Source organism: Hemiscyllium ocellatum, chromosome 32 (genome assembly GCF_020745735.1).
Source record: "Hemiscyllium ocellatum isolate sHemOce1 chromosome 32, sHemOce1.pat.X.cur, whole genome shotgun sequence".
NCBI classification, from domain to species: domain Eukaryota; kingdom Metazoa; phylum Chordata; class Chondrichthyes; order Orectolobiformes; family Hemiscylliidae; genus Hemiscyllium; species Hemiscyllium ocellatum.
In genome coordinates, this window is record NC_083432.1 from 28,367,822 (window position 1) to 28,627,145 (window position 259,324).

Genomic DNA, 259,324 nt, shown 5'->3' on the forward strand with positions numbered 1-259,324 from the left:
CTGGCAGAAGAATCCTAAGAGCTCACGACATTGGTGATTCCATTTGAACAACACTATTTCTGACAGTTACCATTTGGACTTTCAATTAGCCAACATATTCCAGCAACATGTGGATAGGATTATTGATCAGAATTACACAGCTGATGATATTGCAGTCACAGCTCAGTCAAAGGCAGAGCATGATCACAACCTTCATCTACTGATGACAGGAGCATGGTGACAAAGGCTAGTCTTTAACATGAGGAAGCACTATCTGTGTCACCAGTCATGGCGTCTGAACTGATTGAAGCAAGACCAAGGATATTAAACTAATGCAGATTTCACAAGATAAAACACATTGAGGATGATGTCTTGGATTTTTCAATTTTCCAGTTGTGAGGTCAAAGTATCTCCGTTGAGAGGACTGTTCAAGGAAGATGTCCATGTGGCAAGACAATCTCCATTTTAGAGTCTTTCAAACAGATTCAGTCAGCAAAATCTTGCACATTGCAATAATACAACTGCAGGAAAGTTAGGATTCCTGAAGTAGTCAGATCACAAAATGGCCTAGGTATGTGTTTTTCGCAAGATGCAAGATCGATTACTTCTGTTAAAAATCACACAACACCAGGTTATAGTCCAACAGATTTAATTGGAAGCACACTAGCTTTCGGAGCGACGCTTCTTCATCAGGAGATTGTGTGTTGTGTGATTTTTAACTTTGTACACCCCAGTCCAACACCGGCATCTCCAAATCATGACTACTACTTCTGGTTCACATGTGCAAACCAATTATTCCAATACAGAGCTTTAGACATTAGCTCTGATGTTACACATCATGTGGTTTCACATCTGGCAAGGAATTCATTGCTGAAACACATCATTAGGCATTAGAAATGAAATGCTGCAAAGTGCTAAACCAAAGATTTGTGAAACATGAAAGGGTTCAGAAAGAATTTACAAGGATGTTGCCAGGGTTGGAGGGTTTGAGCAATAGCGGGAGGCTGAATAGGCTGGGGCTATTTTCCCTGGTGTGTCAGAAGCTGAGGGCTGACCTTATAGAAGTTTATAAAATCATGAAGGGCATGGATAAGGTGGATAGTGGAGTCAAAACTGGAGAGCATAGGTTTGAAGTGAGAAGGGAAAGATTCAAAAGGGACCTAAAGAGGCAACTTTTTCAAGCAGAGGATCGTGAACTGAGCTGCCTGAGGAGATGGTGGAGGCTGGTATAATTATAACATTTAAAAGGCATCTGGATGGGTATATGAATAGGAAGGGTTTAGAGGGATATGGGCCAAGGGCTGGCAAATGGGACTCGATTCATTTAGAACATCTGGTCAACATGGACAAGTTGGACTGAAGCTGTACATTTCTCTGACTCTATGACACTGTCATGTTTGCAGCACCTAAGATGTAACGTTTTGTCAAGATAGAAACTTAGTGAGTTTTAAGCTAGGTATTAGGATGATTACATGTGACACGCCAAACTGATTCCTGATGAAGGGCTAATGCCTGAAACGTTGAGTCTCCTGCTCCTCGGATGTTGTCTGACCTGCTGTGTTTTTCCAGGACCACACTCTCAACTCTGATCTCCACCATCTGCAGTCCTCACTTTCCTCACACCAAACAGATTACTCAAGCTACACAAAGACCAAGATATTCCTTTTGATCTAAGTACTGATGCTCCACACTAAATGGTTTAAGTCACTCGGAAGGTTGATGTCTAACATTTTTGACTTGAGCCAGTGTTAATACTTGCAGTTGGCAGTTGCAGTAAGATGAGCAACTTCAACAGTTTATCCAGGGATGAGCTGACGGTGTTAAAGTAGAACCCAAGAAGATTTGTTTATTTTGAAATGAGGCTGGTGTAACATGAGATCACTTTCAAAAGTAAACATGCCCAATTCCCAAACACATTACATTAAATTATTACGTTAATCTCTGTACTGGCCAGGGATGTATTAGAACATTCAATGACTCGTGAATGTGCGTGAGACATGGCAAACATGCCAACCACAGCAGCAGAGGCAGCCACTGCACCCACACACATGTTCCATCAGCTGCTTGGATAAAAGCAGCAACAAACCCATTCATTATTCATTATCTGTGTGGTGGACAACCTGTCCACATTTCCAATTGTGTGACAACTTAGCAACCCAATGATTGCAAATTGGTGGCTCAGTGGTTAGCACTGCTGCCTCACAGTGCCACGGTCCCAGGTTCAATTCCCGCTTCGGGCGACTGTCTGTGTGGAGTTTGCACATTCTCCCCGTGTCTGTGTGGGTTTTCTCCTGGGGCTCTGGTTTCTTCCCACAGTCACAAAGATGTGCAGGTTAGGTGATTTGGCCATGCTAAATTGCCCATAGTGTCAGAGGGAAATGGGTCTGGGTGGTTACTCTTCAGAGGGTCGGTATGGACTGGTTGGGCTGAAGGGCAACACTGTAAGGAACCTAATAAAGACACAGCATTATATTTAATTTATTCAATATCCCAGAATGGATAGCGTCAGACGACAGACTACAGTTCACTGGCAAACTCATTTCAAGGCATGTGTACTAAATGGCGGCTGATGCATCTTACATCATCACGCGACTATCCACACATATGTTCTAGCAGAATGAATAGTTCATAACATCAAATCAAGAATTACCATGTGTCAAGCAACAAAGCATTATTTTCATGCTGCACTTTTGTGCAACATTAATGGAGAAGTGATTGCCATCGTCAGTTCTGAAAGAAAGTGCAATTGATGTTCCCCCAGTAATCAATTATCCAACCATTTTGAGGCAGATATCATTTTTCAAAGACAGAGGAGAACTAATATTGCGTTTTCTGTGGTGACAGGTGGAGATCAAAGTAAACCATTTCCTAAACTTCATGCTCAAAGCCCCAGGAACATGCAATACCCAAGCCTCCATTCCTCATCTCCTCTGTTCTCTCTCTCCCTCCTCCCCATTCCTCCCTCTCCTTCCTAATACCTCCTGATCCCCCCTCTTTGCCTCTTCTATTTGACTCTTGATTTTCCAGGACAGGCTCAGGATACATCTATCAACACAATCTCAATGTACACCATCAGCAATGGAAAAGTGACTTTGCTTGGAGGCTTGAACAAAAATTTAACTTACATCCAGTGGACCTTCAACATTCCACCTAGAAACCAAACCGATAACAAGCTGCAGGCATTGACACTACTAGCAACAAGCTCGTCCGTTGTAACCTATTAACTTAATAATAACTCAGACACTCATGTGCCCTAGAAACGTGAAGCTATTGTTAGCTGTAATAACCTTTCTTGGATTCTTCAGCTCCAGAGTATCCACACTGCTTCTGGCAAAGTACCCTTTTGGAGGGAGAGTCACATCAGATACCATGATGAAATTCATGGCTCACCTGCTTTCTTTCCTAAAACACGTCTACAAGGAGTCAAACGGAGATAAAAGGGATTGCATTAATGAATAGAAGATATGCAAATGCAACAGCACTAGGAACATGAATTATACTTTATTCAGATTTGCTATAAACTTCTTGTTGACCTTTATTCTTTCTCAAATGTAATGCTTCTGCTACGCAGATTAAGCACAAATCCCAGGTCAATCAACTTTTGTCATTTATACTGGGCTCCAACACAAATTACAGAGTACCCACAGTGACAGTAATGCTTTTGTTTCCACAAAAATGTACAGTACAGACAAGTGTTAAATGCATTGTTACTAGTGAGTATGAATTTATCAAATGGATAATTATTAAATATATGCACACGACATGTAATGGAGAGTAATAGATTAAAGAGCAAAAACAATGTGACATACAAAGATAACACTTCAGTAATGTAATAAGGATGTACCTTCAACAATATTGCAATTTAAGGGAAAATCACAGAAAAAGAAAAGCATTTTATAAAGCAGAACAATACATTAAGAAAGAAACGACACAGGAAGCTGCAAAAAAATGTACACTGCATCACTGTAAGCAGTACATTAAAATATTTAGCGCAAACTGTGTTTTATTCAGACTCATCTGATGCTTTGCCTGCTCAAATTGTGAGTCTGACTGCCCTGATGACAAAGGTAAATCAAGAAAAGTGTCTTCTTAACATAAAAATATCACTTCAATAATTTGAAAATAAGATGTCCCAAGTTAACAGAAATTGATCTGAAAAGTGAACACTTCATTTGAGGCTGCATTGATACTGTACCTCTCTGCTCATTAAGAAAATTATTTGATGTGGGATGGTAAGAAATATAATAAAGAAAGATATTACTGTCTTTTTAGAAATACATGTGACGGCTCTCACCAAGACTTTAAGCTCAGTCAGTAAACTTTAAAGATTTAAGTATTAGCAGTATCTTGGAAAATAGATAACCTATGATCAAACTATCCAAGCCTTTCAGAAAGCAAGCAGTGTACTTCATATAGGCTTCTGTAGAGGTTTTTAAAGGGTTAGAAGGAGATACATGTACTTGATCTTCCGATGGGAAGATTGTTGTAGCAGCAGCTGAGATAGGAGTCATTGACTGAGATTATGTGTAAGTCCTGACTCACCTATACTCATGAGAATTGCCCAGGAAAGTGGAACATCTGATGACAAATTATCTGGTTTTTTGCAATCTTCTGAAAAAGTCTCCAACTCTGAGGTAGTGTCAGAGATTTCGGAAGGTTCTGATTTGCTTACCCAAATAGTTGGCCAGGAAAGGTTAGAGGGATCACACTTATTCTAACTCCTGGCTAACAATTAAACTTAAACCTCAGACTTACTACTCTTGACTACCCCCAAGCACAACAATCTGATCTGATGCAATTTCATTCCCTCTCCCTTTTAATCAAAGTTAAAATAATTTTGCATATCGAATTGGCACTGTTGTCACATTTAATTTGTTATTTCATAACCTCACTAATAACAGTAGTACAGAAACTTGTATGATACACTCAGATAAATAAGCCTCTTCAAATCATTTGGATGCCTTTCTGAGTAAATAAAGCCAGCATTGTTATAAATTTATGAAAAGCATGCTTTAGTGTTCACAAAATATAAAGTAGTAAGTAAAATCTGACGTTTTGAACAATGAATGAACAATGATTGTTACAATCTAAGACACAGAACTGAAGAGTGACAAACTGTAATATTTTCCCATTACTGCAAGATGATTTTAAGGTACTTCCTCATTCCAGAAATTCACAGAGAAGCTACTAATTAAATTCAATTAAATTTCTACAGGCATAGAAAAGAGCAAAAGCAGCTTAAACAAATGCACAGAAAACTGCAGAAGATTCAAGGGTCAAAAAGACCATCCATCCATTTGCAGTTTGCTGTACAATGGAACATTTACACATATATACATAGAAAATAATTGCAGGCCAGCTGCAAATTTTGATTTGATCAATTGCAAGATAATACAGTTTGCAGAAAAAAAACCTATTGGATAGGCCATACTGCCATGACTTACAGAGTTTATTTGTAGCTTACAGAGTTAGAGTTGCTGGGTTCAGCACCATTTCTTTATTATTCTTCATTTCTTGAAATGTATGCTGTAGATATTTGGTACTGGATTAATGATCTCAAGCATTTAATGTCGCGAACTTCACATTTTAGTAATTATTAATATTCAAGATTTCTGCTTTCCAGTAAACTAAAACAAGTCATACAGTTACTAAGTAAGGAAAATATCAGATAGCAGGCTAACTAAAGGGTTTATCATTGGCTTACCATACTACCATTTACGATGCAAACATGGAAATAGACTAAAATAGGAATACAGAGGCTATGTATACACAAAGAAGTTTATACTACCATAGATTCTCAATGATTAATATTAATAAATAACTTTGGAAATATGTCTTCATGTTTCATAAATGCTCTCACAGATATCAAAGGGTTAAACTCAGAGAAGCAATAAAATCTTAGTCATTTTGGTCCGTTGTACTGTAAATAATGACCCAAACTATAAAGAAGCCAGACCTAATACATTAATAATGCCTGCATCCATTTCTTATGTACTGAGATGGCAAATATGAAGAAAATATCTGATCAATCAGCAAACTGGCCAACAAGTGCAAGCTTTTGGACACTGGCCAGTTAACATGAAACTGGTACCACAATGCTTGAGATGACATGCCTAAATGAAACTTTCAGACATTTGCAAATTTCTGTCTGTGCAAACATACGACTCGCCTCATATCTATGTATATATGCATCTGCATATTTTGTGGCAAACAGGCATTATTCAAGATGACAAGTCAGTAAAGGTTCACTCTGCAGATTCTTAGCAGGAAGGAGTTATTTTACAAGGAAAGGCTGAGCGATTGGGTCAAATTCATGAGAGTTTTGAAACATGCGTAGTTATTTTATTGAAATGTATACGATTCTTGCCAGGGTAGATGCTGAGAAATAGTTCTCTTTGAGAGGGAAGCTAGATCAAAAGGAATAAGGCTCCCAGTTGATACAGAAACAAGGAGGAAATATCTCAGAGAATAGCTAACCTTTGGAGTTCTTTCCTCCTAAGAGCAGTGGAGGTTGGGTCACCAAGGGTAGTCAGGGGTAAGTGAGGCAGATTTTTTTATCTACACGAGAGTTATGTGTTGGCGATAGGCAAATTAATTGAGACCATGATAAGATCAGCCAAGATTCAAGGGCAGAATGGTCTACTCTTGTTCCTGTTTCGAATGTTCCTATGAGAGAAGTCTTCCTAGACTTCACTGAGTGCCATGGGTCATTGTGATGATGTTGTAAAATCATGTGAGGAGGCTAAAAAGGAGCTTCACAACATCAAGAGCCAAAAGTCCCCTTTTCCAACCAAGTGTTCAACAACGGGATGATATTCTTACACTTTGAGCACTAGAGGACAACTTGCATGCACTAACATCTCATTTTTAGTTAACCTCACATCATGAATATGGAGTTTCCCATTTGCCCACTTGTCAGATAGAAACAAAACAGCAAAAATTCCCAATGTGAAAGTCAGAGTGCGTACCTGGCAACTCCTGCTTGCTCCACTGACTTCCATCCAGGGCACCAGTCACCAATATCTAAGGTCACACTCCATGGGCAGTGACCACCAACAACACCCTCAGTTGGTAGACTGTGCATAACGACAGTAGGCTAGACAAAGGTGTAGTGCTGGGACTCAGGGAGTAATGATGAGAACTGCAGACATAATTCCCAGGTGGTGTCGCAAACATATGAAGAATCTGTACACGTGGGCCATCCAGTGTGACCCGAGAAGGAAGGGATTGTGCTGTTTTGTGTGTGTGTGTGTGTGTGTGTGTGTTGGGGGTGGGGTGGGGATGGAGTGGGGTTTCTGCAAATTAAAAATGGTTTTGACCATAACTGGAGTGGACAGAGTCAAAGGCTCTTAATCTGGGCTCTACTTTAGAATGATCTAAGGTCCTTTAAGAGACAATTGCATTAATCTGGTATTTTCACAGTACAGGCTGAAGTCATGTACATGTGAATGCACACTGTGTGCAACTGTGTGGGGTACAAATGCTGATCACAAGCATGTTATGCATCAGTGCAGACTGAAGACAGTCATCTCGATGAAGCAGAGGTCATCACAGGCCACCTTAAAATTTGCATCTGCTGACCACTGTTCACAAAGACAAACAAACATCTCACTGAGCTGATTCCCTCTCACCTTGAACTGTAAATAATCAGCAACATGGATTCAGTCCGCATTCAGCACTTACAATCTCCTACTATCTCTCTGTGACACAACTGCTATGCATTCATTAGCACAAGGCTGGGATTGTTTACCACGGAACCACAAAGTTGAGAGAGAATCTGATCAGGGTGTTCCAGACTATGAGGGGGATAGACAGGGTGGATAGGAAGGCACATTTTCCATTAGCCAAGGTATTTTTCATTCAGAGTGGTGAGAATCTAGAGCTCACTGCTGGAAACAGTTGCTGACTCAGGAATTCTCATGACATTTCGGCAGTATTGACATATTCACTTGCATTGCCATAGCCTGGAGGACTATGGGCCAAAAGCTGGCAAATGGGATTAGTGTAGTCAGACCTCTGTTTACAAGAAGAGACGTGATGGACCAAAGGGCCTCCTTCTGTGATGCAAACATCTTTGAAACTATGATTCCTATGCCAAACTTCCATCTCACGGCTTTCCATGGCCCTCCATGTCAGTGTCCTTCACGTCATACTGTGTCAAGGAGTATGCTAAAGATCATAGGTGAGTGATGTGAATGCTGACTGCTCACATTACTGAGACCCTGTTCCATTTTTTATGCTCCACAAGTTCATTGTGAGTGTGACTGATGGATCCAGCCAGCGCAGGGGTTATCTTCGCTGTTGCTATGATGCAATAAAAGAGTAGGGAAATGAAGTCAGAGATGTGACAGCAACGCCAGGACCAGCAGCAGGTCCCAGCTGACAACAAACAGCCTGTGTCTAAAGAGGTCGCAGGTGAGGATTCCCTTTTAAATGCACAGGAGGGACAAATTCTATTGTCCTTGCTGCCACTTCCTTTAGATGAGCATGGTACAATGCCACCACAGGGTAAGGATGCCCTGAGGCATTGTCACATAACTAACCCAGCAGCTGGAGTGGGACTTGTGAGCTGAAAGGATGCTTGGCCATCAAGGTGACACTAAGGTTTTATACAATTGGCTACTACCAAGGAGCCACTGGGGGCTTGTATGGGCTCTCCCAAACCTCAACTTACCACTGCTTCATGGCTGCAACTGATATACTTTGTGCTAGATCACAACACCTCATCTTGTTTTCCTCATATTGAGGTGGGCATTGCAGTACAGGGAGTTGGCTTTACCAACATCACTGGCTTCCTCCAGGTGCAGAGTGGGATAAACTGTACACACATCGAGAGGTCCACACCATAATGCAGCCGCATTCATCAACAGAAATGTGCGATCATTAGAATCACATTTTGGACATCTGAGCCAGGAAGCTGCCATGATTCTGAAGAAATCTCATTTCAAGTGCTGAATGGTTATTGTACATAAGGCTACTCTCTGTGACCATGCTGATGACTCTATTACACATCCAACTGACTCAGGCCGAGTGCTGATACAGTGTAGCTCATTCTTCATCCAGGGCCATTGTAGAGCAGACAGTAGGTGTCCCAAAGGTGAGGTTCCAGTGCTTGGAAGGGCCTGGTGAGCCTTGCAGTACACTCAGAGTGTGTCACACAATCTTTACATGCCATGCTCCTTACATCTCGAGCAGGCAAAGGGGGAATATGACCAATACTGAAGAGATGGAAAACAGCAGCAATCTTCTGAGGAGGAGGATAAGCAGGTGGAATATCACCTTCTGCATGATAGAATGGTGCAGTATTGGTTGCAACAAACCAAATAATGCTCAGTTCCAGTAAATGAGAACTGGGTGCAATGGTCATTCATTAACTGTTGTTGTTCAAAAACAAGCAGTCCATTTCTGTTCTAAGAGATAATCGCAACCTCTGTTTGTCTGTTGTTTGTTCACTTCTGTTGTTACTGAACAGGCGTGAATGTTGTGAACTGTTTAAAGGCTTCCCTGAATATGATGTCCACGTTGTACCGCATTGACAATAACAAGACATTGATTATACTTGCCACTGAGGAAAGAGTAGCTTTCCCTCTGACAGTGTCACCAAGGACGAGGAAGTTGTGTGGTGTGTATCCCAACTAGTGATAGGTGTAAGACTCTGCGAAGAAATGCCAGCCGTGCCACCTATGTGTCCTGAGAAGCAGTACTTTCTGATTGTCCTCCCACACCATACACAGGACAGGGTAACTCCAGACTGCCTGCACTTCATCAAGTGCACTGCTGGGTTTCAAATATGGCATTGGCCTAATGAATCCTGGGAGCCTCTGAGAGTGATGAGATTTCTGATTGTGGCGAATGGGAGAATATGTGGAGCAGTGGCATAAAGATGTGGTGCATAAGTAATAATGAGTTTGGGACAATTGGCGTCACAGGGAGAAACTCTCAATGAAACTTGCCAAAAATAACTGCCAATTTCTGGTAAGATTCAGTGCACTGTCATTACAATTCCCAAACAATCCATTAAAATAAAATCTAGTGAGTGTTCAGCCAAGGTCACTTGGAACTGAAGCATCTTTTTCAACACACTTCATATGTGAACATTTTGTACTGCTTTTTAAATCTTGTATTTATTTACATTTTAGCTTTCCCCTATGAGCTAGGAAACTGTAAAAGAACATTAGTGCTGGTGGGGTTGCATGCATGTTAGTTCACTTTGGCTAGAGAACTAATGTGTGGGTAAGATTAATACCAACAGCATGGGATTCAATCCCCATTTCAGATGTGGTATGCTTGGGAGTTGCCTCTTCACCTTTCCTATGGTTAACAAAAAAATCATGACACTTTGAATAATCACCCACTAAACTAAAGAAGATGACCATGAACATTGATTGTCAACGGGCACATGCCTTGTCCTCCCACAGCTGATGGGAGAGATATGGATTATTTCCACAGTGATCGAGCAGAGAAGCTCAATTGCAAATGTTAAGCCGCTTGATGTCCTTTGGCTAACACTTGAATCCATGGCCAACGGAATCCTGGATTGTGTACATTCCTGCTGTTCTATCAGATTCCTTGTTCTGGAAAAGTTTGTGAACTAATTGTCTAGCAATGCTACAAAAATCAGCCATTCAGCTATTGAAGAATGTACACATTATAATTAAAGAAATGTAGGCTACTTCTCATTTTGGTGGGTTAAGAAAAGTTTTAATTGTTGATCAAATGTTTTAAAGTTAACAACTGTAAGTTGCAGAAATGGTGTGAAACAAGACTTGCAATAATTAATATATTTCACAAGACTAGAAGAATAGAAATGTTTTGGGGATTAGGAAATATAAAAAAGATTCATATGAAAATAACACACATGGACTTCTAAATCCAGATTCTTAAGTTAGTGACAAACTGTTCCTCTCTATTTGCCAAGCATACAAATTATCCTTTACAATTTAGCCCTAACCCTATCCCTTAATGTGAAAATATTATAGAATTGTTTCCAAATGGTATCTTCTTCCTTCAAACTTGAATCTTAAAGTGAAGTACATGTCTGCCATTTTAGATTTATTTTTATGAATTGGATATTTTATATCCTAGAAAACAGTATAGTGATGATACAGCTATCACCGTATTATGAGTGTGCATCATAAAATCACTTCCCTGAACTAAAGAATGCATTGCTTAAGTGAAATTAGGAGAAATTGGGAACACGTTGGTCACAAAACCAGCCTAGGATGAGAGGGCATCATCTCGGAGGAAGAAGTCGCACATTAAAGAGAGGTGAGACGGAGTTTCTCCTTTCAAGGGTTCTAAATTTGTGGAATTCTTTCCCCAAGAGTACTGTCAAGACTAGGCCATTAACTATATTCAAGGCAGTATTTGTATCAAGGGTTAGGAGCAAAAGGAGTTGAGGATTATCGGATGAGCCATGATCTCATTGAATGGCACAGCAGACTTGATGGGCTGAATGGCCTACTTTTGATCCTTTGTCTTATGGTATTGACAGAATCAAGCTGGCTCCCGAGCCATCAGTTCTTTAGGAAGAACTATTTGTACCCACGTACATTAATTATGTGTAACACGACCTGTACACATTGAGCTTTCCCTGTGTCCTTTTACATGTGCATTTTGGTTGCCAAGCCCATCAATTAATTTCCGTCTTTCTTTTAGCCTTTTTTCCCTTTAAACCCTCTGACTCCCATTTTTACATTTTTAAAGCCTATCTTTCTGTACCAGTTTTCTGTCACCTGACCGAATATCTCATGTGTCTTGTTATCTTACTTTGATTTTTGATGTTCCTGTGAAATGCTTTGGCTTACTTTAATACATTGAAGGTGGTATGCAAATATAATTTTTAAATTTTAGGGATAGAAATTTGCTCTTTTCACATGGTCAGGCCTAAGTATGACTTCAGACAATGCAGTTGACTCTTAGCTGCCTTCTGAAAGATCCGAGCAAGTTCCACGGTGTATTCAAGTATGTGCCTCAACACCACTTCACAAGAGAAGGTAGGGATAATCAATAAATGCCATAATATGTTCACATCTCCGAAATGATTATCAAAATAAAACTGTTTTTACTTGGCTGTAAGTCAATCAGTATCAGATAGTTATTATATGTCGCTGACATAGTCATTAAATTGATATTTTATATTAATTCAGTCAAAAAGCTGGATTTTAACTTCAACCACTTATGAACTTGTAAAGTCAACAATGGGTTCCATGCATCCCCACTGTTTGTAAAATTTACTGCAATGTCATGTACAATAGCAATAAGCAAAAATGGAACAATTATATAATAGCTTATTAAGGAACACACAATCATTAATCAATAGCATTATTTACTCAGCACCATAAAATGATCGATTAGGAATGTTATCAAATAACAAGAGTAACATTTAAATAGGGACATCACTGGCTGAATGAAGTACTCAGGTTCCATTATAACTCGCGCACAGGTTAGCCTCTTTAATGATCATACACATTAAATATAAAGTCTAACAGGTTTCTATGTAAACTGAATTATTATATATACATGCATGTTTAAAGGATAGTTCTTTCTAGAATCTCATCAATTGTTTTATCAAGCTTTTTGTCACAATTATTTAGCTTGCCTTCCGCTACAGTAAACATTATCAACAATGAATTGAACTGATTTTTACTCCATTTAAACCAGGCAATTATCCATCCTTTGTTGTGCTGTGATCATCAAAACAATTCATAACTCCCAAGATATGCTTCATTCAAGTTTACAGTATCACAAATTAATATAAAATACACTTATAATTACACTTTTCTTGCTTAAGGCTTCCACTTCGATTGTTGAAACTTCACAAACCATAGTAAGGAAAAGGAAACTGAGAACTAATGAATCTCCAATCACAATGTCTTCATCCAGAAGCCCTACTTCCGGTTTTGACACACGCAAGTTGTTGTCTCACTTTTAAATAGTTCTATATTACAGTAATTATGGTTTAGATTAAACTTCAATGAATGCAACCCATTTATTTACTAGCTGCATTCACAGACTTGACTAACAGCTGAAATACTCATGTCATTGTCTAATATTGCTGCAATAACAATAATGCAAGTTCTTAACGAATTAAAAATACAAAAGTATTCTGCAGGGGACAAAAAGTGATACTACTTCAGTTAAATCAAGGATTTGAACTATGCTGTGCAGCAACAATGTTAACAATTTTTGTATTTGTTATCCTACTTATCCCTTCCTGCTTCCCCAAATGAAGTTTCTGCTATTTTCATGCCTCATTTCTTGATGTTGCTAACTCAAGCCAGGGTATGTTTCTGTTAAACAGCTCTTCAACACCCAGCACAAGTAGCTATTCTGTTGATAGTAGCCTTTCTTTTGCATTCATTTAGTGGATGTGGGCTGAACTTACAGATAAGCTGATAAACATTGACAGGATTTTGTTTCCATCGGGGAAAGATCCGGTCCACATTGGCTATCCGCACGGTTTCATTTTTATATTGGATATTCTGGATAATTTGCATGATGACTTGCCTAACTGTTAAGTGCATTGGTATTTCAAGCATGTATGGAAGGATTATTCTGGCAACTTTTTAAACTTAAATCAAAAACCCTCTGATGAATGATTCGTTTATAACCCTCTCCCAATGAAGGAGGTGAACACCAACACCAATCAAGATGCTTATAGCAAATTAGCAAGCTATTTCAGACACGTTCTGATCAATGTGTTCAGCAGCACACCTCTGGAGTATTGAGGCTTGAACACAGACCTCCTAGTTCAAAGGCAGCAACAATACCACTATGCTACAACAGTCCCTTAGCAGCCCATTTTAAACAAATGGATCTCTAGCGGTCAATTCTCTATCAGCCATTGGCATGCATCAATTTCACCAACAAAGTCTTTACACAAAGCTTTGTGAAGTTTTTGTATATAAGAAGAGAAAGTAATCTTCATCATAGAAACCCTACAGTGTGGAGATAGGCAATTCAGCCCACTAAGTCCACACCAACTCTCCAAAGAGCATCCCACCCAGACTCACCCCTTACCCTATCCTTGCATTTCCCATGGCTAATCCATCTAACCTATACATCCCTCAAAACTATGGGCAACTCAAGGTGGTTAATCCACCAAACCTGCGCATCTTTGGACTGTGGGAGGAAACTGGAGCTCTGGAGAAAACCCATGCAGACACAGGGAGAATATGCAAACTCCACACCGTTTGAGGCCCAAATTAAATCCGGGTCTCTGATGCTATGAGGCAGCAATGCTAACCACTGAGCCACCATGCTGCCCCACCACAGCAGGAAAGATAATTATGTCATTTTACCCCTTCTTGGTCAATCGCAGTGCATCTACCCAAATGTTGGCAGAGATCAGCTTTGTACAGACCCTGTCGTATAATCAGGGGATTTTACAATCTCTGAAATTCAATATCACTCCAGGTGGCACATTCACCAAATGAGCCACTATTAATGTGCTGCCATTATATCTGCGGAATAATTCTTTTTTGTTCACCCTCCCTCCACTATGCACTATTTACTGATTGAAGGGTGAGTAAGTGATGTACTTGTAAGTCTCTATCTTTCTACATATACAGCTCTTCAGCTGATCTTAAAGGCAGACACCCAGGTAAAATAAATTGAGCTGACCTCAGTTCACCTCTCTTTCTGGAAGTGAATAATCTTCAGTGCCTTCCCAGTGACTTTGTTTATACGATACAGCTTTTATACATATGCTGCTCCTTTGCATTTTTGGTTTTTCGTGATCATGCCATTAAATTATTTTAAAGATCAGGTTTTAATATTGAAAAGATGACTGTGCAAGGGATATGTCAATATTTTTTATACAATAACATCTGAAGATGGAAAATATATGAACTTAAAAGGGCACATCCTACAAAAGTGGAATTGTCAACTTTATTCTGTGCTGTTTGAATTCATGCTACACATCATTAGAAGAAATGAGTTCAGATATGTTTAATATACATTCAAAAATAAGGTAGGTTTTAAGAGATGACATTCAAATTTAACATGGGGTAAAACACCAGGAGGAGCCTATCTATCATGAGCAAGACATTCCCAGAAACATTAATAACTCTGTTCCTACTAATCTCTTGTAACAACTTGATGTGATCTTTGTTATATAACTTAAGAACCTTTTGGTCAAGATTAATCATAGTAAAAAAAAAACAGAAGGTTAATAATTTCATATAAGCTAGATAATACCTTTTCAACAGGAAATTTAATTAACATTCAGCTAACATGGTTGAAAGCCATAAAATAAACAATTTAACTTTGTTGAAGTTTGTATACATTTCACCAAATACAATTATCACATAAACACAAGTGAAATCAATCAATCCCAACATAATCTCAAACAGTGGGCACAGGGCTTAATGCAAACTATTGGCTGCTGAAATCTCAAAACTATAACAGTCTGCAGCAACAGCACCTGTGTATGTAGTTAACAAAAACCCAATATGGCTCAGTGTTTTCCACCTCTCCTTCCAAAATGGTGGAGAAACGGCAGTTCTAAACAAGAATTTGAACCAGGCTAGATGTGTAGCTTGCTGCTTAAGCTCCAGTACTTTCCATTTTTGTCTGTGAGTGTACATTGCAATATCCAGTATAATGTAGAGGCATTTTTGTGCTCTTCAAGGTGACGGATGTCAGTGCTAGTGGAATATTTTACTACTTTTTGCACCTTGTATTAACACAGACCATTGTGACGACATGACTAAGATGCAAAGTCATGTTTCCTCTAGACCATTATAATGATGTCCCTTAACTGTACTCTCATTTGATATATCTCTATCACGCTGTGTGATTTGAAATCTAATGTTAATTATTGCTGAGAAATTGGCTCAGACTGACCAATGACATCCACTTCAAATCACTAGAGACAGGAAAAGGACATTGTCACTCTATCAGTTTGGAAAAAGTTCAAAGGACAATGTCACAATGAACCACCCAGTCCTTTGTAACGTATTACTGGCCACTTAGTATAGGTGGAAAAGTTATAATTAATAAGTAATAAGACTTCATGAATTTTCTGTTTCCAAAATTGTTTTTCTCCCCCTAACCAAACCTCCAGTCTGCCACACACAAACATGTTCCTTACTTTCTCTAGAAAGATCAAGGAGAGAGGAGGTAGACCTCATGTTTTTAGCTTTCCTTCACTGAGCAGTACAAATAGACTGCAAGATTCTTACTCCAGAGGCTAATCTAACCACCAGGAGACCAGAATCATTGAGTGCAATACAATTCAAGTAGTGCCAATCTCATGACAGTAGAAATTACGATTAGAACTTGCATTTTTGATGGACTCCAGAACTCTACTTCAAGCAATACTGCCATTTATATCTAATGTTTCAACTGGCTTAGAGAGATAGCAAATATCCAGGACTGGTATAAACTTTCTAGGACCCTGATCATCTCATTTGCGAGGTGTTAGGAATATTAAGGCAAGAACAGCCGGCACCAGCAGTCAGTGAAGAGCCGTGTTGCATGAACAACAATTTTAGTAATGAAGAGGGTTTGCGGCACAGAGGTGAAAAACTGCTGGGTACAAGAGGTGACATAGGCTGGGTCTGATAGGTAGCTAGACAAAACTTCAGAGAATTTTATTCAAAATGGTGACTTTACCAATGATATCTTCAAATGGGGTAGATACCCCATTCTGAAGTCCAATGAAACTTGTGCACCACCCTTGTGGGCTGACTTGGGACACGCTTCTCATAGGCCCCCTGCATTGGGTTTCACCGGGTATGTTTACAAGATGACAGGATTTTTGCTTTTATGCCCTATCATAAATGGAGCAGAAGCTTATTATCAAATTTCAACCCTTACTTTAAGCAAGTCACATGTAAACTTTATCCAGTTGCATACTAATTTCTCAAACATAATTGATTGGATCAATTTCTGCACAGTCTAAGATGTAGCTTAGATGTTCCTACAATTGTTACCCATCCTGTCAAACATTTTTTGTTGCCCACACACTTCTTTCTAATGTTGCTACATTCAATGAAGTTGTGTCATGCTATGAAACGAACATGTGGAGCACACAAATGAGTATAAAGAGGTTGATCACTGGGGGTTCTCGGGAGGAACTTACTAGTTTTATTGTCAATAATTAATCCGAAACTCAACAATGCACAGTACTTTTTGGGTAACTCATCTGGTCATGATGCCAACAATACAAATATCAGATCCAGAACAGATGGCTTACATACTTGGAAGCTTGGACAAGCTGAATATCCAGCCTCTCCCAGTAGCTTGTAGTGAGACTGGGACAGAGTATGCTGGTATGAGATAGAATGGTACTCATTGGTTAAATATTTATGGATAAGTATAGCAACTGTAGAAATGGAACAACGTTCCATGCAAACAGCAGCATCTACCTCCACACCATACCATTTGTACATATTCCAGTATGAAATTGATTATAGTGTGTACTTGTACTTTTATTCTTGTTGGCATGGTAACAAACAGGAAACAGAACTGTAGACTCTTTCGCACATTCAAGTCTTAGTAAGTTCTCTGAAGAAACATGCATTCTCTCTTCACCTGACTCAAGCCATCTGTTTCTATTTCACCCCATTTGGAACTAGTAAGCGAGTGGTCATAGCCATTGAGAAGTTACAGGAAAAATCAGAAATTGGCTTTCGCTAAGGAATAAATCTGTGACGATCGGTGGGTAGAGTTAGTTAAAGGGTTCTAAAAAATATATGCTAGAATGGATTGATATATGTATATATATTCCTTGCACTACCATCCTCCAGCCTGTGGAGAAATCATTCAATCACAATATCAGACTCCTTTGCTTTTGTAATACACAGCTCTAGAACCAATCTTGCCATGTAACATACTTTTTTTTTACAGTGCTGCGCTGTTCTTTCTTGTTCTTACATTTTACACTACAAATTACATGGATTTCAGCTATACACCTACACAAACACTCATCTTCATTTCTGTACATATGTAATGTCATTATTGACAAGATCTACCAAATATGGCACAATGAATAACAATAGGAATGAATGATAAAGCTTGATAGATCCAAGAGAAGCATGGAATAAGGAAGCAGATACAGTAAAAAAACAGCCGAATACCAGGAATGAAATATTTTCAAAATCTTTAACTGAGCAACCATCTACTTCATTAGTCCATTACAGTGACCACTATTCAACTTTACATTCCCAGTTTAATATACAAGTTTTTAATTCCACTTCATACTCACTTGTTCAGTAACAAAGTAATGAAATTTGGTTTATCGTTTTAAAATTATATGTCTAATAACAATTTTTGTTAAGACAGGTACTGGTACTGTCAAACTATGCAGATGTAAAATGAACCATCCACTGAGGTGACAATATTATTAGTAATATAATGCTTTCCAATACAGAACAAAAAAAAACACAAATAGATAAAGTAAGTATGGCTTACATTAATTCGCAAAAGTAAATTACATATAACAAGAAAAAAATACACCATTGGTTGAACCTGCCTTTGAGTTCAGACAGTAAAAAACTTGTGCATTCTCACTCATGACATAATGACAAGTTACACCTTTCTTTTATTCTTAAAGTAATAGTTCACCAAAGACTTAGAACTAACAGCAACTCTGCAATTTACCTTTGTATTAATGATGCCCTCAATGAACATTCATTTGTTAGAATCTTTTTATTATTTTTATATAAACTAAATAAACTGAATGGGACAGTCCTAGTTCTGTGGCTGGAGGAGCAAGTCCAATCCTAGTGCAGACCAGTTCATTGCTGCCCATTACTACTTCACTGAGCAGCTCTGATTTGGCCATCTGTTTGAAAGTGACTTGGCAAATTGTTTTATGTAAGACAACAATGCAAAACTTCCCTTAAACACAATCCTTTGCACTGAGTGCAACTTGTACAAACCTTCCAGAGGAAAACAAACAGGAAAATGTCAATTTTCCAAGGCCTGTTGCTCCGGCGTGAAGGTTTTATTTCAAGTACAGGTGATGGAAAGAGATCTTCATGTCTAAATTGCATTGGAATTTTTCATTGACTCTAGACTTGTCTCCAGTTCGGTAACCTGTAGAAAATATTCATGAAACAGCAGTGAGAAGTGTGTCTGAAAATACACATAATCATTCTTTTCATACATTGCTACCCTAATTTGAGTTATTTGACTGCACCATCCTTTAAGTGGCTGTCATGGAGGCTGGGGTGGTGCAAGTACGCATGGACAGGACAATTTGCTTTTCTCTGAGCAGCAGAAATAACTATTTGGATATGCCATTCCGTCCCTGAAGTTTGTTCCTCCTTGAAATCTGATAATGGTTGGTGAATAACTCCAAGGAGGCAGGTATCCCATCACCCAGTCACTTTTTATTTACACATGCACTGTCCAGGACACTGATCAGCTAGCTCAGAACCAATCCCTGGAATAAGGAGACTCTCTCAATCTCCTGTTTATTTTTTTTTATTTTTTATTTTCTTTTCTTTTTTGAAACTGAGAGACACAAGGTGCACAAATCTTTATTCAATTTCTACCACCAGTAAGATAGGAAAACACCCGAGTGGCCAGTGACAAGCACTGCCCTTCACATCAAAGGGCAATGCTGTGTGATCAAACAGTGAAGGGGGGGGCAGGGATTAAATCAAAATAGAGTTGGAGGGGGAAATAATGCACTCCATTCCCTGCGACACCCACCTGTCCCTGAACAACTTCAGGGTGTTGGTGTCTCCCGTTTATTTTTTTTTGATCAGACACTCCTGTTCTTTTTTTTCTTTTCTACTTTTTTTTCTTATTATTATTAACCCCCACACTACCGCCTAACTGTGGTAGTGCTTATTTTTCCCCAGCACCCATGGAGTGTGTGTGCAGGTGTGAGACACAGTGAGAGACACAAGGTGCACAAATCTTTATTCAATTTCCACCACCAGGAAGAAAGGAAAACACCCGAGTGGCCAGTGACAAGCACTGCCCTTCACATCAAAGGGCAATGCTGTGTGATCAAACAGTGAAGGGGAGGGCAGGGATTAAATCAAAATAGAGTTGGAGGGGGAAATAATGCACTCCACTCCCTGCGCTGCCCACCTCTCCCTGAACAACTCCAGGGTGTTGGTGTCTCCCGTTTAAATCTGTCAGCCAGGGTTACCTAATTTGCCCAGAATAACAACCCCATTCAAAGATCTCATAGTCAATGAGATCCAACTGCACCTCATTCCAATCACTACAGTTGGTACCTATCTTAATTTCACAGACTCACTTTGGTTGCATACTCCTTTAAAACAATTACCAATTTTCAAGTGCGAAAACATTCTCCTGATTTCATTCCTGAACAATTTGCTCTAACGGTATGTTTATGTCCACTTGTTCAGGACTTGTTCTGCATATAGTTTCTTTCCACCCACTCTGTGAAATCATTTTAAACATCTCATTTGAAAAAATGTTAAATCCTCCATTCTTACAGCAATAAAAGCTTCAGCCAGGCCATTTGTTCTTGTAATTATTAAGCCCTTTTAGCCCCGATATCGTTCTGATGAAGCTGCTTGACACTCTATCCATTCAAAGCCAATATATCTTTCCTGAGGCCTTCTGCTTACTCACTACTCAGGGCTTTGTAGAAGCAGAGTTTTAAACAACACAGGATAAATTCTATCAGTTTCTGTTCCAGTTTTCTCAGGTTAACATTCTATTAGCTTCCTTTTTACTATCTTTTGCACCTGGATACAAAATAAAAAAGAAAATGATTTGGACTTTTCCAAGAATGAACCAAAGAAACACTCTTCAACATTCCTGATGAAGGGCTTATGCCTGAAACATCTATTCTCCTGCTCCTTGGATGCTACCCGACCTGCTGTGCTTTGCCAGACCACACTCTTGACTCTGATTTCCAGCAACTGCAGTCCTCACTTTCTCCAAAGGAACACTACGATAGTGCTGTTCCAATGACTGCAATTCCAGTTTTAAAGTTCTTTTTCCAATTAACTTTCAATAAAGAAAGATTTGGACTTATGCAATTCATGAACTCGCAATGTCTCAAAGTGTGGCACAGCCAATTAAGTCCTTTCGATGGATAGTCACTCATCTACCACAAGAAATGTAAGAATTGCTTCAATTTAACATTTTTCCCGATTCTCTACCTTAATCAACCCTAGTCATTACTGTTGACTATTGTCATAATTCAATTTAAATGCATTTCCCAATGGATAATGGGCTAGTCACAAACAAGATGTAAGCTCTGGTGACACTGGGATACGGTGAAAACTATCTGATTCACCATCGGCCTCTTTCAAGGGGTCAAAATCTATAAGAGCATAAATCTCTAAAGACGCTCTTTCTTATAAATTGTTAATAGAGATGTCATATAAAAGGAAGAAATAAATCAAAAATTTCATTTACATGTCAAATTTTAACTTGGTTGAGTGGGTCACTTCCCATTCAGACACACATTACAACTTGCAAAGGCTGTGATTAAATGTTTTGAATTATGCAAGGATGAGTCTGAAAGATAATATATTGGTAGCAATTACATTACTTGGCTGACAAATGTGAGGAGATCAACTCTGAAAAGTTAAATAGATATCGAAAGGTCTTCAAAATTAATTTAGTGTTTTCATTCCAAGCCTTATTAAGACAGAGGCAGTAACAAAATATTCATTAAGCTTGGCAATTCACATTAATTTATATGCAAAGGAGTCATCGACTGTTTTATTATTTGTCAATTCAGGAAAGCAGGGCACCATAGGGATATACCAGGGGTATATAGGTGAATAAAGTAATATAAACCACATAGTAATATACCCAAGAAGCACCAGGTGAGCACAGAGGGAGGCCTGGAGGACTGTGGGTAGTGTAATTGGCTGGATGCTTTAGGTTAAAGTTCCACTCTGGGACTTGATAGTCATGGAAGGCGTGGTAATGGCATGGCCAACCAGGCTGGTTAACAACCTACAAATCCTTGTAAGATAGTAACGATAGATGCTTGAAGTCCGAGTCGATAAAACATGGAGCCGGAAAAGCACAGGAGGTCAGACAGCATTGAAGGAGCAGGAAAGTCAACGTTTCAGGTCAGGACTCTTCATCAGGACTGGGAGGAGGAAGGGGTCTCAGAAATAAATAGAGGGGAGGTGTGGCTGGGGGAAAGGTAGGTGGGATGGTAACAGGTGGACGCGGGAAAGGCAGGTGGGATTGTAATACAGTACAATCTCGATTATCCAAACATCAATTATCGAATTTCAGATTATCCAAACAAGATCTCAAAGTCCCATAAAAACAGCATTAGGCAACTCAGTATTCAGTTATCAGTTAATTGGTGTGCATTATCACATAACCAAGGCATGTTCAATAACCAGCACTCAAGTTACCGCTTGTTTACGATCAGATCAGTTATCTGATCAGATGTCCGAACAAAATACTCATTTGGATAATCGAGGCTGTACTGTACATCTTCTCCTACAAGAAAATGTTATTTTGCATTCAACAGTGTTAATTTGTGATCATCTGCATTCAAAAGTGATCCTTTAGTTATCATTTGACATAAAATATTGGTCAAAAGATATAGACGGTGATCAATTGTCATGAAATAAAAATCATAAACAGGTTAAACAATATCATCTGTAAATACTGAGCTTAAATTTGAGTGTCCAGACAGTATTCAACTGACAATGAAAGCTATTAAGAAATCTGTTCAATAGGAAAAACTCTAAGTTACAGCAGTCAGAGCAGAATGGAGCAAGGGGGTCACCAGAACTGGCAGAAGGCTCGTAACCTCAGGAGTAGAAAGGCATTGCTCTCCTCAGTGGATACAGTATTTCTTTTTAACATTTTAAAATGTGGTGGGGATTGCAGGAAGATAGCATCTTTGAGGAAAGGTTGGGGGACAGCTTTGAGATGTTACCCCCTTGACACCCCACTCACAGCTATGCCTCCAGCTGCCTCTAAATTGGGGCAGTTGGAGCTCAATGTCCCCAGACTGTCAGACAGGTCACCTTGGCTTCCCACTTGGGGAACCAGGCACATTCCTCATCCGCTGGGAATGTACACCACAATCCTAGGGAGCTGGAGGGCATGAGGAGGTCGGTGAGGCCTTAAATAGTCATAATACTACAGCTAGGGATCTTGGTTGTGGCAGGTTCCAAAAGTCCTCAGTGGGCCTTCACACTCAAAGTAATTTAACTGGTCAGCTAGTGAGCATATGGCAGGCGTCTATCAAGGAGCCAAACCACACAATTTTCTTCCCCTTCTCTTCCAATCTCCAGAAAGAGGAAAAGTTCAGATTTCAACGTCAGCTATCAAATCTAAGTCCTAGCTGAGACAGTATTTGCACGCAGTGAGTACATTGTTTAACATAGCATCAATGTAGAAATTACTATATGATTATACAGTAGTGTGGAGAGGGTGCAGAAACCTTGAGGAACTGTAGTTTTAACAAATTTGAGTGGAGTTTCCAAAGACATAGAAACCAATGACCAGGAGTAGGCCATTCAGCCCCTGAAGTGGCTCCCCTGTTCTAGATCATTGTTGATCATCTGCCTCAAATCCAGAACACCATGCCTTTCCCAGAACTTGATATCATCAGTAACTAAAAGCTATCAGTATCTATCTTAAACTTAGTTAAAGACAAAGCTTCTATGTCCTGCTGGGGGTAGAGAATTTCAAAGACTTCCTATCTTCTGTGGAGCAATTCAATCTCAACGTAGACCTAAATGTTTTGCCTTTTACTCTGATGCCAGCTCCTGTTCAAAGTAGGGAGTTGATTTGCACTGTTTTTGATGTCAGGACACAAGCAGAAGAACAAGTCATTCAGAAAGAATGTGTATTCACCAGATCAGCTTTTCGAGAGGAAAACAACACATATCACTGTCAAAATGTAGTGAAACCTATCTGCATGGGTATGTTCAGGTATCCAGCACACTTGGTCAGCTTGAAAGCTTAAAGTTGATAGCATCTCAGAGACTCACAGACAAGAGAATTGGTTATCTTGGAGCTATGTTTCTTCCAGATGAGAGACAACATGTCCAGCTACTGCTTTAAGACTTGAGGTGTTACAGGCTGCAGGCTCTGGGTCTCTGATGGATGTATGACAGTGGTCAGTCTCAGGGCTGGTACAGGCACACAGAAGACGGTTCAGTATTTGGGAATAACCACCAGAATGTCCAGCAGGTAGTATCTGGTCTCACTCCACCAGCAGGGAATCAAACCGCCCTCACGGGCTGAGTGCTCAGTCACGGCAATGGCATCGTCGATGGCAAGTGAGCCCAGTGTGGACTCGAGAGGGTCCTGTGGGGACGCACAGCAGCGGCTGTGAGTCTGGGTTTCCAGCAGCTTCTGTATTGACGAGGTGGTCTTAACGCCAACTCAAGGCTGCTGCAGCAAAGGCAAGTTTGGGTTCCCGTGGGCATCTATATCCATCGCCGATTCATGGAGGCAGTAGCGGAGGCTAGTTTAGGCCCAGCAACAGCAGCTGCTTTGGCAGGATGGGCTCATGGCAGTGGTGGAGTCAGGTTTGAGCAGTATGGTACCCAGCAGCATCAATGGTGATTGCAATGGCGAGGTCCAGTGAGTACTCCCAGCGGTGAGGACATCAGTGGAGGTGAGACGGCTCCAAAGTTTGGCAGTTGTTGTCCCACTAGTGGAGGGGTGGCAAATTGATCTCAGGTCTGGTCCATGGCAGAGTACTTAACAAGAAGAACTGTGAAGTTGAACACTTTTTCTTTATTTTTCTACCTTCTACGTTTTGGTTTATTTTTCTGCATTTTCAGAGAGTGGCGACACTTTTCACTGCATTTTGTAACAAAATTCACATGACAACAAATGAACAAATATTCTTGCAGAGAAATTTGCTGCTGCTACTCCAAGGCTTTAAACTAATAACGTGGCGCATGGGGGTGGGAATCAAAGTAATAGTGAGAAAAAAGGCTGATACTGATACAGTAGATACAGAGAGCAAGTCAAATAGTCAAGACAGACAAGAGCTTGGCTGAGAATGAGGTAAGACTGATAAATTATCTTTCATTTACTTCAATGCAAGAGGCCTGACAGGGAAGGCAGATGAACTTCAGGTACAGTTGGGAACATGGGACTGGGATATTGAGAAACGTGGCTCAGGGATGTATGGGACCAGCAGCTTAATGTTCCAGGGTATAGTTGCAATAAGAAGGACAGAAGAGGAGGCAAGAGAGGAGGGGGAATGACATTTTAGTTAAGGAAAACATTAAGGCTCTACTTAGGGATGATATTCCTGGGAGATCGTCCAGTGACGATATATGGGTGGAACTGATAAGTAAGAAAGGGATGATCACTTTGTTGGGATTGTATTATAGGCCCCCGAATAGTCAGCAGGAAATTGAGAAGCAAATATGTGAGGAGATCTCAGATATCTGTTAGAATAAAAGGGTTGTAATGTTAGGGGAATTTAACTTGCCAAACGTAGCTCGGGACTGACATAGTGTGAAGAGCTTGGATGGGGAGGAATTTGTTAAGTGTGTACAAGAAAACTTTCTTTTCAATGTGTGGATGTATCAACTACAGAAGGAGCAATATTTGGCCTTCTTGGGAAATAAGGCAGGGCAAGTGACTGAGGTGTCAGTGGTGGCGCACTTTGGGGAAAGCGATTATAAGTCTATTAGCTTTAAAATAGTTATGGAAAAGGATAGAAATAATCATAAAGTTAAAGATCTAAATTGGAGTAAGGCCAATTTTGACAGCATTAGACAGAAACTTTCAAAAGTTGATTGGGGGAGGTTATTCACAGGTAAAGGGATGGTTAGGGAATGGGAGGCCTTTAAAAATTAGATAGTGAGAGTTCAGAGACGATATGTTCCTGTAAATGTGAAGGGCAAGGCTGGTAGATGTAGGGAATGCTGTATGACTGGAAATTGAGACTCTGGTCAAGAAAAAGGAGGTATACATCAGGTATATACAGCTGAGATCAAGTGAATCCCAAAAGGAGTATAGGGGCAGTAGCAGTATACCTAACAGGCAAATCAGAAAGGCAAAAAGGGAGTGTGAGATAGTTTTGGCAAACAGAGTTAAGGAGAATCCAAAGAGATTCTATCAGTATACTGAGGGCAAAAAGAGTAACATCGGAGACAATAGGGCCCCTTCTAAGTGTGGAATGCAGGAGATGAGTTAAATACTAAATTAATATTTTGTATGAGCATTTACTGTGAAGAAGAATATGGAAGAACATGAAATAAATAGCGATGTCTTGAAAAAATTTAATATCATAGCACAGGAGCTCGTAAAGCACCTAAAGGTAGTTAAGTCTCTGAGACGTGATCAGATGTTTCCCAAAGAACTTTGTGGGAAGCCAGGGAGAGATTGCTGGCCCCTTGCTGAGATATCTGAATCAACAACAGTCATGGGTGAGGTATTGGAAGACTGGAGGTTGCTAATGTGGTGCCACTATTTCACAAAGTTGGTATGGAAAAGCCAGGGAACTATGGACTGGTGAGCCGGACATCAGTGATGGGTAAGTTGTTGGAGGGAATTCTGAGGGATAGGATTTACATGCATTTGGAAAGGCAAGGACTGATTAGGGATAGTCAACATGGTTTTGCGCATGGGAAATTGTCTTATTAATTTGATTGAGCCTTTTGAAGAGGTGTCAAAGATGATTGTTGAAGGCAGAGTGGTGGATGTTGTCTACGTTGACTTCAGCAAAGTTCTCGACAAGGTTCTGCATGGTTGGCTAATTAGTAAGAGTTGGGATCCAAGATGAGCTACCAAATGGAGACAAAATTGGCTTGAAGGTAGGAGACAGAGGGTGGCGGTAGAGACTTGATTTTCAGACTGGAGGCCTGTGACCAGCGGTCTACCGCAAGGATTGTGCCAGGTCCATTGCTTTTCATTCATATAAATGATTTAGACGTGAATGTAGGAGGCATGATTAATAAATTTGCAGATAACACCAAAATGGGTGGGGGTCGGGGCAGTGAAGTAGATTATCTCAGTGTACAATGGGACCTTGATTAGATGGTCAATGGGCAGGGGAGAGACAGATGGAGTTTATTTTAGATAAAGGTGAGGTGTTGCATGTTGGTAAGGCAAACGAATGCAGGACTTGTGTACTTAATGGTAGGGTACTGGGAAGTGTTGCCAAACAAAGAGACCTAGGAGTACAGGTGCATAGTTCCTTGAAAGTGGAGTCGCAGGTGGACAGGGTGGTCAGGAAGAAGATATTTGGCACGCTTGTCTTCATTGGTCAGTGCACTAAGTGTAGGGGTTGGGATGTAATGTTGCAACTGCACAGGACATTGGCGAGGTCACTTTTAGAATACAGTGTACAGTTCTGGTCATTCTACTACAGGAAAGATGTAGTTAAACTTGAGAGGGTGCAGAAAGACTTACAAGGACTGGAGGCTTTGAGTTATAGTTATTACATAATACTGTATTTAAAATAGCCAATTGGTTCCTCACGATATCGTTTCAGAAAACTATCTCAAACAAATTTCAGAAATTCTTCCTCCTCAGCACTGGTGCTGATTAGATTGACCTGTGACTACTGCACTTGCCTTGTTACATACACCGCTAATTTCTTTATGTAGACCATGCTCTGCATCACCACTTGTGTTTGGTGATCTACAAACCATTACCGCCAATGTCTGCTGCCCTTGCTACTTTTTAGTTCCACCTAAATGGGGTGGCACGGTGGCTCAATGGTTAGCACTGCTGCCTTGCAGCATCAGGGACCCAGGTTCGACTTCCAGCCTTGAGCCGCTGTATGTATGGGGTTTACATATTCTCCCTGTGTCTGTGTGGGTTTCCTTTGGGTGTTCAGTTTCCTCCCACAGTCCAAAGACACGCATGTTCGTAGCTTGCCCATGTCAAATTGCCCACAGTGACTAGGGATGTGCAGACTAGGTGAGCTAGTCAAGGAAAATGCAGGGTTACAGGGATAGGGTATGGGGGTGGGGCTGGGTGGAATGCACAATGGAGGGATGGTGTAGATGTAATGGGAAGAATGGCCTCTTTCACACTGTAGAGATTCTATGATTCTGATTTCACATCCTGTTCATCAACCTGGAGATCCTCTCTTACTAATACATTGACCCTAACCAATATTATCAGCACCACCCCAACTACATGAAGTCCACACTAACCCTCAAACAGCATTCCACCCAGACCCAAGGATTGGAATCATGCTACTCAATTGGCATCTAATATACCATGCATAGCAAATATTGACCCTGAGTAAATGGTGGATGTGAGTTGGAGAATTGGAACTGCACTGCTATATTGTTATCATATAATAATATTCCAGAGCTGGAGCCTGAAAAATGACTCTAGCTGCACAAAATGAAATCGGGTTGGCTTTGTTTCTTTGTCACTTGAAGACAGACAAACTTTATTAAAGCACCCAGTTTGTTACCTAGAATGAACAACTTGCATCCCTGTTTATTCACACAACTAACATAGTAATCTTACTCTGAGCTTATCATGGTAGAGACACTCCATAGCTTTCCAGACTCTGTGCTACTTAGTTATTGCTTTATTAGTGAGTGAAATAAACCTTTTATTTCAAATGTATTTACACAAGGTATGGGAATTAGTGAATAGGCCAGCAATTATTGCCCAGTCGGCTGTTAAGTGTTAACCACTTGTCTACAAGAAAGATGTCAAACTTGAAAGGGCGTGGAAAAATATTTACAAGAATGTTGCTGGGGTTAGAAGGTTTGAGCTGTACGGAGAGGCTGAATAGGCTGGTGCTACTTCCCCGGAGCGCTGGAGGCTGGAGGCTGAGGGTGAGGGTGACCTTATAGAAGTCTATAAAATCATGAGGAGCATTGATAAGGCAAATAGCCGAGGTCTTTTGCCCAGGGTACGGGAATCCAAAACTAGAAGGCATAGGCTTAAGATTAGATTAGATTCCCTACAGTGTGGAAACAGGCCCTTCAGCCAAACAAGTCCACACTGACCTCTGAAGAGTAACCCACCCAGACCCATTTCTCTCTGACTAATGCACCTAACACAATGGGCAATTTAGCACGACCAATTTGCCTAACCTGCACATCTTTGGACTGTGGGAGGAAACCGGAGCACCCGGAGGAAACCCACGCAGACACGGGGAGAATGTGCAAACTCCACACAGACAATCTTCCGAGGCTGGAATTGAACTCAGGTGCCTGGCACTGCGGGGCTGCAGTGCTAACCACTGAGCCCAAGGTGAGAGAAGCTAAGTAGCAGTTTTTTTCAAAGAGAGGTGCTGCGTGTATGGAATGAGCTATGAGAGTGGTGGAAGCAAATACATTAAAACATTTAAAAGGCATTGGGATGGGTATATGAATACGAAGCGTTTTAGAGGGATATGGGCCAAATACTGACAAATTGGACTAGATCAATTTAGAATATCTGGTTGACTAAAACTAGTTGGCCCAAAGGGTCTGTTTCTGTGTTTTACATCTCTATGACAATGTCATGGGTCTAGAGTCACATGTGGGCCAGACCAGGTAAGGGGGGCAGATTTCCTTCCCTTAAGAACATTCATGAACCAGATGGGTTTTTACAATTTTGAACAGTGGTTATATTGTCACCACTGGGTTAGTTTTTGTCTTTCAGATTTTTACTGAATTCAAATTTCACCCTTTGTGGGAATCAAACAATGTTCCTGATCGGTAACCAGAGGGGTGATCTCACTGGGCCTGTGACATTACCACCACACCACCACTGGCCCACTCTTCTGCAATTTTAAAGCCTTCTCTGTTCCAGCCTTTTCCTCAGAACAGGAAACTTTCAATCCTGGGCAGAATTCTTCTGCACGGCAGGGTTTCTTGTACCGTCACCAAAAATATCTTTGGGGGGGATCTGATTGATGCTTACAAAATCATGAAGGGTATAGACAGGGTGGATAGAGACAAGCTTTTTCCCAGGGTGAAGGATTCAATAATGAGAGGTCATGCTTTCAAGGTGAGAGGTGGAAAGTTTAAGGGGGATACATGCGGCAAGTACTTCACACTGAGGGTGGTGGGCGTTTGGAATGCGTTGCCAGCAGAGGTGGTAGAGGCAGGCACAGTGTGAGAGTGAGGCTCCCCTCCTGCCCAAAATTACCCCATTGGGTATGCCCCAGACTGTCCCAATGGTACTCTGCACTGCTCTGTGTCTTCAGGAAATCAAACAGCCACCTTGGAGGAGGGGTGGGGGCGCGGAAGCAGGTGCCACATTCTATTACCCCTTCCCTATCTATTCCCAGTGAAAAAAATAGAGGTGCACACGGATGTGCTCATGATATCGACATCATGGTTAGGGCGGCAAGGCAGAGGTAAAAGTCTTACCCTCAAATTTGTGTCTGTATCATTGTTTATACATGTCAATTTTATCATGAAATTAGAGAACGGGAATAAAATTGAGCTTTGGGGTAGACAAAATCGTGGCTTCAAAATCACTATTGCCAACATCAGCGACTTAATGCGTAACATCCGAGGTCATACAGCATTCTTACATCAGCTTACCTTACTGTTAAGTGACTTATTTTAAATGCTTTGATCTTTCTGCATAAAGTTAAATGACTTTAAGCTGCATGAAGTACCAATCTTTAAAGATTACCAGCAGTAGATTCAAGATGTCTAATCACTGCAGCACATTGCCGTCTTTCTGAAGACGGGAAGGTTCTTTTTATATGTTTGGATAAAAGTTAGCTGATGGTACTACAAACACTATATCACTGATGAGGTCCCTGTACCCTACAGTTTCAAAATCTACACAGGTATTAAACCTTCAAAATACATTGTTTTTGAAAATAATTGATATGGAAAGTATAATGGAAATTGGGTTAAAAAAGTGGCGAAATACTTGAGGAGAACGTTGCCATATAATTCCTGATAAACTATGATTCTTATTTTTTAAAGTGGAAACATTCTGCTTCAACCTGTAAGAGGTTTCCCATCAATTTAGAGTAGGACAAGACTGAATTCTCCTGGGTTGCTCCGACAATATAGTGCTAAATGTTTATGTTCCTCTAATCTGCTCTTGCCAAGGTATTAAGTGTGTTTGGAGGTAAAAATGTAGTGCATTTTGAACGCCGAGTATGTTATTCCAGTTCTGAAAGGGATAATCATCAGAATTGAACCACAGACAAAAGTATTGTTCAACGGAGGCAGCTTTACACCAGCGAACACTGTGCACATTATCAGACAAATTATTTTGTGTGTTTGCATGGTCTGCTTACAATGTGGTCTGTGCTTTCATTTGCATCTTAAATTTACATTTAAAAGTTGCTCCTGTTGCAAATCAGAGATGATGGAATATGTATGCTCCAAAAGCATACAGTTGAGGAAGTAATAATTGCATCCCAGAGGTAAGAGTGCCCTCCAGTGGACATCCTACTCCTAATTCATTTCCTTGAAGGGTTGATAAGTGAACTTCACTGCCAGCATCCTATTTTTAATGAGTTTCAAAACAGGCATGATGGATTCTTTATGTTAGAGCTGTGACGACTCAATATTAATTATGGCTTATGCCAGCTGGTCAGTTCTGTTACACCTGTTATTTTCTGTTGCACCTGTCAATGCTACCCAAAATAAATTCCTGGTTGAGAGAGCTGCTGCATAGACAGAGAATAAGTCTATTGTTGTCTGAAGTTTAGAAGAATGAGAGATAATCTCAGTGAAACTCACTGAACAAATGAAAATGCTTTGAGAGTTTGATAGAATAGATGCATATAGGATACAGAAGTTGACAGTCTGGTGCTGGAAAAGCACAGCAATTCAGGCGGCATCCAAGGAGCAGGAGAATCGATATTTCAGGCAAGAGCCCTTCATCAGGAATTCCTGATGAAGGGCTCTTGCCTGAAACATCAATTCTCCTGCCCCTCAGACATTGTCTGACCTGCTGTGCTTTTCCAGCACCACACTCTCGACTCTGATCTCCAGCATCTGCATTCCTCACTTTCTCCGTGAATAGGATAGAGGCCATTTCCACTGATTGAGAGTCTAGAATTAGGAATGCTGGTCTTTGGACAAGGAGTAAGCAATCTCTGACTGATATGAGGAGTCATTTTTTTCACTCAAACAGTTATGAATCTTTAGAATTCTCTACCCCAGAGAGCTGTGGGCACTCAATTGGTGACTTTATTCAGGATGAAGCAGATGGATTTTTGAGCACTAAAAAATTTAAGGGTTAAGACTGATATAGAAATTAAGTCTTGACTTTATTGTATGGACGAACAGGTTTGATGGGCAAAATGGCTAATTCCTATTGTTTATTCTAATAAAGTTTTCTACCTAATCTTCAAATAGTTAAGGGATATTCGAGGTATACAATATTGATACATACAATAATATTCAAGACAAGCAAATGATATATTCACTGTATTCTATTATTACGAGTAGGCTGGAATCATACCTTGCTCTGAAGTTTCTCAATCTCTTCTTTATGTGAGTTTTCAGTTTCTTCTAAAGTTCTCCTTTGAGCTGTTTCCTTTTTCAGAAATTCTATTTCCCTAAAACGAAGTTTAAAAAGCCATGTCATAGAAATTTAAAAAACCTGAAATTCTCAAAGTCCAAATTCCTGTTATTCAAATAATGAGTTAGACACCAATGGATAAAGTTTTAAACTGCTATGTTACGTTCCTGAGTGTGCTACTGTTGGTGATGTGGTAATCTAAACTGAAGATAAATAATGCATAAGGGGCAATGAAATGAGAACATTAAATACATTTGCAGATTGGAAGCCTTTTCTGAGCATCTATTAATGTTCTATGCTTTTTGATACCATTCAACAGGAATAACTTAGAATAAACAACCAATGATGCTTAAGTTCAAATAACTGGCTGAATTGGAATTTGTTTGTAAGTCATATGCAATTACCTATGCAGTAAAATGTTCTGCAAAATAGCCCATTTACATTCTCTTAGATCAGAGATTGGCAGAATTTTCGTAATTTTAAAGACTGAAATGACCCTAAAATCAATAGATTGAACATAACAATTGCAGCAGATTTTGCTTTGGTGAGCATCTGTACCTTTTCTAAACATCTCCAAAGGTTTTACTAACAGTTAATGTATTACAAATTAAGAAAGAGAAAGAGAAAATCTATTTCTGTAGTGCCTGCATAAACTCTAGATATCTGAAACGGTTGTACATTGGCAATGTAGTTACTGTCATGATGTAGGGATTACACCAAGGGCAGAATTTAATGGAAACTCCATCGTGAGGTTGATGAAAGGGGTGCGTTTATCCTGATGAAAGGGTGCGTGCTGAGGATCCATGCCACCTTTAAGCTTCCACCCTGATGAAATTTGCGGTAGGAAAGCTCGGGAATGACCTGTCCATCCTGTCACCAACTGGACATTAATTACCCATTTAAAGGCCTCGTCCGACAGCCTGGAACTTTCCACACAGAAGCATGACAAGCAGGTCTGCGTTGGGTTGTTTGTAAAATACACCTCTTAGGATCGAATGGGAAGATTTGGAGGCTTTGTACAAAGCTGTACGATTGAGGGACCCAGCCTCGGTAGAGAGTCACCCACTAACAGAAACATTGAAAACAGAAGCAGAAGTAGGCCATTCGTCCCTTTGAGCCTGCTCTGCCATCCATTATGATCATTGCTAATTATCCAACTCAATGGCCTGTTCCTCCTTTTCCTCCATATCCATTGATTCCTTTAGCTCCAAGTGCTATATCCAAATCCTTCCTGAAATCATTCAATGTTTGATCTTGTTGACCTTCTATGGTAAGCAAATTCCACACTCTACCTGCTAGGGTAGCAAATTCCACACTCATTCACCTCACCTCAGCCTGAGACCATACTTTAGACTGTGATCCCTGGTTCTGACCTCCCCCATCATTGGGAACATCATTCCTGTGTCTACACTATTGAGTCACTAGAATTTTATAGGTTTCTGTGAAATGCACCCTCATTCCTCAGAGCTCCAGTGAATACAATCCCAAATGATGCAACCTCTTCTCATACATGTAGCGTCAGAGGCTGAGGGGAGACCTTATAGAGGTTTATTATGAGGGGCATGGATAGGATAAATAGGCAAAGTATTTTCCCGGTGGTCGGGGGGTCCAGAACTAGAGGGCATAGATTTAGAGTGAGAGGGGAAAGATATAAAAGAGATCTAGGGGGCAACTTTTTCAGGCAGAGGGTGGTACGTGTATGGAGTAAGCTGCCAGTGGAAGTGGTGGAGGCTGGTACAATTGCAACATTTAAGAGGCATTTGGATGGGTATATGAATAGGAAGGGTTTGGAGGGATATGGGCCGGGTGCTAGCAGGTGGAACTAGATTGGGTTCGGATATCTAGTCAGCATGGACTGGTTGGACCAAAGGTCTGTTTCCATGCTGTACATCTCTATGACTCTGTGTGTCCTCCCATCCCAGGGATTAGGCTCGTAAGCCTACGATGCACTCCCTCTGTAGCATGAACATGATTCCTCAGAATGCAGACCAAACCTACACTCAATATTCCAGTAGCAGTCTCACTAAGGCCCTGTATATTTGCAATAAGACATCCCTACTTCTCTACTCAAACCATCGCATTATGAAATCACCTCACCTGCTGCATCTGCACTTCATGTATGAGATCACTCAGGTCTTGTTGCATATTTAGTCGCAAACTAGTTATTTGTCTTTATATAGAACTACCAGGGGAGCAATGATGGGAAGAGAATTTTGACGAAATTCAATTGAAATCAATTGATACAGAACTCCATACACTTAGTTGGATTCCTTCCCTGTCGATACTCTTCATCACATACATGGTCAATAATTAACTTGCCTTAGATATTTGACATGATATAAAAATACTAGCCCATTGTATTGTCTAAATTGATATGAGTCAGAAATAAATAGAAAATCCAACTGCTATTCCTATTCCTAATAGCTTTGGACTTTATGAGCATCATAAATATCCCATTAGAGGCTTGAGTGGTAACAGGTAAAATATGGAGTCAATTTCCTGACCTTGGTAAGACTTTGAAATGTCATCAAATAACAGATTACCCTAAGGATCACTTTGTCGGAATGTCACATCAATTGTAACTGACTTACACAAGAATATTCTACTCATTCAATTAATGTAAAAATAGCAAAGGTTTCCACGTAAGGGATGCAAAACTCTCAATGATAGAACTAACTTATAGTGTTTTAACTTGTGGACAACCAAATGAAGATCCCACAACGAATTTGTGTCAAATTGCCAAATAATTCATGTTAAACAACTGACCCCTTTTAACTCAACCCCACTTTTACAGGTCAGTACATGTTGAGCTGATGGCTGTTCCCTTAAGAAGTGAGCTCTTCGCCTCCATTACTGTCTACATCCAAATTTTACAGACTGCATTATTTTCCTGCCAGGCAGGAGGTGGGACACTCAACCTCAGCTCCTCCCACAGCTCTATTTCTCAGAATTGACCAGCTGAAATGCCATTAAAGGCAGCTATTCCATGGTAGGAACAAATAAGTAAAGGCATTCCAATGAATTAACATTATTGTCACTATGTTTTGAGGTAAGCTCAGCTTCTGACAATACCACTGAAGTGAAAATACAGAGACTTTCTGATAGAGACAACAAAGTTTGGAAATTCAGTTTGGGGTCACATTGGATGCCAAGCTTGTGAACTGCCTGGTTCTGTCTCAGTGTCTGGAAAGGCGAACAAGATTGACTGCAAGTTTAGAGAGTTTGTTGCATTGGCCAAAGAAGGTTCAACTTCTCTAAATGTGATATTCTGTTCATTCACATGCTGCTTATCATGGGAACCATTTTATTGATTTATAACTGACGTCTCACTCAGGTGTCTATTAGTCCACTTTCAGAAGGCAAGCAGAATACAAATAAAGAAATGAGTGAGATTGCATGATTTAGTTTGGACCACAGTATTTTTCTGATGAGATATTTTTTCAAAGACATGAAAATCTGAATACTAAATTTACAGATAATTCAAAAGGTAGAAAACTACGTTGTGAAGACAATAAAATGAGTACAACGGGATCTTGATCAGTTGGGCCAATGGGCTGAGAAGTGGCAGTTTGAGTTTAATGTAGATAAATGTGAGGCTCTGCATTTTGGAAAGGCAAATCAGGGTAGGACATTTACACTTAATGGTAAAGTCCTGGGGGAGTGCTGCTGAACAGAAAGACCTTGGAGTGCAGGTTCATAGTTCCTTGAAAGTGGATAGGACAGTGAAGATGATGTTTGGTATGTTTGCCTTAATTGGTCAGTGCCTTGAGTATAGGAGTTCGGAGGTCATGTTGCTACAGTAAAGGACATTGATTAGGCCACTTATGGAAAATTGCGTTCAATTCTGGTCTCCTTGCTACAGGAAGGATGTTGTGAAAATTAAAAGGGTTCAGAAAAGATTTATAAGGACATTGCCAGAGTTGGGCCCGAGGGTTTGAGTTATAGTGAGAGAGGCTGGGGCTATTTTCCCTGGAGCATTGCAGACTGAGGGGTGACCTTATAGAGGTTTATAAAATCATGAGGGACATGGATAGGATGAATAGCCATGTTCCTTTCCCAAGATAGTGGAGTACAAAACTAAAGAGCATAGGTTTAAGGTGAGAGGGAAAGATTTAAAAGGGACCTAAGGAGCAGCTTTTTCACACAGAGGGCAGTGCGTGTATGGAATGAGCTACCAGAGGAAATGGTTCAAGCTGGTATAATGACAACATTTAAAAGGCATCTGGATGGGTACATGAGTAGGAAGGGTTTAAGGAGATATGGACCAAATGCTAGCAAATGGGATTAGATTAATTTAGGATATCTGGTCGGCATGGACGAGTTGGATTGAAGGATCTGTTTCCGTGTTGTACAGTTCTATGACTCTCATAGGGTTGTGTGACTTTGGACTTATGGGGTGGAGGTGGAGTAATTGGATTTGTTTTATGGAGGACGTGGATTGGTTCTTGTTAGGCAGGACAATCAAAAATTGATGGGAACATGGAATTTGATACACGAACAGATCAACCATGATGTTAGTGAATGGCAGAGCAGCCTTCAAGAGCAAAACGACCTACATCTGCCCCAAATTTATATGTTTATATATTCTCTGCCATAGGTGTAGGTCATAGTCTGGAAGTTATCCTTGGGAATATTAACAGATTAATGCATGATATTCGTGCATAAATTATGTTTCTCTCCTCATAAATGATTTGGAGGTACTGGTGTTGGACTGGTGTGGACAAGGTTATAAGTCAACAGGTTTATTTGGAAGCACTAGCTTTCGAGGTACTGCCTCTTAATCAGGTGGTTGTGCTGCAATGTGTGATTTTTAACTTTCGCATAAATGAACAGGTAAGTAACTTTGCTAAATTAGTGAACATAAAGATATGATGTTATCATGTTTAGTATTTATCTGCTTATAACCATAATAATGCCTCTCATGCGTAACTGTGCCTATCTGCTATACTGCCAAGATGTTTTCATGAGTATGTTCATCACATGATTTTCCAAGGAACTATCAAACTAAACTAAACTCCTTACCCAAAGAGTGTAGAATCAGCACATTGTATGTGTACTCATTAAGAGGCTAATCCCAAACAATGTTTTTAGCATCCAAATGGCGTCAATGATCAAAATATTGACAATTGTACCCTCAGATGTCCAGCTGTAATAGAACTGATCTTTCATCACTAGACATGGATGTCTATTTCCATCCTTTCCTGTTTTTCTTTAAAATTTTCGCAATTTGCATTTTTTCTCGATCATGTAATAGCCATTCCCCATGTGTAAGAATAAGGATTTAAGCCTCTGCTCATGGTTCCAATTGAGGCCTATTAAATAATGCAATCTAATCAGTTTGAAAATGACTGACATCTCATGATTTTTGTCATTTGTGGCAACTGATAAACCAAGTGAACAGGACAGCAAACATTAGCTGCTGTAAAGGATTAGCCAACGTTTGTGGGCTTCAGCACATTAGTTGTATGGAGAGCAGTTTAGGAACCGCTTAGAAGCACTGATAGGAGTTCATGTAAAGCACAATGCATTTTCCTGCATATGCTTTAAAAAGTGGAATATTTTAACCATGATTTAGTATCTTCTTTGGGCACCAAAACCATTCCTTATTTTTTGATAAATACAAGCACTCTCCATATCAGATTAACTGGGGTTGAATTTTTCATCTTCACCACCTAGACAGCAACGTGGTGGTTTCAGTCACATATCTGTTGAATAATGTGATTTTCAGTCCATTTATCAGAACGTTAATCAAAAGCAGGGACCCACTCCATTCAATCAACAGCCAGTTGGTGAAAATGAAAATCTCCATTAGTGTAATTATACAGGAGTGGGATGTTGCTTACTTCTGTTGGTACTCCTTGATCAAGCGTTTTGCTTTGCTGTACTTTCTCTCTAGGGCCTGGTATTGAGCCTGGGTCTCTTTCAGATGTTCGTCCACAGCTTGACAAAGTGTTTGGGCCTCCATCCAGTAACTCTCGAGCTTCTCCATACGTTCCTTGTTTTCCTCAACACTCTGCTCCAGCTGGGCCTTCTCCATTCGCCAACGCATTTTTTCCTGTTCTGTTGAATGAAGCTGAATGGACATGAAAAGAAAACAGGAAGATAGACATTGGTTTAGTTAGAAGCATCATGAAGGGTGGTAATCACCAAAGAAAGTTACTTTCCCATTCAAAAGGAAATATACAGTAAAGACTGTATTCTAATCATTAGTTCTAATATGAAATAAGTTACATCAGATTACCAAATGGAAGAATCAATATAGAATTTACTTCCACCGTATACTAAGTTTAGAATGCTTATTAACATGTTCAAAAGCAATTTTTTTAATTGAGCTATTTTGACAAAGCCATTGACTTCTATAAAATAAGCAGATTAAAGGTTTTATTAGAAAACAAACTAGACATTAATGCACTTAGTAATAAGGTAAAAGCAGCTCATGGGGCATATTCAACACACCCGACGAGGTGTGGAATGTAGTGTTCATGGTATGAAAATCCCATACTGAAAAAAAATTCAGACTAAGAGGGTTCTAAGGAGACCTAACTGATGAAAGTTATATTGAATATGCTCGGTCATGTTATGTTGTAATACAGAACGGATGCTAAAGATTCCAGATAGGCCATCAGATAAATGAAGAAGTGCTCGTAATTGTGAAAGCTAAAAGGAACTTTAGAAGTAATGTCCAGAAACAAAATGTCAGTATTTCAACCATTTGATCAGAACAGAAAAGTTACACAAATCTCCTTCAGATGTCAAGGTGGAGGACAGCTGAAAGAGGGTTCAATCTTGGCATGACAGATGATGGATACCACAGAGAGATTACAGTGAGCTGCAGAGAATGTGCAGACAATGGCCAAATCTGCTTACCTGTGATTTGAGGGGTTCAGCTTTGCAATTTTACTGAATGGTGTTACATGGACCTCTGAAAGGTGCTCAATACAACAAACTGTTGGATGTGTGAGAGGTAATGGAGTTAAAAAGTACAGTACCAGCATGGATACAAAACTGGCTGAGTGGTAGGAAGTAGAAAATAATGGTTAATGGGTATTTTTCAGATTAGTGGTAGGTTCGTAGTGGAACTTCCCAGACTCTTGCTTTTCTTGATACATATTAATGATCTAGATTCTTAAAGTGCAGGGGACAATGCCAAAATGTGCAAACAATATAAAGCTTGGAAACGTAAACTATGAAGAGGACAGTGTAGAATTTCAAAAGGATGCTTACAGGTTGGTAGAGGGGCAGATAGGTGGCAGATGAAATTCAATGCAGAGAAGTTTGAAGTGATACATTTTGGCTGAAAAAAACATGGAGACAATATAAAATTGAGGTTACGACTCTAAAATGTGCAGGAGCAGAGAGACTTGGATGTTTATGTACATCAGTAATTGATGGCAGGATACACAAAGGGTGCAGTTAATAAAGTAAATAGTCCCTCAAGCATTATTAATCGTGTCATAAAATACAACTGCAAGGCAGTAATGTAGAACCTGTAGTAGACACTAGTGAGACCTTAGCTGCAGTACTGTGTTACAGTTTTGGGCAACACACTTTAGGAAGGATATCAGTGCAGAGGGAGCTTGTACATCTTACAAAACAGTTTGCTGGAATTGTTCCAGGGATGAGTAGCTTCAGTTATAAGTAGAGACTGAAGAGGTTAGGACTCTTCTCTTTGTAAAAGGGGAAGACTAAGAGGGGATTTGATAATGTTTTCAAAATTATGCGAATTGGGAGAAAGTGGTTTCCACTCAGAGAAAGGTTTTGGAATGAGGGATCATAGGCTTAAAAGTGATTTGCAAAAGAAGTAAGTGGGATGGGGGATTTTTTTTCACATGTTAAGTGGTTCAGGTCTGAAAGGCACTGCCTGAAAGAGCTGTGGCAGTAGCTTCAATTGAGGTATTCTCGAGGGCATTTGAAGATTATTTGCACAGAATTAGTGTGTAGGTTGCAGGGAAAGGACGAGAGAATGGCACTATGTCGTTATGGTCATTCAGAGAGCCTGTGCTGACACAATGACTCCTTCTACACAATTTCATAATTCTGCACCTGTGATTTACTGCCAATTGATTCCATTGGTGGGTCAATGTGCTGTAAGCACCTGAGAAGATTCTACACAACAAATTACACGTACTGCATGTTTAGCTGCATGTCAAATGGTATTTCTCTGTCAATTGCAGAAATTTTCTGATCAACCTCTGCAGAGATACTACTATACACCACTGAAGTAGGTGGGATTTGAACCCAGGCCTCCTGGCTCAGAGATAGGGACATTACTATTGCATCACAAGAGTCCAAGATGTAGATGGAGGGCATTGATTGGATGTTTAAATGAACCGATATGAAGGGAGACTGCTACATAAGCTGAGTGGTATCAGGAGATATACATGTTTTGTTGAAAATCGCAATATTCAACATTTGTGAATCGATATATCCCAAGTAAACACCAGCTTTGGATACATCCTTCACAAACCTGCCTTTCAGGAGTATTACTGACATTATCCACATGAGTACGTCTTTGAAGGAAGCAAATATAGAAATCACAGAGCCCCATCTGACTCCTGGAATACAATTAGCCTGTCAGTGCTTCCTAACCTATTGCAGGGACACAAGCAAGAGATGCTAGTGTCACTGTTCATTTATGTCCAAACAGATTGGAAACACATTATATTTTATTCTAATCTTTTCAGCTGCATGCAAGAGTGATTCAATTACAGAGACGTGTGGATAAAGCATTGCAAATAGCAAGCAGACAAGTATTTGCATATTGGAATATTAATTCCTATTAATGGTTTTATCAGATCTGTATTTAAGCGGGCTTCACTATACTTTGACAGGAATAACAGATATTATTTTAAAAAAAGCAGTGAGCTAATTATTGCAGTTTGGCAAGAGAGATGGCTATACACCAAATAGAAGGTTCTGCAATTCCGGTATTCAGAAATAATGAAATCTATATCTGCCATACACAAATTTATACACAGTCATACAACTATGTCAGAAGGAAGGGGAATTTCTGCCTCATATTATAAGAAATATATTTCAGTGAACCAAGTTAGACATTAAGGCATCATGGAACCAGCCAAGAAGTTACAAGTAGAATTTAATGCAAACTTGATGTTTTTCTTTGGCTGCATGTTTTTCCTGGTTCTACTTAATATCTCAGAGATCCAGAATTCTGTTTAATAAAGACAAGCTGCATGGAGAGAAAGAAACAGATGAATACATGGAGGAAACTAATGATAGAGGTACAAAAAAGGTCTGTGAAGTTGAAATTTACTGGAGTCCAGCTTTGCCAGTATACATGCAATGATGAAGAATTTCTGCTCATCAATACCCAATGCTAGACACCCTGTCTCAAGTTCCAGGGACAATTTTATTGAGTAAATAGGATGGGTCTCTGACCTACTGAATTGTGCATCAGCAGTGGGGTGCAATCTAAAGCAGAGTTGTCTGAAGGTCTAACTACACAATAGTAAATATTTAAAATGTCATTCATGTTTTGAATGCAACTGTGGAGACTGGCCAGGAATTCTATTACAAACTAAAATGAGGATGAATTTCTCTGCAGCTTGGTCTGTTTTCTCCCGTTGAATGCCCATCTTCCTCTATAGATTTGCTAAGTAGCTGCTTCTAGCAGCTACCTTTTCCCCTGTGTTTCCTTTCAACAAAAGTTAACTTCTGTAGTCTCCTTCTGCACTCTCGCTACCAGAAAGCAGGTCCAAACCACTGCACCGTGACCTCCAGCATAGGTCGGGTGAGGAGGTAGGTCCTGAATCCAAAATCACACAGGACAAGGATCAAATCTTGCCCTGAGGGCACCAATCTGACTCAACCCAGCCATCCAGCTGGACTCAATGACCCAAGTGGACCAGAAAGCTCTGGCAACATACACATTTACATACATTGTGTAGTATGGAAGTATAAATTGTTTCGGTAGAGTCTCCAGTTTTCTTTACATCACATAGCTTACCAAGAATTTCCCCAAGCCTGATCACCTAGCTGTCCTGAAGATGTAATGCCAATGAATGCAACTTTACAAGCACCATATACAACATCATACGTAAATTAGAAGCCAGGTGGTGTGGAGGGAGTGTTCATGTGGCAAGTCACCCGATGTATGTGCAATAGCTGGCACAGTGAGATGGAACCACATAGGTGCCAGGTCACTGTAGCTGAGATGGTATCCTCACTTTGCGGCAGAGGGTTGAAATGCCAACTTTAATGATCTAACATACTGAAGTAGAGCAATGGGAATATGTCAGGACATGTGGGATGCCCTGGGGAGTCTGTCGCTGAACAGTCTTGTGCATTATGTCCTGCTCCAACCTGTCTCAAGGCTTTGTGAAAACAGAGACGGTTCTGTCAAGATGGGCTAGATAGGCCATTCTGCCAACTCAGTCGTAGCACAGATATTGCCACAGCGAGGACAGATAATCAATGCATTCAAATATTTCACAAATAAATGTCTGATTCACAGCAATATCACTGTCCTGATTAAAACAACGGGTAATTTTGACCTATAATTTTCAATTACTGTAGCCGATTCATGTTGAGGTGAGCTATAGTTCAGAACAGATTGTAGATCTGAAATTCTAGTGTTTTTGAAATATATTAAAATCTGACAATATTTAAATATTTTAATTAACAATGACAAATTCGACAATCACAGACCTCTTCCATTTTGATGCAGTTCATGAAATTAAACACTTTTTGAATAACCTTCTGGTGAGAGTGCATACTATATAGATTTCAGAAAAGCTCAATAAATCTCATCAAGTGCAACATGCATTTTTACATGCTAGCCATTTCTTCAACAACAAAAATGACTGACAAATAATGTAACATCTTCTTCCAAACATCAATGTCACCGGGAAACAGAAAACATACCTTTCTTTTCAGCTGCTGAATCTCCGCTTCTGTTACAGCATGTTTTATTTGAAGCTGATGATTAAAAACAAACCATATTATTATTGATAGCACTTGTTGGATTTTTATGTTTATTCATTTGTCTTTTCGATTTCAGATAATACAATTTGCTAAGTCATTTAAAATCAAAACTGTTAAAATACTGGGACCAAAAAGTGCACTGCCTTCCAATCAATACAAGAAGTTCTGGATTAGTGGTGCTGGAAGAGCACAGCAGTTCAGGCAGCATCCAAGGAGCCGCGAAATTGACGTTTCGGGCAAAGGCCCTTCATCAGGATAAAAGGCAGTGAGCCTGAAGCGTGGAGAGATAAGCTAGAGGAGGGTGGGGGTGGGGAGAAAGTAGCATGGAGTACAATGGGTGAGTGGGGAGGGGATGAAGATGATAGGTCAGGGTGGAGAGGGTGGACTGGATAGGTGGAAAAGGAGATAGGCAGGTCGGACAAGTCATGGGGATAATACAAGAAGTTGTCAACATTGCAAAATCAAATAATATTTTGGACTGTAGGTGATTGTTGGGGTGGTGGGGAAGGTAATGATTTGGACTGGCAGGCTGGAGTAGATTGGATAAGGAATGATTTCAGCAGCGACTGTAGCCAAGATACTGGGGTGGCACAGTGGCTCAGTGGTTAGCACTGCTGCCTCACAGCAACAGGAACCCAGGTTCAATTCCAGCCTCGGGTGATGGTTTGTGTGGAGTTTGCACATTTTGCGTGGGTTTTCTCCCGGTGCTCTGGTTTACTCCTACAATCCAGAGATGTGCAGACTGGGTGAATTGGCCATACTAAATTGCCCATAGTGTTAGGTACATTAGTCAGGGGTAAATGTAGGGTGGTGGGTTACTCTTCGGAGGGTCGGTGTGGACTTTTTCAGCTGAAGGGCCTGTTTCCATACTGTAGGGTATCTAATCTAAGAGCTTTAGACATTTTAGGAACCCCATGTAGCTTGCAAAGGTGGATACTCGGAATGAAGGGGTGATCAGGGGAGGAGAGGCAATTGAGATGGGAGGTGATTGGGAGAACAATTGTGGTCCAAGGTGATTGGGAGAACAAGTGGGAGGTAATCAGGAGGAGAAGGTGATGTGGGAAAGGAAAGGGGGAATGGAGAAGAGCTGGGACTGGTCTTCTGAGAATCATGGAATTGACAACAGCACTCAAATTACTTCCAGCTGCCATTTCCAATGAAATGTTGACTTTGAAATAATTATTCAGATTGCTTCTTTCAGGGCCACTACTTTGATCCCATATAGATTCAGTTACCTTGATCTGGGGTGAGTAGAGTGGCTGGGTTATGTTTAGCTCATTATCTTGAGCATGTCCTGGAAGGGGCATTAGACTCCCAATCTGTGAATGTCTTTATTGTTTACAGTTCTGACAATTTATTCATTACTCTCAGGTGAGAGTATGGGAAGACCACAATTCAGATCCACAAGGCCTAAACTGAATTGACCAGATAGTGCGGTAGTTATCACGTTACACCTTGCAGGTGTCCAGCTGCCTTAGATTTTGAGTTGTTTTACAAGACATGAGTAATGGAATGCTGCTGCAAGAGTTAAAAGATTGCAACTGGTTTTGGTCAAGAAACAAGAACCTGCATTTTAAAAGGTGTTTCTACAAATGCAGAGGACATCACAGCACATCTCTTTCAGTAAGATATTGGGTGTACAGTTGAAAATGAAATATTTTTTGAGTGATGGGTAAAGATTAGGGGGAGTGGGATTGATAGGGTAGCTCTTCTAAACACTAAAAAAGACACAACTGGACAAACAACCCCATTCCACATTGTAAAATTTTATAATTATTAACCATTATCTAACAATGCATGGCATGATAACAAGGAGTGATAGAAGCTGTGAATTATTTCCTGCAAAAGGTAACTGATGCCAAATCAATTGCTAATTTTACATGTGAGATCCCACAGATCTTTAGTAAGCAAACACATGAAATGACATGGCCAATGCAGGTATCTAGATCAGTTATGACTCATTGAATCATGTAACAGGCTTGAGGGGCTAATTGTTCCCATGTAATTCTCAACTTTTTTTTTTGAAATTGTTGTGTAGTCCATAAGATACTAGAGCAAGTTATAACAAGAGAACTGCAAAATCAATCATGGTTGGTAAGCTTGGTTAGCTAAAGATTAAAGATTCTGATTTCAAAAAGATGCCTGCCATGTATCAGATGATCAGTGTAATGTTATTTTTATTTTAACTGTGAATATTATTTCAGTTGGAAACGTTTTTAGCAGTAAGTACATTTAAAAATGGATTAGCAACCCTATAGAGTTCAGTAATATCACTGGGAGCCCCAAAGACATTATTTCTTAATAGCAGAGTTAAGGGCAGATAATACTTCTTCCATGGATGCTCTCAATAATCCCAGAAATTCAGAGTGCCACAATGGAGTGGGCTGTCTTTTCTGGCTCAAAGGATCCAGCTGGGAACATAGGAAATAGAATGGGCATGACTGATCATCTACTTGTATTTTTTTATATACTCCATACCCCTTGATGTTAATACTCTCCAGAAAAGCATGAATTCTCATCTTGAACATGCTCATTGATTGAGCTCCCACAGCCTTCTGAGTTGAGAATTCCAAAAATTCACCATCACCTGAGTGACAAAATACCTCCTCCCTTAATCTGAGATTTTGTCCCTTTGTTCGAGACTTATCCTATCCACAGCTACCTTGTCAGGCCTTGGAAGAAACTTGTAAGTTTTATGGACATCACCTTTCATTCTTTGAAACTACAGAGAATACAGTCTCAGTTTCCTCAAAATACAATCCCGCCAACCCAAGACTTACTTGGTGGATCTCTGTTGCATCTCCTTTATAGCAAGTGCACTCTTCCTTAGCTAAGCAGACCAAGACTGTACACAGTATGGTAGGTGCAGTCTCACGAAGGCCATAAAACAATTGCAGGAAACCATCACCACTCCTGCTTTCAAATTGCCTTGTGAAGAAGGCCAACCTACCTTCAGAAGGTACACAGGGCTCATTAGCATCAAGAGATTTGCTATTCTGCAGACCAGTGGTCATGCTCAGCTAGTGCACTGTACTAGTGACAAGTCACAACTGAAAACACAGGATGCTACTGTTTCCCAGCAAGGTAGCATTCACTTCCTTGTGTTTGTACATACAGCAAAAACGATGCAAGAACTCTGCAGCGGATTCATCGCAGATGTCAAAGCAAGATGCAAACTAGACCCAAGATTCCCCTGCAACATAGTGAGTTGTCATCCATATTTTATTCAAGCTGTTTCTGCACCTGTACTGGTTAGGAAAGCATTGGACCAATTCTGCAGCCAACTCCAATAATGTACATCAAGAGGACATAAAGGAAAATTAAGAAGAACACATTTGCACCTGAAGATGCTATCCACAATTAACAAATTTTGTGGCAGAAAATGGATGAATGCAAAAAACAGTTGCAGACATCCTGCTTAATTTTCATATTGATGTTGTTGATCATACAGCCCCTGCAGGTTACAGCAAGAGTTCCAACAGGAGAACCTGATAACGTCCCCAAGGCATTCAATAGCGTTAGACTCACTATGCTCCACCATTAACATCCCATAAGTCACCACTGAAAGTCAACTGGACAACTTAGATGGATATGACCACAGATCAGATCTGAGTATTCTGCAGAGTGTCTAACTTCCTAACTCCTCAAAACCTCACTTCAACATATTAGGCACAAGTCATGTGTGCAATGGAATACTCTCCACTCACGAGGATGGAGGAACACTAAAGGCATTCCAAAGGCTTGACACTATTAAGGTGAAAGCATTCTACTTGATTGAATCCTCATCCAGTAAATATAACATCAAACCCTTTCACTCTGGCTGGATAAATTAGATGGCCTGCAGCAATTCGTCAAGATTTCTTTGGCAGCACCTTCAAAAACCATAATTTCTACCAAACTGAAAGTCAAAAGCAGTAGGTGCATGGAAACATCAGCATGTCTAAATTCTATCCAAGTCGCACACCAATGGACATTTAACATTGTTCCTCAATCAGCAATGGTCATGTTGGTGGAATTGCCCACCAGCGGTATGATGGGAACTCTATCACTACACAGTCTGGAATGCTTCAAAGAGATGGGTAATCATCACTTTCTCTGGGCAATAGTAGTGCTCATTCCAGCAATGCATCGCAAGAATGAATCATTCAACAAAATAGCTTTAGATTCACAAGTTACTCAGCTATGAAGGCGTCACTGTTAAACCAGATTCCAACGTTATCCATTATGAACACTTCCACAACCAAATTGTCTATTATTTGATAACTAGTATGGGCATTTGATTTGTACAGCTGATAAAGATTTTTTAGCTACTTTTCCAGCTTCTTGTATGATACCTTAGGACTTGCTACCAGACAAAAGGCCACATACCTGTCTGTGGTACAGCGTTCTCCCTGCAAAAATAAGTGTGGATTTTTCTCTTGATCTTTCACTTCTCCATTCTCTTTCACCCTTTGTGATTTTACATACTGCCAGACTTCATAAACTTAGCATGTACCAAAAGTGAGTTTAATTATTGTCTCAGTCTACCTGTCCTTACCTCAGGGCCAAAGCCCACCCTGCTCCAGAGGTATACAATAACATTCTAAACAGTCTAATTAGAAAATATCTATATCTGTGTCCAACAGAGGTTACTAAATATTTGTAGCTCTCGCCAATTTCCTACTCCATAAACGAGAGGCACTAAAATCAGAAGTCTAGTTCAGGTTAGCTATTTGTTGAATGAATTCTCTGACCCATTACCGAAGACCAGTTCCTTCATACAATGGATCCATCTGCCAATTGTGAGAATTGTTACAAAGGCACTTTATATTTACTATTGCTTGGAGGACTTGAAGAATTGTGGGAAATGGACCTAATTCAGATTTTGAGGAAACCCCTGATATTTGAAAAGAAAAGCCCTCTTGTTGAGCTCAGGGTTAAAATTATATGTTCGTTTGAAAGAATGGTTGAAAGAGCACCTCACTGTTGCATTTCCTGATCAAGCTATGTCTATCAGATTTCAGAGAAAATGTTACATGATTAGTGACTGGACCATACATGTTCGAACATCAATGCAATAGACTCCAGATTCTATACTTTTCCTTTTAGATAATTGTAAAAAGTTGTCAGACGATCATATGGCTGCTCTCTCATTCAAGAGACACAACTGGTGGTGAGTTTAACCTGCAAGTACTGCTGGCATCACTCTGCAACGCAAACAAGGCAACTGAGCTAACCACAACTTTTCAAGAAGAATCCATTTGTTTTTCAGAAAGCCATTTTCTGCAGAAATCTGTGACTTTTTTCTCTTTCCCAAAGGCTGTGTGTATGGTTTTGACAAGTTTAGAGGGATAAGCATTTATACTTCTATATTATTGACTGTATTACTAACTAATTACTGCATTTTCACTGAATAAATTTTGTTTTGATAATGAGTACATGTTTGTATTTATTAAGAAATATGGTTCATAGATATTATATTTTAAGATCTGATATATAAACAAGTATTCAATTTGCATACTGGCTGCAGGAAAGAAGTCTTTCTATTTTAAGTCATGGAGTAGTGAGATCAGAGCAATGATGCTCTCTTCTCACCTCAGTTAAAATTCAATGTACGTTTGGTTTATTCGCCCCCTAAGAAGGGGCGGTATGGTGGCTCAGCAGTTAGCACTGCTGCCTCACAGCGCCAGGGACCTGGGTTCGAGTCCACCCTCGGGTGACTGTCTGTGTGGAGTGTGCACATTCTCCCTGTGTCTGCGTGGGCTTCCTCCAGGTACTCTGGTTTCCTCCCACAATCCAAAGATGTACTGGTTAGGTGAATTGGCCATGCTAAATTGCCCATAGTGTTAGGTGCATTAGTCGGGGTAAATGTAGGGTAAGGGAATGGGCCTGGATGGGTTACTCTTCGGAGGGTCGGGTGGACTTGTTGGGCCGAAGGCCCTGTTCCATACTGTAGGGAATCAAATCTATCTAATCTAGTCATATATGCATCGCTGGTAAGTCCAGCATTTATTGCCCTTCCCTAACTGTCTTTGAGAAAGTGGTAGCGAGTATTCTTCTACAGCTATGCTACGCAATTTCTGTGATGTGATTCACCCACCGTGCTGTTAGGAAGGAAGGTATAAGATTCTGATCCAGAGAAAGTGAAGGAATGATGATGTTGTTCCAAATCAGGAAGATCTCTGGCTTGCAGGGGAGTTTGCAAGTGGTGGTACCCCTATGCTTCATTCCTCATTTCATTTAGAGGTCATGGATTTTGGAAGTTGTTTTTGAAGGACGCTGCAGTGCATTTTGCCTGGGTACACTGCTGCTATTGTTTCTGGTCAATGATAACTCCCAGGATAATGGTGGTAGAGTTTTGAGCGAAGGCATTGCTATTGAATAGCATTACCAGAAGTTAGTAATATCATGATATCATGTGGTCGACCATCTTACAAATTCCTTATTGAGTACACTAGATGGCGTCATGTACTAGAACACTAACATTGAGTCATACAGCATGGAAACAGACCGTTAGGTTCAACCAGTCCACATTGACCATGTTCTCAATATAAACTGGTCCAACATTTCTGCATTTGGCCCATATCCTTCCAAGCCTTTCCTATTCATGTACCAGTCCAATGTCTTTTAAATGTTGCAACTGTACCTGCACCCACCACTTCCTCTGGCAGTTCATTTCACATACAAACCAGCCTCTGAGTGAAAAAGTTGCCCCTCAAGCCCTTTTTAAATCTTTCTTCTTCACCTTAAAAATATGCCCCCTAGTTCTGAACTCCCCCATCTTATGGAAAGGACCCTTGCTCTTCACCTTATCTATGCCCCTCATGATTTTATAAACCTCTAAGGTCACCCCCTCAACCACCTATGCTCCAGTTAATAAAATTCCAGCCTATCCAGTCAATTTTTATACTCAAACTTTCCATTTCCACCAACATCCTGGTAAATGTTTTTTGAACCCTCTCCAGTTTAATAATATCCTTCCACAGCAGGGTAACCAGAACTGCACAAAGTACTCTAGAAAAGGCCTCACCAATGTGATGTACAACCTCAACATGACATCCTAACTCCTATATCAAATGGAAAAGCCAGGTTCTCTAATCACCCCTGAACCCTGTTTTTTTTTAAACAGAACCTTCTCAGGCAAGCAGAAGGAGTAACACCTGTCCTGTTACATTCTCATTCCTCACAGTCCAAGGTCCCAAATTTGCTTTAATTTTTCTTTTGCTGGGCTCCAGTACATATTCCTTAATGCTATGGAGATTAAGTGCGGATTGGGCAACCATTTCACAGAACACTCCCATTTATTTCACAGACATGACGCAGAGTTTCCAGTAGTATGGCATTTTAATTTGCCAAGTTGCTTTCATGTGTTGCTGGAAAAGCGCAGCAGGTCAGGCAGCATCCAAGGAACAGGAAATTCGACGTTTCGGGCATAAGCCCTTCATCAGGAATGATGAAGGGCTTATGCCCGAAACGTCGAATTTCCTGTTCCTTGGATGCTGCTTGACCTGCTGCGCTTTTCCAGCAACACATTTTCAGCTCTGATCTCCAGCATCTGCAGACCTCACTTTTTCCTCCAAATTGCTTTCATGCTGACATCTCTGACCTTGTCCAGCTTCACTGCTCCAGTGAAACTCAGTGCAAGATTGAGGAACGGCAACTGTTGGCACTAATCAGCCATCAAGCTCAATATTCAACAATTTTGCAACACAACCCGATCTTCGTTACTTGTCTTTGAATGTTTCAACCAATGGCTCTAGGTATATATTTTTCCTTTCTCTGTTTCTTTTCTCACCCTTACATTACTTCCTTTACCATAAAATGATTAACCCTTCTATCATTCAATTTCCCACATTCCACCCTATTGCAGACCTTTCATTAGTCTTGTACCATCCAACCTCTTGGTAAACATTTGTATCTCTAACTTTTCCCAACTCAGGTGAAAGGTCAGCAACCTGAAAAGTTAATTCTGTTTCTCTCTCTTTGAAGCAGATTAGTGTACAGTGTTGGCACAAGAACAGGCCATTTGGCCCCATAAACCTGTTCTGTCATTCAATAAGAGCACGACTCATCTGATTGTGGCCTGAACTTCAGATTTTTGCTTAATTGCCTTCCCGCCCCTTGCTGACCCATCAACCTATGACCGTTGAGTCCCTTTGTTAGTCAAGAATCCATCCAATCACGCCTCAAGAGATTTGCAAACTTGCTGCACACTGACAGCATTTTCTGTTTCTATATGGTTTCCAGCTACAGTGGATTCTTGAACTCAAATGTGCCACATTTGTGCCACCTTGTAGAGGTCAAACATTTCTCCAAGGGATGAGAAACTGGACGGCCAACAATTCTAGACTGCTCTTCTAATCCCTGTGAAGCTGGCTACTGAATGGCTTCAACAGAGATTGAAGGGAATCTGTGTGGAGACACAAAGAAGTGGCAGGGAGGGAGGAGGGGAAAAATGACTATAATAACAATGCTTTTAAGATGTGGCAGAATGGCTATAATAAATCTCGTACCTCCTTGAACTTATGCACCAGCTTTTCAGGATCCATCTCCACCGGTGAAAGCATATCTTCATTCTCTGCTAGATCAAAAACTTCAATTGCCATGTCATTGTTAACGAACATAGGGCTCATCTCTTCCTCCTCTTCATCTGTCGCATATTCTCCAGTCTGATGGTGACATTAGGCAGATTATAAGCAGTTTTTCTCTCCCCAAATCCACAAAGTCATTCAAAAGAGAACCAGGGGATAATTACTGAGAAACGGATATTAATGTCAAACTGCTTCTGACTGTCAGATGTGAAGTATTGTCTAAGGCACACATTAGCTCTAACTCAATGCTACTCAAGATAAATGCACTCGATAATGGGAAATGAAACAATGTGAGAACAAAGCAAGAGTATATGATTAGATGATTTAGACTCTTTCTGTCCATGGAACACATTTTTTTCAGGCATCTTCAATCATTTCTGTCTGCCTTTCCTCCACACCCATGGAAATGAAAGACTGGATATTTGTGATAAATACCAGAAATGAAAGGAAATACATTAGTGGAAAATTGCTTCCAACGGCTCTCCCCAATTAACCTTGAAGTGTACTGAAAACGGATGGCTTGGTCACAGCTCCAGCAGGCATGGACTATTGCTACCTATTCTATTCCACAATTGACATGCAGCATGACTTTCAAAACTGCAACCACACACACAAAGTTTCACACATGCTGTTCAAGCCGAAAAGGAGAAGACAAGAGAAAGAGACACTTTCAAAAACATGAGCACAATTGTTAAGGGCCATATTAATGCATCAGATACTTATCCTGCACAACCTTACACAGCTGAACAGGTTTCACTTTCAAATGCAAAATATGTGAATCTCTTTAGTGAGGTGACCACTCAGTCATGCGCGTGTAACCCATCCTATTATGACATGAAATATATACCTTTAGGAAACTACTACATCTGATCTCAACTATTAATCAAAACAAAATGTAGATTTCAGAACAATTCATTTTAGTCTACCAGGCTAAACTGGAACTGCCTGAAATAGCAACCTTACATGCATTAGTCATTCAATTTCTATGAAAGATTTCCCCTACTTGAAATTTCATTAGATGGCCACCGCATATAAATTTCATTTTGTTAAGTGCTGAGCTTTTTACAACCTCAGTCCCATTTGTCTTTATAGTATTTTCAAAAAGCCAGCATTGTAGTTTCTCCAAGAACTATTTAATCATTTTGACATAATGCAGCTGGGCAAACTGAAGGTGACCATGACAACAACAAAATCTTGCATTTATATAGTGCCTTAAACTGTAACAGCCATCAGTCTCCCAATTGGTGCTGCAAAGTAGCCTGCTATGTTGTTCCACCTCTGCCAAATATCTAATAAATATCATTTAAAGAATGCTTCACCATCAAAGAGCTGATTTTTTAAAAAAGTGATAAATGAATCAAGACATTTTTGAGCTACTTAGCAACTTATTTTTGGCACAGACAGAACCATTGTGTGGCTTCCTATCTCAGACATAGGGTGTAGGAAAAGTCACAAATTATGAAAAGCCATTTCGTCTGGAATACAATGACAACACTTGAATAATGCACCTTTACACCCTAAGGTAATTGAAAGATCTATTATCAGATAAAATTTCATATCTAACCACGTGATGGGATATTGAGATAGAGACCAACAATGTACTCATAAGATACAGAATTAGGAAGTATTTTGAAGAAGCAGAGATGTTTATGAAGGGAATTCTCCAGAAGGTAAGGTCTAGGTGACTGAAAGCACAGACAGCAATGGAACTGGGAAGACCTCTTTGATGCACAAGCCGCCAGAATTGGAGGAATGCAGAGTGTTCCCGAGCTGAAGGAGGTTACAGAGGGTGGACAGGGCAAGCAAGGCCATGCAGGGATGTGGACGGGTATGTTAAAACTGTGGCACTTCTAGACTAAGAGCTGGGTCATTCGGTGAAAATGACTTAATGCAAGTCAAGATAAAGGCAGGTGGGTTTTGGATGATTAAGAGGAGGGTGTAAGATGGGAGGCCATTCAGGAAAGCTTTGACGTAGTCAGGACTGGAAACAACTGAAGCATGCCTGAGCAGCAGACTGGCTTAGAAGGAATGAAGATTAACAGAGTAGAAGTAGCTGGTCTTAGTGATGGAAAGAATTCAGGAATGGAAAACTCTATTCGAGGGCAGAAAGGTTGCAAATGTTTTGGTTCAGCATCAGCTAGGGGCTGTATTTGGTTAAGGTGTGTTACTAGGGCCTCAAATCAGTGGTTTCTGTCTTCTGATAGTTATCTGGAAGGAAATTCATGTTCCAAAATTAGTAACAAGTGATAAATGCCAGATAACAATCAGGTAGTTTGAAACGCTTCACCAGCTACACTCAAAAGTGGAAATATTGAACTGGATTTTCACCTTCAACATGGGGATGCAAAGTTCGATAACAGCTTTTAATCTTGCCTATCATAATGTTCCTGATTTCGTACTAGGGTTCTCTCATAATTTGCAACTCCTTGAGGAGCTGTGACTATGTCTCCTGTAGACATCTGACTGACTTCATCAAAATTGCAGAGGCAGGGCAGGGGGATATACCCTCACAATACTGCACGCAAGGGCAGGATCGCTAAGCACAGGACATTTCCCCCAGATTATTCCAGTCAGTACAAATTGCCCATAGTGTTAGGAATGGGGATAAAAATCCTGAAATCAGGTCTTACCTGCCATCTTTAAATCCCTCCTATCTCTGTTTTAACTTGAATAGAAGCTTGAAAAGCCATTGCATTCTGAATCAACTTGCATTTCCTTCCTTAGTTTACCGTAATTGAAACAGTGATAGAATGTAAAATAACTTTCTTTACTTCACTGTCTCTAACAGTACTTATTGTTTTACTCCAAATGTATAGGACATTTATTTGTCATAATATTTTTAATAGACACTATTCCACATCTCCCAAATGTACATAGAAAACATCCCAACTACAATCTCCAAATTAGTGGTACCTTTTGTAAGCTGTAAAAGCAATTATCAAAAGTTAAACTTCTTCATTCTGGTTTATTTTAAATTTCTCTGAACTCCAGGCAAGAGAAAGAGTTTTATTTTAAAACACAAAGTAAATGTAAGGTAAATATTCTACGTAAACTATTTGTAAAAACAATAGCTAATACGTTAACGCTGTTCATTCCTCAATAAATGCCATTTGACCTGCTGTTCCAGCACTTTCTTTTTTTAATTCAACAAATAGCATCTCTTGTAACTTATTCCAGCTCTAATATTTTATATCACTGGAGGGACACAACTTGATTTCCCATGGCTAAATCTGTGTTTTTAACATGGTGAAATCAATTACAGATTTGCTTTTAAGTCAACAACAGAAATGTGAAGGCTACACCCTCTGAATGTGGTTCCCACCTCAGATCATTGTGGTTCCAGCATCAATGTACTGTTTTTGAAACATGCGTCTGGTCTACAGAGTCATTGTCTAGCTATTGAACTTTACTGATCAAAACAGTAACTTGCTCCCAATTGAAACTCAATGGACATTGATGAACTCTCCTTATTTTACCACTAGGTGACAGCAAAAGATCCCAATTGTTATGATAGATGACTCATTTTTCACAAGAAATTCAGGTGAACTGAAGTGAGACATTTGATTCACATGAATACTTACTTGTGTGTATAAAATCATAATATTGGTGAAAATGTCACAAAGATTGGCTCACCTCTGAATTAAATTTGAAATATATGAAATAACGGGACTATTGATAAGTCATGATATCAGATTATATCACAAATTGCTGAATGGCTTTCTCTTGCTTTGGTTATTTGAAACACTTAATTTTGCCAAAACATATATCCACTAAACAGTGTAAACTGTGCTCTTCATTCCCTTCCATTTTTGTTTTCTAGAACTGGTTAATGGAGAGGTAATGCTAACAGTGGCAACTATGGTTAGCACTGATGCCTTACAGCGCCAGGGACCTGGATTCAATTCCCACCTCGGGCAACTGTCTGCATGGACTTTGCACATTCTCTCCGGGTCTGCATGGGTTTCCTTCTACAATCCAAAGATGTGCAGCCAGGTGAATTGGCTATGCTAAATTGCCCATAGTGTTAAGTGCATTAATCAGGGGTAAATGTAGGGTAGGGGAATGCGTCTGGGTGGGTTAGTCTTCGGAGAGGCGGTGTGGACTTGTTGGGCCAAAGGGCCTGTTTCCATACTGTAGGTAATCTAATCTAATCATTGTACCAGTTTGAAGTTGGATTGACCGTCCTTTTAGAGTAACTGAAACACTTTAACTGCACACCTGAGACATCGTGAGACAAACAATTAGAGAAGCAAATGGTATTTTGGTATTTATTACAAATAAATGGGAATATAAAAGCAAAGAAGCAATTTTGAGGAACCTTGGTGAGACAACGGCTGGAATATTATACTGTATGTAGTTCTGATTTCCTTACCCGAGGAAGGATATACTTAAAGAGAGTGTATGGAAAGTTCACTAGACTGAATACGGGGTTACGGGAGTTCTTCTATAAGGAGAGATTGAGTATTCTCGGTTTCTTCGATTCCCAAGAGTATAAAAGAATGGGGTAATCTAATCCTAAAGGGGTACGACAGGTTATATTCTAAGAAGATATTTCTCTAGGCTGTGAAGCCTAGAACTGGGAGCCATAGTTTCAGAATGGAGAGTCTGAGTGAGATGTGGAAAAAATCTTCACTCAAAGTGCTGTGAATCATTGGAATTCTCTAGCCCAGAGAGCTGTTCAACCATCGTGTGTGTTCAAAACAAAGATCAAAAGGTATGTTGTGCACTGACCGAATCAAAGAATACAGGGATAGTGCAAGAGAAAGGTGTAGCTCAGATATGTCAGCCATGATCTGAGTGAATAGTAGAGAAAGCTTGAAGGACCAAATGACTTACTCATGTTTTTATCTCTTCTATTTTTAACTGAAACTAACTGTGTATTCAAGTAGCTTCAACTAAATGATGGGTGTGCAAATAATCCTTGGAATCGGCTGAGTATACATTTGTTGCATTTGGTGGTCAATAATCAAACAAATATCTTGCTGTGGGCAATCCAATCAGAGGCTTTATGGTAATCCTGGACAAAGTCCCACAGGAATGCCAGAAGAGGAGAGTGTATACTATGGAAGAATGATTAGTTGGCCTCCCAAGAGAGGTATTACCTAAAACAATCTGCACAGTAATCACATAAGAACCCTACAATATGAAAACCTAGTCAGGACTTTCCAGAAAACTTCCCATCATCCACCCAACATACGCCAGGAAACAAATCTCTCCTTGCGTACATTGATGTTCTGTCAGATTCCGATTGAAGGCATGAGCCAGTTTGTATTTCAATTATTCCTTTGTGCATAAGCCTCTGAAAAGGCATCCGTAACCCAAACTATAACAAGCACCCTATCATCTTCAAGTCATGCTGGGATGGTGGACTGCCACAAAATTGAGGCATAATGGCTACGATCGAAATAGCAGACAGTGGTCTGATTGATTCACTTTCAGTGATTCATCACTTCCTAGAAATCAATGAAACGGAGATGTTATTCATTAAAGCAGGGTGTGGGGTTTCCAATTTTATGTGCCTTCAACAAATTTGTGTACTTTTGAGAAATCAGCCATCTGGAAAGGAGAAGTGCGGTGCTATCTTATGTTGCTGCCTCTTTCATGTTGGAAAAGTGATGAAGTTGTTTCCTTGGCAATCGAGGCTTCATTTGTTTGGTGCGTCAGCGTACAGATGGCATATTACTTTGGCAAACACTTCTGCTAGTAGCTGGGAAGGATATGGGAGTATACAAATATAAAGCTGTGGTCATTACTTCAGTCATGGGCAGAGCTATAATTGTGGTGGATGTTGTCTGGAGGTCAGACTCAGGCCGACATGTGATTCATTTACTATCTCCCTGGTGACACAAAGTAATTAAAGGCAGTGCCTCTCGGCATATACCCACTAGGCTTAACAATCTCATGTTAGAGTGACTGCCAATTGAAGAAAAAATATCAAGCTTTAATTGTATTTCTGTATCGATGCTCTACAGAAACTCTTTTGTCTTACATATTGAGGGACACCAAAGCTATTGCCACTCTGATCAGTTTTTTTGCTGCAATTAAGCTTACAGGAACATGTACTTTTAATAGGACAACATCTCAAGACCAGGTCATCAGGCCCATGGAACGTGGCAGCTGGGAAAAACTGCAAACTCTGATATGGGATCAATTTACGCACACACGAGTCAACTTAGCAACTGCAAGGACATTCTCCCTCATCCACATCACTGAATCTGCTGGGTGTCCAGAAAGTGAGTGGAATTGAAACTGCATAATGTGGGTCTTGCTTGAATACTAGAGAGCCAGCAAGACTTGTGCCTGGGGGGGGGGGGGGGGGGGGGGAGAACAGGTTATACCAGAAAACAACAGCATCTTGCCTGTCAGTTTGATGATGATGCTGTTGTTGGCCCTGAAAAAATGGAGTGCTGAATATTCAGAAGGAGAAAGGTTTCAATTTTTACTCCTGTTAGGTAGACTGCAATGTACATTCTAAAGACCACGGGGATACTACAAAGTATACTCCATGAGAGAAAGTTCCATGCATGTCTATTTCTATATGTGTTCAGTTGCACTCCCTTCCCAATAAATACTAATGCTTTAAAAGGATGTGCAGCAATGTTCAATACTTCAGAAGATTTAAATCACTATTTAAGTTATTTAACTGTGTCCGTAGATTACTTTACAGAGTGGCTTTGTACAGGAATTGAGTTATAGTGTATCTCGGGTATACTGACAATTTTGTATAGGAGAAATCCCTTCACATCAGTGCAGAAATGGTGGAGAATAGCTGTCTATATGATAAAGGAAAGCCTGTTCCGTTTGAATGATGCAAGTTTGTGGTTGTGAAATATGAAAACAAAGATAAAATCAAAGAACCAACTGTAAACTTGAGTAGATTGTGTAAGTCAGCCATCTGCAAAATGAAGATATCCACAACGCAGTGAGAACACTATCAATATGTCACAATTTTGTTTTATTCATGTGCTTACATTTTGTTTGCAAAAAACCTTCTCCTCTATATCATTGCTAAACTATGTATTCATCAGTTCAGAGGCCTGGGAGGTTTGTATGAACAATCTATCTGGTGACAATTCTGCTAATGATTCACCCCACAGCCCTTCCTGTTTCAGAGAACACTCTGACTTCCATTTGGTGTCACACTACAGGCGGGAAGTCAGTATGATTATAAACATAAGCATCAGCGACACCATTCTGTGGCACCATCTGTTGGCATTCCAATGCACTGCATTAACAAACAGCCAGAATATTTTTAAAAATTCAAACAACAGCTCTAGAAAATTTGCTTGCAAAGCTTTCCTTATTTTTAGAAAAGGGGCACATTTTGAAGCCTACAGCCCAATTTGATTAGAAAAGATTCCACTGAATATGGGAGAGTAAATCAATTTCACTCAGAGGCGAACCAGAATTGCAGCAAAATGTTTGATCGACAAAGGAGGCATTATGGTGGTTTAGATCAAGCAGTTTGGTGTAGATGGAATATAGTCATCAAGAGACCAGTTATTGTTTAAAGCTGTGCATCTCTTGGCATTCTAAACAGTGCCTCAGTGTCTTCAAAGGACTATCTTAGGTTTTAAATACAGCTTTTGTTTTAACAATACTCCTTTTCTGAATATTTACTGTTGAAGAGAGTAATAGTGACATCTTGGACAACACGCATTGGCCTGGGTTTCTATTTTGTATTGCCCAGCATGTCATGGTCCTGAATAGGAGATATTATTAGAATGGAAAATACATTAAAGCTCCGCCAATCTAGGTTAGAGCTTAACCTTCCCAAGGACAGGTGTGGGGACACAACAATTCGGAAATTCTCAAATCATACCCCAACCCTCCAACTTTCAAACAGAGGTGGTTCAGGACCTCGAACTGCTCTCAGAAGGTGGTGAAGCTTTGAAGACAGCCTCCATTTTAACACAAATACAGTTTTAAGGCGTGGAGCTGAGAATGAATTCATGAGGCAAGTCCCTTTATTGTGCTAGATCAAGAGGAACTGAAGTGTTATATCCCAGGTCTAAAATTTTAGCAGACCTACTGAGTACAATCTTGTTTCTCCTACATTCTCCTACATTCTCTCTCTCTCTCTCTCTCTCTCTCTCTGGGAATCTGGTTACAACTCCTGCAATCGTCATAGTATGCCACAGGTATGGTGTGTCTGTTCAAGACCTGGATTGGATTCAAGGGGATCAGAGGGAAAAAATGTCCTATTGCTTCCTGTAAGAAATAGTGTAATGTAATGGAAAAGGAATCTTTCAGTTCTTGGACTGGCAACTGGAAAAAATGGAAATAAAACGAGGGCCATTTCAATCTGACTTGTAATAAAATTGGAATGTTCACTAAAAGCATTAAGTTAGCCATCAATGTCTGGGATGGGAAGTTGTTGACCATTGGGAGAAAGGAGTTATTTCACTTGGTGCCTGACCTACATTATACATGATCTGCTCAAGTCTGATATATGATGGTGACACTGCTTCCAAAACGAAGGCTGGTGTTCATTCCAACAAACTGACATTCATCACCAAATAATATTTACATTACAATATATAATGGAATTCCTGCAGAACAATATTCCTTTCAAAAACATCAGCGCTTGAAATTTACTCCCAAATAGACAAAGAAAAAATATCAGGGATCCATCTCCAGTTAACTGTCAATCTTATAATCAGAGTTCCTGTTGGTGAAATTGTTTTCTGAGGTTTTTAATGGCACTGAAAAGTCATAGGTGAACACAGAAAAGACTTTTAAGGCTAGATTTTCTGTGGCTTTGCCACTTTGCTCACAACAATCCTGAGGTACAAGGAGACAGGGAAGCACTGTAGGTTTTCCTAACGCTTCCTGTCATTAATATTATCTTTGTGAAAAGATTGTCACAAAGGCAGGTTTCCACAACCAAAAGGAGGCAGTTATCTGAGAATGATGGCTTATATCCATTATGTCAGTCATAACACTGGCTGTGAGCAATGACAGGAGGTCAGAGGCCTGTAAAGATGTGCAATTATTTTTGGGAGAAACAGACTATCCTCCTCAATCCTTAGAGTGCTATTCAATTTGATCCTTCTCATCAATTGCCTCGAAGGAAGGCCATCCTGTTAAGGTACCACAGATGGCTAAGGTCTACGCTATGTATTTGCTTCTGTCTACCAGAGGAAGGTTTCCCAGTGCAGGTAGGCAAGCTGACAGATCTTAGGAAATTTAGTGGTGTCACTGTCATGGAAATTAAGTGTTGCACAGTCTGCCAGTCTGATTTACTCTCTTTCCAGTGAAGTGGAAAATCTAGCCTTTAATGCCTTAGGAAAGGAAACACCAGCGATAGAGCTGGCCAGAACAGAATAAAGCAGAGGTCACACCATGCACTGGTTTCAAATCCAAGATCACAAACCTTTACAAACTGACAGCTGTTGTTATTATTGTGATTACTGTTGAAAAAGCCACTGGCTGTGCTGTTCCTGTCATATGAAAATAGCTCTAAATCCTACATGCAGTTCAGAACAGAAAATGAAATTATTGGTTATGAGGCTTCATACAGTGATTGGAAAAATATATAAACAGTGAATGGCATATGACTTTGATTGAAAAAAATGCCTTCAGTATTGAATACAATCTTATTGTGCTTAACAAATTTGTTTTTCTGGGACTTTTGCTGCAGATTCTAACATCTTAGTGGTCCATGCCACTATATCCATATACACTATTTAGTATAGAAATTACAATTCATGAAAAAGGCATACTACCCAATCACTCTGCTTTGATGCAGATTCTTTCTAGTCCTAAACATATGTTGTGCCTGTGTCCTTTTGCACCTTTTCATTCAAATGCCTATCAAACCTAATCTTGAATGTTAATAGTCCCTTCTTTAATTGTTGACTGGTACAGTTCATTGTCTCAGAAAACTGTAAAGTCTTTACTCCTCAGTCCTAACTGATAGATTCAATTCTTGATCCCTTAATCTGTTCTTTTCTAACCTGTCCTCTTTTCATCCCTATCGAATAATTCAATAATCCCTCTGCTGTAACAAAACATAGTTCTAGTGACTTTATTTTGTATGTATAAACCCTAAAATACTCTCCTACACCTGTCTCTCTAGCTCACTCTCTCCCTTTAGTACATTGCTCAAAAAAGACCTCTTTGACCAAATATTTTGAAACCTGCCCAATGTCTCCTTATGTTGCTCGATGTCATACTTTGTTTAGTTTGCCTTGGAATGGCTTATTACATTAAATACAAGTTTATATTGTGTTTATCTATAACTGGTTGCAACATTTAAATGAATCTGCAGTGCAGCCTTTCTATTGCCTCAAAATGATTTTATGCTGTGAAGTTCAAAAATATACCAATACTCCTACTGGAGTCTAACTACTATTCTAAATAGATTTACCATGGAATTTCATCTTTTACATTCAATACTTATTAGTTTAAAACATAGTTCCACTGCAGGTGCTGCTTTTAAGATCTTGTAAATGTGAACGCTCAAATTTATTTGCTCATTCTGATCACCCAGCTTTCTCCCAGTTAAAATATATATGTCTATAATCAAAATGCACCAAGTGGTATTAAATTTCTATTGGTATTTATATTGTGTGGTACTGCCCATCGTTCTAAGCATGAAGATCCCAGTCTACTGAAATCCTGCAATGATCAAATCACTTTTCAAATGATGTTTCTATCTATAATGTGTTACACTGGCTTCATGTGGAACACTGGCTTCATGTGTAATCATTCTTGCAGACTTGAGATTGAAAGGTTCTGGCAACATTTAGGTCAATGAAAGGACAGTGGGACACTTTCTTAAGCAAGGCATTTCTTGGAAGTCATGTGTTTTGCTTGTTTACTGCAGGGTCCTTGCCTGGGCTTAAGATGTGCAGGTTGCACCTCTAGTATAGAGATTGCTTAAGTTCTTCAATTGGTAACTAAACTGGGAGAAAAAGTAAGAGCTTAGCTCTCCCATTCAGCCTCTTGCTGTAGGTGCAGGATGGCACCTGGAGTCAGAACCTCATTGTACTCCTGAAATGCATCTGGAAGAATCTTCAAGTAATGATTTTGCCCCTTCCTCTAAGGAGGCACTAATGCCAGGGCACGATACCTCTTGCTTCCTTGTGTCTCAAACAAGTGGTCATTATTCCTGTGTAATCTGTGGAAGTGTTGGCAGGGTGCTGCCCATTAACAAGCATTATGGCCAGGAGGCAGCCTGCCTTCCCCTTATTGTTAAGAGACATGCTTTTAGCAAGGATTTGCTGTCATGGGTATTTTTAAAGCAAGTGTTAGAAATTTGAAGCTGAGCTGTCTGATCTGAGCCAGTTAGCTTTTTTTTTTAGAAAGTTAGAACAATAGAAGCAGCCTGAAGGGGTGAGGCCAAGCTCTCACAGAACTAGGATTTCTAGTTTTAGCTTTCAGCAGTTGCTGGGGTCTTGAAGCTGGATGTGGAAGCTCTTATTCATCTCTCTGTCACTGGTAAAAGCTAGATTCTCTTCTGGCTGTTCGAACTGCACGTGAGACAATCTGTTTTACTGAATTCACTTTTGTCAAGGGTGTGAAAATGGGATGTTACTGTTTTGGATCAACTGTCGTTTAGTGGTTAAATAATCTATTGTTCTGTTAAGTTTTCCAGTAGAATTAAGTTATTCCAATGTTATGTTTTTTTCTTATGTTTGTATTTTAACTACAATGTAAAAGTAAACTGTGTTTTGCTTAAGCCTGGTAGTTTGGCCAATCAAATTACATCCAGAACACAACACTTCACACTTGCTTTTTAAAATAAAAAAAGGGGGTATAGGTTATCCTATTTATTCTGAGAGAGTTTGGTCTGGTCCATATATAATGTTCACCTCCAAGTGTGGTAGCTGCTCAACACTGATTGGGAAAAGGAAACACTGCCTCATTTACCCTCTTGACAAAAAGGTGTTACAGACATTTATAGTTTGTTTACAATTGATATAACTCAGAGAAACAATTCAGCATAAGGGGTTTCAGGTGGAAAGGGAATGAACGATTAAATCTGGGATAACTGTTGTTCATTTTGCTCATTCATTCAATCCATTAGTGAAGGCTTTAGATAGCCTCAACTACTGGACTTTTGAGAGAAAATTTAGCCACATGAATAAAATAAACCAGCCCCATCCACATTAATAATGTTATACAGGTATATATCTAAATTCATATTTGAACAGGACAAATCAACAATCGGACTCAATCTTGTGTTCCATTTATCCTTTCAGGGTTGAATTAGTTCTTTCGACATTTTGTTAAAAAAAAATCAGTTTTCCATTCTTAATCTCCACCAGCTATTCTGAGATGCCAGGAATGGGTTAGATCACTGATCTCAGGATTAACATATTCAAGAGTAATTACAGAGATTCATAAGCTGAATAGAAATGCAGTTGTTCCACAGTTAGTAAAAGAGAGCTCAATTTAAAAGGCAGGTTTTTAAGAAAAGCTGAACTCAACAACAAAATGATTTCACTGCATGTGACTGTTATAGCCCCAAAGGCTGGACCAATTGCATTGCCTTTGGAAAATCCAAAACTGCAAGGGTGACATATTCTGCCATTGCTTTCAGTTAATGGGAAAGACAATCAGGCGAGGTGGAAAATGGAATACTGTTTTGCTATCACTTGCTTTGATTAGATTAGATTCCCTACAGTGTGGAAACAGGCCCTTTGGCCCAACAAGCCCATACCGACCCTCCGAAGAGTAACCCACCCAGACCCATTTCCCTCTGACGAATGCACTGAACACTATACACAATTTGGCATGGCCAATTCACCTAACCTGCACATCTTTGGACTGTGGGAGGAAACTGGAGCACCCAGAGGAAACCCACGCAGACAAAGGGAGAATGTGCAAACTCCACACAGACAGTCGCCCAAAGCTGGAATCAAACCTGGGACCCTGGTGCTGTGAGGCAGCAGTGCTAACCACTGAGCCACTGCGCCGTCCCCAGTCAAGACCAATTTCTAACCCTTTATTGCTTTTGAGCATATCGTGAAAGAAATCAAATACTGTTCATTCATAAAGTTAAAGGTGTTTATTGGGTTCACAGCTAATAACAAAAATACTTTAATGGCAGAAGCCCTTTAAAGAAATAATATACAGAGGTTTAACTTCATGGAATTAAAAGCCAGCTGAATGTCACAGATAGAATCCCAATTAATTATCCGTTGGTTTGTGCATTTTAAATTATTCAGCATTATTGTATTTACAAATATTTGTAAATCAGACTATAATAAAAGGAACATCACCATAATCTTACCAGACCATCTCTCATTAGACAGAGATGCACTTCTAAACAAAAGGGAGAGGTTGAGAAGGAGAGTCCTTTGGGGGTAACCTCAGCTGGTGCAGGAATTGGACCCTCGCTGTCAGCATCAATCTGCATTGCAAATGAGCCGTCTACTGAACTTTGCTGTTAAAATTTTTATTCACTTCTTGTAAGGTTATTCACTTTGAATAAATATGCACCCTCCAAGGAATACAGACTATCTTGGAAGACTATTGTGTAGCGACTCATTTTTGGTGGCAAGAACACCGAGAGAAAATCTGAAACACAAGCTACAAATTTAAAATGAGTGCAGAAACAGAGTGACCTGGGTGTACATTTACAGAAGTCATTGAAGGTAGCAGGATAGATTGAGAGCGTAGTTAATAAAGCACGGAACATCCGTGGCTTTATTAATGTGGCCCATAGTACGAGACCAAGGAGGTTAGGCTAAAACCCTGCTTCAGTCTATTCTGGAACAGTGCATCGAGTCTGGGCACCATATGTTCAGAAAGATGTCAGGGCACTGAAGATTCATATGAAGGGTTTCAGGAATGAGGTACTTCAGTCATGTAGACAGATTGGAGAAACTGGATTTGTTATCCATAGAGAAGAGAAGATTGAGAGAAGAATTGACAGGTGTTTAAAATGATGAAGAATCTAAACAGAGGTAAAAAATATTCAAACTAGTGGAAACATGAAAAACAATAAAAATGAAGGGAATTGGAAACACAGAGAATGTTTGAGGCAGGTGCAATCAAGGTTTTCAGGAGGACATTGGCTGAAAATGAAGTATAGGGTTACTGGGAGAAGGTGGGGAAATGGGAGAAGGTGGGGGAATGGGAAAAGCTGGGGAAATGGGAAAAGATGGGGAAATCTGAAGCACCAGGGCAAAATCATTGGGCTAAATGGCATCCCTTTGTGCTTTAATAATTACTCTGTGAATCCTGAGCATGCAGTGCCATCCTATGGTGTCGCAAAGAATGTGGTGTGCACACTTTCACATTATGTAAAGCTCCAGGATCTGCATCTGCGATGTAGTCCAGCATCCATATTTTTTTCACTGGTTTACCTTGGGCCTTTCTTCTACAGGATATAAGACACCGTTAAGATGCCTAGATTGCTCTATGATAGAGACATAACAGAACTTCCACACAACGAGAACAATGTTCTCACTCTGACCTTGCTTGTGATGGATGTAACAATTGAGAAACAGTTCCCACATCCACATTGAAAAGGGAAGTCACCTTAAATTAAATGCTCAATACTGGCGTGATGCCATTATTTTCTCAACATTGGCTGGTGGGTGCTTAGCAAAGCTAAACACGAATGCAATGATTTCTTAGGATTGTTTTGTTGAACAAGTTTATTTGCAATAATGTAGGAGCCATTCTGCAGCACATCTTTAAGGAAATATCTTGTACTTCCCAATGCATGCGGAGGTGAATTCTAAGCTTTGGTGAGTGTGCATTGTGCATTCTGCAAGAGATTTAAAGTTTCTGATAGATATCAACGCACACTCAATTATAATTAATTTCTGGGCTAGTTCTGACAACAAATCACCAAAGTTTCAAATTCCAAATGCGTCTTTGCCTTTTGGATACTAATATTTGTGTTTCAGGGGTTTTGGGGAATGTCCTTACCTCTGGACCAGAAGGCCAAAGTTCAAACTCCATTATGATGGGCAATGGGTATTACCATGCAATCCAAACAGAAATGTTTTCCCCTTCTTTTGTCTACTTTACCTGAAAGGGAGAAATATGATACTTTCTTCCGCCCTGTCACCTAATAAGGGAAAGTTAAAATGTAATGCATAATCTTGAACAGACTGTATGAGTGATGATTAATCTGCTTAACTTCAAACCTAGTGTAGAAAGGTTAAAGAGTAGAGTTACGTGTTAACAGTGAGGGTTGGGTTTAGAGGGACTACATGGAGACTTTTGGAAATCCAGAGAAATAGTGGAAATTGGACTGATGCAGTTTCTCTAGGTATCTGCAAGTCTAACAAATAAGTGGGTATTCAAGAGAATGCCAATGGAAAATCAACCGCTTTGTCTCAAATCTGTTGGTGACAAGAAATCTGATGACAGAAGCCTTTTACAGGGGAGAAATGGATTGGCAGGTCATTAGACTTTAGACACCGAGAGTCAAAGGGTGTTAGGAGGAATCTGGACCAATCAGATCAGGATATTATTAATAGGCAGAGCAGGCTTGAGGGGTTGAATGGCCTACTTCTGCTCCTATTTCAGACATTAATGACTAAGCGACAGTCTGCACCATCACAACAATGTTTTCACGTATGCACTTCACACATGGTTGCCCAGAGCCTATCAACCTAGTTTATATTCCTCGCGTGTGGACCTTGCAAAACAAAGAATTTTAAGTTCTTTCATGTGATACAGTCAATGCTTGTGTGCCAATGAAATGAGAGTTGAAATTAATTCCTGAAAGGTACACTTATTATGTTTTTGCAATTTTCTTACCTCCTCGTCATCATCGACGTATTGCCCGTAATGTTGTTCCATCATTTCCCTCTGCCATCTCTCCTGTTCCAAGGTTTGCCGAATCAGCTGAGCCACTTCACTGGTTTCTCCAGGTTTCTCCCGTCCAATCAAAAACCTAAAATTGAGGCCATTCTTGTCAATATATTTCCACTTGTCTCATCAACATTATAAGGCTGACTTCCAGTCACTGTTTCCAGTCACTATCTATTTAACTCTTCTCATTCAGAGATACAGAAGAAAGGTGGGTTTAGTGACATAAACAAAATCAAAATGAAATCTGAAATTAAAACAGAAAACACCAAAAGTACTCAGAAAGTCAGGCAGCTTTGACGGAAAGGAAGACGGAGTTAATATTTCAGGAACCTGATTTGATAATAACAGGTCATTGACTTGAGATGTTCACTCTGTTTCTGTCTGCACAGATGCTGCTCGACTTTGTAAGTATTTCTAGCACTTTTTTTATTCCAACAGAAATGTTAAGACCAGAGCCTGATAGACTAAAACTATACAAGTTCCCAATATAAACTTCAGCTTGATGACGATCTCAAACCGCAACAGGAAAAGCTTACAGCTTCCTTTTACACTTGTAATAGAAATTGAAACATGTATCACTGAAGGTGTGATTATATGATTAGACACAATGGCAAAACCTGGTTGTCAGTTCACTCTATTTTCTCTACTCTATTTCTATTAAACACCAAGGTACGTATCCAGATGTTGCTGGAGGAAGATAAGCTTAACTGGTGTTTTGAGATTCTGCAGCATATTACAGTCAGGTGTTCCAGCACAACCATCAAGTGCCAGTATATCACAATTTTTTTGGGGTGAGAAAGTTGAATGGTATGTTTTAATAAATCAGTCATAGTTGTTAATAGACCCAGTCATTTTATCTGGAAGGTATGGTGAGGAAACATCTAACATCAGGCATAAACCTAAAAACCTAAGGACTGAATCTCCTTGCCCAGGTTGGGTGCACAGATTCAGAAAATTCCCAAGACAAAGTGCACTGTAAGGAGATTTTTTTTCTCTCCAGGAGAGGGTGGTTAGATTATCTGGGTTCATTCCCAGAAATGATTGCAGGGTGAGGATATGGCTGGAAGGCCTGCCTCAGTGATTCAGCATTGTGTTGTCTGTGAAACATTCATGAGTAAAATGTGACTAATTCCCCTTTCCATCCCTGCAGAAGTGGTAGTTGCTGAGTTCAGGTGTTGGACTCCCAACTCTGGGTTTTCTCTGCCATTTCCCAACAGACAAACTCTCAGTCAGTGCTAAATCCAAATGCAACATTTGTTTTGAACATGTGGCATCTTGTCATACTCTGAGGCTTTAATTTGAAACAATATTCTGGGTTAAGTAAATACGTTGCTCATATTTACTTTCCATGAGCAATATTTCTGACTTGTTCTATAATATTCACACTTTATTAATTTCATCTAGCATCATTTGGCCAAATATTTTGGTTAAATTATTCTTTAATTTCAGCAACAATCAATATTTGGTAAAATCCTGCAAATTTGAGCAGTTTACTTTTGAGTTTCTGAATCCAAATAAATGATAAATGCCAGTTAACTAATTTTAGGGTGCCCAGGTTTTTCTCCCACTTTATCATTACGTCTCTAAGCTGTAATTATTGTTTTCTACCTAATGTCTATATTTTTATCCATGTCTAAATTTATCCCTAATTCCCAAAAATTAGGACAAAAATCCTCCTCCATAATAACTGATCTGCATTTTTATTCAATAAATATAACTCTTTAAAGTTGTAAATATAGTTACTGGTCTGTGACATAATTGGGTTCTAGATCCTGTCTCATTGTCAAATATCTGATCAAGGTGAGTATTGTCTTTAGTAACTTCCCCTTAACCTGGGGTCATGAAACAGTGGTGAATTCCATTTGCTACCTTCGATTCTAAACATTAGGATTTACTCAATTTACAGAAAACAGTCATTGAGTAAATTTTCCCAATTCCATGTACCCTTTTAATCCCTTAGTGTGAATAATTCTTAATTCAGCCTTGTAACGGACCACAATGGCAACTTTTAGCCAACATTATTTCGGATTTTCAAACATTGCAGATTTCTGACAATTCTTACGACGAAGTATCATTTACTAGGAGGTAATGTGGTTGATTTGACACACGGAGTGGCCAGCCTTTCATTTACACCTTTAATTTTATTCGTGAACTTATCTCCTTTTCAAAATACTGACCATAAACAAAATAATACTTTCCTTCACAATTATTTCATCAACTGACAGCTGGTAGTTATCAAGTAAGCTGAATATCCATGACTTCGTCTAATCCTATACTGTAGGCTCGGGTCTCATTATTCTATGTGTGGCTTGTCCTGCTTTATGGGTTAATAACTGACTTTTTGTTTGGCTTAGTGAACAATTCCAAAGGAAGGGTTCTTGCGGTACAGTAGTAGTGTCCCTACCTCTGTGCCAAGAGACATAGGCTCAAGTTCCATCTGCTCCAAAGGTGTGCCATAACATCTTTGAACAGGTTTATTAGAAAATACATTATTGAAAAAGTTCCAAGTGACAAAGGGATTTTGAATTATTCTGGTGAAGACGCAATTGTAACGACACTGTTATAACAAGTGTGTGAAATCTTGATGACTGCTTTTAATACCTCAGCCTTGAAAGTTATTAATAGTGGGTTAATGGTTAATTGAAGTGCCGGAAATGACCTTGCTACTTTAGGCATCAACTGAGTCACTGCTTCTGTTAGAACTGCAAAGAAATTTTATGCAAATACATTTCAATATTATGTATGGTAATTCCTGAACAATATTTTTTAAAAATTTAGATTCCATAAAATTCCTGCAGTGTGGAAGCAGGTCATTCAGTCCATTGAATCCACATTGACCCTCCAAATAGCATCCCACCCTGACACCCCCATTCCTGTAACCCTGCATTTCCCACAGCGAACCTACTCATTCCCAGATACTTGGGGCAATTTAGCATTGCCAATCCATCTAACCTGCACATCTTTGGACTGTGGGAGGAAATTGGAGCACCTTGAGAAAACCCACCCAGACACAGGGAGAATGTGCAAAGTCCACACAGTCAGCCGAAGCTGGAATCGAACCCCAGTCCTTGCTGCTAACCACTGAGCCGCTGTGCCGTCCCTTTTTGATTGTGCCAATAAATAAAATAAAATTCTCATTGGCTTCTTTGGAAGCTGCAAATCTCTCTTGGCAACCTCTCCTTCTTTTGACTTCTGTATGGCATGATGATGGTTGGCACGATGGCTAAAACCATGCATTCCATTCCACAGGAGCCTGATGCCCATTCTCTTTCTGCTGTGGGTTTGCAAAATTTAGTGGTTTATAGCTAGGCCACCTTGCAGCAACACTGCGTTCCTCCTGGAGACTAGATTCAAAATATTATAACATAAATCACTTGGCATAAAGCCTGAGGCCCACCAGTTGACTAGGTGAAACAGTGACCTGTGTCTCACACTTGACCACCTGCGCTGGCAGCAGGAAATGGAGATGCACTGCTGATCATCTCCACAGTGGCAGAAACAAAGAGGAAAACATACTGATTCCAAAAGTGCTAAGTACACACAAGTGGAAATTTCTTCAGAGGAAGTCTATGCAGTGAGCAACACATTTTCTATCCAGTCATTACCACTGAGCAAACTAAGCAAAATAAAACAGGGAATTAACTCATGGTTCGGCAGATGCTTTGCCTCAAGCAAACATTTCAGTAACAGAGTGGCCATTATCTCGTCACAGTTTCCATTTATTTTATTACTTCATCTTACAAACATAGGGTTATACAGACAGACAGACTGCTCAGCAGTTTTGCCACTATCAGTATTTGCCTTTGTAAATATGTTGCATTTTTAACAAGTGGGCACCTGGAGTATGTGCAAGAAAATCTTGTGTAAATCTTATGAGAATCTGTTTCCAGCTGACTTCATCCCATCAACGGAACAACTGACGGTTTAAAGAAATAACTGTTGATTGGTGTAACAAAATGTCATAGAAAAATTCCAAAGAAACCTTTGAAATAACAAGCAACAACAAAAGGTGATATAATTGGACTAACTAATTATGACTGAGATGAGGATAAATTTCTTCACCCCTCGAGTAATGAGCCCGTGGAATTCTCTGCCATACAAAGCAGTTGAGACAAAATATTGAATGTTTTCAGGAAGGATACATAATTATATAATTAGAGCTCAAGGGATTGAAGGGTATGGGGAGAAATCTGAAAAAGGCTACCCATGGACATGTTGAATGGCGGAGTAGGCCTATTTTCATTCACCAATGGGTAATAGTACATGAAGATACAGCAAACATTATTTTAAAGAATACACGTAAGGCCGAACAAAGATTGACTTCTGGTCTTTTCCTCACCAAACTCTATATGAGGTTTAACATTGGTGAGGGAGAATTGTAGTCAACCTGGGGACAGATCAAGTCCATGAATACACTGGCAAATACCCATTGGGATTGCTATCAGTGGGGAATCGGAAACTGGCTTGGAGGTTGATGTTTGGCAAAAATGTTGAGAATTTGACAGGGTTTGACAGGGCAGCACTGTGGCTCAGTGGTTAACACTGCTGCCTCACAGTGCCAGAGACCCGAATTTGATTCCAGCCTCAGGCGACTGTCTGTGTGGAGTTTGCACATTCTCCCCGTGTCTGCACGGGTTTCCTCCGGGTGCTCTGGTTTCCTCCCACAATCCAAAGATGTGCTGGCCAGGTGAATTGGCCATGCTAAGTTGCCTGTAGTGTTAGGCACATTAGTTAGGGAAATGGGTCTGGGTAGGTTACTCTTCGGAGGGTCGGAGTGGACTTGTTGTGCCGAAGGGTCTGTTTCCATATTGTAGGGAATCTAATCTAAATAGGCCTGAGGTTTTGAGGAGCCATTTGATCTCCGGAGAAGAATTATAGATTTATTCAAATGTGATTTACATCAATATTTAAAAAGTCTCTATGTCCTTGGACTGCCATGTACAACACTTAACATAGCACTGTGCTCATCCAACAGTATTTTAATGCATCTTGGAATCCACACCACTGATTACATCTTGATGTTAACCCTTCATTCCTGATGAAGAGCTTCTGTTTGAAACTTCGACTCTCCTGCTCCTCAGATGCTGCCCTGACCAGCTGTGCTTTCCCAGCACCACACTTTATGACACTAACCACTCATTGCCTCAACACTTCAAAATTAACTTCCCAAACAATCTTCTTTGCTAAGTACAAATATGGCTACTAGAGTTTCCACTTAGAAACTGACCTTGCATCCAAAGGTGACTTTCACTGTTCAAGAATCCTACCTGAAATGATTTTAACAGGACTTTACCTTGACTGGCTTTTGGTTTGCAACATCTGGGACCAACAAAGGCATCAGGGCCAGCTAACAGAGATGCCAACTGAGTAGACAGAAACACTCCCAGAAAGGCACGGGGAGTGCTTGCAATTTTTACTCTGCCCTGTGGGAAGAAATTAGGCATGCAGGCTCACTGGATCACTCATGGAATTCCATTGCTGACGTCCCACCCACAAATCCTCAGGCTCCAGTTTTACCTAGTCATTCACAGATTTGAAATGTTTGGGACTGATGGATCCTTAGTAGCACAGATGACAAGTTGTCTAAAAGATAAGAGACAGAGTGTGTTGGGAGAGATGGGCAATACTCAGACTGGAGATGAGTTGAAAGTGATATTCCCCAGACAAAGTTGTTGGGAACCTTGCCTTTTCTGATTTATATAAACAATTTGGGCAATTTGGACAAAATATCAAAAATTTGCAAATGGTATTAAGCTAGGGCGAATAGTGAATTGGGAGGGTGATGCTGACAAGTTGGTCATGGGGTAGACACCTGGCAGCTGAATTTCAATGCTGAGAAATGTCAGGGAATGCATTTTGGTAGAAGAAACACAGAGCGACAGTACAGGCTCAATGGCACAAATTTGAGGGGACGAGAGGAGCACAGGATCCTTGGACTTCAAGTGCATAATTGCCTGAAGGTGCCCAGGCAAGTTGAAAAGTTGTTGAGAAGGTTTATAGGATTATTGGGTTTATAAATATAGGCAAATAATATCAAAGCAAGGAAATGATGCTACATCTCTACAAATCCATTGGTTAGACCACATTTGGAGTACTGTGTTCAATTCTGGACACCTTATTTAAGGAAGGTTGTTAAAGCCCTGGACAATGTTACTGGAATCATACCAGGAATGAGGGATTTCAGATACAAAGAACTATTAGAAAAATGTGGTATTTCTCCTTGGAACAAAGAAGATGAAGAGGTGATTTTACTGAGGTGTTCAAAACTATGAACAATTTTAACAGTGTAACGAAGCATATTCTGTTTCCACTCGGTATTTCGGTAACTAGGGATCAAAACTTCAAAACTGTCAGCAAGGCAGCCTAGACCGAGATGAGGAGACCCTTCTTTGCCCAGACAGTTGTTCGAATTTGGAATGCGCTACCTGGGGGATGTGGTGAAGACAGATTCCATAAGAGGTTCCAAAAAAGAACTGGATATACCTTCAAAAGACTTCATAAGAGGGCTCTGGAGATTGCGACTAGCTGGGCATCTCTTTCAGGAGCTGGCACAGACACCAGCTTCCTGCTGTGCTATAAAATTCTATGATCTATACTGTTATGAACAGGGCAGAACACCACCCAGCAGAATATAGCAGAGTCATCCACATTAGATTCCAAGAAAGTCATAAATTCTTGACTGCAATTAAACTGTGGCTCATGGAGGAGAGGTGCATTATTCCTGTCAGGATAACACAATGGGAAGCGGTTTTGAGGTTAGAACATCTATACATTAAGGAAAACCTTTTTTTTTAACTTTTAGTTTTCTATTATCTTCATCAGGTCATTAAGTGTGCACTTGAACTGTAATGACCAAGGATAGTTGATGTATCCCTTGTCCCTCATCCATCCCATGACCTGTACCTGAGCGCAAAAGATTCTTCCTTTGGTTCCTGCCAGCTGATGTGATATCCCTGTCTGCCCTATTACTTTAATTTTGGGTGAGAAACTGGCTGGAAGCACACATGCACCACAGCATTAAATCAGGGTTAACTGGTGTCATGCTAACGTCTCGAGTTTCCAGGAACAACTTGGTGGCCTTGCCTGCTCACTGCGAAGTGAAGTCACTTGAAGGCTGGGAACTGGGAGAGAAGAAAGAAATCAACAAACCATTGGTGGATGCAGGTCCAGTTACAACGTTTAAAAGACATTTGGATAAGTTCATGAACAGGAATAGTTCATAAAGGTTTGGAAGGGCCAAGTGCAGACAAGTGAGACTAGTTTAGTTTGGGAACATGGTCAGCGTGGACTGGTTGGACTGAAGGGTGTGTTCCCATGCTGTATGACTCTAAGACAAATTCAAACTGGGCACCTGTTCTCTGGAGCAACAGACATGTGTGCCTCCACATTCATTTAACAATTTCCCACCAATTATTTACGAAGTCTATTTTTAGTCAGCACAACGCTGCAGCACAACCACTACAGGACTTTGTTCAGATGTGACACATTTTAATAATAAATAAGTGGAAAGATACTTTGCATGATTTATACAGCATTTGTTTGATTTCCAATTATATTCTTCCCGTGGAAATCTAATGCAGATGAATGAATTATTGCTACAAGGCAATAAAAGCTGTGTTACTACATCCATTTGTAACTGGAAACTTTTTAACTTTTAATTTTAAATGTGCACTACACAAGATAAAGCTTTGATGCTGTTGCGTGCCTCATGAAATTAATTAACACAAGTATACTCTGTCACTGAATCGTTGACAATTGGATTGAGTTGATTAATTAGGAAAAAGGTTTCTTTTTTCCACTTTTGTTGTTCTCTGAGCAACCCAGACAGAATTGAGGGCAAAAGTGTCTCAACAACAGGGGTATGTTCGCAGTTATAGTAATCAGATTAGGCTGGATAGCAATATTATACATTGTAAGGATAAGTGTACAACTTTACGCTTTCAGCGAAAAGGACAACATGGCCTAAGACAACATGGAATGGAGATACAGCTAAATAACATTGCTTGGGTGTGCACAGTCAGAAGTTACACAACACCAAGTTATTGTCCAACAGGTTTATTTGAAATCACAAGCTATTGGGGTGCTGTTCCTTCATCAGGTGAAGACTATCACATCAGTACTCCGAAAGCTTGCGATTTCAAATACACCTGTTGGACAATAACTTGGTGTCGTGTAACTTCTGACTTTGTTCACCCCAGTCCAACACTGGCACTTTCACATCATGTTGGAGTGTGAATATAAAGACAAGCTCAACAATGACAGTCAGCCAGTAGAATTTAAGTAATGAGGAAGCTTTGAGAAATTATAGTTCAAAGTGAATTTATGTTTTTGTTCAGAGTAGTTTGTGTGTGAAATGAATTTCCAGAGGAAGTGGTGAATGTAGCTACTTTTACAATGTTTGAAAGACATTTAGATAAGTGTATGAATCTGAAATATTTGGAGGGATATGGGTCAAGTGCAGGTAGGTGGGACTAGTTTAATTTGGGATTATGGTCAACGTGGACTGGTTAGACTGAAGGGTCTGTCTCCATGCTGTATGACTATAATGTATAAAATTTAACGGTCATTTTGGGAAAATGCAAGTTAATTAGGGAAAGTAAACATGGATTTTTTTTTGCCATATTATGTTTTCTAACTTGTTTGAGTTTTCTGATCAGGTATCACAGAGAGTTGATGAGGGTTACTGTACATAGACTTACAAGTAAATTAGATAAAGTGACATATAACAAATCTGTGAACAAAGTTGGAGTTCATGGAATAAAAACGACAATAGTAACATGCTTCAGTATGGAATATTCATCCAACTCTCATCCCCACATATAAAGACGGATGTGAAGGCACAAGAGATGGGGTACAGAAAAACATTCAGAAGAATGGTTTCAGAAATGAGAAACTGCAGTGACACAGATGGATGGGGAATGTTGGGACTGATTTCCTTGGAAAAGAAACAATTGAGAGGAGGTTTGAGAGAGGTATTCAAAAATCACAAGGAGTCCAGACAGAGTAGATAGGAAAGATCGAGAACTAGAGGACACAGATTTTTGGAGCTGACAAAGAAACAATGATGACAGAGGCAAACCTTTTATGCAATGAATGGTTAGGCTATGGAATGTGCTCCGTTAGGGACTGGTCAAGGCAGATTCTATTGAAGTTTACAAATGAGACTGAGATCATTGAGTGGAAATTTCCAGTCTTTGGGACTAAGTGTGGGACGAGTGTATTCGGTGGAAACTGACATGTCACCTCCACTGCTGAGATAACTCATCCACTGTGGGCCAATCAGCTCTTTAAGGATTGAAAGGCAAGCGTGAGTGAGCATCTTGGCAAGTCACAGATCCTGGTACTAGTGTCCTGGGTCACCAGAACCCGCAGCCAATCAGACACCAGTATTTTCTGGGTCTTAAAGACCATTGGTTTTCTTAGGGGATGTAGTGGCAAGAAGCTAAATACTTTTTGTCTTGTCATGGCTTGTGGGGTCACAGGGAGATGAGAATTGGAGACTGGGAAAAAGACGTGATTTTCAAAGGATGCAGGCAGACTCTGATTATTCCGGCAAGAAAACAGTCAACTTTCTGACGGACTGGGAAGACAAGTGACCTGGGATGCGATGGATTGAGGCCCTTAAGTGACCATTACTTTACCACTCAAGGGCCTTAATTCTTGACCAGTCAAGAAGGGAAGCCAGGGAGGAGATTGCAGAGCCTTTGGCTTCGATCTTTATGTCATCATTGTCGATAGGAGTAGTGCCAGAAAACTGGAGGATAGCAAATGTTGTTCCCTTGTTTAAGAAGGCAAGTCGGGACAACCATGGTAATTATAGGCCAGTGAGCTTACTTCGGTTGTGGGTAAAGTGTTGAAAAAGGTAATAAGGGATAGGATTTATAATCATCTGGAAAGGAATAATTTGATTAGGGATAGTCAACACTGTTTCGTGAAGGGTAGGTCATGCCCAACTATATTGCGTTCTTTGAGAAAGTGGCAAAACAGGAGGATAAAGGTAAAGCGGTTGATGTGGTGTATATGGACTTCAGTAAGCATTTGATAAGGTTCTACACAGTAGGCTATTGCACAAAATATGGAGTTTTGGGATTGAAGGTAATTTACTAGTTTGGATCAAAAATTGGCTAGCTGAAAGAAGACAGAGGGTGGTGGTTGACGGGAAATGTTCATCCTGGAGCTTAGTTACCAGTGGTGTACCCAAGGACCACTTTGGGGCCACTGCTGTTTGTCATTTTTATAAATGATCTGGATTGGGCGTAGAAGGATGGGTTAGTAAATTTGCGGATGATACTAAGGTAGGCAGAGTTGTGGATAGTGCCAAAGGATGTTGTGGGTTACAAAGGGATATAGATAAGATGCAGAGCTGGGCTAAGAAATGGCAAATGGAGTTTAATGCGGAAAAGTGTGAGGTAGTTTACTTCGGAAGAAGTAACAGGAATGCAGAGTACTGGGCTAACGGTAAAATTCTTGGAAGTGCAGATGAATAGAGAGATCTCGGTGTCCTAGTGCATCAATGCCTGAAAGTTGCCACCTAGGTTGACAGGTTTGTTAAGAAGGCATATGGTGTATTAGCATTTATTGGTAGGGGGATTGGGTTTTGGAGCCATGAGGTCATCCTTCAGCTGTACAAGACACTGGTAAGGCCGCACCTGGAGTACTGTGTGTAGTTATGGTCATCGCATTATTGGAAGGATGTGAAAGCTTTGGAAAGGGTTCAGAGAAGATTTACTAGGATGTTGCCTGGTATGGAGGGAAGGTCTTAAGAGAAAATGCTGAGGGAACTGGAGAGAAGAAGGTTGAGAGGTAACTTAATTGAGACATATAAGATGATAGAGGGTTAGATAAGGTGGACAGTGAGACCCTTTTTCCTTGGATGGTGAAGGCTAACACAAGGGGACATAGCTTTAAACTGAGGTATGATAGATTTAGGATGGATATTAGGGGTAATTCTTCACTCAGAGACTGGCAGGGCATGGAATGGCCTGCCTGCAACAGTAGTACACTAGCTGACGTTAAGGCCATTTAAATGGGCATTGGATGTACTTATGGATAATAATGGAATTGGTGTAGATTCGATGGGGATCAGATTATTTTCGTAGGTCGGTGCAGCATCAAGGGCCGAAGGGCCTGTACTGCGCTGTAACGTTCTATGTTCTAAGGCTACCCACGGAGCTTCCTGCCTGACAGTAACTGGAGGAGTGGCATGAAGGGGTAAGAGCAAAAGTCTACCCAGCAGGAAACATACAAAGCTAAGGGTGAAAGGTAGGGCAGTGGCACACAACGCACTGCTCCTGCAAAAGCTCAGCACACAAGATGCTGCCTGAATTGCTGTGCTCTTCCAGCATCACTGATCCAGAATCTGGTTTCCAGCACCTGCAGTCATTGTTTTTACCTCCAGAGGCCAAACAGCCTGTTTCTACACTAATGAATCTACACTAAACACAAGCTGTAGAATTTAAAATTTAAACTGCCATCTTTTCCTATTTTAAAATTACAGGTGTAAATGCAAATAATCACCATACTTACATTTAAATTGTGGCCCTTTTTAAAAAACGTTAACATCGCTTCACTTCAATTAGGAACCACTGGAGAGGATACAGACTGAAGATCTGCTCCAAAAGACCGGTGTGACCCTTACAATTAATGCGTTACATGTCAGATGTTATTCCAAGGTTACCCTGACCTGTATGCTGCATGGACATGACTACACGTACGGAGTGGAATATAATATCTTCCCTCGAGGCGGTTGGGAACTGTGTGGAAAGATGAGCATTTATTTGGTAAGGGAGAGGATACTAGGTGGGAGCCTTGCAACTTACCTGTTGCGTCCTTTGCGGCAGGAGTCCTTCCTTCTGAAACTGCCCAACCACAACCCATTTCCTAGGGTCAGAGGTCATTCCAAGGGCAGGTCGAGTTCCCAGTGGAAAAACAACAAGTGGGTATTTCCTCTCTACACCTTCCCATGTTGGCCTTTTCAACCTTAAAATCCGTATAATTAACTTCTGATCCAAAATAACCATCAACACCACTACCAGCCTCCCTCCCTCCCTTCACCCACCAACCAAAAGCCTGCTCTAGGTCAGCATTCACTTTGTTCCGATTATGCCTCTGCACAATGTTTGTGAACATTCCATATGTTGAAGGTGCTCTGCGAAAGTTGTTGCTGCTGCTTTTGTAAGAACCTTTTATAAGTGCTGTTTTGGACCTGTGTTTCATGAATGTGAATTGATACATATCTTAAGTTCCCTCCTTTAAGCAATTATAAGACACTGATTCATTAGTAAGTTACTGTCCTTTATATCAGTTATAAAAGTATAAAATCTTTTCTATCAGTTAATGTCATTTCCTGGGCAAAATGCCATTATTTCATGAACTGATTTTTTTTTTGTTTCTTCCGATTTGCAGCGTTTCATCCAAAACAGTTTTCAATTTGAAACATTCTCAGGCCAGCACTGTTTTGCTATTAACTGCACCATGGGTCCTTTGGGCTTTCCTGTGCATTGCTATAATAAGCAACAGAACAATGTGAGGTTTTGGGATCAAGGGCAAGGCTAGGTTGTTTTCTGAGTCATCCAGACTTCCAATCCTGCATTATATTTCAGGGCAATTTAATGCTTAAGCTGCATACTCACATGTGCTAATGCCTCCCCAGTCAATCCTCTGGGTATTGTACAGGGTGGCACTTTCAGGACAGGAATCTCGAATAGCGTGGAGCAGGACAGGAGTTAGAGGACGAACGAAATAAAAGGAATGCCCTGAGGATGAGTGAGAAAAATGGTAAGGAGAGGTAATGCTAGAACAGTGGGAAGGGGAAAGGAGTGGGAGAGACTGGGCAAGACAGCAAAAGAGACAAGAAAAGGTGAGCGGTGAGAGAGAGCAAAAGCAGTGGCAGCTAAAACTATAAGGAGAGGAGGAGAGCCAGTAAGAGAAGGAAAGGGGTGCGAAGGAGAATGAGGAGACCTGGAGAGATGGGAGAGCAGAAAGCAGAAAGGGGGGAGGGGGGGGAAAGGAGGAAAGGACTGGATTAAAAGGAGAAAAGGGAAGGACCATGTTCAGGAAGAATTAGAGGCCAGGATGGTTAGAGGGAAGGACGAGGATGCAGAGGGAGAAAAGTGGAAGAAAGTAGGTGGACAGGGTTCAATCTGTATTCTGGTCCCGTCTCCTCACCCTGCCCTGTCAACTTCAAATAACCAAGGGTGCTACATGGAGAAGGAGGGTCCACAGATAATTTGGCTGACCATATTATGAGTTCCTGGGTGGAAAGCACTTCTTGCTGAAAACCTTCTTTGCCTCCTGTCCCTTGTCTCTCCTGCTGCTGCTCAGTTTCTCCTCATCGCTTCCTCCAAATCCTCCCTCGGTCAAAGGACAACAATGAACAGGGTGACAATAACCAACCTCTCCCCTTCTTCCAATCCCTCCTGTAAAGTGTCCAAGGAGGAGGAAGAGTAGCACAGAACTCATTGCTTTCTAGGTGAAGTCAATCTTGTGTTTGGACAAAATACCTCCAATCTTGTGTCTGAAAAGCTCTCTCCTGTCACACCGTAATGAATCAATTTCCAGTATGAAGGGCACAGTTAAAGCTCAGTAACATAGCTGGCTGTTATTAGAAGAGTTTGTTAAATGAAGTGTTACCCAACATAATAGTGTGTCCTTTAACTAAGTCTCTTTAATGATTGAAAACAGACATCACAAGTGACAAACAATCCCTCAATGATTCTTCAGGCAGTTGCTCCTAATGCAAACCTCAACCCCCTAATTAATGTGGCATCTTGCACAGGCCAAAACATCATTGTGGCTTATAATCCCATTTAAAACAAAAGGAACTAAAGTCTTCAGCAAAACTCAGCCCCTTCATGCCTATATTAACATGTTTAAACTATAGGCTGTTGCACTTATAAATATGATACAAATCCCTGTTTATAGGGATTAAGTTTCTCTCTAATTCGTAACTCTCCTGATTGGAATTTTTAAAATCAAATTTTGGCCATGATACTAACTATATTAACATATGGCAGCCAATGTAACCAAAGGAACCAACAAAACATTGTGTATCATCACACTGAGTGATGCTGCTAAACAAACTTGCCAACTACTACAGAACTGACTGCTTCAGTCTACTTGATGTTTTGCCAGCTATTGGCTTCAGAAAACCGGATCTCCTGGCTTCTTGTGAGTGAGCAGTTACAAAAGGCGATGCTAAACAACAATATCATGCATTTATTTAACACTTTCAAGATGACAAGTAGTTTAATAAGTTTGAGGGAGCTGGAGGTTGGTCCATGAATAATAGGAAGATGGAAAAACATAACAGGAGATGGGAGAGAAGAAAACTGTGTAAGTTTAAGGCCAGTGCAGGGGGTTCTTCATAGAAAGTCTGGGCTAGTGGAATGTTCAACTGATCTCAAATTATAAGGGGCAGTGAAAGGAATTGGTTGTGAGTAGCTGAGACTGAATATGTCTGCCGATCCAGAGCTAAAGACGTGAAAATGCCTCCATGGTTGTTGGCTGACAAATATGATTACTGTGTTTGAAGCGATCCTCAGAATTTAATGAACAAAATGTCTGATGTGACCTGAAGCCAAGTGCGCTACAACATAATCAGCACAAATGTATTGGGATTTTACTGAAAGGGTAACTACAAAACAGAACTGAACTTTCTTCAAGGGTGTGAATTATTATACTGACTGGGCAATAAAGAAAAAAAACAAAACATTACAAAGGACTCTGCCTTTAGGAGAATTTTGGACTCAAAACTTGAGATGTATAATATTTCAAGCCATTAATAATTGAAGTGTAACATAAATCTTACATCCTCCAGAGCTCCATACTGAAAAAATTGAAGTGTTAATCTTCCAACAACTGATGGTAGCTGTTACTTTGATGGGAACAAGCAGTTACAGGGTATGTAATGTGTGATTGAATGAGTGAGTCAACATCTCTGAGTCTTCTGTCCAACTTTCAGCAGGAGACTGGAAAAACCTCTGTCAAAATTTCATATGTTTATTTTGAAGATCTAGTTGTCTGGGACTTCCATGAATAGTATTACCTGACAGTGCCTTTTGTGTTTCGAAGGACTGAAGCTGCAAAGCTCTGGGTCACACCAACTAGACTGATGCCATCAACCTCCACAATTAGATCATTCACTTGGATTCTGAAAAGGAAAGGAGGAAAATCAACATTTATTGGATATAAATAACTTCATTCTGTCTCTGCAGCAGCTATTTTGAAGACAGCGATTAAGTCTGCAAAATGTCACAGTCAAGCAGCAAACAACAATTTTGAAGCTTTTTTTAGTTCAAATCACAACATGAATAGAAAGTGGCATTGCAAGATGAATAATTATTACAGAATACCCTGCACTCAATTCCTACTTTGAAAAAAAAAGGTCCTCATGGATTGGATGGAGCTCAGATTATATTTGCAGTTTTGTTAACTTTGTAATCAACACGCTTGAATAAAACGTTCATTTGCAATGAGAATTTAGATCATGGTACAACAAGTTTATTTGGAATAGGATCAGATTAATTTGCTTCAAAATGCATGACATTCAAAAGGCAATGACTTTACACGGAAGTAGTTTTATGACATAATAGGGCTTGATAAAAATTAAAGAACAGAGATTTTACCTTCAAATTCTAACAGTGATATATTATTATCACAACTTTACCACAAGTAAAGTGAAAGGGAGGGGAAAACCCTTTATTTCATATTATTCAAATAAACTAGGGAGCACCACGCATTTTCTATTAGGCAACTCACTTGACAGATTCACTACTGGATCTGACATACACATAATACAACATGACCCCAAATCCCGCTGCAGCAATGATTATATTTGAAGGAGTAATGGAGAGCTAACTAAGGAATCTGGGAGGGGAATGTCATGAGGGGCATGGTTAGGGTAAATAGATTAGATCTTTTCCCTAGGTTGGGGAGGGGGGGGGGAGGTGGGAGTCCAGAACTAGAAGGGTTGTGAGGGGGCAAAAATTTAAAAGGGATATAAGGAGCAATATTTTCACATACAGGGAGGTGCGTGTATGGAATGAGCTGTCACAGGGAGTGGTGGAGACTGATACAATTACAATATTTAAAAGGCATCTGAATGGGTACGTGAATAGGAAGGGTTTTGGGGGGATATGGACAAAATGCTGGCAAATGGGACGACATTAGTTTAGGATACCTGGTAGGCATAGATGAATTGAGCCGAAGGGTCTGTTTCTGTGCTGTACAAATCTATTACTCTAATTCCAACACCAGTCTCAGGATTATGTGTGAGCAAGGAATTAGATTAGATTAGATTAGGTTACTAACAGTGTAGAAACAGGCCCTTCGGCCCAACAAGTCCACACCAACCCGCCACCCACCCATACCCCTACATTTACCCCTTACCTCACACTACGGGCAATTTAGCATGGCCAATTCACCTGACCCGCACATCTTTGTGACAGTGGGAGGAAAGTGGAGCACCTGGAGGAAACCCACGCAGACACGGGGAGAACGTGCAAACTCCACACAGTCAGTCACCTGAGGTGGGAACTGAACCTGGGTCTCTGGCACTGTGAGGTAGCAGCACTAACCACTGTGCCACCATGCCGCCCACAATTCTAGTTGGCAATGTCAATCCATATGGTTTTGATTAATTAAAGCTCAGTCACTAATCTTAAGTGCTAAAACAGTTACTTAATGGCACGCTATATCTTTCTGTCTAAAGGCAGCATGTAAACTGTGAGAGAAACCCTGAACTGACCCTTGCATTACACTGAGTTAGGGTAGTGAATACGAAGTCAGAAAATCAGTACATTTTTTTAATAGACTCATTCATACTTATTATGATGTGGAGGTGCTGGTGCTGGACTGGGGTGGACAAAGTTAAATATGGCACAACACCAGGTTACAGTTTAAAAGGTTTATTTGGAAGCACTAACTTTCTGAGCATTGCTCCTTCATCAGGTGGCTGAGGAAGGAGAAACACTCCGAAAGTTAGTACTTTCAAATAAACCTGTTATACTTTTCATGATCTTTTATAAGTTGGTCGTGTGTTAAACTGACTCCTTTACTTCAAGATAAACTGGAATGTTTTACAGAGGGGTGGATGACGTTTGACAAAATCTTGCCAGAAATAAGCCCGTATGATAGAGGTGCATCTCAAGACTTACTGAACACAAGGTGCAAATTTTAACACCCAGACACAAAAAGAGGCAGTTGCTTTTGCTGAGTACAGATGCACAGATTCTCAGAGTCAGCCATGGTTAAAACTCCCCTCTCTGTGGATAGTCACACTTCTGGAGTTCTGCATACTGGGCACTCTTAGTCAAACTTCATTATCCAGTTCAAAAGCTCAAAATAGTGCGATGATAATTTTGAGGGATTAAAGGTTCCAAAAAGCAGAGATGTGAATTATGCTGAGGTTCTTCCTCTCAGCTGCAGTTACTTGTAGAAGATAGAATACTCACACCTTCACTGACTGTTTGCAAACTCCTGGAGGGTCTGCAAACTCCAGGGTCATTACTATAAACAATGGCATTGATTCCATATATTGCTGGAACATTTGACTGAAACCTCAGCAGAACATCTCGATACTGAAAGTGTTCACTTCTGCTTTTATGCACAAGTGCTCCTTGACACATGAATATATCTTATTTATTATTTATTATGGTGTTAATTATGCATGTGTAACACTGAGCCAAATTTAAAGGGTGTGAATATTCTTGTCTGACTTCAGGCATGACCCTGATCACAATGTAACTTAATCAATTGAGAACCTAACTTTTACAATTCCACATCACTGTTTAATGGAAAAGGCAACTTCGACTTTCGGAAAATACATTAGACTTTTATTAGCATTTTAGTACACCTATAAATAGAGTTAAAGAGAATGAGGGTAAATACTGATTCTCAGGAGGGTTTCAGAACAAAAATTATGTGTTAAAATACTTACTTATTTGAACAAAGAGATGAAAGCCATTGGATATGAAAAATATGAAGTGACCTGTTCCAATAACTCATGAGCAGCACTCACTGAGGGACTTTAAGAAGTAGGTCGCATGCTGGGCATTGCTTATTCGACAGAATCTCACAGCTGCAAATCAGGGCTTGAATGATTCATCTTATCATAAATACAGATTAAAGCTTGAGTAAAAATTCAAACCAAGTTCAGAACTCCTCTGAGCAGAAACATTTAACAATAGTGTGCGCATGACAGTCCCTCAAAGCAGGCATGGCAGGAACGTGTGTGGAGATTTTTAACATGGTGAGGCACTGAGTTGGATTATCAGCTATAATCATATTGAATGGTGGAGCAGGACCAATGGGCCAAATGGCCTACTTCAGTTCCTATTTTCCACGTTTCAATGTGGCTGATCACTCTTACTGCTTATAAGCATATCAGAAGGCTTTACAGACTGACAATCAACCTGTTGGGTTGCACTTCAACACATATCCCATGGTCATCAAGATGAGGTTTTATCCTGGACTTTCTAGTCCTGAGGCAGGGATGTGACCACTGCATCACAAGACCTCAACCTCTTAATCAATAGTTCATTCTCTCGAGAAAACACTGATCTTGACTAAGATTACAAAAGCAGAGGAGCCAGCATTAACATAATGTTTCTTGGCCGTTTTATTTCTCAGAGATAAGTTACACTTAGAATCATGTGGATGCAGCCTATTCTAATCTGCAAGATCTGAGTGAGGCAATTTTCATGTATGGGGCACCATGGGGACAGGATGTTCATTGTGCCTCTCCGGTGAGCTTGCTCTCCAGAGGAGTTTGATTTTATAATCGGTTTGAATGTAATTTGGAATGGGAAGCTTCTGGTCTATTTGTGCTATTTAGGAGCAGGTTATTTCAGTGGTGGATAGATATGTCACTTCTTAAAGGGGTTGGGGGGGTGACATTCTCTTTGTTGGCATGTGGAAACTCAATTCTGGATCAATGAATACAATGTTGATGGGTCATAACTTTTGGATAAAGAAGGCAAAACACGGAGGCATAATGGTTAGCACTGCTGCCTCACAGCGCCAGAGACTCAGGTTCAATTCCCGCCTCAAGCGACTGACTGTGTGAAGTTTGCACATTCTCCCTGTGTCTGCGTGGGTTTCCTCCGGGTGCTCCGGTTTCCTCCCACAGTCCAAAAATGTGCAGGTTAGGTGAATTGATCATGCCAAATTGCATGGGGAAGAGGTAAATGTAGGGGAATAGGTCGGGGTGGGTTGCGCTTCGGCGGGTCAATATGGACTTGTTGGGCTGAAGGGCCTTTTTCCACACTCTAAGTCAGTAAGTAAAAGTAATCTAATACCAAATCAAGGAGTGAAGTTTACAATTAGCATTGGCTGCCTTTGGTCAATGCAATCAGTTTAAGATGGAAATCTGGAAGAGACTTCAGGTTTCTCGAATAACAAATAATTCAATCACTATTCACAAATAATTTCAGTCACTGCCGCGCCCTCACTTACAGCTGCACAATAAACGCTGCTATTATTTTTGCAAATCAACTTTCATTTCCCTATTTACCAAACTCACAAATGTTGAAAAAGGAAATTGAATTATCAGTTCCAACAGAGCAGTATTGAGGAAGTAAGGTGAATGCATCCTTCCATGCTGGACAAGACTCTAAAACCCCAGGAATGCATGTGAAGGGCACAAATATTAACATTGCGAAGAAATTAAATCTATCAAACCACTGTGCAAAACCAGTTATCTAGCATAATGACAACACTGTATGTTTGGGCATGTCAAATACAATGGTGTACATTGTTATGTTTCTCTGCTTTGACTTCTAAAACAGAACATTGCACTTCAGTAAAAAGCTGATTGCAGAGGAAAGCAGCCCTGAAATAAAAGGCATTTTTAAAAATAGGGTAGAAGTTCATCAGTGATGTTGTTCACACATAAAACAATGTTCATCTTTGATTGGAATTTAAATCAACTGGACAAAACAAAATGATCAAAGAACGCAGTTGAATAGTTAGAAAATGAAATATTAAATAATGATCATCTTTGTTTCAGTAGGCAAGAAACATCCAGCTTTTCTGTCAGGAGTTTATTTATAGCCAGCTGCTGCTTTTTTCAACAGTTCCCTTCAATAACCACAACCTGAGACACAATACATGTGTTTCTAGCTGCATGGAAGATCCTTTTAGCTGTGATATAGACAAATGCCTTCATGGAGCTGTCTTAAAAGTGCAAATGCTGGACTACATTAAGATCCACCAACAACTCATTTTCACACCCCGTTGCTTCTCCAGTTCAAAACCACTAAATTATTCAAAACGCAGCCTGTCTTTCACATGTGTTTTCCATTATAACTGTACTGAAAATTTTATCTATTCATTACATCTTAAGAAAGGATATAACTTCCCATACAAAAAAAAGCTCAATGATTCACCCAGATTGGCAGCCATAATTTGATCTTTAAGATTTAGTGAAAAGACAGTAAAATACGTTTCAAAGCCGAGATAACTCAAACAAAATTGTGAGCTGGTTTTGGAAAACTACAACTGAAATATAATTTTGGTATGAAAATGGTGACTGCTGCTAAAGCTGATAGTGCTGATCTACTGCATTGAAGAATACTGCTTTCCATTCAGATACGAATAGCGAGTATTTTCAGTCCTTCATGGAATGTATTCCTTATTATTACAGCAAAATAACAAAAGGATTATGGGTGACTGTCTGGTTACATCAATGACTTCTGACATGCTCCATAATAGGAAAACCTACCTTGCAACTTCTCTTTGCACAGAATTCATACCATTTGTAAACCCAGTCACTCTAACCACAAGCAAAGTGTTGTGACATCAGCAAAGGGTACAGCAATATCATGGAATTTTGACACATAAATTATTGCATAATCAGGCTCATGCAAGGCTAGCAATCCCTGGAGCATCGGAGGCTGAGGGGTGTCCTTAAAGAAGTTTATAAAATCATCAGGGACATGAATAGGATAAATAGACAAAGTCTTTTCCCTGGGTTGGGGGAGTTTCAGAACTAGAGGGCATAGGTTTAGGGTGAGAGAGGAAAGATATAAAAGAGACCCAAGGGACAATCTTTTCACTCAGAGGGTGGTATGTGTATGGAATGAGCTGCCAGAGAAAATGGTGGAGGCTAGTACAGTTTCAACATTTAAAAGGCATTTGGATGGGTATATGAATAGGAAGGGTTTGGAGGGATATGAGCCAGGTGCTGGTAGGTGAGACTAGATTGGGTTGGAATATCTGGCCAGCATGGACGTGTTGGACTGAAGGGTCTGTTTCCATGCTGTACATCTCTATGACTGTAATTCATGTTTCTTGCATGAAACTAGAATAGAATAACCTTTATTGTATTTTAATAAGCAAATAATTATGATTTCAATCCAAGTACAGTACAAATCTGAGTCTCACAAACTGAACTTTCACTTGAATAGCAGTTTTTAATCTTGAGGCATTTCTGGCTTTATCCTCTAGCCTTCACCAATTATTTGGTAAATATTTAGCATTTCCAATGCTGCATACAAATTCCATTACAAGCTGACAATATCTGATGATGAAATGTGTCATATTTAGGGCCAAACTTGGTCTTTACCAAAACTGATAGCCAAACATTAGCATCTCTTGCTTTACTTTTGCACAGATATGATATTATTTAGGTACATAGTGTTCTTGAATGTTATAAATAACGTTCATTCTCATTGTTGTGGTTCTGTTCGCCGAGCTGGGAGGTTTTGTTGCGAACGTTTCGTCCCCTCTCTAGGTGACATCCTCAGTGCTTGGGAGCCTCCTGTGAAGCGCTTCTGTGATGTTTCCTCCGGCATTTATAGTGGCTTGTCTCTGCCACTATAAATGCCAGAGGAAACATCACAGAAACACTTCACAGGAGGCTCCCAAGCACTGAGGATGTCACCTAGAAAGGGGATGAATCGTTTGCAACAAAAACTCCCAGCTCGGCGAACAGAAACACAACAACGAGCACCCGAGCTACAAATCTTCTCCCAAACTTTGAACTTTAATTCTCGTTAAAACATAACAAGCCGTACCTGCCATCCCTGTGAGCGGCTCCCCCTTCAGTTACTGTCTTCACAAATATTCCAAGCTTTTCCAAGCCCATATCGGCTCCAGCTCCCATACCAATGATACTGATACCCAGCCCATCACCATCTATAGTCAGAAAGAAAGGTTAATCTCAGTTTTGGAAAGAATTTACATACATAGCACTTTCAGCAGAATGAAATATCCCAAGCTTCATTAAGTAGAGAGAAGCATAAGGAATGTATACTAAACAGAAGTTATGAGTTAGATTTTAGGACGATGACTGATGGCATTGTCAAGTACATCAGATTTTATAGGATATTTGAAGGTGGAGAAACATTTGTCAGGGCGGAAAGCAGAGGAAACTAATTCCAAAACAATGGAAATATTATTGAAGTGTAATGCTGTGATGGATGAAATGGGTGGAGGTGGGGAATGGGTGCACTGTAGAGCCAGATTAGAGAAATGAAAGGTGACTGCATGTGTGGAGTTTGTGCATTCTCCTCATGTCTGTGTGGGTTTCTGCTGGTGCTGCAGTTTGCTCCCATAGACCAAACATGTGCAGATTAGGTGGATTGGCCATGCTAAATTGCCCATAGTCACTAGGAATGTGTAGGCTAGGTGAATTGGCCAATGCAGGGCTACAAGGAAAGGGAAGGGGAAGTGTGTCTGGGTGGGATGCTCTTGATGGGAAAAATGGCCTGCTTCCACACTGTAGGCATTCTATGAGAAACTAGGGAATAACACTGAAGTTAGCTGACACTGTCCTTATAGTCTGTGTGGCTTCGTCCCTTACTGTAATCATTCTATGATTCAATGCGAAAGATTAAATGAATTCATAAAGTTGTGTAGGCAAGATTTTGCTGTAGGATAGGTAATTAGTATAGGTGAACAAATACAGTAGAAAAAAGATTATAAGATGCATGGAATAGAACTTGGATGAGATAGAGTTTATGTCAAATGGAGCTTGGATACTGGAAAAGCTGAGCTTAGAGGTGATGAAAGCATGAGTGAATGTTTCAGAAGCAACTGATGGAGGGTAGGGGGTTAATGTTCAAGCACAGTTGAGCTCTGTTACATGTGAAAGACAGAGATATTGACAACAAATCTAGTGTGAGATTTGAAGATTTGTTCAGGGTCAAGCAAGATGCTGATATTGCATTTTGTATTGGCCCATACTGACAGATACCAATAAAAGGCTGCATTTCATTGACAAATTAGGAAGAAACTGCAATGACAGAAGAGAAACTGATGGAAAAGAGCATTTGCTGTGTGGGAGCACTAAACAATGAAACCATGATGGGGTAACAGCATGGAAAACAGTCACTAGAGATGACAAGTAGGGTGGTTAACAGTTCGTGCTGTACCATAGACTAACATCGATTCTCCATTAAACTTCTCATCAGTGCCTCTCAATTTGCATAGGTTTTGTTAAATACTACATAAAAATAAAAAAAAACAAATCACTTTAAAATGAGAATCAAATTGCATCTCTAAGCTCGGTTGCCTTTATGCTCTATCCTCTAGACCCTTTGCATCTACAAAAAATAAATTTTGTCTCATTTCTCTGTGTGACACATACTATAACATACACATATATGAAATACATATAAATTTCTCTAATCTTTGGAATTTTCTGTGAAAAATATTAGATCACGCTAATACCGTTTAAACATTTTGTGAATAGATGTTACAAAAAATTACTTAATGTTGAAACAGATTACTGTTTATGAATTTCAACAACTATTTCTGCAATTTTACCAATGTTATTAAATGTTGGTGGAAACGGTACAATATGTCATCTGCTGACCAGCAGTATTATGCTAGTAACTTCATGTGTCCAACTAGTCCCTTGTATATTAATCATTTTCACAGCCTGAGAACAAGACACCAGAATTAGAATGAAAGTACTGCAGATGTTGGAAATCAGAAATAAAAACAGGAAGTGTAAGAGAAACACAACATGTCTTGCAGTATTTCTACAAAAAGTGAGAGTGCTTTGCAACATTATAACCTGCCTTAAAACTTTGTATCTCCAAAACAAGCAGATATAAAATTAGATTAATATTTTGGAGCACAGCTATAACTTACCCTTTTCAAGTTCCACAGGAAAGAGATCCAGCCTTTCCACACGCTTTTCTAGTTCATACTCTGCTGATGCTGCCATGGGATCCACATCATCGTTTCGTCTGTCATAGTCCTCATTGGAATAAGTAGTGAATACCTGGCAGAACAACAGTGAGATTTTTTAATAATAAAACAATTGATTAGCTATTCCTGAGATGCTGCCTGGCCTGCTGTGCTTTGACCAGCAACACATTTGCAGCTTGAACCTGAGCTTGTCAAATAACTGATATTCGAATAATCAAAAGGCAACAGAAATTATACTCGCATTGATGACTGGATATTCAAAGGGCTTAACTCTCTCACAGATAAAGCTTTTCCCTTCACACCTTAAACATATCTTCACGCTTCAGTACCTCATACATCAACTTAAGTATACTCAGGCCTACTTGCAAAATGTGCCGCAAGTAAGTAGTTTCTGAAAGAAAATGTTCACAGTCCTTGTTTAAAGAGGCTTAGAGAGTGGTCTGTCTTTCACTGTCCTTTCTAGCAACCTGATATCCACTTAGAAATAAAACCAGATTTAAGTGAAGTAGAAGCAAGGTTGGTAGGCTTCAATGCACATATGTAGCAGCCCCCACTCAATAAACAGGAGTTAGGGAAGAGTGTTAATGATTCATTTTGTGAAATGAAAATCTAACTCCCAGTTTTACATGAAATCACTTTTAGAAATGTGTTGAAAAATGTCCTACTCTTAACAAAAATTACAAAACACATTTGCAATTACACAATACCTTTTACAAGACACTACAAAGGACTCGACAGCCAATGAAGCAAGGCCAATGCAGCAAATGTAACAAACCTTATAGCCACTTTGCCCATAGTAAGATTCCACAAACCAGCAAAATGATAATGTCCAAAAGTGACCAATAACAACCTGCCTTGGATTTGCTGATTGAAGGATAAATGTTGGTTACAGCAACAGGGCTCCCTTCCCTCACTTCTTCAACATAATACCACTGGATTTTTACATCTACCAGGAGGCCAGCAGGTCATTGGTTTGACATTTTTTTAGAAAACCTCTGGCAGTGAAGCATTCCCTTAGCCATGTACAGATTGCAAAGCCTGGATAACATGTGTAAGTCTCTGTTAGACTTGAATTAGCAAACTCCGGGCTCAGAAGTGAGAATGACACAAATGATCCAAGACAGAAAAGGCTAACAGCCATGATTTGATTGCCAACTGAAATTGATCTTCAGTCCAGTCCTTGTCCACCTTTCATGGCATTAATCAGGAATTATTAATTAAAAGAAACAAATTTTCAAACCCTTGCTTCCTAAATTTATTTAAGTAGTAATTGCATTTCTAAACATGTAATTTTCATTGAATAATACCCAGAAAAGATTAAATGGAGACAATGGATACCTAAAGTAAATGACAGGCATGGTGTAAACAAAGCACTGATACAATTTCTAATGATGCAGGGTTATTGTCACTATCTCTGATCCAGGATACCTGGCTTCAAGTCCAACCTACTCCAGAGGAGTGTGATAAAATCTCCGAATAGGTAGATTAGAGAAAATGAAAAGGCACTAACACATTTTTAAAGACAAATGATCCAACAAAAAGAGTGAGTACATAGGCACACAAATAGGTGGAAATATCAGATCGTTTTCATTTATGGCAAATGCTTACTGCGGATGGAATGTTAAAATCACACTATTGTAAAATTATCAGAGGTTATGAAAATTCTCACAAAAGGTAAATTTCTTGATTTCAAGAAACAGCATAACTTGAGGTTTTTGATTCCATTGTTGAGTCATAATTGGGAGAAATAACATATCCAACAATATCAGATAGTTCACATAAACCAGGCTTATGTATTTACTTCAGTGTGATACAACATCTTATGAGCATTATTGATGAGTTTTGTTCCATCATGATAACATGTGGAATGTAAACTTAAGGTCAAAGGAAAAGAAGGTTGTGCTCATACCCTGAGGTGCAGAGAGATGAAAGGAAACGCAAAGGGAACATAAACACCATCATAAACCAATCAGGCTGATGCGGTCTCTTCTGCCACTGAAGATTCTCTAGAACTTCATTTGGCATTCCATACTGCCTCAGAAACTTTCAGGAGTAGCTGTGAAATTTGCATTTGTATTACATTGAGATCTGATCAGTCAACAGATGCAGTTGGAGGAATATATATGCAAACTAATTATTAAGATTTCACTTCAGTGTATTATTGTCGCCTGTATGGTTTTTCATAAAACCAGTAAAGTGTTAGAAATTGCTGTTGGCCTCCTGGTTAATTGGTCTGACTAGTGGCTAAATGCAGCCACCACTTCTTTCACGTAATGTTCAATAGGCCACTTAAACTGATTGGGGTTATTTGCACCTTGCTATTTTTCTTAGTATTTGCATAAATTTGTTTCAAGTTTTTACATGCATAGATGGTTTTCTTTTGTGTCACTGTTGTTAAAGAGTACTTACGATGAGAAGGTTACCATGGTTACATCCACGAGTCTATCTATGAAAAATTGCTGGTCGCAGTTTACTGAGCCTCCTTTAATTTGAACTCCTGATGTTCATGATGGGGGAAAATTAGGATGAAATTCGAACTGGCTGAAAACTGAGAGAGGGAACAGAGCTCCTTTCAGGATGGAATGTTTATGTCTGTAACAAATGTTCCACTGTGTTGTATATTGGAATATGGAAGAGACAGCTAAAATACTGAGGTCACTCATACACCAGTAGATGCACATAACACATTGCATTCCAGAAATTCAAGATTTTTAGCACAGACATTTGCAATTCTATCGCCAACGCTATTGCTAAGATTTAGTCAGATGTAATACACAACTGAGCACAGGTCGCTATGCTATAAAACGCATTTTGTTAGCGTAATTGACAAGTCGGACATTGTTTTTAAAGTGCTAACTTTGGCTGTAACATGATTACATCGCCAACACTTTAAGCGCTGTTTCGAAAGCTTGATTTTTCTACAATATGGGATTGCACAAAAGCGCAACCATTGCATTATAGAAGAACTACCCGTATATTAAGTGCTATGTTGATTTCTGAAAAACATTAATACATTAAGATTATGAAGAATTAGATTGTATTTGTGCTGAACTCTCTCTAAATTCCACTCTGGGATTAGAGATCTGATGCAGGAGATCAGGATTACAGGGTTCCTAATCACTGGGTGTTGCCCAGATAGACACACTGAATTGACAAGGTCACCTTGGCCTTCACCTACTGACGTTGTCATTAGGCTTTGCCCGGCTTGCAAAACGGGGCTGAACGCAGTTAATGTGTAAAAGCAGAATGGCAGAGGGCCACAGTCGTTTTATATTTCAAGTACCCACTCATCTCCTTGGAGTGGATAGACTGATTGCCCACTGTAACACCCCCAAAAAAGCCAAAACTAGACAGCTACAGCAAGTGTGGGTTGGGAAACTGAGCAACAGCTGATTTTAATAAACCTAATGATTTGACTGAAAGCCTCCAGTTTTCATTTGGGTTGAATTCCCTCTTTAATCTGTCTTTGTGGACTCTTAGTACTACACCAGCAACCTCTGGCATGATGTATCAGGTTTTCAGAACATGTTCCTAATAATTTATATGCACCTCAAATATCTGGCATAAAATAATCTTGACATTAATGGCTCCACCACTTTGACATCAACATAAAATAATTATTTCCAAAACACTAGTATTAAGATTCTAGCTGATGGTACTACTGGACAGATCCCAGCACAGACCCGATATTTAACTTTTGTAGATGGTTCATGGGGTGTTTAGTCATCGAAACACATTGACATGAGGCTGCAAGTGTTCTTCAACAACAGAATATAAGTTTATTATGACAAAGAAAAAGAAAAGGCATCTACATGACAGAAAGAGCTTAACGCAAACAGCAGAGTTTCTACCTGTTCTCAACACTATCTTTTCATCGATAATCAATTCCATAGAAATTTCACTCCTATCTTAATTTTTTAAGTTTTAACTCAACTGACTCTTTTCAATTTCTTTTCCGTTAATCATTGAGACAGTTGTATGATTCCTTGCTGATGTGAATGACATGAATCTTTCACAAGTCTACACTTTTTCCTTTCCCATGGGGAGAGTTTCTTCCCTCCCACTGCTAGAAATAACAAATACTAGATTGCTTTTTCATACACTAACCTAACACTTGCTTCAGCTATTGAAACAACAATTCAATTTCAAACTGGTATTCAGCAAGTGAACGTGGCTCAGAGATTTTTGTACTGTCCTTCTGTGACATCAAACACGAATGTGCCCATATCCGTGATGCAAGTAAGTTCTGGATTTTCAATTTCCATTTTGACTGTGGACACTGCAATTGCATCTTCAGCCCTTGCATTGTCACCTTCCATGTACTTTGCTTTTGCTCTCTGCACACACTCCTGCTCGATAACACCCGCTTCTGTTTCCATACGCACGTGTGAGGATGCCAGATTCCTGAACTAACTTTGGATCTAGCATGAGCTCAATCTGGGTCATGACTGCAAAGAGGAACATTCCCACAACCTGAAATATTACTGTCCCTCTACTCCTGTCTGGATATGATCGAATTTGCCTAAAAACGAGGCCATTTAAATATTTGGTGACTATCATGGCAAGAGTAGCATTTACATTTCTGACTCTGGGATCATGAACTTGGCATGAAAATCTAGTCAATATTCCCTGTTGGCTCGGGAAACGAATTCCCTTGCAATTAGTAGAAATATTTTCTGCGATAATCGATGGCTATACCCGCATTGCAGACTTCCTTCCACATCAGCTTATTGCCTTCACTCAAAATCTCAGCCTGTCATAACCTTTCTGCAGGCAACTATTTACTGAACCAACTTCATTTAAAGTCCCCAACATTACTTCTTGTCAAATATTGATTTTTTAAAAATATATGCAAATGTTCAGGAAAAAAAAATAAATCCTATGGTACATTCAGTCACATAAAAGATTGGATGTGACAATAGTTAAAAAAAAATGCAATCCAACTTATGAAGACTAAAGGTGTTGATGCTGGATTACTCATTATATTTGGGATTTTATACACATATTCCATTTTACATTTCAATGTATTAGTTACTTTTTTAATTGATGAAGGAGTGTAGTTTATTTTAAGATCTGAGTAGAATGTTATTTGTCTTCTTTGCTATTTTCTGTTTAGAAAGGCATAAATAAAGTTATTTCAGTAAAGCTTGTTCTGGGAAGCCAGAAGGTGTAGTTTTCTCAGAGCACTTTAAACAGGAGTTTTCCTCACACCTTGTTTCGGTTTGTCACGGACTCATTAATGGAGACCGACATATTCTTCATAGCCACCACTTCATCATTAAATCATATGGTTAACAGGAGCAGAGAAAATGAATTAGATGGACCTGCTTGAGCTGAATATTACCATCTCTGACAAAGTATGATTTTATTTTGAATATTATGAAGTTTTCTCTTTGGCAGGCCGAGCATGCGTTCTTGTCCCATCCTAAGAATAAGGAGGAAACCGGAGCACCCGGAGGAAACCCCGCAGACACAGGGAGAATGTGCAAACTCCACACAGTCAGTCGCCTGAGGTGGGAATTGAACCCGGGTCTCTGACGCTGTGAGGCAGCAGTGCTAACCACTGTGCCGCCCACAAGGAAGGAGACAGGTTATGGTAGGGGATTTTAACTTTCCAAACATAGATTGGGACAGCCATAGTGTTAAGGATTTAGATGGAGAGGAATTTATTAAGTGCGTACAAAAAAAATTTTCTGATTCAGTACGTGGATGGACCTACTAAAGCAGGTGCAAAACTTGACCTACTTTTGGGAAATAAGGCAGGGCGGGTGACTGAGGTGTCAGTGCGGGAGCACTTTGGGGCCAGCGACCATAATTCTATTAGTTTTAAAATAGTGATGGAAAAGGATAGACCAGATCTAAAAGTTGAAGTTCTAAATCATAGGAAGGCCAATTTTGGTGGTATTAGGCAAAAACTTTCAAAACCTGATTGGACACAGATGTCTGCAAGTAAAGAGACAGCTGGAAAATGGGAAGCCTTAAGAGGAGAGATAACGTGAGTCCAGAGAAAGTATATTCCTGTTAGGGTGAAAGGAAAGGCTGGCAGGTATAGGGAATGCTGGATGACTAAAGAAATTGAGGGTCTGGTTAAGAAAAAGGAGGAAGCATGTGTCAGGTATAGACAGATAGATCGAATTAATCCTGAGCAGAGTATAAAGGCAGTAGGAGTATACTTAAGAGAGAAATCAAGAGGGCAAAAAGGGGACATGAGACAGCTTTGGCAAGTAGAATTAAAGGAGAATCCAAGGGATTTTTACATATACATTAAGGATAAAAGGGTAACTAGGGAGAGAATAGGGCCCCTCAAAGATCAGCAAGGGTGGCATTTGTGTGGAGCCACAGGAGATGGGGCAGATACTAAATGAGTATTTTGCATCAGTATTTACTGTGGAAAATGATATGGAAGATATAGACTGTAGGGAGATAGATGGTGACATCTTGAAAAATGTCCATATTACAGAAAAGGAAGCGCTAGATGTCTTGAAATGCATAAAAGTGGTTAAATCCCCAGGATCTGATCAGGTGTACCCGAGAACTCTGTGGGAAGCTAGAGAAGTGATTGCTGGGCCTCTTGCTGAGATATTTGTATCATCGATAGTCACAGGTGAGGTGCTGGAAGACTGGAAGTTGGCTAGTGTCATGCCACTGTCTAAGAAAGGTGGTAAGGACAAGCCAGGGAACTATAGACCAGTGAGCCTGATGTCGGTGGTGGGCAAATTGTTAGAGGGAATCTTGAGGGAAAGGATGTACATGTATTTGGAAAGGTAAGGACTGATTTGGGATAGTCAACATGGCTTTGTGCGTGGGAAATCATGTCTCATAAACTTGAGTTTTTTGAAGAAGTAACAATGAGGAGGGCAGAGCAGTAGGTTCCATGAGAGACTGGTGAGCAAGGTTAGATCTCATGGAATACAGGGAGAACTCTCCATTTGGACACAGAACTGGCTCAAAGGTAGAAGACAAAGGGTGATCAGTGGAGTGCCACAAGGATCTGTGCTGGGTTCACTACTTTTCATCATTCATATAAATGATTTTGATGTGAGCATAAAAGGTATAGTTAGTAAGTTTGCAGATGACACAAAAATTGGAGGTGTATGGACAGTGAAGAAGGTTACCTCAAATCACAATGGGATATTGATCAGATGAGCCAATGGGCTGAGGAGTGGCAGATGGAGTTTAATTTAGATAAATGCGGGGTGCTGCAATTTGGGAAAGCAAATCTTAGCAGGATTTATACACTTAATGGTAAGGTCCTAGGGAACACTCCTGATCAGAGTATTGAGTACAGAAGTTGGGAGGTCATGTTGCGTCTTACAGAACATTGGTTAGGCCGCTGTTAGAGTATTGCGTGCAATTCTGGTCTCCGTCCTTGTGAATCTTGAAACTGTTCAGAAAAGATTTACAAGGATGTTGCTAGGGTTTGAGGATTTGAGCTATAGGGAGAGGCTGAACAGGCTGGGTCTGTTTTCCCTGGAGCGTCGAAGGCTGAGGGGTGACCTTATAGAGGTTTACAAAATTATGAGGGCATGGATAGGATAAATAGACAAATTTTACCTGGGATGGGGAGTCCAGAACTTGAGGGCATAGGTTTAGGGTGAGTGGGGAAATATATAGATTACTTAGATTATTTACAGTGTGGAAACAGGCCCTTTGGCCCAACAAATCCACACCAACCCACCGAAGCGCAGCCCACCCAGATCCATTCCCCTACATTTATTCCTTCACTTAAAACTATGGGCAATTTAGCATGGCCAATTCACCTAACCTGCACATTTTTGGACTGTGGGAGGAAACTGGAGCACCCAGAGGAAACCCACGCAGACACGGGGAGAATGTGCAAACTCCACACAGAGAGTCGCCTGAGGCAGGAATTGAACCCGATTCTCTGGTGTTGTGAGGCAGCAGTGCTAACCACTGTGCCACCATGCCACCCACAGTGACCTAAGGGGCAATTTTTTCACGTAGAGGGTGGTGTGTGTTTGGAATGAGCTGCCTGAGGAAGTGGTGGAGGCTGGTACAATTGCAACATTTAAAAGGCGTTTGGATGAGTATATGAATAGGAAGGGTTTGGAGAGATATGGGCCGGGTGCTGGCAAGTGGGATTAGATTGGGTTGGGCTATCTGGTCAGCATGGACGAGTTGGACTGAAGGGTCTGTTTCCGCGCTGTACATTTCTATGACTCTCAAACTCGCCTCATTCACCAACCTACATGCCCCTATAGTGCCCATCTCGCCAGAAGCTTGCCTGACTCTCCCATTAATGTAGCAGGAAGTTCTCACCAATACCAGGATATTCCAGTATTCATGGCACCAACTTTAAAAGGCCATTGTACATTTGATCAAGCGCTGGCAGCCTTGAAGTTTGCCCTGCTTAGGACAAATAATCCGTGCTTTGTGGGAAGGGATCTGAAGGATCTGGTGGATGTTATGATGCAGAGGATGATGCCCACCTCCTCCAGGGACCAGAAGAGGAGGTCACACCATCAGAAGCTGCTGATTTGGTCTACTGTTGGCACAAAGTCAATGCAGTCTCAGCCATCAGCAGCAACATCCTGTAGTGTACGAGCTATGTGCACCATCTTCCCCCTACTGTGTCAAACCCATCAACTCTGCTATTACCACCAGGCTCATGCTCCATCACTATATCTGTTCCCTTCAACATTTTCCCTCACTTGTTCTTACCCATGTAAATTGCCCACACCACTTAGCCTGCATGCCCTCTGTGCTGCCTACCCACTCACTCAGGAGTGCTCACCAACGTTCTCCACCTGCACCACTACAAACAGCCATGTCACTTACTTGCTTTTCACTCGATTCTCCCACGTCGCTCATTCCAGGAGAAATCAGCACACGATAGGGCAGCAAAAGCCAAGACTCACTTTGAGGAGATCCTCCTGACACTATCACCCTGAGCAGCTGAACGTCCGAGCGCCAAATCCCTCGACTGTATCAGAGGCTACACTTGATCTATTGTGGCAGGACCCACTGTCTGAAGGGCTCTCCTTTTCACTGACTGTGGACTACTCCCATTAGATTTAAGATATTACCATTTACTAGAAGCACACGCTGTGCGTTTTCCATATTTGCTGCAGGCATATGGTGCAGGTGTGAGACCAACATAGCATGGAATCATGCTGCAACATGTCCACCCCTTTGACTGATAGATGCTGACACCAATGACTGGCATTCTAGCTTTGTATTTGCACAAGTTAGGACAGAAATCCTGTGCACCTTGCAAAATGGTAAAAGGCAAGGCAGGATGCAGGAAGGCTAAGCAGGGATGTTGTGAACAGACAGAAAGGTACTAAGTGAGTGAGTAAGAAAACAAGTGAGTAGTTCTGTGATGCATGCTGGTCCAATCCATGCACTACACGCTTAACCCTGCACACAAAGTGTCCCCATAGCACCACTCTAATGATAATCCCCACTGCACTCTAAACTGCAGCATTAAAGAGCAAAAGTGTAATGTAAGTGGATTGCAGATATGCAGAGAGACTGGAATGTATTGAACGCCCATATCAATGGACATGGGGTGTGTGTAGCAACTATTCATGGAGCATTCCCTGAGAGATTGGTGCTGGGTGTCTAAGGTGAATGTCCAGAGGAGTGAGTAGCAAGCTGGTATTGCCAAGCACCCGCTCTGACGTTCAGATCAGGAATTCGAGTTTCTACGCAGTGGGTGGTAGAATCAGAAAACGCCTATTCATGAGGTGAGCTTAAGTTACTAGTAAGAATCTCATATCGAGGTTTGAAAGTTAGTTATAAAATGTGACTTCTGGCTCCCCAATAGAAAGGCCTTGCTCAAATTATCACATGATTCTCCCAAATTTCTTGAAATTGTCCATGGTCACTCTTGCCCTCCAAAATTCCACCCATAGTCCTCCTTTCATCAAGCAGTTCAGGTTTTACAATAGAATGCTATATGTTAATAGTAAACTGAACTTGAGAAAGATTTTGTGAACAATCTCTCCCATTCTGTTTGAGCAGAAATAAGGGATATGGCTCCTCCCCTCCACTCTGCAGTCCAGTACCTCATTGCACCCCATTAGTGGCTCAGGATTCTCTTCAGCCTCTTCAAAAGTTTCTGTTGACAAATGCAGTTCTGTGATGTATTCATCTGTTTTTATCTTTTGGACAAAGCAGCTGGAAATCACACAGCGGATGCACAATTGAGGCAAAACTCAGAGAATCAAAACATCCTTGTATGCTGACATTGCATTTCATTCTGTTTTTATACAAAGCCTTCCAAAAATGGCACAACAGAGTCAAAACCTCAAAAGAACATCAGTCAACTTGACTCACTGTTCTCATAATGATAACAAGGGAACAGGTACTTGAAGAAGGTTGAGGTAGGGAATCACTGACACCGTGATCAGGCTTTGAATGCAGTTCCCCATTGGGAATGTGGCTCAGTTGAATTTATTTCCTCATTAACAGCAATTTTGCACTAGTTTCTCTGGCTGCTCAACTGAATTAACCTAAGTCAGGTGCAAATTTCATTTATTAAGCATGCCAAACTGATTCTTAGAAGTAATTAGTCACAAGGTAGTCTTTTTTATTAACAATGATTTGCTGTTACAACCTGCAAGTAAAAATAAGGGGACAAATTCATCTTTGAAGAGACAAAGCAGGAGACAGTCTATCCATTGACTATTAATGTACTGCCAACACTGATTTTAACCTCCGTTAGGTTTATGAAATAATTTTATTTGAAAGCCCAGTGGGAATTTTATTGCCTCATTCCTACCAGCGAGTATAAAAGCGGGGTCTAAGGGTGGAGAGAGAGAAGTCATCAAACAACATCGCCTTACACACCACCTTCTCATCTGTTCTTGACTTGTTTCCCACGTTGCACTGGGGTGGACAATAACAGAAGTCACATGATGCCACGTTATAGTCCAACAGGTTTAGTTGAAATTACAAGCTTTTGGAGCACTGCTCCTTCGGCAGGTGAAGTCAGCTCTTGGGCTCTTCACAACCCTTCTGTCTCCAATTAATCTCTGGTCAAAGTCTCATTCCATCTTTGGCATGACAATACATGTAGCAGGTAATTAAAGACAAATGTCAGGTAGGTAGGTCAGCAGTTCTCAATGAATCTTCCACTTCTTCTCCACTTTGCTGGGGTCTGCTAAGCGGTTAACACCTCCATTTGAAACCTCAGGTCTCACATGAAGTCCATGATTCCATCAGTTTTTTTTTCCCCAAGATGGCCGGCCACTGCTCAGTGCTGGTACTCAGGGAGAGAGTTACTGGTCAGCAGCTCTCTCGAGTGGGGCATCCCAAAGTAATATTGCTGCAGGGTAACAGGACTTTGTGAGGACAGGAAGACACAGATGAATCAGTTGGAGGTGGGCAGTGGAGGGCGTTATCTGTGCAACTCCACCCTGACCCCACCACGAAAATCTTTTCATTTCATTCAGACAATGAGGGTATTGCTAGCTAGGCCAGCATTTATTACTCATCCCGAACTGGAATAACATGTAGGATAGACCAGGTAAAGCTGGCATTAGCGAACCAGATGGTTTTCCCCCAACAATTGACAATGTTTCCTGGTCGTCATTAGACTCTTAATTCCAGATATTCACTGAGTTCAAATTCCACCATCTGCATGGTGGGATTTGAACCCAGGTCCTCAGAACATTACCTGGACCTCTGATTAACAGTCCAGCGATATTACCACCAGGCCAGCACCTCCCCCTTATCTTGTAATCTCTCTTGTTAATTTCATTCAAAGTTTTATTTAAGTAACAAATTTGATTTTGTGTTTAATACCTAATCCACATTGTTGTTTCATAGTAATAGAAGGAATGGGCCATTTGGCCGGTCAAGCCTGCTCTTCCATTCATTAAGATCATGGCTGATCTACCCATCATCTCAGCTCCTCCTACCTGCATTATCCCCACAACCCTTAATTCCCCGACCATGTAAAAACCCATCCAACTGTTTCTTGAATACGTTTAATGAAGCAGCCTCTACTGCTTCCTTGAGCAGAGAATTCCATAGATTCACTACTCTCTGGGAAAAGCAGTTCTTCCTCATCTCTGTCCTAAATCTACTCCCCCTAACCTTGAGGCCATGTCTGCTAGTCCTAGTCTCACCCACCAGCGGAAACAACTTGCCTGCCTTTATCTTACTTATCCCTTTTATAAATTTATAGGTTTCTGTGAGATCCACTCTCACTCTTCTAAATTCCAGTAAGAATAGTCCCAGGTGGCTCAACCTCTGCTCATAGGGTAACCCCCTCATCTCCAGAATCAACCTCGTGAACATCCTCTGCGGCACGTTCAAAGCCAGTACAATATTGCTCAAGTAAGGAGACCAGAACTGCGCGCAATTCTCCAAGTGTGGCTGCCCAAACTCCTTGTACAATTGCAACAGAAGATCCCTGCTCTTAAATTCAATTCCTCTTGCAATGGAAGCCACTTTTCCATTTGCACTTCTGATTACCAGTTGCACCTGTAAATCAACTTGCTGCGATTCATGTGTGAACAGTCCTAAATTCCTCTGCACAAAAGCATGCTGCAATCTTTCACCATTTAAATAATACCGACTCATGATTTTTACTTCCAACATGGATAACCTCACTTTTACCAACATTGTACTCCATCTGGCAGACCCTTGCCCACTCACTTAACCCAAGTCTCCCTGCAGACCGTCCACATCCTCTGCACAGTTTGCCTTCCCACGCAATTTAGTGTCATCAGCAAACTTGGATACATTACACTCGGTTTCCTCTTCCAAATCATTTATAAAAATCATGAACAATCGCAGGTCCAACACCTACTCTGTGGTACCCAGCTCACCACTGATCTCCAGCCAGAGAAACACCCAACTCTCTGCTTTCTATGGTTGGTTAATGGTTGGTTACTATCAATGCTAGTACCTTCCCCGCAACTCCAAGCACTCTTACAGATTATTCTTTTATGCGTCATCTTATTGAACGCCTTCTGGAAACCCAAGTACACACCATCCACCTGTTCCTCTCCATCACTGTGTTTGTAGTTGTGTCCATTGGAAACAACTCAGAAACCTTGGCAGATTCATTACTCTCAATCCTTCTTATTGCTATTAATCTAGATGTACGTTTGCCCACTGAACTGCAAGATGCATTTTCAGACGTTTCGTCACCATACTAACTAACATCATTTAGTGAGCCTCTAGTGAAGCACCGGCAGTATGACCCACTTTCTATTTGTGTTCAGGTTTCCTTGGGTTGGCGATGTCATTTCCTGTGGTGATGTCATTTCCGGTTCATTTTCCACAGGGTTGGTAAATGGGATCCAAGCCAATGTGTTTGTTGATAGTGTTCTGGTTGAAATGCCATGCTTCGAGAAATTCTCGTGTGTGTCTCTGTTTGGCTTGTTCCAGGATGGATGTGTTGTCCCAGTCAAAGTGGTGTCTTTCCTCATTTGTATGTAAAGATAATAGTGAGAGAGGGTCATGTCTTTTTATGGCTAGTTGGTGTTCATGTATCCTGGTGGCTAGTTTTCTGCCTGCTTGTCCAATGTAGTATTTGTTACAGTTCTTGCAAGGTATTTTCTAAATGACATTAGCTTTGCTTGGTGTATGCATAGGGTCTTTCAGGTTCATTAGCTGCTGTTTTAGTGTGTTGGTGGTGAGTTTGTGGGCTACCGTGATGCCAAGGGTCTGAGTCGTCTGGCAGTCATTTCTGAAATGTCTTTGATATCAGGGCGGGCGGCTAGGGTTTCTGGATGCATTTTGTCTGCTTGTTTGGGTTTTTTGCTGAGAAAACGGCGGACTATGTTCAATGGGTACCTGTTCTTTTCAAATACACGGTATAGGTGATTTTCCTCCACACTTTGTAGTTCCTCTGTGCTGCAATGTGTGATGGTTCATTGAAATAATGTTCTAATGCAGCTCCATTTGTGGGTTTTGGGATGATTGCTTCTGTAGTTCAATATTTGGTCCGTATATGTTGTTTTCGTGTTGACGTTGTTCCCCATTGACTATTGATTCTACTGCGACATCTGAGAATGGCAGTTTGTTGTTGTTTTCCTTCTCTTTAGTGAAGTTTATGCCAGTAAGGGTATTATTGATATCATCAGTGAACAAAACAAATTAGAGGAAACCTTCAAGACTATCAATAATAACTATCAAACCAGTATCTACAGGAAAACAACACATACACTTAACTACAACACTAAATACTTAACTACATAAGCAACCATCCCAATAACCACAAACAGAGCTGCATTAGAACAGTATTTCAACGAGCCACCACACACTGCAGCACAGAGGAACTATGTAGAGCAGAGGAAAATCACCTGTACAGTATATTCAAAAAGAATGGGGACCCAATGAACACAGTCCACTGCTTTCTCGCAACAAACCCAAACAAGTAGATTAAACGTGTCCAGAAACCTTATCCACTCGCCCCTACATTAAAAGACATCTCGGAAATTACTGCCAGACTACTCAGACCTCTTGGGATCATGGTAGCCCACAAAACCAGCAACACACTAAAACAGCAACTAAAGAACATGAAAGACCCTTGACAGTCACCAAGCAAAACTAAATGTCATTTACAAAATACCTTGCAAGAGCTATAACAAACACTACATTGGACAAACAGGCAGAAAACTTGCCATCGGAATACATGAACATCAACTAGCCACAAAAGACATAACCCACTCTCAATAGTATCTTTCCAGATCAGGAAGGACACCACTTTGACTGCAAAAACACATCCATCCTAGCACAAGCCAAACAGAGACACACGCAAGAATTCCTAGAAGCATGGCAAGCCGGGACTCATATTGGCTTCGATCCCATTTACCACTCCCTGAGAAAACCAACAGGAAATGACATCACCACAGGAAATAACATCACCAACCCAAAGAAATCTAAACGCATAAATAGAAAGCAGGTCATACCACCAGTGCTTCACCAAAAGCTCACTGTTGATGCTACTGAGTATGGTGACAAAACGTTTGAAGACGAACCTTCTAGTTCAGTGAGCAAACTTACATCCAGAACCTCAACTTAAGCTACAAATATTCTTACAACTCACTGCTATTAATCTAAATTACTGATAGCAGCTGGGGAAGGGTACCAACAGACAGTCTTCAGCAGAAGTGAGGCTCAGTCTCAATAAAAAGAATACATTTATTATATCAGACTTAAGAACAAGTTACATTACATCAGAGTTACATGACAGTTCGTTCCCACCGGCGTACTTAAGCATAGTTAGAACCTACCAAAGTTGCTTGTTCCAGATACAGTCCTTAATGACTGACAGCTTAAAAATGTGTTGCTGGAAAAGCGCAGCAGGTCAGGCAGCATCCAAAGAGCAGGAGAATTGACGTTTCGGGCATCCTTCAGGAATGAGGAGGGTGTGCCAAGCAGGCTAGATAAAAGGTAGGGAGGAGAGACTTGGGGGAGGGGCGTTGGGAATACGATAGGTGGAAGGAGGTTAAGGTGAGGGTGATAGGCTAGAGAGGAGTAGGGGCAGAGAGGGCGGGAAGAAGATTGCAGGTCAAGAAGGCGGTGCTGAGTCCGAGGGTTGGGACTGAGAAAAGGTGGGGGGAGGGGAAATGAGAAAGCTGGAGAAATCTGCATTCGTCCCTTGTGGTTGGAGGGTTCCTAGGTGGAAGATGAGGCACTCTTCCTCCAGGCGTCGTGTTGCTATGGTCTGGCGATGGAGGAGGCCAAGGACCTGCATGTCCTTGGCGGAATGGGAGGGGGAGTTAAAGTGTTCAGCCACAGGGCGGTTGGGTTGGTTGGTGCGGGTGTCCCAGAGGTGTTCTCTGAAACATTCCGCAAATAGGCGGCCTGTCAGGCAATGATTGACAGGCAAATCTTATTGCATTGATGCCAGCTCTTTCAGGCATTTGTTCCCTTATACAATTACACAATAAATCTAACTTAAAATTGAATCCATTCAGTTTTATTTTCCCCATAGTACTTTTGTAGCAGTAACTAGCAATTTTTAAAATTATTTTAAATTTGCTGATATGTACTACTGCTACTTAGAATCATTTACATATCCACCTCTGAGAACAGCACTTCCCAGTTCCAGACAAGGCACCATGCTTTCTTATCTTGTCTGTCTATCAACCTTTATTTAATTATTTATCTGCTGAAACAATTTTAACCCATCACACTTTGCATATCTGAATTCAAAATGTCATACTTCATTATGAATGCAAATAAATCTTAAGATCTTTCTCCTTGTTGTTAACCAACCAGAGAAAAATAATATCCATCAAAACTATACTCAAAAGGAAGAATGTTATTCATTAAATGTGACTGTAAAGAGACAGACTAGCTATGACTTAGCAGCCAAATGATGCAGTGGTGTGTTGCATATTACAGTGCTACTGTTTCATCATGTGACTTACCAAACGTAGTGGTCCACTGGCAAGGTAATAAGAAAACGACATTGAACCGGAAGAGACCATCATGCTAGCTTCACTGCATTGAAAATAATGAAAGCACTTCATGTGAGTAAAATACTCAATACAGCATCTCCCCATCAGATGAAGCAGCAATCCAAACCACCCTATCAGCAGCGGTGGCCCCCACGGCAAGATATCAACAGATCACCCTTTGGTACATTGAGAGGGGAGGGGTTTCATGCGTGTGGTCTTGAAGAGGACTCACACTGGAATTGAAACGTTAACTCCATTTCTCTCTCCACAGGTGCTGCCAGACCTGCCGAATTTCTCCAATAAGCCCTGTCTTTGTTTAAGAATCTATCCAACTCCACTTCAAAAATATCCAAAGACTCCGGTCCCTGCTGAGGCAGAGAGTTCCAAAGTTGCACAACTGTCTGAAAGTAAAGATTTCCTCTCATCTCTGTCCTAAAAGGGTAAACCCTAATTTTCAACACAGTCCCCAACCCCACCATTCTGGATTCATTTTGAAAAGTAAACATACTCTCCATGTCTACCCTGTCAAGACCACTCAGGATCATTTTCTACACTCCAATGGAAACAAGCCCGGCCTGTTTGATCTTTCCTTCTAAGACAAACCACTCAGTCCAGTTTTCATTCCAGTAAACCACCTCCGAACTACTTTTGGTGCATTTACATTTTTCCTTAAATACAGAAACTAAACCTTCACACAGCATTCAAGGTGTGGTCTCACCAAGGCCATGTAACTGAAAGAAAACCTTCTTATTTTATGTTCACTTCCTTTTATAATCAAGGATAGCAATTCATTAGACATTTTAATTGCTTGCTATTTTTTGTATCTCTGGCTAGGATACCTTGATCCCTGTGTACTTCAGAATTTTGCAGGTGTTTTCCATTTATGTAGTACTACACTTTCCCACCAAAGTGAATAACTGAACATTTTTCGCTATCTGCCATATTTTTGCCTTTCAATTAATCTATCAGTCTGCAACTTTGTTATATCATCTTCACATCACACTTTCCGATCTATCTTTGTGTCATCTGAAACTTAATCCTATGCTTCCCATTTCCCTCATGTAAGTCACTGAGATAAATTGGTAAAAGTTGAAGCCTCAGCAAAGGCCCGTGTGAATGACAATCTGAAAAAGACTTATTTATGCATACTTTGTTTTCTGCCAGCCAATCTTCTAGCCATGTTAATCCATCCTTAAGATCCTACTTTGTGCAACAGCCTTGTCAAATGCCTTCTGCAAATTCAAGCAGCCTCGTTTTATCCACAGCACATGTTACTCCTTCAAAAGTTCTAATAAATTGGTTAAACACAATTTCCCTTTTATATAATCATACTGACTCTTCTCTATTACCCCGGAGTTTTGGAAATACCCAACTGTCTCTTTAATGATAATTCTTAATATGTTTCCCATGACAGACGTCAAACTAACTGGCCCCCAATTTCCCATTTTCTGCCTCCTTCCCTTTTTCGAATAGCGTGGTTAAATTTTCTACTTTACAGTCAACAGATACTTTTCAGAATTTAATGATGCTTGAAAAATTAATACCTACTACCTCAAAGTCAGAAGTCACAAGAAACCAGGTTATAGTCCAACAGGTGTATTTAAAACCACAATTTTTCGGAGCGCTGCCCCTTCGTCAGGTGAAGTCACTATGCTTATTCTTTTCCTGAACCAGCAGAGCAAATTCAAGGCTCTCCCTACAACTTAAATACATCATTTGTCATGACAGGATCTAATATTGTGAAAGCTTGAAAGAATATCTATTTATTGATGTCCATTTTTCATCAAGTTAAAGAACAGTAGTTATTAAAACACGAGAGATCCTCTGAGACCCATGAAATAACGAAGAAATCAATATGTATTGATACGTGAATCAAGTGGGAGGTGATGTTGGAGGGCAGAAATCAGCTAACTCTGGATCAGTGTAGCAAATATGTGAAACCACTTCCATCCACCACCCCAACATCAGGCACATGTTTTTAACGTTGCAACTGGGTGCAAGGCTTTGAAAGAAGTGTGAGAGCAGGATATTAGTCTAATGAAGTCACTCTCCAGGGAACTGGTCTGTGCACTGCTATCAACATTGGATGGGTGCTTTGTGCAAGTTTTCTGACCAAAAAAAAAAGGGGCAGGATTTTAACTCATGCAAAACTCTCATTCATTTTGCAGAGTAATGACAGAATCTTGTGAGACAAGTCAAAATCCTGGAGGACACGGAAATGACTATGGGGTCAAACTTGATGATTTTAACCACATAGAAGGAGAACACGCATAACTTTGATGGATAGGAAGCAGCATACAATATAAGACAAGTAGCAAACAGACTGCCATCCCTGCTTTGCTCAATAGCAACAGCTATAGCTGCTACATTTTTCAATAGCAGTTTTGTCTTAAGGTGCCAAACCAAACTGTATTCATGCATTTAGATCAGAAGCAAGACAAGAGTGCAAAACTGCACTGTAAATTTAATGACATGCAATGAAAAGCACTATAAAACCATTTAAATTTTGGGATTTAATGTTCATGATTTGAAAAATATTAATACAACAACTGGGGTTTTGGACATCACAAGTCACATCACTGATAGCTTTATTTATTCACAATTTCAATTTTGTGGATACAATGAAGTACAAACTACTTAAGTTAAAATAAAATCCTCTACTTAGTCTGCAATTGTACTTATTAGTCTATTTTTATATTCATTAAAATATCTGTATTAATCTTGTCAGAAAAATTCTTAGATGCTATGCCGTTTCATTCCTATCACATAGACACAAAATGCTGCACTTTCATTGAGTCTATACCTTGCTGCTCGCCAAGTAGTGACTGGACTGATGAAGTGGGCTGGAATTAGTGCTTCTTTCACTGTGCATTGGCAATTATCATTGATGGCAACTAGCCCCCTGCTTCTAGCAGCAACAAAACCATCCAGAGAAAAAAAAACACCTATTGGCACTTAAGTTCCATCCGGCAGGATTTGTTGGTTGACCGAGTGCTGTGCCTCTCAAATCCTGCTTTATTTGAAGCCTGGCGGCTAGTCAGAGGCTGTCAACCACTGGGGCTGGAGAATGTCACTAGAAGCTCAGGCTGTGCAGTCATGAAGACCTGCCTGGCAAGAACGTCTGGTGGGCATGGCAGGGGAAAAACATGAATGAGTGTCAGAGGGAAAGCGGCATTGGGATTTGGAGGTCAAAGGCAAAGCCAGCAGGGTAGCTTTCAGCAGCGACCCTCTTGCTCCCAAACAATGTCCTGCTTGACCGAGGTTGGGACAATTAGATGCCTCCTCCCACGACCTGGCAAAGCGGTCAATCTGGCATCCCTGTTAGGAAAGTAGCCACTTTTGGCTTTGCCAGGAAAGCAGGCAATCAGGCCGGTGTTGGGTGGAAACCCTGAAGAGGCCATTAATTGATTACTTAATGACATTATCTGGTGGCAGGTCAGGGAAGCTTCTTATTGCCTAGATTTTGATCACAGTGGTGTTGGAAAGAGTAGTTATCTCACCAATGCCAACCCACCCAACTACTTGCCCATCCTGCCATCTGATTCGTTCCTCCAGGAGTGGAAAATTCCACCCATTGATTTGTTCTTAGCACAAGGCATCAGTGCAACAATGAATGTTGCACCCTGGCACTTTACAAATAATTTAATATCAATTTAACAATATAACATCAGGATTTGTTTTTTAAAATGAACTAAACATGTACTTCGCACAAAAGCACGATGATTAAAAGCTTCTGTTGCACCTTGTATATTAACACTGTGACATCTTTCTTAGGTCCTTTTAGTTCATTTGGAAATTAGAAAGAGTAATGAGCCTAATTCTGAAAGTCCAGTCTGCAGGGCACACTTTGTTCATTTGATCCCCTTATTACCCAGGGACCCGGGTTCAATTGCCACCTTGGGCAACTGCCTGTGTGGAGTTTGCACATTCTCCCCGTGTCTGCGTGGGTTTCCTCCGGTGCTCCGGTTTCCTCCCACAGTCCAAAAGATGTGCAGGTTAGGTTAATTGGCCATGCTAAATTGCCCGTAGTGTTAGGTGTAGGGGAATGGGTCTGGGTGGGTGGCTCTTTGGAGGGTTGGTGTGGACTTGTTGGGCCGAAGGGCCTGTTTCCACACTGTAGGGAATCTAATCTAATCTATCAATAACCATGTAGGGGGGGAAATACATCAGTCTTTCTTAGTGACCCATCATTTTTGTCTACTCTCCCTCTTTCCTCCTTCCCCATGACCTAAAGCAGCAGTCCTCCACTAAACCTCAAGCAAATGGTCTAGCCACCCTCGGGAGCCTTGACACTGAATATTATGAAATGCTGGTCTCAGCAGCAAGTCACAAAACCTGATGCAAAACAGGAAGCTGCTTTTGCAATCTGAGTTATGATCAGGTCAATAGCTATTTAGACTACCATTACATTGCTGAAATTCAGCAAAGGGAACCTCTTTTCTAATAAAGCAATTTGGGATTCTATAGCAAGTCAGTGAGAATAATTGGATAGCTCCTTCAGAGAGTCAGCATAGACAAGGTGGACCAAATGGCCATTATGTTATAACTGTATGACATTCTAAAAGCTCTGCCCAGTGAGCTTTGAGGCTTGGCCGTTACAGTGCAGGAAATGTGCGGTGTGGAGTCCAGGCAGTGTTGCAGCAGCTGTCATGTGTTTCTTGTGCCAGATCAGAAGTGAAAATGGCAAAAATCCAAATTACTTCCCATTCTACTGAGAAATGATCCACTGCAAGGAGGCGAGAATAAAGCTTAAAATGGTAGTTTAAAAAAGAAATGCTCTAGGGTTTTGCACACCACTCCAATGTTTACATCATGCATTGAGATGGCATGCGAACCACTTAACACTTACAACAGATAGCTTTTGAGGCTGGTAAAATGCAATACCAAAAGGGTTTATGGAAGCAAACTATTCCCATGTTACACAAAAGCAAATAGCCACATTCACTTTTCAATAGTGGTGGTCCATTATAACACCATAAGAAGTCCCAGTTTATTAATGACATAGGAAGTCTGGTAGGGCAAAATGAAATTTCTTTACTTAAGCCAGCTTGATTGGAAATATAGAAAAGATAAGTTTTTATGGACATCAGTGCTAACTGTGGGCTAATTTCTGGGACAAGCAGATGTGTCTGAGAGGAGTCAGGACCTGGTGGCATTGTCTCTGGACCATTAATACAGATTTCCAGACTCATGTTCTGGGCACATGGATATGAATCCCTTTATGGAAGATGGAGAAATCTGAATTCAATAAAAATCTAGACTTAAAAAACATATCTGGGCGAAAGTGAAGGGTTTTTGCCTGAAACAGTGATTCTCCTGCTCCTCGGACGTTGTCTGACCTGCTATGCTTTTTCAGCACCACACTCGGCCCTAAAAAAACATATCTAACAGGGTCCCTGTAATTATTGTCTGTTGTCATAAAAACCCATCTAGTTCGCTAATATCCTTTAGGGTATAAATCTAACATGGAGAAAGTGAGGACTGCAGATGCTGGAGATCAGAGCTGAAAATGTGTTGCTGGAAAAGCACAGCAGGTCAGGCAGCATCCGAGGAGCAGGAGAATCAATGTTTCGGGCATGAGCCCTTCTCCAGGGCTCACGCCCGAAACATCGATTCTCCTGCTCCTCGGATGCTGCCTGACCTGCTGCGTTTTTCCAGCAACACATTTTCAGCATAAATCTAACAAGGCCTACATGTGACTCCAGACCCACAGCAATTAGGAATGGGCAATAATTGCTGGCTAAGCCAGTGATGACCATATCTTTTGTTACAAATAATAAAATAAAAGCAATGGCTCAGGTAAATAACTGAATGAAAACAGACTGTGCTTTCTCATCTGTTTTACTTTCATGATTATTCTTGAACCTGAAATAACTCAGAGGTACGTATTACAAAGACAGAACGTGCGCTGTTATAAGGGTGGTGCTAATCAGGCCAAGTAACTTTATCCTGTCAATGGAATAATGTGTGCTGTATAACTGCTGATGCCAATATATCATGCCTTCACTGATGCCTTGAGTTTAATGAAAATACCACCTCTATTTTATAACTGTGGTGCAGAGTAAACATGCTTCATTCATCCTTTGATATGGGAGGAAGTCAGTGACGGTCATTTAGAATCCAGGATCTGAGTCTGACTCAAATCTTCTCAGGTTTGTCAAGAAAGTGTTGCTAAAGGATTTTGTTCAAATAAAGCAATGAGAACCAGGATCCCTGTACGCTTTGGGACACAATTATTTCAATGCAGCGTAAACAAACAACAACAGGTTCAAGAACAGGTTTTTCCCTGCTGTTATTTAAACTTCTGAAAGGAGCTCTCAAATTTCAAATCTAATGTTGTACACCTTCTTTGCAGCCATAACTTTGTATTCCTCACACTGTTCAATCACCCTATGATCTCTGTATGGTATGATCTGCCTGTACTGCACGCAAAACAAACATTTTCATTGTACCTAGGTATGTGACAATAATAAATCAAATCAAATAAATCAAAAAGGTTTAACATTCCACAATGTTGTATTTATTTTGATGCATTTATTTTGTTTTCTCTGGTACTACACTCCAAACCTGGATTACGAAGACAGCTGAATGACCCCCTCTCAAGAAACGTGATTCACTAATCCACTATTCATCATTTGGTAGTACAGAGCTCGAATCCTGCTGCCCAATTAAAGAATTGTATTTATATAGAATATAGAATCCATTCAACCCATCAAGTCCACACCAATCCTCTGAAGAGTAACCCACCCAGACCCACTCCACTGTCCTACCACTCTACATTTACCCCTTATATTCACACCCCTGAACACTATGGGGAATTTAGCATGGCCAATTCATCTAACCTGCACATCATTGGATTATGGGAGGAAACCCACATGGACACGAGGAGAATGGGCAAACTCCACTCAGACAGTTGCCCAAGGCTGGAACTGAACCCAGGTCCGGGGCACTGTGAAGCAGCAGTGCTAACCACTGAGCTACCGTGCTGCCCACAACAGACACTTGTTTTGAGTTTTGTAAATGAAGGCTGGTTTCGATGCCAGGTCAATATGGCAGTATAGCCCAGAGAATAGCTGATTGACTCAAATGGCACGTTGTTTTGGCTGTTTGTAACAGGCAAAGTGCAAAGTATATTCAACTAGCCCAGGCTTGCAAAAGCGAAAACAAAACAGAGACTGTTGTGTGCAATTCTGCAACTTAACAATTTAATTTGCTTAACAATCTTAATAACTACACATACAGTCAATTTCACATCATCAGTTAAGTGTGTTATGTGTCTTATCTACACAAGCTAGAGGCAAGATACATTCATAAGTAGGAAACCATTCTCCGCAAGCGAAAATAACATGTTCAAGATTTGTGCCTTTTTAGAACCTGTGGTTGCAGTTGCTTTCTCCACTCTACTCTAACCAACACCCTCTTTCTCCTGTAATATAAACTCCTGCAGTCATTTGAAATTTGGAGCTCTTGCATCTGTCCTGATGAATGCGAGAAAGAAAAGCTATTTCTCTTTTCAACAATAATCTATGATTAGGGATCGTCCATTAAAAAGGTGAATAAAAATTATACATTAAACTCAATCTGCATTCCCCCCAACACCGTGTCCCAAAATTCTCTCTGGCTAAGAAAAGTTGTCAGCTCCTTAGACAGTGTCTGAAATATCTCCTATAAATTATAGAGTTTATGCATAGGATTGTGAGAGTAAACCTGTGCATAGGGAGTGAATGATGCAAACCTGTTGTCTGCACCATTACTGGAGTATCGACCTTCTGTGATTGTCCTTCCCTCCTTCCCATATCTTGAGTCAAGAAGTAGAAAAACAAACTTGCGAGTTGGCAGGGAGAAGTCCAGCTTCTGGATTGAGTTACACTGCTCCTGTTCAAAACATCCAGGCAAAAGTACACACAATATTCAAATGTGTAAATGTTGCAAGACACTTTGGGGTTAATGAGTGCAATATGAGTATTGAAGGAAACTGCTCAAGAACCAGTATTACATTAAACTCATCAGTGTAAATGGACTTATTAACATACAACCAGCTACTAATTACATAAATATAGCAGTATTCACAATCCAATAAAAAATCATTTGGGCAGCATGGTGGCTCAGTGGTTAGCAGTGCTTCCGCACAGCATTAGGGACTTGGATTTGATTCCAGCCTCGGGCAACTGTTGAGTTTGCACGTTCTGCATGGGTTTCCTCCAGATGTGCCAGTTTCCTCCCACAATCCAAAGATGTGCAGGTTAGGTGAATTGGCCATGTTAAATTGCCCAGAGTGTTCAGGGATGTATAGGTTAGGTCTATTAGTCAGGGGAATGGGTCTTGGTGGGTTACTCTTTGGAGGGTCAGTGTGGACTTGTTGGGCTGAAGGCCCTGTTTCCACACTGTACAAAATCTGATAACCAGATTAATGATACGGCAGGACAATTTGCTCCCTGCATCTCTTTTTTTGTGATTACAATAGAGAACTGCGAAGTGTGCTGAATTACAAATTTATGAGTGATATACCTCGACATGAGGTCTACAGGGACTGGTGCGTGGTCCGTGTGTCTGCGTGGGTTTCCTCTGAGTGCTCCAGCTTCCTCTCACAATCCAAAGATGTGCAGATTGGGTGAATTGGCCATGCTAAATTGCCCGTAGTGTTCAGGAGTGTGTATATTAGGTCCATTATAAAGGGTAAGTGTAGAGTAGTAGAATAGGGAAATAGGTCTGGGTGGGTTATTCTTCAGAGGGTTGGTATGGACTTGTTGGTCCAAATGACCTGTTTCCATACTGTAGGGATTCTATGATTCCATTTTATGAAATGTTAAAAAAGAGCATTAATCTACCTGGATTATTCCTAGACAGGGGTTAAATCGCTGCAGGCCACAATCAATCAGCTACAACAGGACTGCAAATGGCAGTACCCTCCAGTGCAGAATCTGTTATAGTCATTTGTACAGTGCTACAGGCGCATGCATTCTAAAGATGAATCTTGTTAAGGCAACGGAATGCCTCACCTGCTGCCTGCAAAGCCAGCTAGAGACCCATGCTGCCTTGTTAGGATGGCCACTCAGAGGGATAAATCAGTGAAAAGAACAGTCCCTACTTGGAAATGAACATATTAGTCATACTGGAGCACCGTTCTGAGGCATAAAAGACCAATTGGACCAGGATACGTCATTTGCAAATGTTACTGTTTTTTCTTATGGGCGGTAGAACCAAACATAATCAAGCAGGCATGAGGAGTCCAGCAAGGGTCTTTCCCAGAGATTTCCCACCTACGTACATGTCCTCCTTGCCTCTGAGCTCACTGCCAGTGTGGGCAGATGACTCCACCCTAGAGATACATCTTAGGCAATATTTCTTCAAATTCACATCAAGATACCAATTCCCATTTCGACTATTTCTTTAGGAAACAAATGCACCACTGACCAAAATCACTAACAGTGCACTTTTAACTCTGACACGGTATTGGGAATTCAAGCAAGCTAGTTTATGGAGGAAGAATACAGGATCGTGGGAACAAAAGAATGAAAAACAGCTCCTTGAGCATGTTCTGATATTCAATGAGATCATGGCTGATTAGTTTCCTTAATCTCTCCCCATGGCTTAACCCTTGGAGACAATATATCATTCTAGAAAATCAAAGATGCATTCCCTCCAAAATCAAGGTATCCTTCCTAAAGTGTTCTACCTGCTGTATTACCACCCCCTGAGAAAAAGAACAGGAAATGACATCACCACAAAAATGACATCACCAACCCAAGGAAACCCAAACATATAAATAGAAAGCAGGAAACACCAGCAGTGCTTCGTCCAGAGGCTCATTGAAGATGTTACCTAGTATGGTAACGAAACGTCCAAAAATGAACCTTCCATCTCAGTGAGCAATCTACATCCAGAACCTCAACCTGAGCTACAAATCTTCTCAAAACTCAGTCGTCTCATTTTTCATCTGACCTCGTAAGTGATACATGAATATCAAAAGCATTGAACTTTACTTTTGCTAGTTATGTAGAAAGTTTACCAGAAATGTAAAGAAACTAAGTACAATGCTCATTATCTCCTCTGTGGTCTTTTAGAGCCAACCTGCAAACCCAGAAAGGTTATCGCAAGGAAGTTTTCTGAAATCTTCCTCAAATACTTCATTCAGACAAACTCAACTGGTTCCATTCCACTCTATTTAAATCTACAAGCATTTCCACATATATAAATTATTGCTTCACAATGTCCATAAAAACTGAAGGCATTCCAACTTATTACAATGTCATTTTCATAAAATACAAGAGACAGGAAATGTGACAAGTTGTTGATTGAAACAGGAACAACCAACCTATTCACTAAAATAATGGCTTTATTGGTTGAATCTGACTTGGGCAATCATTAAAGAAGCTAAATTACTAGTAACAGTATTAAATGTCTTATCAATAATGACCAATGTGTGTAATACTTATGCTAACAATGAGTCTCTGTGCAGAAATGAGTCTCAAAAGGCTACTGCAATTCCTCTGGGTGCCCTTCCACATTACTTAGGGCAGAGTTTCAGTTGCTGCCTTATGCCCTCATAAAACCAAGTGACGAGGCTCATAGGTTGAGGCATCTATTTGGTCAAAGTGACATAGGATTTTAAACAAAAACCGTCTGTAAGAATGACTACAATATACTGACACATATGGAGCAGCTGTTATGGCTCTGTGGCAAACAAGGGGATTTCTCGGACTCCAGATATTCCTTTAAGACAGAACTTTAGGGGAAATTGATACTTTTCAAAATCAGGAAGTTTATTTACAAATCTGCTATCTTTTAACAAAATCTGCTTTAATCTTGTTTCCAAGATGAAAAAGCCCTGGAAGTCCTTCCCTAATCGCACTGTGGGTGTATCTATACTACAAAGACGACAGTGGTTTAATCTGGCAGCTCATCAGCATCTCCCCAAGGACAGTTCAGGGCGGGCAATAAAGACTGCCCCAACCAGTGATGGCGCACATCCCATGAAAGAAATGTAAAAACTCTAACTCAATTAAATTGGAGATTTGTCAGCACATGGATTCTTACACTACAGTCATGGCTTAATGGTAAGGTCCTAGTGAGTGTTGCTGAACAAAGAGACCTTGGAGCGCAGGTTCGTAGCTCCTTGAATGTAGAGTCGCACGTAGATAGGATAATGAAGATGGCGTCTAATATGCTTTTCTTTATTGGCCAGAGCACCGATTATATGAGTTGGGAGGTTATGTTGCTGCTGTACAGGACGTTGGTTAGGCCACTTTTGGAATATTGCATGCAATTCTGGTCTCCTTCCCATCGAAAGGATGTTGTGAAAATTGAAAGCGTTCAGAAAATATTTACAAGGATGTTGCCAGGGTTGGATGAGTTGAGATATAAGGAGAGGCTGAATAGGCTGGAGCTGTTTTCCCTGGAGCGTCGAAGGCTGAGGAGTGATATTATAGAGGTTTATAAAATCATTGAGTGGCATGGATAGAATAAATAGGCAAAGTCTTTTCTCTGGGGTGGGGGTGTCCAGAACTAGAGGGCATAGGTTTAGGGTGAGAGGGGAAAGATATAAAAGAGACCTAAGGGGCAACTTTTTAAATGCAGAGGGTGGTACATGCTAGAGGAAGTGGTTGAGGCTGGTAAAACTGCAACATTTAAAAGGCATCTGGATGGGTATATGAATATGAAGGGTTTCGAGGGATATGGACCAAGTGCTGGCAAATGGGACTAGATTAGGTTGGGATGTCTGGTCAGCATGGATGAGTTGGACTGAGGGGTCTGTTTCTGTGCTGTACATCTCTAAGACTATATGACTTGGATCTGCTTTTAAATCATGATGATGTAAGCAAGATGTCAACCATCTCTTTATTGGATGAAAACTCAGATTTCATGCCAAAATACCTCTCCTCTTCCAATTGGTTTTCTAGTTGTTTTTCAGAGCAACATTATTATCTGTGACTGCATTCCAAGTTAGCCTAAAGAATTTCCTCTTTTGAGAGCTTCGAAGAGACGCGATGATAAATGGTCTGCTCTGCACAGTAAAACAGATACTTCCTTTTTGCAGAAATCCCCAGGACCTATGCTGTTGTGTGGCTTTTCTACGAACTAACATTCAATCAAAACTTATCTGTTTTTACCAAAGCTCATCAAAACTCTGCCCATGCAGGATTTGAGTGGAGGATCTTCAATTTAGCATTTAGCGTTTCTTATATTATGTCGTTACATCATTCTGGTAAAGTAAACAGCAACCTTGGGTAAATACCATAGCCTTGCTTAAGTTATCAATGGAAATAGACTGAAGTTTTTGGGAAAGGAATCACATCCCCTGTTTTTTTTTTCTTTTCAAGATGATTCACTTATTGTTTATCTGCTGCATGATCGCTGGTTTGGCTGTGGTCCTTGAACTGAAATAAATAAATAGCTATCAAGACCGATTAGTGCTCTGCATGACAAGCATAATAATCTTGGTTTCTGTGACTCTTCATAATGGAAGCAATGTGGTGGACTGGCGAGCATCGCAGTGGACAAAGTAACAAAAATGCCAAACAATTTTTGGAGGATAAGACTAAACACTTAATGTCAGCCTGTCAGAAAGCCAAATCAAATCTGCCCAATCTATAAAAAAAAAGGACCATAACTGACTAACTGTTGAACATAGAACATAGAACAGTACAGCACAGAACAGGCCCTTTGGCCCATGATGTTGTGCCGAGATTTAATCCTAATGTAAAATATAGTAACTTCGCCTACGCATCCCTCAACTCACTGCTATACATGTGCATGTCCAGCAGTCACTTAAATGTCCTCAATGACTCTGCTTCCACTACCACAGCTGGAAATGCATTCCATGTGGTTGGATGGTCTCTGCAACTCTCTGCATAAAGAACCTACCTCTGACATCTCCTTGATGACTTCTCGTACCAGTCAATCCTGCCCTGGGGAAAAGTCTCTGGCCATTGACTCTATCTATTCCTCTCATTATTTTATACAACTCAATCAGGTCTCATCTCTTCCTCCTTCTCTCCAGAGAGAAAAGTCCAAGCTCATTCAACCTTCCTTCATAAGGCAAGCTCTCCAGGCCAGGTAGCATCTTGGTAAACCTTCTTTGCACCCTCTCCAAAGCCTCTGTATCTTTCCTATAGTAGGGCGACCAGAACTGGACACAATATTCCAAGTGTGGTCTCACCAGGGACTTGTAAAACTGCAGCAAAACCTCGCGGTTCTTAAACCTGATAGCCCCGTTAATGAAAGCCAAAACATCGTATGCTTTCTTAACAACCCTATCCACTTGGGTGGCAAATTTGAGGAATCTATGCACTTGCACACCCAGATCCCTCTGTTCCTCCACACGGCCAAGAATCCTTGAGGTGAAGGCAGCGCGAATAACAATAAATGAAAATTAAGAGCTGGATCTCCTATTCCCTAACTCCTTAAACTAAGGGGAGTGCTCTTGAAGTGAACTCTACCTGACCTTCCCTTATTGATGTCCTGCCTCCATTTCACATTCAATCATTGCACCTCGAACCATGAGGAGAAATCCAGCTCCCCGCAGCAGCAGCAAGCCTTTTATCATGTGGTTTGACACCATATATCGAGTTTGGGTTCAAGACAGACTGTTTGAGAAGAGTTGTGTTCGGATTTAAACTTCAGAATAACTGTATTTCAGATACATTAATACTAAATACTAAGATGCATGGTGGCTCCAACCTTATAGTTACACTATGGAATGACTCAACTTCCTCCTCCGGGTGTTCATATTCATGTGCTTATTTAAATGGAGGAAAACTGCAGAAAACTGCAACATAAAACATAGAAAGCCAGCACATAAACCAACAGATAATCAGGAAGGCTAATGGTATGTTGCTCCTTATTTCAAGGGAGGTAGGAGTGTACGAGTAGGTAATTTTTGCTGTAACTGCACAGGGCGCTGGCAAGACCATATCTGGAGAACTGGCAGCAGTTTTTGTCACCTTCTTTAAGAAATTATATAATTTAATTGGATGCAATTTAGAGAAGGTTCACCTAGTGTGGAGGGATTGTCTCAGGAACTAAACAGGTTGGGACTCTATTCACATGGGTTTAGAAGAATGAGAGGTGATCTCATTGAAATATATAGGATTGTTAAGGTAAAGGATGACAAGGATGTTTTGCGTCATGGGGGAGTCTTGGACCGGAGGGCATAATCTCAGAATAAAGGGGTGTCCTACTTAAGACTGAAATGAGAAGGAATTTCTTCCCTCGGAGGGTTGAGAGGCTACTTGTGTATATTAACGGTTGAGATAGATTCTTGATCAAAATGGGAATCACGGGTTATGGGAAAAGGGCAGCAATGGAATGTGGAGTGCTGAATCAGGGGTCAAATGGATTATTCCCTTTCCCTTTTTTTGTGGATAGATTAGATTAGATTCCCTGCAGTATGGAAACAGGCCCTTCAGCCCAACAAGTCCACACCGACCCACCGAAGAGTAACCCATCCAGACCCATTTCCCTAATGCACCTAACACCATGGGCAATTTAGCATGGCCAATTCACCTAACCTGCACATCTTTGGACTGTGGGAGGAAACTGGAGCACTCGAAGGAAACCCACGCAAACTCAAAACAGACAGTTGACCGAGGCTGGAATCGAACCCGAGTTCCTGGCGCTGTGAGGCAGCAATGCTAACCACTGAGTCACCGTGCCATCCCCAAACAGCTCTCAAGTTCTGTCTAAATGTCCACTCTAGTGTAATCTAGTCCAGTGTGATCTAACTCCATCCATACTGTGCAATTTATGATTAGTGACGTGTAGCTCCGTGACCTCAACGCAAGGTGGCTCCAGGGTTCTGAAGCACCTTGCACACAGTAATGTTTGCTGGTTGCAGGTATTCAAAACAACAGCAACGAGCCTTCAGCTACAATCTTGATCGCGCTTAGAAAAGAAAACACATATTTAGGATCCCACCAACGCCATTCTAACCCCTCTCAGAACATCTGACTGGGATTGTTCTTCCTGTTACGCTTTCAAATAGGCATGAGGGTAAAAGCGAAACAGTAATGTCAATACATCCCTCCTATTCACATATTTGAGCTTCCCTGGAGGGTAAGCACTCTGGTGTAACTGAGGTCAACAATTTACTTTTTGCTCTCTTTGTAAACTGGCGCAGAGAGGTCTCTTATTGGAGAAAAATAAATAAAATGCCCCCTTAAAGTCACATGCTCGAAGGATTTCAAATACTGAGTACTTTAGGTTGTGATGAACCAAAGTAAGGTCCCCATTTAGGAACTGATGAGGTTCCAAAGTCAAACACGAGAATGAAACAGAATATCAGCAGCTAATGCTCAAACAAATTAAATGCAAATAGCTCATGACTTGGCTCCTTCATCTTTTTATGAACCTGATGAGAACTAAATTTCAACACAGCATGGAATAAATACTAAAGAATATTATATGAGTTAGGAATAACTGACACTGTACCACAAGGGCATTACGTACAGAATGCTCAGCAGGAACACATCATAGCAGATTCTATTAATCAACAGTCAAAGCTCTCAAGCAACCACTTCTCTGAATTAAGATTGACGATATGCAACTCCTTCCAAATTGTGAGAGACCTACAAGGACAAAGGCTCCCGCTTCTGTTGATTGCAATAATATCTCTAACTACTGTGTGCAGTCAAATAAAAGATTAGCAATATAACTTTTATTGTGTTTGATCGTACTGTTTAAAGTACACAGGAAATGAGAACTTCATTATAGATAATCCCCACCATAAATGTCTTTGTGCCTGATTGTATCTTTTAAAGTACACAGGAAACAAAAACTTCATTCTAGATAAATCCTCATCATTAATGTCTAGGAATGAGACCCTGTAACTTCAGCAGGTAATCCATCTGAGGATCAGTTAAACATGATTCCTGCAGAATTTATCAATTTATTGGAAAAGGGACTCTTCAGCCTCGTGGATGATACAGCCTCTGATGCCAAAACAAAATATGAGCCAATTAGCCTCTCTTTCAGTAGCTAACCCACCTATAGTGTCCTGAAGTAACATTGCAAGATTCAGCCAATCATAAGAATAAACTGCGGAATAACACCCAGAATCTTATCAGCCCTGCGGGCGTGGCTTTGGAGCTAGGAGAAAGTTTTGAAAGGTTGTCTACTTAGCATGCTTTCTGCCTTTCAGAGATCCAGCCGGAGGCAATGTCAGACTGAGACTGGCTATCCATTTGCCAGCAGTGTGTTGCCAATTTAACAGCAATTAAGTACCTACTTGGGCACAAATTGAGCAAAGCAATTGGGATCTTCATTCTGCAGAGACCATTCCCTCCGTGACTCTCTTGTTAGGTCCACGCCCCCCACCAACCCACCCTCCACTCCTGGCACCTTCCCTTGCTGCCGCATGAGGTTCAAAACCTATGGCCACACCTCCCGCTTCACCTTTGTCCATGGCTCCAAAAGGATCCTTACACATTCAGTAGAGATTTTCCTGCACATCCAAACATCTCATCTACTGTGTCTATTGCTCTCGATGTGATCTCCTTTATATTGGGGTGACAGGACGGCAACTCATTGAACATTTCAGGGACACATGCACCAAACAAACCCAGCACCCTGTGGCCGGCCACTTCAGCTCTCCCCCGACAAGGAAATGCAAACCCTGGGCCTCCTCTCATCGCCTGGAGGAAGAACGCCTCATTTCCAGCTTGGGACCCTCCAACCACATGGCATCAACATTGATTTCTCCAGTTTCCTTATCTTCCCTTTCCCTACCTCATCTCAGATCCAACCCTCCATCTCAACATCACCCTCATGACCTGTCCAACCTGTCTATCTTCTTTCCCACCTATCTGCTCCACACTCCCCTTTGACCCATCACCATAACCATCACTTTCATTTACCTTTCGCCTTTCAAACCACCTTTCTCCAGGGCCAAGCCCCTCCTATTTATCTCAGTCTCCTTGGGCCTTCCCCCACATTCCTGATGAAGGCCTTATGCCCAAAATGTCGACCCTCCTGCTCCAGGGATCCTTCTGACAACAATCACACTCCCATATCCCAGCTGATGTTGAAGGTGCATCGAGCAGGCCTCCCTCCAGTTAGCAGGATAGATGGCCAGCAAAGATTCCTTTAACTTCCCCACCCTATTCTCTAGAACTAGTGGTAGTGGAGGGCCACAGTTATCGTGTATTGGTGTTCCCTTCTTCACAGGTATGGAGCAACAGCATTCACTTATTTCATTTTTAGTTTTTTTTTGCAGGATTTGGACGCCTGCCCTTATTGCCTATCCTTAACTGCCCTTGAAAAGGTAAAGGCCTTCTTGAACTGTTGCTGTCAATGCTATATGGGTACACCCTCAGTTTTGCGAGCAAGGCATTTCCAGGAGCTTGACCTAGCAACCATGAAGGAATGGCTATACTTCCTAATCAAGATGGCGGATAGATAGAGCTTGTAGGGAAACTTGCAGGTGGCCGTGCTCCCATGCATCGGTGCTATAAGGTCATCCGTTTGGAAGGTATATTGAAGGAGCTCTGGCGAATTGCTGCAGTGCATTTTGTGCGTCAATGGTGCAGGGAGTGAATGTTCGGGTTGATGGATGGGTTTCAATCATGCAGGCTGTTTTGTTCTGGATTGCATTGAGTTTCTGCAGTGTTGTTGGAACTGATACCATTCAGGCAAGTGGAAAGGTCTACATCACACTCTTGTCTTGTGCCTTGCAGATAGTGAACATGAGCATGGAGAAGCAGGAAGTGAATTCCTTGAAGCAGAATTCCCAACTTCTGCCTTGTTCTTGTCACAATAGCATTTCTATAGCCAGCCCAACTCAGTTTCCGATCAGTGGTAACCCTCAGGATATCGATCAGTGGATTCAGCAGTCATTGAATGTCATGGGGAGATGGTCAAATTTTCTTTTGTTGAAGATGATCACGACCTGACATTTCTGTGGCATGATGATTTCCTATTTTTACCAGAGTTAAGTCTTTCTTGTGTACTTCCAATTTGAAGCCTCCATTTGTCGACATTTTGGGAGCTCTCTTAGGTGGATTCTTTTTAACACCACAGTCAGGATCACTGTTTAGTTATGATGTCAGCAAGGGTCTGCTCAACAGTAGCATATAGTTGTGACATTTGTAAGTGTCTATCCTGGATAAATGCTGATCAAAAAAAATTAATGTTGAATTGAATTGAATTGATTATCACGTGTACCGAGGCACAGTGGAAAGCTTTGTCTTGCAAGCATTACAGGCAGATCAGAGGTAAATAGCATAGATAAGTAAACAATGGCAAAAACCAAAACACCGGTACAGGCAAATGCTAAGCATTTGTGAGTCCATTCAGTATTCTAACAACAGTGGAGTAGAATCTGTTTCAAAACTGGCTGGCGTGTGTGTTCAGGCTTCTGTACCTTCTCCCCGATGTAGCAGTTGTAGAAAAACACTGCCAGGCTGGAATGGATTTTTGAGAATGCTGGCGGCCTTTCCTTGACAGCGGGCCTGTTAGTTGGATTCTATAGATGGGAGGTTGGCCTTTGTGATTGTCCGGGCCGAGTTCACCACTCTCTGTAACCGCATCCAATCTTGAATGACACAGTTGTCAGACCAGGTAGTGATACATCCAGGCAGAATGCTCTTAATGGCGCACCTATAAAAGTTGGCAAGGGTTTTCGCCATCAAACAAAATTTTTTCAGCTGCCTGAGGAAGAAGAGACATTGTTGGGCCTTTGTAACTAGTGCATCCGCATGAAGAATCCAAGAAAGCTTGTTGTGGATGACCACTCCCAGGAGCTTGACACTCTCCACTCTATCCACCTCTCTGCTGTTAATGTGTAGGGGGGGGCATGAGTAACATCCCACTGAAAATCAATAATGAGTTCCTTGGTTTTGCCGGCATTGAGAGCTAGGTTGTTCTCAGTGCACCATTTTTCCAGGTCTTCCACCTCACGTCTGTAGTCTGTTTCGTCGCCATCTGAGATCTGACCAACTGTGGTGGTGTCACCAGCGAACTTGAAAATAGCATTAGTCTGGTGTTTGGCGACGCAGTCATTGGTATACAGTGAGTACAGTAGGGTGCTGAATACGCATCCCTGGGGGACTCCAGTGTTAAGTGTTAGTGAGGATGAAATATTGTCTTCAACCTTCACTGATTGTGGCCTGTGGGTCAGGGAACTGAGGATCCACTTGTAGAGAGTGAGGCTTAGTCCGAGATCACTAAGTTTAGTTATCAATCTCGAGGGGATAATAGTGTTGAAGGCTGAACTGTAGTCAATGAGTAGGATTCTTACACAGCTGTTCTTGGTGTCAAGATGTTCTTGGTAGGAGTTTGCGATCCAGACACCAGGTTGCATTTTACCAAAAAAAAAAAGAGTCAGATCAGTTGCTGTTTTGATGTATCACAGCAGTGCTTTGGAAGTTTTCCAGGGCCAAGTCAACGCCTTTAGTTCCAAGTGACTGAGAAGCTATGTGAACTGTTCTATTATCTACTTGTGTGGGCACCCTATCTATTAGGATAAGTCTGTTACCAAACTGAGTTGCACTGGACACGGTTGAAGAAGGACCTTTGGAATCCATTGTCCTCAAAGTCCAGAGATGAGATTCCTTGAATTTATAGCACTTGTTTACTTGTTTGTGACTGGTTTGAAAAACGTGACCCAGATGTTCTTAGTTGGTACATGCAATTTTGGGTAATTTGGGAAATAACCCTTTTGTGCAACGATCAGGAACAACATTAATTGTAAACAGAGTATGTAATGTATTTAGGTCTCTGACAGACGTTGATGCAGGTTTCATAATCTAAGTGTTGGATCAATTACCTTGTTTTGTTTCCTTCAATGTATTTGATGGGTCAGTGGTTAGAAGCACAGTGCTCAGTGCAATGAGACCATGCTCGCCCTCACTTACTACAGTATATACTTTGCAAGTTCTTTCCTCCTAATTATTCTTTGGTTTTGCCTTATTTAGTTGTTCTTTTCTTGGTTACCTTCAGAACACAGAATTGGTCACTGATCTAACCGCACAGCAACACAACATGACAGTTCTTTCATTTGTTTGTTTGGTATGAGAAAATTAGGATATGACCATTTATGACCCAGCATGAACGATGTTGACATATTAATTTCTGGGGAAGCTCAAGAAAAAAACGTAAAACTCGAGATGGGGTGGATAAGTTAACATTCGAATGTCACATTCAATTAAGCTATTCCTGTCATTCGCTTGGAAGTGCTGGGCTGCATTCTCCTTTAATTTGTGGTGCTGCCATGAGGTAGGACTTTTGTCTCCCATGTCACTCACACAATTTCCTGTTCCAGAGGTCATCGTTCATAATGACAGGCTCCTCACAGGGAACTGAAAGAGATGGCAGCAGCTGAAACATTTTAAGTAAATGAAGCCAGAGCGAAACAGATCAGCTGAACTCTTAAGACAGTAACTCCTTTTTTTAAAGAAAGGACAAAGGGAAGAACAGCCTACTTTCAGGAAGTGCCACTCATGACCTGATGATGTCCCAAATTACAGCCAATCAAATATCTTTTGAAGTATTGGCACTGTTATTATATAGCTAATGTTCTCACAAGGTCCCACGCACAACAGGAACAAATTGGCTGTATCAGTCCTTTATACAAGATAATCTGTTTCTGGGATCGTGTTTGAGGATAAATATTGAATAGGAGTGTGTCATGGGATCTTTTAGTTCCACGCCTCCACATAGGAGGGCAGACGTTGAAGCATTGATTTAATGTCTGTTCAGCAGATAACATCCTTAAGACTATTGGGCACCTTCAGTACTGCACAATATGTCATCCTAGAACTTATGCTCTAGCCCCTGTAATGGGGGTTTGAACCTACAACCTTCTGTCTCAGAGGCAAGAGTGCTTGCTTCTGAGAAACAGTTAATAACTGAAAGATGAATCCTGGAGGCCTGAGTCGAAATAAAAGTGTTTGAGTAATGGGGTACTTTCCCTGTAAATGGGGTAATGCTGGCCTTCCATCACTCCCTAAGTGATGAATGCTCTCTCTTTCTTGCTGGTCTCTGGATCCACATGTGACTCTCATCCCTGCTTCGTTACAATGTCAGTAAGACTCTGCTCAATAACAGCATATGGTAATGGTATTTGTAGGGGTCTATCCTGGAAAAAAATTAATGTTGCGACGCAACTGCCAGATTGCAACTGAACAAGAAACAATAGGAGTCAGACCACTTGCTGGATCAGAACAATGTACATGTTCTCAAGAGGTGGAACTGATGTCAGAAGAAAGGAAAAACTTTAAGCTTGCTGATTCCTGAATATTGCTGGTATTTCCATGTGACAAAAAAAATCCTTCCTGGTTGCAGCAGTGGGATTTGAGATTGGTATGGGTTCTCTAAACTCTATGCTGGTAAGAGAATTGATAAAGTTAGATAGGAACAGTCAGCTGGGGAAAATTAAATATCCTAAGTCCTGTAGTTTCATACATGATGTCAGTTCATGAGGCCACATGGACCAGGGGCTCTCTGAAATTTGGTTTCCCCATTTCATTGTAGTGCTCCTATAGTGAACAGAGACCACAAGATGAAGGCAAATGGTCATGCCAAAGCGTGAGCAAGGAGATCTGCAATGTTTCAGTAAACTGTCTCCTTTCAGTGCAATCACACACATTTGTATTCATGATTTGCTTTGATCATGAACCCCACTGAAGTAATTCCAGGCGTGGTGCTGAACTGAATAACAAAGAAGTTTTAGAAGCCATCTCTCGCTTGGCCAATCCTAATAGAATCACTGATATTAGGAATCACTTCATTTTATCTTACTTCAAGACTGTTTCTTTTTATATATGCTTAATCTGTTTTTTCTAAGAAACTTGTTCAGAGATGTTATTAGACACCCTGGAGCAAGTGGGACTTGAACCTGCCCCTCCTGGTCCAGAGGTATGGATACTACCACTGTGCCACAACATGGCCCCAAAAAGACTGGTCTTCTAATCTGGGTGAACACTAACTGTCTGTTGAAGGAGCAACTACCTTGAATGAAAATAAAATTACTGAGGACATTTACTATGGTGAGTGTACACCATTCAGATTGGTTCCACAGGTCGGCATAACATTGAGGGCTGAAGGGCCTGTACTGCGCTGTAATGTTCTATATTCTTTCCTTCTAATGACCTGCACAGTCACATTCCTATTTCAGTGGACTATGGCCCAAGCTTTTACAAACTGGCTGTTTTACCTCAAATTTGCATTGAAATACTCATCAATATCTAATCCTAACTCAATTACAGTACAGGTTTGCTGCGCAAATGCATTTGCAGTCACCAGCATTCAACAGTACTTAATCTGTTCAGTCGTGAATCAGATCACAAGCACTGAGTGTGCTGACAGTAAATAATAGACTGGAAGTGTCTAACCAGTCGTGTGCACAGCTTTTTGGAAACTAGCTCGCGGCCTTTATGTGGAGCCACAGAAAATGGGGGAGATACTAAATGAATATTTTGCATCAGTATTTACTGTGGAAAAGGACATGAAAGATATAGACTGTAGGAAAATAGATGGTGACATCTTGCAAAATGTCCAGATTACAGAGGAGGAAGTGCTGGACGTCTTGAAACGGTTGAAGGTGGATAAATCCCCAGAACCTGATCAGGTGTACCCGAGAACTCTGTGGGAAGCTAGAAAAGTGATTGCTGGGCCTCTTGCTGAGATATTTGTATCATCAATTGTCACAGGTGAGGTGCCGGAAGACTGGAGATTGGCAAATGTGGTGCCACTGTTTAAGAAGGGCGGTAAAGACAAGCTAGGGAACTATAGACCTGTGAGCCTGACTTCATTGTTGGGCAAGTTGTTGGAGGGAATCCTGAGGGACAGGATGTACATGTATTTGGAAAGGAAAGGACTGATTAGGGATAGTCAACATGGTTTTGTGCGTGGGAAATCATGTCTCACAAACTTGATTGAGTTTTTTGAAAAAGTAACAAAGAAGATTAATGAGGGCAGAGCAGTAGATGTGATCTATATGGACTTCAGTAAGGCGTTCGACAAGGTTCCCCATGGGAGACTGATTGCAAGGTTACATCTCATGGAATACAGGGAGAACTAGCCATTTGGATACAGAACTGGTTCAAAGGTAGAAGACAGAGGGTGGTGGAGGGTTGTTTATCAGACTGGAGGCCTGTGACCAGTGGAGTAGGATCGGTGCTGGGCCGTCTACTTTTTGTCATTTACATAAATGATTTGGATGCGAGCATAAGAGGTACAGTTAGTAAGCTTGCAGATGACACCAACATTGGAGGTGTAGTGGACAGCGAAGAGGATTACCTGAGAGTACAACAGGATCTGGACCAGATGGGCCAATGGGCTAAGAAGTGGCAGATGGAGTTTAATTCACATAAATGTGAGGTGCTGCATTTTGGGAAAGCAAATCTTAGCAGGACTTGTACACTTAATGGTAAGGTCCTAGGGAGTGTTGCTGAACAAAGACACTTTGGAGTACAGGTTCATAGCTCCTTGAAAGTGGAGTCGCAGGTAGATAGGATAGTGAAGAAGGCGTTTGGTATGCTTTCCTTTATTGGTCAGAGTACTGAGTACAGGAGTTGGGAGGTCATGTTGCGGCTGTACAGGGCATTGGTTAGGCCACTGTTGGAATATTGCGAGCAATTCTGGTCTCCTTTCTATCGGAAAGATGTGAAATTTGAAAGGGTTCAGAAACGATTTACAAAGATGTTGCCAGGGTTGGAGGATCTGACCTACAGGGAGAGGCTGAACAGGCTGGGGCTGTTTTCTCTGGAGCACCGGAGGCTGAGGGGTGACCTTATAGAGGTATACAAAATTATGAGGGGCATGGATAGGATAAATAGACAAAGTCTTTTCCCTAGGGTGGGGGAGTCCAGAGATAGAGGGCATAGGTTTAGGGGAAGAGGGGAAAGATATAACAGAGACCTAAGGGGCAACTTTTTCACACACAGGGTGGTACATGGATGGAATGAGCTGCCAGAGGATGCGGTGTAGGCTGGTACAATTGCAACATTTAAGAGGCATTTGGATGGGTATATGAATAGGAAGGGTTTGGAGGGATATGGGCCGGGCACTGGCAGATGGGACCAGATTGGGTTGGGATATCTGGTTGGCGTGCACAGGTTGGACCGAAGGGTCTGTTTCCATGCTGTACATCTCTATGACTCTATTTAATCTCCATTTCTTTTGTAACCAATAAAAATATTGGCTTCTTTGCGCATGGTTTCTGTTCTGTCGTGTAAAATGATCCTGCTTTAGTTTGAACTGAACTGTGCTTTCTATGCATGCTAGCATCAAACAACTATACATTCTGTATACCGAATAATAATATAAATAATCCATGTGGAAAAACAGGACAGTCTGGTCTCTAGGCATATTTTACTGAGGTGTAATGTTTAAGCAAATTTCAATGCAAAATACTTGACAAGCTTCAAGGGGAGGCAGGCCAGTTGCTGGAGACAAGAAGCTCACCCAAAATTAGGTGTCAGAGTTATTTAATAACAGACATAAGTTGCTGAATCCATAATATTTCCAGAAGAAGCTAAATTGACCTCTGTCTCCTTGACAGCAGCCCTCAGTAAGTATTGCAAGTGGTTGTGCAGAAGAGCATAGGTCAGCTTAATATGGACTGGTGATGTCCTTCAGTGGTGCTACAGAAGCTGCAAGGGGTTCCCTCGATCTGCAAGTCAGGGCATTAAAAGAGAAAACAACTCACTTAAGTAGTTCTTCCGAGACCTCGTGTACCCCTTCTAGAAAAGGAAGGACTAGTTGCAGAATGTATGCTACCAAAAGGACCCAAAACAGGCTCAAGGCATTTCCTAGCTAACTTCGTTTGCTCCAATTTTACTTTTAGATGATTACCAGAAACTTCTAAAGAAAACAGCAATGACCACTGTAGAGTTGGCCACTCTGCCAGTCCATTCATTCTAAATGTTGTATATTGGGTGCACTTTATGCGTGAGACACAGGCAAAATGAACACTGACTTCAATCCCTCTATAATTAGTTAATCAATTAGAATAATTCTTGAGTGATGTAGAAAAATCCATTTGGATAGTCTCCTTCAGTCTCTTTTGCCCATCCAAACTGATCAAAATTGTAAATGACCTATTCATTTCATGTTTATAAGGTATTACTGGCACATTACACGTGTGCTTAGTTTCTCTCAGTGATCTTAAAAATGAGGACAAAGTTGGAGCAGCTTACAATGCCCCCAGTGGAATTAGGAAGAGTTTGGTAAATTCATTGGCAATTATAATTCATCTGCTGCATTTTCAGCCAGGGAGAGAAAGTCATTGCTTAGATCTAACTGCTGAGATTCAGATGCATTCAGAACTATTTTTTGTCGATGTTGAGATCCAGATATTTTCTCACATTTCTTTCCATTGCCAACATCATTCAAAGACTGTGAAACATCCTGCCTTTAACCTCTTATCTGCCTACTGATGATTTGGATGCTGCCCATAAGGATGATTCATGAATATTAAAAAAAGAATTTGTACTTATATAATGCCTTTCACCTCCTCAGAATGCTCCAAAGTACTACTCAAGTGCTTCCATTGTTGGACACTAAGTGAACTTAGAAACCCATTTGCCCACTAGGTCCCACAAAAATGGAATAATTGATCAAATTTTCTGTTCAGATGGCACTAATCGAAGGAAATATGTTATTGAGGACCCAAAGTAGAACTTCTGACCTCACTACAAGGTGTCACCCTGACAGTACGGCATTCATTCAGTCCTGAGGGGAGATGCCAGCCTAAATAACGCATACAACTGCCTGCAGTGGGATTGAGCCCTTGACTTTTTGGCTCATAAATAAGCCTGCGACGGACACTGGAGACGAGAAATGTGCAGCAGCCTGCCTGATATTTAAGGGAAATGACTTGACATGCTGTAATTTTCTTCAACAAACTCTACAAGGTTCTAGACTTTCGGTTGCAGCACACGTTACTATTCAAACAAACAATGTCATGTGAAAAATTCGCAAATGCCTTAACATGTGTTTTTGAATGATAGCAACTCACTTGCTATTATAACTCATTTTTCCTGTTGATTATCCAGTCTTAGGTTTTCACAGCGACAGGAGGTTCAAAACACTTAATGGCCAATGAACTACCAATGGAGTTCAGAGATATTTGGAACATAAGAAATAGAAGACATAATTTACACACAGCAAGCTCCCAACATCAGCGCTGTGACAATCTGCTTTATGTGTTGTTGACTAAGGGATAAATCTATCCCTGGCTAGCCCACCAGTGATAACTACTCTGCTTCTCTTCTGAGATAATGCCATGGAATGTTTGATATTCACCTGAGACAGCAGTCCAGTTTGCAGTTTGATATCTCATCTTAAACACTAAATTCATTCAATGGAATTTTCTTACTCCAAAGAACACAGTGAATCTCCCTAACACACTTCAATTGGAGGTCTAGCCAATTTTATTAAATTCAGTTCTGTCACTTGTGCAGCCAACTGCAAGCTCCTCCTGAAAAGAAATGAATCACAATACAGGCCAAAGCTCTTGGCCAATTTAAATTTATGTAACAAAATGGTCTCTGAAGGCAATGTGTGTCTTCAATAGATTCTTTGTTTACATTTTCTCACAAAAGTGGAGGAACTGATGTCAGAGCACGCAAAATTATTTTTTGCAAGCTTCACTGTATTAAAAATTAATTGCGCTGCTCTTGGAGCAGTGTTCCCAGACCTATACTTTAATAATTACTAGTATAGCAGTAAAAACAGCTGGACAGGAATTATTGTAGAGTGTATGAACAGTACAGAGGTTAATAAGTGGTTTTCATGATTGGAATTTAGAATAATTAGAAGTCCAGCAAATTAAGACATTGGGTTCATGACTTCCCTTTGCTTCCTGCTACTATTTTGCATAATCCTTTCTCTTGTTTGAATATGGAGCCAGATTTCTGCAGCCCAGCATGCATTGTTACACCGCTCTTTAATTTGACAACTGCATCTCCTGAAATTCAAGGATGACGATTAAAATGTTGACAAAGGGACAAGTAGCTTCCGTGGTTCACAGCATGCAAGTGATTTCAGAAAACAGAAGTGACTGGATCTAAGGCTTCAGCTTCATTGGCTTATATTGAAAGACGAGGTGGGGTGGGGGGCACATATGCAATGAGCTTTTATATCATTTGAAATAGCAGATGAGCCACCCAGTTATCGAATCTGCTATGAACCATTATTATCAGCTTGATCACAAGAAAGAAAGTAATTATATGTTCATTATTAACTGAAAATGTGCACACTAGCCTGATGAACTGTTTTATTTCTTGCATATTATGTACATGGTCATTTCCTCCACTCCCCCAGAGGAATATTAGATGCTTCTACTGGATTATTTTGAAGATGGGAATGGGATTTGCCACACAGCTTATTTCATTACATTTCTTCACAAGTTAATTGAACTCAGTGGTGAATAGCTTTCCTCAGAGGGGCCCCAGTGCTGAATGGAGATGAACAGTTAATATCTGCAATTACAAGCTCCTTCTCAATGCCTATTGCTAAGAATCATTCTCCTCAAAATTGTGAGAAACTACAACTAAGATCCTACAGTCATAATCACTTCGGTCCAACTCGTCCATGCCGACCACATATCCCTAATTCAGTTCAGTCCCATTTGCCAGCCTGTCGCCCATATCCCTCTAAACCCTTTATGGAGCCATCCAGAAGCCTTTTATATGCTGTAATTGTACCAGCGTCTACTACCTCCTCTAGCAGCTCATTCCATACACGGAGCACCCCCTATGTGAAAAGGTTGCCCCTTAGGACCCTTTTAAATCTTTCCCCTCTCACCTTAAACCTATACCCTCTGAAATGGTGAATCTTCCTGTCTTTCTCGTAACAAAATCATGCGAAAAACACCCTTGGCTCTGAAATAATGTCACATCGGTTCTGAATGCCAAGCAGAACCTATCAGAAAGTTTCAAGTTTAAAATATATGGATAAACAAAGACGGGGTTAATTTGTAACTAATGTAGTTTAATGCAGGAATGCACATTTTAATCTCAAAATGTGCTCCCAATTGAAATATTTCATTAAATATATGGAAATATTTTAAGCAAGACATACTAGTCTCTGTAACATAATCAAGATTCTCAAGAATTAATTATGTTTCTTGACGAGAGCAACTGTTGTTTTCATTTCATTTCTCCAATTTCTGTGGTCAGTTATAATGGGAACTCAACTTCCAACTGTACAAGTTGTATTAGACTTTGGTTCAGCCACATTTGGAATACTGCAAACTGTTCTGGTTGCAATGTTACCAAAAGGATGTGAATGCTTTGGAAAATGTTCAGAGGCTGTTCACCAGGATAGTATGGAGGGTGATAGCTATGAGGAGAGGCTGAGTAGATTAGGATTATTTTATTGGAAAGAAGAAGGTTCAGCAGGGACCTGATTGAGGCCTACAAAATCATGAGAGGTGTCGAAAGGGTGGATAGCAAGAAACGTTTTCCCAAAATGGAGGACTCAATTACTAGGGGTCATGAGTTCAAAGTGAGAGGGGAAAAGTTTACGGGGGATAGACGTGGAAAGTTCTTCATGCAGAGGGTGGTGGGTGCTTGGAATGCGTTGCCAGCGGATGTAGTAGAGGCAGGCTCGATTGTGTCATTTAAGATGTATCTCGACTCATGCAGAAGGATACAGATCCTTAGAACATAGGCGACAGGTTCAGACAGAGGATCTGGATCAGCACAGGCTTGGAGGGCCGAAGGGCCTGTTCCTGTGCTATAGTACTCCTTGTTCTTTGTACAGTCAGCTCTCTAAGTTTAGTTTTGCCTGTTTTTCTTCTACCCAGCCAGTCTCTGGCCCTTTAATATTTTTTTTAAAAACTGCAGCTAGTGGCAACTGGCATCATGCCTTCCGACCAGCTGCAGTTAGGAACATAAATGTGCCAAAATCTTTTATTCTGTTGGAAGAACAGACCTACTTTTCTATTGGCGGGTGTGATTAAAATATCCAGTTCAGCTTTTCTCCAGCACCTGAAGGAGAACAATGTTAGCAAAGGTTCAGAAGCTCAGTGCTGCAAATAGCAGTTTTGAATCACTCCACGAAAGCTTGCATTAAAAATGAAAATTGCACAAGTATTTCATTACATGGAACAACTCCAGTCCAACAGAAGTATGCCAAAATTCACAATACTCTTTCAGTTTCATAGGAAAAAACTACCTACTGAAAACCAAATCCTGCATCTCATTAAATGTGGCCTCTGGAGTTTTCTATTCATGTGTGCTTCAGAGAATTAACAATCCACAGTGACCATCCATCATGCCTGTTACAATAACCTAGATACCGTGGATGCTGGAGATCTGAAATTATAACAGAAAGAGCTGGAGAAACTCAGCAGGTCTGATCACCTCTTCAGAATGAGACCTTGAGTTGATGTTCCGTGTCTGATGTGACTCTTCTTCAGAAACTCAGAAGGATCCCAAAGACAGAGAAGAACTCCAGGATTCCAAAAAGAGTCATGGGACTTGAAACATTACCTCTGTGACTCTCCACAGATGCGGCCAGACCTAACAAGCATTCTGTCTCTATTTATCTACAAGTTTTAAGGTATGAAACATCTCAAGGGCTCAAAGCAGCATTATAAAATAAAGTATGGCAACAGACTACAAAGGAGAAATTAGGTTAAACAATTGAAAGCTTGGTCAAGGAGAATATCTTAAAGGAGGAAAGTGAGGTAGAAAAGTGGAGAGCTATGGAGAGGGAATTCCCAAACTTGGGACCTGGAAAACTGAAGTTGGGATCTGGCCACCAATGGCAGAGTAATTATGATTAGGAATGTACAAAACGACAGAAATAGAAGCACACAGATACGTCCGATCACTGAAGGTTGTCTCACTGGTCTCAGTCAATTAAACAGTGCTCTACAAAGGGTCCCAGACTACAATGTCAATCAGAGAGTGTACATCATCAATTAAAAAGTGTTTGTAAATGTAACTGAAAATTGGATGGAAAAGGTAGACAACTGGGCAAATGAAACAAATAATATAAACTTTTGCTCAACACCACTGTAAATGAGACAATTCTGATTTTTCTTTAAAACAGAAGCTGGTTATACGTTTATTATCTATCAGTAATCAAACAATGAAAAATGCAAGGTTTGGATAATCTTACCGCTTCTATCCTACTGTAAAGATCTACATTCTTCTCCGAACAGACCTCTGGTCCAACCAATCATTGCTGAACATAATCCCTAACTAAACTAGTCCTACCTGCCCGTTCCGAGCATGTTTCCCTCCAAACGTTTCTGATTCACGTACTCTCCCAAATGTCTTTTAAATGTTGCGCTGTGCCCAGTGACCATTTCCTCAGGAGGTTCATTCCACACACTAATCCAACCTCCATGTAAAACATTTGCCAATTTCCTTTTAAATCTCTCTCGTCTCACCTTAAAAATGTGGCCCCTGATCTTGAAGTTCCCCATCCTAGGAAAGAGACGATTACTATTGCCCCTCATTATTTTATAAACTTTTATAAGGTTGCCTCTCAACCTCCGACACTCCAGAGAAAGAAGTCCCAGCCTTTGATGAAATCTGACTGCTTAATACAACATATCATACCCATCTCTTGATAATAAATGGGCCAACCATCACCGAATTGCCCATTATCAACACCTTGGAGGTTACTATTGATAAGGAATTCAACTGGACCAGCTGCCATATAAATACTGTGTATACAAGAACAGGTCAGAGGTTGAAAATTCTGAAGTGAACAAGTCACCTCATGAGTTCCAAGGCCTGACCAACATTTACGAGGCACTAATCATTACTGTACATTCCACGTGCCTGGATGAGTGCAGCTTTAAAACAAGTTCAAGTTCAAAAAGTTCTATTTACCATCAAGCAGTTTGCTTGATTAGATTCCCTACAGTATGGAAACAGGCCCTTTGGCCCAACAAGTCCACACCAACTATTCCCCTACCCTATATATACCCCGGACTAATGCACCTAACACTATGGGCAATTGAGCATGGCCAATTCACCCGACCGGCTCACCTTTGGATTGTGGGAGGAAACTGGAGCACCTGGAGAAAACCCACGCAGACATGGGGAGAATGTGCAAACTCCACTCAGACAGTCATCCGAGGCAGGAATCGACCCCAGGTCCCTGGCGCTGTGAAGTAGCAGTGCTAACCACTGAGCCACCGTGCTGCCCACTAATTGATTGGCATCTCGACCATCATCGTAAACATTCACTGCCTTCATCACCTATTCACAGTGGCATCAATGTGTATCATCTACATGATGCACCTTCAGCAATTTGCCAAAGGTCCTGCCACAGTTCCTTCCACGTCCATGCCCTCTACCAATTAGAAGGATAAAGGCAGTAGGCACATGGGACCACCATGACCTGCAAGGTTGCCCTGTAAGCCATACACAATCCTGCCTTGGGAATATATCACTCCTTCTCAACTGTTGTGGGATCAAAATTGTGGAATTCCCTTCCTAACAATACTATGAATGATGCCTTCATCACATGGTGGCTTATTATGCACTCAACAGCAACACCCACATTCATGAAAAAATAACAAAGATAACACACAATTTCAGCTCTCAAGAACAGACAGGAAACCAGCAACACAATGAGTTGTGGGATTCTGACCAGTTTCTTTAGCTGCTGATTCCGGGAGTTTATATTCCTGGTACAGACAGGAAACACAACTTACATGGCTTTGGAAAATGTTCCAAATGTGATAATTGTTAATGTGCAAAGGCATACATACATGTCAAAAACATGCACTGAATCACATCACATTGCAGTCTCTAGCAGCAAGACAACCTGTATATTACTTCAGTTCACAGCAACTTCTTCAGTTAGCGATTTTAACTGCAACCTCAACAGTTTTCAAAACATTGGGAATAGCAGATATAGTGGTGGACAGTATCACAAAAGGGGTGCTAGCTGACTGGCTGCTGTTGTACACACCTCCTCTTATTAAATGCATTTACTGCAATGGAACTGTATACAAAGGGGAAAAACTTGCTGAACCCCAGGAGTTTATATTTCAGCAGTAAATGTAAAATAAATTGGATGGCAAGAATATTCCCATTTGGAAGTTCATGGTTAGTATGTATTTAACGATGGGGGAATATAAAGTTAATCTACCACAGAACTGATATATTATCAGCACACATTTCCGCCAGTTTTGAGCCCCAAACCAAAATATGCTTGAGACACACCCAATGTAGCTTCCACAGCTCCAACAAAATAACCTCTAGGAGCAGCTCATCATTCAAAGGAACTGCAGGTCCATAGACTCCTGATGCTGGAAGGTCAAAAGGAGACCCTACAAGCACTCAGAGTCCAGTAGCCCCACTCGTTGAGATGGGTGCTTCCGAACTTAACATGAAAACATTGAAAGTACATTTTCTCTGGTTAAGATCACAGTCAGCATACTATGATTCCAGACCATGGCCATCGGCTGTAGGCCTGCCAGACAATGTGGGAACTGGGACAGATCTGTCATGTGACTCTTTTAATCCCCACCCCACCCACACCTTCCCCATAAATGGTTCAGGCCAAGGTGGGCAGTCTCCAGGTCCCAGGCAGCCAAATTGGACCTTGAATTAACTGTAATTGAGCTCAAGTGGCTACAGGAAGGGCAGCTGATCTGACTCAGAGCTACCTTCATTCAAAATGGCTTTGGACTAAGAATCTGGCTATCAGCTAAAGCATGGGCCACGTGAAATCTGAACCCTGATCGGCTTCAAAATTCAGCTCAGATTTCTGTCTAACTTACTCAGATTTGCATAAAATACCAGCCAGTCAAATAAGGCCAGAATGCCTCCACCAATAAAGGAAACTGTATGTGCCGTAACTAATGAACATCCTCTCTGTTTGGTGTTAACAATGACCTCAGAGCCGGTGAAAGCCATGTTTTGTGCTTGGTTCTCAATTTGTGAGCCCCCTACTTAAAGCAGTAAAATAGTCACCATGCAAATTCAAAACGCATTCTCTAAACGTGGTCCTTTCACACTGACATTGTGCTTTTATGCTTGATTGCTCTTGAAATCTGTAAACAATAGCTCAAACGAGGCATACATTAGACAAGTATAAAAAAGAATTGATTTAGCTTCACCCCACAAGCCATGATACTTATGATATAACCAAATACACAATTGTATGCTGCTGATTATTGAACTTATGAATGTAAAGTATCTGTCAACAGTATGGAATCTACATGTTAACACAGAGATCCAAGATATTGATAGCTGCCAAGATGAAGCTGACAGGTTATTAGTACCCCGTCAGATGCTGAAAAATACTTGAGGAAGTCAGGAAAATGTTATGGAAAAATCTTCACGTTCCATTATCAATACAATTGGCTACAGAAAGCCATTGAAGTTCAGCAGTGATTGCAACAAAATGATTTGAAATTATATAACAAAAGTGGGTTTCACACATAATTTTGGTTCTACTTGCTGATGGTAATAATTTGAACTTTCCTCAAAGTGCTAAAGGGGAAAGCTGAAGGATTAATGCTCACTGATAAGACACAATGTTCACAGAGCATTTAAGGAAGGCTCCACATATCCACCTCCACTGAAAGTACAGAGTGCACTGAATGACGCACAGCACCAAGTTTCAGGGTAGCTCAATTTTGGACATAGCGTTGACAATCCAGACAAGGTGTTTCTACATCCACAATGAGGGAAGAAAATAGTCTTGACCTGAATAAAACATGGTGCAATATTAGATAGTGTAAAACTGCCTCAGTAATAACTTCTTTACTCCCAATCTGCTGGACATTGTTAGGAGAGTGGATTGGGTCAAGCACCAATCAACAAAATGTTGTGGAACCTCATTAATAAGCATTAACCGGTAATTTAAATGGCAATCATCCCTTAACAATCTTCTGAATGGCAGTTCTTACGACAAACTTCTATTTCTTTACCAAATTTGGTGTTTCCACACTAAACACAGCAAACTGATGGAAGAACCAACTAGGAAGCTATTGAGCAACTGAAGGAACTATCAAAAATTTTCCCCACTGTCTCATCAGTAAAACAAATCTCAATTCGAGGTGGAACAGGATACCAAGGCTTTGCACAGATTTGGTAGAGAAGGCAGCTTGATGCTGTTACTTGATGTTTAACGACGGGTGGAAACCAACAAAAAACTTGGGGTTAAAGAAATAGAAAGGAAAGATCTTTGTGAGATTATCCAAATCAAAGGTATTTGGGAAGTAGAGTAACATTGATGGAGGCTGTTGTAAATGTTAGAGAATCAACCATTAGCACGCTGCCACCAAACCTCCTTTTTAGATATTCTCTAACCAATATGTTTGGAAATGTTATGACATCCCTCTGCAGCAGGTAAGACTGGAACCCAGGACCACTGGTTCAGAGGTAGACAACCTATCATTGCCTGTTTGGTGAACTGTGATAGCAAGCCTGAAAAGAGGCACTTGTCTTAACAAGTAGTTTTTTTTTCCATGACAGCTATAAATCCAAGCCAGTGATTATATTTCACCTGACCACCCAAGACTACCTGGAGCCTGGGAGGACACATCTAACCACACTGGGATTTCGAGCTTGAGTCCTCATACTCCACTCAACCCTGTATGATAGATCATATGGAGTATTGTGTTCAGTTTTGGTCACCTGGTTATAGGAAGGATGTATTAAACTGAAAAGAGTGCAGAAGAAGTTACAAGGATGTGAAGTATCACTCCACAACCACCTGATGGAGCAAAGCTCCGAAAGCTAGTGCTTCCAAATAAACCCGTTGGACTATAACCAGGTGTCGTGATTTTTAACTATGGATAGGGTGAATCAACTCAGTCTTTTTCCCAGGGTTGGCGAATGGGGGTAAGAGGGCATCAGTTTAAGGTTAGAGGGGAAAGAATAAAAGGGAACCTGAGATGCAACTTGTTTTTTTTATATAGAAGATGGTACACATGGAATGTGCTGCCAGCAGAAGTGGTTGAGGCGGGTACATTAACAACATTTAACAGGACAGATTGGACAAATACCTGAATAGGAAAGGATTAGAAGGATATGGGCCAAGTGCAGGGAAATAGGGTTAGCGTGGACAGACATTTTGGTCGGCATGGACCAGTTTGGGCCAAAGGGCCTGTCTCAGTGCTGTAGGACTCTAGGTCTCTATCAGATTTACAATTTCCAACATCACATTTTCAGAACCATTAGTTTACAAACAGGGGTAACCATGGTTACAGAAAAATAACCTAGGATATTAGCAGTATACATTTGTAAACAAATCTCTTTAACTGAACTGTAATTATCAATGATCTGAAATGCATACCGGTACCTTTTTTCTGAAACACTGGTGGAGCATTTTTCTACCACTATACACACCAGTAAAAGCCAATTCACATGAAACAAGTCTCAATAAAAACATTTGGCCAGTGAAAGGGAATGCTGCATGGAAAGAAAAGTCAAAAGGAAATAGATCAAAAAGAAACTGTTAAGAAGAAACTGATTTTCAAAGATGTTCAATTCCCCACATCCCTCCTCCCTGAATCCGAAATAGCTCCTTTGAATAAACACAGAATTTTAGCAAAACAGGCGCATTCAAAATAAATAGCTGCATCTTCTAAGACAAAGTCAGTTCAAACAGAAAATGAAAAGCAGCATTGGGCTGCACCCAAACATGCCTTCTGTGCACTAAATGTGAATGTCAGAGACGACAGCTTCCAGAACAATGTTTTCTATTCACTGAAATAGGAAACAGTGAACTCAAACTGGCTCACAGTGTTGGCCAATCTGAAATCACTGGGGCTGGCTTTTGCTGAGAGATTCATGCCCATCTCGCTCAGCTCTCACAAAAGTCTCCAAATAAGAACTCTGATTGTACAAGTTGAAATGACCGATTTGAATGGCAGCCATTAACAATGGAGAGAGGGAAGGACAGCCAATCCTACTTTTTCAGTTATCTTCACTGAAATCTGCCCTATTTTCTGTTTCTCTGAACATATTTTTGTAGCATCGGTATAAGAAAGATATTAAAACAAAACTTCTGCCACTGCAGGTTCCTAAGCATGGGGAAGGGAATGAGCACAAATGATACGTTATTTGGTTTGAAACTTTAATTTTCGTACTTCGAATGAACATACGATAATGAATTCAGCATTTCCCTCAACCCAATTGTATTAATGAGACTGACAGGAAATTTCTGTTTGAATAGATATTGGCAGGATGGATGTGTGAAGAAATGTAATTTACGGTCTAACTTCCTGATTGTGCCATCTCTGGAATTAAATTCCTTTTGCTTTCACTGTAACAAATCCTTTGATGGTGCAAAAATGGTATTCACAAGTACAGTTCCCCAATTCCTGGCCCTCCACTTCTGGAAGCTAAAGAGGCAAGTATGAGATCAACATCATATGTTCACAAACAAAGTGGTTCCTCATTTTAACTAACCAATGTACATGAGTGTGATCAGTAATCAAAACAGAATGTGATTGAAACACAGCTTGCACCAGGTTAGCCTTTTTATGCGTATTGCAAAAAATCTAATGAGGGGCCACTGCTGCTTGAGAAAGACAGCACCAAATGGCATTTGTACAGGTTATATAAAGTCAATAGATGTAATTTGTGCAGCTCCAGGGGTGTAATTTCCTGAAATGTTCTATTTCTTAATGTCGGTTACAGCAGGATACCATTTGTCATTGTACTTTTCAACAGTACACAGTAAAGTATGTATTTATTAGCTGAGTCATGACTGCAAAACCACATGATTAGGAGATACTAACTGTTGTGCCATGAGATGCCTGCTAATGTCACATTATCCAGCAAAGTATATTTACACCGGTAACAATCAAGCCATAACATGGCACAATGTCAGAGCATAGTTGAAGGGAATGTGTTGACCACTGAACTTCAAACATCTCAACGTTTAATTTTTCTACTTGTTCTGTTCCTCACACTTCTCATCTACTGCTGTTTACATACAGCGTAAAGATCTCAGATAGGTTTCTTGCTCAATGATGCCACATCCAAACTGCTGAGTTGTGTGTTTCTTGAAGCCAATCTGAACAATCCATGTATGGTTAGGTAACTTTGTTAATATCTTCCAGATTATGACCCATAATTGTGGAAGCATAAGATACCATGAACTTTCAATTCAAATAGAGAATGAAAACATCATCAAATTGAAGACCATTTGTGTTTGTATATAGTTCAGAATCAGAAAGCTGGGGGAATCTACTTTCCAAAACTATTGCTATCCATGATGACTGACAACGTGCAGTTTAAACAGAAGGAACTGGTCAATCGCAAAATTCTGACTGCCGTGATCTTGATTTCAGTGAAGAGCAAATGTGAACACTTCTTTCAAAAGTTGTTAACCAAGACAAAATTTTACTAAGACTTCAGGCAATTAAGACAGAAAAAAAAAGAGGGTTGAATTACTGGAAGCATGAGCTCAGTGTTTTGATTGAGAGTCAAATACTCAAAAAATTAAACTGCCTGCCTTGTGGTCATTAATGCACCATAACATTCTTTTAATGCTTCCCAAATTAGTTTTAGAAGAACTTGTTATTTGCCATTAGTGACCACAAGACTAGTAGTTTATGTTTTAGAATATCCGACTCTCAATTAGAAGACTGAACTCAAACCCAAGGGCTGCAGCTAATTTTTCCTGCATTCTAAATTTTGTTTCTTGGATCAGCATAAGAGGTACAGTTAGTAAGTTTGCAGATGACATCAAAATTGGAAGTATAGTGGACAGCGAAGAGGGTTACCTCAGATTACAACAGGATCTGGACCAGATGGGCCAATGGGTTGAGAAGTGGCAGATGGAGTTTAATTCAGATAAATGCGAGGTGCTGCATTTTGGGAAAGCAAATCTTATACACTTAATGGTAAGGTCCTAGGGAGTGTTGCTGAACAAAGAGACCTTGGAGTGCAGGTTCATAGCTCCTTGAAAGTGGAGTCGCAGGTAGATAGGATAATGAAGAAGGTGTTTGGTATGTTTTCCTTTATTGGTCAGAGTATTGAGTACAGGAGTTGGGAGGTCATGTTGCGCTGTATAGGACATTGGTTAGGCCACTGTTAGAATATTGCATGCAATTCTGGTCTCCTTCCTATAGGAAGGATGTTGTGAAACTTGAAAGGGTTGAGAAAAGATTTACAAGGATGTTGCCAGGGTTGAAGGATTTGAGCTATAGGGAGAGGCTGAACAGGCTGGGGCTGTTTTCCCTGGAGTGTTGGAGGCTGAGGGGTGACCTTATAGAGGGTTTACAAAATTATGAGGGGCATGGATAGGGTAAATCGGGGAGTCCAGAACTAGAGGGCATAGGTTTGGGGTGAGAGGGGAAAGATATAAAAGAGACCCAAGGGGCAAACTTTTCTTACAGAGGGTACTACAGATATGGAATAAGCTGCCAGAGGAAGTGGAGGAGGCTGGTACAATTGCAACATTTAAAAGGCATTTGGATGGATATATGAACAGGAAGGGTTTGGAGGGATATGGGCCGGGTGCTGGCAGGTGGGACTAGATTGGGTTGGGATACCTGGTCGGCATGGACACGCTGGATCGAAGGGTCTGTTTCCATGCTGCACATCTCTATGACTCTATCAGGTCTTGAAACATAAATCCTCACATTCCTTGTGCCATGTCGCTCAGTACAACCTGACTCATAGTTGAATGGTCCCATCAGACTTGCCTGGTCAAGAGATTTCTGGTGTCTCTGCAAGATGAAAAAGTCTCAATAACGGGCAAATAACCATACAGGCTAGTGAACACACACCTGGAGGATACTAATGTTACATCCTGGAGTGAAGTAATGATCCCTAATGCTATCAGCCAATCTTGCATTAATCAATGTTGACTACTGTCAAAGAAGTTGACAGTTGAGACGGATTAGGCAACAGATAGATGTGCTAAATGGGTTGGGACAGACATGTAACAATCTAGGAGAAGCACCTTCCCACAAGCTTTGCCTTTACAGCAGGGCATCTACAATGTGGGCGGCACAGTGGTTAGCACTGCTGCCTCACAGCGCCTGAGACCCGGGTTCAATTCCCGACTCAGGCGACTGACTGTGTGGAGTTTGCACGTTCTCCCCGTGTCTGCGTGGGTTTCCTCCGGGTGCTCCGGTTTCCTCCCACACTCCAAAAATGTGCGGGTCAGGTGAATTGGCCATGCTAAATTGCCCGTAGTGGTAGGTAAGGGGTAAGTGTAGGGGTATGGGTGGGTTTCGCTTCGGCGGGTCGGTGTGGACTTGTTGGGCCGAAGGGCCTGTTTCCACACTGTAAGTCTAATCGAATCTAATCTCTGATCGATCATGTGTTTATCCACACCACAGAGAATTGAAATTGACAACCTGGAAGACAAAGACATTGACAGTACAAGCATGCTCCAGCAAGTGCACTGAGAGGCAGAAAGACTGAGGAGTGACATCACAGATCTTTCTGAAGTCAAACGAAGTCAGTGCCTTGGACATTCTATTTTAGTAGAGAAGAAAAGCATCACCATGCAGTGGGTCTCTTGGTGTCACCAAGACTTGATAAAGTTGTAAAAGCAGTGAAGCCAATAAGTGATAGGATTGTAATGAAGAGAAATAGATATGAAGCCCAAAGGTATAAGTATCATACAGTTCCATCTCCCAATAACTGACACAGGTGATGACACAGTGTTGTCTATGTTCAAATATCCAAGAGACTACTGATGCATCTTCAAATTCAACTTGGCTTTACCACTACATTTGAATGTGCATTTTAATAAACTGCCCAACACATTAAAATCCCACTCCCCCAAAATCTCACATGCCTGGCAATGAAATTTAATCAACTCCATTTGTAAAGGTGACTCTATAATGGCAAACAGATTGGATTTTTTCATGTCTTGCTTGTCAACAGAATTTGAAAATGGAGTAGGAATAATGGATTAGCAAAGCTGGGTTTAATGATAAAAATATTTATTAAAGGTTTAAATACATGGAAACGTGGATTTGATAGCAAAGCAAAGCTTGCTGAGTATGAAATATTCCCCATGGCAATTGGTGATGCCATGTTACCATACATGTTTCCCTAATTATTTACTGCACAGAAGCTAAGTCTTGCAACAAATATGGAGCTGAATCATGATAACGTGTTGTCTGGGGAATGGCACTGAAAAAAATCGTGCACTGTACACTCAAGTGATCAAACTTCTTAAATGTGATATTATTTCTTGCTAATGTTCAATACTAATTAAATTTTTGGAAAGGGATGTGATATTAAAGTGCTGCATTTGGATGTAGAACTCTAGTACCTAATCCACTGTTTGCTGTTCAATATTACTTAGTTCAATCCAGTTGATAATTTGTTTTCAGCCTTTAGTTTTTCTCTTTGCTACATGATTTTCAAATTACCGGATATCTCACATTTTTGTAATGCAAACAGTATTTTACCTTATCAGCTGTAAGTAGGAATGGTTAGATTAGAATTTTGCTCTTAAATCATCCTAGAGCTGATTGCCCCTGCCTGATTGCACTCAAAAATATTGAACAACGTGTGGAACTATATTTAGTTGAGAGTGATAACCATTCCAGGCTTATTACAAGATTGAACTTGCTGCTGAAAATTCAACAGCAGCAACAGTCTCACTGTTTGGCAATCTACTGTTTTCTGTGCGAAGGTAATGGCACATGGATGTAGCCATGATATTCCTCATGTGGGAAAATCAGTAACAAGCACCCTCACAACCTGAACTTTAACACAGTACTGACTTCCCGTCATGAGGTTTGGAGATTGGGGGTGTGCGCGCGCGCGGGCGGGGGGGGGGGGGGGAGCAGCTGGAAAGGAGATGAATTCTTCTAATTTCTATGTAATCCCACTAGTTACAGTGAGGCAGTTATGACATGCTTCTCCCTTGTTTTGGGACAGAGGCGCACAAAAGCAGGAACATGTCAACCTGCAAAGCTAACTCTTGAACCACTACTTCCATAGATTGCAATACACATGCCAGCCCACTCTGTTGCTCATTTGCTTCCACCATCTTCTTCAAGTGAGAAACTACTGGGCTTATTTGGTCTTGCGTGTTCGACCGGGGTGGGTTTCTTCTAACTAGTGTCTTGCAGTTAACATGATATTTATTGCATAATAGCAACTATTTCCAGTTCACATTGATCTGATAGAGATTGTTATAGAAAATTTGAGGATTGGCCAGATGTTATATTTCATTCTTAAGAGACCCTAAATTCTTCTGCAGGTCCATGTAATACTATCACAGTAATGCATTGCTAGGTATTAACTCTTTCAGACCCATATCCAACAATAATAAGTTAAAATTCTGTCCTTTTAGCTATTGTGAGAAATATTTCAAATTCAGTTTTCTACCTTTGTAAAAGACACTCAAGTATATTCCAAAAAATTCAAAGCATTGCTCAACCCATTTATCTGCAGTATTCTGTATCTCCCTGAAACCATGCCTTATTTCTGTTCGCCACAGTGAAAAGTAGGGCAGCTCTCTAAATAACTTTCCATGCTGCAATTACAATGCTTCTATCACCTCCATGACTAAGACTCATTGATCTACATGACTTCAGAGCTCACTACAAATGCACCTTGTCCTCAGCCATTACATAACTAACTTTTTCCCACATCTACTGCTTTCCAACTGAACCAGAGGGCAGATTCAAGAAGAAACATCTTTTCTAATTCATTTTCAGATCAAACATAAAAGAAGAAATCAAATCAAAATTGGCTTTCTGACAGGTTTAATTCTAGTTTATCTGATAAGGTAATAAAAGAAATGAACATCTGACACAGTTTTTTTTTACCCAGCTTGCATCATTTTTACTATAAAAGGACTGAATAAAGGAATGCCTCTCATGTATACTGTAATACCTTGCAGAAACAGGAATTTTTTCATGTCATTCTTTCATTAATAACTCTGCAGTGACTCAATGATTTTATCAAAGGGTATTTTGTTTCCATCACGATGTATCACACCAAACATAAAACTCCAACCACGTTCCATTAAGGAAAGTTCAAGAGTTTTCAGGTCTGAAAACAGTTTGGAAAGTATAACTGTCCAATGATGAAAGATGCCATTGTTAATGAGATGGGTTCTCAAAAGTTGTTTTTATTTTTCTGTTATATAATTCAGCATTTCATATGTTCTTTTGCAATTGAACATTTAAAGACATTCTCAGGGTCAGGATGTGATATACTGACAAAACGTCAGAAACATACAGCAATCAAAATGCTCCGACAATGTTGTTAACAAATTGCGTAAAACATTCAGTTATGTTTGTCCATTCACATTTTCAAGATCATTATTGTTTTTATATCACAACCAACTGTGTAAAACAGTAAAGATGTGAATACCATCAGTGTCTGAAAACTAACCCATTATAATTTGTGAACAGAATGGCAAGTTGACTTGAACAAATCCACTGGTAATTGGCATTCTAACAGTACTAGCAATGACCTGTTAAACCTGGCATGTGATGAGTGAAAGAAATAAAGAGGATAAATATTACATACCCACATGTGTCCTATCATTCCAGAATTAATGAATACATCTTGGAATCGCAGATAATATATACCAGCACTTCACTTTGGCTACTCTGAATGTACTTTTATAAAATCAATTATTTATTGGATTTAAATGACCTCTTATGTTGTTTATTATGGGCTTGTAGGTTGGAATCTCACCCCACTCCAGTGCAGCAGGTAAAAGTGCTCAGTTTATCATGATCATATATACTTAATGGTAAGGTCCTAGGGACTGTTGCTGAATAAAGAGATCTTGGAGTGCAGGTTCATAGCTCATTGAAAGTGGAGTTGCAAGTAGATAGGATAGTGAAGAAGGCGTTTGGTATGCTTTCCTTTATTGGTCAGTGTATTGAGTACCAGAGTTAGGAGGTCATGTTGCAGCTGTACAGGACATTGGTTAGGCCTATGTTGGAATATTGTGTGCAATTCTGGTCTCCTTCCTATCGGAAAGATGTTGTGAAACTTGAAAGTTTACAGTAAAAATTTACAAGGAAATTGCCAGGGTTGGAGGATCTGAGCTATAGGGAGAGGCTGAACAGGCTGAGGCTGTTTTCCCTGGAGCGTCGGAGGCTGAGGGGTGACGTTATAGAGGTTTACAAAATTTTGAGGGGCATGGATAAGATAAATAGACAAAGTCTTTTACCTGGGGTGGGTGAGTCCAGAACTAGAGGGCATAGGTTTAGGTTGAGAGGGGAAAGATGTAAAAGAGATCTAAGGGGCAACTTTTTCACGCAGAGAGAGTGGTACATGGATGGAATGAGCTGTCAGAGGAAATGGTGGAGGCTGGTACAATTGCAACATTTAAAAGGCATTTGGACAGGTATATGAATAGGAAGGGTTTGAAGGGATATGGGCCGGGTGCTGGCAGATGGAACTAGATTGGGTTGGGATATCTGATCGGCATGGATGGGTGTACATCTCTATAACTCTATGGCACCAACACATGAAATGATATCATCCTGGGAAATGACATCACCAACCCAAGGAAACCTAAACACATAAATAGAAAGCGGGCTATAACACCATTGCTTCAGTGGATGCTCAATCATGATGTTATGTTTTATGGTGATGAAACGTCTGAAAATTAACCTTCCAGCTCAGCGAGCAAACCTACATCCAGAACCTCAACCTGTGCTACAAATCTTCTTCAAACCCGCCAACAGTATTAAATGTAGAACTCCACTGGTGGTCTAACCAGTGTTTTATTAAAAGGTTAGGCATCACTTTCTTGTTTTTGTACTCAAGAATCCCTAATGAAAATGATCCATAAAAGTTCATGGAATCTAAGATCACATATGCTTTGCTAACTACTCTCTCATTTCACCCTGTCACTTTCAAAGATTGATGCATATCTACTTTCAGGACTTTCTGTATATAACATTTAAAATTGTGCCTCTCCGCAGCCCTCCTGCTAAAATGCATCACCTCACACTGCTCTATATTAAATTCCATCTGTTGCACATCTACCTATGTCCAATTACAGGCATCTTATATCATCCTCAGTATTTGTCACTTTTCCAAAATTGGTATTATCACCAAAGATTGGAATTGTACTGGATAGCCCGATTTTAAACATGACGCTTTGGGAAACAGCACTGTCTACCACCCAACAGTCCAAACAATCTACTACAGTATCCTACTTTTTATCACTTAGTCATTTTTACAGCAATTTTGCACTGACACTCTTGTTCAACAAGCCTCAAATTAGTTAATCAACCATTTTTGTGGAATCTTGTCAAATGCACTCTTAAAATCCATACAAACAACATCTACCACATTCCTGTTAACAGATTCCCTATCTTACACCAAATTCAGCTGAAAGGCAGTCCATGTTACTTGCTTCCCACAATCTACGATATCCTTCAAACCATCGCCTTGTGCTTTCATTCTTCCTTACCCCCTGCTTGACTGTTGTATAAACATGCAGCCAACTCTCACTATTAACCCTAATCAGATTTAATTGGACAAGGAACTCCTACCAGCAGTGGAATAAGTGGAATTTCTCACATCAGAATCTCACTTTGTGAATGAGGATGGTTGAACAACAAAGGGATTCATGTGAAAAGCTCTAAGCCCAACATCTGTGTTAGGTTAGGGGTATGGGTGGGTTGCGCTTTGGCGGGTCGGTGTGGACTTGTTGGGCCGAAGGGCCTGTTTCCATACTGTAAGTCTAATCTAATCTAATCTAATCTGCTTTGGTTCTGAGCTAAATGTGGATAGGCTAAAGGTTAGTTCAAAAACCTACATTTCATGCTTGCTTATTTTGACCAATTCACTGAAGGTTATCAAAAATGCTCTTCAGAGGTTATATACTTGAAATTTGTTCCAAGAAAATGGGCTGAATGGCCTGTTTCCACACTGTCGGGATTCTATGAAATTTCTTTGAAAAACAAAATTCTATGCACTTGAACTCAACCTTGCCCACCCTACTACAAGAGCACTTAGAATATCGAGAAACTGTTCTTCAGCTAAGATATTCCTGCCCAGTGTTGAGTCAGACAGAAACTAAAAATCCTATGAAGGGATGTAGCATAGGAGTTCACCTAGTGGCCCAGCATAACTCTTTACTTCATCCCAAGGCAAAATTAATTGGTGTTCACTTCATTGCTGTTGATGTGGTTACCTACATAACCCTCAACTCTCTCCTGCAAAATAACTAATTGCACTTGCATTGTTGACATTTCTGAAAACATGATAAAGTTGTAAATGTCAGGCTGGATTTTCTTTGTGAGATACTGAATTCTGTTGTGAACAGAGCAGACCCCCCCCAGACTTTATTATGGAGATAGCCTAGACCCTAGCTTTTAGATTTTTCTAAAGTCAACTTTAAGGCGTTCCAGGTATGCATCGATTGGTCCACCACTCAGCTTTCATCAAAACGCACTTTATTCTTCCAGCACAGTTAAAATCCAATAAAAGAAGAATTGGAATAACTTTATCTTATTAAGTATTTCAATGAAGTAATGCACCATGTCAACACCAATCATCAACTTTTTCAATGGAGGCAGTATAGAATAAACACATTCTTGGCAAAGACAATTTAGCAACACAGTTATGATTCTCAAGTTATGTCTTTCTCTAATCTGGTAGACAGAAACATTTAAAGAAACAATGCCCGTCTGATTTTTAAGAGGAAGCTTCACTGTATAAGACTTTAGTCTAACAGCAGGAAACTCAAACCTTCAGCCCCAACAGCAATAAAAAACAACCCACCAACAATCTGAAAGCAAAACTAGAGCCTTTTTTTGGTCTGTGTGAACCCGACCCTACCCACTCACGATTCGTTTGTCTCACTAAAGCACACAGGGAGAACTCAAAGCTGTCTGTCTAAAGGAGCTACCTCAGCGCCAGTGTGACCAAACCCTTCAGCAAGAGAAACAGGACAGAACACATCTCTTAAAAGGGACAGTATTGTCATAAACCCATCATTGGGTTGACACTGTGGAGAAGGTACTCACTCAACAGGGTTTTCCACTCTCCAGAGTGGTCTCCTCCTGCTGCCTCAAGCAGGTAAGTGGATAAGGCCTGGAAGCTTGCCTAAAGTTCTAGGCCCATGAATGCCAGTGGGAAGCTGCATCCGGATAGTCAACTGGAGTTTGCAGCATGCTTGAGTCTGGAGGCTGACTGAAGATTCCCAGTAAATAAGTGTTTTAAAAATCTTTAAAGCCTCAATCAACCTTGATTTTGTTTAAATGGATATTTGCTGCATTCAACAAATGACCTGTTCAGGATAGACCTGGTTTAGTGCTGTCTACCACCTTTCCTGGTTCTCCAAGTCAAGTCCGAAATTTTTGTTTATTATGATGCAACAGTTCGATCTTGCCTCTACAAAGACAGTCAGCTAGCAACTTAGCCAGACATAAACCACACTCTCAGAAATTACTTTTCGGATAGAAAATGCAAATATCTTACTATAGCAACCATCTTTTACGTATTCTAATTTATTTAGGTGAATGAGACATCTTGCTTTCAGTTGTACAGCTAACTTATTTAATCACAACATCTGTCTTTACATTGAATGCAATGCAGTAAGTTGTTGAGTAACAATATGAGCCAAGTCTGAAAACCAATTACGTAGAATCACCTACCCTCAAAAGAATGCAATCAACAGTGTGATAGATCTTTTTTCTGTCTGGTACAATAACTCAATGACATTCTTACAACCTTTACAATGCCGAGACATTTCCTCGATATGGTAATGAGTAACAGAAATAAATGTCAGTCAGCCTTTGCATCAGTGTCCACGATGACTTTAGACAAAGAAGTGGGACATTTAATTCCATACATATCTTTATTTATATTTTACGAAAACATTCATGTCAATGACAAAGCCTTTTTCTCCCCATTCCATAAGGAGTCACCTTCTGCTGTAACCATGTACCTTTGCTACTCTCCTTCTGAAATTTGTAAATTTCAGTTTATTAAATTAGTAAATTGGCATTTTCCACCTCTCCTTCTCATGACCAAATTGATGGGTATGATCAGTCAGCTGTCAGCATTTTAAACTGATTTTAAAGAACTGCCATTTTGATCCCAGTTGACTTCATTCTATCTTGTACCCAATGTTTCTGCTCTTAGCTCAGTTGGCTGGGGTTTTTAAATTCACTTGTGGGACATGGGTGTCACTGGCTGGCCAACCCCAGCTGCCTTGAACTGAGTGGCGCGCTAGGCCATTTCAGAGGACAGTTGAGAGTCAACCACAATGCGATAGATCTGAGGTCACGTGAGTAAGTGAGATGGATTTTTCCAATGATTGGCAATGGTTTCATGATCATGAGTACATTCTTAATTCCAGATATGTCTTTTCAAACTGAATTCAAATTCCACCATCTGCCATGGTGAGATTCAAACCTGGTTCCCCAGAACATTAGCTGAGTTTCTGGATTAGTAGTCAGCTGATAATACCTTCAGGCCATCATCTCCCTTTAATGGCTGGTTTGCAATGCAGAGTGACACCAACAGCATGGGTTCAATTCCCCACACCACTGAGGTTACCATGAAGGGGTCTCCATTTCGACCTCTCTCCGTGTCTGAGATGTAGAGAACCTCAGATTAAAACAATATCTATCATCTCCCTTTGGTGAAACAGCAATCCTATGGTATTCTGAGAATACAAAGTTAAAAATCACAGAACACCAGGTTATGGTCCAACAGGTTCAATTGGAAGCACGAGCTTTCAGAGCCCCACTCCTTCATCAGGTGGTTGTGGAGGACACAAGAGTAAGACACAGAATTTATAGCAAACGTTTACAGTGTGATGTAACTGGAATTATACATTGAAAAATACCTTGATCGTTTGTTAAGTCTCTCATCTGTTAGAATGACCATGTTAGTTTCATTCCTTTCATATGTAAATCATAAATCCTTTTTTTAAAAGTTACATTCTCAGGTGAACTTTAACAATTGGTGTCAGCCCAGATAATCTGTTAAAGTCCCAGTCCAACACCAGCATCTTCAAATCATTTCTGGGAATATGATGATTTTTTTCTTTAACCGACACTTGCTTCCGCTCCACCAAAGGCCCACTTCCTACCTCAAAATCCTTCCTTTTCCACTTTCCTTGATAATCCTGCTCAACACCTCCCACTGCCCTCTGCAGCCCCCCAAAATCCCACTATCGTATCCCATTAATTCCAAGGGCAGCACAGTGGCTCATTGGTCAGCACTGCTGCCTCACAGCGCAGGGACCCAGCTTCGATTCCAGTCTTGGGTGACTGTCTCTGTGGAATTTGCACATTCTCCCTATATCTGCGTGGGTTTCCTCTGGGTGATCCGGTTTCCTCCCACAGTCCAGAGATGTGCAGGTTAGGTGGATTGGCAATGCTAAATTGCCCATAGTGTCTAGGGATGTGCAGACTGGGTAGATTAGACATTGGAAATGCAGGATTACATGATAGTGTGGGGAGTTGAGTCTGGATGGGGTGCTCTTCGAAGGATCAGTATGGACTCGATGGATCAAGTGGCCTGCTTTCACACAGTAAAAATTCTATAATTCTGTCTCACGTAGATATTTTTAATCAACCTGCCCAGACATGTTATGATGCACTTTTGGTGCAGGTGGGACTTGAACCTGGGCTTCTGGCCCAGAGCTAGGGAACATTGGCACAATAATCAAATAAGCTCTGACAGAGGCAGGTCCTTGGCTCATTGTCAACTGATGTTCTTCCTGAGCCATTTTCTAGGGAATATTTTTGGTATTTTTTTGTTTTTCATGAGCTGAATAATTACCCTATAATAAATACATTGCACACAATGAGACCATGAGGGCTTCCAGATGCTCTGCACACAATGCTACATCAGATTTATCCACCCCATCCCTACCAAATAAAATCTACTTGCATTTACTTAACGCCTTTTATGTCAGAATAAAAAATCCTCTTGAAAGACTCGAGAGAAGAATAATCAGAGCCACATAATAATCTGCAAACTGTTCATCCAAAACAATTGAATATATTTCCAGTGCTTTTCCTACCAAAAGCTCTTTCAGAGGATTGTCCACTTTTCTTGTGACCATTTGAACTTCAATTGTAAATAGTTGTGCTTAAACTGTCCACTTAATGCCACAGTAGAAGCGTTGATATCCAAAGAACAGTGAATCAGCATTATTACCTGGATACAATATCCACATAGTTCACATTTTTATGGTGATGTGTTTTGAGATGGGAAGCAATTGTGAGGTTGAGTTGGAGGCACAAATATTGTGATGACCATTTCAGCCTGAGGAAAAAGTTTCTGGCTATCTATTCTACGCCTCTCATCACCTTGTACACCTCTATCAATTCACCTTTCATCTTTCTTCGCTCCAATGAGAAAAGCCCTTATACACCAAACATTTCTTCATAAGACATGCCTTCCTGGCAGCATCCTGGTAAATCTCCTCTGCACTCTCTCTAAAGCTTCCTCATCCTTTCTATAATGAAACAACCAGAACAGAACACAATATTCCAAGTGTGGTCTAACCAGAGCTTGACAACTGCAGCATGAGCTCGCAGCTCTTAAGCTCAATCCCCTTGCGAATGAAAGCCAACATGCCATATGCCTTCTTAACAACCCTGTCAACATGGGTGTCAACTCTGAGGGATCTATGTTCGTGGACCCCAAAATTCCTCTGTTCCTCCACACCGCCAAGAATCCTGCCTTTAACCCTGTAACCTGCATTCAAATTTAACCTTCCAAAATGAATCACTTCACACTTGTCCATGTTGAACTCCATCTGCCACTTCTCAGCCCAGCTCTGCAATCTGTCAATGCTCTATTACAACTTACAACAGCCCTCCACACTATCCACAACTCCACAAACCTTTGTGTCATCGGCAACCTGATTAATCTATCCTTTTCTTGCACTCCACTACCAACCTGATTTTCCCTGCATATTGAAATCCCTCATAATCACTATAACTTCGGTTCTCCTACACATCTTTTCTATCTCCTGGTGTATCTTGTGTGCCAGCTCCTGACTGCTATTTGGAGGCCTGTACATAACTCCAACTATGATATTTTTACCTTTGTAGTTCCTCACTTCTACCCACACAGATTCTACACCATCTGACCCTCCTTCATTTCTTACTCTTGATTTAATTTTGTGTCTTACTAATGAGGCAACCCCATCCCCTTCTGCCCACTTACCTGTCTTTTCGATAGGATGGGGCATCTTTGAATATTCAGCTCCCAATCCTGATCCTCTTGCAGCCATGTCTCCGTGATGCCCATGATGTTATATCTGCCAATTTTGATCTGCGCCACAAGTAGTTTCTCCTCAATTCTGTTTTAAATTTGCTACCCCTTATCCTAAGACTATGACCTCTCGCCCTAGTATGCCCTACAAGAGCAAGCATCCACTTCACATTTATTTTAACCACCTTTTATCATCTTGAATGCCACAATTTGATCTCTCTTTATTCTTCAAAATTCCAGAAAGTATAGGCCTAAATTTCAATCTCTCTTCACATGACAATCTCACCTCTGAGATTAATCTAGTGAACCTTCTCTGAACTGCCCCCAATGTCACTACACCTTTCCTCAAATAAGGGGACCAAAACTGTGCACAATACTCCAGGTGTAGTCTCACCGATACCTTGCACAGTTGCAACAATACTTCCTCACCTTTATACTCTATTCCTCTAGCTATAAAAGCCAGCATTCCATTCACTTTCCTTATTATCTGCTATTCCTAAATGCTAGCTTTCCATGACTCATGAACGAGTACACGTAAACCGCTGTGCACCAGAGCACCCTGAAGTCTCTCCACTTTAAGATAATAGGTCGCCTTCCCTTTTTTTTTTACTTGGCAGGTCCAGCTTCCTCAGAGCCAGCTCTCAGAGTGAGCAGAACCTCTGACACTCCTTTTTATAGCTGTCAGCCAGGTCTCCCTTATTGGAGCAGATTTAAGGCCCAATCAGGAAATTCAGTCCACCTGGTTGATCTCATTCTGATAATTACAAATACTAATGTATTAGATGGATTTTGTAATCTCCCATCGTCGCAATTATGAAGTCTAGATTTCAATAAAGTAAAAAATGAGGTCTGCAGATGCTGGAGATCACAGCTGAAAATGTGTTGCTGGTCAAAGCACAGCAGGCCAGGCAGCATCTCAGGAATAGAGAATTCGACGTTTCGAGCATAAGCCCTTCATCTAGATTTCAATACCAGATTCTTAACTGAATACAAATGCCACCAGATGCCGTGGTGAGATTAAAACTCATGTCCCCATAGTAATAGCTTGTACCCCTCAATTACTACAAAGCAAAGTTACTCCTACACCAGTTTTCCATCTGCCCTAGAAGGCAAATTCCTGGTATCTTTCCTGACAGACCAACTTCTCTAATTATCAAAGTTTAACACAGAAGTGAAGGTAACATATCGCAGCAACACAAAATATTCTTTCCATTTAACATATAATGGTTATTCATACTTCCAGCTACAAACATCTGCCGACAAACCAATATATTAAGTGATAAAATCAGGAACACAAAATAGCTATTATATTGGTCTTGCTTTAAATCCACTCCAAAGCTATTCACTTGAATGGAGTTAAAATTGGATTTAATAGTTATGAAGAAAAGTACCAGACATAATCAGTGCAAAGCTCAGATGCAAGTATAGAGTAAAAAAAAACCACAAATATATTACCAAATTAACTCAAAAGCAGAGGACATCAATAAGCTGAACAAATCGTACATTGGTGAAGAGACTGTCATGCATAACCAACAGATAAATCCCATCATGGGCAGCACGGTGGCTCAGTGATTAGCACTACTGCATCACAGCACCATGGACCTAGCCTCAGGCGATTGTCTGACTGGAGCTTGCACATCCTCCCAGTGTCTGTGTGAGTTTCCTTTGGGTGCTCTGGCTTCCTCCCACAGCCCAATGATGTGCAGGCTAGGTGAATTGGCCATGCTAAATTGCCCATAGTGTTTAGGGATGTGAAGGTAAGGTGCATTAGTCATGGGAAATATAGTGTGGGTCAGGGTGGGATACTCTTGAGAGGGTCAGTGTGAACTTGTTGGGTTGAATGGCCTGTTTCCACACTATAGGGATTCTATAATTCTTATGAAATATGACAAAGCAAGCGACTAATCACATGGACAGACTTTGGACATACAGAAACATTCCATGAGCAGAACACAAGCAGAGAAAAGCAGCAGCACCAACTAAGGATACATTTCACAGGACACGGATCAAACTCATTTCTTGGGCAACAACTGGTCAAACATTAGGAGGGATAATCACAGATGAACACAGTTCACTGTAACCAAGAAGACAGGATATTCACTCACTGGCCTAAACATTGAACAAACCCCGAGCCACGCTTTATCAATAAAACGAAGACTGAGGATGCTGAAGATCTGAAACAAAAACAAAAGTCTGAATCGAACAAGAGTCAACGTCAATTCTGCTTTCTCTCCAGAGATGCTGCCACATTTAGTTCTCCAGTAATTTCTGTTTTCGTTCCATGCTTTATCAAGATGCTTGGGTGAAACTGAAAAGCACAGAGTAGTGATAAACGGGTCCCTTTCGGATTGGCAGGCGGTGACTAGTAAGGTACCACAAGGTTCAGTGCTAGGACCGCAGCTGTTTACAATATACATTAATGATATAGATGAAGGCATTAAAAGTAATATTAGCAAATTTGCTGATGACACAAAGCTGGATGGCAGGGTGAAATATGAGGAGGATGATATGAGAATACAGGGTGACTTGGACAGGCTAGGTGAGTGGATGGATACATGTCAGATGCAGTTTAATGTGAATAAGTGTGTGGTTATCCACTTTGGTGACAAGAACACAAAGGCAGATTACTATCTAAATGGAGTCAAGTTAGGTAAAGGGGAAGTACAACGAGATCTAGGTGTTCTTGTACATCAGTCAATGAAAGCAGGCATGCAGGTACAACAGGCAGTGAAGAAAGCAAATGGCATGCTGGCCTTCATAACAAGACGAATTGAGTATAGGAGCAAAGAGGTCCTTCTGCAGCTGTAAAGGGCCCTGGTGAGACTGCATCTGGAGTATTGTGTGCAGTTTTAATCTCCAAATTTGAGGAAGGACATTCTGGCTATTGAGGAAGTACAGCATAGGTTCACGAGGTCAATTCCTGCAATGGCAGGACAATCATATGTTGAAAGATTGGAGGGACTGGGCTTGTATACACTTGGGTTTAGAAGGGTGAGAGGGGATCTGATTGAGACGTATAAGATTATGAAAGGAATGGACACTCTGGAGGCAGGAAACATGTTTCTGCTGATGGGTGAGTCCAGAACCAGAAGATACAGTTTAAAAATAAGGGGTAGGCCACTTAGAATAGAGTTGAGGAGAAACTTCTTCACCCAGAGTGGTGGGTGTATGGAATGCTGTGCCCCAGAGGGCAGTGGAGGCCAAGTCTCTGGATACTTTCAAGAAAGAGATGGATAGAGCTCTTAAGGATAGTGGAGTCAAGGGTTAAGGGACTAAGGCAGGAACAGGATATTGATTGTGGATGACCAGCCATGATCATAATGAGTGGTGGTCCTGGCTTGAAGGGCCGAATGGCCTATTCCTGCAGCTATTATCTATTCTCTATAAAACTAGCATGGTCAACACCAACATGACAAACAAAATGGGACACTGCTCTGAAAAGAGTATACCAAATCTGTCTACGTGCTAATAATTAATGTCACATCAGACTTATTATTATGATATTAAATTTCTTTTAAAAATAATGTATCTCCAATGAAACAAATGTTAAATTCAGCATGAATCCATTGATGCACTTAATGACAAAAATAACAATGAAAATTAACTGATCGGGTACAGCGGCTTCCTCTGGAGTAATCTCCTATTATATGGCTTTTCCTCTTCCTCTCTGTGAGGCAGTTATATGTTTTATGCAAATTGATTGGATGCTTCCTGTTCACCCTGTCACTTCAGCTCAAGTGCCTCAGCTGTGTGAGTTTAAATCAGTAGATCAGCCTGAGCACGAAATGGAGCACCCTGTGAAAATGAAGCACAGGGTGAGGAGAGCGTGACATTGTTGAACCATCCCACATTAAATCATTCTTCCTGCCAGTTAATTCCATTGACAATCTGAGACTATTTTGTCCCAGCAACCTGTGAAAGACTTTGAAGAGCTGGTATGGGGAAACCATGCAAGGCAAAACAACAAAACTGCTCTTGTGGACTTTTCATTTCAAATTACGGTCTTATGTACAATCAAAATGAGGCTGAGGTGTAAATTGTTTACAGGCTGACACCTTGGGTAGAAATTTCTCAACTTAGCTCCTGGTCAGAACAAATGTGTGTCACAACCCTGTGACAAGCTGCTTCTGTTCTGCCAAGACGAATTAACTGATATATTAGCACACTTCTCTGACCAGCCCAAATAGTCAGCAAGTGTTGGGGGGAAGATAATAAGCATATTCTGTCAAAGGAAAGGTGTCTAACTGATGGGCCTATGACATTCATGATCTTTGTGGGTTTTTTTATATGTTTATCCAAATATTATTGAGGTAGATGTTTTAAATTTATTTACAATACTCAGTATTTACAAGACTACAATGTCACAGAATTACATAGATCTACGTCTACTGAGGTTACTGTAAATTATATGTAAACGACTGACTGAAAACACTACACTGACTACATTATATGCAGAAAATGACTGAAGACAGTTGAACAAAAATTAATTGACTTGTAAAGCATCTTAATTGGTTTCCTGCAGATCCAAAGGGCTCCATGCTCACCAAAGAACCCACCCCGGATTGCTTCGGATCAATATTGTGATCCCAAGCCACTGCTACTTTTAGGAAAGCACCAATTTCCTCAATTTGGAAAAATTCCATCTCAACAGTTTTAACATAAGACTATTCAGTCCAACATGCTGGTGTTTTATTCAGGAAGTACTGTATTGCAAATATCTCCAAACACACATCTGAGCATGCACCCTCTATTGTGGTTTTAATGGGTTCCACTGTCAGCCTCTCCTTCAGCTTTAGATGCACAGCTTATGGTCATCCCATTTCCAGACTGTGCAAATTTCTTTCCAAACCACACAGCCTAATAACTGTTCTTTAACATTCTCTGCAAAAATCTACCTCTAGCCATGCTTTTGATTTTATACTCATTCCCTCATGTAAAAAAAATCTTGGAACTTGTCTCAAGTTCCCTTTCTGAATCCTTTTTGATAAGCACATATGGGATATGAAGTCGATGTTGCTGTGCATATTTTGTGCAATTTATGTTAGTGTGCGTGTATCTAGCTAAACGATGTTAATGGACTGCACACAAATCCAGAAGTATTTCTTTCTTTGTGTTCTCACATCAACCATTCTAAGATTGATTTAAATTCACTGGCCATTGAGAGATGTTTGGTCCAATCTATGTGAATGAGAATTAATGTTGCAACTGTTAACATTTTGCTAAAATTCCTATAGCTACTAAAGGTTTATCAGAACCAGCAATGCAATATAAATATCTCAATAGTTGTACTATTGGTTCTTGTGTTACACAATTCGTGATTAATACGAGCAGATCAATACAAAGCAATGACTGCCAACATGTTCTCTTCAATTCAGTTTGGACATGCATTAAACTAGTTTGTAGCAAATGGGTGCTCTACTATTTTTATGCTATTGCTATGGTAACAGCAACCAAACAAGAGTAACAAAATTGCCTGGCTGCAAGACAAGCAGCCCACAAGCTTTGGAGCATCTACAACAAATCTGCTTTCCCTTCAGTTTACATTTCACAAAACATACAATCTTCCTAAACAAGATATGCAGTTTATACCTTAGATTAATTTGCTGCATTTTACATTATGGTTAGCAACTATATCGACACACCCACAAATAAATGTATGACTGCAGATGATGTTTGTGTGTGCACACTCATTAACCTCTGCAACACACTGCAGAGCAAGTATTCAGATGAAAAATGGGACCTTAAGAGTGTGCTGCTTACTGTCAGCATGCAAATGCTCGATTTGCCTCAGTGAGAATTATCCAGCAGAAAATATCCTTTTGTAGAATAACCAATGCAAAGTGCACTGCTCAGTATGACATGGAGAATGATAGGACATTACTAAGTGCAGTTACTCAACCGTATGTTTGGCAACACCTTACCTATGATTACAAAGAAGCATTGGCAACACTTTATTCAGCAGGTAGCCAATGTTTGAAGAGAGAGAAATGAGAGAAAGAAATTTAGTGAAATAGAATGACTGATTATTTAATGCACAATTCCTAATTTTTGTTTCTGACTCACCCTACCTAATCAATAAAATGGTGAGAGGTTGGACAAAGTGGCGATATTCAACTGTGATCAGCAGCGGCTGAAACAAGATGGTAACAATGATTATTAATATTGGAGTCCCAAACAAATGTCAATTTGTATGCCTTAAAGAATTAATGCAAGGTCCATAATGAGTCATACATAACGACAAATGCTGTGCTTGCACCACAGCTCATGTCTATCATTTAGCCTAAATCTTTGGTGAGAGAGTGCACACAGCATCAAGTTATGATAGCATGTTATGATCCTTTTCCACTCAGAGGGGCAGTTCATGACTGCAGCTTTTAAATATTTATAGATGGGGCAAAGCTAATCTTTGTCCTGCTGTCAGGTAACTGTGTAAGATTCTCACAGATTAGAAACTAAGGCAAATGAGACCATTCCTTTGTCAGAAAGTAATTGTGTATATTGTTTAAAAAGCAATTGACGGATATTTTGCACATTATAAAAGGTATGAAAGGGACAGGCCTATTCTTGTCACTTTCATATTGGTTTTGGGTGTTGCTCAAACTTGGATAACATTGAATATGTCCATAAAATCTTTCAAGGTGGCAGCGGATTAGGATGGCTGAGTCTGGGACTTATCCGCTCCCATTGCTTTCTTTCTCTTGTTTTTTCTTCTTTTTACCTTTGCCCTTTTTCTTTTTTCTCCTGTGTTTTACATAAAGTCTGAAGAGTAGTGAGAGAAGGGGGCAGCCTCTCGCAGCAACACCAGGACGAGCCTGGTTCCAACCTAGCCCAGGGACCCCCAAGGAGCAAGAAGTTGCTCCTGGGATGAATCCTCCAGCCCAGACTCTCAGGCTGAGCCATGCTTCCGGGTCCACAGCTAGGACCAGGCGCCCAAAGGAGGAAAAACGGGGTCTCAAGCCGGTGTGGTGGTTGTGGACCTGCATGGTGGTCTCGGTCCACATGTCCCAATGTGGCGGTCTTGTCCCAGTGTGTAGGTCTTCTTCATCTTCGGCGTCCAGGTATTCCAGAGATCTGGCGGCAGTCTCGTTAGGAATGGTGGTCCTGACCCACCGTAGTGGTCTTCTTTGGTGGAGACCTTCAGTCGAGTATTCTAGTGGCCCAACATAGTAGTCTCATCGTGGTATGGCTGTCTCGTCCTGGCTGCGTCTTCAGGGTATTCCATCATTCCTAAATCAGTTTTCCCTGAGGCCAAGAGTCATTACCTGAACTGTGATGAACTTTGGCATATTTTTTACTTTTTTCATTATGTGTGACTTCTGTCAATCAGGTAAGCATGATGAGGCAGCTTATAAAAATCTTTTCACTGTACTTTTCACACAAAAGTACACAACACAATAAATTTCTATTCTATCAGATTCTAAAATTGGATACAACAAACTCATGAACAGAGCTATTGTTAACACCAGCTTGTCCCATGCACAATGATAAGTAATCCATTATGCAAAATGAGGTGACAATGAATGTTATGTCTTACTGTTAGTGTACCTTTAAGAGAATGCTCATAAAATCATCACCTCATCACGTGACTATGGGGAGAAAAATCTTAAGGCATGACCAGAAGCACACAGTTCTGTTATAATTTAATATCTTAACATTAGCCCAGACACTTCAATGCCTGAGGAATGTACTACTTCCACACAATGGTTATTTATAATAAATGCTGCAAGAGTTCTCCACCACCACACTATCCAAACCCAGTTTCTAATATTACAGGAAGTAACATTAGCATTACTACATCGGGTAAAACATCCCACTGCAGACAAATTCAACTTGGAGGACTGGAATCCCTTGTCACTGGACTTTATGAAAATGAAAAAAAAACACAGGGACACAGTACTGAAAATAAAATCCAAGCCTCAACACAAAACACAAAGAGATAGGCTACTTTACAAGGGTTTAACTTTAAACATTCCAACAAAGTTGATATTAAGTATGTAAGTTATCTCGCTGAGCTGGAAGGCTTGTTTTCAGATGTTTTGTCACCATGACAAGGTAACATCATCAGTGGGAGTCTCTGGTGAAGTGCTGATGGAATGTCCCGCCTCTCTATTTATAGGTCTTGGTTTCTTTAGGTGGGTGATGACATTTCCGTTTTTTTTCAAGGGATGGTAGATAGGATCTAAATCGATGTGTTTATTGATGGAGTTCTGGTTAGAATGCCACGCCTCGAAGAATTCTCATGCATGTCTTTGTTTCGCCTGTTCTAGGATGTGTGTTGTCCCAATCAAAGTGGTGTCCTTCTTTGTCTGTATGTAGGGAAACTAGTGATAGTGTGTCGTGTCTTTTGGTGGCTAATTTGTGTTCGTGTATACTTGGTGGCAAGTTTCCTGCTTGCTTGTCCAATGTAGAGTTCTTTACAGTTCTTGCATGTTATCTTGTAAATTACATTAGTTTTGCTGGTATTATCGGATGGATCCTTTAGATTTATTAGTTGCTGTTTAAGTGTGTCCGTAGGTTTGTGGGCTACCATGATGCCAAGGGGTCGAAGTAGTCTGGAAGTCATTTCTGATATGTCTTTGATATAAAGTAATGTGGCTATCATTTTTGGTTGCGTTGTGTCTGCTTGTTTGGATTTGTTTCTGAGGAATTGGCAGATTGTGTTTCTTGGGCACATGTTTTTCTTGAAAATGTTGTATCAATATATTTCTTCTGCTTTTTGTAGTTTTTGGGTGCTGCAGCTCGCTGAAATAACAGTTGATACTATTAAAACAAGGTCGGTTAGCTCAGTTAGCTGGATGGTTGATTCGTGATACAGAATGATGCCAGTAGTGACGGTTTAATTCTCACACTGGCTGAGGTTACCAGGAAGATTCTGCCATCTCAACGTTGCCCCTTGCCTGAAGTGTGGGTTAAAGCCACCAACAGCTGCCACGAGGATGAAAAAGCAACCCAATGTTCTTATGGGACCATGATAGCTTTATTTTTTGTAAAAATAAGGTTATTTGCACTCTGCATTTTCATGATTCATATGTCCTTGACTATTTGTCCACCTGGAACTTCCACATCTGCTTGTCAAAAAACAATTAGTGATTTTATTATGTTTCCAATTACCAGACATGTCAGATGCTAATCACTAACCTGACCAGAACCATAGAGTTTGTATTTATGATAAAGAAGTTTATTAACAAAAGAAATTAAGAAAAAATAGAATAAACCAAATCAGCTATTTATTAATACAACTCAAACACTTCAAATGCACAGGGTAGGTATAATCCCATTTATTCCAAAACATTTTTTTATCAGTTGAAAGAAACAAAGGCATACAATGTGGAACCAACACTAATACTTTGCTTTATGGTAGCCTGGTTCACGATACTTTGCTGTTCTGTGGGACAAGCCTATCAGGTTTGAATCATTAATAATTTTACTCTCTCCACAGATACTGCCAAGCCTATGGAGTTTCTTCTGCATTTTCTATTTTCGTTTCAGATTTCCAGCATCCACAGTATTTTGCTTTTATATCAGTAATTGCCTCCCTTTCTCAGGAGCCTGGGTCGACACAACTAACCTATCCCAAGGACTTCACAGGACTATTCCACTCAAAGTAAAAACTGAAACCCAAAGTTATGGATGTTTTCCTTAAAGAAAAATAAGCTCTTGAAGTATCTAACAAACTTGAGGCCTGTTATTTACCTTACAACAGTATAAAGCAATCTAAAATGAACAAAAGTCCATTAGGACTGCAGAAACATCATTCACTCGAAAAGCTGGTCTCAAGAACAGTTTTAAAAGAAATCATTATGACTACAGAAATAATTCCAACTTAATTATTAACTTCAGAGAAATTTAAAAAACAGCTTTAATAAATCAAAACTCAAAACAGTAAATAATATTAAGAATATATTTAAAAGTCCCTCAGTTTACATCACTCTTTGCTTGTGGTTAGATAAAATATTAAGATTCCTGTAAAGCTCAAACACTCCCAATTATGTTGTATCTGGTGAGAAAGATAATGCGTACTCAATCATTCTCTTGTTTCTGTAGTTAGCCATATGTTACAATCTCAGACCAGACCCCAAAATATGGTTCCAATCTGTATAAAGACCAGTAATGTTTTGTTTAAAAGGAGACAAAATTTGGAATCTCCAGTTCTAAGAGAATAAGGCCACAAGATTCTACGTGCTTTAAAAAGAAAGAAGAGATTTTTATGGTACAGGAGTCTCCAAAGTAATCAATCAAAAATACCCATCTTCTATTCTGACAGCTAGAATTAACAGGAGCTAAACACAAATACAATACAACCTGCACGTTTAATGGAAAATACAACAAAGAAAGATCCCATGAATTTCTCAGTAACCAATCCAGATGTCAAATGAGCTACAAATTTCTGTTTCCCTCCCAATAGATCTCAGCTTTGTTTTGGAGGTCTATACTCTGAATTCTATTAAAAGGCAAACCAACTCAACGACCACACTTCCTGGATGCCCAATCTCGTCTCCTGAGACTACATTCCACTAGATCAAAAGGCTTGACTCCAGTCTTGTCCAATAGTATCAAATGGAATCCAATCACTGATATAATTCTACCTCTCCAGCTACTCAGAACAGAATCCCACTACTCACACAAATTTCTCTGCCATAATTGATGACTTCGCTACCATGCCATCATTGCTTAATGGATATTTCTTGGCCAGCTGCTCGTTCTTCAGCAGACACTGTCCTGACAACTGCATTGAGCTTATCAGCGCATCAGGCTATCCCTGAGCCCCAAATGCCCAGGAGTTACTGAATATTTCTTAGCTTTATCTGAACCTCACATGCAATGGAACCAGCGAATGCCACCACTTTATCTGCAAAGAGCCTTTTGTGTTGCTCACTACTAATTGAGTGATCATTAATTGCTGCTCACTGGCCATTGAACTGATTTGTGTGTGAGCTAATATCCCAAGAGGGTCTTTCCCCTAGTCCTAGGTAAATTCAAACTGAGCAACCGTTGAAACATTCTGTGCCTTAAATGTAACAACCTCCAGTTATCCAACTGTCACTCTACACAGCTTTCAAATTACTGATCACATGGAGACAATAATATTAAAAGGTTTTTAGCATACATCCTCCATCTATATTTCATTGATCCCTGCAGTTTAATTCATTATTGACTTTGAATGCAAAGCGCTAGGCCAAGTTGTTTGAGTCTTTGGAGAGAAAAGGCAATGATTCTGCTTTATGATAATAGGAGGAAGTATATATCATAATGGCTCCTCACAAGAGTCTTTCTGCAAATTGACATAAGTTTAACTGTCACAAGTGACTATTGTACTACAACCAGCCATCGTTAACCAGCATCATACAAGTATTTAAGCAGCTAAATAATTGATTGAAGCACATCATAGAATCCCTGCAGTGTGAGTGTAGGACATTCAGCCCATCAAGTTCACACTGACCCTCCAAAGAACGTCTCACCCAGACCGATTTTGACCTTGTAACCCGTCATTTTTTGTGGCTAATCCACCTAGCCTGCACATCCCATGACAATATGCAGCAATTTAGCTTGGCCAATTCACCTAACCTGTATATCTTTGGACTGTGGGAGGAAGCCCACGCAGACACAGGGAGAATATGCAAACTCCACACAGTTACCAGAGGATGGAGAGCACTGTGAGACAGCATTGAGTCACTATACTGCCCGTTGGCAGGACTGAAATGAAATACTACATTCTGAATGATGTGATTTGGTCGTGGGATGGAAGCATCACAATCAAAACAAGCATTTATTCCTATTCCTTAGTTTTTCTTAATATACCTTTTTTTTGCACAAATGGGTTCATTAAGCATCAAATTGACAGCCATACACCAGCTTTTGGCACCTTCACCAATACCAGATCGGCAGGATATTTCAGTATTACTGCAGGAATTAAAAAGGATGTCTCCATATCATGGAATGAGTGTATGTTTCTTGCAGTGACAAGTATGAAAAAAGCAAATTAAAATGATAATTACTTTATTAATAAATTGCTTGCCTCAATGGCTGGCCAACACTTATGCCTTTCATTAAGAATTACCCTGAAAAGAAAATGAGAGAGAAACCAAAGGAGGTAATTTAAAGAAGCAAATTATAACAAAATTAATTCCCAATATGTATTAGCAGAAAGTCACAGAAAACACCAAAAGAGTCATTCTATAATGATGGATGAGACTAACCCAGATTAGGCATCAACTAATTTAAACACAGCAGGGGAGTACTTGATGACAAATCATGATTGATTTTTCTTTAAGCAGTTAGAACATTTTTATAAAAACAATTTAAATGGCACAAGAGTTCTTGTCTTTTTAGTACTTTTATTTGTGTGTAGCCTCTATCCTTTTCTAACAAAGCAAACAATCATAGTCATGAGGCATTAACACTGCTGAACGAGATTCACTTCCAAAAACACGCACATTATCATTGTATATTAAAGTGCAAAATTTCAAATCATGCTTTTGAAGCTTTCAATTAAACATTTCATGTGATGGTTGCGTGCATGGTAAACTTTGAACCAAGGTGACAGAATATGCTTATGCTCTACTTAGTTCTGATCAGATAAACTTGCTTTGGTCCCAAAGGACCATAAGGCTGTTCTCTCATTGCAGATCAGTTGGCTGGGCAGCTGATTCGTAATATAGAGTGACATCGACAGCGAGGGTTCAATTCCTGCTCTAGGTGAGGTTGCTCTGAATGATTCGCCTTCTTGACCTCTCCCTCACCTGAGTTGCGGTGAATCTCAAGTCAAATGACCATCAGTCATCTCTCTCTAATGAGAGAGCAGCGCTATGGTCTGGTTGAACTATGATGACTTTAGCTTTTACTGATCAGGCGGTTCACAGAATTAATCTAATGGGTACTTTCGCAAACCTGAGTTATTGATCTTCCCAATAAGCATGCTCCTTGCCTCATTGATATGGTCATCGGTTGGCAAAATAAATCTGTTTTACTAACATCTCTGACGACGATGTGATCAAAGTACTGTAGTGATCAATTCACCAACATTATTCATCATGGATTGAATTAATGACATTTCTCAAGAGTCACTACCAACTGACGCAGAGTAGCCAACAATTACATCCATAGTCTTTGTAACCACACACTACATAAAGCTGGCAATTTTTTTTTAAAAACTTTGTTGTCAGTAAAGATTGAAGGATAGACATGATCAATGATCTAGACAGATAGCGTGATATTGTAGAGAATTTTTCAATTGAAATAAAGCATTCAAAGTAACTGATGATGTACTTCAATTTTCATTGATTGATAGATACTGTCAAAGGAGATGAATTGCTTTATTTTCTAAGCCAGTTGATTCATTTTCCAAACGTGTAAGTTTTTTTAGATAAATAGCTGTTGCTTGATTGCACTTATTGTCAAGGAAGAGAAAACTGCATTGATATTTTAACCCCTAGGTTCATCTGGAAAGGGGCAAGAGAGGTGTTAGGGCCGCTAAAATGGTCTGAGGTGAAACACATTTGTCACACTATCATGGCCCACCATCCTCTATCATCATTCTTACTAATGTCAATTCAGACACAAGAAAGCTACCCATCAGAAGAACAGGAAGCAAATTTAACAAGAAGTACCAAGTCCCCGGGCATAAGTCCAATCAGTTAAGATTGCATTTAAGTAGCAGATTATTAATTCTTGTCTATGCTGTGACAATGCAGCACTTCTAGCCCTACAAAATGATGCAGGTCTTTGACAAAGGTATCGTTTCTCAGTTGATCTATCACAATTCAATCGTGGCGCTGCACAAGGTTTGCTAATATTGACCCATGTCCATCCTCTATGATGCTCTGGCAGTTTGAGAAGAAATACATATTGCTTTTTCACTGCACTACTGTATCCATGCTGCGAGTATGGCGCAGACACAGCTGCAAGGTGAGGAAACAGATGCAATAACGTCCCGCTAATGGTGCCTCACAATGTTTTACTCCATCAAAGTGATAGCTAGAGAAGCTGAGGTGATTGCAGATAGTGCCATCTGCTCATGAAAATGCTCAAGTTATCACAGTTACCACCAGCAGCACGACCAGGCTGTTCTCATAGTTGCATCACAGAGCACCAACACTTGGAAACTTTGCTAAAGGACAACAACACAACTTTACGAAATGCACCTTTGTAGAATCTGACCTGAGCCAACAAAATGTACTTCTTTAGGTAATTTGTTTTGGGATATTTTAGCAAATTGGTTTCCTTTTCACATTGGCGTCAAATTGACTAAAGTTGAGTCAAACACAAATCCAAATCTGGATCATGGTCTTTTTTTAATTTTTAAAAAGGTCCATGAAAAGTGTTCCCCTTGGGCTCCACGTATTCTTTATCATGATAGTGGCTATTTCCGTAGGCCCCCAAACCATGGACCCACCATCTAGAACCCAATGTCTTGGTTTGCCATCTTAAACCTCTCACCACCTTTTAAAAGACCCTTCTTAAAACTTACTTCATTGATCAAGCTTTTTGTATGCCTCCTCACATTTCACCTTTTTCAGCTTAGGTGTCAACATTTGCCTTTAAACACTGAAAGGCCCTGGAACATTTTTCTTTGTTAAAGACACAATACCAACAGATGTCCTGCTGTTATTTCAAATGAACACAAGCAAATTAAAAGCATTTATTTTTTAACAAAGTCACAATTTAAGTCGACCCTATCAACTAAATGGTTATTACAAATGCAATAAATCCCATCAGGTACACCGCAGAAAAAAAAATGAGATGGTCTTTAGTTGCTTACTGGGAAAATCTGGTATGCTTTGCAAATTAATACAGGCCTCAACAGGATGGCAATTACCAAGTAAACTGCCTCTATGTGCCTCCTCTATATTTGTATTACTGTCTAACGTATCCTCATTATTGACAAATAGTTTGAGAATCACATCTGCTCAAGCAGTTGGAACCACTGCATCTGGAACATTGGCTGTTTGGTCAAAATCTAATTTTACCAGCTGCTCTTTTTACACTCATTCAGGAATCCGAGAATTAAGGAACAGGCAGCAGACACCCATAAATGTGGATGATCGTCGATCAGTTTTCTGGCTGTGTGCACCATTAACTCAAGAGCATCAAGTTACTAAAGTTATTTTGAAAGATGATTTGCTCTCCCAGAGGACATGACCAAATGAAATCTCTGATTTTGCTTTCGTGTGATGTTAAAACATAGAATAAAAGACATGGCAAAAGCTCCAACACCTCTGAATCCTGAGCTGAATCTTGTAAATTCTAAGTTGGCAAAGTTTGGGCTTCGAGTATCTATCAGATAACCTCTGCAAGGAATTGCCTTAAATTTTTGCACATTTCTGGGGACCCTCGGTCCTCATTGTTTTTGAAAGTACTGTCATTTGACTTTGTATGGGTATAACAGCTCACTACATTCTATGAGCTAGTACTTATGAGGAAGATTGCTGCCACTATCATCTTAAATGGTAGGTAATAACACAATCTGTTTATTTGAGTGTTGTAGAGGTAAACCAGTCTCTAGTAGTTACCAAGGTACAGATTTTTGCATGTAACCAGTTACAGTGGGCAGCATGGCAGTTAGCACTGCTGCTTCACAGTGCCAGAGACCGGGGTTCAATTCCCGCCCCAGGTGGATGACTGTGTGGAGTTTGCACATTCTCCCTGTGTAGGGAGCTCTGGTTTTCTCCCACAGTCCAAAAATGTGCAGGTTAGGTGAATTGGCCATGTTAAATTGCCCGTAGTGTTAGGTGCAGGGGTAAACGTAGGAGAATGGGTCTGAGTGGGTTGTTCTTTGAAGGGTCGGTGTGGGCTTGTTGGGCCGAAGGGCCTGTTTCCACACTGTAAGTAAGCTAATCTAATCTAAAAAGGTTATAGATTATATTGATATGACACATATTGCTACAGGGAGTTTGAGGACCAGATGTTCAGTCACACTGCTGCAAGATCCTAAGTTGTCTGCCCACAAGTTCATATGACAACATCACAGTGGACGGTACCATTACGGAATGCAGCAGTATGAACCTTTTCAGACCTATATACAATATCAACCAAAGGAAAACAATGCTGGAATAGCAGATTGCGCAAATAACTTTAAATAACAAAAGTAATGTGCCATTCAAATCTCATGATTCTGAAGGCTATTTCATATGCTTCCCAAAAATTTGGAAATGTTCAATTCAGATTCTAGCCCAGGGACAATCATGCAAGAATCGCCAGCCCATTTTGAACATTGCTGTAGCAGACTATAAGTTCAAACAGCTTTGTTAGAAGTACTTACTGTAAATCATTTTCACTTAAGAAGCGATTGAATGAAATTGAAGATCTCTGTCAGCATTAATGTTATTAGCCATTTTTGTTATATGACAACGGAAGCAGCCTGTCTCAAGCTGCTTCTTACATATTCCACTATGCACTGCTTTTGACAGGAAGATGGACAGGACCTCAGTCTAACACATAAAGACTTTGAAATTGTGACACTCCCTAAATGCTGCACTAACATTAATTATATTTGGAACTGGATCGTTGACTCAAATGCTAGAGTGCTGCACTAAACCAAGGCTGACAACTGAAATTACACTGAAAAATACTGACTGCAGTATTAACCTCGACACTATTCTCCTTTGGTTGGTGAGCAAATACTTGTCTATTCAGCTCACACCACAAGGGAGGGCATCTAATCAAACACTAGATGTTACTTATACTTCAGATAATGAGAATCATATAAAGACAGTATTCATAGTAATCTAATGAAAGTGGTGCCGTATGACTTAGGATAATAGATGCATCTTACAAATAGAGAAACTGTATATATTACTGTTGATTGAAAAATTATTGATATAAGTGAATGTCAGGAACCAGCTATCAACTTTAAACCAAGTTTATTGCTATTTCCATAACTGTGGCTTGTTTTGCTAAGTATTTACACCATTTTCTCTTTTTATTTCCAGTTTCCACCATCCGTAGTATTTTGCTTTTATTGTTGCTATGTGCTGTTGAATGAACACAGCGGCATTGCAACATGACATGTGCTGCAACAGAACTACTCAATCTTGGCAGCAAGATAATTCAAAAGTAGAGTCTCACCACATGCCCATGACTAACGAACATGATGATATGCTGATCTCACTGCCCATTTAATGAAGGAGTCAAAAACAATGATATTCTCCCTTTCAAATCAGACTGCCCCACCCTTATTCGAATTGCTGGCCAGTCATTTATGTTGATTGAAGCCTGGGAACAGAATAGCAAAGACTCAGAGAAAGAAGTATTAAAAAATACAGCATATTCAAGAAATAACATATGAGAGTGCATCATGAATATTACTATGCAAATATAAACTACAAACTGATCTGAACAATAGTTTTCACCAAACTATAACTTATTACATCTTTGAGTTGAAATCTGTTATGGTCTATTGGGGAGGGGGGTATCACATTTTAACAAGTGTGACAATCGTTCAGGATGAACGGTAATTCATACGGGAATGTCTCCCAATAGAATATACAGTCTTAACATGTCCATGACAGAATGCTATGACATAGTCAAACAATGTGCCTCTGAACGGATAGTTTAAGCTTCTGATTGAAAGGGATGCTTTTGTTAAGAGCTCACATATTGTCCTTTTAAACATCACTAAAAAGGAGTTATAAAGTTAAAGCGTTTTTCTTCTTGCACATTTCAGGGCTGACACACAAGGTACAAAACTTGGAAAAGGGAACACCAATTTAGACAGCTAGATGACATCATGACATTTTACACTTTAGTGCAAGAAGTCTCTGTTATTATTGATACCTTTCAAATAAATGGATTCATGTGCTAATCTATGTTTTATTTCCACCCGTGTAGCATTTACCTTCAACATGGTAAGCTTAGAGGGACCATAAAAGGTTATTCAGATCATGGATAGACTTGATGTTGCGATTTGGAATATTTGATGTTGTAATTGAAATGTTTGTTACCTCATAGATCAATACATTGTAATACGCATGCAGAGTTAGACTAACAATAGAAGGTAAAAGATTTCAGGTGTCCATCTAGAAGATAAGTATGACAGATAATGTCAATCCAAGCAATATCAGGCCTATTATAAGTAGTTACATTAATTGTGTATGGACTGCACTACATTATTAGTTTCCTGAATACATCCAGATAAGAAGTATGAGAGAGACGTTTACACTTGCATCAGGGTTAATCTTGGCATGTAGTGCATGTTAGAACAAAAACATCAAAGAACAGTACAGCACAGGAACAGGTCCTTCAGTACACCAAGACTGAACCGACACATGATGCTTTTCTAAACTTTTGCCTCTATGCTGTCTGTATCCCTCTATTCACTAACAATTCATACGTCTGTCATTGTTACTGTATCCATCTCCACCACCTCCTCTGGCAGCACATTCCAGGCACTTACCACCATCTTTGTAAATAAACTTGCCTCTCATATCTCCTATAAACCACCCTTTTACCCTAATCCTAGGTCCTCTAGTAGCTGACATTTCTACTAAAGGGAAAAAGACTTTGACTATCCATTCTCCCCATGCCTTTCATAATTTTGTTGTCCAATTTTTTCGCATATATCACTTGGATGGAGGTAAAGACTTTAATTTATCTCCCAACATTCCCATGGTATATCAAATTAAGTACATGCTGTGTGTGTCTGGGGTCTGCAAGGTATAACATTGTCAGAGCCTCTTGTATTTTGTTGAGGTGCTTGTATGCCATGGACAGAACCTGGGAAGTTTTTTCTGGCACTGTTATTTTGTTAGGTCTCCTTCATATGCAGCATTGTGTTACACTTTTGGTTTCTCCAAATAATTGGACTCCTTGCTCATTTTAGGCAAATTTCCTCTTGAAGAACGTTGCTTGCATGTACAGAGGATCCTCGATTATCCAGCATTCAATTATCCGAATGTTGAATTATCTGGCAAGATCGCAAGGTCCCAATGCTTGGCTAAACTATGTTATCCAGGATTCGACTTTCCAGATTTCGATTAACTGAACAAAATACTACCCGCCCATCTCTTCCAAGATTTGGATGTTTTACTGAGCCTCTTGATGGCGGCATTAGCTGTTGTAGGGTCAAGTGCCTGTAAGTGTTGCTGTCCTGCCATAATTGCTTCGAGCTTGCATCCTTCTTTAGAGTATGGCAACAGGACAATCTGTTGGAATTTCCTGAAGTATCTTTCAGAAAGATATGATAGCTGTAGAGACAATTGCCAATTCCATCAGCTTTTCAAATAATATAGCTTCTGTTACATCACAAGCCATTCTTTGGTACATGACAGCTGCCTACTGTGTAGACTAGATCTTTTTATTTTTCTGCATTTTTGACTGTGAAGTGAAATGGAGAGAGGACTGTTTTAAAAAGGATTACGGAAGTTATTAAAAGCAAGTTACTTGACATCATTGTAAATGCAGTTTACACTGCTGTTAGTTCAGAGTAAGAGGAGTTTACAAATGCCAAACTGGAGCCAGAGGGTTTGTATGAAGGGAAATGCAATTAGCAAGAATTAGCTGATTAGCCTGTGGAACAGTGACGAGTTGTCATTGACAAGAGTCTTCTGCCAACCAACAACTATATAGCTGGTTGCTAGGTAACTGCACACCTTGTGGCTGTGAACGAGATCGTCAGAAGTCATCGGATCTCTGGGAAGGAAAGTGCTGCTCTTTTTTCTTTGGAGTAAGAAGCACCTCAAGTCTGAAGAAAGCCAATTTATTTTCACTCATCTGTTGATGTTGGAAGCTGTGGTTTTTAAACTAATAAGCTAGAGACCTTTTTTTGTGAACCGGTTACTCTGTGCCTCCTGAAAGTATCTGAAGAAGATAGATCAAGGAGCAGCAAGGCCTGACAAACAAAATGGGTCAGTTTAGCAAAGCCTCTGCACAGGGACCATGGAACTGCCTTGTCAGTCTTTTCCTCCACCCTTATTTCCCACATTTTAATATATATACGTGTGTGTGTGTGTGTGTGTGTGTGTGTGTGTGTGTGTGTGAGTGTGTGTGTGTGAGTGTGTGAGAGAGAGAGTGACAGAGAGAGAGAGAAGGGAGATTTGCAAAGGGGTTAGAATTTCAACAAGTAGAGGTATATGTCAATGGTCCATAATTGTTTATGTGTAGCTAGAATCTATTTATTGGTGATAAACAGTAAATACAGAGACCTGGTCCAGGCATTTTGTCAATCAGGGTCAAAAAGACAAGTAACTAAAGGAATTTCACGAACTGTTTTAAGAAAATTCATCATTTGCAGTGACTCCGGGAAAAGTAGGGCATGATTTCCAGAGCTGAAAATGTGTTGCTGGTTAAAGCACAGCAGGTCAGGCAGCATCCAAGGAACAGGAAATTCGACGTTTCGGGCTAAAGCCCTTCATCAGGAATGAGGAAAGTGTGTCCAGCAGGCTAAGATAAAAGGTACGGAGGAGGGACTTGGGGGAGGGGCGATGGAGATGTGATAGGTGGAAGGTGGTCAAGGTGAGGGTGATAGGCCGGAGTGGGGTGGGGGCGGAGAGGTCAGGAAGAAAATTGCAGGTTAGGAGGGTGGTGCTGAGTTCGAGGGAATCGACTGAGACAAGATGGGGGGAGGGGAAATGAGGAAACTGGAGAAATCTGGAGAAATTTGAGTTCATCCCACAAGGGATGAACTCAGATTTCTCCAGTTTCCTCATTTCCCCTCCCCCCACCTTGTCTCAGTCGATTACCTCGAACTCAGCTTTAGCCCGAAACGTCGAATTTCCTGTTCCTTGGATGCTGCCTGACCTGCTGCACTTTAACCAGCAACACATTTTCAGCTCTGATCTCCAGCATCTGCAGACCTCACTTTTTACTCCTTGATTTCCAGTGTGCTACCCTCGTAAGCTATGACACTAATCAGCTGATCAATATTTTCACAGGGCTGTTAGCTGTTTGTGAATCATGACAATAACCACAGAATGTGAATCCCCGAAAGTAACTCTGACCTTAAGCTGATCTTCTAAACATTGGAAATTTATGACAGTATATTTACAGCCATCGCTAGAAATACCAGACTTTATTCTTCACAATGCTTCATTTCCCAAAGCAATCACAAGTTTGAGTGCTGGCCTTTCTTGATCAGCTATCTCTTCACTGATGAAATGACAATTCAGTCTTTCGCTGAAAAAACTTCATTCTGACAGTGTCACTGCAGTGCCAGTTCATGGTCAGATGTTAACTTTCCATTTTTACGATGCAGTTTTGTGCTCTTTCAAAACTGCTAGTTTACAAATTCCCTCACTGTGAAGGGCAACATACCATTTGCCTTCTTTACCATCTGCTGCACCTGCACGCTTACCTGAGTGACTCCTGCATGAGGCCACCCAGGTCTTGCTGCAGAGTCACCTCTTGCAATTTATAGCCAGTCAGAAAATAACCTGCCTTCCTGTTTTTGCTAACAATGTGGATAACCTCACATTTGGCCACATTATACTGCATCTGCACTACATTTGCTCACTCGCTCAGTTGTCCAAATCACACTGAAACATTTCTGCATTCTCCTCACAGCTTACCTTCCACCCAGCTTTGTGGCATACTGCAAATTCGGAGATATTACATTGATTTCCCTCACCCAGATCATTAATACATTATTTGAATAGGTAGGATGCCAGCACTGATCCCTGCCATGTCACATTAATCACTGGCTACCATCCAGAAAAAGAGCCATTTATTCCTATCCTTTGTTTCCGGTTGGCCACGCTGCCCAATACATGACCCCAAATCCCAGTGCTAATCTTTAATGTGAGACATTACCAAGAATCTTCCAAAAATCCAAATAAATCACACAAACTGACTCCCCCTCATCAACTCGATTGGTCACATCCTTTAAGAATTCCAGTAGATTTGTCAGGCCTGATTTCAGTTTTGTTATCCTGCCACTGTTTTCCAAGTGCTCTGCTATTAAATTTTTTATAATAAATTCTAAGCATTTTACCATTCCCAACGTCAAGCTGACTGGTCTATAATTCCTGCTTTAGTTGCCTTAAGGGTACAATGCCTTGCTGGGATCTGCACAATAATATAGCTTTTACAGTTGTATGTACAATGGGTATGGGTGAAAGTGAGTACTGCAGATGCTGGAGAATTTAGTCAAGAGTGTGGTGTTGGAAAAGCATAGCAGGCCAGGCAGCATCCGAGGAGCAGGAAAATCAATGTTTTAGCCAAAAGCCTTTCATCAGGAATGCACAAAGGGTAGAGGCTACTCTAGTGGGTCTCAGGATTAAAGGGGTGTTTTGGAAGATAAACATAATTAGCTAAATCCTTTCTCTGAAGTGTGCTACCTTACAAAGGGGAATAGATCTCAGGGAACTACCCCTGTGTTTTGATTTTATCTGCATGCTTTTTAACAGATACAGACAATTTATATCTGAAGCAGGGACACCTTGAAAAGAAGCAGCGAGAGAAAATTGGCAGCAGCTGCAGACCATTAAACAAAAAGGCCACAAATGTCCACTATCATGAACTACTTCTGGAGAGTTACAGAGGAAATCTAACCCAGTGCTAGTGGCAAGGTTCTTAAAAGATATTACACCTCAAAAAACAGAGGGCAGCACCAAAATAAATTCCCAAGAACTGTGGGACACCCTGGAAAATGTGTGACAACCCTCAAAAGAAAGCATAAGGGAATTATCAAGCAGAACAAAATAGAATGGAAAGCGACCCATGAAGGTTTTTGTGCTTAGCAAATAAATGCGTACAAAATACAGCGGTTGTTAATTGGACTTGCTTTTCTTTTTGTAGAAGATTTAAATAAGGATGTTTGTTTAGAATGTGAAACCATGTGGTGTAATTGTCTCTGCTAATAACTAGAAGCTTAAATTTCTTTCCAAAAGGCAATGATCTCCCTCGAGATGGCAACACACAGGCAGAGAGAGAGTCTGGCAGTTTATAGGCAGCTGGTCAGCTTTTCAGAAAAGGATATTCTGAAAGTTGAGCTTGTCAGTGTGGACAGTAGCAGTCTGCAGCTGATACAGTTCTCAACTCTTCCAGCTTGAAACTGGACTGGGGGAAGACAAATGGAAATTTGGGCGAGTTTACTGTCAAAATAGGGCCAGCTCTATTTCTTCATGTGTGATCATGACTAAAGTATCGTTCTGTATATATTTTTTGAAGTGTATTTACACAGAATAAACTTGGAAAGAATTTACAACAGAAAATAAAATGGATCAGTTGACCTCCTCTCTCACCAACCACAAAGTGAAAGAAAAGAAGCTGAGGTTACACACTTCTTCAAGGCAACATTAAAACAAAAAAATTGAAATAAATGTTAGGATTAATCACCAATCTTGCTGAATCTGACTTTGCATTTTGTCATCAATAATCCTACATGTGGTTTGACAAGTTTTTAAAATTCATTCACAGGGTGAGGACTTCACTGGCCAGACCGGCACTTATTGTCCATAGGACACTTTAAGAGTCAACCAATTTGCTGTGGGTGTAGAGTCACATGTAGGCCAGTCCAAGTGAGGATGACTAATGTCCTTCAGGGAAGGAAATCTGTGAACCTGATGGGTCTTTTGACAGTCCACAACAATCATCAGTAGATTCTTAATTCCAGATTTTCTTTTTTATTGAATTCAAATTCCACCATCTGCCGTGGTGGGATTTGAACCCACGTCTTCAGAACATGAGCTGAGTTTCTGAATTAGTCTAGCAATAACACAACTCGGACATCACTCCTTCATACCCACCCACCTCCACCCACTGCTGGCATCCATTTAATGTTGATACTGCCATGCTCCAGTATACGATCAACTTTCAGGCAGTACTTTAAAATTTTCAACAAGAAAGGATTGTTAAAAGGCCCAGATGACTTCTTGCAAAATCACTTCTAAACAACTCAAGAAAATAGCTAATTAAACATGGCCATTCACAGTCAGCCAGGGTCTCTTTAAGGATAGAACTTCAATGAAAGGGCGACTGCAGTTGCAACCAATACCATTTTAACACATTCAAAATGGACATTGCAACTTGACAGATGTTAGTCAAATCTGAATGGATTCATATAATCTCCCTCATTGCATTATGATGATCTCTCATCAAATCACAGGCTGACTAAATTTCAAAGAGTCAAATGACAGTTATTGAGCTGATCATCCACCTGATCTGTAAAGGAACTTTGGATTTATAATAGGTCACGTGGATGAGACAGCTCCATTATTGCAAGCTTTTTAACAGCAAGAATCAGAAATGGAAACACACCAAGACCATTGTAAGAACTGAACTAACTTCAGTCAACTGAGAACTAAAGCAATCACTTGAAAGTGGAAGGTGACTAAAATTATGAACCAAGCTCCTGGCAACAAATAGCCTCAGAGCTCACTGACAAACCTCTGGCTCACTCCAGCCAAAGGATCAACTCATTTAAGAAACTACAGGACTGCCACAAAAGAAAGGCAGAGACGCCTATATATTATAATGAATTTTTTTTCATATTTATCTAATCTTTGCAGATATAAGTCGAGTGAGTGAAACAAGTGAGTCAAACAAGAGGGGTGTCGTGTTTTTAACCTCAAGGAAATTAACTAATAATAAACAACTATCTATTTTAAAACTCAAAGAATGTCCAGTATTTCTTAAATTGGGCCATCACAATGTGCTTCAAAAAAACACACATTCATCACATACAAAATACACTGCTCAAATTGTGTAGAAAAATACACAAGTCTGGACTTTAATCACGATAGTATCTTCTAAGTGTCTTGCCCACCCCCAAACAGGGCAATTCTGAATTACAAGGGGGCAGGATATCTGCAATTCATGTTTGCATATTTCACAGAAGCAGCTGCCCATTTAAATCAGCATCCACTTCCACTCAAGATATATTTTGCTAGGAGTGTAAAGCCTGAAGTATGCAGAATAGTAGGAACAGCTTACTCCTGGATAAAGCAATCTCAGTCAACTAAAACCTGCACGTAGAATGGCTGGTAAATGTTGAGACCTAGTTAAGCACCCACGCTTCCACTGTCACTGCTAAAATCACAGTTCTAGGTAGGCACTGCCAACACAGTATGGACTGTGAAGGCAAGAATGCTTATTGTGTGCAAATTCTGTGTGAAGTGAGGAGGATTGAGTAACTGAAACACTCTGGTGCACTCCTATTCTTAAACAACCCTCATATCCATCCCAAAAAGGAAGGTTTATTTTTCAGATCAAATGTTGGCTGAACTGTTTTTAACAGGTCCACAACAAAACACAAATGACTGGCGTTTCTCTTGGCTTTCCCGTTAACGGAGAGTGTTTAAGGCACTTCGTATTTTACTAGAGTTTTTATTTCAATGTAACTTTCAACATGGGAGATAGTGATTCAAAGTGGAAGGTACTTTTTGTTTGGAATAGATGACATTGCTCCCAATTTTATTGCCCTCTCTCATTTGCAAACCTGCCCCCACTGACTCATAAATTTCATGGCGCAGATTCAGTATAGGAGGAGATTTAAGAACCTGATCAGTGAAGCAAAGATGAGATCTTTGTTGGAACCTCACTCCAACCACAAGTGTTCACAGTTTCACATCTCCCAATATTCCACTTGCTTCTTTCACGCGCACGGGCTGTTGTACGAGTTGTTCCTGCCCGGACATGCAGCAGTGTCGGTATACTCTGTCAACAGTGCCAAGGTATAGCTACAGAATGGCAACTGGAAAATAGTGCACATTCAGCTTTCTCTCCTAAATCAAAATCAGATTCTGCAATGTATGTTCTGCAAATGATCGCACCTACAGATAGATTGCTGCTGTTATGTGATTTGACTAGCTCCTGAGAAGCTATTAATCCCTGTTCAAAGTCCAGTATTCACAGGATACTGATTTAATTTCATAGGCAGCATTATGTGGACTCTGCAAATTCTGTATGAGGTAAGGAAGTTAGGTTAAGTGAAACACTCTGGTGCAATCATATTCTTTAACAAACTCTTGCCAGTCCCAAAAAAAGGAAGGTTTATTTTCAGATCAAATGTTGGCTGAACTGTTTTTAAAAGGTCCAAAACAAAACACAAATGACTGGCATCTCTTTTGGATTTGCTGTTAACAGAGGGTGTTTAAGGCACTTTGCATTTTACTAGAATTTTTATTTCGACATGAATTTCAACAATATGGAAGACAGTGAGTCTAAATGGAAAGTAGTCTTTTTTGAAAGATATACAACATAACTTTGAGGGCTTGGGAAATTTGCCTGCTTGAGCTGGAGTCAGTGAAGCACTGAGGCAGTGGAGCTAGACAGTAACTATATAGAGCGGCTCAATGCCAGACAGATCAGCCAGTCAACAAATGGAACTGGCAGGAAGCCCACTCCACTCCACGAGCTAGGTTAATATCTACAGAGGCCTGTGAAAGTCAAATGAGAATCCTGATGCAGAGTGTCGGCTCCGGCCTACAGAGTATCAGTGGTCCTGAGGCTAATTGAACCAAGAGGAAAAGAGATGCGAGTTGTGGTGTGCACTGTAATGAAGGTGGCTTTGGGGAGCTCCATAATGTAGCAGCCATGTTTTTTTCTCAGAGATCCCAAAGGCCCTACTGCACCCGGTCCAACAAATATAATTATATTACTTACCTTCTCATGCATGTTCCTTCTGAATGGGCAAGTTTCACTGAGGCTCCACCCTACAGACAGTGAGGAAAGCACCGGTATCATGTAAAAATTGTTTGCAGAGCTTAGTGAGGCTCCTAGCTGACTTCAGGGCCTGTCCCTGAATCAGCTGAGCACAGGGAAGGCCCTCAAGAAAAATGATGGCAAGTCTGCCAACATTGCTGTTGCTGACGTGTTTCTACCAGAGAGGTAGTTCATAACTAACCGTTTGAGTTTATTTGGGAATGCTAGAAGCCATTGTTTAGAAAATTCTACGTGCCTGTCAAAGTGATATATTTTCAATATGAATCAGCATGTAGTTAGCAATATATCGGCCTCACCACCACCTTCTTAAGAACAGATGAGCAATACAGGTCAGTTGTGCCCATAACCTGACAATTAAGCTGAAAAACGTTTGTTTTCTTCCATCTTCTCAAGTAAAACCATGATTTAATATATGCAACAGGTCAGATTCTGGATATAGGTTTGTTTGCTGAGCTGGAAGATTAATTTCCAGACGTTTCGTCACCCTACTAGGTAACATCTTCACTGGGCCTCAGGCGAAGTACTGCTGATAAGTCCTGCTTTCTATTTACATGTTTGGGTTGGTGATGTCATTTCCTGTGGTGAAATCTTCTCAAAACTTGCAACAGTTGAGAGATTACAATGATTAAGCCACTTCTATTTTTCTGCTGTAACTGTGGTTGAAATTTGTCTTATTAGTCCAATTAGGCTATACTGGACTAAGAAAAACCATTCTGCCACAGTATGCCAAAAGGGTCTGACTGCAGATTTAGCATCAAGTGGAGATACAAAATGTAAAGTGACAAAAAATGAATGGTCACATTGTGTTGTCTCAAATTACTGGTCTCAGCTCAGCTTCCAGTTGTGCTTGAACGTTACAATACTTTAAAAATTATCTTCCACTTCTAGGTTTAAAAAAATTTTAAAACTGTAGTCATTTTAAAGAATTAGTTGCATGATTATTCCATTCAGTCTCTCCTGCCTGCGCCTACATTCAACAATTCCATGGTAGGTCCGAGTGTGGCTTCAACTCCATATTCTCATCTGTCTCTCATGCCTTTTAATCATGTGTTGGCCAAGAATTCATCTACCTCTGCTTGCAAACATAAAACCATCCCCTCCCAACCCAGCTCCACTGTTCTTTGGGGAAGAGCATTCCACAGACCCATGACTCTGAATTAAACAAAATATTATTTTTAATATCTGCCCTTAATTCTAGTCTCTCCTATTGAGCCATCAGACTTAACAGTAGATAAAAAGAAATGTATGCCAAGGAAATGTCAGAACAACCACAGAACAATCTAAAGTTCCTGCTAATAACCTCCAACCATGGGAAAGCTAAAAGGAAACAAATCAATTGCCCTAAGAAATGAGTTTGTAACTTAAAATGAATTGGGTAGCCCTGCAATTACATCCAATGGACATTCTAGAAGAAAAAATCCTGACAGAATGAAATACTCCTGTTATCGCACTAATACTGCTATAAGCTCCTTGACTGCACAACATTGTCACGTATCTATTGGCCAATGCTAACTATGTGGTAAATTCCAGGGTTTGGACACAGACTAAAAAATAAAAAATATTTACCCTCCACAATCTCACATCAAAATCACATAAAAATACCATAACAGATCTTCCATGGCACAGCTCATCATTGTTAAAACACTTCTGTGTTTTCAATGAAGGTGGTGACATCAGCAAGGTGTAATAAAGAAAAGATAACATAAAATAAGAAATACACAGAAAATGTACATTATAAAAGGTTTGGGGCAATACAGAGAAACCATGCAGAATACATAAAACCGTAAGATATAGGAGCAGAAGTTAAGCCATTTAGCCCATCGAGTCTGCTTCACCATTCAATCATGGCTGATAGTCATCCCCACTCCTACACCTTCTCCTCATAATCCTTGATGCCCTAGATACTGAAGAACCTATCTATCTCTCTCTTAAATACACTACATGACCTGGCCTCCACAGCCTTCTGTAGCAATGAGTTCCCCACTCTCTGGCTGAAGAAGTTTCCCCTTATCTCTGCTCATAAAGATCTTCCCTTTTCTCTAAGGCTGTGCCCCCGGGTCCTAGTTTCTCCTATCAATAGAGGCATCTTCCCAACATCTACTCTGTCCAGGCCATTCGATATTCTGCATGTTTCATAGATCCCCCTTCATTTTTCTAAAATCCATCAAGTATAAACTCAGAGTGCTCAGACATTCCTCATTTGTTGTGGTTCTGCTCGCCGAGCTGGAAGTTTTTGCTGCAAACGTTTCGTTCCCTGGCTAGGGAACATCATCAGTGCTGTTGGAGCCTCGTGTGAAGCGCTGCTTTGATGTTTCTTCCGGTATTTATATTGGTTTGTTCTTGCTGCTTCCGGGTGTCAGTTTCAGCTGCAGTGATTTGTATGTGGGGTCCAGGTCGATGTGTCTGTTGGTGGATGTTCTTGCCGTTTCCGGGTGTCAGTTTCAGCTGTAGTGGTTTGTATATGGTGTCCAGGTCAATGTGTCTGTTGATGGAGTTTGGGGATGAATGCCATGCTTCTAGGAATTCTCTGGCTGTTCTCTGTCTGGCTTGTCCTATGATAGTGGTGTTTTCCCAGTCAAATTCATGTTGCTGGTTGTCTGAGTGTATGGCTACTAGAGATAGCTGGTCGTGTCATTTTGTGGCTAGCTGATGTTCATGGATGCGGATTGTTAGCTGTCTTCCTGTTTGTCCTATATAGTGTTTTGTGTAGTCCTTGCATGGTATTTTGTAAACTACGTTAGTTTGGCTCATGCTGGGTATTGGGTCCTTTGTTCTAGTGAGTTGTTGTCTGAGCGTGGATGTTGGCTTGTGTGCTGTTATGAGTCCTAAGGGTCGCAGTAGTCTGGCTGTCAGTTCTGAGACGCTCCTGACGTATGGTAGAGTGGTTAGTCCTTTTGGTTGTGGCATGTCCTCGTTCCTCGGTCTATCTCTTAGGCATCTGGCGATAAAGTTGCGTGGGTATCCGTTTTTGGCGAATACCTTGTATAGATGTTCCTCTTCCTCTTTTCGCAGTTCTGGTGTACTGCAGTGTGTTGTGGCCCTTTTGAATAGTGTCCTGATGCAGCTTCGTTTGTGTGTGTTGGGGTGGTTACTTTCATAGTTTAAGACTTGGTCTGTGTGTGTTGGTTTCCTGTGTTCAGCTTTTCATTCCTGGGACCATTCTTGTGAACCTCTTCTGAAAATGTTCCATGGCCAGTACACCCTTCCTGAAATATGGGGCCCAAAACTGTGAACAATAGTCCAAATGTGGCCTAACCAAAGCCTTTCGAGTCTCAGAAGTACATCCCTCTTTTTCTACTCAAGCCCTCTCAAAATAAATGCCATCATTGCATTTACCTTCCAAACTACTGACTCAACCTGCAAGTTTGCCTTGACAGGATCCTGGACTAGAGCTTTCAAGTCTCTTTGAACTTCAGACTTCTGAATTTTCTCCCTATTCAGAAGACAGTCCATGCCGCTATTCCTCCTGCCAAAGAGCATGACCTTCCCACATTGTACTCCATCAGCCACTTCTTTGCCAACTCTCCTAACCTGTCCAAATCCTTCTGCAGCCTCCCTGCTTCCTCAATGCTGCCTGCCCTTCTACCTATCTTGGTATTAACTGCAAACGTAGCCAGAATGTCTTCAGTTCCTTCACCTAGATTGTTAACGTATAAAGAGAAAAGTTGTGGTGCCAACACTGTGCCTTGTGGAACACCACTTGTCACTGACTGCCATCCTGAGACAGACTCTTTTATCCCACTCTCTGCTTCCTGCCAGACAGCTAAGCTTCTATCCATGTTAACACCTTGCCTCTAACACCAGGGGCCTTTATCTTACTCAGCAGCCTCCTGAGCGGCACCTTGTCAAAGGCCTTCTTGAAGTCTAGGCAGATAACATGCATTGTCTCTTTTTGGTCTAACATGTTTGTTCTTTCTCAAAGAATGCTAACAGATTTGTCAGGCTTGACCTCCCCTTGACGAAACTATGTTGACTTTGTCCTATTTACCATACACAGCCAAGTATTCAGGAATCACATCCTTCACAACAGATTCCAAGATCTTACCCACAACCGCAGTTAAGTTAATTAGTCTGTAATTTTCCATTTTTTACCTTGCTCCTTTTTTAAACACGGGCATTATGTTAGCAATTTTCCAGTCCCCTGAGAGCCTCCCTGATTCTAATGATTCCTGAAAGATCCATCACCAATGCCCCCACTATCTCTTCAGCTATCTCCCTTTGAACTCTGGGGTGTAGTTCATCTGGTCCAGGTGACTTATCCACCTTCAAACCAGTTTTTCTATCACGTTTGCCCTGGTGCTAGACCCCTTAAATATTAAAATTATTGTTCAGTCATCATGATATATGTCAATACCATCAAGGCTGTTAATATCTATATTTCAATTTATCATCTTATTTAGAAGATTTTCAATACGGCTCAAACTGGCTGAGAACTGCAAAAGAAGGCTGCAGCTTAATGCACTCATTGCAGTGAAATAAAATTGATTCAGCAAATACTATTCATCACTGGTTGTATCAAACGACAGAATACGTGACAACACCTCCTCCATGATAATTCTCAACAATGGTGCCCCGTGCATAATCAGATCCTTACCAAACTCCTTATGCATTCTATAAATTCAACTCTAACTCAGTTAACAAACTTGCTGATGACACCACAGTAGTGCGTTGGATCTCAAACAACGATAAGACAGATTACAGGAAAGAGATACACAGCTTAGTGGCATATTGTAAAAACAACAATCTCCCTCTCAATGTCAGTAAAATGAAGGAGCTGGTCATCAACTTCAGGAAGCAGAGTGGAAGACATGCCCCCATCTGTATCAATGGTGTTGAGGTGGAGGTGGTCGACAGTTTCTTTATTCTGGGAGCAAATATCATTAACAATGTGTCTTGGTCCAACCACGCCAATGCTATAGTTAAGTCACACCAACACCTCAACTTCCTCAGAAGGCAAAGAAAATTTGGTGTGTCCACAAGAACGCTTAACAATTTTTATGAGTGTACCATGAAAAAAGCAGCCTATCTGAATGCATCACAGTTTGGATTGCAACTGTTCTGTCCAAAACTGCAAGAAATTACAGAGAGTTGTCAACACAGCCCATCCATGATGAAAGTCAGCCTTTCTTCCATTAACTCAGCCTACGGTTCCCACTGCCTTGGGAAAGCAGCCAATATACTCAAAATCCCCTCCCACCCCCAGCTATACACTCGTTCACGCTCTTCCATCGAGAAGATATAAAAGTTGAAAACACGTACCAACAGATTCAAAAACAGCTTCTTCTGTGCTATTATCAGACTTATGAAACGGACTTCTCGTATGTTAGAGTTGATCTTTCTCTTGAACTTCTCTGTAGCTTTAACACTATATTCTTCACTCTGTTCTATTTTCCTGTTGTACTTACGTAAGGTATGATTTGTCTGGTTAGCACACAAAACAGTACATATTACTGCAACTCAGTACATGTGACAATAGCAAATCAAAACATTTTTAAATAAATATGCAAGACTACATGGTAAACTCAATTTTTTTTATTACGGAATTACAGAAGTTATAGCGTTTCTTAATCTCTGGCGGCTAACCATGATTGAGGAAAGAAGTACAACAGTTAGAATTCGTTTGATTATCATGCGTACTCAAGTATGGAAGTACAGGTGTCTAGAAAAAAAATTACAATGTCCCTTACACGGTGTCATCTTAGGTACAAGTCTTAGATACAAAATATGAAGTCATTGGCCAACCACAGATATTAACATTTCTCAACCTTCTGTTAGAAGGTCAACAGTTGTACAGATCAGTCTGATTATAGAATGCTTTGATTTGGAAATAACTGCTCCATGATCAAAATTAGGCATGGCTTCTTCAAAAATGGTTTTCAAACTTCTCTTGAAATTTCAGTTTCCATTTGCTTTCTACCTGCTCAAATTCAGGATAGCAAAACTGAACCCAGTCATCTAAGAATGCCTCGAACGTAGAAAGACCTGCAAACCATTCAATGTCGGCAGTGTTAATGTGACTCTGAACTGCAAACAGGCTTGATGTATGAAGTTTTGAAATTAAGACATTTATATAAAAGGGACTTGTCTCAATTTCACATGCACCCCCATTTCGGTATTTGCAAAAATAAAGTTACCTAATCTTTCACTTGAAGAGTAGAGATTCTATGATTTGGTTTCTAATTTAGGCCCTTCTCTTTCACCGAGTCTCTCCCTCACCTTTCGATTTCCAGATACAGTTGAAGGTATTTTGCTGATGATAGAGTTCTGTGAGTGAGTCACTCCAGTATCTTCACTGATAACCAACAGTTAAGCAACCAAAGTCTATGTGATTTTAAGAACAACTGCTTAAATGCAAACAGTAAGTAATTTGTAAGATATCTGTTAGAGAGTCAAAGAGATGTACAGCATGGAAACAGACCCTTCGGTCCAACTTGTCCATGCTGACCAGATATCCCAACCCAATCTAGTCCCACCTGCCAGCACCTGGTCCATATACCTCCAAACCCTTCCTATTCATATATCCATCCAAATGCCTCTTAAGTGTTGCAATTGTACCAGCCTCCACCACATCCTCTGGGAGCTCATTCCATACATGTACCACCCTCTGCCCCTTAGGTCTCTTTTACATCTTTTCCCTCTCACCCTAAACCTATGCCCTCTAGTTCTGGACTCCCCCCACCCCAGGGAAAAGACTTTGTCTATTTATCCTATCCATTCCCCTCAAATCTTCCAACCCTGGCAACATTCTTGTAAATCGTTTCTGAACACTTTCAAGTTTCACAACATCTTTCCGATAGGAAGGAGACCAGAATTGCATGCAATATTCCAACAGTGGTCTAACCAATGTCCTGTACAGCCACAACATGACCTCCCAACTCCTGTACTCAATACTCTGACCAATAAAAGAAAGCATACCAAACGCCTTCTTCACTATTCAATCTACCTACGACTCCACTTTCAAGGAGCTATGAACCTGCACTCCAAGGTCTCTTTGTTCAGCAACACTCCCTAGGACCTTACCATTAAGTGTATAAGTCCTGCTAAGATTTGCTTTTCCAAAATGCAGCACCTCGCATTTATCTGAATTAAACTCCATCTGCCACTTCTCAGCCCGTTGGCCCATCTGGTCCAGATTCTGTTGTAATCGGGGGTAACCCTCTTTGCTGTCAACTACACCTCCAATTTTGGTGTCATCTGCAAACTTACTAACTGTACCTCTTATGCTCGCATCCATAATTTTGTACTCGAAAATGCTTTTGAAAAAAATTTCAATAAACCTTCCTAATAGCACTGTGGATGTAACTTCTCCAAAATTCTCAATCCTAAACATGATGTATTATGTTTTGAAGAAGTTTTCTTCTCTGTATCTCTGGTTTTTTCCTGTTTTCAGTCATCTTCCATTCTGTGCTCTATCACCTCATCAGCAGGTTGTCTTCATTTACTTTTGATGAATTCTCCTGATAAATAACCATCAAAGTTCCTCTTAGCCACCTGAGCTCTAAACAGAACAGCCCACAGAGAGTCAAGTCGACCTCCGCAGAACAATTCTTTTGGATCCTTTGTAAACTCATTTTTCATGATTTGAGATCATTTCAACGTTGCCCATATCACTTTTCAGCCACATGACCGCACTGCTACAAATGATTGGGCAGTTGATGAAGCTCAACCTGTGAAGTACTTACACAAAATATAAGAATTTCAAACATAACTGTGAGGCTCAGGAGGAGCCCATTCGATCCCTCAGGTGTCTGCCATTACTCGAGACTGATCTGATTGTGGCCTCAACTCCATTTTCTTGCCTTTTCCCAGACTTTTCACTCCCAAATTGTTCAAAAATCAACTCAGCCTTAAATATATGCAATGCCTCAGCTGCTATAGCTTTCTGGGGTAGAAAGTTCTGGCATTCATGACCTTCTGAGAGAAGGAATTTCTCTTTCCTTCTTTCTCTTAATGAACTCTAGTTCAGCTGTAATGGTCTGACTCTGTATACTTATCAGCATCAACATTCTACTGCTTTCTTTGAAACTCAATCCTCATTGAAATACCAAAAGCATTTTACGCAATCAAACTTCAAATAATTGCAGCAACTTTACGACTTTATCAGCAAATTTAAACTTAGCCTAGCTGTCGGTAATGAAGCGCAGCTGCCTCAAAATTAGGTCAATAGATTTACGACCCAGTACCACCAATATTCTGACCACACTAATTTGAAAGGGCTGTGTTATTCCCATCTGTTTTATTGAGTAAACCCTTTTAATATACAAACGATTGATTCATGATGAAAGACAATTGGCAGAATATGCTCCAAAATGTTAGCATTTAAATTACATTTGTGCTTGAGTTATTTTACCAAGGTCAGGAACATTGATCAAGAAGAGGAACACTTTTCTGCTCACTTGGGTTATTATCTCTTGACTGCTTGACATCACTCATAGTTATATGGAAAAGAAAACTAAGCTGTTCTGACCTACTAACCATGCAGAGTGGGTGGCCAATATTGCTGACAAGTGTGATAGATAATGACGTTGTCATTAATACACATACATTGCTTATCAGAGCTCTTTTATTGCTGTGATATAGCCAGGAATCAAATCATCTAACATCCTTGAAATTAAGATGTCAGCATTTGTTGCCCAACCCTAATTGATTAGATTAGATTACAGTGTGGAAACAGGCCGTTCAGCCCAACACGTCCACACCAACCCGCCGAAGCGCAACCCATCCATACCCCTACATTTACCCCTTACCTAACACTACGGGCAATTTATCGTGGCCAATTTACCTGTCCTTGCTTGAGAAACAATGGGAAAAAGATGTTCGTGATGACCCACTGCTGTCAAATAAACCTTTTCTTTTATTTAATATACATTCAAGACGGAGATGATTTTTTTCAACTGCAACAGAAGTCAAAAGCTGGGAAACAGGCAGGAAAGTGGAGCTGAGGCCATGAGCAGTCGAGGCATGCACACATTGAATTGTGAAGAAGGTTTGAGGGCTGGAATGGTCTAACCCTGCTTCTGCTTGTTAAGTTTAATATTCTCACAGTCTGTACAAATACTTCACAGTCCATACACATAAAGTGCCCAACCACTGGTGGCAGAACAGTCATACAGCTGAAAAACAATGTGGAAAAAAGTCAAAATGCTGTCAAATCATGGAAAGTTGGGGACCCAAAGAATGGTTCCACAGGACAGAACGTTGTTATAAATGGAGGACACACTGGAATAGGCAGGGTTGTTCTCTTCAGAGCAGAAAAGGTGAAGATAAATATTGATGGCTGTTTAAAACCAGAAAAGTTTCACCGAAAATAAATAGCTAACCTGCTTCCATTAACTGAAGAGGTTATAACTAGATGGCACAGAATTGAGGGTGACTGAAAACAGAGAACCAGAGATATCAAGAGGAAAAACTTTATTTTTAAGAAGCACCATGTTTCATATTTAGAATTCAGGGTGAATTGGCAGATGGAGTGGGAGGAACAGTTTCAATAGTGGCTTTCAAAAGGGAATGAGCTAAGCACTCAATGGAGAAGACATTGCAGTGATATTAGGAAACATATGTAAAGCAGAACTGCACATCAAAAGAGATGATGTTACTTTGATAGAACCGAATGATTTCCTTCTGCGCTGTACTTTTTTGTGGTTGCATGAATAAGTTATGGTCAACAGGGAATTAAACTTTAACAGGGAAAATCCTGCAGTGTTGGCTGACAGGATCTTAATTGGCACCTATCTAAAATACTTGAAGACACAGTCAAAGACTTATTGCCCTGAACTTGGCACCAGTTCCATTTCTGTATAAAACAGCACTACACATCTTTACAATGATTTGATGGCTTTTGCCAATTCGCTGTCTGTCAATCTAAGAAAATATTTCAATACAAGCTTCATTCTTTTTCTGATAAAACCTGAAAGTTAGTATCTCTTTAGAAAGAGCAAGACCCAAATTTGCCTCACTTAAGTCCATTCATATTCTATATTACAGAACAAATTGCGCTTCTTAGGTTCTGACATATTGCACAAACCTTCAGCATCCAACCTTTGCTGTAATCTTTTTAGCAGTGGTTTTCATTCAAGGCAGACTGAAGCAACAGTGAGGTGCTAATCGTAAATTGCCATAAGCGCCACAGCATAATTTAAAATAACATATCTCTGTGCAACTGTGTGTTTCATGAGATTATGTTCGTTTATGTTTTGCAAGCCAATTCAAACCCTGCCAGTGAAATACACTGAGGAAGCTTCTTTCTGATCACGAACAGGCCTAAATTAAACATCAGTAGTTCAGACAATTTCTGTCTAATTCTCAAGAAAGCACAAGTACACATGATAAAAATGCTGAAACAGCACAGTACAATGACAACTGTAATTGGCAATCTCACACAGAGAGAAGTCGTGAGAACATGCATGCTACTGCTCTTTTATTGTATATCTTAAACAAATAGTCAGGATATCATATATGAATGCGACCTGAATGTAACCTGTTTGTTTACCTGTTTGAAGAATAGATCATTATTCTAGTCATAGCACCGCCCTCTTTCAGTCTATAAGTGCAAATACATTTCAAAAGGAAATCCATACAAAAGAGTTCCATTCAATACCTAATTATAAGATCATGTTATCGTATTGAAGAATCAAAGTATATAACTGAGGAAAGGTAAGTCCTTAATACACAATCACTCCTGCTATTTAATGATTGGATTTATTCCTGTATTCAGTAGGAACAGGCTTTCTTCTAATTATCTGAGAAACAAACTAAATTATTTTAAAACACAACAGCTTCAAGGATATTTGCCACAAATTATTTTAGCCTAAATACAACGTACAGTTGTGCAGATTGAAGATTAATTATAAAAAGTATGCATGCAATTGTCTTTCCACTGATCAACTGGTGACATTATTTGATAGTTTTGTAATGCTTAGTTAATGAGTATCATCACTACAATCTTGCTTATTGCATTTCAATATGTAACCTCTAAAACACTAACAACAACACAAAGGACTGAATTGGAAGGGGACTAATATACTGGCAGGGAGATTTGCTAGAGCTGTTTGGTAAGATTTAAACGAGTAAATCTTACTAGTGGGAGCCAGGGACATAGTGAGGAAAGAGATCAATCCGAGACCGGTACAGTTGGGGAAGAAGCAAGTCAAACAGTCAGAGCAGGCAGGAACAAGGCAGAGAACAAGGTAGGGCTGATGAATTAAACTGCATTAATTTCAATGCAAGAGGCCTAACAGGGAAGACAGATGAACTCGGGCATGATTAGGAACATCAGCCTGGGATATCTTGGCAATTACAGAGATGTGGCTCAGGGATGGACAGGACTGGCAGCTGAATGTTCCAGGATGCAAATGCTACAGGAAGGACAGAAAAGGGGGAAAGGAAGGTGGGGAGAGGGAGGGGGTGTTGGTATTTTGATGAGAGATAAGAGATAACATTATGGCTGTACTTCTGTACTTAGGGAGGATATTCCTGGGAATACATCCAGGGAAGTTATTTGGGTGAAATGGAGAAATAAGAAAGAGATGATCACCTTATTGGGATTGTATTCCAGACCCCCCCAATAGTCAGTGGGAAATTGAGAAACAAATTTGGAAGGAGATCTCAGTTATCTGTAAGGAAAAAAATAGGTGGTTATGGTAGGGGATTTCCAAACATCGACTGGGTCTGCCATAGTGTTAAGGGTTTAGATGGAGAGGAATTTGGTAAGTGCGTACAAGAAAGTTTTCTGATTCAGTTTATGGATGTACCTACTAGAGAAGGTGAAAAACTTGAAATAAATTTCTTGGGAAATAAGGCAGGGAAGGTGACTGAGGTGTCAGTGGGAGAGCATTTTGGGGCCAGCGACCATAATTCTATTAGTTTTAAAATAGGGATGGAAAAGGATAGACCAGATCTAAAAGTTAAAGTTCTAAATTGGAGTAAGGCCAATTTTGACAGTATTAGGCAAGAACTTTCAAAGTTGAGTGGGGGCAGATGTTCACAGGTAAAGGGACGGCTGGAAAATGGGAAACCTTCAAAAATAAGATAATGACAGTCCAGAGACAGTATGTTCCTGATAGGGTGAAAGGCAAGGCTGGTAGGTGTGAGGAATGCTGGATGACTAGAGAAATTGAGGTTTTGGTTGAGAAAAAGGAGGAAGCATGTGTCAGGTATAGTCAGGATAGATTAAGTGAATCCTTAGGAGAGCATAAAGGCAGTAGGGGTATACTTAAGAGAGAAATCAGGAGGGCAAAAAGCAGACATGAGATAACTTTGGCAAATAGGGTTAAGAAGAATCCAAAGGGATTTTATAAATATATTAAGGACAAAATGGATAACGTGGGAGAGAATAGGGCTCCTCAAAGTTCAGCCGGGCAGCCTATGTGTGAAACTGAAGGAGATGGTGGAGATACTAAAAGTATTTTGCATCAGTGTTTAATGTGGAGAAGGACATGGAAGATACAGAATGTGGGGATACAGATGGTGATTTCTTGAAAAACGCCCATATCACACTGGAGCTGGTGCCTGATGTCTTAAGATGCAAAAAGGTGAATAAATCGTCTGGACCTGATCAGGTGTACCCTAGAACTGTGTGGGAAGCTGGGGAAGTGATCGCTGTGCCTCTCACTAAGATATCTGGATCATCGATAGTTACAGGTGAGGTGCTGGAAGACCGGAGGTTGGCTAACGTGGTGCCACTGTTCAAGAAAGGTGATAAGGAAAAGTCATGGAACTATAGACTGGTGAGCCTGACATCGGTGGTGGGCAAGTTGTTAGAGGGAATTCTGAAGGACAGGGTTGACATGTATTTGGCAAGGTAAATGCTGATTAGTGATAGTCAACACGGCTTTGTGCATGGGAAATCATGTCTCACTAACTTGATTAAGTTTTCTGAAGTAATGAAGAGGATAGCTGAGATTAAAAATTACACAACACCAGATTATGGTCCAAAAGATTTATTTGGAAGCACTAGGTTTCGCAGCACTGCTCCACAATCACCTGAGGAAGAAGCAGCGCTCTGAAAGCTAGTGCTTCCAAATAAACCTGTTGGACTATAACCTGGTGTTGTGTGATTTTTAATTTTGTACACTCCAGTCCAACGCCAGTGTCTCCAAATCAGGATAGATGAGGGCAGAGTGATGGTCATGATCTATGCAGACATCAGTGAGTCTTTTGAGAAGATTCCCAAGGTAGACTGGTTAGCAAGGTTAGCTTTCATAGAATACAGGGAGAACTAGCCAACTGGAATTAGCTGAAAAGATAGAAGACAAGGGTAGTGGTGGAGGGTTGCTTTTCAGACTGGAGGCCAGTGACCAGTGCTGGGTTGGTGCTGGGTTCACTGCTGTTTGTCATTTATAGAGATAATTTGGATATGAACATACGATGCATAGTTGGTAAGTTTGCAGGTGACACCGAAATTGGAGGTGTAGTGGACAGTGAAGAAGGTTACCTCAGAGTACAACAGAATCTTAATCAGATGGACCAATGGGCCAAGGAGTTTAATTTAGATGAGAGGTGCTGCATTTTAGAAAGTCAAATCAGAGTAGGACTTATATGCTTAATGGTAAAGTCCTGGGGACTGTTGCTCAACAAAGAGACCTTGGAGTACAGGATCAAAGTTCCTTGGAAGTGGAGTCGCAGTTAGATAGGATAGTGACTAGGAGAAAGGGAGACTGCAGATGCTGGAGATCAGAGTCAAAATGTGTGTGGCGCTGGAAAAGTACAGCAGGTCAGACAAAATCCGAGGAGCAGGAGACTCGACATTTTGGGCATAAGCCCTTCATCTGCCACACTTTGAGATAGGATAGTGAAGAAGGTATATGGTATGCTTGCCTTTATTGGTCACAGCACTGAGTATAGTAGTTGGAAGGTCATGTTGTGGCTATACAGGACATCACTTAGGCCACTTTTGAAATATTGTGTGCAGTTCTGGTCTCCCTCCTATAGGAAAGATGTTGTGAAACTTGAAAGGGTTCAGAAAAAATTTACAAGAATGTTACCAAGGTTGGAATGTTTCAGCTATAGGGAGAGGCTGAATTGGCAGGAACTGATTTCTCTGAGCGTCAGAGGCTGAGGGGTGACCTCATAGAGGTTTATAAAATCACGAGAAGCGTGGATAGGGTGAATAGACAAGGAATGGTGGAGTCCAGAACTAGAGGGCATAGGTTTAGGGTGAAAGGGGAAATATTTAAGAGGGACCTAAGAGGCAAGTTTTCACATAGAGGGTAGTTTCTGTATGAAATGAGCTGCCAGAGGAAGTAATGAAGACTGGTGTAATTACAACATTTAAAAGGCATCTGGATGGGTATATGAATAGGAAGGTTTTAGAGGGATATGTGACAAATGCTGGTAAATGGGACTAGATTAGGTTAGGACATCTGGTCGGCATGCACGAGTTGGACTGGTACATCTCGATAACTATGACTCGATGAACACCCACTAAGTCCTTTTCATCCATCTGCTTTGGCTCCTGTCAAGTGACACTTTGATTTTAAATGTTCATCCTCGTTTTAAAATCTCTCTGTGGCCTCACCACTGCCTCTCTGTCATCTTCTCCCACCCCACAACCTGTGAACTCCTATAAACTTAACCTGAATATCCTGACTTCAATCACTTCATTATTGTTGGCTGCACCTTCAGTTCCTGTGACCTTAACCTCTGAAATTCTCACCCAAAACATTGCCACATCTCTATCTCAGTGCTCCTTCAAGACATTCTTTAAAATGTTTTCTTTAAAGAGGCACTTGAGAAACAACGAAAGAACTGCAGATGCTGAAAGTCTGAAACAAAAATCAGAAATTGCTGGAAAATCTCAGCAGGTTTAGCAGCATCTGTGGAAAAAAATCAGAGTTAAAAGTATCAGGTCCAGTGAATAAGGATCTAAAGAAGAGTTCAGAAATTTCTATTTTTGTTTCTTTAATGAAGCTTTTGGTACTTGAACCAAATATTTATGAAATGTGGCTTGTCATGTTTTAGTTTATAATGTCCCTGTGAAGTCCTTTGGGATGGTTTGTTACTTTGGATGTGTTATATAAGTAAACATTGTTGTTGTTTTAAGCAGTGCCATTCAATGTTTTCATTCAGGATTATGGCTGAGAGCTTTTTTTTCAGGTTATGAACCAAATCATTCATGTTGAAGCTAGGTAATTTAAATTAAGTTGCCCATTAACAAAGTCCAGCCTGCAAACAGTTTAATGTGAATGTCAACTTACCCTTGGCGTTTCATGGACACTTAGATTGATACATATTCAATGTAATGTACATTTTTTAAAAAACCAATCTCTGATACAAGGATTCCTATTAATTATATTTTAATAGACTACTTCAGTGAATACAGTGAAAACTAATTCTATTGTGCTTAATGGCAAATTTTAGTCTATTTTATAGTCACCGAAAAGCAAGCACTGTAATATTTTATCTTAATAAACATATAAAAGCAGCTTAAAGAGGACGTTCATGCATCATTTAAATCAAATACTTGATTAACTGATTCTCCGTGACACATCATTAACTTATCTGCCTGCTTAAATTCATATCAGAATACAGCCTTTATTGAAACAGGTTAAAGCAGTGATGTTATTTCAGAGGAATGCTGTTAGCGCACAATTCCAATAGCTACTAATCAAAAAATGCTTTTGACGTAAGTTTAGACCAGAAAAGTTGAACAGATCAATTATTCTCCTCACATCAGGAATTCTGAAGAAGAGTCATTGGATCCAAAACCTTAACTCTGCTTTCTCTCCACAAATACTGCCAGACCTGCTGACTTTTTGGAGCAATTTCTGTTATTGCTTCACATTAGCAACTCTGTGTACTGTCTTTTCCCATTAAAGGAGCCAAAGAATAGGTTGTAGGTCAATAATCCAGACAAAATTGTGAAAAACTGTGAATTTGAAACTGTCAAAACAAGTACGGCATTTAATGTCTTTGAAAACTAGACTTGACACTATTGGATTTCATTCTAAATCGTGTTCAGAACAAACCTGGTCCAGTGAAAGAATGGTGGACAAAGTGGTAACTTTGATCTTTATCTGAACTATAGGGGGAGAATATTCTAATGCTAATATTTTGTAGCTGCACTGAAAATGTTATTGCTACAAATGTTAAACTTTTGTTTTTAAAATGCGCTGCCTTTCATTACTTCATTTATCCAAATAGTTTTCCAAGAAATCAAAATACAAGTAAACATGTTTAACTTACACTTCTCAACACCAGGGATGTGGCACTGCAATGACCATGTTTTACACTGAAACCTGAAATACATATATCTAATAATATCGGTACAACTGATCTGCAAACAGAATACAGAAGGCAACTATTCCAGATTTTAAATATTACTTAAATTTGAAGCTAAATAGGGAGCTCGAAACACAATGAAAACAAGCAACACTGTACAGCCGATCACCCTGAGGTATGCTTGACTGAAGGAAATATAAATGGAGTATTTGAAAAGATGTCTTTTAAAAGACATATGTGAGTAAAAGGAAGTAGAGTCATTGAGATGTACAGCACAGAAACAGACCCTTCAGTCCAACTCGTCGATGCCAACCAGATATCCTAAATTAATCTAGTCCCATTTGCCAGCACTTGGCCCATAATCCTCTAAACCCTTCCTATTCATATACCCATCCAGATGCCTTTTAACAGCTGCAATTGTACCAGCCTCCACCACTTCCTCTGGCAGCTCATACCACATGTGCATGATCTTCTGCGGGAAAAAAAGTTAGTCCTTAGATCCCTTTTAAACTTTCCCCTCTCAACCTAAATCTATGTCCTCTAGTTCTGAACTCCCCCACATGAGGGAAAATACCTTGTCTACCCTAAGTATGCCACTCACGATTTTATAAACCTCTATAATGTCACCCCTCAGCTTCCAGGGAAAACAGTCCCAACCTATTCAGCCTCTCCCTATTGCTTAAACACTCCAACCCAGACAACATCCTTGTAAATCTTTTCGATCCCTTTCAAGTTTCACAACATCCCTCCTATAGCAAGGAGGCCAGAATTGCAAACAATATTCCAAAAGTGGCCTAACTAATGCCCTGTACAGCCGCAACGTGACCTCCCAAGTAATATCACCTATTGTATCCGTTGCACCCAGTGTGGCCTCCTCTCCATTGGGGAGACAGAATGCTTTCTTGCAGATCATTTCAGAGAACATCTCTGGAACATCCACACCCACCAACCCCACTGCTGAACACTTCAACACCCCCTCCCACTTTATCAAGGACATGCAGGACATAGGCCTCCTCCACTGCCAAACTGTTACCACCTGACGCCTGGAGGAGGAATACCTCATATTCTGCCTTGGGACGCTGCAACCATACGGGATAAATGTGGATTTCAACAGCTTCCTCATTTCTCCTCCCCTCCACATTATCCCAGTCCCAAGCCTCCAACTTGGCACCGCCCCCTGAACCCATCCAACACTGCCCCCTCTGACCTATCACCTTCTCCCTCACCTTCATCCACCTACCACATTCCCAGCTACCACCCCTCAACCTCACCCCTCGCCTATTTATCTCTCAGCCCCGACCCACAACCCTCAGTCCTAATAAGGGCTTATGCCCAAAATGCCGATTCTCCTGCTCGTCGGATGCTGCCTGACCTGCTGTGCTTTTTCCAGCACCACACTCTCAACTCTGATCTCCAGCACCTGCAGCCCTCACTTTCTCCCAAGTAATTACTTGTTTTTGAAAAATCTCAGAAGTTTACGATAACACTTCCTTAAATGCCCAGACCCAAGATTAAAACATTCAACATCGCAATGCTCAGATGGTATCAGTAAAGGGAAACTTAGAAGTGGAATAGAAGACACTGCACCAGCAGAACCAAAAGACAGTCCTTCGTGGTTAGCTTTTAAAACTTGCATTCTTCAAGTTAAATTTTGCCAATTCTGGTTGTATTGCCTGGCAAGAAACAGATCACTCACAGAGAAAATCTGAGGCAAAGAAAAACAGTATAAGGTCAAGCTGGGAAGATAAAAAACAAAGTCAAGTAGTGAAATAACCTTCTATAGAGAGTAATAGCCAACCAATTTGGATTACATCAGCAGACACTGTGTGATACACCTCCTTAGCTTGTTAAACATGAACCAGACAGTACACAAGATGTAAACAACAAAGAGATTTTGGTCACTCGAAATGCTCAGGGTTCTGGCCAAATGCACCCATCTTCCCTTTATTTATGATACATCACACATAACCTTGTAAAGAAAATGTATATTACACCCTTCACACAACACTGAACATACAGGGTTAGAGAATTGGGAGTGGACTGGAAATTCTTATGTCTCATCAGATTAACAGATTTATGAGTAGCTTTAATCATACATTCATAATTGGGCAATAATATTTCATTTTTTTCTATTACTTTGTATCTCTGTCAAAAATGCCGTTTTCAAAATTAAATGCTATGCTCAAATTCTTTTACATCAGCAAAGCTGTTACCATTCTCTTTCCCGACAGAAACTTGCAGAGCTTGCTTTTGTAGTGCATGGTAAAGGAAAAGACACCTGCTAGCCAATGTGAAGAGGCTCTCCTATTAAACAAGATGCAGTCTATTGTGGGCTAGCAACTAAGCACAAAGTACATTTAATGGTAGGTATTGCAGCTGAGAATATAAGGGACACCTCAATGATAAGTCCTTTAAGAACCAAAGCTGTTCTCTTGTCCAAGACCATGTGACAACATCATATTGGGCAGTGCTTAACGCACTGTTTGGCATTAACTTTTTCAAACTTTGTGAGAAGCGAAGGAAAATGATTGCTGGGCCCCTTGCTAAAATCTTTGTATCATCGATAGCCACGAGTGAAGTGCGTAAGACTGGCGGGTGGCTCATGTGCTACAATTATTTAAGAAAATTGAGAAGGAAAATCAGGAAATGGTAGATCAATGAGCCTGACATTAGTGGTGGATAAGTTGCAGGAGCAGATTCTGAGGGACAGGAATTACATGTATTTGGAAAGGCAAGCACTGATTAGTGATAGTCAACATGGCCTTTACCCATTCACAACACTGTCTATATAATCATATTATTATTATGACTGTCACACTATATTTTATACACTGACCATTTTAAACCCATAGTTGAAAGGAAGTGGACAAGAGGTGCTAGCGAGGGGTGCATTTATTGACCATCCACAGATGAGAGAAATATCCCATTTAACTGTAACATCGTTGTAGTGATTGTTATGAGGTCAGCCACCTGGACTGCATAGAAGGGGTTGTTAACCTGGTTCAGTCAGGGAGCCCTGGCTGACAGACAAAAAAGGAGAGAGTGTCAGAGATATTGCCACTCTGGTAACTAATACTAACTGAGGCAGTACCAAAGTCAAGGGCTGCTTGTGTGTAAATAAAATGCGTGACTGGATGATGGGATGCCAGCCTCTGTGGAGCGGTTTCATTTGTTGGCAATTTTATGAATTGGCCAAGTCAGAATGAGAAGCTGTTTAAATAAGACATAACAATAAAAGCTCTGAAATTCTTCGAGGTAGCCCCATCTACTATCAGAGCAATACAAGACCAGAGGGAGTGCTAATAAAACAGAGTAAACATCATTTTCAATAGTTTTCAGTTGGTTACTGCAGGAGAGCAGGGAAATCTCATGCAACGTCAAAGCTAAAATCTACACTACTACAACTCAGTGATTCACGTATAAGAAAAAGATAGATAGCTGCATGATGTCAACGATGAATGTCATACCTGTGTCAAATCTATGTGTCACATTTCAATTATCACCTTAAATAACCATGTCTGACAGTGATTAAGCTCCAATCGTACCCGCGATCAGTCCATATTAGAGCCAATCATCACAGAAGCATTCAATCAAATGGGTCAAATAATATTCTTTTTGGTACCATTTCATTCCTCACTCTGGTGAGGAGTATACACTGGAAATAGCATTGCAATTTTAATCTTGCCTGCTTGATAAGCAGCTTAAAGCACGCAGATAAATCTAACCTGCTGGAAAATGAGGGGGAGCGGGATTTAATATTGGGTCCTTTCTTTTTCCTCATACATAGTATTGATCTAGATTTTGGTGCATAACTTAATTGTTTATAGCTTATATTAAAACAAATGTGGAAGCATTGTAAGCTGCGAGGAGTCCAGTGTCGAACTCTTATAAAGGACAAAGACAAGTTGGCGGAGTGGGCAGACAGACAGCAGAGTCCAATGAGAGGAGTGGGAGCTGATGCTTTGGGATGGCTTTTTGAAAGAACTAAATGATTAGTCCCATAGTTCCTCTGCAAACTTTCTCTTTTTAGCATTTATCCAATTCTCTTTGAAGAGCTGAATCTGCTTTTCGTAATGTTGATTGAAGGGCAGACACTGGGCAGGGACATCAGTAGAATTCCCTGCTGGATCTTCGATCATCATCACTAGTTTCTGCTTTGGATGCGTCAGCATCTGCATTCTGTCAGCATTTATAGACAACTGCTGCAAAAAGGATTTTTAAAAATGTTTCACAAACATTACCTCTGAGGGGTTTTGTATCTTTTGGTACTAACGTCATGTTTGCACTTCACATCAGCAACATGACATAACGTGGGGAATTATTGAGAGATTTTTGGAAGTTTCCAACAGAACTTTGCTGGACACCCCACAGCAACACTGGAAATGATTATTCAAACCCTTTCTCAGAGATTTCCATCAATCTTCGACAAAATTATACTGAGGGATCAGAAGGAATCAGGTTATAATTCTACTCCATTACCTTGACAAATCTGATGGGATATTGCAATGGCATTCCACTGCGATTTCGCATGTCACACAAAGGTTATGGAGAATGACTAGATCATATCACAATCCAAACCATAGATCCTGAACTTCCAGAGTATATCCTATTGCCAATCTACTTGCAGCATGTATAACATAAATGCAAGATCAAGATTAAAATGGGGTTGGAAAAGCACAGCAGGTCAGGCAGCATCCAAGGAACAAGGAGATTGATGTTTTTGGGCAAAAGCCCTTCATTAGGAATGGCTATTTCAGGAATACCATTCCTGATGAAGGGCTTTTACCCAAAACATCAATTTTCCTGGTCCTCAGATGCTGCCTGACTTGCTATGCTTTTCCAGCACCATTCTAATTTTGACTCTAATCTCCAGCATCTGCAGTATCCACTTCTGTCCATAACATCAATGCAGTACACATGATACAGTTATTTGAGAACTGTGAGGGAAAAGTATCTGAACATTTATTATTTTGTTTCCCACTTCTGAGTTATTGATGTTCTTGAGTTTATGTCTCAAATAAAAATACAGCATACTCCTGACATATACAGTTGTTTCCTCGGTTCAAAATGCAATCATTTCAAGAGAGGAACGCAATAGCAGACGCAGTATTTAATGTTCCAAAGGGTGTTGAATTATCATATAATCCGAGTTGTGACTGATTTAAAAATTTCTCCAGTCAAACATAACCACAAAAGGCCACTTTGCCTGACTCAGGATTTACAATGGACTACCACTCTTCATGTTTTACTTACATAAACAAATGATGTAAACAAATGTGACCAAACTGCTTTCAATGGCAAATTGTAAATTTGAATGCTCAATAGATCATATGTCAGAGTGCATCTAAAATTCAAATAAGATTCAAAGCCATGAGTTGCAACCAGCGTCGAGGGCTATTGGATTTTCATACAAGTGCCATGTAAATTAACATTGTGCTGAAACATGGGTCTACAAAAGAATTCGAAACATGAAGGAGATTTTTTCCTCTGCAGATGCTTAACAGAGAGAGAGATTAGCAACCAATCTTTCCACCACTAGCATACTATGCTGCAGTGTGCACTAACTATAGGAGGCTTTGAAGTCACTTGTCAAGGCTTTTTCAGCACTGCCTCCCACACCCACAGTTCCACGATAAAGTCTAGTTCAACTTGCAGTGTCACATTTGCCTGGCAGCATAGTGCAGCACTGCAGAGGCACTGCTCCCTCTGCAACTTCACTTTGCTCGACAATGTACTTCTGACATTCCAAGGAAGCTGCCCCAATTATGGATGACACAGTAATGAGGGGAGACTTCTTGTTTAATTGTTGGAAAACTGGTTCAAACTAAAAATAGCCAAATGGCTGGTCAAATGCCAATGCTCTGTCATTCAGAGAATTGGACAGTTTTCACAATCTATATTTTCTGACTTACACTTATTTAATATCAAGTAAGAATAATGTCAGGCTTTAGCTGTTTTGTCCCCGGAGCCAAATAGCTCTCCTTAGTTTAGTTCTGCTTTGTTCAAGTGACCTGTGAAACTGTCTCTCGAATGAGACACATCAAAAACCTTTATCACTGATAAAACTGGGACTAGCATATTTGCAGAATCCCTTCCTTGACCTCAAAGAGGGGAAGCAGCACTTCAGCTGCTCCTGGGTCTCCTTGACCATTTTTCCAATTGGCTGTTGCACAAACTAGGGGACAACAACACATCTTTGCATAAATTGGTGAGGTAACTAATGCTGTACAAACAACACAAGCATGTCCATTGATGGATTCTTCATCATTTATGTTACTTGAGCAGTTGAAGGAATCCTTCGAATTTTAAAGGCCGAAACAACCTATTGCTGGGATAGCTGAGTATTTTTGTTTAATTTTCCAGTTTTGTTTTGACACTTCAAAAGGCAACAAAGATACCTGATGTAGTCAATCAGCACTCTGCCCTTCCAATAAACTTCCCTGAATGGACTGTATTGGACCGAAACATTAACTCTGTTTCTGTCTCCACCAGACACTGCAAGACTTACTGCGTTTCTCCAGCACTTGTTCTTTTTGGTTCGTGATATCCTGCCTTGTCAAGAATGTTCAGGTCATGTAAGCATCGTTTGCAGACATTATTTGTTTCGTTTTAAATACCATATAATATTAAACCTAATGTATTCCAACTTACAAAGTTGTTTGACTAAAGAGTACATGCATGACCCAAATTCTTATCACTTTAAGAATTAGTGTCCTTAAACAAACGGAGGGTGATTTTACCAGCTGAACATAACATTGTACATTAGGCAGCACAGCACTCCTGCCCTTTGAAGACCATGTATCGTCTGTATTGCATAAGAAGGATCTGAAAGGATTAATGTGGAGGAGTGCCTTAGAAACCACTCACTATGATGATTTCATATCAACTTGGTGAGAGAAAAGCTGAATATATTGAAGGATTAAGACCCACTATCAGGATCTTACTCATGGTCTCTGTAACAACACACTGAATCTTGTGATTTTTTTGACTAAGTGCAAGTTGTGTTGGAAGTTTTGCAGGGATTCTTGCCCACGAGGCCCAGTCGGTTTTCTCACCATACCTTATCAATTGTGCCTCACCCCATGGCATTCCTCACATACAATTCTCACTCCATTTTACCATGTGTTTTTCCACAAACAAATCACTACTCCGTACTTGCCATTGGAAGACTGGCATCGCTTGTGCCTATCCATCTTTGAAAGGTCACTGTGCAGTCAGACAAGCATGCGCAATCTGCTGTGTCCCCTCACGAGCAACATAATGGCACAACTGCCACACTGTCCATAACTGATACTCCTTCGCACATGCAACCCTATTCTCTCATCCTAGTTGCAATTTGACCACCAGGCCTCATGCTTTACCTGCCTTGAGATACATCCCAGCTGAAGACCCTCGAAGTCCCTGCTACTATTTTACGACCAACTAATCGTTTGCAGTTTATCGCTGTCAGATGAACCCAGCTCTCATCCACCAGAATCAGGGACCAATTGGGCCAAATGCTGGCAAGTGGGACGAGATCAGTTGAGGACAGCGGTCAGTATGGTTGAGTTACCGACTCCGATTGTGTAGAACACAGCATGCCAGGATGGTCCAGCACACTTTGTCCAGACTATACTGCTGCTACATTCTCCCCCCACCCAAACCCACTGCCAAACCAAATCTTCAGGAGCCCATATGTTTGTTGCACCGGGTCCTGCTTGAGCAATTCGGTGAAGTTGCTACAAACGTTATTTGGGAAAGAAGGCTGGAGCACAAAAATATCACCCAAAATCAATATCTCTTTTCATTACATTCATGGAGTCACAGACTTCTGCAGTACGGAAACAGATCCTTCATTCCAACTCAACCTTACTGACCAGCAATCCTAAATTAATCTTGTCCCACTTGTCAGCATGTTGCCCACATCCATCGAAAGCCTTCCTATTCATATATCCATCCAGATACCTTTTAAATATTATGATTGTTACTCACCTCGAGCAGCTCATTCCATTAGATTCCACTGTCAGACTTCCATGGGATTACCTTACAGCAATGTCCCCTCTAATCCCACAGCACCCTTGGAAGGTCTACAAATGACGGGCTGCTTTTCTCCAGGATCCACTTTTGTTATTACTGATAAGTTCTCCATCAACAAGATGACAACATTAGTTGAGCAAGACAGCCCTGCAAAATCTGCCTCTGACCGACATTTAGTTCAAAAACATGTTCACTCTGTATGCATTGCACATGTGCGAAGAAACATGTGCAAATAAGATGTAGTTGCAGTTTACAAAATTACATGTTTGCCTCTTCAATGTCCGAGCATCCAGCAGAGATGCATCCTGCAATTGCATCCATTAAATTGACACTCAACTGCCCACCCTCAGCATTGTCCGAAATAATTTTCAGTTGTGCTGCGCATCTAGTGAATGACAAGTGATGGCAGGCAATGCACCTCACGACAGACAATGTCAGCTTGAGGTTCTGCCTATTCCCTAGGCAGACCTCTCAGAGCCTCAACATCCCCTTTAACCCAACCTATCGCAACACTCCACTTCCAGCCTCACCCAACCTCCCACCGTGTGGAAACCCACTACATCAAACTTCACCTTGAACTGCACTCCCTGATTCCCAAGCTTCAACCTTATACCTTGATGATGTCCCACACACCCCCTCTACATTCCTTCTATGGAGGCCATGGTGGTGGTCATTGTCAACAACCTCCCTCCTCCCCCACCCCGACCTCTCTCAGCCTCCAATGTCCTTTGATGCTGCTCCGCATACCCTCAAACCATCTTGTGTTTCCTTCCATCACTCTCCATGTTCATATCTCCACAACTGCCTCTGCTTTTCCATCAAAGCCTTGAATTTGCCACCGCTTTTGATCTCCATTCTGCCCCTACAGGTTTCTCCCACTAACCCTCCATAACAATCCAGGATTGGATTTGCCCCAGACCTCCAAATGGCTTTGACAAACACTTTGTAGACACGAGTGATCAGACCCGAATGTTCTCTTTTTCCAACGATTTCCCAGTAGCTGCTGCTGGCTCCACAAGACGGACCATTACCCATTTTTAGGGCTGCAGTCAGACAGATCACTTGATGGTGAGCATCCCAAGTTGAAAACTGACTGGGCCCTACCCCCTGGACGGTGTGCAGACTGTGCCTCTGACTAATGATACTGGGACCCTCTGACTCCCCCTTGAGTGAACTGCAAACTAGACCCATTTTCTGACTTGGCCATTTGGTTGAATGACTGTGCAGTGTGTTTGCCACGCAGGCAGCTGGCACATGTTTTAGGTGTTAAAGTGACATCATTGTGTGGACCAGAAAGCAAGATGCCCCCCAGACAGATCTCTACTGACAAGCAACATGTCTGTGTGTCTGCATAAAACAGCTTGTCAATACAGCAGTAATGACAGCTCTCAGCTCTGTCTGAAGGACCAGGCAGGACAAGACAAGGTATGGATGTTGTAAGCACGCAGGGTAGGTGCTAACCATCCGAGCACTAGGAGGGCAAGTGAGCAGCCCTGAGATATTGCCTGACTCAATCCATAAGCTGGGAGCCTGTCCCATCACATAAAGTGTCCTTACTGAAGCAATACAAGTTGTCTGACTTCACGGTTTTGTAGGTCAGTGCTTCCTAAATGGCCTGCAATTAGACCAGAGAGGGCAACGATGATTGTGAGGTGTTGGCAATTGTCAGATGCTAATGTCCATTTTCAAAGAGGTTGGTATGGTTAGTGCCTGTGGACCATGCCTTGCAATGCTGTTTTGCGATTGACTGGAAGGCTGGTTGCACTCAGCGATGAGCTGAAGTCATCTGCTACCTTCTCTGATTTCCATGTGGAGATTTCTCAACATCTGGCATGTTCAGTAAGAAGGACATTGATTGTTAATGAAGCAATTTGGACTATCAACAAGGCATTTAACAATAATAATCCCCTTTAATTTGCAACTGGCCTCTGCCTAAGGAGAGACTCTTCATACTATGCTCAACAAAACGTAAAAGATGCAATGAAATGCTCACACAATATAGCTAGCTGGACTTCCTGTCTCACTCTGTCACAGTCTCGCTAAAGCCCACATTGATCACAGCCCTATAGGATTCCACCTAATGTCTAATCACATCAATGTAAATTGCATATAGTTGCTGTGTGAATGAACATTAATCTCATTTAAGGTAAGAGTCTCTTCTTGATAGATTATCAAGTGGCTTTTCTCTACCACAGGAGAGCAAGGAAGCTCTGTAGATCTCTACCAGGACAGAGGCTGGTAACAGAAAATCTGCCCGGTAACATAATGAGTAGTGGTAAAGACTCATCTTGCAACAAGCTGGTCTGTGAGCAATGTTAAGGCAGAATTGTCACCTTAAAATGGTGCCTCTCAAAAGCAATTAATGTCAACCATGATTTTTCAATTGCTGTAAAATGTTATGCATTTAAAATAAATAAAGGATCACGGATATAACACACACACACACACATATATAATATATAGAAAGAAAAAAAGATTATAAAAGGAAAAAACTTATTTCACTAACAAATAGAATTATTTTCAGAAAGCCTTTTAATAGAAGGCTTTAATACTTAATTGATTTCACCAGTTATTCATTAAAACGGCAAACAGTCAGAATGCTGACATAGAGCATGACAGGAATTGAACTGTATAGAACAGAAGCCCAGCGATGATAGTACTGGATAGGTCCAGAGGTAGTTGCTTCAAATTTTGTTGAATTAATTTCAAGAATTCTGATAGTAGCAAAAATATTCCCTAATGTCTTTTAGTGAAAGAGAATGCCAGTCTTTCTCAGTCTGACCAACATGTGACTCCTGTTTTAACCTACATATCTAAATCTTCATATATCTCAGAAGCAATCTAGCAAGCTTTCTCTGGTAAGAAATCACGAGAAACTGAAGAAAAAAAGAACGGAAAGCACTACACCAGGATATGGCTAAAGCGATCCCAGCCCAGTAAACACTGTAAAATTCTCCTCATGGAAATATTAAGCACAGAATATTGCTTTCTTGTCACCAGCATAACACCTGATTTACAAAGAGTAATCCCACAGGAGGTCATGACATACAATGTACACTCAGACAAGTATGAATCTGAAGAGTGGCCTGCAAGGTTGAATTAAATGCCTTTTCAACATGTAGGCATGACTCTGCTGCCATGCTTAGAGTGCCTGTCAACAACACCCTGGGAGGAGATCAGCAAGTTAAGAACAAACTAATCCCTTGAATTACAGGAAGCACCAGGTTTCAACTAGTGGGCACCAAAACTAACTAGACGATGAGAGGAAAGAATATTTTCCAAACGTCATAAGGAACTGATGTACTGGACCATACACTAGCATCTTGCTTCTTCATAAGGTTTGTACCTAATTAAAAAACAAACAGCCACCTTATAATGCTATTTCATAATATCAATCTCAAGAAGTCAAAGTTGTATTTACACTGAAGAAATGGTAAAAGGATTTTGGACTACTATTTGAAATACCACTATCAAGCTGTATCAACATACCTCACAATGTTGCCACTGACTCAATCAATTGAAATAATGTTTGCATTAATAATTTATTGTTAATTTCAAACAAAACAATGTCAGCTGCCATCATTAAATTGACTTTCATTGTTCCCCAAGTGTCAAATGCAACAGACAGCCAATTCTTCCTCTAGGATCTTCACCATTTGTGTAGTTATTGTGATTATCCTAAGAGGCAGAAGGCCCTTTTGCAAGGGTTGAACCAAGTGTCTGTCTTTTTAAAAAGATGATGCAAAAACCAAAGCAGGACCTGAGGTATTGAATCTCAGTGAATGCTTTAGTTGACATTGGTACACCCCTTTCAGGCTGAACGCTGGGCAATTCAATAGCTCCTCAGTGGTTAAAGCAACTTCAGATACATCGAATCTTTGAAGACAGCCTGATGCTACAACGAAAATAAAAAGGAACAGTCATCTTTTATAACTAAGTGCCACTCAGCACTGTTGTCCATTTACTCATTCTGCACAATTTGATCACTCTGATATTGCAGTCAGTCATAAAAATATTTGCACAGTCATCTAAATCAGGGAAGCATTAGAGTAAGACATCAAAGAGTAATATAACTGGTTTGGGGAACCACAAAATTCAAGCACCATGAACATTCAGACTCTTACTTGTCTGAGTGTACATCATATATACTCACCAACCATGGAGATGCTCCTTGTAAATCAGATGTTATGATGGTAACAAGAATGCTATACTTCCTTGCATAATAATTCCATGAGGAGGATTTTACAGGGTTTACTGAGTTGGGATTGCTTTCACCATCTGCTGCTCTCAATCCTGTTCGAATAATGTAAATCTGGAAGAACATGATGCCACTGAACCTATGCAAATGCCTTTCCATTTACTCTGAATGTTCTGAATTTATTGCAAGTTATCTGAAAAATTATAGTTTCATGTTTTGTTTAGATTCCTCGGAATTATTGCAAAGTATATTGTCCTCTTAACTACTCTGTATATGTACCAACCTGTTCACTTTCAATAAATAATCAAGGAATAAATCTTCCTTAAAATTAAGACAGAGGAGCATCATACAACTGCAATAAACATTTTAATTGGTAATATCATTAAAAAATTCTGATTTTATGTCAACAACCTTTTGAATGTTGAATTCCTACTCTTTATCAAGGACAGTTAAATGCTTCAATTTTTACACTTAACCAACTCATGCATGCAATTGATATCTCTTCCAAATGGATTATGATGTCATATAAAGCAAAATAAAATTTTCAAAAACTGAGTAGAACATAAGAACTTTAATTCATATGGCACCTTTCATTCCCTTGCGAGGAAGTACTTTATTACCAATTAAGTACTTTTGAAGAAGTTGTTTTCCCACTGGAAATGTGGCGATTTGTGCATAGCAAATTCCCATAACCTGGTATTCACTTCATTGTTGTTTATCTGCTTTTAGTGTGCTGGTTAAAAGATAACTATCAGCCAGGACTTCAGAGAAAATTCTCCAGCTCGTCTTCAAGAGAAAAACATGGTAACTTAATCAAGACATATAGAATGATTAACACGCCTCGGTGTTAGTAAGTTAGGTATGTGGCTAGTCATCTATCATGGGACAATGTAGAGAAATTTGTGGTTTAGTCAGGTATGTCAGGGAAAGAATCATACTTCAAGCCTTTCACTCACAACCTATCATGATAACATGTGCTGGATCGACTATGTTCTGATACAGCTTTGAGTGTTTTCACTGATTTACTGAGCACTCAGACATCAGAGCAGCCCACGCACATTGTGTAATCTCTTTGATTAAAACGTAGAGTAAAAAATATCAGAACAAAAGTCTCTGTAGAAACATCAGTGAGGAAATTAGTTGATCTCCAGTAGTAACACTAAGCTAGGCCTTGCATGATGTATTTTGCTGACAATGTTCCATCTTAATTCCATCCAGACTCACTTATTTTGAGAAGACCAACATCATTGGTTTTGATCCACTGCCACAGATCTAAGCTCCCTACGCCTCCCTGGTCACTGTTTCAGTCTGAACCAGACTGTTAAAATTCTGGGAGGTCTACTTAACCAAAATTGAGCTTCACACCTTGTATTCTACCTGGTAAAGACAAACTATTTCACATCAGCTAACTTTTCCCCTGCCTCAGCTCATCAGCTAATAAACAACTCAAACACACTTCAATTAGCTTCACATTCAACATGTCTAATCTTGAACTGGCCAATCTCCCAACTTACACCCTTCAGATATTTCAACTTACCCAAAACTCTGCTCCCTGTATCCAACTCCAAAGCCAAGTTTTGTTTACCCTTTTGCTCATCAGTCAACATTAATTCCTGACCCACCAATATCTCAAATCCCTTTGATGGCTCGATCCTCTATATTTCCCTAATACACTCCATCCGTATGGAATTCTGTGTCCATCCAACTCTGACACTTTACAAATCCCTCACAGCCTCCACCTTGTCAGTGGTAGCTCTTCCTGAAGCTCTGGAATTCTTCCATAAACTTGACCATTTCTCTTCGGACCCACCATACAGCCCAGTTCTTTGGCCAATTTTTGAATCACCTTTCATACATATGCTTTCCATTGTTCAGTGTCAATGTTTGTCTAATTGCACTCCTGTGCAGCAAACACTCTGAGATGTTTCCATTCATTAAAAGGTGCAGGGTTTTTTTTGACAATCACAAAGCAATACAATACTTTACAGAAAACCATGATCTTCACAATGGATTATGAATATGACTGACCATTTCAAATGTTGTTCCAAGATAGATCCTAAGCTTTAATTAGAGCAAGATGAAGCAAGATTGACAGCAAGTTATTCCTGATAAGACTGTCTTTAAACATTCAATTGTTAGTTTGCTAGTTTTCCCTAATACTAAGACAAACATTCTAATGAAGGAACAGGACTCGACTGAAACAGCTTCAGCAATGAAGTACTGAGATAATTAGATTAATTGATATTGTTTAACACAGTTGAAGAAAACATTTCAAACACCAAGATAAGTTATCAGCTTTACTGGTAAACAGGCACAGGTTGTGTTTTTCCTTCAGAGCATTTTGAATACCAGAACCCATGCAAATCAATGCCAATTTATTGAAAAGTGTATTTGTTCTTCTGTTTGTTTGTTTTGCCTTTGTTTTAATCCATCATATACAAAGACATCATAATATCAGAATACAGCACAGGAGGAGGCCATTAGGCCCATTGTGCCTGTGCTATCTCTTTAGGAGAGCTATCGAATTAGTCCCACTCATTTGCTCCTTCTGTATGGTCCTGGTATTATTCTCTCCTTCAAGGACTCTCTTGGGTGTTATTATTGAATCAACCTCGAGTAGCATTCCATATAACTCACTGGGTAAAAGAAAGATTCCATGTGTTGCCTCCAGTTATTTTACTGATTCTCTTAAATGTGTCTCCTATGGTTTGAAGCCATTTTCTCCATGGTCATTGTCGTGATTGTAGCAAGGTTAGCCAGTTGGACCTCATAAAATATAAGTCGTGATTGATCCAGATTAACAGGCCCAATCAAGGAACCCTGGCTTACAGATAAGGATTGTCAGATATCATGTTTATTCTGAGAGCTGGATCTGAGGAAGCTGGGTCAGTGTCAAGGATACTCCATATGTAAATAAAGGGTGACTTGTGATACCGGCACATTAATCTTGTTGCCACTGAGACAACGTAAAGCGCACTCCTGAAAAAAATTGCTTGCAACAGTTGCCTTTGAGTTGGGGTAACCATTTCTGGCATCATGCCGTTAATTAGGAAGCTTGACTCATTCGAACCTGCTGTCAAAGACTAGGCTCATTATGTGGAAAGAATGCATATTTTTTTCTGGCTGAATGGCACTGGAAAAGGTGAAAAGTAACGAATAATTCTCCTGACAGTTTGTGGGCGGGTAGTTTTTCGATTATTAAGGCCTTAACTTTCCCTGATGCACCGGTTCCTAAACCCTTTCAAGAGTTGATGGATTTAGTTAAGGAATATTACGACCCCGAGTCTCCTCCAATTTTGAGATGCTATTGTTTTTACTTGGCGTTAAGAACCAAAGGCATCTGTATTGGGATTTATGATGACTGGCAGAGGCATGTTTAACCCTTTATGAGATGCTGACTGTTTGATATGTGGAGTCAATGATGTGACCATGCAAAAGCACCTACTAGCTGAAGCCCAATGGGACTTCAAACAGGCACTTCAACTCAATTTCTGTTTGGAAAATGCGGCAAGAGGAGCATTTCAGTTGAGGGTATTCCAATGGAAGTGGACACCCTCACCAGCCTGACTGACTTGGAAAACACCACTTGAGAGAAGGTAATTGCATAGCCTCACACAGGACATCTCCTGAATAGAGGATCCTAGTGAGCCCACAGCAAAACCCCAAAACAATGCCAAGCCTCAGCCAAACAGTTAAAATTTTCTTCAGGGGCCGGGCAGGCAAACCATTGCAGTTGCTGTCAATATGTGGACTTGACAGAGCAAAAGAGTCGCAATAGACTCAAACTGTATAAGAGAACTCACAGGCCGGTATGCAGGAGAGTGCACACCCTCAAAAACCTACCTACATCTAGGTTGGAACGGTTAAATTGCTTGGTAACATCCAAATGAGAACCAATCAAAATAAACTTCTGGTTAAATATCTTCCGGTTCTAATGGAGGTCAATACCAGTGTCGACATTTCAATGATCACAAAATCAATCTTTAACAAAACTCACTCTGGACTCCAACCCTTAAGTTTGTGCAAGACCTCCGCTAGACTGAGAACCTATACTGGGGAACTCCTACAGATTAAAGTATAACTTCAGTTCCGGTCTCTTATGAGGAACAGCTGGTTCAGTTTGCATTGATTATAGAAAAATACTCGGGCCGAAACTTGATGGGTCGAAATTGGTTGAGAAAGAAAGATTCATTTAGATTGGCTCAACATTTGTCAATTAGGAAATGGCTGCCTAAGTGAAGTCCTAATTAAATAACCAGAGCTTTGTCAGGAAGATCGAGGGACTACTAAAGGAGCAAAGGCCACCTGGCATGTTGACCTGGAAGCAACTCCCTAATTCTGCTCGGCCCACCTGGTGCCATTTACCTTAAAGGAAAAAGCAGAGGCAGAAATTAGAAGGCTGGAAAATGAAGGACTCTTCAAACCCATCCAGTTTGCAGAATGGGCAGCACCACTGGTGGAGCCCAACAGTTCAGTTCACTTTGTGGGGATTTTAAACAAATGGTAAACCACTTTTTGCTGGATAAATGCACGATCCTTCTCATAGAGGATTCATCTGCAAAGATTCATATGCAAAGGGGGGACTGTCTTTCATCAAGTTTGACATGAACCATGTGTACTTGCAATTGCAGTTAGATGAGGATTCCCAGAAGTATACGACAATTAATATCCATAAAAGGTTTGTACCAATATACAAGAGTGCCATTTGGAGCATCATCAGACGATTTTTCAGCAGACGATGGAGAACATTTTCCAAGATCTATCTCAGGTCGCTATATGCAAGTTAATAACAGGGAAGACCAGTAGGTGCACTTAGACAACTTGGATATTGTCCTTCGACATTTTTCCCCAGCAGACATACATATTAGAAAGGAAAAATATATTCCAGGGACCCCAAGTGATTTACCTGGATTACACAGAGTCAACAAGACCATTGAAAGATAAAGTGAGGGCGATCAAAGTGCCCCAGCTCCCATGTCTGTACTGGACTTACCTCTATCACCATACAGGACAGTGTATTATTATGGGGAACAAAAATGATTGTACTGAGCAACGGTCGCTGCCAGGTACTGGCTGAACTCTGCCAGGGTCATGCAGGGGTTTCCAAAATGGAGATGGTGATGGGAAATTATGCCTAATGGTCAGGACTGAATGCAGACATAGCTGCATTGGTGGGGCAGTGCTCAGGGTGCCAACAAGGAATAAAATTACCACTTGCAGCTCCTCCATATTTGTAGGAATTGCAGGATAAATGCTGGACTCAGTAACACATCGACTATGCAGGTCCTTTCACGGCCTCAATGTTCTTAGTCATTGTGGACCCCCAATCCAAAATGGATAGATGTGCATAGAGATCATTTATTAACACAGGTACAATGACAGAAAAACTGGGCGCATCTCTTTGCAGTACATTGACTCCCAGGAGTGTTGATCACAGATAAAGGGCCATCATTTAGAGACAGAGATGTACAGCATGGAAAAAGACGCTTTGGTCCAACTTGTCCATGCCAACCAGATATCCTAACCTAATTCAGTCCCATTTGCCAGCACTTGGCCCATCTCCCTCTAAACCCTTCTTAGTCACGCACCCATCCAAATGACTTTTAAACGCTGTAATTGTACCAGCCTCCACAACTTCCTCTTGCAGCTCACTCCATACACGCACCACCCTCTGTGTGAAAAAGTTGCCCCTAAGGTCTCTTATATTTTTCCCCTCGCACTCTTAACCTATTACCTCTACTTCTGAACTCCCCCACCCCAGAGAAAAGACCTTGTCTATTTAACCTATCCATGCCTGTTATGATTTCATGAACCTCTATAAAGGTCACCCCTCAGTCTCTAAAGCTCCAGGGAAAACAGCAGCAGCCTATTCAGCCTCTCCCTATAGCTCAATATTCCAACAGTGACCTAACCAATGTCCTGTACAGCCGCAACACGACCTCCTAACTCCTGTATTCAATACTCTGACCAATAAAGGAAAGCATACCAAATACCTTCTTCACTATCCTATCTACCAGTGACTCCACTTTCAAGGATCTATGAACCTGCACTCCAAGGTCTCTTTGTTCAGCAACACTCCCTAGGACCTTACCATTAAGGGTATAAGTCCTGCTAAGATTTGCTTTTCCAAAATGCAACACCTAGCAGCAGGGAATTTGAATATTTCCTAAAATCAAATAGTATTCATCATATAAAGACAACTTCATTCCATCCATCATCCAACGGCCTGACAGAAAGAGCAGTCCAAACTTTGAAACTCAGCTTAAAGAAATAGCCCACAGCTTCACTCGATACCAACTTGTCCCAGTTCCTATTTGATTATAGGACCAGCCCTCACGCAACCACGGGGATAGCTCCAGCAGAGATGCTAATCAGAAGAAGACTCCACACCAGGTTAAATCTGATCTTCCCGGACTTGAGAGGAAGGGTGAAACAGCATTAGGAGCATCAATGCTGGACACAAGACTCCACCAAGTGAGTGAAACAGTTTGATACAGGCGACCAGGTTTGGCGAAGAAACCATGGGGATTTCCCTGCATGAGAAAGATGCGAGGTCAGGCCCTGTGAAGTATACAGTTCAGGTAGATGCGATGGTCATGAATAAGAATGAATTTCTTCTGAAATGCTCCGAGCACAAGAACCGATCTGCTGTGCATTATCACTTGTATCTGAGGCAGAGTCGTAGGAACATGGCCCGGTGCCAAAAATCCCCAGCAGAAGCTACAACAAAAAAATAACTGGCCTACATCTTCAGACTCAGAGGGGGAGGGAACTCATATTCTAGGAGGTCTACCTGGCTGACCTTGTTACAGTCACTACATAGTCCCCCGAGTCCAAAAACAGAGACCAGTCTTTTTTTTTGTAGCTTCTCCTGGGGTGTTTTAGCACCGGGTCAGGTTCTTACGACTCTGCCTCAGATACAGATGGTAACACACAGTAGCTCCCTTCTTGCGCTCCGAGCAACTCGAAAGTAATATATTCTTATTCTTATTCATCTACCTGAACCTTAATCTGGTCCAATCAGGGGGCACTGGCTGACAGATAAAAACAGGCGTGTCAGATATTCTGTTCCCTCTGAGAGCTGGCTCTGAGGATACTTAATCAGTGTCAAGAATGTTCCACATGTAAATGAAGGATACCTTGATGACGGGATATAGCCACGATGGAGTTTTTCAGACATTACCAAAATTACTCATCTTTTCCTTTCTATCTCTACTTGAAGGAACACTGCATCAGCTTTTTCAATCTCTGTACATAGGTCAAGTCCCTCAAACCTGGTGCCTTCTAGTAAATCTCTTCTGCATTCTCTTCAAGGAGTTAGTCTCATACCCAGAATTGAACACAAAACCTCATCTGAGGACTAACCAGCTTTAACTTGCCTTTGGCTAATAAAGTGAAGGAATCCAATGCAATTCTAACAACTTTTTTAGCTTGTTGTCAAAGACACTCATGTACATACACTCCTAGGTCTCTCCATTCAAACTGTACTATTTAAATTTTATAGACTCTCTGCATTCATATTCTCCATGCAAATAAGAATCACTTCACACTTCTATATGTTCAATATTATCTGTCTTGAGTCTACTCACTTGATCAATCTGTCTACTTCTTATTGAAGTGTTATATTTTATAATCTCTCTCATTGTTTATAACATTCCCAAGTTTCTCGTGATTTTAAACCTTTGAAACTATGCTCTGAATAATCAATTCTGGGTTACTAATATATATATATATATATATTAAAAAGTACCATGATCCAAATACTGACCCATAGGGTATGGATTCCAGTCCAAAAAAAAAATCGCCACTCACCACTATTTTCTGTATGTTGTCACCCAGTTTATATTATATCCTGCCCCTTTTAATCCTGTGCCCTTGCATTTTGCCAACAAGTCCATTATGTAGCACTTCTGCAAACACTTTCTGAAAGTCCATACACACAACAAGCTGAGTCAGTTATTAAATATTGTGAGAAAATCCTGGGATGGTACTGCCTTAAGAAAACAAAAATACTCATCTTTTTTGTTGACAATAGCAGTGGTCAACTCGTACAATAAGCTAACTGAAAATGAGACATTTCTTTCATGAGGGTGTGACATCCTGTGTACAATGACGACTGTTACTTCAAAATTCATCGACTCAGAGACACAACATATAGAGTATAAATACAGGTATTAGCCTTAACTCTTCATTACAAAGATCAACAAATAATTGATTAAACGTCAGATAGAAAGCATGTGAATTAAAAAGCATTGGGACTTGTGAATTTTTTTAAAATTGCAAAGCAAACAAGATTCAGAACTTTAAAAAAATACAATTTTATAGATCAGATAGGCAATTAAACTTCCAGATGAGACATGACAGTACTGACAGTACTCAAGACGAAACCGGACATCGAGAAGAGAAGGGGCAACACTTATTTCTTGGATGGATGAGGTGATTGGCCGACTGGCCTATCCTTTCATCATGTCATAACATTCATTAAGAAATTCAAGAATGCAGCTGATAGAACAACAGTTTCTGTGGGTTAAAATATCAACAAAATTCCAACTTATTATAAATATCTTAACAAAATCAACACTGCTTACGATATATAATCCCTGACTAAACAAGATCACTGATGTTGAAAGCTGTCTTTAAATTGAACTTAATTTTCGTTTGAAACTTTTATACAGGAAGTCCTGTCATGTTGCTTCCTGTTGTGTGTAGGAGATTCTGTGGTGACCAATTAGTCAACCAATTCTGAATAATAAAGTGGGAAAAAGGAGAAATGGCAACAGTTCTAAAATTCAAGAGCTCTTATTTGACAACTTAAAAAGGTCATAAATATGGCTGGTGCAGACAGTTTAAATCACTGGTAATCTGACAATAACTAAATCACAACAGTGTTCATGAAATTTCAAAACTTAACTATTCAATGAAATTTACAGATTTGTCAAACGATCTCACTTAATATTATTCTTTTGACTTTTCAACATTTATAGTTAAACTCATGTTAATATAATAAAAGAAAAATGTCAATTAACTCCAGATTGCATTTATCATTAACTCCCAAATACTCCGAGCATCCCCACAGTTCATAGTTTTCCTTAATTTACAGCAGCAGACTCCAATATACATTGTAAAGGAACAATGCACTAACTTAAAACGTAAAGTATGGTTATGTAATAAAATAGATTGATACACTTAGTATATACCAATGAACTTAATGTTTTACCTTGATACTTCATGTTCACCTTTCAACATAAGAAACTAACTTGATGACAGTGCTAAGTTAAGATGTGCAAATGCAGTCAAACTGATCCCACCCTCGTATAGGAATATTGGTGATTTCAGTTACTAATTTCCTGGTGATATGCTGCCTGGAATTAACAGCCTTTTAGAATTGCTGGTTAATTTGTAAAATGTCCATCTACTGCTGTGAAAAAATATTCAGACTGCCACCTCATTATAAAGTGACTATAAATCCACACCAGTCGTTTACAAAGGAGTCTTAAAAATAATTAAGGTTAAGTCCATCAAGTTGGTAATACTAGACAAAGTTGTATTCTACTAAAATTGATTAAAGCCACTATTTATCTATTAAGTTGTTTAATTCTGATGTAACTGTCAGATAATAACCAAGAACATATCATATTATTTATGCATATTTCCATACTTCAAAGATTAAGAATAATTATACATGTTCAATCTGGATATGAAAACCATAAAGCTTTTCATTCACCAAAAATTTAAGATTACATGTTACAGCATATTTAAAATGATCCTTTCCTGAAACTTCAGGTCATTTAAACACATAACTCAAGTCTTTAATAGACATTTCCAATGACTAGGCATGTTCCTTTTTATCAGGACTTACTTTAATTGATGCAGTGCTGAAGCGAATCTTTCTGTGTGGCATGGGTTCCTCTTCATCAGATAATCCAGTGATCTCTGAGTAGCCACTTTCTGGTTCAAAGGCATCATCCTCATCATCATCCAGACAACTTCCTTCAGATTCATCACCAACCCCACTAAAGGCGCTAATATCCACCATATCTGCCTCAGAAACGCCTTCATTTTTTTTGCAATGATCGAAAAGATCTAGGTCATTTTTAACCTGCTCACCCTCTTCAAAGGAATCTGCTTTAGATGACAAGGACTCCTCGACCTGTTGCACAGTCCCTTCTGCGGATTCCAAAGGAGGGGACTGGAAATGATCCAAAGAGTCTTTGGGAAGATCTCCATTTTCTGAACCAGCATCATGGAGCAGTTCTCCGGTCTCAACCGGTTTAACCTCACAAGTTTCCAAAATGGCATCTCCCTGTTGGAGTCCAGTGCCATTTTCAGAGTCCTTAACAATGGACTCTAGATCCTCCCTTCCATCATCCGTAGGTCCAGATTCCTGATCTGACACTACAGCATCTTCCACTTCCACTGGCCTAATTTTTCTGACCTCCTCGACTTTCTGTGACCTCTGTGCAGTTGCGGTTGGCCTGGTTTCTTTCAAGCTGTCCCCATGCTTCACAAGAGATGCCAATTTGCTGGCTAAATTATTTCTGGATGAGGAACCACCCAGAGACTTGTCAGACTGCGGCTCCTCAGCTTCTTTTCTAATTTGGCCAGAGGTCCCAGGTAGATCAAGAGAGAAGTCACCATCACTGTTGCCCCCACCTTCTGTCTTAAGCGCCTCTTGCTGGTTCTTAAGAACTAATTTGGATTTTCTGGACAGTGGTTTGGAACTGAGAGGGCAGGTGCTTGGCCGTGGCCCTCGCTCCAGGGCTTTGCGTTGGTTGGCACCACTTTCGAAGACAGCACTGAGCTGACTGACCGTGGGCGAAATGGCCTCCGTCTCGAGGCTGTCCAGTGACTCGGTGCTGCCATTGAAGCGGACCACCACATCCAACTTGCTGTCCTTGAGCCCGGCCCTTTCCTTTTTCAGCAAGATCCGGTTGGAGACATTCTTCTCCTGGATGTTCTTCTCAAAGAGCTTCCTGGTCTCCTGCAGCTTGGAGAAGGGTCTCTCGCTCTTGGTGTCGAAGCGGCTCACTCTCTCAGAGACACTGGTGCCAAGCTTCAAGAGGGCACTGTGGTCTACATTCTCATTCAGGCTGCTGGCTCTGGGCAGGGACAGGCGCACCGACCTCTCCTTGCCTTTGGCTGGGATGCCAGTCGCTTCATTCGGGGTGGTGCCCATCTTCTGCAGGAACATGTTTTTGATCCGGTGGACATTGGATCCATACTTCTTGCCCCGGCTCTGCTTCCTCCCCTCGGCATCCTCGGCTGCTTTCTGCTCTCCATTGGCAGTGGGTTTGCTGTCGCTGTTGTTTTGCTGCAGAGCCTGGATCTCTGCCTCATAGGCATTGCGGTGCGGAGATGGGCTCCTCAAGCTCGCTGCTGCTGCTGCTGATGCTGAGGATGTATCGGTCTTCATCATGTTTAATGCAGCGCTCCTCTTCCCCAGAGCTGCATTCTTCCCGATCGGCAGACACACAACAGAAAGAAACAGCTACAGCATAAGGCTCATGGTTGCAATTCTGTCGACCTCAAGAAGGCTGCTAGTCCTCCATCTACAAAAGGGGAGGAGAGGGGGGAAAAAAAACAAAGACTAAAATAAAAATCCGGGAATAAAGCACCAAATACAACATCAAAGAATGCAAGCCGCCTGATGGATTGCAAACATTTAATTCTTTGATTGTATCATTTTGATCGCAAAAGGCTGATCGCTTGATCCTTCTGCATTATCAACCTACACCGACTACAGTAATTGGCACTCACTGGGTCCTATTGCCCGCCAGATGTACATACAACGTGCAGGCTGCTTAGCATATTGTCCGACAAAATATACATAATACTTGCCTTTTTAAAAAATATTAACTCATTGGTACAGTTAAGTTTTCTTTAAGACCTCATTTTAAACAGAAAATGTACAAATATAAACTGTTCTTCCCAATGTTGTCACTCAGGTCTAACAGATTTCCCACTTGGGTTTATTACCTGTTGATGAAACTGTGCAAGGCACAGAATGTGAGAGGGATGTGTTTGTTCATTTGCAAGCCATGGTTCTCCAGGAAATGAGGTCAGAAAAAATACCCAGTGTCCCAAAAAATTATAATATCCAATTTACATTGATGATAATACCCCAAAATTACCTTCTAGTCTCTGCTATTTCAAAATATATTATTGAATGGAAAACAATGTTTCCGCTAACCTATTTGACATATAAAGAGAACAATGTGGAAGTAAAGCTTTGATAGATCTTGATTATAAATAACACTAAATTATCAAGGAAATGCATACTTTAATTTCCCAACCCCTTCTAAAAAGTCACTTAATTATACTTTAAGAGGCAAATCATTGACTCTTTATGTTTAGAAATTACACCCAATGGTTGTTCTTTAGTGAATACTGTGTGCAAATATGGAATGTTGTACTATGAGGAACTCTAATAAACTGTAATAACAAGAAAAATCTTTGAACTATGACTTTTTGAAAGGATGATGATCTAAAACCTAATGCCACTACTTATGAAGATAATTGGAATGTTTTTGAAAAGTTCTAAAACACTTGGTTAGTTTAATTATACATCTCTAAAGCAGTTAAAAAATTCTCTCTCAAGTTATAATAGATCATTTCAGAAACTGTATAAAATATTTTGATTCTGTCTGTAAAGGCCACAGTAAAATTGTTATTTAATTAAAAGATCCCTGAATAGGACTGCATAATAATATGGTATATAACTTATTGACAATAAAATCCTGTCCTCAAAAGCAACACAAGATCCAGTGACTGTGCAAATTTGAAGTTGCAATGAGTTATATAGGGTGCCTAAATAATATGAATAATGGGTTAATATTGCTGGACCATTTTTTAAAATATGGGATTATCCATAACAATTTTTGATATATCGGTCATGTTTGCGATGTTTCTACTTTCTGATTTGTAAAGATCTCATGATATTTGAATTTTATTTGGTTCTTATTGATTATTCCACCAGGTAAAATAACCATTTGGATTACATAAGTAAGGATTTCTGATTTGCTACTGTACTTCCCTATCTGCCAGTAACATTCCACAAAACACAATGCTCTTTGGGTTTATGCAATAAGCGGCTGTTGCAGTAACCAATTACATTTGTCGGGAAAGGAGGACACTGAATATATGTGCATGGCATTCACTGTACAGTACAGCCTTAAACAGCTCACATTGCAAGATGAAGAGAAGGAAAGATAGTACATTTTCTAAAATACACAAACACAAAGTCACAGTATGAGAACTAAGAGATGTGACTTAAAGATGAAGGCAGACATGTAAGCACACAGGAATTTAGACAGTAATGCTAAAGATTTTACCAGGCAAAGCATTGACATAAAAAACTGTGAGCAAGTATTGTCACAACACGAAGTATGTTTCATTGACAGGAAATATATTAACATTTTATGACTAATTGATATATCAAAATAACACATTTGAATATCCATGAGCACTATGTCTATATATATTTCCATTATAAATTCTTATAGAGTCATATAGATGTACAGTATGGAAACAGACCCTTCAATCCAACCTGTCCATGCTGACCAGATATCCCAACCCAAACTAGTCCCACCTGCCAGCACCTGGCCCATATCCCTGCAAACCCTTCCTATTCATATACCCATATCAAATGCCTCTTAAATGTTGCAATTGCATTAGCCTCCACCACATCCTCTGGCAGCTCATTCCATAGACTTACCACCCTCTGCGTGAAAAAGTTGCCCCTTAGGTCTCTTTTATATCTTTCCCCTCTCACCCTAAACCTATGCCCTCTAGTTCTGGACTCCCCCACCCCAGGGAAAAGACATTCCCTATTCACCCTAACCATGCCCCTCATAATTTTGTAAACCTCTAAGGTCACCCCTCAGCCTCCGACGCTCCAGGGAAAACAGCCCCAGCCTGTTCAGCTTCTCCCTATAGCTCAAATCCTCCAACCCTGGCAACATTCTTGTAAATCTTTTCTGAACCCTTTCAGGTTTCACAACATCTTTCCGATAGGAAGGAGACCAAAATTGCATGCAATATTCCAACAGTGGCCTAATCAATGTCCTGTACATCCGCAACATGACCTCCCAACTCCTGTACTCAATACTCTGACCAATAAAGGAAAGCATACCAAATACCTTCTTCACTATCCTATCTACCTGCGACTCCACTTTCAAGGAACAATGAACCTGCATTCCAAAGTCTCTTTGTTCAGCAACACTCCCTAGGACCTTACCATTAAGTGTATAAGTCCTGCTAAGATTTGCTTTCCCAAAGTGCAGCACCTCACATTTATCTGAATTAAACTCCATCTGCCACTTCTCAGCCCGTTGGCCCATCTGGTCCAGATCCTGTTGTATTCTGAGGTAACCCTCTTCGCTGTCCACAACACCTCCAATTTTGGTGTCATCTGCAAACTTACTAACTGAATCTCTTATGCTCGCATCCAAATCATTTATGTAAATAACAAAAAGTAGAGGTCCCAGCACCGATCCTTGTGGCAGTCCACTGGTTACAGGGCTCCCGTCTGAAAAAAACCCTCCACCACCACCCTCTGTCTTTTATCTTTGAGCCAATTCTGTATCCAAATGGCTAGTTCTCCCTGTTTTCCATGAGACCTAACCTTGTTAATCAGTCTCCCATGGGGAACCTTGTCGAACGCCTTCACCCAGAGAGTGGTGGCTGTGTGGAATGCTCTGCCCCAGAGGGCAGTGGAGGCCCAGTCTCTGGATTCATTTAAGAAAGAGTTGGATAGAGCTCTCAAAGATAGTGGAATCAAGGGTTATGGAGATAAGGCAGGAAGCGGATACTGATTAGGAATGACCAGCCATGATCATATTGAATGGTGGTGCAGGCTCAAAGGGCTGAATGGCCTACTCCTGCACTTATTGTCTATTGCCTTACTGAAATCCATATAGATCACATCTACTGCTCTGCCCTCATCAATCTTCTTTGTTACTTCTTCAAAAGAGTCAATCAAGTTTGTGAGACATGATTTCCCACGCACAAAGCCATGTTGACTACCCTTAATCAGTCCGTGCCTTTCCAAATACATGTACATCCTGTCCCTCAGGATTCCCTCGAACAACTTGCCCACCACTGAGATCAGATTCACCGGTCTATAGTTCCTTGGCTTGTCTTTACCGCCTCCCTCGAACAACTTGCCCACCACTGAGATCAGACTCACCGGTCTATAGTTCCTTGGCTTGTCTTTACCGCCCTTAAGATTTATTATGGAAATTGTCCATGTAAACCTGTCACACCCGACTTACAGTTGCCCACCACTAGTGGCATGATAAAGCTGCAGTTTTGTGCTGTTATTTCTTAAACTATTTCGCACAGAACTCCTTGTTCCCACCAACTATGCATCTCTGTTTCATACAAATTAGTATATATGTTTATTGCAAAAATGGTAAAATGTAACATTCAACCATATTTTACAAATTGGCTTCAAAATTAACACTGGGTAAAATCTGCAAACCCAGATATGGTCATGATATAGGGACAGCATGAGAAATCACTACTTATGTATAAACTGGTAAAGCACCATAATTTGAATTGATTTCTGAATAAATTAGTGAAAGTGTTTTGTACCTGAAATGTTTGAAGGTATTGGCCGAGCTGTCCATCACTAAAAACAACTTCATATTGCGGTATATTGTCTTCCCTGTGCACTTCATGATTGCATTTCACCTTGGAATGTTTCTCCTCCAAAAAAGTGCTGGAGTAGTACTTAATTTTTTTCTTGTTTTGTCTAGTCTCCTCAATTACATGTTACCACATTGTTTTCAAGTTACCTGGATTGACTTGTCTATCCAAAGCAACAGGAGTTCTCAATTACATTTTGTTGCAAATATAATTGGTTCTACATAGTTTTACATAATTATACATATAATTAAAAATTTAATCTGAAAAATAAGCTATTGATCAAAAACTAGGTAGATGTATATCTAAGATATCACTGTATAGTTTTACTTCTAACATACACTTATGAACTTGTAAACATCTGTTTTATAATCAGACCATTTGTCTACTAAAAAACATATACCTATACTATGCCTATTACAATAATGGAGTACACCTACAATTCAATGCTATAAGGACTGTATTTACAATATAATCTTGAATTTACTATTTAGGATACGGCATGGCTTTAAATCAGTAACAGTTGAAGTTAAGATTATTAAAACTTCAAAGACAGAAGCAGCTATAGGAATAGGCCTTTCAATTCTTTGAGCTTTGTCTTTCATTCAATAAAATCATGGTTGATCATGTAACACAACTTCATTTTCCTGCACCATCCCTATATCCTTTAATTCCCTTAGTGGGACTTGGTTAGCTCACTCGGCTGGACAGCTGAATTGCATGCAGATTGAGACCAAAAGTATATGTTGAATTCCTACACCAGCTGATGTTACCCTGAAGGGATCTCTTTCTCAACCTCTCCCCTGACCTGAGATGTGGTGATCCTCAGATTAAACCAGCACCATTCATCTCTCTCTAATGAGACAGTAGCCCTCTCGTCTGGAGGGGCTATGGCAACTTTTTTAAAAATTCCCTTAGTTTCCAGAAATGTATCAATTTCTGTCCTGAATATACTCGATAACTGAACAACTCTGGAGTACAAAATTCTAAAGATAGACAACACTGTGAGCAAAGGTATTTCTCCTCATCTCCATTCTAAATAGCCAAATCCTTAGTCCAAGGATCTTAATTCACTGCCATGGAAAACCTTGCTCCAGAATCCACCATACAATATCCCCTGAGAACTTTGTATATTTCAACTAGATTACCTCTCAATCTCGTACATTCTGGGGAATCTAGGCTTTGTCTACTGAAAGATCAAATTATTAATATAAATTTGTCCAGGGATGTATAGGTTTGGTGGATTAGCCATGGGAAATGCAGGGTTACAAGGATACGGGAGTCATGATTTGGAGGTGCCGGTGTTTGAATGGGGTGTACAAAGTTCAAAATCACAACACCAGGTTATAGTCCAACAGGTTTATTTGGAAGCACTAGCTTTCGGAGCGGCACTCCTTCATTAGGTGATTGTATCTCTTCATCCGGGATAGGGTAGGTGGGCGAGTCTGGATGAGATGCTCGTTGGACAATCAGTGGAGATTTGTTGGGCCAAATGGCCTGTTTCCACACTGTAGGGATTCTATAATTGTATAAAAATTTAAACCTTCAATTCTTGTTGTCATTAAAGTGAAAACTAAATGAACAGAAGTCTTTTACCTCATTTAGAGTTATTTGGAATTAATGAATGAATAGGTATATTAACTGTGTCCCATGTTCATAAACAACTTCAATAAAATATGTGATTTAACAATAGAGGATGATATACTTGTACTATGTTTGAACACTTCAAACGTATTTATTTATATTTCCATAACCTGTACAGAATAAGTTTCACAATTACGAGTTAGACCTCACAAGTGCTAAAGAAGCATCTCAGCTTTTACTTTCCAGTGTTCCTGTCATGTTTACAAGCATTCACAGAAACATTCAACTCTTATAAATTACTGGCTCTACTGAGTCAAGTTAACCCTACTTGTTTTTGTAGATGCACTGAATATATAATTCAAAACATGCATGCACACTTAAATAAAAAGACTTGCATTCACATAGCGCCTATAACGTTTCTAAGATGTCCCAATCGTCTCATAGCTAATCAAGTACATTAAAAGTGTAATCACTGTTGTACTATATGAATTTATTTTTTAAAAGTGCACAAGTACGTGTATAGTCATGTCCATTTAAGTCCTGTCTCTATGCATATATAAACTACAATTGCTTTGAATGAGCGTTTCGTCTAAGTCGCACTAGGATCCAGGAGAAATCCACTACACAGAAGGCCTGGCTACGTTGCGTTTCCTGCGCGTTATTTCCCATTTCCCTAATAACTGTCATTTTAGCCCAAAACGTCGGATCCGGAAAGTGTTACAAACAGGAAACGTTCCCCCATTAGATATTTTCTCTCTGTCTCTGTTGGAGAAAACCCGTTAGTTGCTGCTATCATTCAGCAGCTATAGCTTTGCGCTGGGGAGGAGTGGGAGAAGGACGCTGACTTACATTGTTACCCGTTTGCAGTTCTGTTTGTTTCCTTGTTGCCGTCTATGTTTCCCCGTCTGTGATGTGCCGCAATACTGGGTTTCACCAGCTACACATGTCACATCGCCTTAAAACCACCGACAGTCACGCTGCAGGCGGAGCTTCTGCACAATACCCGAGTGTACATTCAATGTTGATGTCGCCTTTGTGTGTGTGAACTCGCAACCTCCCGCTGTATATTTATTTATCTTATTTTTTTAAAAAAAAGCTCATTATCAGGTAATGCAAAATAATTTTAACCAATCTATTACCACAAGCTGCTACTCTGACAAGGTCATTATGCCTTCCATTCAAACCCTCTCAGATTCCAGGCAGTTCCGGGAAACATTCTGAACGCAGTGATTATCAGTTTAGACAATTAGACTGAAACAAACTCCCCTCCGCAGTCATAAAATGCCCATGCATTATTGTTACTGTAATGATTATATTAAACAATTATAAGCCACTTCTATTTGTGTCTTTCCTTGCCTACCTTCTCTCTTGTTCCATCCTGACTTGTAGTTTATACCATGACAAAAAAAACCCTACAGCACCAACTCAAATTCCTAATTCGTTTAGGAAGTGGGACACACAGCGAAGAGAATAGTTGCTCCTGATTGGATGAATGCGACCCCATAGCCAGTGGAAGCTGAGAATTTTGAAGATTGACAGCCACATCATCGTGGCGACCAGGTCAAACATAACGCTTTTCTGAAGAGCCAGAAATTGAATGGGTGAGCCATAACATTGGGGTCTAATTATTTCTTTAAGATGTGTTCAAAAGCTGAATAAAAATATTTTGTCAATCTCACTGTTCCATTGCTTTTATAAGTATATTAGGATGTAAAGATTGCTAATATGAATGCGTTGATCTAAGATATTAAAGATTTATTCATTAATAAATGCACTCACACATCAGACATTGCCGGTAATGCCTTAGAATGTTGTGTATCACACTAATCTAATTTTAATGCTTGCTGATTCGGGAATAAAGTCGCCATTGTCCGACTGGAACACAGGGCAGCTCCTTCATTAGACAGAGACGACTGGTGGTGGTTTAATCCGAGGGTCACCACACTGAAGTGAGAGGAGGAGCTGAGAAGGCGACAACCTTAATGGTGAGGGAATTTAACACATACTGCTGACATCCCTCTGAACCAACTGTCCAGCCAACTGAGCTCTTGCAGTGGCACCCTAATTAAATTCTAAAGGCAGAATCTTTCCACATCCTGAATGATGTGGGCCATGACAATAGAATTGGGAGAATTGCATGGGCAGTCAAGTGAGGCCTTTCTCAAGTCACATTTTCTTATTAAGTTCCAACAATGGAGATGAGATTCTCACCAGTGAGTGGCAGGAGGTCTAATAATGGAGCTTATCACTCATTATCACCTTTATTATTACACTATTGCAGCTCACTAATATGCACTCTCCCCTCCTAGCACACACCAGATAGAACCTATACACCAAGGATTCCAGGCATGAAAGTCAGAATGGGTACATCCAGACTTCCATCTTGGGCATCCATCACCAATGTCCCCCTACATCTGCAGGCTTTGGCATCCAACAAATGCCTGCCTCTCTGCACCATCATAGCACAGCCCTGTTCCACTTCAAGAACACTTCTTATTTCAAAGCTGCACTTTGGGTGCACAAGAGACTCTCAAAGATTCTGCCAGTGCCAGGGACCCCCAGTTATCCCAGCTGTGCTGAGTACCTCCATACAAGGCAATTGGGAGATTTGTGCTAGTATCAGAAGAGAAAGATGAGGTGGAGTGTGATAGGAATTAATGAGGCGAGGTTAGGGCAAAAGCGTGAGTCTGAGATATGTCTTTGCAGAATTTCCATGGAATGCCAAATTAAACAGACAGCCTGATACATGAGTAAAATCCACTGAACCTAAATATAATATCATTTTTTAGAATTATTATTTGGACTCACAAGATACTCTAAAGGCAAAATTACGCTGCAAGCACATTATCCAAAAAGATGCAACAGCTTTTGATTTCTTCAAACAAAACATTGCATTATGCAACCATAATTGTCCAAAGCTAGAAAAGGTCACGAGGAATGTTACATTTTGTAAGGTGGGTTTCTCCCTTTCATTTGAGTTGAAAGGATATGGCAAACATTGATGGAGGAGTAGGTAAAAACAGTGACTGCAGATGCTGGAAACCAGATTCTGGATTAGAGGTGCTGGAAAAGCACAGCAGTTCAGGCAGCATCCGAGGAGCAGTAAGATCGATGTTTCGGGCAAAAGCCTTTCATCAGGAAATACAGGCTGAGTGCCTGAAGGGTGGAGAGATAAATGAGAGGAGGGTGGGGTTCGGGAGAAAGTAACATAGAGTACAATAGGTGAGTGGGGGAGGGGATGAAGCTGTTATGTCAGGGAGGAGGGTGGAGTGGATAGATGAAAAAGAAGATAGGCAGGTAGGACAAGTCATGGGGACAGTGTTGAGCTGGAAGTTTGGAACTGGGGTGAGGTGGGGGAAGGGGAAATGAGGAAACTGTTGAAGTCCACATTGATGCCCTGGGGTTGAAGTGTTCCGAGGCGGAAGATGAGGCATTCTTCCTCCAGGCGTCTGGTGGTGAGGAAGTGGCGGTGAAGGAGGCCCAGGACCTCCATGTCCTCGGCAGAGTGGGAAGGGGAGTTGAAATGTTGGGCCACAGGGTGGTGTGGTTGATTGGTGCAGGTGTCCCAGGGATGTTCCCTAAAGCGTCCTGCGAGGAGGCGTCCAGTCTCCCCAATGTAGAGGAGACCACATCGGGAGCAACGGATACAATGAATGATATTGGTGGATGTGCTGGTAAAACTTTGATGGATGTGGAAGGCTCCTTTAGGGCCTTGGATGGAGGTGAGGGGGGAGGTGTGGGCGCAGCTTTTACAATTCCTGCAGTGGCATGGGAAGGTGCCAGGATGGGAGGGTGGGTTGTTGGGGAGGGCGTGGACCTGACCAGGTAGTCACGGAGGGAATTGTCTTTGCCGAAGATGGAAAGGGAAGGGGAGGGAAATATATCCCTGGTGGTGGGGTCCGTTTGGAGGTGGTGGAAATATCGGCGGATGATTTGGTTTATGCGAAGGTTGGTAGGGTGGAAGGTGAGTACCAGGAGGTTTCTGTCCTGGTTACGGTTGGAAGGTGGGGTCTGAGGGCAGAGGTGCGGGATGTGGACGAGATCCGTTGGAGGGCATCTTTAACCAAGTGGGAAGGAAAATTGTGGTCTCTAAAGAAGGAGGCCATCTGGTGTGTTCTGTGGTGGAACTGGTCCTCCTGGGAGCAGATACAGCAGAGGCGGAGGAATTGGGAATACGGGATGGCATTTTTGCAGGGGGTAGGGTGGGAAGAGGTGTAATCCAGGTAGCTGTGGGAGTCGGTGGGTTTGTAAAAAATGTCAGTGTCAAGTCAGTCATCATTAATGGAGATGGAGAGTTCCAGAAAGGGGAGGGAGGTATCAGAGATGGTCCAGGTAAATCTAAGGTCAGGGTGGAATGTGTTGGTGAAGTTGATGAATTGCTCAACTTCCCCGCGGGAGCATGTGGTGGTGCCAATGCAGTCATCAATGTAGCGGAGGAAGAGGTGGGGAGTGGTGCCAGTGTAATTACGGAAGATGGACTTTTCTATGTAGCCAACAAAGAGACAGGCATAGCTGGGGCCCATACGTGTGCCCATGGCTACCCCTTTAGTCTGGAGGAATTTGGAGGATTCGAACGAGAAATTGTTAAGGGCGAGGACTAGTTCGGCCAAACGAATGAGAGTGTTGGTGGAAGGGTACTGTTGGGAACGTCGGGAGAGGAAGACACAGAGGGCTTGGAGGCCCTGTTTATGGCAGATGGACATGAAGAGGGACTGGATATCCATCATGAAGATGAGGCGTTGGGGGCCAGGGAAACGGACGTCTTGGAGGAGGTGGAGGACGTGGGTGGTGTCTCAACATGGAAGAATAGGCTTCATTCCAATTTCTTCAGAAAGTAGAAAGTGAATGAGTCATTTCCACTTAGAGGACTGATTCCTACTGAGACATTCATAAGTGCAACTGTCGAGTATCAACTAGAAGTCAAACATTCCTTGTAAAAATATATACAATGATGGCTGTGCATGTGGAGCTACAGAGACAAAGGAATAACAAAGGAAGTTGTCATTCTTTAACATGAAGATTAACCATTTGAGAAAGGCAAAGGTTCCAAAATGACTGACATCACAAAGCTGGGTGGAAGGCTATGAGAAGGATGCAGAGATGCTTCAGTGCGATTTGGACAAGCCAATTGTGTGGGCAACTGCATGGCAAATGAAGTATAATGTGGATGAATGTGAAATCATCCACTTTGGTAGTAAAACCAGGAAGGCAGATTATCATTTGGATGGCCACAGATTGGGAAAGAGAAAGGGGTGAAGTGGACCTGGATGTCCTGCCTGGTATAACAGTTACGGAAAGCAGCTTGAAAGTGCAAGTGGTAATGAAGAAGGCAAATGGAATTTTGGCCTTCATTGTGAGAGGATTTGTGTACAGGAGCAGTGATGTCTCATTGCTGTTGTGTACAGCCTTGGTAAGTAGACCATATTCAGAGTATTATGTGCACTTTTGGCCTCCTTACCTGAGGAAGGTTGTCCTAGCTATGGAAGGAGAGCAACAAAGGTTTACTCGTCTGATTCATGGGATGGTGGGGCTTATGTGTGAAGAGAGACTGGATTGGTTAGGAGTATATTCACTGGAATTTAGAAGATTAAGCGTGGATCTCAAAGAAAATCCTAAACAAGACTAATCAGGGTAAATGCAGAAAGAATGCTTCTGATGACCAAGAGCCCAGAACCAGTGCTCTTGCTGAAAGATACAGAGTATACCATTCACAACTGACATGGGAGAAATGTCTTCACCAAGAAGTGGTGAGCCCATGGAATTCTCTACAGTTGTAGCAAAAAATGCATGTTTTCAAAAAGGAGTTAGATATAGCTCTTAAGGCTAAAGGGATCAATGGGTGCAGGAAGAAAATGGAAACAGATTGCTGAGTTAGATGATCAGCCAAGATCATATTGAATGGCAGGACACGTTTAAAGGACTGAATGGCAGATTCATATTTCCTGTGCCTCCATGTTCAAAATTCATGAGTTAAAATCATGGGCAGAGTCTAACATATCTTGCCCAAGATCACACAGAAGTGTTGGACACAGAAAAAGTATTGAGGAAATATGCCAACCTGTTTGCATGTGCTTGCATTTCGTCCATACAAGGTCTGAGATTAATGTAAATATTTCTGATCTACAAAGGAAATGTTATCATTAAAAGAATGTGTTTTCTGATTACCCCTGATCAGTACATTTTATGACAAAAAAGGTTTATGTTGTCTTATCATTGGTGCTCTAGTTCCTATTAAATAACACCAGCAGGGAGTTTTAGTGAGTTTTATTTGAATAAAACTATTTTCTATATTATACATTTTCTCAAAATAAAAAATATTCTCACACATTTACCCCAAATTTAAAATATATCTCACGCACTCATTCCCCCATGCACTAAGTTGGTTATATGAATGTAAATTCTCATAACTCAGTCTCCAAATCCCATCAAGCCCCCTGAGAGTTGTGTATATTTCAGTAAAATTTGCACTCACTGTTATGAACTCTTAAAAAATAGAGTTTTAACCAGTTCACCTAATCTCAATTAGTCCACCCCCTCAGTCCAGGAATGAACTCCTTGAACCACCTCCGTTGCTAATACATCATTTCTTAAATTCAGGGCCAAAACTGTGTTTCGTATAACCGGTGTAGCCTCATCAACACTGTGTATATTTGGAACAAGACTTTCCTATTTCTTAATTACAACTCCCCAGCAGTAAAGTCTAAAATTTCAGCATTTTCTTAGTAATGAATTCTAGCATTTTCTGAATGACTGATGTTAGGTTAACTGGTCTACAGTATCCTGAACTATGTCAACTTTCCTCCTTGAACAAGGGTATCATATTAGTTCTTATCCAATTTGCTGGCGTGGAAGTCGAAAAGAGTGGTGCTGGAAAAGCACAGCCAGGTAAAAATAATGACTGCAGATGCTTGAAACCAGATTCTGGATTAGTGGTGCTGGAAAAGCACAGTGGTTCAGGCATTATCCGAGGAGCAGTAAAATCAACATTTCGGGCAAAAGCCCTTCATCAGGAATACAGGTAGAGTGCATGAAGGGTGGAGAGATAAATGAGAGGAGGGTGGGGGTGTGGAGAAAGTAACATAGAGTACAATAGGTGAGTGGGGGTGGGGATGAAGGTGATAGGTCAGGGAGGAGGGTGGGGGAAGGTAGCAAAGAGTGCCTGAAGGGTGGAGAGATAAATGAGAGGAGGGTGGGGGTGGGAAGAAAGTACTCTTTGCTACCTTCCCCCACCCTCCTCCCTGACCTATCACCTTCGTCCCCACCCCCATTCACCTGTTGTACTCTATGCTACTTTCTCCCCACCCCCACCCTTCTCTCATTTATCTATCCACTCTTCAGGCACTCTGCCTGTATTCCTGATGAAGGGTTTTTGCCCAAATCGTCGGTTTTACTGCTTCTTGGATGTTGCCTGAACCGCTGTGCTTTTCCAGCACCACAAATCCAGAAAAAAGCACAGCCGGTCAGGCAGCAGCTGAGGAGCAGGAGAATTGATGTTTTGAGCATCTCTGCTGGAAGGGAAGAACAAGAACAAGAACAATACAGCATAGGAACAGGCCCTTCAGCCCTCCAAATCTCTGCTGCCACATTTTACCCTTCCAAACTAAAACTGTCTTCACTTACAGGATCTGTATTCCTCTATTCCCTTCCTATTCCTGTATTCATCTAGGTGCTTCCTGAATGCTGCTATTGTGTCTGCTTCCACCACCTCCTCTGGCAGCACATTCCAGGCACTCACTCGTCTTTGTGTGAAAAACTTGCCGCTCCCATCTCTTTTAAACCTTCCGCTCTCCCCCCCACCCCACCCCACTCTACCTGGGACCTGTGTCTTCTAATAATTGATCGCTCCATCCTGGGAAAAAGCTTCATACTTGCCACTCTATCCATGTCATTCACAATCTTATAAACGTCTATTAGTTCTCCCCTCAAACCTCCTGCATTCCAATGAAAATAAACCAATCAATCCAATCTTTCTTCATAGTTAAGATCCACCTTACCAGGGAACATCCTGGTAAATGTTTTCTTTTCCCTCTACAAAGTATCCACACCCTTCTGGAGGTGTGGTGACTAGAACTGTGCACAATATTCTAAGTGTGGCCTAACTAAAGCTGCAGCATAACTTGTCTATCCTTATATTCAAAGCCCCTTCCTATGAAGGCAAGCATGCCAAAGGCCTTTTTTACTGCCTTCTCTACCTACGCTGCTACCTTCAGTGATCTGTGGACCTGCACACCCAGATCCCTCTGCATATCAACATTCCTACTGGTTCTACCATTAACTATATAATTTCCACCTTCCAAAATGCGTCTCCTCACATTTTTCTGGATTACAGTCTGTCTGCTATTTTTCTCCCTATGCCTCCATATGATATATCCTGCCCTATCCTCTGGCAATCCTCCTCACCGTTCCACAACACAACCAATCTTTGTATATCTGCAAACATACTTATTAGACCAGTCTTGTTTTCCTAAAAATAATTTATGTAGACCATGAACAGTAGAAGTCCCAGCACTGATCCCTGTGGAACACCACTAGTCACAACTTTCCACTCTGTAAAGTATCCTTCCACTGCTACCCTCTGTCTCCTCTGACTAAGTCAGTTCTGTCCATCTTGCCAGCTCACCCTGATACCATTTGACATCACCTTTAGTACTGATCTGTCAGAAATTATGGAATATTTCAGTCAATGCCTCCACCATCTCTGCAGCCATTTCCTTTTGATCCATTTCGATGCAAGCAACCAGGTCCTGATTATTTGTCTGCCTTCAGTCTAATAAAGTTTGGTAAATACTTTGTTCCCAGTGATAGACATAGTTACAAGATCTTTCCTCCCATTAGCACTTTGCCTATGAACTTATCTTTGAAGACCAAACAAAATTTAGATTAAATTATCTGCATTTTCCCTGTTTCCAATTGTTAATTCATTACTCTCATCCTCCAAGCAGCCTACGTGGACTTTAGCAATTCTGTTTCCTATTATATACTTGCAGAAGCTTTTGCTAAATATTGCATTTTTTTTTTACTAATTCAATTTCATAATTAATTTTCTGCTCCTTTATTTGCTTTTTAGTCATCTGTTGTTGGTTTCTGAAACATTCCTGATTCTCTGCTCTATCACTAGTTTTTGTTGCTTTGTATACCCTACATTTTAACTAGATACTCTCCTTGAGTACCTTTGTTTAACATGGGTGGATCATCCTTCTCATCAAGTCTTTCTTCTTGACCTAACCAATTTTTTGGTAAGCATTATAAAACATGCATTTAACTTAACTAGGGGCAGCATGGTGGCTCAGTAGTTAGCAGTGCCAGGGACCTGGTTTCAATTCCAGCATCAGATGACTATCTGTGTAGAGTGTGCATATTCTCTCTGTGTCTGTGTGGGTTTCATCTAAGTTCTCTGGTTTCCTCCCACAGTCCAAAAATATGCAAGTTAGATAGAAATGTGGGGTTACAGGGATAGGGTGGGGCTAGGGGTTGGGGAGGGGGACAAGTCTGGGTGGGAAGCTCTTCAGAGGACAAGTGTGGACTTAATGGGCCAAATGGCTTGTTTCCACAATGTAGCAATTCTATGATTGTCTGCTACTGACTTTCTAATTTGTATATTTTAACAGGAGATTAGAGTCGAGAGCGTGGTGCTGGAAAAGCACAGCACGTCAGGCAGCATTCAAGGAGCAGGAGAATTGACATTTTGATGAAGGGCTTATGTCCGAAACGTTGACTCTCCTACTCCTTGGATGCTGCCTGACCTGCTGTGCTTTTCCAGCACCATTCCCAAAACTCTGTATAATTTCACTGCCCACTTTAGATAACTCTTTCTTCAAACTCCTGTAAAACCTTGACTTAAGTTGAGGTTTGAGACTGTTTTGAGACCCAAATTGCTCCTCTCAAACTGAATTTGAAATTCTACCACAAATCGAATGCTTTCCACAAGAAGATCCTTAGCTAAGCAGATATTTTAATAACCCTTCCTGATCACACTTTACAAGATCTAAAATAGCCTGTTCAAACACAGGAGATTCTACAATGTACTACTTTAAGAAACAATCTCCAATGCAGCCTCCAAATTTGTCTTGCATGTTACTCTTGCTCATTTCATTTAGTTAATATGCAGATAAAAATCATCCATGTAAATTGTAGTGCCATCCTTACATGCCTCCATTATTTCTCAATTTATTCTTTGACCTCCAGAGGAATAATTCTTTGGGAACTGATAGACAACTCCCATATGACAGCTTTCCCTTGCTATTCTTTATTTCCAACCAAATTCTTCCACATTACTATCTATTATGCCTATATTGTAATTCACCACCACACCAATACAATCCTTTATTAACAAAGCTACCCCAACCTGCTTTTTTTCCTTGTCCATTCTTCTAGAATACCCTTAAATATTGAGTTCCTAGTCTTGATAGCCCTGTAACTTTGCCTTTGTAACAGCTGTCAAGTCATATTCATTTATTTCAATTTGAGCCGATAACCAATTTTGTGTGTAATCAGATAAAGAGGTTTAACTTTTTCCATTTACTACTTCCTCTAGTTCTAAATTCTGTTGCATTCTTCTTTGTATATTCTCTACTTCCGCCTGTCATTTATTGATTATCATTTGCCTCATCCCTACTCTGTGCCTTTCTCTCTCATTTTATTTTGCTTTATTAAACGCCTCTTCAATTGAACCATTTTGCCTACTAATTACTTTAAAGCTCTATCTTCAGCTCTCATTATATGATTTGCCAGGACAGTGGCAAATGTACCAGCATGTTTCAAATCAAACCCACCCCAGTGGAGCATCTCTCTCTTTTCCCTGTACTTGTGCCAGTACCCCATAATTCAAATTTGGTTAGAGTCAAAAAAAACTGCAGATGCTGGAATCCAAAGTAGACAGGCAAAAGACTGGAAGAACACAGCAGTCCAGGCAGCATCAGGAGGTGGAGAAGGGCGGCAAGGTGGCTCAGCGGTTAGCACTGCTGCCTCACAGTGCCAAGGTCCTGAGTTCGATTCCAACCTCGGGTGACTGCCTGTGTGGATTGGCCATAGTAAATTTTCCATAGTGTTCGGTGCGTTAGTCAAAGGTAAATGTGGGAAATGGGTCTGGGTGGATTATTCTTCAGAGGGCTGATGTGGACTTGTTGGGCCAAGGGGCCTGTTTCCATACTGTAGGAAACCTAATCTAAAAAAATGTTGATGTTTCAGGTGTAGCCCTTCTTCAGGACTCAAGAAGGGTTACACCTGAAATGTTGACTTCTCATACTCCTGATGCTGCTTGGATTGCTGTGTTCTTCCTGTCTCCCATGAGTTCAAGACATTTCTCCCATACAGATCTTTGAGACTTGCTAATCTTATTTACCAATACAACAATTTGCACGTGGCTATAGCACCAATCTGGAGATTGTTATCTCCGTGGCTCCATTTTTTAATGTAGCCGTAAGATGCTTGTAATGTCACAGCAGAACCAATTTCCTCGTCCTCCCAATGTCATTTGAGCCCGTTATTATGGACTATGACAGCAAGATCCTTCCCTTCATTCTTAGATCCTCTTCAGCCCAGAAGATAACATGAAGCTTTGCGCCAGGTATTCGGAATCCTTTTGTTTCAGGGAATAATATCGATTCTCCTAATTATGCTGTCCCTACCACATCTCTCTTTTCACCAACCACTGAACCTCCCAACCCACCCAGAGTAAATGCCACTCTGGATCAAAGTGCTGTTGTTCATTCATTCATTTTCCTTGTAGTCTGTGCCTTCATCCACACTAGGAGCAAGAACCTCCAATCTATCGGACAAGGACTATCTCCTCCAAAGCTAGATTCTGGATCCCTGTACCTGCCTCACTCACAAGCACACACTTCCTGTCCTTGATCACAGACCAAATTTGATGTAATCAATCTAAGAAATGTGACTGCCTCCTGAAACAGAGTCCAGTTGTTCTACCCCTCCTGAAATGTCATAGTGCCCATAGTTTGGATTCCAGCTCGCCAAATCTGAGACAATGTTTCTCAAGCAGCCAACATTTGCTACAAATGTACTCACATGGATTTCAACTTGTATAATATCTTGAATCCTCTATGTCTGATCAAGAAAGACAAGTGCCCACGTGCTATGTTTAAATTTTAAGATCTGGTCAACACGAATAAACACATTTTGCTCTAAGAAGTTGGTGGCAATGGGATTTTGTATCCTTGCAGTGCTAGTGCATCCAGGATATGGGTAGGTAGGGAATCCCAAGATATGGCAAATTAAGGATTCCCAAAATATGGTGAGGTAGGGAATCCCAAGGTTTTGACACAAGAAACTTGTAAGAACAGTGCTACATGTTCAAGATGATGATGAAGAAGATAACATGAAAATGGTAGCATTCCAAATAGTTTGCAATTGTCTTTCAGGTATCAGAATTTGATCTTCTCTAGCCCAGAAATTAATGGATGCTCAATAATTGAATATATTTGAGATTGAGACTGATAGATTTGCAGGAATTAAGAGAATCATGGGATATGAGAAGATGTAAAAGCATAACCATGATCTTGTTGTATGGGATGGAGCTGCAGGGACCATAAAGCTTCCTCCTGCTGCTTTCCCTCACATTCTTACTTGAAGAAAGTTGCAATATTTTTCCTTCATTCATTAGAAAATTATACATCAAAATCATTGATAATGCACGCAGCAAAGGACATATTGTCAGTGAAAGTGCATATGAACTTGTAAGATTATTCAGGATGCTATTACAATGATGACATGAGGAAATGACAGAAAATTATAATAAATCCTGCACTTATTCAGATCTGTGGGATTAGTGGGAACCTGCTATAATACATATACATAAATGCTCAGCATCAAGCACAGCAAATAATGCAAGTAATCGCATTAGATTATACATACAGGTTTTTAAAATGCACAAAGGCCATAATTTATTAAAAACAAGCTAAAACAAGTGGACCAACCTGTAGGTACAGTGTAAGGGCAATAGCGACATCTTGTGGTGCAGCAATTATACATTTATAAATCATCTGTCACAAGCAGTTCTGATTATTGTGTTATGTGTACCTGCAAAAAAAATTGTTAAGGTTCAGTAATGGGATATAACAAAGAAACATAATTCCAAATGGGTGGCATGGTTGTTCAGTGTTTTAGCACTGCTGCCTCACAGCACCAGGGTCCCAGGTTCGATTCCAGCCTCAGGCAACTGTCTGCGTGGAGTTTGCACATTCTCCCCGTGGCTGTGTGGGTTACCTTCCACAGTCCAAAGATGTGCAGGCCAGGCAAATTGGCCATGCTAAATTGCCCTTGCATTATTCAGAGGGAGATGGATCTGGGTGTGATAGTCTTTGGAGGGTCGGTGTGGACATGTTGGGCCAAAGGGCCTGTTTCCACTCTGTAGAGAATCTAATCTAAAGTTAAAAAAAACTTGGTTATAGGTAGTTATATATAATACATGCAGAATATTAATCAGTAAATATTTTAAGCAGTGAATTTATATATTAAGTGGTAAATATATAATACAGATTAAATGTATAATTGGCATTTTATATATAATAAAACGCAGTAGACATTTATTGACAAGTCTCTGGGTTTTCTTATAGTCACAAATCCCAGTCCAAGGTGAAATCCAATAAATGGGGCAAAGTTCCTGATATTAGTACTGTTCTGAATCAAAGATTACTTGCTGTATTGCAATTTTGTGGTACTTCCAGTACTTTTTCAAAGATTCCATTTTTCAGAAAACAAACAACTCCAGGTGGCTTCATGTGATGGCCCAACAAGACAGTTATCACAGACAGTTCAGAGTCACTTGGTCATTTCTCAGTCAAAACAGGCTGCTTTTGCATTTAGCCTGTTTTCCATGTACCTTTCCACTTGTATTTCAATTTCTCGCTGTTATGTCCAACTAACACTTAATGATTAACTCTTATTGATCTGATTTTAAAATATCATTATTAATTCTATACCTACACCATCCTTCATGAGCATAAGTTTATTTTTGTTCAGCCTCAGGTCAATAGTAATGTAAGTAACTTTACTTTGTTAGGTGGCATTCACTTCTCAAGCAATATCATGAAAACTGATTAGGATTGCTAGCTTTTCTCATTCCTTAGTGTGGAATATTGATGTGTGCAAATTGGCTGCTGTGTTACTATAGATTGTTACAATGCCTGAAGGCGTGAATGTTCACTTTAAGATAGAAAGCATTTCCTGAATTTTAAAGTAAATTCAAGGTACAGCCATAGCTGCCAGAACAGAACAGCTCAGAAACGGGCTGTTCCAAAATAGATACATGCAGCACTTGCCTGTTAAATGGATACCTGAGTTTTGATCACTGTTTTGACAACATTCAAATTTAATCAATTCATTTAAATTATGCTCAGGATACTAAAACCCAGTGGAATTTGAATTTATTGTATTGACAACATTGGACCAAAGAGATGTTGAGGGTATAAAGAAACGTAGGTATTTTGAAAATTGGTCAGAGCAACGGCCACCAAACAATAGCGTAACTGCAGTAGAGCTGAGAGCTAACTGCCATTTAAATTTTATTCTCAAAAAAATTAGAAGACACTCTACATCAATAGGTACCTTTTCTTGTAAAACAGATTCACAAGAAAAAGAAAGAAAGCCCTGGGAGATCAGCAGATGGAAGATTGAAGACAGCGGAGAAGACGGAGATTGCGCAAACTTGGGATTAAGTTAATGTTATGTTTAATAATTGTGTTAATAGGATTGTGTTCAGTTAGGGGAAAGAGTGTCCATTTTATTAGTAGTTTTGTTTAGTGTTCTATTATTTTTAACAGAATAAATTACTATTTAACAATTTAAAAAATAAATAGTTATTTCCTTTAAATCGTGGAAATTAGGAATTCTCCGTCACTAACTCACAGATTACGAGGTGAGGCAAACTTTTCTGGGTGTTTGGTTTTAATTAACAGATGGGTTCGACCTTCGTGTTGTAACACTATACATCAAAGTACCTCCTTGGCAGTGTGGTGCGTTTGGATGCCCCAAATTCATGATAGGTGCTACAAATATTATCCAATATAATTTCTCAGTTATGACAATCAGAAATGAGAATGCAATCCATTGTACATGCTGTTTAGGATAACATTCACTTTACTTCCCAAATGCAAGTGCACCATTGCATGAAGAAATAGCACAATCATCTTTTGAAAGGCAAACTGTGGATGTGCAGTCCATGCTAATCTTGCTCATAGTGTTTCAGTATGTCGTACTTTTATAAATGTAAAATACAGCCTTAGACTTTGAGTGAATTATTCAATTAAATAAGCATTGTAAAGAGTTGGAACAATGTTATCATGCACATGTCGATATCTATATCCATAATGCAACTATTTGAGTAGAAAAGCTTAAGTGGGAATGTGATAGAAGTTTGGAAGATTATCAGGGGCTTGGACAAGGTGAATAGAAGCAGCTGTTCCCCTTAGTCAAAGGATCAATAACAAGGGAGCATAATGTTAAAGTGAAAGGCAGAGAGTTCAGAGGGGATTTGAGGAATACTGTTTTCACTCAGATGGCAGTGGGGTGGGAGGGGGTGGAACACACTGGAGGGTAATCGAGGAGAGAAACCTCACAACATTTTAACAGTGCTTGGATGAGTACTTGAAGTGTCATAACATTCGAGGTTATAGGTCAGGGATGTGGGACAAGGCGAGGTAGTATGTCTGTGGCGGTACAGACTTGTTGAACAGGACAGCCTCTTCGATACTGTATGAAACAATGCACTACCACCTATGCATCAAAACAGTATTGTACTATTCCACAGCACTTGGAAATTTGGGGAAAAAAGTACTCTTAATGAGAGCTCCAGTATTTGTGTTAAAAGATGTAAATATTTTGAATTTCTGGGAACCACAAGACATAACAACCTTAATCTCAAAACTGCACATTGTAAAATTATGCACACTGCAAAACTGAGTTCATGATCTATATCAGTTATAATGGGGACTTACACCAGAAACACAGTCTTAGAAAATCAACCTTCAAAGGATTCAGACCGCTCCTGAAAATTTAGTTCTGTGGACAAAGTCTACAAGAAGAACAAACCAAGTTGACCAGGCTAAATTCATTGGAAATGAAATTGACTTGGGCATGGAATTTAGAAAGGGTAGTAGTGAATCCTTAGTCCAAGGTATACCACAAGTCAGTGACAGTCACAATGGAAAAAAAATTGAGCCAGGTGTAAAGCAGGCCACGTATTTGACGCACTCAATTTTCCACAGCCATCCAAGGTTAATTTCATCCCTATTTAATTGAAATCTTTTAAAACCTAGAGATAAAATTCTTTGATTTTATGTGTAAGGCTGTTTCTGATCTATCACTTTTCATTTTTGTATCAAGATCCCTTTGAAACATCCAGGATTTCAACCCTTTCCATCTTTACAAAATTAGTTGTCATAAATGTAATTGGTTAATTAATTCTTCACAGGGTTATGGCAGCCAGTCAAAACCCCATTTGGTGATATTTCAATGGACCCTGTCCTGTCCCCAAACACACAACTTTGCTGGGCTGATAGTATGGTTGTTATTGGTTTCCAACTGACTTTCTGGCTTGTTTTCTACTGTCTTGACATAATTTAAAAAATAGCCTGAGGTACAAAATAAATTACCCACCTTAAATGCAATAACTTCTGTCATTAAACACTGTAAGAATTGTCAGTGAATGCGTAATTCCAGAAACAGTTTGATAGTTTGTCTAGCATGTGGACTTTAAACTGAAAAATGGATGTGAGTGATCACAAGAGGCAAACTGTGATAAGGGAACAAGGGAATTGGCAATCTGAATGTGCGAAGGAGGGACGTAGCATAAAAACTTAACAGCATGCTAGGAAATAAGGCTAACAGTTGTGAAAATAATAACACAAAAGTAATTAGAGGTACTATATCTGAATGCACACAGCATTCACAGAATGTGTATGAGTTGACAGCACAAATGGAAATAAACAGGGGAGATTTAGTTACCATTATGGAGACGTGGTTGCAGGATAGGATAGCACAGTTAATAGAGGAAGTGATTCATATCCCAAACATTGACATGAATTATATGTACACCACCAATCAGTAAGTGGGGATGTAGGGAAGACAATAAATCAGGAAATTAGAGGTGCATGTAGCAATTATAATTCAGTCATTATGAGAGACTTCTATCTACATACAAACTGGGCAAATTGTCATTTAAACTGTGCAGGGCAAATTCTTGGAATATATACAAGATGACTTTTCAGAACAGTGTGGGATGGAATGGACTAATTAAGTACTATGCAATTATAAACAACTAACTAATAATGTAATTGTAAAGGACCGAGCAATAACATTACGAAGTTTGACGTTAAGTTTAAAAGAGATGTTGTTCAATCCAAAGTTAGGGTCATAAATCTAAACAATGAAAAGTGTGAAGGTATGAGATGCAAATTGGCTGAGATCGGGAAATTACTTTTAAAGTTATGGCAGAGATAGGCAATAGATGGTATTTAAGGAAGTAACACATGACTTTTCCTTCCAGGCTTAGCTGCTCAGCAGGAAAAGGTTGGATTAAGTCAAAGGTAGAGGTCAAAGGAAAATGCAAGAAGTCAGAGGATTGGAAGAATTTTAGAAATCAGGAAAGAAGGACTAGGAAACTGATAAAGAAAGAGAAAGAGCAAACTAGCTAGAAACCAAAACAATCTGTAAAAATTGTGAGAGAAATGTTAAAAAAAAGTAGGAGAAACAATGTGAACCCACTGATGCAGAGGAAAGAGACAGGAAATCAAAATAAAGAGCTGTGGGAGAGTGGTACTGTCCCTGTCCCTGTCTCTGAACCAAGAAGCCCTGGTTCAAGTCTCACCAGCTCCAGAGGCATGTAATAACAACACTGAACAGGTTAATTAGAAAAGTACGTTAAATGAAAAAGAATTACTTGGTCTCATACTGGTGTTACTAGGAACATTTCACCTGAATCCCATACCAAATTATAAAACTTCCTTTCAGTGAGGAATTCCTAATTCTGCTAGAGAAGACTGAAAAGATTCTGAAGTCATGCTTATGTAGTGCAATAATCTTATTGGACCAATGAAGCTATGTTAATTCATGTAAATGAATGTACTTACAAATTCCCAAGTAGCTACGCGGTGCAGATCTTTCATTAAACACCTCCATAAAACCTGCACTGTTAGACTTCCAAGCTATTCTCTGAAGAACCTCCCATCGCCCCATTTAAATTTGATGCTGCCATATTATTGAGACCTCACAAGATCACAAAGTTGACAAGAAAAGTAAATCTCCATACAATTAACCTCACACATCAGTATCAAATTAATGATTAATTGATTCCCGGCTTTTAGATGTGATGCCTCTAGCTAGGAGTTAATTTGAAGTATTGATCACCGACTGTGAATCAATCCTACAGTCAAACTTTATCATTTTGCATGTGTTCATTCTCCTATTGTCACATTGAAATTTACCTTGAAGTTATAATTTGCTTCATGTGATAATTTAATTTTCATATTGTCTGATACGATCACCCCACAAAAATTTCCTTTCTAAATTGAAATGCCCACAATGTCATTTCAGAAATGAAATGAGCCAATGCATCAACAAAGCTCTATGTCAGAATCTTTGAATCACCATTGAGGAGATGAGCATTGAAGCAGAAATTTTAACTTAGGATGGGATTTGGGGGAAACAATCTGAAACGTATTTTAGCAAAGTGTTGGTTTGTCAGGTTTCTTGGAAGGTTTCTCTCTGTGATGTTTAGTGGAGTTTTCTTGCACAGTCATTGCACGTTTGCCTCATTAACTCGAGACCATGCCCCAGTGTCACCCCTAGTCTGGTTATCCCACTTGCCATAAAGCCAGAAGTTCTTATCACTAGCACGATATTCTGGAATACACCACATCCTTGGTGCCACCATCATCTTGGAAACCCAGTCATGCACCTAGTCAAGCCCTGGTAGTCCACAGTTGCCCTTCATCATGAATGTAATGCCACAGAAGGCACAAGCCAATGCTTCTCAATGGCATTCAGGAGCCACAGCTGCTCCTTTCTTGTACATATAGTGACACCTATCGCTGTTCAAGCACCAGGCCACACAGTGTTGCAGTCCTTAGCCATATCCCACCTTACAACCCTCTCTACATTACCACTATTGTTTTGTCAATGTTGGGTGAGACCACCACGGACAGAAAAGCCTTTCATCATTTTAAAACATTACTTTTATTTGTAAGCAACGAAAATGAAATCTAACAAACAAAAGCTGTCTTGGACACAAATGAACTGCTTGCATGTCGAAAATCAATGACTTGACAATCAATGAGCGATCACGGCACCCATCTCTCATCAATTGGAAACATGGGTAAATTAAGTCCTGTTTGACTTGTAGCCCCCAAAGCAGCTGAGATTAGCATGAGCAAGGTGGAGCTCCTCCTGCTCAATGTCTTCCTCTTCCTCAGAAAAATAATATTCCTGCTCTTCCAGTTCCTCAGAAACTATCATATCCCTTCATCTCCTGCTCCAGTTGTGTAGAGTACCGCAAGCTAAGATTACATGGCACATTCTGTCCAGATTATACTGCCAGGCATCAGCAGAGTGGTTCATGCAATGGAACATGATCTTCAGCAAGTCTATTGACTACCATAGCATGATCATAGTTGAAGAATGCTCTACATTGTTTCTACATTTGGCCTGCAAGTTGCATAATGAATTCATCAGCCATGGTCATAGTGTGTAGCCCTTGTCCTCCAGCAGCCATCCTAGTACCATATCTGGATACTCAACACATTAGAAACACAAGTGGTTTCAAAGATGTAGGAATCATAGAATCTCCCAGGATATTAGGTGCAAACTTCATAGAATGAGTACCAATGATCAGAGATTATTTGCATGTTGATGGAATTTTATTAATGAACTCTGCTATAATATGACATGGCCTTCTCAGCACGATCTCAGTTGATGGTGTCAGTGAATCCTACTGCCTGGCTGCAGCACTGGCTTTGACACAGGGAAAGTAGATAAACTGGTGTGATCTGGCAAAAATAACATCAGTCTCAGTCTTGATACATTTATGAGAATGGTGAGATTTGGCAGTAAGGAAGGTGATAATGGGTGATAATCCCCATCAATAAATCTCACACTGCTCACTAGCAAGAATCTAAAATTATTGTCATCATTGGAGCTCCTGTGGCCCAGAGATAGAGCCCGTGTCACTGGGTCAGAAACTCCGAGTTGAAGTTTAACTCCTGAATTTGGTGACTATGAAAGGAATGTTCATGACGTAATTCAACAGGTTGATAATGACCCTAATAATCTTTCCAACACTCCCACAAAAGAGAAAAATAAGTGAGAAGTGCTGAAATACACATCACTTATAGATTCGAAAGTTGAAAGGACAAATGCATTATTCTACTGTTATATTGTTTTCATATGTCTGTGTGCTAGAACTAAACTTCTCAACATAGACATACATGACCTACAGTATGTAAATTACTGTAGTATCATTGCTTATTTTGCACAGATTTCCACTCTTCATCTCTTCAAATCTCCACAAAGAGACTTAGTCTGTTGACAAAACCATTCTCATATAAACCTAGACCTTGTCAGTAAAATATTCCATCTCCCATATATGTCAAAGGAAAAAGCTGGAATAGATTCTAACTTCCCATACTTATAATTCATGTGTAAAACTCAAAATAGTGACTTACATGAAGAAGCACACTGACCTAAACAAGTGCAACATTCAGGAAAGTATGGAAACACAAAGCAGGAAACTGTAGGCCAGTTTGCTAAACATGTCCTAGAGAGATGCTAGAATCTGTTATTAAGAGGGCTATAACTAGATACTAACCAAATCACCATGTGATCAGTCAGATTTAGCATGGCTTTGTGAAAATGAAATCATGTTTAATTAATTCAGCAAGGTTATTTGAGGAAGAAACAGTAAGGTGGATAAAGGGGAGCCTGATAATGTGGCGTACTGGGATTTTCAAAGACCATTTGATAAGGTGCCACATCAAAGGTGACTTCACAAAATAAGAGCACATGCTGGAGGAGATAACTTAACAACATGGACAAAAGATTGATTAGCTAATAGCAAGTAGACAATAGAGATGAATGAACCTTTTCCAGACTAGCAAAATATCACAATAGCCATGCTAAATTGCCCGTAGTGTTAGGTGCAGGGGTAAATATAGGGGAATGGGTCTGGGTAGGTGCGCTTAGGTGGGTTGGTGTGGACTTGTTGGGCCGAAGGGCCTGTTTCCACACTGTAAGTAATCTAATCTAATTTAAAAGTATCACAGGGATCATGCTGGTGTCTCAACTATTTACAATCTACACCAAAAATGTGAATAAAAGTAGCTAAATTTGCCAATAACACCAAGATAGGTAGGAACCTAAGTTGTCAAGAGGAACAGAGAGTCTGCAAAGAAGTCAAGCGAGTGGTCAAAAAGAAAATTGGAAGATGGAGTACAATGTGGAAAAATGTCAATGTATCAATGTGGACAGGAAGAATAGAAAAGCAGTATACTATTTAAATGGAGAGAGATTACAGAACTTGGTGCAAAACTTGGAATATTGTGCAAAGTTGCGGTCTCTTAATCTGAAAAAGGATATAATGGTAATGAAATCAATTCAGAAAGGTTAACCCAACTCAAACCTGGGATGAAGGAAGGGGCAGAGAGGGAAGTGAAGTTGAAGTTACAACTAGATTAGTCCCAGTCCTATCAAATGGTAGAGCATGCTCAAAGGGCTAAAATGGCTCCTAAACCCGATGTGTTTCTGTTCCGAAATTCCAGATTGCTACAGAAGGTGAATGTACTGATACATTTGCATTTTGCTTGCAAACAACAGAGATGCTATTAGCCATAGACAAAATCTAAATGTTGAAAGTATCTTTTCTTGAGGGTATTTTCTACAAATGCATTGTCCATGACCTTTCATTATGCTTTGAACAAGGCCTAGTCCCTCCAACTGTGCAGTGTGCCTGTGATTTCCCTATATACGTTGGCAATATGTAAGTTTCCCTGGCACCAGCACACACTTTAGAAAATGATGCCATCTTGACGTAAACTAAATAAGCTTCTATGACATTGCATAAGGTAACTAGAAAAAAGATAGCTCTAAACATGAATTTAAAAGGCAGAAGCTGTAGCTGGATTGATGAGATTCACAGTATTAGTATTAAATCCCGAACTGCTAAAGGATCAATGGGGAATAGTCACAATATGATCTCATGGGTGGATGCCTCAAATGTCAACAGTGATAACCAGGAACTTTCCACTATCCAGTTGAAATATTGGCAGAAGTGTTAACCAATGATGGTGACACAAAAAATTAACATTCATGTAGTATTTACACATAAAATTACACTTCATCGCCTCGCTTGACCTCTTTCTTCTCCCTCATGAATGAGGAAGACAAAGAATTGTGGCAAACAATCTTTTGTGTTTCAAACTGTCTGTAAATATCATGATCCCTGGGGACTTCTGAACATTCTTTGTGATAACTTCTAAAAGACTTTGTCAGCCAAATGGTAATGGTACTTATTGACTACTGCTCCACCTTCAACATCATAATTCCAATCAAATAAATCATCAAACTTCGAGACCTATGTCTCTGCTCCACTCTCTACAACTGGATCTACGACTTCCTGACTCACAAATCACAATCAGTGAGAAAAGGCAGCAACACCTCCTCCATGACAATCCTCAACACTGGTGCCTAACAATGCTGCGTACTCAGCCCCTCACTACATTCCCAATACACTCGTGACTGTGAGGCCAAATTCTGTCCTAACTCCATCTACAAGTTCACTGACAACACCATGGGTGGCACGGTGGCTCAGCAGTTAGCACTGCTGCCTCACAACGTCAGGGACCTGGGTTCAATTCCAGACTTGGGCAACTGACTGTGTGGAATTTGCGTGTCTGCGTGGGTTTCCTCAGGGCGCTCCAGTTTCGTCCGAGAGTCTAAAGATGTGCAGGTTAGGCGAATTGGCTTAGCTAAGCTAAATTGCCCATAGTGTTCAGGGATGTGTAGGTTAGACACATTAGTCGGGATAAATGTAGGGGAATGGGTTTGGGTGGGATGCTCTAAGGAAGGTCAGTGTGGACTCGTTGGGCCGAAGGGCCTGTTTCCACACTGTAGGGATTCTATGAATTCTAAGAAAATGACCGTTGTAGGCTGGATCTCAAACAATGAGGAAACAGAATACAGGAAAGAGATGGAGAGCTTGGTGGCATGGTGCAAATATAACAATCTCTCCGACAACTTCAGCAAAATGGAAGAGTTGGTCATTGACTTCAGGAAGCAAGGTGAAGGGCACACCCCTATCTGTATCAATGGTGCTGAGGTAGAGATGATCGATAGCGTCCAGTTCCTATGAGTGACGATCACCAACAATCTGTCCTGGTCCACAAACATTGATGTTATGTCAAGAAAAAACAATAATGCCTCTAGTTCCTCAGGAAGCTAAGGAAATACAGCATGTCCATAAAGACCTTTACCAAGGTTTGTCGGTGCACCATAGAAAGCATTCTTTCTGGATGCATCATGGTTTGGTATGGCAACCGTAAGAAAATTGCCTCAGGAAATTAGCCAACATAATCAAAGACCCCTCCCACCCTGGTTATAATCTCTTCCAACCTCTTCCATCAGGCAGAAGACACAAAAGCTTAAAAGCATGCAGTAACAGACCCAAGAACAGTTTCTTCCCCGCTGTTATTAGACTTCTGAATGGAACTCTCAAATTTTAAAGTTAATGTTGATTTTGCTCTTTATGCAACTTTTCTGCAGCCGTAACACTGTGTTCTTCACTCTGTTCTATTACTCTAATACACTTTGTACAGTATGATCTACCTGTACTGCATGCAAAACAAAACTTTTCACTGTACTGGGGAATATATGACATTAATAAGTCAAATTAAATCAAATCAAAATATGCCAGTTTATAACTCAAAGGGAGAAAAATAGCAGAATCTGATGATTAATTGAGAGGTAAGTGATAACTTTAAGACCCTCCAGGATTCTGTGTGGATCCAAGCTTGCCACCCAATGATGCTGATACAGAAAAGGCACAATTAAATTTATGCTGAAAATGTGTTGCTAGAAAAGCACAGCAGGTCAGGCAGCATCCAAGGAACAGGAGAATCGACGTTTCAGGCATAAGCCCTTCTGACAATTAAATTTATGTCAGAAACATTTTAAAATCCTATGCAATTCTCGGGCGTGCATGAAAAGTTTCAGGTATCTTCATTCTCGCACATAATTTCTGAATTCTGCTTGTGTTAGGAAGCACACTGACCTAATTGTAGAATCTTAAAATAGTAACACATTTGCATATTGCACAGAAGCAAGATACAGCAGCTTCCAGCTATATACAAGAACCAACTGCTGAAAATGCTACTCTGGGGAATACATTTCGACAGGCACAATTTGCATATGAGATTGTGTCGAGGAAAGTAGTTCAGTGTCATCAGTAAATTTCATTAGTAAAGCTGATCAACTGAAAGGTTATAAAACTAAAGTGAAAAATAGAAGAGAGTGATTCTTATAATTTGCATGACCTATAATTGCAAACAATCACTGTCTGCCTCATCAATATGCAATGTAGATTTGGTAAAATTCCTAATTAGAACAGATACCACAATGACAGATGGCGTAGAGACTACCAATTTTACATAAGATCCAGATATTTTTCTTTATAAGAATTAACTACTTGTTCCAAACATGTCTTGGTTTCCCTCAATTGCATCATTTCTAATTTCTGTGTTATCAGTATTCCAATTTTTCTTTAACCTATAGCCAATATTCTTGTGCAAAATCATACATGTAATTGAGGAATGGAAAGTAACTTGAATTATTTTGATACCGTAATTTTGTTTTTGCAAAGAAATAAGCAATTGCGCTTACCTGGTAGAATATGAAAATGATTCCAAGTAAAAATTCCCAGATAATGTAAAGATAGAAGAGGCTTAATAAATAAAGCAGTTGCATTTATAAAGATTCATTGACTGTCGGGGGTTTGAAGCCCTGGTGCTGAAAAACAGTGAATCGCCAATTTCAACAGCAAATAAATTTCAAAGATTATTAGTTAATTTGTGAATATGTCACCTCCATTAAACAGTTTACATATCAATATTTAATCATCATGATTCTAATCACTGGGATGATTTATAAAATTTAAACTGTTTATTTTACTATCATAGGAAAATAAAATGATGATTTTACTGAAACACAGTAGCCCAGAGAACACGTGCAATAAAATAATGGAGAATAACATCTATTTGAAATGCTCAACCTGCAGATGAGTTTTAACCACACAGATCCAGAAGGTGGCACCTACGTCCACTCCCTTGCTTGTACCATTTTCACACAATTTTAAGTCAAATTTAAATGCCACTGGAGGTACAGATAGTATGTGCAATACCATGACAAGCTTTTCATTGTAGCCTGTGTAGCCTATGCAATCTGGGGTGTAAAAAAGCCCCATGGTATGGTTGTGCCACCATGGCTACTGCTTTGCCACCAAACTCCAATTCCATTAACATTAAACGTATTGAGAGATCCAAAGTCGCAAACATACAAACATAGCAAATAGTATTATCAATAGGCCACATGCCCCATTGAGCATATTCTGCCATTCAATATGATCATTGCAGATCCTCTATCTCGATGCCTTAGTCCTGCTCTCCCCACACCCACTTGACTTCTTTAGCTACTAGAAATCTGAATCTAAGTCTAATTCTTTCTTAATGATATTCAGTGATTGTCTCCACTATCTTTGATAGTGTAGTAGCCCACAGATCCATCACCCTCTGTGTAAAGGAAATTCTTTTCTTCATCTCAGTCTGAAAAGGCAAACCTTCTTCAACCACACCACCGTCACCACCCGAATGGGGAAATATCATTCCTGCATCCAGTCAGTCCAGCTTTGCCAGAATCTTATAAATTTCATTGAGATCCTCTTTCGTTCTTCCAAACGCCGGTGTGTGCAGGCCCAGTTGACACAACGTCTCCTCACACAACAACTCTGCCATGGAACTTGCATGGGCGTTTTTCAAATTTAAATGTCACTTACAAAGTATTTCATTTCATATCAGGTTTCACTTTATCCACATGTGCATCATTTTCATTGTTAAGAGTAGTTTAGTCAGAGAGCTAAATATACTGGCACACTCCATGGCTGGAAGCCATTGATGGTGACAGGGGAGTTAGGGGCACTCCTTATCGAATGCTCATGTTATTGTCTAGTGATATACTCAAGACTTCAGATGGCATAAAGCTGAGGGGGAATGTGTGCTGTGAGGAAGTTGTAAAGATGTGAGGAGGATTTGGATAGGTTTAGTAAGTGGAAAAGAACAATGACAAATGTGGCAAAATGTGAGGTTATCCACTTTGGTAGGAGCAAGAGATACGCAAAATATTTATTAAATGCTAAGTTAGAAAGTATAGATGTGTAAAGGGACTTGGGTGTCCTTGTCAATAAGTTACTGAAGGCAACAAAGCAAATATAGCAAAACAGGAAGGTTAGTGAAGTATTAGCTTTTAGTGCAAGAGGATTTGTCTACAGGAGCAATAAAGTCTTGCTTCGTTTGTATAGAAGCCTACTTAGATTGAACCTAATGTACTCTGTGCAATTTTAGTCTCCTCACCTTAGGAAGGATATTGCTGCCATGGGGTGAGTGTAATGAAGGCTCACAGACTTGTTCCTGGGATGGTGGGGCTGTCCTATGAAGAGAGATTGGGGAAACTAGGTGTAAATTCTCTAGACTTTTAATGAATGAGAGGTAATCTCATTAAAATATACAAAATACTTGAAGGGATGGACAGAGAAGATGCCGCTGAGATGTTTCCCCTGGTTGGAGGAACTAGAATCAGCCAGCACACTTTAAAAACGTGGTGTTAGGACAGAGATTGGAAGAAATACTTTTACTCAGAGATTGTGAATCTTTGGAATTTTCCACCCTACAGGGTTGTGGTAGCTCAGTCTTAGAATACATTTAAAATGAAGACTGATCGATTTCAGCTTGTCAATTTCATAAATGGTTATGGAGATAGTTAATTACCTTGGTCTGGCCAATGACAGAGTATTGTGTGCAGTTCTGGAATTCACATCATTGCACTGCAAAGGGTGCAGAGGAGATTTACTTGGATGTTGCTGGAGAGTTTTAGCTATGAAGAGAGATTGGATAGACTAGAGTTGTTTTCCTTGGAGCAGAGGAGGCTTTGGGGAGACCTGATTGAGATGTATCAAAATATGAAATGCATAGACAGAGTAGATGGGAAAGATCTCTTCCTGTTGGTGGAGGGATCAATGATCAGGGTTGAGGGCTAGGGTTTAAACATTTAAGGTAAGAGACAGAACTTACAAAGGAGATGTGAGAACCGTGCTTTCTCCTAGATGAAGGAGTGAATTGATCAGAGTTTGGAACTCACAAATCATAACGGTGATGGAGGGAAAAACCTTCATAATTTTAAAGAAATATTTCGTTATGCACTTGCAATGTCAAGACATACAAGGCTATGAGCCAAATGCTGGAAAATGGGTCTGGAATAGACAGATCTGGGGAGTTTCTGATTTGTACAGACTCAGTGGTTCGCAGGGTCATTTTCTGTACTGTAGACCTCAATGACTCTATGGCTCTGTAGTCCTGGTAAAAGGCATTGAAGTGTTCAATCAATCATGATCATATTAAATAGTAGAGTAGATTTGAAGGACTGAACATGTTTCTCCTGTTTATATGTTCCCAACATAAAGTCTGGAAAGGATACTACCAGGAAACATCCCGAGATGGACAAATGGACGGTACTGGCCCTGTCCCTTAGGTCCTTCATGTTCTTACTTTCACTGACTGCCCTCATTATCTCTCACCACTAAACCTACCACCACACACAGGGCCCTTGCCTTTTCCACTCCTCCATGCTCTCTACCCACCCTCCCATCCTCCCTTGGATCCCTCTTCCAGCACTCCATTATATTAACTCGTCCCACACCCCACCTCCACCCCTTCCCTAACTCATCCTTGCCAGTCTTGAGCCTCCATGCTGGAAGTCATTTTCCTGATACCCTTATTTGCGTGGAGAATTCAGCCTGGATGACCACTAGCATCAGACCAACTGCACAAGGCCATCTGATGCCTGCACCTTGAAATGAATATGAACCAAAAAAAAGAGGATTGATGAGGGCAGAGCAGTAGATGTGATCTATTTGGACTTCAGTAAGGCGTTCGACAAGGTTCCCCATGGGAGACTGATTAGCAAGATTAGATTTCATGGAATAAAGGAAGAACTAGCAATTTGGATACAAAATTGGCTCAAAGATAGAAGACAGAGGGTGGTGGTGGAGGGTTATTTTTCAGACTGGAGGCCCGTGACCAGTTGAGTGCCACAAGGATCGGTGCTGCGCCCATTACTTTTCATCATTTATATAAATGATTTGGATGTGAGCATAAGAGGTATAGTTAGTAAGTTTGCTGATAACACCAAAATTGGAGATGCAGTGGACAGCAAAAAGGATTACCTCAGATTACAACAGGATCTTGATCAGATGGGCCAATGGGCTGAGAAGTGGCAGATGGAGTTTAATTTAGATAAATTGTGAGGTGCTGCATTTTGGGAAAGCAAATTTTAACAGGACTTATACACTTAATGGTAAGGTCCTAGGGAGTGTTGCTGAACAAGGACATGTTGGAGTGCAGGTCCATAGCTCCTTGAAAGTGGAGTCGCAGATAGGATATTGAGGAAGGCATTTGGTATGCTTTCCTTTATTGGTCAGAGTATTGTGTACAGGAGTAGGGAGGTCATGTTGCAGCTGTACAGGATAGT

The 259,324-nt window shown here is 40.4% G+C and overlaps 1 protein-coding gene across 3 annotated transcripts; it reads right to left on the reverse strand.

Moving 5' to 3' along the window:
• Nucleotides 1-15,177: 15,177 nt before the first annotated feature.
• On the reverse strand, nt 15,178-231,973 carry LOC132831018 (neurabin-2-like). Of its 3 annotated transcripts, none has more exons than XM_060849048.1 (11): nt 231,891-231,973; nt 223,161-224,850; nt 91,743-91,875; nt 89,660-89,780; nt 82,690-82,794; nt 67,590-67,725; nt 51,780-51,935; nt 43,228-43,281; nt 38,187-38,416; nt 32,284-32,380; nt 15,178-19,026 (listed from the first exon to the last, which is right to left on the reverse strand). In XM_060849048.1, the coding sequence occupies exons 2-11, from the start codon at nt 224,715-224,717 to the stop codon at nt 18,973-18,975; spliced, it is 2,643 nt and encodes an 880-aa protein (XP_060705031.1). In that variant the 5' UTR covers nt 224,718-224,850; nt 231,891-231,973; the 3' UTR covers nt 15,178-18,972. The 3 variants fall into 3 exon arrangements, with proteins under 3 accessions (XP_060705031.1, XP_060705030.1, XP_060705032.1); XM_060849047.1 differs by lacking the exon at nt 231,891-231,973 and adding an exon at nt 231,380-231,535; XM_060849049.1 differs by lacking the exons at nt 15,178-19,026; nt 231,891-231,973 and adding an exon at nt 231,380-231,536 and having other exon boundaries at nt 32,278-32,380.
• Between the last annotated feature and the right edge of the window lie 27,351 nt (nt 231,974-259,324).

Coding starts and splice junctions, on each gene's coding strand:
- LOC132831018 (XM_060849048.1), bottom strand. CDS start 224,717: ATGATGAAGACCGATACATCCTCAGCATCAGCAGCAGCAGCAGCGAGC. Junction 67,726..82,689: donor AACACAAAAGGCACTGTCAG/GTAATACTATTC, acceptor CCTCAATTTTAG/GTTTTTGATTGGACGGGAGA. Junction 32,381..38,186: donor ATCAAGGAGTACCAACAGAA/GTAAGCAACATC, acceptor ACTTCGTTTTAG/GGAAATAGAATTTCTGAAAA.